This window comes from Loxodonta africana, chromosome 5 (assembly GCF_030014295.1).
Source record: "Loxodonta africana isolate mLoxAfr1 chromosome 5, mLoxAfr1.hap2, whole genome shotgun sequence".
In the NCBI taxonomy this organism is placed as follows: Eukaryota; Metazoa; Chordata; class Mammalia; order Proboscidea; family Elephantidae; genus Loxodonta; species Loxodonta africana.
Genome location: NC_087346.1, coordinates 47,457,736 through 47,746,093, shown reverse-complemented (window position 1 = coordinate 47,746,093; position 288,358 = coordinate 47,457,736). Strand labels below are relative to the sequence as shown.

Sequence of the window (288,358 nt, the reverse complement as noted above, 5' to 3'; positions counted from 1 at the left end):
AGTTGCAAAGAATTTGTGACTATTGTTTTCAGTCTACCACAATTGTAAATTCTGTGAGGATGGGCATTGCGTTACCCTTTGTGTACTTTGGTGTCTTTGGAACTGACTCATGGTAAACATAATTTTTTTTTTTTTAATGAATAAATTTTAATGAAAGGAAAGCATTCAGGTAGCATTTCGATATACTTTCGTTTTAAACATATACATACTTTTATCATCCTATTAGTGAGTGTTGTGGTGTTTTTAGAACAGTTTCAGGGAAAATCTCTTTATTCTCCTTTATCTTTCAAAATTGACCAGAGAAAATATTTTTAAAAAGCAATTACGACGTGAGTTAACATTGTTTGGTATTTTTACCTTCCCATTCATTTGCCTTGGGAAAAATTCACTTGAGTTTTTTACAAAGTCAGAGTCCTTTTCTACTTTTTAGGCTATGCTACAGGTAGACTAGCTCCAACATGAGCATTCAGGAGACCTGGAGCAAAGGTGAAATATTAAAGTAATGTTTTAAATCAAGAAGAAAATCACTTCTGCCTTTTAGACAAATGAAAGACCCATGGGCTGTGTATTCAGATTAGCCAACATTACTCTCTCAACTTGAGCAAACAGTTTACCCTCTAAACCTCAGCTTTCTCATCTGTGACAATAACACCTACTTTTCAGGTTTGTTTTGAGGATGAAGTGAAACATGTGAAGCACTGGCTATAGTTCCTGACTGGTGGGAGGTGGCCAGTAAAGTTTAGTTCCTTCTTCATATGAGCCAAGCGCTGTCATTTTATATGATAGCCTTCAGCAGGGTTTCCCAGTCTTGAACATTATTGACATTTGGGGCTGGATAATTCTTTGTTGTGAGAAACTGTCCTCTGCAGCATTGTAGGTTGTTCAGCCGTATACCTGGTCTCTACCCACTAGATGCCAGTAGGACCCCCAGTTGTGATAACTGAAAATGTCAGTAGACATTGCCAGATGTCCCCTGGGGGAGGGTGGGGGAATGCAAACATTTTATCCAGCTGGGGCACAGAGCCCCCTTAGGGAGGGAATGTGACAGTGGACCCCTAAACATAGGATGGAAAAAAAATAAAAATACTTGACTCTTCCGGAATGTCTGAAACTTTTATGGTCTATTTTACTCTCCCTGTAGATTACCATAAACATATTGTTTGATATGATAGCTTATAAAATAGCTAGCATTTGTTACGTAAAAATAGCACTCACCGTGCTAAGAAGTTTGTGTGAATTAACTAGTTAAATATTATATTTGTATCTCCTCCCTACTAGGCTGGCATTCCATTGTGAACAAGGACCTTCTCTTATACCAGGCTCTAGCACAGCTTACTTGTACTTACTAAACACCTACTCTACATGTTAATTGGGCATGTTGCACCCAAATGAAGGAATTCTTGCTAGATGCTGTTGAGCCAGTTTCAACTCATAGCGCCCCAGTGCACAACAGAATGAAACACAGTCCTGTCCTGCACCATCCTCACAACTGTTGCTGTGCTTGAGCCCATTGTTCCACCTCTGGTGTCAGTCTGTCTTGTTGAGGGCCTTCTTCCTTTTCACTGACCCTCTACCAAGCATGACATCTGTCATGAATTGAGTTGTGTCCCCAAAAAACATGTGTATCAATTTGACTAGGCCATGATTCCCAGTATTGTGTGATTGTCCACCATTTTGTCATCTGAAGCGATTTTCCTGTGTGTTGTAAATCCTACCTCTATGATGTTTATGAGATGGGATGGGTGGCAGTTAATTTTAATGGGGCAGGACTCAATCTACAAGATCAGGTTGTGTCTTAAGTCAGTCTCTTTTGAGATATAAAGGAGAGAAGCAAGCCGAAAGACAGGGGGACCTCGTACCACCAAGAAACAAGAGCTAAGAGAATGGTGGGTCTTTTAGACCCGGGGTCCCTGCCTGAGAAGTTCCTAGACCATGGGGAGATTGATGACAAGGACCTTCCTCCAGAGCCTACAGGTGTAATCCATACTGAAGGCTATAGTCATTGATCTTCATCAGATAAGTGCTTCAAGTCCTCTTAGCTTTCAGCAAGCAAGATTTTGTCACCTGCATGTCTCAGCTTGCTAATTAGTCTTCCTCCAATCCTGATGCCATATTCTTCTTCATGTAGTCCAGGTTCTGGGATTATTTGCTCAGCATATAGATTGAATAAGTATGGTGAAAGGATACCACCCTGATGCATACCTTTTCTGATTTTAAATCACGCAGTATCCCCTTTTTCTGTTGGAACGATTGCCTGTTGGTCTATGTACAGGTTCTGCGTGAGCACAATTAAGTGTTCTGGAATTCCCATTCTTCGCGATAGTATCCATAATTTGTTATGACTCACACAGTCAGATGCCTTGGAATAGTCAGTAAAACACAGGTGAATATCTTTCTGATATTCTCTACTTTTCAGCCAAGATCCATCTAACATCAGAAATGATATCCATCATTTTATATCCTCTTCCGAACCCATGAATTTTTGGCAATTCCCTGTCAATGTACTGCTGCAACCAGTTTTGAATTATCTTCAGCAAAATTTTACTTGCATGTGATATTAATGATATTGTTTGATAATTTTTTTGATAATTTCCTCATTCTGTTGGGTTACCTTTCTTGAGAATGGGCACAAATTGGATCTCTTCCAGGTAGCTGTCTTCCAAATTTCCTGGCATAGAAGAGTGAGTGCTTCCAGCATTGCACCATTTGTTGAAACATCTCAATTGGTATTCTTTCAATTCCTGGAGCTTTGCTTTTTACCAGTGCCTTTTTTTTTTTTCTCAGTGCAACTTGCACTTCTTCCTTCAGTACCATCAATTCTTGATCATATGCTTCCTCCTGAAATGGTTGAACATCGACCACTTCTTTTTGGTACAGCAATTCTTTGTATTCCTTTCATTCTTCTTTTGATGTTTTTTGGGTTGTTCAGTACTTTGCCTGTAGAATCCTTCAGTATTGCAACTCGAGGCTTGAATTTTTTCTTTAGCTCTTTCAGCTGGAGAAATATTGAGCATATTCTTCCCTTTTGGTTTTGTAACTCCAGGTCTTTGCATGTTTCATTGTAATACTTTACTTTGTCTTCATGAGCCGCCCTTTAAATCTTCTGTTCAGCTCTTTTACTCATCATTTCTTCCTTTCCCTTTAGCTACTTGACGTTCAAGAGCAAGTTTCAGAGTCTTTTCTGACATCCGTTTTGGTCTTTTCTTTCTTTTTAATGACCTTTTGCTTTCTTGGGTGATGTCCTTGATGTCATCCCACAACTTGTCCAATCTTTGGTTATTAGTGTTCAATGCATCAAATCTGTTCTTGAGATGGTTTCTAAATTCATGTGGGATATACTCAAGGTTGTACTTTGGCTCTCGTGGACTTGTTTTAATTTTCTTCAGCATCAACTTGAATATGAGCAGTTGATGGTCTGTTCTGCAGTTGGCCCCTGGCCTTCTCCTGACTGATGATAATGAGATTCTCCATCATCCCTTTCTACAGATGTTGTCGATTTGATGTCTGTGTATTCCATCTGGGGAGATCCATGTGTATAGTCACTGTTTATGTTGTTGAAAAAGGTGTTTTCAATGAATATATTGTTGATCTTGCAAAATTCTATCATGTGATATTCGGTGTCATTCCTGTCACCAAGGCCATATTTTCCATCTACTGATCCTACTTCTTTGTTTCCAAGTTTCTCATTCCAATCACCAGTAATTATCAATGCATCTTGATTGCATATTTGATCACTTTCACACTGCAGAGGTTGGTAAAATCTTCAGTTTCTTAATCTTTGGCCTTAGAGGTTGGTGTATAAATTTGAAGAATGGTCGTATTAACTGGTCTTCCTTATAAGGCACATGGATATTAGCCTATGACTGACAGTATTGTATTTCAAGATAGATTTTGAAACGTTGTTTTTGACAATGAATATGACAACCATTCCTCTTTCACTTGCCATTCCCAGCATAGCAGACCATACGACTGTCTGGTTCAAAATGGCCAATACCAGGCCATTTCAGCTCACTAATGCCTAGAATGTCTGTCTTCTTCAAGAGTTCATTTTCATTTTTGACAACTTCATTTTTCCTAGATTCATACTTTGTACATTCCGTGTTCCCACTATTAGTGGATGTCTGCAGCTGTCTTCTCATTTTGAGTCATGCCACCTCAGGAAACAAAGGTCCCGAAAGCTGGAATTCATCCACGTCATTAAGGTTGACTGTATTGCTTTGAGGAGTTAGCTCTTCCCCAGTAATATTTTGAGTGCCTTCCAACCTGAGGGGCTCATATTTTGGCACTGTGTCAGTGTTCCGCTGGTACCCCTAAGATTTTCACTGCACAGTTTTTTCAGAAGTAGATGGCCAGGTCCTTCTTCCCAGACTGCCTTCCTCTGGAAACTCCTTCCTCTGGAAACTCTGCTGAAACCTGCCCATCATGGGTGACCCTGCTGGTATTTAAAATACCAGTTTCTCAGCAACATGCAAACCCCCAGAGTATGACACACTGACAGAAGAGTGGTAAATGAAACAATAGGGAGTTGAAAATGGAAGGAGTGGAAACCCAAAGGCAATGAGTCTGTAAAAATCTAAATATGGTTGGACACAAATATTCAATTTCCAAAAGTTTCAGTAATCAACTACTCTGAGGAAAATAACTTTAAAAAAGCTACCTTTAATTCTTCTTTTACCATCACTAAGCCATTGTATTGTCAGAAAGATGTAAATAAACTCCCTTTTAAAGTAAATTACTTCTATTAATTTGTTATAAGGAAAATGCCATTAGTACTTAGGAATTTTTGGCTCACCCATACATCATATTTTTTTTCTTTTTATGTCATTCATTGTTACAGATGTTAAACTTTAAGTTCAGAAGAGGGTTTAATTTTCCACTTTTTTTCTTTAAAAATATGTATTTCCAATTATATAATTGAGTTGGAAATTTAAAACATGAAAAAGTAAGACTTAGGGAGTAAAACTTGCCTTGTTAGTATATATATCTAAATTATTGTTTTTAATAGTTCCATGATATTTAACTGTATGACCATAACATAATTATAATTAAACAATCTGCTGTCAAGGGTCATTTGGTTTGTTTCCACTGTTTTTGCCTCATTGAATATCCTTGTACTTGTTTTTTGTACACTTGCTCAAATACTTCTTCAGGGCAAATTCTTAGAAGTAAAATGGCAGAGTCAAAGGATACTCTCATTGAATGGTTCGCATTGTAGCTGCACACATGTGCATACACCTCATATCACATTTCTTCTGAAAAATTCCTCTATGGGAATTTCTCAATTTATTATCCAAAAGAGAAATGGCAAAAATTTACCCTTGTTCTCGTTGTTTCATTCTCATTGCTATCCAAGACGAGGTATTAAAATTATGCTTAAGTGCATCTGTTGTGGCTGAATATAATCTTGAAAATAGAAACGCTTTCTCTTTTTTTTTTTTTTTTCTCTCTCTGACTCCCAACTGCACCTTCTGGATGGCACCTAAAACTCTGTTTTTCAAATTGTACATTGTGACCCATTAGTAGATCATGATCATTTAAATGGGTTTTACAAGCATTTTTAAAAATGAAATGTGACAGAATAGAGAAAAATATGACTGAGTCAAGCTCATAGTTTGGTTAAATGTGTGTGCACGCAGTCATGTGTGTTCTGGGTTTGTTGTATAAAATGTGTTTCTTATAATGGGGTCATGGTTTAAAAAAAAAAAAATCTCTGATCTTAAAACATTTCCCCAGTTACAAGTAGAGGAATGCCCCAACTCCATCCTTTAATAGTCCAACCCTGTGGCCTTAAAAGTTAATTCACTCAGCCTTGCTGCCTTCTCTGAGAAGGCCCAGTGCTAGCCTACGGTGGGATTGTCACACCTGTGCAGGTAATAAACCCTTAGGCATTTCAGAAGAACCCATCGCCTGTTCCGAACTAAGGCCAGTTTTAACATTAATCTTTTCATGTGAAAAAATACAAACAGTTCACTGGGAAGGATATTCCATTCATTACTAGCTAACTATAGAGCTCCTTCGGTAGTGGAAATGGTTAAGTGCCTGACCACTAACCAAAAGTTTGACTGTTTGAACCCACCCAGAGGTGCTATGGAAGACAGGCCTGGTGATTACTTCCGCAGGACCACAGCCTTGAAAACCCTGTGGAGCACAGTTCTACTCTGCACACACGGGGGCGCCATGAGTCGGAGTCGACTCCGTGGCCGTTAACCACAATGGCTAACTACAAGCTCCCTGGATGGCACGAACTCTTCAGTGTTTGGCTCCTAACTGAAAGGTTGGCAGTTCAAACACACCCAGAGGTACCTCAGAAGAAAGGCCTGGTGATCTAGTTCTGAAAAATCAGCCATTGAAAACCTGATGGAACACAGTTCTACTCTGACACACAGAAGATGGCCATGAGTCAGAAGTGACTCGATGGCAACTGGTTTTTGTTTTGTTTTTGTTAGTTAGCTACATTTTCTGTTTCTCCTCCATGGTGTGAAAATCTTCCTGAAAACCTCACAGCTGGGGGGCAGAGAGAGAGCTTAGACTCATGTTCTCCACAGTCAACTGAGTGACTCCTTTTCTGTTTTAAGATCCTTCCTGAAAAGCACAGGACTGTGCAAAGGGAAAGGGAGGGGAAGGGCAGGGGGAGAAGGGGTGCAGAAGGGGTTTTCCCTGGTCTTTTCTAATGCTTCAGTTCCAAATGCTTAGTTGATACTTCAGATTTTTAGAAATAAAACCAGCTTTACAATTAATGCAAATATTCCTCAGTGATTCATCTTTTCCAAGGAATTCTAGGTTTATTTTGACATTTTATTTTTGAATTATAAATTAGCATTGACATCACCTTATGGTTTCTGTGACCTCAGCTCTTCACCATGGATTTAACTGGCTTCCTACAACTGTAAAGTTCAGATTTTAACTTTTACCCAGGTGCCCCTGAGGCTACTGCTGATGTTTGTTGGGCTTTTAAAACTATGATCTTCTGGCACACTTCAGCACATAAATCATGGGTGGGTGCTGGAGGGAAGGCTTTGTTTAATTTGATGCTTTGTCCAGTGCCTGCAGTTTAGCAATCTAAGGTTTTAATTACGATAGCGATCATGATAATAACTCTCTAGCAGTTGTTTTTTTTTTTTTTCTTTATTGTGCTTTAGGTGAAAGGTTACAGCTCAAGTTAATATCTCATACAAAAGTTTATACACATTGTTATGTGACACTAGTTGCAATCCCTATAATATGACAGCATACTCTCTCTGTCCACCCCAGGTTTCTTGTATCCATCCAACCAGTTCCTGTCCCTTCCTGCCTTCTCATCCTGCCTCTGGACAGGAGCCGCCCATTTGGTCTCGTGTATCTGATTGAACTAAGAAGCCCACTCTTCATGAGTATTATTTTATGTTTTATAGTCGAGTCTAATTTTTCTCTGAAGAGTGGGCTTCGGGAATGATTTTGGTTCTGGGTTCACAGAGCATCCGGGGGCCATGGTTTTGAGGGTTCCTCCAGCCTGAGTCAGACCATTAAGTCTGGCCTTTTTACGTGAATTTGAGTTCTGCTCCACACTTTTCTCCTGCTCTGACAGGGACTCTGTTGTATTCCCTGTCAGGGCGGTCATTGGTGGTAGCTGGAGCAGTTCTAATCAAGCAGATTTAGTTGAGTTTTTTAAATCAGGGTGAGGGCTGCTTTGTATTAAGTCTAAACTTTCAAAGGTTTGGGAAGCCATCCACAGGTTTAAAAATAGATCAATGTAATAGAGATACCGAACAGGTTCTGTCAGTGTACTCCTTAGCAATCTCACCTCTGCTTTTGAAGACCACAGACAGACTGTTGGAGAAGATTTAGGTGCTCAACCCAGATTAATGGAAAGCCTAAGACAAATGAGAAGATCTTAATATTTTTCTTGGAAGTTTGGGTTCCTGTGGTGTTCTCAGGATAGGGATTTTTCACATGGAATGTTATAACTGGTATTAGGACTTTTGTCAATGTAACTTTTTTTTTTTTACTAGTATTCTTCAGATAACTGAAAATTGTGCTAATGATTCTTTAATGTAGATCTACACTTAAGTATATGTAAAAATTCAGGTTTACAAAATCAGTGATAGGACTTAGGGGATTTGTTCTTTGAATAAGTGTTTATTAGCCTACTGATACATTCCAAGTGCAACAAATTTCTGCCTTTTTCAAAGGTCATCCCCATCAAAATCCCTCATTTTACAGGTGAGAAAACAGAGACCATGTGAGTGTAGTTGCATATCCAAGATCACATAGCCAGCAAGTGGCAGTACTCTTTTGAATTTTTAATGGATTGATTCCTCTTTGCTGTATCAGGTTAATTTTCACTCTTTTGACTACTTCTTTTAATTCAGATTTGTTCTAGCAGAGGAGTTCAGCATTTTATATATCTTCAATCAGCAGTTTCTTGTTTTAGACAAATCGTTGTTGTTGTTAGCTGCTGTCAAGTTGGCCCTTGACTCGTGACGACGCCATCCAGCACAGAACAAAGCGCTGCACAGTCCTGCACCATTCCCATGGACAGTTGTGGATTGGATGGTTGTGATCCATAGGGTTTTCATTGGTTGGTTTTTGGAAGTAGATCTCCAGTCCTTTTTTCCTAGTCCGTCTTAGTCTGGAAGCTTTGTTGAAAGCTGTTCAGCATCCTAATAACACACAAGCCACCACTGATAGATAGGTGCATTGGCCCTGGGAATTGAACCTGGGTCTCCCCCATGAAAGGCGAGAATTCTTCCACTGAATCACCAGTGTCCCCAAATTTTAGCAAATATTTTCCTGCAAATCGGCATGAACTTACTGTTCTATAGGAATCAGAGCTTCCCTTTTCCCTTTTGTTAAAATTGGTCACCACCCTGTGGCCTACTAGGAGTCCTCGTAGGCTTTTTCCCACTTTACAAGTCACGCAGACTCTAGCGAGAAGGGATTTCGTTGTAATCAAGTTCCTCTTTGGAGGCGTTTGTGTTGATTGGAGTGGTAGGTGATATTCTCATTAGCGTGAGGGCTAAATTGTTTTAGCAAAGAGACCTAACAATATATTGCATTAAAGAGCAAAGAAATGTATTTTCTTTCTCACCAGGCTGAGCTGTTTAGATGGTCAGGACAGCTCTGTCCCGTGGTGTCATTCAGGGATCCAGAATCCTTCCATTTATTGATCTGCCATCCCCTAGGCCATTCATCATCACCTGCGTGTAGAAGCAGGGTCTTCTCCATGTCTGAGTTTTAACCATCAACAGAGAGAAAAAACAAAAACGTGAAGGAAGCATGTCAAGGGCTTTAAGTCCAGAGATGACTGTGACACACAACAGTTCTGATGCTGCACTGTCAAGAATTTAGTTCAAATGGCCATCTGTAATTCAAGGAAGAGTGTGGAATAGCCTGGCTGAGCAGTCATGTTTCAGCTACAGCTCTATTACTACGGCAGAGAGAGAGAGCAGATTTTGGTGGACAGCCACCATTCTCATCAGCAGCCCCAAGTACCTATGGGTGATTTATAGACTTCATGGAAAGGAAAAAATTTGTCTCAGGAATTAATATTGCTTTCAGCATTTTTTAAATCTTTCAGTTTTTCATATCACATACCTAAAAATTGATGTAAATGCATTTAAAATAAACTTAACCTAGATTTAAAATAATGGTAAGGTATTTCATAAGCAATTAGATCTAAGATGATAGGTGATTAGATATTATCTTTATCTAACCTTGTGATTCTTCACTGCTGTCAGGGTCTCTGGGTCATAGAAGATTGCTACAGCCTATAATGAATAAATATATGACTGGGGTTGATTAAATCTGGGACTATACCCTTGATAATAAGGGCTCTTTTGTGTGTGTGTGTGTATGTGTGTGTGTGTGTTTAATTGCACTTGAGTATTATGGATTTTCCGTACAGCTTTGAAAGTGGCAGGAAGTGGCCTGCTTCAGTGGGATGCACTAGAAGACTGGAGCAGTCCTCCCCTTGCTGTATGAAAAGTGCTAGTCTGGCCCTTCTTACAGTGAAGTGATCCCTTCTGAGCTTCTCAACTTGAGTGGCTTGTAAAAAACTTGGAGACAGTTCTAGGGCTGTCACAAAATTTATCAGGGGCTGAAAAATTAACATGAAGAGCTTAAGATTGTATGCCCTTGAAGTCTAGAGAATGATAAAAAGAAATGGCTTCCAAAAATCCAAGTATGCATGATTTTTATCTAGAAGATGGAGACCAGTTGTACCAAACTTCAAGATACTGTTGTAAGTTTGACATGAGGGTTTTGGATTATGTGTAAGTGGTAATTTTTTGATTATGCAATCTCCCTGCTGTTAGGGCTAGATACCAAAGAGGAACTACGACATGCCCACCTCTTGAAGTCTTTAAAAAATGGTACAGTTTACTCCTGCATGAAAATGGGAATGGTGAGAGAATTTTTAAGGTTAATTCCAGTCTTACAGTTTTGTTTTGTTTTAATATGCAGCTCCAGAATGGCAGAAGACGATCCATATTTGGTAGGGCATGAACAAGTAAGTTAAATAATATAACCTCATTTATAATTTTATGTAACTATTTATATTTGAAGAGCCTTGGTGGTGCAGTGGTTAAAGCCCTTGGCTGCTAGCCAAAAAGGTTGTGGTTCAAACCCACCAGGCACTTTGTGGGGGAAAGATATGGCACTCTGCTTCCATAAAGATTTACAGCCTTGGAAACCCTATGGGGCAGTACTACTCTGTCCTGTAGTGTCACTTTGAGTCAGAATTGACTCAATAGCAGTGGGTTTGATTTTTTGGTATTCATATTTAAATATATACAGGGACAACATTAGTGATTCAGTAGCAGGAAAACTCTAAAATTAGTAAAAATTTATTTAAAATTTTGTTCAGTTCCCTGACCCTCCATGTGAGGTTAGAGAGGACATGGCATATAAAAGAAGTAACTTAAATCCTGCCATCACACAAATTGTTGCATAAACTTCATATATACTGCTGACCAAACAATAGCTCCTTGAAACATTTGCAGTTCACTTAATGGGGAGACGGACTGGTGTAGTGAGAATACCTTTGGACATAGAATCTGAAGATTTTATAAAAGCACTGACTGCTACTTACCAGCTCTTCAACCTTAAAAGAGTCACCTACCTCCCTGGCCCCATCCTCACTTTTTCTCATTTGCAGACTGGGAATGCTAATCCCCTCCCCCCGACACACAAAACCAGTTGCCATCCTGTCAGTTCCGCCTCATGACAACCTCATATGTTTCAGAGTAGAACTGCACATAGCATTTTCAATAGCCGTGACCTTTCAGGAGTAAATTGCCAGGGCTTTCTTCCAAGGCAGTGCTGAGTGGATTCAAACCTCCAATTTTGGGTTAGTAGCTGAATGCTTAACTGTTTATGTTACCCAGGGACTCCTGCTCACAGGGATGTTGAAAAGACTCAGTGGATAATGAATGTGCGTTGGGAGCATTACAAAAAAAAGTTACCATTGAGTCATTTCTGACTCATGGCGACCTCACATGTGTCAGAGTAGAACTGTGCTCCATAGGGTTTTCAATGGCTGACTTTTTGGAAGTAGATCACCTGACCTTTTTTCCAAGGTACCTCTGGGTGAACTTAAGCCTGTTCATTGTTAGGTACCAGCAGAGTAAAGGGACACTAGTGTTCTTTTTTCTTTTTTTCTCCTAGCTTTTAATTTTGAAAAATTCCAAGCCTACAGAAGTGTTGAATAGTTCAGCAAATCTTCACACATATTTCTTGGTTATTCACATTTTGCTTCTACCTCTTTCTCCAGTTGTAGATATACATATATAAATGTAAAAGGAGTCCCTGGGTGGCACAAACAGTTAAGCACTGGGCTACTAACTGGAAGGTTGGTGGTTCACACCCACCCAAAGGCACTTCAGAGGAAAGGCCTGGTGATCTGTTTCTAAAGATCATAGCCTTGAAAACCCTTTGGAGCACAGTTTTACTCTGACACACGTGGGGTTGCCATGAGTCAGAGTTGGCTAGACGGCACCTGGTTTATAAATTGAAATACAAATACACACACACACATACATACATGTGTTTGTTTATGAGCCATTTAGAAGTCATTTGCAGACTCTAGGGTAATTTTAAGAGTCCCTGGGTGGTGCAGATGGTTAAGTGCTCCATTACTAGCCAAAAGGTTTGCAGTTGGAGCTCACCCAGAGGCATCTCAGAAGACAGGCCTGGCTATCTGTTTCCAAAAGATCATACCCCTTGAAAACCCTGTGGAGCAGTTCTCTGCACACATGGCGTCACCATGAGTCGGAAGCAACTTGATGGCTGCCGACAAAACAGCGTAGTTACAATGGCAGTATTAAAATTTTTATGTAATAATTTTAAGAAGCATTTAAGACACTGAAGTTTATTCATTCACCAGCTATTTATTGAGGCATTGCTGTGCCAGCACATTGGCTAAGCAGAAGTACAAAAGTAAGTGATACATAAGTCCTGCTTTCAAGAAGCTGCCATTCTAACAGGAGAGACGGAGACATAAGTAATTTCCATATAGTGATAAATGTAGGGGTCTGCATCAAGTGGAACAGAAATGTTGAGAGGGATCATGTGGTCCTGCCGGGCGAGGAACAGGCTTGTGGAGGACTTTCCCCAGCAGGTCTGCTTAAGCTGAGTTTTGGAAGATGTAGTTTGCTAGGCTAGACAAGGACGAATGGAAGCATTCCAGGGAGAGGGAACATAGGTACCAAGATACCCAGTCTGATATTCGTAGTCATTTCACATTTAAGTTTTAGCAGCAAACCACCTGAAAAAAATGGACTTCCCAATTTTACCCATGCAAAGAATCAGTCAGAAAATAAAACCAAAAGCGAAACCCTTTCTAAGGAATCTGGTATGGCTTCTGTAAACAAAATAAACTTATGTAGCATTTATTACTCTTGGTTATATTCCAAGTGATTTAGAAAGAATCCGTATGCGTTGCCTTTGATATTCAGATGCTTCTTTCTACTTTTATTGTAAAAACGGTGACATAGGATAAATCTAGGAACATTTTCTTTGATTACAGCGTGAAAGACATTTGGCTATTCATATTATCAAAAACCTTTGTTTTACCTTTCACTTTTAATATGCTATCTCTGACAATTAAAGGCAAACTCTAACCAGCTTGAGGGTTATTTCTGCTTGGTTTTAAACCGTGCTTTCCTGTCTGTACACAGGAAATCTTATCAGCAAGAGATGGTCCTTTATGCCACACAAGAGTAAAACATGCTGAAAATACTCATTTCGAAAGTTTTTTCTTATGTAGGCATTTTTGTGATCATCAGCAACGGGGTGGGGCATGTTCTGATATTTCCATTCTTGAGAGGAGAGGCCCTTGAAAAGTTTTTTTTCCCCCTCTGCCTTGAGCTTCATGGTTTATATTTCCTAAAGTTTACATGTTCTCCTCAGTGAGATCTCCTGTTTTAGTGAATTCTGGAATTTGCTGTCCATCCCTGACAAGATAATCAATGCAAGGTGCAGCACAACACAGCCTCTCACTTCTTTGAAGCAGTGTGTATGTCTTACCGTCCTCCTAAGATAAGTGCTTTTGCCTTCTAACCAGTCATTTTAACCTCCTGCCGGACCACAGGGAAGCAGATTTTTCTGCTAGGTCATCTTTTCTGCTTCCAGACTGATGAATATTCTCTATAAGGTGGAGCCATTTTTAAAGTAACTTTTTTGTGTGTTTTTATTCCTGGTATTTTCTTTTCAGCAAACAGTGAATAGCATCAATGAGCTTTACTCTTCAGCATTGCAGTGAAGCAAACTTCCTGTTCCTTAGTTGAAAATTTATACCTCTCACAATTCTATCTGAAATATTCTTTTTTTCTTTTGAACATTTTATTGTGCTTTAGGTGAAGATTTACATAGCACTTTAGTTTTCCAATCAATGATTCTTACACCGGCTGTTCCCTGACACTGGTTGCAGTCCCTGCAACGTGTCGGCACCCTCTGCATTGCCTTCCTGAGTTCCGCTTTTATGTTAGTTCGGTTTCCCTGTCCCTCCTTGCTTTCTCATCTTTTGTTTTGGGCAGATGTTGCCCTTTTGGTCTTGTATAGTTAATTGTTCTAAGGAGCACATTCTTCATGGGTGTTACTGTTTATTTTATAGCTCTGTCTATTATTTGGCTGAAAGGTGGCCACTGTGAGTGTCTTCAGTTTCAAGTTAGAAGGTTGTCGTAGGGCAGCATTCTCGGGAGTTCAACCAGTCTCTTCCAGACCAGTAAGTCTGTTTTTTTTTTTTTGTTTTGTTTTACATTTTTTACCCATTCTAACCAGGACTTTCTATTGTGATTCTGGTCAGAGTGGTCGGTAGTGGTAGCTGGGTACCATCTAGTTCTTCTGGTCTCAGATTAGAGGAGGCTGTGGTTCCTGTGGGCCATTAGCCCTTTTTACTAATTGCTTCCTTAAGGCTTTGGTTTTCTTCGTTCTCCTTTGTTCCATGCACAGAGACCAGTAGTTGCTTCTTAGATGGCTGCTTGCAAGCTTTTAAGAGCCCAGACACTACTCACCAGCCTAGGATGTAGAACATTGTCTTTATGAATTACGTTTTGCCAGTTGACTCCTGAGACTATGGTCTTTAGCCTTCATGTCCAGTAGTTCATTTGAAGTATTCCTAATTAAACATTTTTTTTTTTACTTTTGATTTAACTATGCTCACTAGGTTCTTAGGTGCCCAAGACCACCAATAATTTATTAATAAAGACAAGGAGACAAATCGTACTACTGTTTTTTGTTTGTTTTGCTGTAATACTCATTCCAGCACACTTTATAACTAGCACATTATAAAAGAGTGATGTGTCGTTGGTGTCTGTGCTGTCCACAGACTTCAAACAGAAGACTTCTTTAGACTCAAGCAAATAGCAGCTTCAGACGTAAGAATTCAGTCTTAAACGGACCAAGTGGAAAGAAAAATTTGTTCTTGAGATTATTATTAGTAATTATCTGGCTGTTACCAAGAGAGAATTAAATTCCATCAAAATGTATGCCGTGCCCCCTGCATTAGTGAACCCTTGCTGCTGTTATAACTTACCACATCCTAAGTGGCTTAAAGCAACACAGATTTATTCTCTCACAGTCCTGGAGGTCGAAAGTCTAAATTCAAAATACTGGATGCATTCCTTCTGGAGGCTTCTGTTTCCTTGCTTCTTTCAGCTTCTAGAGACCACCTCGTTCCTTGGCTCTTGATCCCTTCCTTGCATCACTCTAACATCCTGCTTCCATTGTCACATCTCCTACTAGTCACTCATCTCCTCCTGCTTCCCTCTTAGAAGGACTCTTGGTACTTGTATCAAGCCCCACTGGATAATCCAGGATAATCTCCCCTTCCTTAACTTAATCACATCTGCAAAGCCCCTTTTGCTGTATAAGATAGTTCTGGTGATTAGTGATGGGCATCTTTGTGGGGCCATTATTCAGCCTCCCACACCTACTCAGTCTCAGGCATTTTGTGTTGTGCTAGGAAATAAAAGTGGGAAAAGTTCTTTGGACTATAAATTATATTTTCAGTTTCCTGTAAATTATTCCAGGGCTGCTGTCTTTTTATTTCAGGCCTTGAAGTTAGGTGGCTAGGGTATGGGGGTGTATTTACCGCCATGAAGGAAATATATAGACTTTTAGAATTACGTTCATACGCTTATTTTCTGGGCCTTTGAAATTGAAACAGCATTACAAATGTAAAAGAGTACAAGCTGCACATCTTTCATTCAACACGTATTAAGTATCTACTCTGTGATAGCATATACATGGCCCAGAAAATAAATTAATGAGTAAAATAAACCAGGTCCTTGCCTCTGTGGACTTTATAGCTAGGTTATTCTTCTCAAATCCCTTTGTCATATAAACATAGCCCAACTCTATATAAAGTTTAGTACACATGAGAACCAAACTAGGTCTTATGGAAGTATTTTTAAGATCTTGATTTGAAATATTTTCCCTTTTTTGGCTTTAGTTTTGAATCCTGTAATTATGTTTTAGGTGTTCCAAATTCAAATTTTTAATACACTGTTGGAAAAAATGATTGAAAGAGTTTAATTTTCTCCTTTACAGATGTTTCACTTGGAACAATTGAATCATACGATATTTAATCCAGAATTATTTCAACCAGAGGTGCCACTGCCAACAGGTAAGAAAATGCCTCATCCCTGTTGTCCTGTTTGTTTTTACTTTTTTAACTCAGAATTTACAGATATTCTCTTTTAGAAATTCAGTGATGTACTTAGAAAGGAAATGGTAATTTATGGCTTAAAAAAACAGTCTTTCAATATATTTTCTTGAAAAATATTTGCACAAAAATGTTTCTCCTCATTTACCCATCGAATGACTCATTGCTGATATCTGCCAAGGCAGTTTAGAAGGAATTTCTTACTCTGATGCTAAACTCTTGATCTTTCTTTAGCAATGAAAGGATTTACCTTTTCTCCCAATCTTACTATCTTTAGGTTCACTTTAACTCCCAGACTCACATGAGGCAGTCTTCACTCTTCACGTGTGTTCCAAGAAGGGAGTTTTGTAATCACTGAAGTGAGACATCAGCTATTTTATTTACCTTGACTTGCTTGTTCCACCTCGGGAGGCTTTATCCAGTTTGTATCATTATCATTTTCTGGAGCCCTGGTGGCATAGTGGAAACTCTGGTGGCATAGTGGTTAAGTGCTACAGCTGCGAACCAATGGGTTAGCAGTTCAAATCTGCCATGCTCTCCTTGGAAACTATCGGGCAGTTCTACTCTGTAGGGTCGCTTTGTGTCAGAATCGACTTGACGGCACTGGGTTTGGTTTTTTTTTGGTGGCATAGTGGTTAAGAACTCGGCTGCTGACCAAAAGGTTGGCAGTTTAAATCCACCAGCGCTCCTTTGAAACCCTATGGGGCAGTTCTGCTCTATCCTGTAGGGTCACTATGAGTCGGAATTGACTCAATAGAAACAGGTTTTATTATTACTCTGGCACTTACTTTTTTTTTTGTTTTGTAAGATCAGAATGCTTTTCCTTATTTTTATCTGTAGTATTTCTAGGGGTTCATGGAAGGGAAAAATATATTTGCAGTATTTTTATTTTCAGTGGCACAAGTTGTATTGCTGATGCCTGACTCTATTTACTCCACTATATTTTTTTTTATATATATACACACACATATATATATAAAATTTATTTATACATATATATTTTTTAGGTTACCATACCTGAGATCTTGTAAGGTGCTGTCCAATTTGAGCTCTAGATGTCCTTCCTGTACACAAGTAAATGTCTTAGTAATTTTTGTGTTTCCTGTGAACTTATTTTTTCTGGGGTCCAAATTATTTTTCTTAGTTTCTTATTGTAATGTCTTAGTTTTCTGGTGCTGCTATAACAGAAATACCACAAGTGGATGGCTGCTTTAGCAAAGAGAAATTTATTTTCTCACAGTCTAGTAGGTTAAAAGTCTAAATTCGGAGCGTCAGCTCCATGGGAAGGCTTTCTTTCTCTGTCGGCTCTGAAGGAATGTCCTTGTCCTCAATCTTCCCCTTGTCTAGGAACTTCTCAAGCACAGGGACCCCAGGCCCAAAGGACATGCTCTGCTCCCAGTGCTGCTTTCTTGGTGGTATGAGGTCCCCTACTCTGTGCTTGCTTCCCTTTCCTTTTATCTCTTGAGAGATAAAGGGTGGTGCAGGCCACACCCCAGGGAAACTCCCTTTACTTTGGATCAGGGAGGTGACCTGAGTTAGAGTGGTGTTACAATCCCACCCTAACCCTCTCAACATAAAATTACAATCAGAAAATGGAGGACAACCACACAATACTGGGAATCATGGCCTAACCAAGTTGATATACACATTTTGGGGGGGACATAATTCAATCCATGACATATAATTATAAGAACCAGGTTCTGCCCTAAGGAAATGTACGTATTTCCATTTAATGCCTGTGACTGCCAAGTAGGATCCTAGGTAGATGTTTCTTAATGTTTTTATTTCTTCAAGTTTATGGACATAGAAATAGATTATCAAAAGAACCATCTCAGTAAATACTCTGCTGTCAGAGCTTCACATTGTAGAAATTATTTTGCTACAATATTAGAAAAAAAAAATTTTTTTTTACCTGAGAATCTTATTTGCCAGTTGTTATTACCTGATTATTTTTATCAGTATATTTTCCCTTGTTGCCAGTTCTTTCTGTTGCAGTAGCCTAAGCTTTACTATCTAATGTGTATGAAAATATTATTCACATTTTAGAACAGTAGAGAGATAACCTAAACCAATATTAACTTGTAATGTCATATGGATTTTTTTTCTACCTTTGAAATTTCTTAGAATATAAAACCATTAGTAGTTCTACTACTTTATGAAAACTTTATGGGTTAGGACACTATTGTGTCTCTAATATTATGCTGTAATTTGAATTTTTCTGCACAGTGGGATGTTACTTTCATGGCGCAGCAAATTGGCCTTAAAACAAATATATGCACAGCAAATCTAATTTTCTGTTTGATTTTAGCTCTTAAGTGTGTTCCCTGGGAGAGAAAAATGGTCCTGTTTCACTAATAAAAGTCCCAAACTTGGAATTTCACATATTTAAAAGAAATTAAATCTTATAGCAAAAATAATAGCTAAACTGTAGATGTTTTTAGGAGAGTTAATAAGAAGTAAGGCACTTTACTGTAAACATGCTCCCACTTCTCCACATTTTCCATGACCTCTTTTCCAGACGTTGCTTTTTTAGAGGCCTATTCTCTTGATATACATTTAACATTATAGAAAGAATAGGAAACCCTGGTGGCGTAGTGGTTAAGTGGTATGGCTGCTAACCAAGAGGTCAGCAGTACAAATCCGCCAGGCGCTCCTTGGAAACTCTGTGGGAAAGTTCTACTCTGTTTTATAGGGTCACTGTGAGTCGGAATCAACTTAACGGCTGTGGAGTTTGGATGGGTTATATTGTCATATAGGCTGTATGTTGTTGTGTGTTGTTGAGTTGATTTTACTCATAGTGACCCAGTATGACAGAGTAGAACTGCCCCATAGGGTTTCCTAAGCTATTATCTTTACAGGAACGGATCACCAGGCCTTCTCTCCCTTGGAGAGGCTGGTAAGTTCAAACCGCTGACCTCCCAATTAGCAGTCTAGCACTTAACCACTGCGCCACCAGGGCTCCCTAGGTTGTATATTGTTCTTGTTAGGTGCCATTGAGTCAGTTCTGACACATAGTGACCCTTTGTGTAACAGAAGAAAATGATGCCTGGTCCTGCGCCATCCTCACAATCCTTGCTGTGTTTGAGCCCATTGTTGGAGCCACTGTGTCAATCCATCTTGTTGGGGGTCTTCCTCTTTTTCACTGACCCTCTACTTTACTGAATGAGATTGTATATTTGTGTGAGAATATTTTTATTTCTAATTTGGTTTTACTTCCGTATCAAAAATTTAATTTTAGCCATTTTTTAAATAATTTTTAAATTGCAGTTTCTTTTCTAAAAGTAGTTTGAAGTTTCCAGGAATGAATTTTGTACGGACAACAGAAGATAATCTACCTAAATTATGCTACATTGGCCAGTTACTCCCTATTTTTCAACTGACTTCCCTGTGAATTTCATGAAGAATAACAGGAAGTAATTATACATTTGTTTCCTACAGTTCTCTGGCCTTATCTTGATTCATCATAATACTGGGAAGATAAAAATAAATTCTCTTTTAAGTTATAATTTACTTTTCATTTCAACCTGTTGGCTTGTCTTTTCTTCATGAATTTACTTATTTAAATAATAGATCTTAAGCCTCCAGCTGAGAGACAGTGGAGATTAAAATGGACACAGAGGTATTCTAGAATTTTTTAGTACCAAACACCTTAATTTGCATTCAGACAAGTCAGAAACACCATACGCCTTTATATATTTCAGAACTGTGGGTTATTATACTGTTGACATAAAAACTAGCTGGGGAGTTTAGGGACTTTCTCATATTCATCAAATTTGTATTGATGCTCTCAGAGGTTCTGATTTTCTTTGAATTTTCAAAGTCAGATACAGCTGAGATACGGATTTAGCTTCTATTTTTCATTACGTTTTTACAATTAATCAGCATGTGTCTAACTTCAATTAAATTGTTATTTTCAGGATTTTATAAAAATGCTTGTGCTGTTTTAGGACAGAGCTTATATGAGAACACAGTATTTAAAAGTTTCATGTAAGTGTCTAAAGTGTGGATTAGTAAGAAGACTCTACCATGCCTGATAAACCACATTTAAGTAGGTGTCAGGGAGGGGAGAGGACAAGCTCAGCAATTAAGGAATGAAGGCAGTAGTTATGGATTCAGGTAAGTGAAAGGAACTGAAAGCTTAGTGTAAGAAAAAGCAGGTAGCCCAAGATCAGTATCTGTGTATTGCACACGTGCAGGTGTTAGTTCAGTCCCTTCTGAATTCTCGTTAATCACATTCTCTTTGAGAAGGCATTCGGGGATGGAAATCAGTGTCTAATAATGAGAAGGCAAAAGAAAATGTCATAGTGCCCAAAAGTGTTTGGTGCTTTTAATTAGTATTTGTGTCATTTAGTTAGTTAAAAAAAAAAAAAAATTAGTTAGACCATATTAATTCTTGCCTACCATCACACCTTTTGTTGGGTTGGGCAATGTGCCATCACCATTCAACAAACATTTGTACATAGTGGCTCTGTAAAGGTATAGAACTATTGTTAACATAAGGGTAAATTTAATATGCTAAAAGAGAAAGAGAAATTATGTCCTTGCGGAATTTTAGCTGGAAAGTTGAATTGAAACCTCTATTTAGAAACATAATTTCAGTTTTTTACTTGCTTTATATTTTCTACCGAATTTGAGAAGCCTCACAGTTTCTTTTTGTTTCTGTTTGTTGTTTTCGTTTTTAGCAGATGGCCCGTACCTTCAAATATTAGAGCAACCTAAACAGGTAAGAAGATTAAAGGGGTGGAACTTTTTATTTAAATGTTAGATCAGTAAGTCTAATATTAAAATCTCAAGTAAATGAATTTTTTTAAGGAAGTAGCTTATCTAGAAGCACAACAACCTGCCAAATTACGTAACAACTTTATTCCTCCTCCTTACTCTTCTGTTTGTCATTCTTCACACTGTCTCCAGTCTCAGTATATGGTTCCGTAAATCTCTGGTTACTTATAGAGCCTCGGTATCTTGCTGTCACTACCAGTTTAGCTAACCAGCCACTCCCAGGAAAGGCATAGATTATCTCCATTTATTTTCATTTGTAAGAAAATACATATACATGCAGTTCACGTATACTGAGCCACATTCATCAGTCATGTCCATGTGCCTTCTTCCTTTTAGTAGCTTTGGCCTTTCTAAAAAGCTTCTGTCTTCAGAACATGTAACCTAAAGTACTAAAAGTAGCAGTAAGAGGTAGGTCAAGTACTAGAATGACAGTTGAGTTCCGTTCTGTCTGGTCTGAGTTTTAGACTTGGCCTTTTTGAAGTCAGAAGAGGAGCTTTTTGTTTTATCAAGCTCTAACTCCTACCACTAGATTCCACAGAGGATAGCTAGGAATTGAGGTAGCCTCCTCACCATGCTCCAACTCTGTGGATAAGTATTTATTCAAAGTTGGATGGGACCAGTGCTTTGAAGGAAGAGGAAAGAGAATCTTTAATATCTGCCTAAAGGCAATTTCAGTTGTTAGAGGATGGAAGTAATGGTATTGTCCCCCACAAAATCAGGACAAAATCAGGAAATCTCTGAATAGATGTGTTTACCACACTTGTGTGAAGTTGAGGATACCTAGACCTGCCTCTTGCAGTTCCATTACTGTCTTAGTTTCCTAGTGCTGCTGTAACAGAAATGCCACAAATTGTGGCTTTAAAGAACAGACATTTATTTTCTCACAGTTCAGGAGGAGGCAAGAAGTCTGAGTTCCAGGCACCAGCTCTAGGGGAAGGCTTTTTTTTTTCTCTGTCTGCTCTGGGGAGAAATCCCTGTCTCAGCTTCTCTAGCCCCAACGTTCTTCTGTTCCTTGGCAGTTTCCATGTGGCGTCTGTCTTTTCCCCATTTGTGCTTGCTTACTGTGTCTGATCTCTTTTTATATCATAAGTGATTAGGTTTAGGACACACCTCACAACTCACCTGACCTCATTAACATAACAAAGCTACGCCTATTCCCAAATGAGATTACATCCACAGGTATGGGGGTTAGGATTTCAACACATACTTTGGGAGTACGCAGTTAAATCCATAACAATTACCTAATACCTTTCCTAAGTGTTGTTTTTGTTTTTTTATAGCTCAGGTGAGCATAAGAGTTTTGTATTGTGTGACATTTTAACAAATGCTAAATAGGTCAAGAACTGAAATGAAATCATACATTGTGGTTACTAGAATTATGGTATTATTATATATGTGTTTGGATTTGGTCAGCGTTTAAAGGATATACATAATCTTGTCTGACTAGACAGACTATCCTTATAAGGTCAAAATTATATGAAAGGAAATTAATGGGGACAGGAAAGCCACATGAAACTTTGGGGCATTGTTCTGGTTGATTTAGGGGTGGCACACCCTGACTCCACAGGCTGCCAGTATGACTTTGCTTTACTTCCATGTCCAGTTAGTTCCACAGCAGTGATTTCTCACATGAGGTCACCAGTTCTCCCAAAGACCCTCCCATTGAAAGTTTATCATCTAAAATTCCAATAGTTTGGCATCCTGGAAAATTTTCTAGCCTGTAAGATCTGGGTAATCCATGAAACTGAGAAACCAACTAAAATTTATTTGTCTGCATACCAGACTAAGTGTGTTTTCCAAATATCCATTTTCATAAGCGTAACACTGGAAATAGGGTCGCTATGAGTTGGCATCAACTTGACAGCAATGGGTTTTGGGTTATAACACTGGAAAAAGAATTTTAAAATGTATTTTCTTATCAAGGGCTCAATAGTCATAAGGAAAAAATAATATTTATGATTTACCTGAAGAATCAATATAGTTCTAAAATTCAGAATTTAATTCACTGTACTGGATGTGTAAAAGCTCATGTGAGCAAAACAATGTGTTTGTTTACCAAATTAATGTTATTTTGATGTCTGACTCCAGTGAAAGTTAAGAAGGTTGTATTTAAGTCAGACTTTCTGACCGGATGGATGTAGCCTTGCCTTTGAGGTTGATGACTCATTTTAAGCAAATGGAGTTACTGAAATGAATGGCTGCGGATTGGCATACCTTTAATCTCAGAAATCTAGAATCAGAAACACATCCAGACCAAGTATTTGAAGACATTTGATCTTCTTGAAAATAAGTTAGGAATTTTCATCTTCAGGTTAAAAATTCCTTTGCGTAGAACTTAAGATACTCATGCATCCATGAATAATATCTATTGTTTTTCAAACTGTAAGCCAACTGTTAAGGCATGCTTTTTGCTTGTAGTCTATTTGATATTGAACCAATAAGATATGCAAATATACGTGAATGTATTTTTCCAACTGCTCCAAATGAATTTTGCATTTAAAGAAAATGAATTACTTTATTAATTTATTTTTAATAAAGGTTAAAGAAATGTTCTTTTTTCTTCTGGGCCTTTACCACAGACTTTCCCCAGCTCTGACAGAGATGAGTCATAGCACAGATTACTAATCTTTAGAATCCAGTTCTGTTCCATATTATTCAGTGTTAATTATCTAATACTGTTTAAAAACTGAAGTGGTGTTCAAATTGGTTAGCAGTCAGGTAAATCTGTATCTTTATGGTTAGCCAATTCTGGAGGCTAAATGTTGTACCTGCTGTTGCTTTTCACACTTTTAGAAATGTCATTTAATTAATAAAAATCAGCTGACAGCCACTGCCTACAAAAGATGTAGAGCTGAATTTTTAGCTTATTTTTTAATTTGCATTTTGCCAAAGGCAAAGCTGAGGAGGAATTGCCCCTGAATGACTAATATCACCTCAGAAGGCTTCCCTGATAATTAGGTTTGGAGTCTTCTGAGGAACTATATGCCAGAGTTGTTTTAGGTGCCAACTTTTGAGTTGACCATACACTGCAAACTCATGTGTGACTTGAGGGAATTTTCTCAACTAGGAAATCTATTTCAGGCCTTAGTCATTCCAGAAATATGCTTTAGTGTTCATCCTCTTTGGAAATCATCAGGTCCTTGAAGAATACATGGAAGTTCTACATGCTTCCTGGAGACTTAAAATAGTTCAGGGCATCTGGACCAATCAGATACTGTTCTGTAAGACTTTATTAGCTATAATGCTAGCCAAAACCAAACTCACTGCCTTTGAGTCGATGTCGACCGATAGCGACCCTGTAAGACAGAGTTAGAACTGCCCCATAGGGTTTCGAAGGCTGTAAATCTTTACAGACACAGACTGCCACGTCTTTCTCCTGAGGAGCAGCTGTCAGGTTCGAACCACTGACCTTTTGGTTAGCAGCCAAGCACTTAAGCGCTGCACCACTAGGGCTCCCTTATGTAATGCTAAGGAGGGCAAAAATTTTACATTGGTCCATGAGATCAGAGCTGCCAACAGAATCTTCATGTCTGCTGGGGCTTCACAGCTGTATGAGTATATAAGGTAGGAAACCCCCACCAGCAAGCACTGGATGCAAGGGGGACCTGATGACCTAATGATCTAGCACTGTTCAGTTGAAGTAGTCAGTCCCACAATAAAAAAAAGTGAAGGGTGAGGCTATTCCTTTAAGTATGTTAACATATTGTTCTTTTTACCAAAGAGTGAATTTGAAAGAAAACGCTGGTTAAGTGACTGTACAATTATAAACTAATAACATTACCACAAATTGGTTGGCATCATTTTAAAGTAGTTATAGTTTGAGTCTTCAGGAAAGACAATGAAAGTTCCCTGAATATGGTGATGAGGTTCATTCAAAGAATCGTCCTTGTTCTATTCTTTGAATAAAAATCTGCGTAATTATACTTGTTTGTTTTATAAGCCATAAAATGTTAGAAGTGGAGTAGACCTTGAGGAGTCTAACCCATTGCCGTCGAGTCAATTCTGACTCATAGCAACCCTATAGGACAGAGTAGAACTGCTTCATAGGGTTTCCAGGAAGCGACTGGTAGATTCGGATGGCTGACCTTTTGCCTAGCAGCCAAGCTCTTGACCACTGCACTTCATTTGTATAGATGAAAAAACATGTCACTTAGAGATTTATCAGCCCACAGTAGTTCACATAGTAAAGACTTTCAGCTAGCCCTTCATCGATTAGCTGCATCTGTAAAATTCCTGGGTCATCATAAATAATATTTAAGGCAAATATCTGGTTTTGGATTCACTTAGATCGGTTAACATATACAGCTTGAGCTTGATTACATATAAAGTCAGGAGTCTGATTTTCTGAACTGTTCAGTAAGATTTACCATGTGCAGAGTCTAGTGTAGGGTGGGTCTGCAACACTGATGTGATATATTTAACAATACGTTTCTGTATTCCCTCCTGAGCCAACCGTAATGAGAGCTGAGGAGGATTCACTTTTAAGAGTCAAAGAAGCATAATTTTGAACAGCTTGGCAGCAGCAATTTAAGATGAGGAACCTCTGATTCAAATAAACCATAGCATGTCAAGTCCAAAGGCTTAAGCTCTTCAGCAGCCTCCTCTCCACACATGCAGAGATGCCTCTTGGTGAGGTCCCTGGCTTTTAGCCACACCTCACCACACAGGTATCAGTTGTCAATGTTCATGATAAGATTATGGAGAAAATGACTCTTATTTACAGAGGCCCCTTTCTTACTTTTCTTCTCTCATCTAATACATATAGGAATTAAAATTTTGTAATTTTGTCACTATAATTGTTAATAAGTATTTCTCTGTTGGCTCCGTGTTCACCTTTGCAGAGAGGATTCCGTTTCCGTTATGTATGTGAAGGCCCGTCCCATGGTGGACTTCCTGGTGCGTCTAGTGAAAAGAACAAGAAGTCCTACCCTCAGGTCAAAGTAAGTTAATGGCATCCTTCTATATGAACTCTGGAGGATTTGATTTCCTAGGTGTGAAAGCAAGGGACTGATTTAGTTGAATACAATTTGCCTCTGCCCCTAAACTGAAGTGTTCACATGATTGTTATAATCCTTAACAGAAATTTGTCTCTTAGTGATAGAGATGACAGGCTTTAAAACTCTGCTCATATTTCCGTTAGTAGAAATTATTTTAACATTAGCTAACTTAAACTTTTACTATTTCTCAGCCATCATATATGTTTTTTTTTTTAATTGTGTACTTCCTGAAACTTTTCTTAAATCTTTTAAAGAAATGGCTTGATTTTAGCTCCTTAGAGGTTTAAAAAGAAAAACAAATGACTGAGTGTATGGATTCTATAGTATATTTTTAAGATCGTGAATTCAGATTCAGATTCCGTTATTAGCTGTGTGGCTTTGGGTAGGTTATTAAATGCTTCTAAACCTCAGTATCCTAATGCAGAAATATTAATAGTATATACTTCGTAGGGTTTCTTAGAGATTAGATGAGAAAATGTATGTAAGTGCTTGTATCAGTCAAGGTTTCACCAGAAAAACCATACCAGTAGGATCAATAGGAGAAAGAGAGAGATAGAGATGGGGAAGGGATGGATGGACAGATGGATGGATGGATAGATAGCTATTGATAGGTGGATTGATTTATTTCATGGAGTTGCCTTACACAATTGTGATATCGGTAATCTTTACTGGAGCAGATCACCAGGTCTTTTCTCCTGCAGCTGCTGGGTAAATTCAAATCACCAGCTTTTCTTTTGGAGCCAAGTGTTTAACCATTGTGCTACCAGGGCTCTTTTGAAGTCTGGTTACCAAAAACCAAAAAGCCAAACCCGTTTCCATCGAGCTGATTCCATTTCATAGTGATTCTGTAGGACAGAGTAGAACTGCATCATAGGCTGATCTTTTCGTTGGCAGCCAAACATTTAATCACTGCACCACTAGGGCTGGTTAGGCAAGTACAAAATCTCTAGGGCAGGTCAGCAAGCTGGAAACTACAGCAGGAGCTGAGGCTGAATTCCACAGGCATTTCTTTTTCCTCAGGGAAACCTCAGTTTTGCTCTTAATGCCTTTCACCCGACTGGATGAATTCCACTCACGTTATCAACGATAATTTCCTTTACTTAAAGTCAGCCAATTGCAGATGTTAACCACATCTACAAAATATCTTCCCAGCAACACCTAGGTTAGTGTTTGATTGAATAAGTGGGTGCCATAACCTAGCCAAGCTGACATGTGAAACTAACCATCACAGTGCTCCATAGAGAGCCTGGAAGTGCCCACGACCTTCCACCCACACATGAGCAGATGTGCAGCCACATGTGTTGGTCATCGTTGGAACATGCTGCTTCCTGATGTGCTTGTGGTATGCTCAGCCATGCCTTTTACTCATCTTAAGGTTCTTTCTTTCTTTGTTGATTTAATTGAGAATATCTTTCTCTGAGTGTTTGAGTTTTTTATTTTCGTAATATGGTGTCACATTTCAGAGATGGATTGATAATAATTTTGCAGATAAACCAGTCAATAATTGCAATTGAGGCATTTATAAAAGTTTTTATTTGTTGAATAATTCAAGGCTTGAGCAAAAGGTTATCAACACACTTCCCACTAAGGGGAAGTGGGTGTTCCTCTGGACATAATACAGTTGTGTCCTCAGCCTTTCTGTTTTGTTGGTTTGTTTTTCTGATTAGGTGAAGTCCAGCAGGGTAGGCCCTCAGCAAAATTATAAGAAGGAAATTTGTCTTTGGTTTAGCCAGCCTTGGTTTTTGTTTCTCTCCTTTCCTCACACCCCTCTTCTAAGCCCAGGCTTTTCTTATTGCTTACCTCTTTTGCATAAAAAAAGACAAAATACTGTGATGTCATTCTTTACCTTTTAAGTAAAACTCACCAGTACTATATAGTATTGGGCCTCCCAGTATATTTGCATTTTAAGTCTCTCAGCGTTGATTGTAGAATGAAAGCTGTTTTTCCTATTAAAGTTCACTAGGCAGTGTAAACATGTTGTCTTTAGAGCGCAGAAGCAGACCAAAGTCTTATGACCTCAACTCCTTTCGAAACTGGAAGAGGAATAGGAGCAGCAATAAAAAAGGGAAGTAGCATTTTTTAAACACCAAAGGTGTGCCAATCTCTTCTAACCCTCATAACAACCCTGATAGGTAAAGAATGTAATACATATGAGAGAACTTAGCTTACCTTTATCATAGGACTGTTGTTGTGTGTCATCGAGTCAATTCCTACCCTGCATAGTGACCCTATATTGACAGTGTAGAACTGCCCCACAAGGTTTCCTAAGCTATAATCTTTACAGGAGCAGATTGCCAGGATTTATGACTAGTAGCTCTTTCTTCTAAAGCAGATTATTGCTCATTGAACCTCTCATATGGAATGCATTTTGGGTGCTGCGGGCAGGGAGTTAAGGGGACAGGGCATGGGTGTACAATGGTGAAATAAGGCACAGGGAATTATAACTTTGGAAAATAAGGCGGAGAGAAGCTCAGGGTCAAAGCGGACTCAGATATTGGGGAGTCAGATCCAGCACTTTGTCTTTTTAACACGTTTGTCTGTGTGTCATGTATACAAATATTATATGTATTTATGTGTTTATATTTGTGACAACAGTAATTAAAGATATATGTTTTCGGCATTAACATTGATTATAGCTACTGAAGAATTAATAATTGAGAGAAAAACTAGGATATTTTTCTGGACTGACTCTGTACAAAAAATATAAATGATAGTATTTTTATTCCTGCTATTGCCCAGGTTGGTTGTGGCTAAGTAATAATTCTTGATACTGACGAACATATGGATTAACTTTGTTGTAAATTTATTGGTTAATAACAAAAAAAACTTTATATACATGTTTATACTCAGATTTCATATATCATCATGTAGTGGTTTACCTCCTCAAACAACATATTGCTGCTCATATCCACATAATAATTTAATGAAATGAAACAACTTAATGGACATTAGATGTTCTCGCTGAATCATAGTTTCTATACAAAGGAGATTAATACTTTGTGGGAATTATAGACAAGTAAACAACTAATAATAAAACAAGTCAAGATATAAATGTGGAAGATTGGCCATTATTAAACTTTAGCTACGCATCGTTATTTCGTCCAATATTTTTATTCCCTAATTCAGCATGTATTTATTAAGTGATTAATAAAGATGAAAGAAAAGGAGGAACTTGGAGGTTAGAGAAACTATCATTATTTCCTGATAAACAGTCATTGCAGTTTAAGTGGCATAGATTTTAAACATAAACAGTTTATTTTGTTAATGTGCCATCGAGTCGGTTCCTACTCGTAGTGACCCTGTAGGACAGAGTAGAACTGCTCCACAGGGTTCCCAAGGAGTGGCTGGTGGATTCAATATTCCATATTATATGAAAACTGCATACCTAAGAGTTAATATAAGCGTTGTGTTGGCAATCTGTTATAAACTATTATAGAAGAGAAAGTGAAAGTGGAGATGGGGTTCAGTCCACACTGTGGACTGCAGAGCAGCTATCTTGTAAACAATGGAGCATCTATGGAATGGTCCCCACCCTCCCTTCGGGTGGAAGGAGATGGGTGAAGAGTTCCCCACACTCCCCCAGAATCCACCCCAGCAGGAACTTCAGAGGGAGGGCGTTTACGTTTACTGAAAAGAAATGGTGCCTCCAAGCTTTACCTCTAAACCAGTTACCACCCAGTAGATTTTGGCTTATGGAATCTACTCTTGCATGTGTGTGAAAGTAGAACTGTGCTCCGTAGGGTTTCCAAGGCTATGATCTTTCTGAAGTAGATCACCAGGCCTTTCTTTCAACATACCTCTGGATGGGTTTGAACCACCAGCCTTTCCGTTAGTAGCTAAATATTTAAACATTTGTACCACCCGGGACTCAAGCCCTGCATACACTACATAATAAGATTAAGTATGTGTGTTCAGGCTTAAAAATAAAAGGGATGGGCTTTGCCTTTTCCTCAACTACAGCCTTTTACTCCTTTCTCTCCCCCTCAACCTCTTTCCCTCTTTTCCTGCCAGGCCTCTGGGAGAGCACTTCCACTCTGCTGTCCTGAATCACCCTAATCCTGGACAAGGCTTAGGGAGAGAGGCAGGTCATTCAGTGTGCGCTCAGTCATACCGAGGGAGCAGCAAATGGTCAGGGACCAACCCGAAAGCTTTGGGGACTGGCTGTGGTTTGAGGGCTGCAGATACTAACTGCACTTTATAGAGTGTGTAAACATATAACCTACTTGTCTAAAATTTGACACCTCAAGTTAAATTACATTAAAACCAACTCCAGGAGTCTACCCAAATCCTCCATTTTCTACTGGAATTTTGTCTCATGCTTAAAACTGTTATTTCAGATAAGCGGGGTGTTACCTAGGTGTGGACACCCTTTCACTGTGTCAAGATTATTTCCCTGCACTTAGGTAGAACTAGGGCTACCACACCACCAGTGCTCTGCATGTTTCTTTCACTTACCTGCCGAGAAAGAATCCTATTTAGCTTTCCATTGTCTTTCGGTATAAGTCTTCACATTCTTTTTAAAATTTTTCTTATGTTATTAAAAATTTCAAGCATACATAAAAGTTACAAAATATGATATGACAGACACCACGTACCCACCACCTAGATGTTATAGATATCAGGCTGCTAACCGAAAGGTCGGTGGTTCGAACCCACCAGCCACTCCACAGGAGAAAGATGTGGTAGTCTGCTTCCGTAAAGATTTACAGCCTTGGAAATCCTGTGGGGCAGTTCTGCTTATCCAATAGGGTCACAATGAGTCAGAATCAACTCGACAGCAATGGGTTTTAACATTTTACCGTCGTCGCTTTAGACCTTTCTCTCTCTCTGAAATAAAACATAATTATAGCTAAAGCCCCACCCATCCATCACTTTCTCCTCCTTCCCCTGCTGTAGGTAAACCACTATTCTGACGTTTCATTTTTTGATAGATTTTTATATTTTTACCACATAAGTATGTATCCATAAATACTGATATTTTTAAGAAAATTATATTTTTCTTGGATGCAAATTTTCTGTGCTATAGAGTATCTCCCTTTTAGGGCAAATGGAGATTAAAACTGGGCCACATTGAAGATTACATGGTGTTCACTTTGATCCTGCTGATCTGTTTTTGCCATCTAGATAGAACTTAGTCATCCTGTAGGTAGAGTTCATGTTGACTCTTAACAGCAAAAATAATAACAACAATATTCAGAGAAAAATCTAGGGAATCACGCAGATGGACTCATATGCCTTGCTTTAAAAAAAAAAAAAAAAAAAGGAAAGATTTTCTTGTTCAATGTTTAATAATTTATAAGCTTTCCCTTAAAGTCTCCGAGGTCCTGCTTTCATCATGAAGCTTCTAATGGGAGAGACTGGCAGAAATGCACAAGAACCCTCTAGGCCAAGCTTGTCCCTGCCTGTTTTTGACTCAGCGAGGAGTGCCAGGGAAGGCTTGTTTCGCTCTTTTTCCCAAAAGTCATGCATGAGATTTATTTTTTAATCAAACTGCCTTTCTTTTCAGAGAGGTGGAATGGTGCCAAACGGAGCAGCCTTGTGGGGCTTCAGAATGGGGTCTCTCTGATTATCTTCTAGGGTAACAAGAAAGAACCCATATTCCAACCTCAGCTGACGTGACATCCTTCAACATGTGTCCCACTTCTGTGCAAAACAGAAATCAGTGTCAGTGACTTTGATTCTCAAATGCAAATAACCCAGTATTCTTATTTTCCCTGTAGTTATAAATATCAAATGCAATGGACTACAACTTGAACCACAGCTGATAAAAGTGTAACTATTTTTATCAAACATTTTCTGAAAGCTGGCTCTCACAAATGTTTTCTTTCCTGTTTTATGTTGCACAGAAAGCATGTGTTGAAATGTTTTGGGGAACAACAGTTTTTTGTTTTGTTTTTGTTTTTTGTCCCCCCCCTCCCCGCCGTTGATTTGGGGGAGGGGGAAGAGCCTCTGCTCTTAGTGCCTCTCACCTCAAAATCCTAGATACTAAGTTTATGCCCAGGTCAAATAAAGACTGGCTGATCTGCTGTGGTGTTTAAGGATACCACATACGCTTGCGTGACCTCCCTGTCCTCTATATAGGCTTGTCTGACTCAGGAGGTTTACCATTTTAAGGATCTAGGTGGAATACTAATTTTGAACAATTTAATCTGACTGAGTTACTGAAAATAACAGAGGAGAAGATCATCAATGATCAATCAGGCATGCGTATAGAAACCAGTTCATAGTCATTATTAAAATTTCCATTAACACCTATAAGCTCTTCACTGTTGACATATGTTAGTAAAGAAAAGCAGTCACGTCCCTTATGTACATTATGTCCTACACTCTGTAGTACAAGAAAAGCTGGAAAGAACAGCTTCCTAACCTGGGGTCCATGGATTCCTTTGGGTGGTTTCAGAGGGTTTTTGGACTTTTAAATTTATATGTATGTGCATTTCTCTGGGGAGATGAGACGTAATTTTTTTTTTTTCCATCAGATTTTCAAAGGGAAGGACTCAAACATGGTTAAGAACTAGTGTTCTAGATTACATGCCACTTCAGCTCTTTGACAGCAGCAAATTAAAAAACTGGACTCCCTGGGTGGCCCAAATGGTTAACATGCTTAGCTGCTGAGAGGTTGAAAGTTCAGTTCCACCCAGAGGCCCCTCAGAAGAAAGGCCTGGTAATCTACTTCAGAAAAATCAGTCATTGAAAACCGTATAGAGCACAGGTCTGTTCTCATGGGCATGGGGTCACCATGAGTCAGAGTTGACTCAACAGCAACTGGTTTTTTGTTTGTTTGCTTTAATTAAAATACTAGTACATATACAGTAGCCCTCCTTTCTCTGCGGTTTTGCTTTCCGTGGTTTCAGTTAGCCTTGGTCAACCTCGGTCCAAAAATGTTCAATAAGTATTGCAGTGAAATCTCACGCCATCTTGCTGTGTCCAGCCTTGGGACCACATTCACATAACTTTAGTACAGTATGTTGTTTTAATTGTTCTATTGTATTGTTAGTTATTGCTAATCTCTTACTGTACCTAATTTATAAGTTAAACTTTATCATAGATATGTATGTATGTATAGGACAGAATATAGTATATATAGGATTTGGCACTATCTGTGGTTTCAGGCATCCATGGGGGGTCTTAGAAAGTATCCCCTGCACATAAGGGTGGAGCACTGTAATGACTTTAAAATAGGGTGGAAAAGAGGTAAGACTTAGTATCAACAGCCAGACAAGGTGAATATGTTTTCACTGTTTTTTCTCTCTCTTGCTCTTCCATGCAGGTGCTAATTCAGCATGAAGTTAGCCATTAGTGAGTGAAGCCAAAAGAAGGAAAATAATTCATTGAACAAATATTCGTTGAGCACTGACTGTGTGTCCAGTACTGCTCTACACAAGCAGACAAATCTCCCTCCAGATGTGTAACCACAATCTAGACTTCTGTGTAATTGTTTTTTTAGTAGGTTCAGAAGTTGTGCATTTGGCCCCTAGAACAAAATATTACCTTGCAAAATGGTTTTTAAAATAGCCCCCTAAATTCTCTGTGTGTATTAAAAGTCACCAATATGAACTGGGAAAGCTACTTAAGTAAAGGAAACTTCTGGCCCAGAGCATAGCTGTACAATTTAACCCTTAGAAATTGTTAGGATAGCCTCAGTGGTGGTGGTGGTGGTGGTGGTGTTGGGTGCCTTTGAGTTGGTTCCAATTCTTAACAACCCTGTGAGACAGAGTAGAATTGTCCATTAGGGTTTCTTAGGCTGTAATCTTTACAGAAGCCAATCGCCAGGTTTTTTCTCCCACAAAGCTGCTGGTGGGTTTGAACCACTGACCTTTCAGTTAGCAGCTGAGCACTTAACCATTGCTTCTTTGGTTTATACATTGTGTAAATTTTCTGTTTTGTTTCTTTCGTCATGGCTTGGTGACCTTCCTCTATGGGCTTTTCCCCTTTTTCATCCCCTTTTCTCTTCCCTAAATACGTGTTTGTTCCTGGGACCAATCAGAAGCAAATCTCTGATGACTTCTAATCTCAGCCATCTCTGAAGATTACATAGTGTCTCCAACTTTCCATTCAGGAATCCTGTTCTCGTGAAGGCATATACTGCCAATTCTTGATTAGATGAAGTGAATACACAGAAGCAGTACAGTTCCCCCCCCAAGTGCGTACCACTGCCTCTTGCACAGACAAGTTGTTTTTCACCCCACCTGCAGGTCTAGAGGTGAAGCTGTTCTACCCTGGCAGTCTGAGTCTCCTCTCCTGATACCACGGCCAACCCCACCCCACTCTTCACCCACCAGTGGATTCCAGATCAGAATCCTACAGTCAGCATCTGCCTTCCATAGGTCTCCTGTGGGGACTAGAAGGTATATGCAGTGCTTTAGGCCCCCATTTGCCCAATGGCTTTTCATGCTTACTTACATCATCTCATTTTATCATCACAACCAAAAAACCAAAACCAAACTGTTGCCATTGAGTCAATTCTGATACATACCGACCCTATAGCACACAGTAGAACTACCCCATAGGGTTTCCAAGGGGCGGCTGGTGGATTTGAACTGCCAACCTTTTGGTTAGCACCCATAGCTCTTAACCACTGCATCACTAGGGCTCCAGTGATCACAGCAGATGCTATATAATCTTCAGACTGAGATGGCTGGTGTAAGAAGAAGCCATCAGAGATTTAGGCTTTAGGATCTTCATTTTATAAATGAGGAAATTGAGACCTAGAGAGGTTAGGAAGCTTACCCTGGGACTCACAGCCACTCAGGAATTGAGCTCAGAATTTCAGTTCAGGTAGTATGATTAAAGAGTCCACACTCTTATCCATCATGTGATACTATGACTATCATAATATTAAGAGCCTTTGTCTGCTCCCAGGGATCCTTTATATCTGTGGTTCTCAATCAGGAGTGTTCGTTAAAATCACCCAAAGAATCTTCTAAACGTAGAGATGCCTGGACCTACTCCACCCATTCTAAATCACAGTGCATCATTTAGCCAACCTCAGATTCTGATATGATCATTTCTATGGATTCATGCCATTATGGTAAGCCATAACAGATGATTGAATAGGTAAATTATGGTATAACCATGGAATAGAATATTATGCCGCTGTGTTTTAAAAATTGAGGACTCTGTACAACAAAGAAACTGTCTAATAGGAAAGGAAAAAGCAGGATTCCAAGTTATTCTAACCACTGATTAGAAATATCAGCCTCTTTATATAAAGCCTAGGGCGTACCATGTAGGTGAATCTTTAGTTTTTGTTTACCCATGAATTAGACTAGACTGGTCAACATATAGGGGTCTCTGGGTGGTCCAAATGGTTAAGCTCTCGACTATTAAAAGGCAGTTTAAACCCACCCAGAGGTACCTCGGAAGAAAGGCCTGGCAATCTGTTAAAGGTCACAGGCTTGAAAACCCTGTGGAGCAGTTCTACTTTGCACACATGGGGTTGCCGTAAGTTGCAATCAACTTGACAACAACTAGTTTGGTTTTTTGGTTTGGTCAACACATGACTGTACCTTGAGTAGCAGGACACTGGACTGAAAAAAATTAATGTAAAACAGAATAACTTAATAGCTACAATTTTCAACATGTCCTAGTTGAAGATGGAAATATGATAAAGTCATAAAGATAAACTGATTTCCTCAGGAGGGCTACGGGAGAGAGTGCAGTAGGGTTCTCAAAATTTTACTATGTATTAAAAAATCTCTAAAAGTTATTAAAAATGCAATTTTTTTTCCAAACCCTAGTGGAGTAGATAATCCTGCCACTACAAAATACCTAGAAGTGCTAGAATAAAAATATAACATTGTCTCTAACACATAGCTGAAATTAGGAGAAAGCATGAAAAATATTTAAGGGCCATAAAAGAGAAATCTGGAAAAGCATAATGCTTTATAGATGGACTCTGAGGCCACAGCTGCTCTGTAAATATTTGCTGACCTGGATAATCAAGAATCTTGGTTTTTAAAACCTCCTAGGAAAAAGACGTAATGCCTCGGGTCTTTCCAATCTGAGGAATTAGAACTAAGATTCTCCCCTCTAAAATCAATATTCTCTGAGGACTATAGCTTCTGTTAATGAGTGATCCTCGGGCGGAAGAGATGATGAGGAAGTCGCCTCTCTCTGCCTCGTCTCTGGGGCATGAGAGGATATAACCTCTCTCTTGAAAATCAGTAATTACAAGCCCAACTGTTACAGATGTACAGATTCAGAGTTAAAGTTTGCACTCCCGATGTCCTGTAGAAAACGTCAGGTCTGGCCACTAACATAAAGTGATTCCAGATCGGTGGTACCCTCAGAATTTAGCAGATGGAAAAAAAAAGAGGTAAAAAAAAGATCAAAGCTTATAAAGCATGTAAGCAAAGAAGCCACTAGGATGAAGAGTCAGAGGAATAATAAAAAGCAGAAGTGAACCCCCAGAATCTTCAGATTATTGAGGTATCAGTTATCATATATGTAAACAAAAATCCAAACCAAAAAACCAAACCCAGTGCCATGGAGCCGATTTCGACTCATAGCGACCCTATAGGACAGAGTAGAACTGCCGCATAGAGTTCCCAAGGAGTGCCTGGCAGAAACAAAAAATACGTTTCTTTAAATTAAATGAAATATGGAATCAAAAACAAACCAGGCAGGATTAAAAGAAAACCGAATAGAATTTCTAAAAATTAAAAATATAATCATTGCAATGACTTAACTCAGTGAATGAGTCAAAAGCAAGATTAGATACAGCTAAAGAAGAAAAGTATCAGCTAAAGAAAGAAGTATCAAACTGAAATATAGATCTGTAGAAATTTCCCAGAATCTAGCAGAGAGAGACAGACATGGAAAGTTTGAAAGAAAGGGTGAAATGGAGGCTAGAAGAGAAGGAGTAACAGGTGTCTAATTTAAGCCCTGTAAGGAGGTGTGTGCGAAGGAGGTAGTAAAGCTGCAGATTTTGGTTCTACACTTAGAGGTTCTGATTCAGGAAGTCTAGAGTAAGGTCAGATGACTTGTGTGCCACACTTCAGGAGTTTAAAGCCTAGACTCTGAGGTCTTTTGGTTCACGCTGGGCATGATTTTGATTCTTATTTTTGTCACTTATTAAGAGTGGTACTCGGCTAAGCCTCAGTTTCCTCATCTGTAAAATTGAGACCCATTTTCTCATCTGTAAAATTGAGACCCATTTTCTCATCTGTAAAATTGAAATCAGTAATACCTACTTTCACAGGATATATATGTAAATTGTGTTGCTCAGTACCGGGCACATAGCAAGCACTTAGAAAAATGATAGTTGCTTCTATTTTTTTTTTTTCCTTTTTTTGTTTTGTACTTTAGATGGTTTACAGAGCAAGCTGGTTTCTCATTAAACAATTAATACACATATTGTTTTGTGACATTGTTGGCCAACCCCATGACATGTCAACACTCTTCCCTTCTTGACCTTAGGTTCCCTGTTACCAACTTTTGTCCCCTCCTGCCTTCTCGTCTGTGCCCCTGGGCTGGTGTGTTATTTAGTCTAATTTTGTTTTATGGGCCTGTCTAATCTTGGGCTGAAGGGTGAACCTCAGGAGTGACTTCAGTACTGAGTTAAAAGGGTATTCAGGGGCCATATTCTCGGGGGTTTCTCCAGTCTCTGTCAGACCAGTAAGTCTGGTCTTTTTTTTTTTTTCTTCCTTTTTTTTGTGAGTTATAATTTTTTTCCACGTTTTCCTCCAGCTCTGTCTGGGACCTTCTTTTGTGATCCCTGTCAGAGCAGTCAGTGGTGGTAGCCAGGCACCATATAGTTGTGGTGGATTCAGTCTGGTGGAGGCTGTGGTAGTTGTGGTCCATTAATCCTTTGGACTAATCTTTCCCTTGTGTCTTTGGTTTTCTTCATTCTCCCTTGCTTCAGATGGGGTGAGACCAGTGGAGTATCTTAGATGGCCGCTCACAAGCTTTTAAGACCCCACGTGCTACTCACCAAAGTAGAATGTAGAACATTTTCTTTATAAACTATGTTATGCCAATTGAGTTGCTTCTATTTTTATATGCCCCATATTGAATGGCAGTTTTACTGATTAGTTTATGGAATCATGGAGCTACACAAAGCTTCATCCATCTACTGATTTATTCTAGCCCAAAACCAAAACCAAACCCATTGCCATCGAGTTGATTCTGACTCATACTGATTTATTCTAGCAGAACCTCATTAATCAGTATTGCTTCCTCTCTGTTTGCACCGTGTTTGCACCATACTCTTCCTTCTATCTAGGGTTATTAAGGAAGAGATTGAAACCAGATGTGATGCCAAAAAACAGACATTTTTGTACGTAACATATGTTTTCTTATGAATATGTCATCAATAGCAGGAGGCCAGGACAAAATTTATTTAATTAATGTTAGGTTCTTTAACGCATTCACTTAGGCACTGTGCTTATATTAATTTGCATGACATATTACGGTGTTAAGCTTATAAACCAGTATTCCTGAGACATAATGCTCATTTTGGGCCATGATATACTGGGAGAGAAATTTATATGGGTCCATGGTGTTCCCTTACATATATATCATTATTGTATTTTTAGGAAATGGTAGAAAATCAAATTGGAGACGTTTGCAAGTAATTTTTTATTGTGGTGCAAATATATATTACAAAGCATTTGGCATTTCAACAGTTTTTACATGTATGATTCAGTGGCATTAATTGCATTCATCATGTTTTACAAGTATCACCACTATCCCATTTCCAAATTTTTCATCACCCTTCTCCCATCCCTTCCATCCCTGGTAATCACTTATAAACATTGGTCTTTATACATTTGCCAGTTCTAGATATTTCATATAAGTGGGATCATACAATATTTGGGTTTCCGGTGACTTATTTCACTTAGCATAATGTTTTCAAGGCTTGTCCACGTTGAAGCATGTATCAGGACTTCATTTCTCTTTATGAATGAGTAATGTTTCATTGTACGTATATTCCACGTTTTTTTTATCCATTCATATGTTGATGACATTTAGGTCGTTTCCACCTTTCGGTGGTTGTGAATAGTGCTGCAGTGAACATTGGTATATAAGTGTTTGCGTTTCTGTATTTAATTCTTCTGAGCGTAGCTAGTATTTTGAATAATTTATTTAAGAAAGAAATTCCTATGATGCTATTTCCCCATTGAGTAGACAATGGTCCCTAAGACACTGGTGTACTAGTAAATGTTTAACAAATGGCTCTCCAGGGGAGAAACAAAACAACATGCTGATTTGTAGCATTTGCCAGTTTCCATGGTGTAAATATTCCCCGACTCAAGCTACCAATGTGAAGTCAACTGCCTTGCAAAATCACTGAAAATTTAACAGTCGCTCTTGTGAGCCAGTCAAGCAGACTCCAACACACTTCTGCAACATTTCATGAAGAAAACAGATATAAGATCACATCCTAGATAGTAAACCAATGAGCGATAGTTAGATCAAGAGACAATAATAGATTGCTTCTTCAGAAGGAATTGTGTAAGATTCTTTACTCATGTGTTACATAGTAGAGTTACCAGGGGTTTGCAGGATCTGAGTAAACTCATTAATTGGCTAAAGTGGAGACATCTGTTTTATAGTAGTTAAATAAAGCTGTGGCTTAGTGGGCAAAATACCATACTTGAAAGCAAAAGCTAGATCTTACTCCAGATTGTGCCATTTACATATGGTGTAATCTCCAGCAAGTTGCTTAATCATTTATAAGATGAAATAGAAATACCTGCCTTTCAGGAATAATGTAAGGAATAAATGAAGTAATTGACATAAAAACAGCGAGCATAATCACTGGCACATGGTTAGCATTAGTGTTCATTTAAGACAGTTTTATGTTGTTAGTAAAAGAAGAGTAATAATTTGATTAAAAAAATGCCTGTAATATGATTGTCAGCTCCATGAGGCTAGGTTTTTTTTTTTTTCCTTTTTCTTTTTCACTACTGTATCTCCAGCACCTGGAATAATGTATATAGTATATAGTAGGTGGTCAATAATTAGTTGTTTAATGAGTGAATGGTCAACATGCAATAAGCTGCTAGAATCATCTTCCCAAAAGAAGCACCAGTACTATCATGATGTAGCTAACGAAGAAGCATAACGTGATATAATAATAATAGGTTGTTTTTGGAAACAACAAGCACCTTCAACCAGCCTTCAAGACTCCCCTCTAACTGTGGTGCTCCATCTTGTTCTTCCTATCTCACGAGTCTTCTTTTACCTTTCCTTGCAGATCTCACCTGGCTAGGAGTCAGGAGATCTACATCCTAGTCCCAACTCTGACAGTATAATGGAACATAAGCATGCCACCTAACTTCTGGGTTGAAATGGGTTTTTCTGCTCCAGTTTCTCTATGCATTGGAATCTTTCCATTACAAGTAAGAGAAAAGCCAGCCAAAAATCTCCTAAGCAAAAATTGAAATTTATTTGTTTAGAAAACTGAAAAGTCCAAGGGAAGTTATCTAGCTTCAAACTCCACTGGATTCAGAGCTGAAATTATACCACTCGGCTTCTCTGTGTCTCAGCTCTGGCTTCTGTTGTGTCAGCTTCAATCTCTAGCTCCAGAAGGTGGCCCTGGCGGCAGCTCTAGGCTCACTCTGTCAGAGCACCTAGTCCTGCAACAGAGAGTCTGCTTTCTTGGAAGGTGAAACAAAGGTCTAAGAAGTTTCATTTAGAATAGTCTGAGTTGGTCATGGTTCAGTCCTGGAGACAGAGAATGTGGGACAGACTGATTGTTAAGAGTCATTCACGTACTCCACCCCTGGACGACCTAGTGGTGGAGTTAATGGCACCACAAATATGTGGACTAACTGGAGCAGGTTGGATCCTTGAGCAGAAATCTGAGTACTAGTAAAATTCAAAGAGGGACCAAAAATAATATCAGTTAATTTCTACCTTTCATAACCAAACTAAGACTTCTAAACTTTCTTCATTGAAATTTTGTGATTCTGTGTACTCCTAGTCTGTGTTCAATTTCTAGTGTGTAATTTTTATTTTTAAAAAAGTAAGATTAGTTTTTTATTTTAAAATATTACATGCATTTAATAAAAATTCAAGTAATACAAATACATGGTTTGTATAGAAAAGTAAGTTTGCCGTCTATTCAGGATGTCTCTCCTCCTCCCTAGAGAGAAGCACTGTAATGAATTTCTTGGGTAGGCTTCCAAAAGTGTTCCATGCTTATAGAAGCCTATGTGTGTGTCTGTGTATATCCAAATACATATGAAAACATGTTGTTCTTATGCACGCATACATGCTATTCATTTATAAAATAGCCTGCAGCTGATGCACCTTCTCATTGGTGCATGATATCTTTTCTAGCTCCTGAATCCATCTACTTTACTTTCTTCTGTCAAAGACAAGTTCAAAAAGCCTACCTTACTAATCCTGCTTGATCCTGATTGCTCCCTTGCACTGAGGTCTTTATGGTTTTAGAAAGTGTTTTGTCATTAAGTTGCCTTTTAATAGCCATACAGTTGTGTTATTGTTGTTCCTCATTCCTGAGGAATCATGGTTTTTATCATCCTGACTATATTTTCATCTCATTGAAATATTTTAACTCTTTGTCTTATCATTTATTTCATGTACTTTTCTGACATATCTTTCAGTATAATGTATAATGACTCCTTCAGGATATCTGTCCTGATTTTGCCCCCATCCCCCAACTGGGCTAGATGGCCTCTTACTGACCCCCCTTAATAAGCCCATGCTATCCTTGCATATCTCTTACTGTACCTTATACTGTTCCACAGTTTATTCACTTATATGCCTGTCTCCCCATCTATAGACTTTATTTCTTGAGGGCAAGGTCCATGTCTTATTCTTTATATCTTCTCCTGCTGGTGGAGGTACAATAAATATTTCTTAAATGAAACTGAGTTTCTTTTCATTCTTTGGGCACTTAATTATTGCTCACCAATTAGAAATATCAAGAGAAATGTTATTCCTGTTTGTCATTTGGAAACCCTGGTGGTATAGTGGTTAAGAGCTATGGGTGCTAACCAAAAGGTTGGTAGTTTGAATCCACCAGGCGCTCCTTGGAAACTCTATGGGGGCCGTTCTACTCTGTCCTATAGGGTTGCTATGAGTCAGAATTGACTCGACAGCAACAGGTTTTTTTTAATTTGTCATTTATGGAATCCTTACTATGAGCCAGGTATTGTGTAATCCATTTACAGCTCTGCAAGGTAGATGATACTATCCCAGTTTTTTAGTTTAAGAAGCTGAGGTTTGATGAAATAAAGTAACTTGACCAAGAATAGCTTCTCTCTTTTCATTCTGTCCTATAAAAAATCTGTCCTATAGTGACTTTAAATTAGCTGCAGGTGAGTCACTTCTGACTCATGGCAACTCCATGTGTGTCAGAGTAGAAATGTGCATTACAGGGCTTTTTCAATGGCTGAATTTTTGGAAGCAGATCTCCAGGTCATTCTCACAAGACACCTCTGCGTGGACTTGAACCTCCAATCTTTCATTTAGCTGCCAGGCACATGAATCGTTTGCACCACCCAGGGCTCTACCTGGATACTAGGTGTGTTCATTTCTTCTAGGCTTTTTCAGTAGACAGAGCTAGAAAACGGTTTTGTTTTTTTTTTTTAAGCTTGAATTCATACTAATTGCAATTCAACACCACAGGCTTCTTCCTTTCCTTTCCTCATTCCATATTTGTATCTCCCTTCTCCAATAATGAAGACCCTGTTTGCCAGTGATAACCAGTATATGTACTCATTTTGCTCAGCACTAAAATACACACAGAATATCTTTAGCATTGCTGTATCAACACCAGCTACAAATTTACTAAATAAAGTTCAAAATTTCTTTGCCATTCTTTTGACCTTAGAATATATTTGGCAGAAGATATTCAGTTAGAATTCTGTGTTCAGAAGTTATTATTTTCCTTTTACGTATTTATGTTACCATTGTGGTATACAGGTAGGTTGTTCATATTCAGTTTTAAAGGTGTTCCCATCCTTATTGACTTACCTTTATTTTTTTAACATGTAAGTCTATCAGTATTTTAACTCTTTTGTTTATGTAAGATTACCTACAACCTTTGGAAGTTATTGTAAAGTCAGGTTGTTTTATTAGTTTCTAAAATGGAATCTAAAAACAAAAGGGATCAGTTAGAACTTCGATTTAAAGTGTGTTCTAGATCGCCAATTCAGGAACCTGAATCCGTCCAAACCCAGAACACGCCATCTGTAGGTTTCAAAGCCTTTTTGATCTTCTTCCATTCGTCATATTTGTGTGGCTCATGTTTACCCAGTGCACACCACATGCCAGGCACCGTCTCTGTGGTCACACACTTGAAAGTGATCGTCTGCCCCCAGGATCACATGGTGCAACTAGGAAACAGAGGTATATGGAATGGTGATTAGGGTGTTACCCAGGATTTGCTGGAGGAGTGTCTCTTCCAAGGATGTACTGGAAGTGTGTCTGTGTGTGTGTGTTGTGGGGGGGCGGTGGTATATCTAATTTGAGGTTACCTCCTGGCTAGATGGTCCCTTCCTCCCTCTATTTGGTGATAGAGGGATGATAGCATTTGATAGGTGTATTTCCCCAACCAGAGATGAGAGAGCAAGTTACCCATCCCTGGCACCTTAGTAAGAATAAATTACACCAAATGTACCTCACTGACTTCTTTGACAAGGTTCCTAGAATGGTGAAATGGTGAGATGCTAGAGAGCTCTGATTTGGTACTGCAGGGGTTAACAATATATCTCTCATGTCGGTGATGTCAACCTGGAGGATATTTCCGATGATAAGCCCCAGGGATTTTGCCTCAGCCACTGCAGTGTCTTAAGTAAAGTCCTGGAAGAGGCTCTTACCAAATTTGCAGGTGCCATGAAGTGATGGATAACAAATAATTTGAGTTTAAATCAATCTTGAAAGGCTAGGGCAAAGGACCAGATTCTTAAACAATGATATTTAAAAGAGATAAATGCATCCAGAGCACGAATTACTCCAAGTACGGGGGGAAGAGAGATGATTTAGCAGCAGTACATGAAGAGATCTGAGTTTTGGTTATTAATGGACTAAATATGAGCCGACAATGCAATGTGACTGTCAAGTAATTCCACGTTAAGAAAAAAAAGCCCACTGCTGTCGAGTCGATTCCGAGTCAGTGACCCTATAGGACAGAGTAGAACTGCCCCATAGTTTCCAAGGCTGTGAATCTTTATGGAAGCAGACTGCCACATCTTTCTCCCATGGAGTGGCTGATGGGTTCGAACTGCCAACCTTTCAGTTAGCAGCCAAACACTTTAACCACTGCATCATCAATGCTCCTTAATTCCATATTAGACTACATCAATGAAAGCATGGTTTACAAGACCAAGAAGGCGGTGGTCCCACCGTGTTAACAGACCACACCAGGAATACTATGTCTATTGCTGGGCACCACGTTTGTAGAGAAATAGAAACCACCTCCTTGGAAACCCTATGGGGCAGTTCTACTCTGTCCAATAGGGTCGCTATGAGTTGGAATCGACTCGATTGCAACCATTTTTCTTTAGAGTGTTTGGTGCCCTGGTGGTGCAGTGATTAAGAGCTTGGCTGCTAACCAAAAGGCTGGCAGTTTGAATCCACCAGCTGCTCCTTGGAAACCCTATGGCGTAGCCCTACGCTGTCATGCAGGGTCGCTATGAGTCGGAATCTGCAGGACAGCAGGGTTTTTTTTTTTTTTCCCTAGAGTGTGTTCAGAGCACAGTGGTGACAAAACTCACTTTCCTTCAAGGGGGAGTAGTTACTGAACCTGAGAATATTTATAGCCTCGAGGAATTTGTTGTCTTCAGCTATTCGACTGGCTACGTGATAAAGAATAATGAGATAGGTCCTATCTGTCCCAGAAGGATGAAATAAGGAGCAATGAGTGGCAGCCCCTGGAGAGAAATGTTTTCCTTGTCGAAAGAGTAGGAGCTGCCTGAGGGTGGAATGGGTTCATTGTCACTGGACTGGTTCACAGGTAAACTGGATGACTGCAGGACAGGGACGCTAACTGGTGTGAGGAAGATCCTTTCCCATCAGTAGATTCTTTTTTTTTTTTTTTTAAGTGCCTTCAGAAAGATTTTTACTGAATATACCTTAACTTCATAGCCAGGGATAATCAAGAGTTGGTTATAAGACAATTATAATTTTCTGACAGATTTATAAAAAATAATGGAAATTAATGGCAAGCAGACCATTTCATCCAAGCATCAAAACTTATGGTTTATTTCATGTACATGTGTTTTAGTTTATTTATACAGGCTGAACAATGCAAAGTTATCACATTAAAGCACTACCGTTTTTCCAGGTCACTAGCTGATGTTATCCTAGAACTTGTTAGAAGTGTTGGTGTTTCCCCCTTCCTTTTTGTTTACATCATAGTATGTAGATGGTACAATATTTTGGTTAACCTCAGTCTGACACTTAGATTGTGTTTTCTCTTTTGCCTTATTAACGTCCTGGGGTGTAAAATAACCAATCAAGGGGCAACAAGAAATCAGACGTAGAAAATTTCCCAGATCTGCTCATTTGTAATTCTCCTAATTTAGTAGGGGTTTTCCACAGGAAATCACAGAAGAATAGCTGAAACACACTTTATCTTATGTACTTTCCTTCTGAAGAAAGAAACAGTTAATTGTCTTCTTCCCATAGTGGTCTGAATTCCTGTACAAGGTAGCTCTGTTTTCTACGGTAAATATATAGTGTATATACTGTTTACTATGGTGGTGTTGTGTTCCATCGAGTCGATTCCGACTCATAGCAACCCTGTTTACTATCGTACAAATTAAATTCTACGTAGAATGACATCTCTAAGTGTTTTCAGTCATTGAGGACAAAATATTTAATTACTTTTCTAACTAGCAGATTTCCGTGAACATGGTAGATTGGGTTTCCTAAGCAAGAAAATTATATCATGAAGATCTTTATATGCCTTTTAGAAGAAAGAAATCAGTGATATTTAATCCCAAGTAAATTTGAGTATCACAGAGTCAGGAGATATTTTTAATTATCTCAAAGTAAGTTTGGGTCAAAAACAGTATGCGAACAGACCTTAACGGTTGTTTTTTTTTTTAAATAAATTTTTTTATTGTGTTTTAAGTGAAAGTCTACAATTCAAGTCAGTTTCTCATACAAAAACTTACACACACATTGTTACGTGACTCTAGTTGCTCTCCCAATGACAGCATATTCCTCCTCTCTACCCTGTATTTCCTGTGTCCATTCACCTAGCTCCTGTCCCCCTCGGCCTTCTCATCTCGCCTCTGGACTGGAGCTGCGAGACCTTAACAGTTTGAAAAGAATGTTAAAAAAAAAAACATTTAATATTGTTTTTTAAAGAAGATATGTATCAGAAACCTAAAATATTTACTTTAGATAATATTTCAGTCATACCTTCCACATGATCTAATCTTTTTTGTTTTTTATGTAGTTTGCAAGCATTATAAAAAACCCTTTTAGATTATAATTTCTCTTTTCATTTTGCTTTTGTGTTCTTTTCTTCTTTTTTACAGTGGCCTGGTGGTTAAGAGTTGGCTGTTAGCCAAAAGGTCGACAGTTCAAATCCACCAGCTGCTCCTTGGAAACCCTGTGGGGCAGTTGTACTCTGTCCTGTAGGGTTGTTATGAGGCAGAATAGACTACTGTGACAGCTTGTTTTGTTTGTTTGTTTACATTGAAGCATTTTTGAGCTATCCCCAGAATAGACAGTTCATTACTATCAGGATTAAACTTCCCAGGGCCTGCCTTGAATTTTTCTGAAAATAAAGACTTTTGGTGCTCAGTCTCAGTTTTAATGACAAAAGTTGAAATCTTTTCCTAACATAAAGGTTTTTCTTTGTCTCCAAATTTTGATTTTCCATGCTATCAGAGGCCCCATTGCAACAGGTAATTTAAGTGTTGATTGTATGTTTTTGCGTAACTGTGAATTGTGGTGAAATGTATTTTAAATGTTCACAATTTCAAAATTAAATTTTTCTCTAAAGTCCCTTTCAACTCAGAAATTCTGTGATTTTAAACTTTTTTTTCCCTTTGAGTTTGAAAACGTGATCTTTGGGTGTTGTCCTGTGTGTCCTATGCATATGCCAAGGAATCATAGAATTTTAGAGCTGGAAGACACTGTAGACATCATGTAGACGTTCTACAAATTAAGAATTAAAAGCCCCAGAGAGATTAGGTGACTTGCAGTATCATAGCAGTAAGTAGTGACTGGAATTCTGGCCACTGAACTTCAAGTTTCTACTGCTGGACACTCAGTTCTTCTCCCATTTCTACTGGACTGGAGCACTGAAAATTGGAACTAAAAATTAACCCAGATGTTTTCATCCGACAGTTTGCAGACTTCAGGCCAGGCCTTTAAATAAACAAACAAGAAGTAAGATTATTTTTGAGAGAGGTAAGCTTAACATACCATATTAAAAAAAAAAAAAAAGACATGGGTGACACAAATGTATGTGAGTTTCCCATGGAGAATATTCTCCCCCAAAATTGGAGAATTTTGAGGCATTTCTATAATGCAGAGTTTATTCAGATTGTCTGCAAAATGTGGTTCATCTCTGTTGTTGTTTTCTCTCAACCCCTGAATCATACTTGAAAATAAATGACAACTGCATATAGGTTGAAGTTTTCTGATCTCATAGTCCCGGGACATTTTTCAGTGACTAGAAACATAACCCGACGCTGTGAAGTGAGGTCTGTTTTCAAGTGGAGGATGACAGCATGTATCTGGGCTGCTGGTGGGAAAAGCCCTCCTGGTGCAGCCGCCCTGGCAGAGTTTAACTGTTGTCCAGATTACACAGTGCGTGTGGCAAAGGCGGTGTTTCTCTTACTCCCAGTTTCACTTCCGTTTTATCTGGAACTAACCCTTGGTTGTTTTCTACCCATCCTACTGCTTTGGCTAAGCCCCAGCATGCTTTAGACACTATCTCAGGGTTGAATTTTACCTGAGAAGTGTATTTAGAGAAATTAAAGGTATTTCAGCATCCCTGCAGTCATCTGCTCTGTAAATGAAAGTTATTTTTCTAAAGGAGTACAAGTACTTCAAAAATCAATCCTCTTATCTTAGAAATAAGAACAGCACCGGATTTAGGTGTTCCTAACTATGATTTCAAGCCAAGGATGTCGTTAAATTCAGGGCCTCGATCTTGTTAAAATGTAGATTCCAATTCGGTATATCTAGGGTGGAAATGCAAGTTCTCAGCAGAGGTTCCAACCAAATGAACTGGTTAGAAGCCCTCGTTACATGGCACAAGTTACTTGGCTTCATGTGCTCATCTTTTGCTAAGATTTTTCGAAGCTCATCAGGTTAGTTCTTCATAGTTGTAGTAGTGAGCTGAATCCTGTCAAATGATCAGTAAACCAATAAACAGCAAAAGTAAAATTGCCCGGTGGGTCCTGCTGTTAGCATCATTTCCTAATGCTCCCCAGGAGCAGTTAAAACATTCTTCTGCACCCTCCTTTCTCACCATGGTGGAGCCAGTGATTTATTCATTAGGTCTTTTAGCAAATATTGATTAAATAGGTACTAGCTCTGTGCCGCGAGCCCTGGTGGTACAGTGGTTAAGAGCGCAACAGCTAACCAAAAGGTCAGCAATTCGAATCCAACAAACGCTCCTTAGAAACCCAATGGGGCAGTCCTTCTCCGTCCTGTAGGGTCCCTACGAGCTGGAATTGACTCAGGGCAACAGGTTTGGTTTAGTTCTGTGCTGGGGATTAGAGAAATAGAAAAAAAGAGTTGGAGAGGGTGTTTGTCTTCAAGAGAAATCAGTGTAATAGGGGAACTAAGATATATCATTAAATACTTGTAATATGATGAGATTGTGTTTGTTTCCTTCACTACCATATAACCAGCACCTGTGGCTGCCATATAGAAATGGCTGAATAAAGTAATTTTTGAATGAAAGGATGAATGGCCTAATGTTTCTAAGGTAAAGATAAACTTATGAATCAGCTAGCTGGGGTGATTATAGAAGGGTTCAAGGCAGAGATTTGGGTTAGATCTTGAGAGAAAGGTAGAAAATTTGAAAGCATAGATACAACTAGGAAAACAGCTCAAGCTGAAAAATCAGAAGCAAAGACTCAAAAAAATAGACCTGTCAGAGGTTAGATGGGGAAGATTGAATTATTCTGCAGAGATGAAGAGTACAGGAAAGGGAAAAGTGGGAATAACTTTGGAGAGTTATGACAGGGCCAGATCATGCAAGGCTCAAGAATTTAGACTTGGTTTTGTAGAAAATAGGTAGGTAGTGGAAGCTTTAATAGAGGAATTACATGATCAGCATTGTGGAATACACATTAAAACCCACTGCCGTCGAGCCTATTCCGACTCATAGGGACCCTATAGGACATAATAGAGCTGCCCCATAAAGCTTCCAAGGCTGTAATCTTTACGAATGCAGACGGCCACACCTTTATCCCACAGAGCTGCTGGTGGGTTTGAACAGCCAACCTTTTGGTTAGCAGCCAAGCACTTTAACCACTACACCACCAGGGCCCCGTTGCAATAAGCATTAGGAATATGAATCTGGTAGTGATCTGCTAAGGGAAGGGAAATGCCCAGGCACACCAGTTGGCAGACTTGCTGTGGTTCTTCATGAGGTATGCTAAGGGTTCAAGCTAAAATAGATAAACCAAGGCAGTGAGAACAGAGGAAAGGGGCGAATGCCAGGGATTTTGAGGGTGTCATCTGGCCCAAATTTGGCAACAGATTAAATCTAGAAGGTGAGAAACAGGGGAATCCAAGTGATAGAATTTCAGTGCAGTTGGCATATTTCAGCAAAATTGAGGTCGTAGTTTCATTTAACAAGAAGCCCTGGCGGCGCAACTGCTGAGCATTTGGCTGCTAACCCAGAGGCTGTCGGCTTGAACCTGCTCAGTCGTTCTGCAGGAGAAAGACCTGGTGATCTGCTCCGGTAAGATTACAGCCAAGAAAGCCCTATGAGGCAGTTCTACTCTGCAACACGGTGTCGCTTTGAGTCGGAATCAACTTGATGGCACCCAACAGTTGAATTTAACAAGAGGCGATAAGCCTTGTATATGTTGAGTTTTAAAGGCCTTATTGCCAGGAAGATATCCTGAAAGCAGCTGGAAATGTTACATGTGCTTGAAAGGAAGGTGAAGATGAGAGATTAAATTTAGGAGTTATCTGGATGAAGTAGAAAATTAATTCTTAGAGACTAGGTAAGAGTATTGAAGGAGTGATCATGTAAAGATTAGAAATGGCCCAAGGATCAATCTCGGTGACTGGCTGCTTCTCCTAAGGCAGTAAGGTGGGAAAGGAGAGTTTCAAGAGGCAGTGTCACATCCATGCTTCAGAAGGTTTAATGGGATGAAGAATAAGAAATGGCTAGTGGTTTGGGAACATGGAGCCAGTCCATGACCTTTAAGCCTTTCTTCATTTCAGGAATAGGGAAATTAGTTCATTTGCAAAGGGTTTGCAGACTAAGTAGGCATTTGGACATGAGTGATTAGAAATTTTTCTTTCATATTTGGTAAGGAGAAAGAGAATAGTACTTAAGCAGGTATTAGTGCCTTTTAAGAGCCTTCCCTTTTGGATCAAATGAAGAGTGTGTCTGTATTTCCTGGTATCGTGCCTGACTGGCCCATAGGTGGAGCCTTGGTGGCAGAGTGAGTTAAGCACTACGCTGCTACCCAAAAAAGATCAGCAGCTGGAATCCACCAGCTGGTCCTTGGAAATTCTGTGGGGGCAGTTCCACTCTGTCCTATAGGGTCGCTGTGAGTTGGAGTAGATGGCAACAGGTTTTTGTTTTGTTTTGTTTTGTTTTGGGCTCATAGGTGGCTTTCAATAAATGCTAACCTTTACAGTTGTCATCATCAGGAAAGGTCTTTTTTGTTTTTTTAGAATAAGGGAGACAAGTGTGAATGTTTGTGGACTAAGGAGGAGGGATCCTTTGGAGACGGAGGGAGGAATGTAATTCAAGGAGGTCTGGAAGAAGTACGGCATCAAGGGCAAAAACGGAGTGCTTAGTCCTGGAATAGGGAACAAACCTGCTTTCCCTGCAATAGGGGAGAACATGTGAAGCTACAGGGACGTTCTGAGCCTGGGTAACGGTAAGGAGAAGAGAGGTTGAAGGAACTGTCACGCAATGACTTCCACCTTCTCATTAAATGAAGAGGAAATCAGCTGCAGAGATCTGCTTAAGGCACGAAGACATGAGTCGCTGTCACTTATTTTGGCCTGCTGTGTATCATGCACTGCACTAGGCACTTTATCTCCTTGAATCTTCATGAAAAGTTAGAGATTATGTATTTGTGTTCACATTTTACAGATGAAAAAACAAGTTAAAAAGGTTAAGCAACTTGCAGAGAGGGTCACCAGCTAGTAATGGAAGGAACCAGGATTCAGAGCCAGGTCTGTCTGACTCCCAAGCCTGCGCTCTTTATTGAAAGGGAGTTGTTAGCTTGAGATCTTGAAGGTGTAGCCCTTCACTGCATGGTGATACGGTCCTGTGGGGTTCTTGTCACTGTGAGTCACCAGATGAACATCAGAGAAGGGCACTCTCATCTGAAGAGTAAGGTACCGTGACATTGAGGTGGGACCAGAAATGGGAATCCCAGTCCCTGAGGGTGATAACAAGGAAATGAGTAAAGAAAATGTTTGTCACTTGGTAAGAGTACAGGAGAGAGAGTGCCTTATGGGCAGTAGTAGTTGGGGTGAGAAGAGTGAAGTACCGTGTGACTTCAGGGGGAGAGCTGCTACCTTGGTTTTCCACCTTCCCTTCACTTTTCCACAGCGGCCAGATTGCTCCCTCTCGGTGGTTAGATTCCTCTCAGCATACTACGGAGCAGAAACCAGAGTCCCGCATCGATGTCCTTCCAGCAACCCAGGCTAATGCCATGCTCTGGCCGATAAAGTTAGTCATCACATTCTAATGTAAACAGCCAATTGAGGGGCTAAACTGGGATCTAGTCTTTTTCTTTTTAATTGAAAAGACAAAATAGCCAGAATCGACTTAATGGCAACAGGGTTTTTCTATTTTACCTAACACAACTTTAGGTAGTAAGTTATCTTCCACAGGTAACATATTTTAATCATGCATGCATTGAAGAATTAGTTATTGGATGCCTACAATATGACAAGCATTATTCCAGGTGCTGGTGATATAGCAGGGAAAATATCAACAATCTGTTCTTATACTAGCTGATAGGGTAGTGATCAAAATAAGTAAAATGTATAGTATATTAAATAGTAATTAATGAATGGGAAAAAAATAAAGCAGGGGAGAGGAACAAGGAATGCAGAGATGGGAGTGGTACAAGTTTAAATAGGGGTAAGGTAGTCAATGAAAGCCTCCCCAAGAGAATGGCATTTGTGGAAAGTCTGAAGGAAGGTAAGAGAATATGTAGATATCCAGGAAAGAGCTTTCCAGGCAGAGGAATCAGCAGCTACAGAGGCTGGGAGGTGGAGCTGAACTGGCATGTTCAAAAACAGCAAGGAGGCTTGTGTGACAGGGACCAAGTAGAGTGGGGGAGACTGGGTGAGTAGTTAGAAATAAGGTCAGAGAGGAAATGGAGGCCTATTAATGAGGGCTTTGTAATCCATTGTAAGAACTTTGGCTTTTAAAGCCTGAGTGAGATGAAAAGGCATTGCCATTGGAGGTTTGGTTTCTTTTCTAACTTTTTATGGAAATTTTTAACAATATACAGAAGTACACAGAAGACTAGAAGGAGCTCCCATGTACTTTCACTGAGCTTCAAAACTGTTGAGTTTTGGGGGGTTTGAGTAGAGAAGTAACAAGCTTGGCATGACCTGACTTGAGCAGGGTCACTCAGGATAGGCCGTGGGGAGGTGAGGCAGACCCAGGAAACTTAGGATCTAATGCAGAAAACTCCGGAGACAAGTGATGGTGTCTTGAAACCAGGAGGTAGCAGTGGAGGTGTTGGAGTGAAGGCCTGACTAGATATTACTTATTATACTTATTTATGCTTTGTTCAAAAAAAAAAGTTGAGAATGCATATAACTCAATAAGCAGGGTGAGAAATGTAGAAAAGAGATGATACTAGAGTACCAACTGCTATTTTAAACATTATTTTCTTTTTACAAATGCACCCTCTTCCCCAAAAAGTGACTTATAAATGAACTTTTGTAACACAATTCATTCATAAGTTGCAAACCATATACTCTTCTCATATTCTTTTACAATCATTTATGATTAGGCCGTCAAAGCATAGGCGTTTGTTTGGAATTTATTAACGGGATAATGCCCCTCAACAATTTGTTGAGTATTAGCCATAATGTGTTGTTACTTGATTTTCTGCAAGAAGCATGATTATTATAAGCAGCTATAGTTGATGTCATGAAACTGAAAATTAAACAAAAAAAAGGAAACCCTGGGTCAAAAAGTATGACAGAAAAACTTAAGTTTTCAGAGCAGAGTTGCACGTAGACAGTTTTTGTTTATCTTCTCTGCCTAGTTGAGAGATCCTCTTAGCCCATTTTGTTGTGTTTGATGGCACAGTTTTCTAATCCCAGCCTACATCTTGGGCCATATGTGCTGTCACACAATCAAGTAGGAGGCTAAGCCAGCTTAAAAAAAAAAAGTGCCTATCCATGAGAACTACTAGAAAAGCAACCATGTCGTCAATGGTGAGCCAGTCAGGAATGAATTTCAAGGTCCTCTGTCTTGGCTGTCTGACGTTGGGTTTTGTCACTTTTCCCTCAGTCTGTCTGAACCCATGTTTCCTTATCTAAATGGGGATAAGTACCAGCCCTGCCTACCTCTCAGGGTTGTTCTGAGACTCATAACAAATAAAAGGCAGGCAACTGGTGCTTCTGTGGTACCTACCCTACCATGTACCAGGCAGTATGCAGTCCTCACAACAGCAATCTGAGGTCACATTATTAGCGTACCTTGTAGAGCCGTAGCCTGAGGCTCAGATTATATAATTTGGTAAAGCCATAGTTTTAGTGGGATAGAGCTGGGAGGAGGAAGATCTGGGATTCAATCCCAGACTGGATAAAATTACAATCCCCTGCCTTAGAAAGAAGGAAGAAACTGATCTCCCTAGAGATCCCAGAAACTGTATTAGACATGGTTCTGTACTATCTCATTTAATAAAAGTTATTCTGTGATTCCTGGGTGCTCAACAAATAATAAAGAACAATAAAACCTGATTATTTTTCCTTACTGAGAGAAGATCTTAAAAACAATGTCCCCTTTCTTCCCTCCCTCCCTCTGTCCCTTCCTTCTTCCTTTCTTCCTTTTTTTCTTTCTGCCTTATAATCTGACTTGCAAGCCAAGAGAACAGTGAATCCATGAGTTAATGTCTGTGGCATGATCTTTTTTTTATGGAGGAACAAGGGGGTAAGTGTGCTTTTGCCACCTGTCACAACTAATTCTAAGACCGCCTTTCTTACAATAAACAACCCCCCCCCAAAAAAATCACAGTTTTCAGGAATACCTACTATGTACCAACACTGTACTAGGCAAAGTAGATTTATAAAATACTAGGAAGACTAAACTAGATATAAACCAAAAAAACAACAAAAACAAATCAGGTGGTAGCACAATGTAATAGAGCATGGGCTTTGGAGGTGGGCAGACCCAAGTTCAAAGTGCTGCCCAGTAACGAGAGTTATAGGAACTGTGGCAGTTCACTTCACCTCAATGAACCTCCATTCCCTTGGCTATAAAATGGGGTACCACTACTGGCCCCACAGGGCTGTTATGAAGATTCACTGAGTTCACATGTTCCCTTCCATAAAATACAGTAAGTTATAAAGTATAGATAGTACGTGTTCTGGGAATTTTAACAAGCAGGAGAGATAAGACAGTAACCTTTGAATTTTCAATTGCTTTTACCGTCTTCTTGCGGTAGTAAGTTGCATGTGGTTTTCCTGATCCCCCCCACCCCCGACACACACGCCTTCTAATCACATTCCCAGAAAAGGGACAGTGGTAGAGTTTTGTGGGCTGAAGTGGTAAGGAGGGTGTCATGGAAAATTTAAATTCAAGTCTTACCCTTGAAGAATGGGTGATTCTAAATAAAGGAGAGATGAAAGGGACACACCAGGTGGTAGAAATCACTGAGAAGTGGTGATGAGTAGGTAATGAGTAGGCTTCCCACCATGCTGTTCTCCATACAGGAACACCTTCTCATCCCCTATCTCTCTCCTTCCTTTGGTACATTCCACTCATCTTTCAGATCTCAGCCCTTATTGGGAAGCTTTCTTGACCTCTTGAGCAGGTCAAATCCCTGTTATGAGAGAGAGAGAGAAAGGAGAGAGGGAGGAGGGAAGGAGGGAGAAAGGAGAGAGAAAGCTATAGATTTAGCCTTTGTAGTTCTGATCACAGTCACACATTTATTTGTGAGATTATTTAATTAGTATCCATGCCACTCTTTAATACCTATAAGAACAGGAGCTGTGCCTGGTTTGTGTTCACCATGTAGCACTTGACTCCTTGACAGTGCATGAAACATACCTGTTACCAATTGCTTTCAGATCAATTCTGACTCCTGGTGACTCCATGTGTGTCAGAGTAAAATTGTGATCCATGGAGTTTTCAAGGGCCAAGTTTTCAGAAGTAGTTTGCCAGGCTTTTCTTTTGAGGCACCTCTGGGGAAATTCTAGCTGCCAACCTTTTGGTTAGCTATTTGCACCACCCAGGACCATAAAAGGGCTTAATAGGTACTCACTGAATTAATGGATAAATGTTGGCTTATCAGGGAGCCTAGACGGAAAAGAGGATTTATATTTGGGTTGCTAATCCCATTAAATCCCAAATACTGTATCAACTCATTTAATCTTTAAAACAATCTTATGAAATCAGTTTTATTGTTATTCTCGTTTTAAAGACGGAGAAGCGGAAGTCCTGAGATAGTATCCGTCTTGCCCAGTTCACACAGCTAATAAGTAGCAACAGGAATTTGAACCAGGCAGACTGGCTCTGAATCCCTTGGACTCAACCGTATTGCTCTGCTGTTTTATGCAGAGGATTAAGTACCCAAGTAAAGTTGGGGCAGATTTCTGTTTGAAAATTGTGGATTTTTTCCTCCTCCTCTTCTTCATTATTATCATCATCACTTCAGCAGAAAAACTTCTCCGAAGAAAACTGCTTCATGTGTCATGGCTTACATTTATGTTGACTCCAATCCAAACCCATTGTTGTTGGTGGCTTCCAACTCATAGTGACCCTATAGTACAGAGTATAACTGCCCCATAGGAATTTCCAAGGAGCGACTGGTGGATTCAAACTGTCGACCTTTTAATCACTCTTAATTGCTACACCACCACCAGGGCTCCGTGTTGACTCTACATTCTCCCAAAGTTATTTGGTCAATTTTACCCAGAAAGTAAACTGGACATTCAAATTCTATTTCCCAGAAAATTTGAAACCGGTCCTCTTAATCATCTTTGAAGAGCCTGTATGTACTTTGCCACAGCATGACAGAGTTGTTTCAAATAAAAGGACATAGTGATTTGACTGAGGTGTTATCTGAGACCCTTGGTTTCTATTTCTTATTCAAAAAGTAGATGTAGCCTGTAGTCATCAGTTAGGTGTTGAGTCAGAAAGCTCCTGGAGGAAAGTGTTGATTTCATCAGAGAGCCAAGATATCCTGAGCTCTCCCAGGAATGGCCGGTGTTACTATAATAACATAATTACTAATAGAAAGTTAAGCAGCCCAATAAAATATGACACTCTGGAAAAAGACTTGCCCTAGGAATAGGAGTTGTCTGAATCAGTCATTTATTCTACCCATCTGCCTTTAAACAGGAATTTTTTTTTTTTAATCGTCTCAGCACATTTGGACTAGATAGAAGAGGAAAACCCTAGTGGCATAGTGGTTAAGAGTTTGGCTGATAACCAAAATGGTCTGCAGTTCGAATCCACCAAGTGCTCCTTGGAAACCCTATGGGGCAGTTCTACCCAGTGCTATAGGGTCTCTGAGTAGGAATCAACTTGATGGCAATGGGTTTTTTGGATTAGATACAAGAGTACATTATAGTAATATATAGAATAATAGTTAACACTTGTGTATGGCTCTTATTTGCTGGGCACTGTTCTAAACACTTTATATGCACTACTTTTCTTAGTCCTCACAATAATGCTTTGAGGTATCCCCATTTTACAGATGAGGAAACTGAGCACTGCCCAAGGTCATACAAACAGTACGTGGCAAAACTGTCCTCCAACCCAGATAATCCATTCCTAAAGTCCAGTTTCCTTTGTAGCTAATTATACATTTTACCACTTAAAATTCAATATTTTAAAAATTCAGTGTTTATTTGGAGCCACTTTTGAGAGTGCAGGCTGGATTCAGCACAGATGAGTTTGTGTGTGTGCTAGTTATTTCTGTGCCAAGTGTTCATCCTGTCAAATAGCACCCGCTGGCTAGAAGCAACACTATCCGTTATAACAGAGCACATCGTGTGATGTTTTTCCTCAGTTAAAAAAAATAATCACTGAAGAAATTTTTAGAAAAAGATTTATTTGACCTTTGGGGTAAGATTTTAGTGAGAAAGTTGGAGAATTTTTTAAAGATAAGTATTATTTAAATTTTTCACATGGATATGTAATCACAAATAATCCTTGACCAAATAATTAAAATAATATAAAAATTTAACTTTTATTTTCTGAGATAATTTTTATGGATAGTGATTTCTGGGGTGGGAGGAAGAACGAAGAGAAAATTAGCTTTTTTTTTTTTTAATCAAAGGACAGAAAGATGAAAAGATTGTGGCATTTTTACTCCTCCTTTAAGAATAAACATTCCTCCTCATACCAGAAATGGTTTCTTTCAAAACTAAGAAAAGGAATCTTCCTTCTGGCATTTTATCACTTTTGCGTCCTTCAGCTAATTCAAAGCTTAACCAGTGTTTACGCCATTAATGTTTATAAAGAACCTACAATATTCAGATTCTTTCAACAATAACCTGCCCTTTCTTGCAGATATAGTTGCTCTCTAATAAACAGTTTTTCAGGGAACCACTATTCAAAGAAATTAAAGGGAGGCCAAATAAAAAGAATTAAATTTTCCATACCTGTTGCCATGGAGTCAATTCTGACTCATGACAACCCTATTGGACAGAGTAGAACTGCCCCATAAGGTTTCCAAGGAGCAGCTGGTGGATTTGAACTGTCATCTTTTTGGTTAGCAGCCGTATCACTTAACACTGCACCGCCAGGGCTCCACAGAACAAACGAATTTCTGAATCAACTGCAAATGACTCAATGATTATGGCGTTTAATAAAGTATGCTTTCCCCAAATGATAATTCCAGTGCCTTCAAGAGCCATATAACCTAAAAATAGTTGTGTTTTTTTTTTTTTTTTCCTGTCCCAATACTTGAGCCTTTTTTTTTCAGTCAGTATTTTGGAAAGTCCACAAAACCCAGGGGCCTCCCTGTCATTATCCTGTGGTCTGTGTAAAAACCAGATGGTGGCATGCTGACTTAGACTCTTTCAAATGGATCAAACACCACATTAGTCACTGGCAAATTTTCAGGTCTTTTACCTCAGAGAGCACCCAGTTCCTCATTCTTGCCAGCCTTCAATCATGAAGTAATAGTGAAAAAATTATGAGTACTTTTTGAGGACACCTCCCACCTCTTTCCTTCATGCCAGTGACTAATTCCTTCATAGTGGTAACACTGAAGGGCCTAGAAACCCAGAGTGATTGGGCTGTAATCGCTGGATCCCGTCCTGCCTCCTGCTTAAATGGGAAGTCTGCTTATTTCACCCAAGTGAAGCGTTCTCTTGTGCCTTATACTGTTGCAGTCCTGGGCTTAATGTCACTTAAAGATGAAATGGCATGGTGTATTTAGTGCTCTTTTGCTATTTATTACTGAAGAAGTCCCTGTGGCTTATATCAGTGCAACAAAGACTGACTTCAGACGTGGTCACCAAGGCAGGGAAATTGGTTTCACCAATCCAGGGAGTACGAAGGGACAACCACCAACTTTAGAGCAAATCCAGAACTTCTCATTCCCTGTCCTGCACTTAAAGGGCAAAGGCTTTCTACAGTTATAAAAGGAAAAGCACTATTTCATAATTAGCTATATGCCCAGAGGGTTTTTTTTAATCATTTTTTTTTATTGTACTTTAGATGAAGGTTTACAGAGCAAATTAGTTCTCATTAAACAGTTAATGCACATATTGTTTTGTGACGTTGGTTGCCAGCCCCGCGATATGTCAACACTCTCCCCTTCTCGACCTTGGGTTCCCTGTTACCAGCTTTCCTGTTCCCTCCTGCCTTCTTGTCCTGGCTCCTGGGCTGGTGTGCCCGTTTAGTCTTGTTTTGTTTTCTGGGCCTGTCTAGTCTTTGACTGAGGGGTGAACCTCAGGAGTGGCTTCAGTACTGAGTTAAAAGTGTCTGGGGGCCATTGTCTCGGGGTTTCTCCAGTTCTGACAGACCAGTAAGTGTGGCCCTTTTTTGTGAGTTAGAATTTTGTTCTACATTTTCTCCAGCTCTGTCCAAGACCATCTATTGTGATCCCTGTCAAAGTAGTCAGTGGTGGTACCCAGGCACCTTCTAGTTGTGCTAGACTCAGTCTGGTAGAGGCTGTGGTACTTGTGGTCTGTTAGCCCTTTTGACTAATCTTTTCCCTTGTGTCTTTGGTTTTCTTCATTCTCCCTTGCTATAGACGGGGTTCCCAGAGGGTTTTTTTTTTAAAAGTGCTATACCTGCTTAAAACCAGTTCCCATCAAGTCATTTCCTGCTCATGGGGACCCCATGTATGTCAGAGTAGAACTGTGCTCCATCAGGTTTTTAATGACTGATTTTTTGGAAGTTAAAGAGTCTCTGGGTGGTGCAAATGGCTAACATTCTTGATTGGTAACTGAAAGGTTGGAGGTTTGAGTTCACCCAGAGGCACCTCAGAAGAAAGACCTGGCTATCAGCTTCTGAAAAATCAGCCATTGAAAACCTTATGGAGCACAGTTCTATTCTGACATACATGGAGTTGCCATGGTCAGAGTCGACTAGACAGCAACTTTTTTTTTGTTTTGTTTTGGGGATTTTTTTGCGTACCTGTTTAAGAAATTATTTGTGCTTTGAAGTGGGCAAATTCAAATTTAAGCCTAAATCCTCTTTGGTATTAACCTGCTCTGCAGTGACTGAAGGCCACTCCCACTAGTGCCTCAGCTGCTTAGAAGGGGTGTTAGAGAGTTCAGAAGCAAATCTTTGCAGCTGCTCTGAACCCAGGTTCAGGCAGAGAGGCACTAAGATTCCCAGGGGAGTCACACTGTTGATTAGAGGGGGCCTATCTGTTGTTCAGGGGGGAAGTGCTTCCCCAAAACCTCTGGGGAGTAATCCTAGCTCTGGTCAGTTTCTCAAATCTTATGATAAAATATTGAATTTGTGAAAAATCCGTACTGAGAAAAACCTACCAAATCCCTGCCTCAGTGGATTATGAGTCCATTTGATGATGTTTGTATTAGGAATGGCTTTATTGAAAGGGATTCTGTTTCTTTCCAAGAAGTCTTATTGGCTGGTGTAGGTACTTCACCAAGTTAAACCAGAAGGACTTCCATCAAGGAGCCATGCTTGGGTGGGATTGCTATCTCCTTTCCCTTTTGGGTTCTGGGCTGCTTGTGCAGCTTGATTGATCTCTAATGATTGTATAGTTGGGAGATCCTGGATTTAGGTCATGTACTTCCCCAATAAGAGACCATGTGAGCTAAGGAGATAGGGTGGTCACCTCGTTTAGCACTGAAAGCCCTGCATCCTAGGAAACCCCTCAGCCAGGCAAACCCAGTTGGTTGGTCACCCTGTGAGGAGATGTAGTACACTTCTATGCACTATGTCTAAGAGTTGGACTGAATTTATCACAGGGTTCTGACTTAATAGGATTCTAGAAGGTAAATATAAGGTCATTAGATCTTATTTTTAGAGGTATGATTTTAGTGCTGGCCTTTCTGAAGGATTCTGTGGTCTTCTGTAAGGGGCTAGAAGACCAGCTGGAGGAGCAAGAACGTCCAAGTATCCTTGTTTAAAATGTCATTATCTCCATGCTGTTTCTTTTTTATTGCTGTCGTCATCATTTTTAAGGTATAACCGTAAAAAAAGATAAAATAGCTTAAAAGAAAACTGTTTTTATAAAATAAGAGCTAAACAAGTGTTACATATAAGGATTTCTACTTAACAAGTATACCATTATTGAATTGAGGAAACTTTTGTGGCCTGGACATATGTAACTCAATAATTAGAGCTCATGGCATAGAGGTCCCAAAGACCAAAGTATCCTAGCAGATACTTGACTGTGGGCCAAGTCCTTGGACTTGAGTGTCCACAGCCAACCTTCAGAACCAGGTCCCTAGGCAGTATTCTCTTTTTGCTGCCTCATCAAGGCAGGTAGGATGCTCAACTCCCTCCTTCCCTTACTTTCCGTTAGTCATAAATTCCTTTATTACCAATCATTCACCCAGCTTGTGTGACTAAAAATTGTGAGGAGGGTATAGATGAAAACATGTTCTTAGTAGGAAGGTGGTGCTTCATAGCTATACTGCATCCCCCAAAGTGCCGTCTTCCTACTTAACAACACATACTGTATTTTAAGTGGTCTGCGTTCCTGGAGTATCTCTTTCCACCTCTCCAAACAATCACTGTCAGTATTTTGATTTATTTTCATCTTGTCATTTGTTCAGTGTCTATTTTAAAACAGGGAGCTGTGGTCATCTATGTATGTGTATGCATAAGTTTGTGTCTGTATGCTTACTGACTTCTCATAAGCAGCTTTCCATGTTGCTGTATGGTCAGATGTGCTGACTTTTGAAACATATTTCTTACATAGATCTGCAACTATGTGGGACCTGCAAAGGTTATTGTTCAGCTGGTCACGAATGGAAAAAACATCCACCTGCATGCACACAGCCTGGTGGGGAAGCACTGTGAGGACGGGATCTGCACTGTGACTGCTGGACCCAAGGACATGGTGGTCGGGTAAGTATAGGAACAGGATGCTGTGGGAGGCAGGAACAGATAGAACATGGGGCGCAGGGACTTTGATTAAACAGGCCCTTTGGATTAGGGACCTCCCCGAGACCCTCAGAGGACCTCAAAAAAACATGAAAGCCTGTGCCCTCACTTGGACTCTAAGGAGCAAGGTGACTACACGTCAGTTTGCCTCAAACCACCAGTTTACACTTGTGGTCCTGGCCAAATAATTTATAACACCCCCTTTCGCTCTCCAAAGTGGCCCAATTTGGATGATAAATTAGATGGTCACCTGACCTAGGAGGCATTTGCAGCACTTTTAACAATAGTTACCTTCTCCTACAAATAAAGGTAAGGAGGAAATAGAAGTAAGAAACCTAACTATAGCAGAAATCAACATCAACTTCTTGATGATTCCTTTAATGAACTGTTGACTCTGGATTTAAACTGAACGTTTGGGGCATGAACTGGATAAAGAAATATTGTTTCAGCTCTGTGCTGCTCAGAGAGTGTCCACAGATAAAAAGCCAAGGAATGAAAATTTGTTTTGGCATTCATTAGACTTAAAATATAAATACAAAGTGACATTCATTTAAGAGCTTGCCACACAGATAAAACAAGCAGTTTTTTTTTTTTAATTTATTGTGCTTTAAGTGAAATTTTACAAATCAAGTCAGTCTCTCATACAAATACTTACACCTTGCTATCTACTCATAGCTGATGTCCCCCTAATGAGACAGCACATTCCTCCTCTCCGCCCTGTATTCCCCTTGCCCGTTCAACCAGCTCCTGTCCCTCCTCTGCCTTCTCATCTCGCTTCCAGACAGGAGCTGCGCACGTAGTCTCATGTGTCTACTTGAGCCAAGAAGCTCACTCCTCACCGGTATCATTTTCTGTCTTATACTCTAGTCCAATCCCTGTCTGAAGAGTTGGCTTCAGGAATTAGTCCAGTCTTGGGCTAACAGAGGGTCCGGGGACCATGACCTCTTGGGTCCCTCTAGTCTCAGTCAGACCATTAAGTCTGGTCTTTTTAGGAGAATTTAAGGTCTGCATCCCGTTGTTCTTGTGCTCCATCAGGGATTCTCTGTTGTGTTCCCTGTTACGGCAGTCATCAGTGGTAGCCAGGCACCATCTAGTCCTTCCAATCTCAGGCTGATATAATCTGTAGTTTATGTGGCCCTTTCTGTCTCTTGGGCTTATATGTACCTTGTGTCCTTGGTGTTCTTCATTCTCCTTTGCTGCAGGTGTGTTGAGACAATTGATGCATCTTAGATGGCCACTTGATAGCATTTAAGATCCCAAACACCACTCACCAAAGTGGGATGCAGAACGTTTTCTTAATACATTTTATTATGGCAGTTGACCTAGATGTACCCTGAAACCATGGCCCCCAGACCCCTGTCTCTGCTACTCTGGCCTTCAAAGCGTTCAGTTGTATTCGGGAAACTTCTTTGCTTTTGGTTTAGTCCAGTTGTGCTGACCTCTCCTGTATTGCGTGTTGTCTTTCCCTTCACCTAAAATAGTTCTAAACAAGCAATTTTTAAAGAATGAAGTTCCATTTATTGGATAGAATGGATAAAAATCAATTCAATCCAAAATAAGTAAGAATTTTTAAACTAATTTTGTTTAATTCCTTAAAATAACTTGCGAGATTTTCTAATCCTGGTTTAAGTAGTAAATGCTAAAATTTCAGTTAATCTGGGCTTTTCACTTAAAAGAAAGGAGTTGTTTAAATGGACTGTAATTAAGCTGATGGTAGCATTTCAGGCTTTGAATTTAGATCAAGTTTCAAGTTGGTTGTTATTGGGGAGGTTGAGCTTTCATGTTCCTAGGCATTTCTTTGTTTGACTGTGACGATATTCAAGTGTGAAAAACCTAGAGAGAGAGCTTTCAAGTCACTAAAATCTGATTCTTTTGATGTTAGGAAAAAAACCACTGTAGATTGAAGGAAGAAGCTTAAATTGATTTGAAAAAATTCAAGTGTGCTTTATATGAACTTGTTTCAACATCCTCTTGAAAGATTGGCCCGTTTCCTGTTCTATATTACAGTTGGTTCATCATCTGTTTTGGAGTACTCTTTCAGTTCCTGACTGGCCTATGAGAGCTTTGAAATGCAGGGTAATTGTCCCAGTTTGAGGCTAATTGGTCACTTGGTGTTTCTGCAGATTTACTCCTGTCAGTTTGAAGTGTTTATTCTCCTTGATCTTGTTTAATCTGTGTAATAATCATATCCTTTTTAGAAGACATTAGGGATGAAGTTCCCTACTAATCTTTGTTATTATATTTCAGTATATTGTCTGTAATTTGTTGTTTCTGTGACATGGCTTAGCACTCTTTGAGAAATTTAGAAAGGACTAATGAGTCGGAACCGACTCTACGGTAATGGGGTAATGGTTATTTAGGAGGCCCTAAGTGGCACAAAGAGTAAACACACTCAGCTGCTAACCCAAAGGTTGGTAGTTCCACTCCACCCTAAGGGGCCTCGGAAGAAAGTTCTGGCAATCTGCTTCCAAAACACATGGGGTTGCCATGAGTTGAAATTGACTCAACAGCACCTGACTATTTAGAAATTCCTGGGTGGTGCAAAGGGTTAAGTTCTTGGCTACTAACAGAAAGATTGTTGTGTGCCATAGAGTCAGTTCCAACTGGTAGCAACCCTACAAGACAGAATAGAATTGCCCCATAGGGTTTCCTAGGCTGTAATTTTTTGGGGGAGCAGATCACCAAGTCCATTCTTCCATGTAGCTGCTGGTGGGTTTGAACTGCCAATATTTCAGTTATGAGCCAGGTACTTAACCATTATGCAGCCAGAGCACCTTAACCAAAAGCCTGGTGGTTCAAATCTACCCAGAGGCACCTTGGAAGAAAGCTATGGTGATCTGCTTCTGAAAGGTCGAAGCCACTGAAAACCCTATGGAGCGTAGTTGTACCCTGAAATACATGGGGTCGCTTTGAGTTGGAGTCAAGTCAACAGCAACTTTTTTTTAAATACTGGTTAATGGCTGTTTCATTAGGGACCTGCAATAGGAATAGAAGTAATTCCCTATCTCCAAGGAAAAGTGAGGGATTCCTTTACTTTCATGTAGTGTGGAGCTTAGTAGTTGGGAGAAGCCATTTATTCATTCATTCAGCAAACATTTGCAGCATATAGACTCCTCAGTTTGCTCATCAAGATATCTGATTGTAGTGCTATGGGATTTTTTTTAACCCTGTACAATTCCACTAAGAAATTTAATCAAAAGTGTCCCACTTGAGACCTACAAAAGACTCGGTAGCCTTTCTTATTCATAGTGTTCTGCGAAGCATTGGTACTTGCTTTCTAATTTGATCTTTAGCTGAGAAACTTTTGCTTATGGTATTTTCCAGAATATACTATTTCCATCATGATTTATTTGCTTTTTTAATTTTTTTAAGCTTTCAGTGTCAGAACCAGTTGCGTTTTGGTAGAAAGATTCCAGTCTGGAAACCAAAATTCTATCTCCAGTTCTGTCATTCTCAACAGTAGAACTGGGGACAAGTTGCATGACTTCTTGGGGCCTTAATTTCTTCCCTTATAAAATGTGAGAGTTAGGCTACAGAATCTATCTCTAGCTTCTTTCTGTCTCCAAAATTCTAGACTGAGCTAATATTAGCTCATATTGTGAAATGACATAAACTTGCCACATATGTATTTATGGTATGTCATCAATTATTTTTTAGTTCTAACTTGTAGGCAAGAATATCACATAGAGAAATTTAGGAAGATAGCCAGAGTTATTCCTTACACTTGTCAATGCTAGAAATAGAACCAAGATAACTTGTTTTCAGTAATGCAACTTGGGCTAAGAGTATAGATTCACAAGCAAGGCACTGATCCAACATAGCAAAAAAGATACATAAAAAATGACACCAAGAAGATAAATAATCTTTAAATTACCAAAAGTGAATGAGTTACTTTTCTTCGGAGTGTTTCTCTTTTGCGTTTCTCTCAGCATGAATTCTCAATAAAACCTAGTTTCTATTTCCAAAGGTCTTTTCAATATATACATTAATAACATTAAAATATTTTAAAATAACTAGACCATGATCATAAAAAAATAAATAAATAGGTTTGATTATTTTAATTTCAGGGATTTGTCTTTTTTAATTTTTTTAGTTACCTTTAATTTTGTTTTTGTTTTTTTCTTATTCATTCATTTAGTGCCTATCCTTATAAAAATGGCCTTGGTTTGAGTTTTAGTTAGACCTGAATATCAACTATTTGAATCAACATTTTAGTTCTTTGAAATTTTCCTTTAATGAAAAATCAGTTCTGTTTGTTACTTGATTTTGCTTTAGGCCACCTTCCTCACCAGTAATCACCACACCCTCTGCTTCCTACCAGCCCTGACTTAGAGAGTTGTGTAGTCTTTTTTTTTTAAGCTAATGTTTACAGCACATACCAAATGGTAAGCACAGGAAGTAGGTATGTTAACTACAAAGGAGAAACAAGACCTCCCTCAGTGAGCTACTTGCAGGCCATATGAAATTGCTGTTCTTGTAGATCCAAAAATAGTTTAGCATGCATCTGAATCAGCTGCAGGATTTGTTAAATCACAGATCTCTTTCCCAGAGTTTCTGATTCTATAGGTTTGGATGGGGCCCAAGAATTTGCATTTTTAGTAAGTTTTCAGGTGATTCTGATTGTCTTAGTTATCTAGTGCTGCTATAACAGAAATCCCACAAGTGGATGGCTTTAACAAAGAGAAATTTATTCTCTCACAGTCTAGGAGGCTAGAAGTCCAAATTCAGGGTCCCAATTCTAGGGGAAGGTTTTCTTTCTCTGTCAACTCAGCGAGGTGGCAGGGAGGGGGGCTCTTGTCATCATTTTTCCTCTGGCCTGGGAGGCTTTCAGCACAGGACCTCAAGTTGAAATGGTGTGCTCCCCTCCTGGTTCTTCATTCTTGGTAGCATGAGGTCCATCATCTCTCTGTTCATTTCTCTCTTTTGTATCTCAAAGATTTACTGAAGACACAACCTAATCTTGTAGGTGGAATCCTGCCTCCTTAACATAACTGCCTCTAATCCTGCCTCATTAACATCATAGAGGTTAGGATTTACAACATACAGGAGAATCACATCAGATGACAAAATGGTGGACATCCACACAATACTGGGAATCATGGCCTAGGCATGTTGACACACGTTTTCAGCGGACGCAGTTCAATCCATGTAACACTGATGCTGCTGGTCTGAAGAGGACTATACTTCGGAAACTACTGGTGTAGAAGAGTATAACATTTTGAATAAGAAGCAAGATTATAGTCCTAGTTGTATTATTAGCTGTGATAACTTTTTTTTTGTCAGATTTACTCAGTATAATTTAAATAACTATAATATTCACCCTTTAAAATGTACAGTTCTATGACTTTGGACAAATGCATACATTTATATAATCACCGTAATCAAGATCTAGAATAGTTCCGTCATTCCCTCCCCCACAAAAATCATTTGTGACCCTTTGTAGCCAACTCCTGCCTCCACTCCAGTCCCTGGGAATCACTGGTCTGTTTTCTATCCCCGTAGCTTTGGTTTTTCAAGAATGACTTATAAATTGAATCGTACAATATGTAGCCTTTTGAGTTTGGCTCCTTTCACTTAGCACAATGCCATTTGAGATTCATCAGTGTTGTTGCATTTATCAGTAGTTTGTTCCTTTTAATTGCTAAATCATATTCCATTGAATCTGTATACCACAGTTTATCTATTCAGTAGTTGAAGGGCATTTGGTTTGTTTTCACTTTTTTGATGAGAAAGCCATCTTTTGTGTGAATATAAGTTTTCATTTCTTTTGGGTAAATATTTAGAAGTAGAATGGCAAAGGTGTAGTAAGTGGACATTTACCTTGATAAGAAAGTACCAAATTGTTTTCCACTTTTTGCATTCCAATGTACAGTCATGCACTATGCAACATCCATTCAGGCAGCATCTGACCACGTATACATCTGGGTCCCATAAGGTTTTTCTTAAAAATATGTAAACGAAGGGAAAGCAGCTCTCCTTTTGTTTATTTCCCCCTAATTAATGGTTTTAATGAGTGAATGAGCCTCACAGTGCCTCCTCTTCTTCTACTTCCTCCTTTCCCTCCTCCTGGCTTCATTGACCTGCCCAGCAGCCTTGCAGCCTTTCACTCCATGGCACTGGCAGGGAGGCTGGCCTGCACATGATCAGGAAAAGGCTGCACCAACAGGGCAGTGGCAGCCAGTGCAGGTATATGATATGGCGTTTTCACAATGTCCAGATCGCATAATGTCTTATTTCACAGAACATAATATGGCTAATTGGAGCCCTGGTAGTGCAGCGGTTAAGAGCTTGGCTGCTATCAAAAAGGTCAGCAGTTCAAATCCGCCAGCCACTCCTTGGAAATCCTACGGGGCAGTTCTACTCTATCCTGTAGGGTTGCTGTGAGTCAGAATCAACTCGATGGCAATGGGTTTGTTTTTTTTTGTTTATCATGGATGTTAAGTGACACGTACCTGTATTAACATTTATGATACTCAATTTTATCTGTTGCATGATTAATAATAATAATGTATGCTCATTTTCTTTTCCATTTTATTATAGAAATTATAAAACATATATGAAAGTAGAAAGAATTGCACAATGAATCTTCATTGTATCCATCATCTAGCTTCAACAGTTATTAAATATCCTACCTCAATTTAAACATACTCTCACATAAATAGCTGTCCGTTACTGATTTCTAATTTAATTCCAGTGTGGTAAAAGAACACTTTGTAACACTTGAGTCATTTTAAATTTATTGAGACTTGTTTTGTGGTCAGAATATGGTCTGTCTTGGTAAATGTAAATGTTCCTTGAGCTAAGAATGTTTGTCCTGCTTTTGCTGAGCAGAATGTTGGATAAATGTCAATTAAGTCAAATTGTTCTTAAGTGTTGCTCACATCTTCTGTATTCTGACCAATTTTCTGTCTACTTGTTCTATCAATTAAGAGAGGAATGTTGAAATCTCCTGTATTTGTAGATTTGTGTGTTTCTCATTTCAGTTCTGTAATATTTTGCTTCACTTATTGTGAAGTTCTTTTATTATGTGCATAAAGATTTAAGTTTTTATGTGCTCTTAAGGAATTAATCCTTTTATCATTATGAAGTGACCCTCTTTATTCCTGGTAATATTCTAACTCTGAAATTTACTTTGATACTAGTGTAGCTACTTCTTCTTTTTTGATTAGTGTTAGCATGGAATGTCTTTTTCCATCCTTTTGGTATTAACCTATCTGTGTCTTTATATAAAGTAAATACTTTATACACTGCTTAAACTGAGTATTGTTTTTTATTGAATCTGGCAGTCGGCCTTTTAATTGGGGTATTTAGACCATTTATATTTAATGTGATTATTGTTATGGCTGTGTTTAAATCCACCATTGTGCTGTATGTTTTCTATTTGTCACATCTGTTTTTTGTTCCCTTTTTCTGCCTTTTGGATTAATTATTTGTTATGTTTCCATTTTATCTTTATTGATTTATTAGCTACACCTCTTTGTATTTTTTAGGTTTTTTTTTTAGGGTTTGTACTATACATCTTTAACTTATCATTTATATCAAATAATATTATATTACCTTCAAGTAATATTATACTTCTTCATTTATAATATGTGAAATTTAGAACAGTATACTTTTATTTTCTCTCTCCTGGTCTTTGTGCTATTGTTTTCATATATTTTGTGCCTATACATATATTATAAATCCCACAATACATTGTTTTTTTAAATTTTTGCTTTAGTTATCTTTTAAATTTATTTTATTTTAGAATAGTAAAAAAAAAAAAAGTAAGTAAGAGACAGTATTTTATATTGACCTACATATTTACCATTTCCAGTGCTCTTCATTCTGTTTCATGGGTCAGGATCTCTTACCTGGCATCATTTTCTTCTGCCTAAAGCACTTCTTGAATTTTTCTTGCACTGTGGTCTGATGCAGATAGATTCTTTCAGTTGTTGTATGTTTGTAAGAGTCTTTGTTTATATTTCAAGAGTGTAGAATTCTAGGTTGACAGTGCTTTTCTTTCAGTTGCTAAAGGAGTTGCACCACTATCTTCTGGCTTGTCTTGTTTCTAACAACAGGTCTCCTGTTATTATTTTAGTTCCTGTGTACAAAATGTCCTTTTTTTCCTCTAGCATCTTTTCACATTTTCTCTTTATCACTATTTTTAAGCAATTTTATTATTACTTTAGCATAGTTTTCTTCATGTTTTTTATGCTTGGACTTCATTGGGATTCTTGAGTCTCTGGGTTTATAGTTTTTATTAAATTAGGAAACTTTGCACCATTATTTCTTTAAGTATTTTTTATATCTTCTTCTGGAACCCCAATTAAACATACATTTGGCCTTTTGAAGTTGTTCCTCAGCTCACTGCTGATCTTGTTTTTCTCACCTTTTTCTTTCTATTTCCTTTGAGATAGTTTCTATTATTATGTCTTCAAGTTCACTAATTTTTTTCTGTAGCCTCTGATATGTTCTTAATCCTATCTAGTGTATTTTTCTTCTGAGACATTGCAGTTTTCACCTTTGGAAGATTATTTGGGATCTTTTATGTGTCTTCTTTGTCTCCCCTTAACATACTAACACTTTCTACCTTCTTGAAAGTATGGAATAGATTATAATAGCTATTTTAATGTACATGCCCACAATTCTGCCTTCTGTTTCATTTCTGGATTTTTTTCTATTGATTGATTTTTATCCTCATTATGAGTTGCATTTTCTTCTTTGTATTCCTGAAAATTTTTGATTGGGTGGAAGACATTTTGGATTTCTGAATGTTGGATATTTTTATACCTTTCCATATTTTTTCAAATTGGATGTTTGATCCTTTCTAGACTTGCTTTTAAACTTTGTTAGGGAGACCAGAGCAAACTTTGGTCTAGGGCTAATTTATTAAGTTATTAAGGCAATACCTTTTTGCTTATTCAACCTGATGGTCCTTGTGTTACAGAGTTTCTCCAGTCTGGCAGTTGGGAACATGAACTATTCCAGCCCTGCGTGTGCTTCAAAAGTTGTTGTCTGCTTCTTTCTAGCGGTTCTTTTCTCAGCCTTGATTAGCTTCCTCGCACATGTGCTCTGATTAGTACTCAGATAAAGACTTGAGGTGGAGCTCCCTATAGATCTCTGAGTGCTCTCTCTGGTACAGTTCTTTTCCTCTCTGGTGCCCTTTCTGTGAATTGTAGCCTCCTTGGCCTCCTCAGATTTTTTAACTTTGTCTCAGAGATCACCAGGCTCTGTTTGGGTTTCCCCTTCCTTTACTGCAGCCTGGAAACTTTCCCCAGGTATTAAGCCAGAACAAATGTAGGACTTGCTTTATTTGTTTCCCTTTTCTTCAAGATCTCTGTCCTGTGCTTCTTGTTGTCCAGAGTCTGAAAACTGTTCTTAAATATGTTTTCTCATTTTTTTTAGTTATTTATATTGAGGGATTAAATCTGATCTATGTTACTGTATCATTATCTGAAGTACCCAGTACCTAGAGATAGAAGACTGAATTCCATATTTTTTCATTTATTACCAGAGTAAATTCTTAATTGTACTTATACAAAGATGATGCCCTTCTCACAAGGATTAAATTAGATTATATACATGAAAAGCACTTTATATATCTAAGTGTAAAGTGCTGCACAAATGTTTGTTAGTGTCATTACCTAGGAGATAACCTCATTTTTCTATAATTGTTGATGTTCTGTATAGGTTTAAAGCCTAAAAGGCCAAAAGATGGAGGTGTTACTTCTGAAAAAGCTGCCTGTTCTTAAATGAATATCAGAATGTCATGTTGCATATTTTTCTGTGCTGTTGTTGTTCATTCACTCATTCATTTATTCAGAGACATTTACTAGACATCTATATCTCAGATACATTCTAGGCAGCTGGAGATCTCTCCCCTTAAGGAGTTTATATTCTAGTGATATATTTGCCTCACTGTATATCTGCTTTTTTCTATCTCTGTCTGGATGCATATCTCGTTCTTTCCCTGGGCCTCTGTGTGAGTGCTTATCCCATTCTGCTTTCACCTCTTATATTTTCTTCCCCTAGTTTGTCTCATCTTCTCACGTTATCATATTCTTTGTTGCAGTCGGTCCAGTCCTGTCATAATATTCTTTCTTTCCTCGGTTAATCTCTTTTTGTTTTCATCCTTAGTAAAAGCCAGAGTAAAATAAACAAAGCTTTAAAAGATCTGAGCCCCCACTTACCTCTTTGAATTCCTCACTTACTACTGACCCACTTGTTCATTTCATTCCAGCTACATTGGCCTCTTTGCCATTCTTGTCTCTTGAATATAGCAGGCATGATCCTACCTTGGGATCTTTGCACTTTGCACTTGCTGTTCCTTCTGCTTTGAATGCTTTTCCTTCATAAAACCATGTCTTTCCCCTCACATCCTTCAAGTCTTTGTTGAATTGTCATCTTTCCTGTGAGGCTCTTCCTGACCACTCCCTATTGTAAAGTGTGTTCCATTTACCCAAACTGCACCTCCTGTTTCCCATCCCTACCTTCCTTTTCCTGATAACTTTTATTACCTTCTAATTTATAATTTGATGTTTTGTTTCTTCTCTGTTATTGTACTAGTATATAAAGTCTGTGAAGGTAAAGATTCTTTGACTGCTGACAAAAGCACCCAGGATACTGCCAGACATTACTAGGAGCTAAATAAATACTTTTGAATGAATGAGTCTCCTTGGTAAAGTGCTGTTTTGTTTGTTGTATTACATTTATTGAATATACTTCTTTGTTTCGTGTACCTTATTTAAAAAATGAAAGGCTGGAGCATTTTATATTTTTTCTTAAAAACCCTTTCAATGGCTTTATCTGTTCAGTTTATCTTGTTTTATGTTTTGTTCTTTGATCTGTATTGTAGCCTTCTCTAGATAAAAGGTTCTCCATCTCTGATTACATGTATGCCCTCAGGACTGAGTGCACGTTGAATTAGATGACAATTCCAATGGTAATAAATAATTTCAATCTTATAACCCAAGAGGAAATGGGATTCCAGGTAAACTTTGAAACACATCCACATACCCAAGAATGATCCAAAATGCAGAAAATTCTTCTAAATATAACATTCCTCTTACTCATATACATTTGCTAGTATTTGTTATTAAAAAGTTATTCTACACAACTCCCATAGAAATTACTTAAAAATTAGTGTAGGTGAAGCTCCTTATTAAGATATATGTACATATATGCTCACAGTCCCTTAATCACAATTTTGAAATCTGATGATCTCTGAAAACCAAACGATTTTCTAAGTTTGCCACAAACTCATTTGGTAGCAAAACCCAGTTTGACTTGATGTGATACGTTACAGTCTTCATATTTCATTTGGTGAGTTTAGTTATATGTTTCACTGCAGAAATATGAATATGTCTGATGATAGTGTGTGCCCCAGACCTGCAGAGAGTATTATGTAATATGCACTTTATGTCCTGTGTTGCCTTTGTAGTATCAAAAAAATTCTGAATTCTGAAATGCATGTATCTAGCCCTATGGGATTTGGACAAGACATTGAGGACCTGTGTATCCTTTTAAAATCCACTTTACTAAAATGAAGCCAGATTCTCTAGTCATCGACTTCCTAACTTTTGGTGGTGGTTGTTGCTGTTCTTTTTCCTCCAGCTTTGCAAACCTGGGTATACTTCATGTGACAAAGAAAAAAGTATTTGAGACACTGGAAGCACGAATGACAGAGGCGTGTATAAGAGGCTATAACCCTGGACTTTTAGTGCATCCTGATCTTGCCTATTTGCAAGCAGAAGGTGGAGGAGACAGGCAACTCACAGGTGAGCCTCATTTTCCCTGTCTTGCACCTTTGAGGAGCTTAGACTTTCATTTTCTCATGTGTGGACCAAGTTTTCTTCTCTATGCCTCTGGTTTCTCCATCTCCTTATCTGTATCTATCCTTTCCCTTCTAAGAAACCTTTGATGGTATCCTGTTACCTGTAGAATAAAGCCTGTAATCCCATAGGCTTCACAATCTGTCCCCAGGCACCTTTCCGGCCTCATCTCCAGTCCCAACCTGCAGCCAACCCTCCCCATCACTGTCTCTGAACACCTGGTGATAGCCATACCATTGCATGTGTCTTCCTCTACCTAAAATGCTCTTCCTCCCTTCCTTTTTCAATCTGTCAGAACCTGATTCATCATTCAACACTTGACTCAAAGAACACCTCCCCTGTTATGCCTTTTCCCAGTTCACCTTATTATAATGAATCTTTCTTTCTTGGGGCTCTTCAGAATATTACGAACTATTCTCTCTTATCAGAAAAAAAATACTATGATTTTCTGTTTTCTTGCTTTTGTGTAATATTTTACTTCAACCCAAATCCCTAGCCTACTACCTGTCCCATTTCTGCCTTTATATTTTGCCCTTTAGTCTGGCCATTTTGCTATCGTCTCATACTCTGATGATCTAAAACCCATCATCGTTCTTCCATGAAACATGTTCCATATTCTGATACTCAGACTCAAAGTCTTCACATGATTTTGGATTCCTACCTCTCACTTGTGCTGCATCTCCAGTCAGTGGTCCAGCTAGTCTGCACTCACTCCATTTTTCAGTGTTTCAATCACAGTAGTCTTTGCTCTTGGTCACTGTCCTTCCCCATTTCTAACTCAGCCTAAAGCCTATGGCCAGATGGATCCTATGAAAGCATGCATCTCACCACTGTTCAGTGTCTCCTAATTGCCTACAGAGTAAAGTCCATATTTTGTAAACTGACAATTCAGACTGGTAAGAACTGTCCCCAGTGTCTCCAGCTGCTTCCCGCTGTGTTGCTTCACATGGAACAGAACTACCCTATAGGAGCACAGTGATTTCTCTCTTCCCTGCTTTAAACATTCTTTCCATTCTTGCTGTTCTTTCCTCCTGGAGTGCCCTTATCCATTCTCTTCATACATTCGAAATCTACTATCCCTTCAAAATTCATAGAAAATACCTCTTCTGCCTCTGGATTCACCTCTCCTTCAGATTCCCATCTACTTCATCTGTAGCTCTCTTACAGTACTTACTTGAATTATACCTTTTATAATATCGTAAGTTAAGTATGACTGTGTCAACCAGCATGAAAGCGCCACCAGGAGGGCAGGAACCAAATGGAATTAACTCTTTCTGTTACTTCAAAAATACTTTGAGTACCTACCATGTGCCATGCACTGTACTAGGCACTGTGGAGTGAACACAGCCCTGACCAACCAACCATTGCCATCGATTCTGACTCATAGAAAGACTACAGGACATAACAGAACTGCCACATAGGGTTTCAAAGGAGTGGCTGGTGGATTTGAACTGCTGACCTTTTGGTTAACAGCCAAGCTCTTTAACTACTAGGCCACCAGGGCCCTGAACACAGCCCCTGTGCTCAATAATAGAACAATTATTTTTTACATAATTTTAGAATTAATTTGTTTTTAGAATAATTTTTACATTTCTCAGTACAACTGGTGCGCATAGTAGGCTTATTGCATTGCATTCCATCATATCCTTCAGGCCTTTAAATCTTATTATAGGGAGAGAAGGAAGAGGGTAGCGTCTCGTAAGAGATGCCTGGCCATCTACTTCCAAAAAGTCAGCCATTGAAAACCCTTTATGGAGCCCAGTTCTACTCTGACATAATACACATGGAGTCACCATGAGTCAGAATCAACTCGGGGCAGCAGCTGGTGGTGGTGGCAGTGGGGGGATAGCAGGAGAGGAAGGAAGCTGTTAGATACCAGGAGGACAGTTTTCACCCTCAGTCAGAGAGAATGCACACCTTCTTTTGATACCTTTAATTTTAGACAGCATAAATGAGTTTGTTTTTTTTTTTTAAACTAGAAAATTTCAAATGAAGGATACAGGCTTTTAAGTTTATGTTCTTTATTTGGACTTTATAAAAACATCCTGATTTAAAATGTTCACGGCTCTTTATACCTCCACTGGGCATGAATGGACTTTTGTTAGATCGGGAAAAGGAGATAATCCGCCAGGCTGCTCTTCATCAGACAAAAGAGATGGACCTCAGCGTGGTGCGGCTCATGTTTACAGCTTTTCTTCCGGACAGCACGGGCAGCTTCACCAGGCGCCTGGAGCCCGTGGTCTCAGATGCCATCTACGACAGCAGTGAGTGCTTAGCTTCTAACAGGAGGCAGATTGGTATAATGTAAATAACGCTGGCTTCCAGCCATGCCCTGCTATTTACCTACTAGCTCTGAAACCTGGGGCAACTGACTTAATCTCCTTGTGCCTCAGGTTTCTTGTTTGTAAAATGGGAATACTAAAATCTATCTTAAAAGGTTGATGTCTGGATTAAATGATATATTTTATTAGGTGCTCAATAAACATAACCCCCCTTTCTCCAATGTACATTACAGTCTGTTACACGTACTACCAGATCTCTTACTCTTGAGGAACTCGTTGCTATGGGAATATATTGTTATTGCTCTTGAAAGGAAAAAAAGTTTTAATTTCTTTTTCTTTTGAGGCTCTGAGCAGAAGTTAGAGAACTGTTATTCGTACTCATCCTCATTCCACCTACTAGTGACTTTATCAAGATAGGAACTTGAAATTAACTGAATGAGTAGCAGACATGGTATTTGGCTCCAAAATGCTATTTGTCTCTAGTTCCTGAAACCTTTTTCAAGAGTTTTGCAAGGACTTATAGCATTTGCCATGCAACTTACTTGCTTTGTATGCATGGGATTTATTGAACAGTTATTTCCAAAAAATCTACAAGTGCAGTACTTTGGTTTGTTGAAATTTTATGGAATTTAATGTAAGTAGAAAACTCCAAGTACAACAACTGATTCTCTAATTTAAACAAGTTGGAGGGGAAGTGAAAGAGTTACAAAATGATGTAGACTCACATACCAAACACTCCATCACCTTAAAGTGCAGCTGTTGGAGCAAAAAAAAAAAAAAGGAAGCTTTATATTTTACCACACTGTTACTTTTGCCCTCTAACTGCACAGAATCTGAATTTAGTTTGGGGAAAAGAAATACAACGTCTCCATTTTTTGTTTCTGTAGAATAAAATTAATAAGTAGTTTAACAAAATTGAACTTTTCCTAGATTTTTAGGACTCTTGTCAATGGTATGGCAGTATCACAGAAATAAACTTGGTTTCCTCACCTTATTGAAATTCCAGAAATCCATTGGCTTGGTTCCTCCCGAAACATCAGAAAAGCTCTTTCTCTTTCTCTGTTAATCTCTCCTGCCATGTTAGAGGGAGAAACAAATACCTGCTCCTTTTTGTCTCATCATATTTTGGTGATAATGAATGACTTCTACCCAAGAAGCACTCTGAGGTCTTTAGAAGGCAGCCCTATTTTACTAGGATCACTGTTAAAAGTGTTGGAGGAGAAGGCATCTTAATTAAACTTCCTTTTGGTAATGTGTGTTAAGGACATGGTCTCTGATAAGGGATTGGCTTGTAAAGCTAAGGATAATCCATGACGTTGTTGTTGTTCTCCTGTGACCAGAAGCCCCCAACGCGTCCAATTTGAAAATTGTAAGAATGGACAGGACAGCCGGATGTGTAACTGGAGGGGAAGAGATTTATCTTCTCTGTGACAAGGTTCAGAAAGGTAAATACATTCTCTGGTCTCAAGATGTGAAACAATTCTGGGTGTGTTTATGAGTCACTTTTTGGCAATGCCGTAGAACTGCTTTAAAACACACATACAATTCATCTCTTGTAAATTGAAATTGCCCGTGTTGTTTTTGTTAAACCCAACTAATGTATCTGAAGGTTTTCAACAAAAATAAAGAGAAATAAGAAAATAGTAATAACTGTAATTGGTGAAGTTTCATTATTTTTATATTTTAAACTTTGGTTTCTGAAGTTGGTTAAACTAAACTGAGTGGTAGCCAATACTGAGAGAGCTTCTCTAAACACTTTCTGTATGACTCGATGATATCAACTAAGAAATAGAAAGACAGTCGGAAGGAAATACACGAAGACTGATAAATTAGCAAAAGCAGGAGAGTGTATGTTATTTTCTCAGGCTTCACACATTTTTAACATAAAGTGGTAGGTGGAAAATATAGTATAATAAAGATTTATTCATTACAAGGTAAGCATTTTCAGAGTAAGCAAATGCATAATTTGAAATATAGTCCATAAATAAAAGAATAATGTCTTTAAAGAAATATATTCTCATTTAAAACTGTGTTCCAAAGTATAAGGCCAGAAAAAATGGGATCAGATTTTAAAGTATAGTCTTTATCCAAAAAACTTTACACTTTCTCTGTATAAAATGTTATAAGCCTTTTTACCTGTTCCATCCAAATAATATTTATTTCTGGCTTTGCTGGTGTACATACTATGAATAAACAATCTGAGTGCCTTTATTTGCAAACGTGATTGTTAATCATCGTCATTGCATTGATGTGGCATAGTAAGAGAAGTCTTGCACTTGGTCTAAAGAATTCTGAATAACTACGCCCAAAAAAAAATAGTCCAAAAGAATGTACATGAGATAATGGGGTGTTTAATCCAACCCTAGTGTTTTTTGGAGTATTTCTAAAATTCTATTTAAACAGAAACATGATTTTCATAAGTCCTTCTTATGAATGGAAAGTGAAGCCAGGGAGATGCTAACCTGAGTTACACTGTCATATTTCTACAGAAATATGACAAAAGAGTGAAATTTTGGTATTCTAATCTAATCTGATCATCATAATATTTTGAACAATGAATGTACACTAATAACGTATTTAGAACCTGGACCCTGGAACTATACTGTCTGGGTTCAAATCCCATCTCCTTCATTTACTAGCTGTTCAGCCATGGATAAGCTACTTAATATCTATGAATCTCAGTATCCTTTTTTGTAAAATGAAGATAATAATAGTACATTTACCTCGTAGAGTTGTTGTGAGGATTAAGTCAGTTAATATATACTTACAAAGCACTTAGAAACAGTGCCTCAGTAAACATTTTATGAGTTAACTATTACTTCATAAATCTATCTTGAGTTGAGCTACCTTTTGAAATACTAATATTCCTCACCATCCTTCATGTTTCTCAGGAGTGAATTGACTTAGGGATGGAGAAGTAAGAAGGTCAGAGACTGATTAAGAGAAAACTCAGATTGAATAGGTAAATCTAGTGTTCTGCCCTTGTAAATGAAACTTGGGGCCCATTACTGTTTTAACTAATTTTAAAGATTTGTGATTTATGGAAATTTTCAGTGATGTGAAAAACTTCTATTTTTCCTATTTTTAAAAAAGTTTAAGTAAATAGTAGGTAGAATCTTGAATCAGCTTTATTTTCAGCGTGTTTTTAAATATTATTATTATACTATTTGAAATTACATACTTGAATGTGACTCTTTGCAGATGACATACAGATTCGATTTTATGAAGAGGAGGAAAATGGTGGAGTCTGGGAAGGATTTGGAGATTTTTCCCCCACAGATGTTCATAGGCAGGTAAGTGGATGATGATGATGATTTTATATTTTCTGTCTTGTTCAAACTCATTATTAGTTTCCATATATGAAGTAAGAAAAATTAAAAATAAATTTAACTTTCAGGAATAAGTACTTTTTAAAACTATTGTAGGTCTTCCAGAAAAGCCATTACCTGTCACAGAGTTATAGGCAAGGCTCTGTCAGCATTGGTTCTGAGACTTAGGCAAGAAATTCCATTTGGGTATCTGATCCTCTAACCCATAATACAGTAGCCTTCAGGTCCTCTACTAAAATGTTTTAAGTGTTCCGCCAATGTAATTATGGTGATAGCACCTAACAACAATAGCAACCTGTTTAAAAGGGTATTCTAATGAAAAAGGTTGAGAAGTGGAATCTTCTAGTTGAGACTAATGCCATCCTGGTAAGTCAAGATTCCCCGGTCATAACTGAGCATATGAATAAGATATGAAAATGTTTCATCCCCACTTAATGATTACTGTGATTCCTTTTTAAGGGTGATTGAGGAATATTATCATCACAGAAAAAATTGAAAATTACCCAAAAAATTAAAAAATCCAAATGTCCATCAATAAGTGACCAACTAAATAAATTATGATGTATTGATGTAATGGACTTTTATACAGTTAATAAAATAATGAGTAGTCTGTGAACTAATATGGAAGTATCTTAAAAATACAGTGTTAAAATGAAAAAAAAAAAAAGCAAAGTGCATAACCAAACCCAATGCCGTTGAATTGATTCCAACTCATAGTGACCCTATGGGACACAGTAGAACTGCCCCATAGAGTTTCCAAGGCTGTAATTCTTTACGGAGGTAGACTGCCACATTTTTCTCCCATGGAGCAACTGTTGGGTTCAAACCACCGACAGTTTGGCTAGCAGCCAAGCGCTTTAACCACTGTGCCACCAGGGCTCCTTAAGTGCATAACAGTGAATGTGAAAAACGATTCTGTGTTCTCTATGTTCATATTGCATATGCTTAAAGAAACACTAAGGAGCCCTGGTGTAACAGTGGTTAAGTGCTTGGCTGCTTAACTGAAAAGTCAACGGGTCGAACCCACTAGCAGCTTCACAGAACAAAGACCTGGCAATCTGCCCCTGTAAAGATTCCAACCAAAACTCACTGCTGTCGAGTCCATTCTGACTCATAGCAACCCCATAGGACAGAGTAGAACTGCCCTATAGTGTTTCCAAGACTGTAAATCTTTACAGAAGTACGCTGCCACATCTTTCTCCTGTGAGTGGCTGGTGGGTTCAGACCACTGACCTTTTGGTTAGCAGCTGAGCGCTTTAACAGCTACACCACAAGGACTCCTTCCATGGAGATTACAGTCTAGGAAACCCTATGAAGCAGCCCTACTCTGTCATATAGGGTCACTCTGAGTCAGAATCCACTCGACAGCACCCAAAAGCAAAGAAACTCTGGAAAGATACATAACAGATTGATAGCAGTTTTTATCTATGGAGACACACAGAGGGAATTGAGTGGATGGAATCAGGGGTGGCAAGAAGAATTTTCAGTGTATACCATTGTCTATCTTTTTATATTTTACAAAGTCTCAATCCCTGTGAATATATTACATATTCCAAAAAATCAAACTAAAAATATTTAACTTTTCTGTCACTACCAAAAAATTAATGAAGAGGCCAGAGCGTGTCTTAGAAATGTGTTACAGAACCCTCTGCATATGCCTAGAGCCTTGACCATCCTCTCCTCACAGCAAAATATCCCTGACTCTGTGATGGTGCCTCCCTAATCAGGGTTTGGTTTCCTCTCCTCATTGAGTGGCCTGCCGGCTGATTGTGGTATCACTTCCCTCATCTCTGTCTCTTCCTACAATCACTCTTTCTGATGCTGCTGTAAATAGTCTTGGAGGCTTTTAAGGTTGATTTGGAAGAGGAGAAAGAAGTATATTAAGTGTATTTTATTTACATAATATTTCCAAATAGAAGACATTTGAAATATTAGACAAATGAAATAATAAAGATCTGAAGTACATTGGCATCGTCTTGTATCTCAGTTTACAGTGACAGTTTAATAAAAGCATATGGATATATAATTCTCAGTTTGGGGCTTCCTCTTGGATTTGTGTTTTAGTACACTGTGTTTAAACATTGGGCATAAAGAGAAACATAAAGTGTTTTATGAGTAGATTGCCACAATAAAATATATAATAATAATATGTAGTCCTTCACCAACCTTTGGATCTTTGCATTCTGCAGTTTGCCATCGTCTTCAAAACCCCAAAGTATAAAGATGTCAACATTACAAAACCAGCCTCTGTGTTCGTCCAACTTCGAAGGAAATCTGATTTGGAAACTAGTGAACCAAAACCTTTTCTCTACTACCCTGAAATCAAAGGTAATTCAGTTGTTTAGACTCTTGTGCTTGTTCTAATAAGAAGACAAGTTGATTAGGAAAGATCAGTTAGTCACCTCCTTTGAGTAACTCTGAGTAACTGCTCCCTGGGTCCATGGTACTTATTTTCAGAGAAAAGATAAATAATATACTATTTCTGGGTCATTGAATTAAATCCAGCCTTTTTAAATCATCTCGTTTCCATATTTCCACCAAGATTTTATGAGATTTAGAGTGTTGGCACGTATTTTAGAATTTACCATTTATTAACTCCAAATTCAGGCAGTTGAGATCAAAATATAAGTCTTGGTGTTTAGAAGAATCGGGCCACTCCATCAACCAGCCTTGGGCAGTTAAACAAAAACTCAGCCACTGCAGAACTATAAAAATGAACAAGATACTGTCTTTTCTTCATAAAGAACATGGTTATCATGCAAAATGATTTTGATAAAACCCACGTGGGGACACTGAGGAGAGAGCCACTGGCTCTATAGAAGACTCGAGGAAGAAGGCTTCTTAGAGAGAATGTCATTTGGTCCTTAAGGTTTGGAATATATTTCAGCAGTTTAGTGTTCAACAGAGAAGGAAAGAGTTTTATAGGCTTAGGAAACAGGAGGAGCTAAACAACAGAGGTAAGAACAATTAGTGTTTATTCAGAGAAAGTAAGCATTATGAACACTGAGATAGACTAGTGAAGGCTGAGGCAGGTAAGGTAGGCCAGGGCCAGGATATGGAGTGCTGTGGGTGCCAGCTAGGGAATTTGCATTGATTCTGGAGAGGAGAATGGCCAGGCCTGTGTGTGTTTGGAAACATGGTTTTGACTTCCTTACATTGGCACTGAGGAGATTATCTGGGAGACAGACAATGAGTCATAAGAACACTGCAGTAATCCCAAGTGAGAAGTGATGAGATTAGTAAAGGTATTGGTCCTAGGACTGATAGGAAGAGGTGAATTGAAGACGGAGTTCGGTGATGGCGTCAAGAGGATTTGGGTGGCATCTAGATCAATTGGCATGACATAGTTCATAAAGGAAATGTTCTGCATCCTACTTTAGTGAGTACTCTGACTAGTCTGACAGAGACTGGAGGAACCCCCAAGACTATGGCCCCCAGACACCCTGCTAACTCAGAACTGATGCCACTCCTAACGTCCACCTTTCAGCCAAAGATTAGGCAGGGCTATTAAACAAACAGTAAACATGAGGAGCATGCTTCTTAGTTCAGTCAATTACAGGAGACTTAGTGGGCAACACCTGCCCAAAAGCAAAGACAAGGAGGTAGGAAACAACAGGAAACCTGGACGAATGGACACGGGGAACCAAGGGTGTAAAGGGAAAGGGGGAAGTGCTGACACGTTGCTGGAATTGCAACCAATGTCAAAAAACACTTTGTGTATAAATTTTTGAATTAGAAACTAATTTGTGCTGCAGACTTTCACCTAAAGCACAACAAAAAAAAGAGTTAAAAAAAAAAAAAAAGAAGATGGGTGCTGGTTGAGGTAGGAGGTAAAGGAGAGATTCAGAAATCATAGATGATTCTAGTATTTCCAGCCTAGAGAGCTTGTGATGTGGTTGACTGATGAAAGGAACAAGGGAGCAAAAGAAGATTTGATTGAGAAAGGAGGCAGCTCAGTTTAAAACATGTTGCATTTTAGACACCTGTGGGAAATTTAAGTGTAACTTCCTAACAGTGGGGCACACCTTCTACTGCTCGCCTGCTCCCTGCAGTCACTATCTTATTGCCTAATTTTATATTTTTCATTGTTTTTCTCCATACATAAAAATAAGAGTTGTACATGTCTATGGTCTGTCTCCTCGTAACCCTAGTAGAAACAGTCTCCTTTAGGGCACAAACGTGGTCTTTGTTGCTCATTGCTCTGTCCCCAGCATCTAGAAGAGTATATGGCAGGCACATCAAGACGCTTGTTAAATGTTTGAGAAGTGACTTACCAATCAACCAACCAAATTGCCATCATCATCTACAAAGCTAGTAATAGGTTGGGTGCCATCAAGTAGGAAATTAGCCATAGAAATAAAACCTTCTCCTCCCATTGTACAGAATCATCCAGCCCAGGACTCTGTATCCTCTATGCTCAGTGCCATTATACTGCATAGAGACAGTTGGGAGAAGAAACAATTAAAATAATCAAGAGAAGAATGATTGGCAAGGGAAGAATATAGTTGAGGAACTGCTGTTTGAAGAGTTAGCTGTGGCAAAGAAAGACTTTTCAGTCTGAAAAGTTGGAGATGAGAAACAGGATTATAGCCTTTAAATAATGAAAGGTATGATCAAGAAAAACAGGTCTTTACTGGTAAACTAGAACCTGAAAAGTAAGAATGAGACACTTTTAAGGTACATGCACAGCAAGAGGTAGTAGAGGCTAAAAGTTTATCTATATTCATGGATTAAACCATTACCTAAAGTCACCAATTATTAAAGGAAACAAAGATATTTTGGAATGTTTCTCAAAAATGGTAACTAATGTAATAGAAATACCTCTCGACTTTGGGTCTTGTCTTCACTCTGCCGTGATCTCAGAAAAGTTACTTAACCATCCTGGCTTTAGTTTCCTCTTCTGTTAAGGGACAGCTTACAGTGATTGACCACTTAGGGCCCTTCTAGAATGGGTTGATGTTCCACAGTACCTCTGACAGTGCCACTCACTGTCAGAGGCAGACCACAAAGGTAAATGAATGTAGTGTGAAAGTCTACATGTCCAGTTCTATGGATATTCAGACTGTGGGTTCTTTTATAAAATTTGCCATGTGGAATTTTCTGTACCAGTTTCTTGTCGTTGAGATCTGACTGGCTGTAGGATAGTTAATATTTTGAAAATTGGCTCTTAAAAATTGCCATTTCACAGTAAAATGTGACCAGTGTATATCTGTGCCTTATAAAGCAAAATGGGTACATAAAACCAAAACCAAACCAAACCCAGTGCCGTCAAGTCGAGTCCGAGTCATAGCGATCCTATAGGACAGGGTAGAACTGCCACATAGAGCTTCCAAAGAGCGCCTGGCGGATTCGAACTGCCGACCCTCTGGTTAGCAGCTGTACCACTTAACCAGTACGCCACCAGGGTTTCCAAATGAGTACCTAGAAAATACCAAATGGACTCTTTGCTAGAAACCATTTATTTCTGAAGATGAATAAGTTGTCTGCTTCCCCCCTGTGTTTCATATTTCTACAATGAACTAATATTCTATGTGAGGTCAACAGTTTGTAGAACACATAAAGAGTTCAGCAATTAGCTGAACTCTTTATGTGTTCTATAAACTGTTGGGACAAGTGACGGTGAAATTGGGACAAGTGACGGTGAAATTTTGTAAATCTGTTCAGAAATCTTGGTTGACGTTTCTCCATTTCAAGGCTGCTCGTTTCTAACGGAAGCACATTTTTCTCAATGTTGACCCACTTTGGCTTTTTTCTTCCTAGCAAGCCTGGAGATGATTAGTTTTAAATAATTATTTTTCAAGCACAGTTCGTTACCCTACCTCCCCCTGTTAATCTTTTAGCTGCACTTAGATGATCATGAGATAATCAGTAAACAACAGGGTAACAACCTTCTACCTAACCCTGAGGTGACTGAAACAATCAAAGAATTAGAAATAAGGAAGATGTCTCTGAACATAAACTATGACAAAAACTGACATTGAAGAATCAGAAACAGGACAGTTGTTGAGAAGGGCAGAGTGTTGACATGTTGTGGGGTTGGCACCCAGTGTCACAAAACAATTTGTGTATTAATTGTTTAATGAGAAACTAATTTGCTCTGTAAACTTTCAACTAAAGCACAATAAAAAAGAAAGAAACAGGACAGTAGTTAAATATTGGCCTCCTGGCTGAAAAAATAACACTATATTGGTTATTTATTTAGTTTAAAACAAAGCAAAGCAAAACAAAACACTTCCACTCCTTTAGGCCAGAAGGGAGAAGGAAGAAATATGATAGGAAGGTCGGAGAAGAGAAAGAGAAGAAGAAGCAAGAACACAATAATAAAGCACAGAGGCAGCGGGAGAGCCAAGAAGGGATAATGGGGCTCAGATAGAGAGAAGTGAAGCAAAATGACAGTAATACAAAAACAGCAATCACTGGAATGAGAGAAGAATGCCTAAACAGCATCTAGACCTGCACAGTCAAAAGTCTCACACTCTATTTTACTCAAGTAGCAGTCTCAGACTTTCAGTTTCCCATATCTCATGTACAGATTCCCCTTTCATTGTATTTCTGGGATTCACTTATTATCATGGTGACTACTAAGGGATAGTCCCCATTATGTTACATCTGTACTGTCTCTGCCTGTCACTTTGACCCTTCTTTAGTATCTCCTATGCACCAGTAGAAAATCCCTGGGTGGTGCAAATGGTTTGCAATCGACTGGTAACCTAAGGGTTGGTATTTCAGACCCATCCAGTGGTACCAGGGAAGAAGGCCTGGTGATCTGCTTGCATTAAGATTATAGCCAAAAAAAAAACCTATAGAGCACAGTCCTACTGTGTAACACATGGGGTCGCCATGAGTAGGAATCGACTGGTTGGCAACTAACAAAAACAACATTCACAAGTGACAGATGAATTGTCCTAAAGCACCACTCTGTACACATGTTCCCCTGTTAGAAACATTGAGTGGCTTCCCTGCCTGTACATTAAATCCCTTTTCTTCACCTCAGATAAGTAAGGCACTACTGAAGAAGAGGAATAAAGTAGGAGGACTTGCACTACCTGACCCCAGAACCTGCGATATAGCTACGGTAGTCAAAACAGCCTGGTACTGGTACAGCAACAGATACATTGTTACCTGATCTTTGACAAGGGCCCAAAGTCCATCAAATGGGGAAAAGACAGCCTTTTTAACAAATAGTGCTGGCAAAACTGGATGTCCATCTGCAAGAAAGAGAAACAGGACCCATACCTCACACCGTAAACAAAAACTAACTCAAAATAGATCAAATACCTAAATATAAAGCCAAAAACTATAAAGTTCATAGAAGAAAAAATAGGATCAACGTTAGAGGCCCTAATACACAGCACTAACAGGATACAAACCATAACCAACAACACACAAACTCCAGAAAATTAAGCTAGATAACTGGGATTTTCTAAAAACTAAACACTTAATGCTCATCAAAAGACTTCACCAAGAGAGTAAAAAGGAACCTACAGATTGGGAAAAAAAATTTTGGCTTTTACAAATCAGACAAAGGTCTGATCTCTGAAATCTATAAGAAAATCCAACACCTCTACAACAAAAAGACAAATACTCCAGTTAAAAAATGGGCAAAGGAAATGAATAGATGCTTCACCAAGTGGTGAACAGACATGAGTGGCTAACAGCCACATTCAAGTGGCTAACAGACACATGAGGAAATGCTCCCGATCACTAGCCATTAGAGAAATGCAAATTAAAATCACAATGAGATACAATCTGACCCCAGCATTGCTAGCATGAATCAAAAAAACAGGAAATAACAGATGTTGGAGAGGCTGAGGGGAGATTGGAACTCTTATGCACTGCTGGTAGGAATGCAAAATGATACAAGCATTTTGGAAAACAATATGGTGCTTCCGTAGAAAGCTAGAACTAGAAATACCATATGATGCAGCAATCCCACTTCTAGAAATATATCCTAGAGAAATAAGAGTCGTCACAAGAATAGACATACGCACACCCATGTTCATTGGCAGCATTGTTCACAATAGCAGAAAAGATTCAAACAACCTAGATGCCCATTAGCAGATGAGTGGATAAACAAACTATGATGCATACACACAGTGGAGTATTATGCAACCATAAAGAACAGTGATGAAACTCTGAAGCATCTCATTACATGGATGAATCTGGAAAGCATTATGCTGAGTGAAATAAGTCAGCCACAAAAAGACAAATATTGTATGAGACCATTACTGTAAAAACTCATAAAAAGGTTTACACACAAAAATAACAATCTTTGATAGTTCTGAGGCAGGGAGGGGTGGGGATGGAAAAATACTAAATAGACGATAGATAAATGGTAACTTTGGCGAAGGGTAAGACAGTACAAAATACTGGGGAAGCCAGCGCAACTTGTACAAGACAAGGTTATGGAAGCTCCATATGGAAGCTCCATAGGCACATCTAAACTCCCTAAGGGACAGAATTGCTGGGCTGAGGGCTGTGGGGACCATGGTCTTGGGGAACATCTAGCTCAATTGGCACAGCACAATTTATAAAGAAAATGTTCTACATTCTACTTTGGTGTGTAGCACCTGGGGTCTCAAAAGCCTGTGAGCGGCCATCTAAGATACTCCACTGGTCTCACCCCTTTGGGAGCAAGGGAGAATGAAGAAAACTAAAGACGCAAGGGAAAGATTAGTCCAAAGGACTTATGGACCACATCTACCCTGTTCTGACAGGGATCACAATAGAGGGTCCTGGACAGAGCTGGAGAAAAATGTAGAACTAAATTCTAACTCACAAAAAAAGACCAGACTTACTGGCCTGACACAGACTGGAGAAAACCCCAAGAGTATGGCCCCCAGATACCCTTTTAGCTCAATAATGAAGTCACTCTTTAGGTTCACCCTTCATCCAAAGATTAGACAGGCCCATAAAACGAAACGAGTCTAAAGGGGCACAACAGCCCAGGGGCAAGGCCTAGGAGACAGGAACGCTACTAAAAGGGAATCCAAGGTTCGAGAGAGGGAGAGTGGTAACATGTCATGGGGTTGTTAACCAGTGTCATAAAAAAATGTGTATACTGTTTAATGAGAAACTAGTTTGTAAACCTTCATCTAAAGTACAATTTTAAAAAATTGATGAAAAGCAGTAAAATCTCTTCGCTTCATATTCCAGGCACTCCACAGTGTGACTCCAATCAGTCTATTTCACAGAAATTGCTTATAGTAAGCCTGCACTTCAGCCATACTATCTACTACTGTTCTGTTATGCACTCCGTGCACTTTCTTTCCTTCATTACTTTGTTCTTCCTGTATCCCTTTCCCAGAACATCTCCCTTTTCCCTTCCGTATATAAAGTTGATCCTGGGACTCCTCCTCTTGGAAGCCTTTCTTGAATTTCCCAGCCCACCTGGACCTCCTAAATCCTTCCCTCACCTCCTAGAACACCGATCTGCACCATGAATTTAACATATATAGCCTTATAATGCTCTGTTTCTCTCTTCCCCCACAACCTGAAAATAATATCAAGGGCCCTTGACAGCAAAAACTTTATGTCATGCTTCTCTTTATCCCCAGCACTTAGCTCACAATAAACCAGTTGCAGTCAACTCAGCTGTGACTCATGGTGACCCCATGTGTGTCTGAGTAGAACTGTGCTCTGTAGGGTTTTCAATGGCTGATTTCTAAGAAGTAGATTGCCAGGCTTTTTTTCCAAGGCACCTCTGGATGGGCTCCTACTTCCAACCTTTTAGTTAGCAGCTGAGTGTGTCAGCCATTTCACCACCCAGGGACTCCTAGCTCTTAATAGATACACAATAAATGTTAGCTGATTACTAATAGTTGATTTCTGTGACCAAGTGAAAATGCCCAGTATCCATTGCCATCGAGTCGATTCCAACTCAAAAATGCCCAGTGGTGTTTTCTTACTCAGTATCTTACTCTTTCATGGGCAGTCTAGTCTTCCACTAATTTTAGCAACACTGGGAACTTAACTGCTGTGGAGACTATTTGGGTGTGTGCTGTTCTGTGGTATCTCTGAGGTTGGTTCTCGGTCTAGTTACCCATTGGAATAAATATAAAACTTCTTGAAATTTGGCTCCTCTTCCTCCTTCAGTGTTTAAAAATACCATCAGAATCAATATACTTTCTGTGGCTAGTAGTAGAACTGAATCAATCTTTTCTCCTCTGGTTTCTCTTCCTTTTTGGCCTACGTCTCTTTAAATGCAGATAAAGAGGAAGTGCAGAGGAAACGGCAGAAGCTCATGCCCAATTTTTCGGATAGTTTCGGTGGTGGTAGTGGTGCTGGAGCTGGAGGTGGAGGCATGTTTGGTAGTGGCGGCGGAGGAGGGGGTACTGGAAGTACTGGCCCAGGTAAGAATAAAGTATACTCTTTCTAAAGCTTTTTCGTATTAGAGAGGGTAGAATTTTCTTTTTTTAAGTTTATGAGCATGTCTTTGGTTTGAGTAACTGTGGCATTATTGTCTATGATATAGTAAATTAATTAAAAGTTCCCAACAAATAAATTTTTTTTTATTTTCAAAGAAATACATGTTCATTTTATAATATATAGATAATACCAAAAACCATTAAGAAAAAAAAGAAGTCACCCAAGGCTAGCTATCTCTTTTACTTTGTTTTTGTTCTTTGGTTCTGGTGGGTTGTTTTGGTATTTCGTTTGTTTTGAGGTTTTTCTTTTTTTCTTTTGGTTTTTGCGTAGTTGTCTTGGTGTTTTTTGGAAACATTGAAAAGATCTAATTATATAGACTACATTATAGAAATTTGAAAATACATAAAATCCCGCCACCCAAGGTTAACCACTTCCTATTTTTTTTCTGTGTATAGATTATAATAATATGTACTTACTCATTTTCCCAAGTACAACTGCGATCATGGTATATAGTATTTTCATCCATTTCTTTGTATTAGCTGTTTATTACCATTGTACCATGACTATATAGAGTTCTAGATGCTGCTTTTACCTCACACATTAACAAATGCATCATGTTTAAAGACTCATCATATTTCACAAAGTAAACAAACCTTAGAATAACTTACCTGAATGTTATTTCTTGTTTTCTGTATAAAATGCTCTACTAAATTCCTCTGTCCACATAGCTTTTCTTTTATTTCAGATTTTTTTTTTAATTGGGTTTTTTGAGGTAAAATTACTCTTGTCAAAGGGTACAATATCTACTGTCAGCTGCTTCCCCAAAGAGTCTTACCAATTTATACTCCTACCAAAAATCCATGAAAATGGATACCAGTCGCCATTTTTTCATTTAGAAGATTTTCTGTCTTTTTTTGTTTTGTTGGTTTTTCTGTGTTTTGTTTGGTTTGGTTTTTTCCCCCGAAGGTCATTATAATATCTCCTGTGTAGCAAGTCTGAATTTGGGCGTGACCACTCACCATTAACCTATTATTCCCTTAGCGAAGGAGTGGGAGATTTTCTCCAGCGTGAACTGCCCCATGGTGCCCCAAGCCTAGGGCACTTCCTGGTTGCCTACATGTGAATTTTGCCAAAGGAGAATGCCAGTTGTCTCACAACCCCCATGGTGTGTTTTAGGAACTCAGCAGAAACACTGGGTACAGACAGAGTCTTCCCACACCCAAGTCCATGCTTTCATGAGGGAAGGACCAAGGTTTGCTGAGTCTTTTAGAAATCATCTTGATGTCTCATTTGCCATTTCAGGGTATGGCTTCCCACCCTATGGATTTCCTACATATGGTGGAATCACCTTCCATTCTGGAACCACTAAATCTAATGCTGGGATGAAGCACGGTAATTAATAGTTTGTTGTGTTTTTAATTCTGAAGAAGGAATAAAAAAATTAATATTAAAAAGGTTTTTTTTTTTTTAAATCAGTTGGTGCACTGCCTGCTTTACATCATGAAACTATTCTCTGGTTCACCTCACCATTCACTGAGTGGTATGAACTAGCTGCTGTGGTGTTGACTCTGACTCATGAAAACAAATTTTTTTTTTAATCATTACTCATCACAACGTTATCATTTTGAGAAAATGGAATAATATAATAGATAAACTAAGAAGATGTTTCCTAAAACATCTTTATGTCCTGTGGAGGGTATTAACTCTATTTAGATGCTTTGTTTATATTTCCTTTGTAAATGTCATGAACAGGGGGATTATATGAGCAGTAAGCTAATTAAGAATAAAAAATTACCGGATCTATTTTCTGTTTTTTTTCCTAAAATAACATGCTTTTGCAGTCATTTATAGTTTTATAGGGTTGGCCTTTTCCCCACCAAATGCATCCTTCAGTGGCAGTTGTTACACCATGTGTTCATAGTTTATATTACATGTCCATCCTAGTATATCCACTGAAGAAATAATACAATAAAATATTCCCGTTTATGGAATGCCTGTTTTATGCCAGGTACTTTTACATGTTTTAATTGTAATCTTCAAGACTGCTTTGTAAGAAGAATATTAGTATTTCCATTCTTCAGTCAGGGGATACTGAGGTTTAGAAAAAATGTTAATTTCTTGCTGAAGGCAGATAGCTGTAAGTGACAGAACCAGGATTTGAACTAGATCTGCCCATAATATCTAACTGCACTCATAATACCTGTGAGATAACCTGGTCAGACCCAGAAGATCGTGATCAGAAATGGTGCTCTGAAAGTTCCACATACTAAGGAATATGAATTGAGATCACGTCTTTTCAACTTCCTTTGTTAATTAGCAATAGGAGAAACAACAACTGCTCTAGCTTTCAACAACTTTAAATTTTTCACTTAAAAATTCCTGGAACTCACAGAAGAGCTTTATTTCCTTTTTTCTGCTTTACAGATAAACAAAATGAGATGTAAATTTTTAGAAGTGAGAGTTTAAAATAGCTCCAAAACATGTCGCTTAATGGTATGACCATTTTGGAAAGAATTTTAAATGATTTTTTTTTTCTATGCAATAAACTTGCTTCCTGCCTTTATCTGACCTTCATTAAAACCATGAATTGTAACTTAATAGACTTTGCAAGAAAAAGGCTAATGCTTTTGCATTTATCTTAGGAGCCATAGGCACCCCATCTAAAAAAGACCATGAAGGTTGTGACAAAAGTGATGACAGAGATGTTATAAATCTTTCTGGGAAAGTAACTGAAACCACAGAGCAAGATAAGAAGTCCAGCAATGGGCATGACGGGGTTACTCTGACGTATACAGTAGGAGTAAAGGAAGAGAATTGCAGGTTTCAGGGTGAGTGATCACAGGATCATTATATTGTATTGGTTGGGGGTGGGGAGGATAGTCCATTCTAGGTGTAGAAAGCTACTTCCAAAAGATAGGTTTTTTTTCTGTTAATCTAAAGATGGCATATCAATACCCAGTGCACTGTGCCCTTAAAAATCCCGAAGTTCTTTGTACGTCCTTTGAAGAGTGTATGTCAGGTCATTTTAGTCACACTGTGCTTTCTGTTTTCCCAGTATTATCTTTGAACATAAAGTACAGAAATTTACATGCTCATTCTCCAGTCATAATCACACGGTTGTTGGGTACTTTGAAAGATAATCACTTCATTTCTAGCACTGATAATATAGAACAGTTTCCATAACTTCAGTAGTTACCCTTCTCTAGAGGTTAACTTGACGGTCATATTGAATTGGAACTTTGCCAGAAAATAGAAACATTTCTTTTATCCTGTCACATGCTTTGAAGAGTTAGGATTAAGAGAGACAGTGTCATTTTGTATGTACTTTGAGCCAGTCCTATCAGAGGATGTGTCATGATTCTAGGTCATCCTGGATCGTCCTCGGAAGACTTTTTTTGTAAAGGCAAAGATATTAGATATTTAGACTCAAGGCCACTGTGATCTCTGTCACATATCCTGTATCCTTTTTTCTTTTTTTCTCCCTTTACAAATGTACAAACCTTGCCTTAGCTAGGGGGTTATATAAAAACAGGTTGCCTGCTGGATTTGGCCCCCATAAAAAACCCTTTGCTGTCAAGTCAATTTCAACTCATAGTGACCCTAGAGGACAGAATAGAACTGTCCCATAGGGTTTCTAAGGAGTGGCTGGTGGATTCATACTGCCAACCTTTTGGTTAGCAACCATAGTTCTTCACCACTATGCCACCAGGGCTCCATGGACCCATAAGCCATAATTTGCCAACTGCTGACCTCGAGGAAGTAAATTTCACAAAAACACTGTCTAGAGCTGAGACTCTGATTTTTGACACTTTAATATTTTTGACACTTTTAATGAGAAGTTACTTCAATAAAGATTTATTTCACTACCCATAACCAACCCGTTGCCATCGAGTCGATTCCAACTCATAGCGACCCTTTAGGACAGAGTAGAAATGCCCCATAGACTTTCCAGGGAGTGCCTAGTGGATTCAAACTGCCAACTTTTGGGTTAAGAACCGTAGCACTTAACCACTACACCACCAGGGTTTCCTTATTTCACTAAGAGGATAATTATCTAAAATTACAGCAAAATCCCATCAGTTATTTGGGGCTTGCTTATTTGCCCTTAAAATAACAGACATTTCTGAACTTTTTTTCCCCTAACAAGCCATGGACAGAAATTTTCAGATCAGTCTCTAACCATATTCATGAGTGAGCCAGTGTCCAGCTTTTTCTAATGGACACAATCCAGGATCACTGAAAGGAGCATTTTCAACTAAAACGATGTGTTTGAGGTGTCAGAACAGGGATACTGATGGTTTTTGCCTTGAGCATGCCGTGTCTGTAGAGCAAGTATACGAAACTCAACTCTGATCATGCTCTTTGCCTTGCAGATAACCTCTTTCTAGAGAAGGCTATGCAGCTTGCCAAGCGGCACGCCAATGCCCTTTTTGACTATGCGGTAACAGGAGACGTGAAGATGCTGCTGGCGGTCCAGCGCCATCTTACTGCAGTGCAGGATGAGAATGGGGACAGGTGAGTCAGAACTTCTGCACGACAAGGGTTGTTTTGAGTTAAGGCAGAGAGAAAAGCATTGAATACACAGCATTGCTCACAATAAAAAGAACTGTTCAAAGTTATTAGGTCTTGTAACTGGAAGATAATGTCAATAACGTTAAGTAGCATAATTTGCTTCTCTGTCGACGGCACTGGGTGGTCTGGGTTGTACTATTTCTATCACCTGTTAGATTTTAGAATGGCTGGGAGTATTCATCTGACAATACATCTCACTGGGCAAGAAAACTAAGATGTGTGTAGGGAATTGTACTTTTATGACAAGTCTTGCTTTATTTATTAGAACAATATTTGAAGAGTCCTAATCAAATTCCAGAAGGACTGTTATCTGAACTACATAATATGATGTTGTTATTGTTATTAGTTGCCATAGAGTCATCCCTGACTCATGGTGACCTTACTGCTGCCATTTTCATGATCACTGGTATGTTTGAGGCCATTGTTGCAGCAGTTAGTGTAGTGCCTTCCAACCATCTTCCAGCACTATATCAGACAATATTCTGTTGTGATTCATAAGGTTTTCATTGGTTAATTTTTGGAAGTAGATCACCAGGTCTTTCTTCCTAGTCTTTCTTAGCCTGGAAGCTCCGCTGGAACTTGTCCACCATTAATGACTCTGCTGATACTTGAAATACTGGTGCCATGGCTTCCAGCAGCAAAGCAGTACACAAGCCGCCACAGACAATACGTCAAACTGACAGACAAGTGGTGGATTTCTAATACATACAGTGTACTCAAGAAAAAAAAAAAAAGAAGTAGTAGTAATTGTCATTCTTTCCCAGCTGCTGGTTCCTCCTCTGCTTTCTCTGTTAACCGTTACTAGTCTGTGACTGGATCAGATTCTAATGACTGCTCCAACCCATGTTGTGTGGGAGTCTAAAATTCCAAACACCATGCCTTCCATTCCTTTTATGACTGAGATCATATTTGCAAAGCCACCTGACTTCTTTCTAAAATGGTTCTCTTAGTCCTTTCATTGAGACTTCTAAAATGATCTCAAACGTCTATTAAAAACAACAAGAGGCAGCAGCCTTCAGATTCAAGTCAGCTGCCTTATCTAAAACCTTCCTAAAATAGTGTCAACACTGAGAAACCCTTTTCTGTGGAAGAGCTCTTGGGTGCTATTTTTTAAATGTCAGTTTAAAACCTGTACCAAACGCTTTAGGAAAGTGCCAGCCTCAGGGTTTCAAGCAGAGACCTTTGTTCTCATTCCTTGCAGTGTAACCAAGGATGTGGTATAACCACTGGCCTTGTTATACAGTATGAGAGGAACCGGTACGGCTTTCTTCGTGTAATGAATGCCATGAACAGCAGAATGTTTTTTCCAGGGTTAAAATAACCCACTTAGCTTTCAGTAGCATATAGCCATAAGAGAACGTGGTTAACCAAGACAGGACAAGTGACATTTTCAGGAACCTGCCTAATTGATAAATCTAAGAAAGACAAGCACATACAAGTTAGAAAGTGGCTGCTGGTGTCGGAAGGGAAGATTGTAGAGAGGGAAACGAGGTACGTGCATTCAAGCGGGTACCAGAGGGGAAAGTGTACACAGGTGTAAGAACCCTGGACATAGGAGGAGAGGCCAAGGAAAGGTTTTTCCTTGTACAAGCAGAGAGTGAATCATTAGAGCCACCTCGCAGGACCCCAGACACACTCACACTGGTGGGTTCTGGGGGCTAGCCAAAGCTAGAGGCCAGAGAGGCGGGATTTGGGGAGACCAAAAGGGAGTCCACATAAAGAGTATAGACAAGGGGCAGCTTTTGACCATCACAGCTCAGAACTTTTCATCCTGTGGCCATTAGTCATCACAGAAAATACAATAAAAAAATTAAAAATAAGACTTATGTTATTGGGGAAATTCCCACAAGGGTGTGAAGATTCATGGGGGAGGGGGAATGAACTTCTGCTCTGAAATGCTGAGGTGCACATGGAAATTTTTAGGCAGTTTTTAAAGGACGACATTTTTCTTGGTATACATGCATCATGTCTGCGTCAGGCCTTAGACACATTTCAGACATCATCTTCCAGCATCACGTTTTAGGAGACAGTAGTGAAGCCCTGAAGTCATTCTGGGTAATGAATCATTCTAAAGTAATAAATTCACAGTTTCGTTTTTTTAGGCCCTCCTATTTAATGCCAGTGTTAATCCCAAATAAAATATACTCGCTATTACTAAGAAAGCCCAGACCCAGAAAAGAGACCTGAATAAAATGGCACCTTTTATCTTTAAATTAGAGAAATTCTAAGGAGTGGCTTAAATCCCGGATGTGCTGCTACTATGGGATACTTTGTGCTCACCATTTCAATCTATATTTTGGAGTAATCATTCGTTTAAATGTTCATCTGCAGCTAGGTAGAGCAGTCCACACGTTTGCCTTAAGCAGAATAGTTTAAGAGATGAAGAGATGGCTTTGGAGTGAGACATACCTGGGCTTGAATCCTAGCTTCACCATTTACTAGCTGTGTGACCTGGGCTGAGTTATGTTGCACTTAAAAGTCTCTGTTTCATCATCTGAAAAATGAGGATAATATTACCTACCTCATAGAATTCTTGCGATAAATAAGATAATGCATGTAAAGTGCTTAGCATGTTATGTTAGGTGCCATTGAGTCAGTTCTGACTCATAACAACCCTACGTACAACCGAATGAAACGCTACTCAGTTCTGCGCCATCCTCACAATCATTGCTATGTTTGAGCCCACTGTTGTAGCCAGTGTGTCAGCCCATCCCACTGAGGGTCTTCCTCTTTTTCTCTGGTCCTTTACTTTACCAAGCATGATGCCCTTCTCCAGGGACTGGTCCCTCCTGATAACATGTCTAAAATACGTGGGAGGAAGTCTTACCATCCTTGCGTTTGAGGAGCATCCTGGCTGTACTTCATCCAAGACAGATTTGTTCACTTTTCTGGCAGTCCATGGTGTATTCAGTATTCTTCACCAAAACATAATTCAAATGCAACAGTCCTTCTGTCCTCCTTATTCATTGTCCAGCTTTTGCATGCATATGAGGGGATTGAAAACACCATGGCTTGGGTCAGGCACACCTTAGTTTTCAAGGTGACATCTTTGCTTTTTAAACCTTTAAAGAGGACTTTCGCAGCAGATTTGCTCAATGCAGTGCATCTGTTTATTTCTTGACTGGTGCTTCCATGGGTGTTGATTGTGGATCCAAGTAAAATGAAATCCTTGACAACTTCAGCATTTTTTCTCTTTATCATGATGTTGCTTATTGGTCCAGTTGTGAGGATTTTTGTTTTCTTTGTGTTGAGGTGTAATCCATACTGAAGGCTTAGCACAATACTTGGTAAATAGAAGCACTTTTGTTATTGTTGGATTGTTTCTAATTAATTTTAAGATTAAATTTTTTTTAATTAAAAAAATTTTTTTAATTAAAAAATATATGTTCCTAGGAGTGATGTGTAGCACCCGCCAATATTTTTTACCTCATTAGCAAAAGCCCACTAGGTTCAGACTGTCATTCTTATTTTAGTACTTAACCTGTGTGCTAAGACTGTAAGGCTGACTCAGACCATAGAATGTGCCCCTGAGAAAATCACAGTCTAGAGAGTTAACAGAGCTCCCCAGGAGCCAAGAAAGGGGGCATTTCCCTCTGCCTAGGAAGTTTTCTCCAAGGATGCAAAATTTGAACTGGAATATGAAGGATTGAGTAGGCATATTCCAGACAGAAAAGAGGAGCAAGACAATTCCAGCCAGAGGGAATATTTGTGGGGGAGAAATACACTGAACTTCCAAACTTTGTTTCAAGAGATTTCTCTCAATAATTAAAAGGCTGACTTCATTCTTTCCTCTAGGAAGATCTTAAAAAAAAAAAAAAATTAGCACTCTTATATTTTAGAGGCAGAGTAGCAGAGCTATGTGAGGAAACTAATTTTTTCTGAACAATTTCTAGTACCAGTCCAGGGAAAGTCAGACAAAAGCAAGAGGAGAAAGCTCCCTGAAATTATAACATGAGGCTGGGATTTGAACTTGGGTCTCCCTGACCTTGAAACAGGATGCTCAAAGAGTCAAGCAGTGATTCCAAAGGCCAGGTGGACACTGTCGATAAGTGTGTAGCAACCTGTGGAGAGCACATGACCACCTCAGATTCAAAACACTATGGATTCAAATCTTTTAGAGCCAGTGTTTCCTTCTGTTATACATAAGGTTGCTATGAGTCAGCGACTCAATGGCACTTAACAAAACAACAACTAAAACCAAGTATGAGGACCAGCTTCAGTCTACAAGTCTAATCATAGGTGGGGGTCTTTTTTTTTTTTCATTAATACCTTAGTTGATTTATGCCGCTATCTTTTCATTCCAGCGTCTTGCACTTAGCAATCATCCACCTTCATGCACAGCTGGTGAGGGATCTGCTAGAAGTCACAGCGGGTTTGATTTCCAATGACATCATCAACATGAGAAATGATCTTTATCAGGTAAGCAGAAATCTCAAAGAGAACACTGAGGGAAAACCCATAGTTGTTTTTTTTGTTTTCCTCTCTGCATGTGTTATTTTTAATAATAACAGTAGCAAAAATACTTTAAACATATGAAACGTTAAACATCTTTGTAGGTAATATCCTAAAAGCCCACTAGTTGGGAATGTTATTTTACTAACTGGGGCTTCTTTTATCTGTGGATGAACAGTTATCTGATAGCAGTCACCACAATGAAATTCAGCATCCTGCTGGGAGAAGGCAAACTTTACAAATGAAACACTTGATCTATTTTAGAGATAGAAACTGGAGTGAAAATGTCACAGCTGTTAAGAAAAAATAAACTAGAAAAATTAGACTTGAAAAACCAATAATTTGCAAGAATTTTGAGGACTACTGAAGCACACTTTGAAATAGATTAAGTGTAATCAAATAAAGGGAACAGAGAAAGGTAAAAAAGTTGCTTGAGAAGGAAAGGCGTCCTTCAAAAACCAGGTGAGGAAAACAGGGAACACCAGAGCATTTTGCCAAATGGGGTATAAATAGAAATTAAGTTAAAAACAACTTGAAGAATTCCTTTAAGGAGATCTTCCAAAATTGCAAAGAGAACAGTCAGCTGGAGACTCAGGGAGGCCACCTGAATGGGTACATGTAGGTTTCAGGGGTGAGGAATGGAGGGTTGAAATCGTGGGGCCAGAAGCAAAGACCATCTGCTGGGTGTTTGAAGCTGGAGACCTTGCTCGGCCCTCTGGCTAAGGGGCTGCAGAAGCACAAGGTGGAGATGGGGTTCTGCTCCTAGGAGCCCCCCGGCAGCCCGCCCTAGTTGCTTTCCCCACCTCACTGCCTTTCCTCCAGCCTTGCAGTCTTCTCTGAGTCGTCTGCTCCTGTTCCCTTCTCAGCCTTCTGTCTTTCCCCTTCCCTTCGCTTGACCCAAAGCGTCTTCCTAGTCCTTCTTGACTGAAATGGTGTTGTTTGGATCCCTGATTCAAGCATGTCTCCCACTTGTAATCTCCAAAAATATGGCCAGCGCTCATGTGTAATTATTTACATAGTAAAGATACCTGCTGCACTTCTCCATTTTTTTTTTTAAAGCAAATGATTTGGATCTTTTTTATTTCCTCAAAGCAAAAGCAGTAAAATGTTTACATGTAGCTGTCAATAGATTTTCATTGGTGGATAGGTGTTTCCTGGTAGGGGAAAATAACAGTTTCTCATTTGATTTAATGCATTAGACCTGTCTGGCTGTTGTGTTTAATGTCAAAGGGAAAATGAAATCGGTGATTCTTTATTGACTGATAGTATACAGTAACCAGGATATGGTCTTGATTTTATCTTCAAACTTTCATACCATTTTTGGGACTTGGTATTTGGAAAGTCATTTGGCCCATAAAGCTTAATTCCCACAGACTTTTGGACTGATTTTTCTTTTTAACGATCACAAGTATACAAATGAAATTAGAAATTCACCATTCAAAGACTGCTTAACTTCATTTCCTATAGGTCAGCGCCAGGAAATTACTTGTTTTTCTGATTATAAATAGGATCTCTAAAGGACACAGCACAAGATTAGTAACTGTGATTTATTATGTGCTAAACTCCTTACTGTATCACTTGGTCACACATATTGAGACTCTCCAGTACATTAGAGACAAAAAACTTGACACTACCACCATGGACACTCTGCCGTTTCTTAGTTTGTGGCTCTCAGGAGAAAACAGGTCTGTTTTTGGTCCCACCTTATTGCCACTCTACTTAATGGGCAAGGGCTCTGGCTTCCCTTTAGGTCTCAAACACATACCCAATGGCAACTTTGACTTGAGAACTGCAGCAAGCTAAGATTTTAATTCCCGTTTATCTCTTGTAAAGGTTTTCTGCTAACGGTTCTAGCTGGGAATTTATACAGTTCTCTAAATAATGTGAGATTACTTGCAAGTTATCTTAAACACTCTCCCAAAATACCTTTCACTACTCTTATTACATTTATGTGACCACCTGTCATGGTCAGCTCAGTCCCCACCCACCAACAGCCCTCTAGACACACACACGCACACACATAAACACACACACAAATCCAAGTATACAGTTAGGATTTTTCTGAAAATATTTTCAAAATCTATTCTTTTTCACCTTCATTCTCTTCTGTTTCTCCCCACCTACCCCTCCACCCCCAATATAGACAAACCATTCCATTATGTTGGACATGTATTGTTTTATTTGCATGTATTCCTCTAAACCCTCAGTGGGTTTGTTTTTGTTTTGTTTTGGTGCATCTGTTATTTTTCATTTTTTTCTTTGTTTTTAATTTATAAATAAAATATCTACTCATAGTTTTAAGGCTGGTGCAGAAGGATATACATTGAAAAGTCAAAGTTCCAGTCCCTGACAACGTAAAAGTCCCTTGGCCACATCTCAAAATGTAACCATTGTGCTTGGGGGTATTTTTTCAAGTATTGACTATATCCGCACATTAAATACGTTAATTTAGGCACTTTAAATATATAGATATTTTAGTATACTTTCACAAACTATCAACATTATACATACTGCTCCTACTCTGAATTAACCTTTTTAATTTTTTTTATTTTAAATAATTATGGGTTCATAAAAGGTTACAAAAAAAAAAAAATACAGAAAGAGTCTATGTACCCTTCACCCAGTTTCCTCCAATGGTAAAATCTTGCATTACTATAGGACAAGAGCAAAACCAGGAAATGGACATTGGGACAATCACTACTGGTACAATATGAGATCTTATTCACATTTCACCAGTTTTATATTCACACATTTATGTGTGAGTGTCTTAGTCCATGTGGATGTATTTTTAAAATACATGAATGCCTTTGTGTTCAACATCATCGTATTTCTGCACTCACTGTCTATGGGAACTATCCATGCTGCTGGATGTACAGCTAGTTCACTGCGTGTAATGCTGAAGAGAATTCCATAGTGTATAGCTTCACATAACTTACCCATTCCACACTAGTGGATACTTAAGCTGCTTCTAGCTTCCTACCTCCAAAAACAATATTGCAGCGAATATCGTCACCATGTCTCCTTGAGAATTTGTGTCAGAATTTCACTCATGAGTTGGGTCGCTGGGGCGTTTGTGTATTTGGTATATCAGTCAGGGTTTTCCAGAGACACAGAACAAATAGCATATATTTATATTAAGAGATCTGTTTTAAGGAATTGGCTAATGTCATTATGGGGGCTGGCACATCCAGAATCTATAGGGCAGGCTCATCAATCTGTAACTGAGGCAGGAGTTGACGTTGCACTCTTGAATCTAAATCTTTAGGGCAGGCTGGCAGGCTGAAAACTCACCAGGAGTTACCCTTGCAGTTCTGAGGCAGAATTTCTCTGGGAAACTGCAGTTTTTGCCCTTAAGGTCTTAAGAGATTTTAAGGTCTTCAGCTGATTGGATGAGGCCCACTCATATTTGTAGATGCTAAACAGATTTGCGTCTACACATTTGCATAAACATAACAACACCTAGATTAGTGTTGGATTAACTAACTGGGTACCAGAGCCTTGCCATGTTGACACATAAAACTATCACACTTGGCTTTCCAGAGTGGCTGCTTAAGTCCACAGGCCAGCTGGCATAGCATGAGTCCCTGGATCCCTACATTGTGTAATGGTTTAAGATACAATCTTGAGGTTTAAAATCTAGAAACATGAAATGTAGAAAAACTTTTGTGGGATCATGAGAGAAAGACTTTAAAACTCCCTCTGTTGTCTGTGGTAGGAGAATTTGTATGATATGAAAAAATATATATATATATATATATATATAAACTATAGAAAATTCCTAATTTCTCCATTATAATATCTCAATTTCTGATCTTCTTTTTTTCTGATTTCATTCTCATTCCTTTTCCCATGTCCTCCAACAAAGGCTCCTCCGAAGGCATTTCAGAAAACCTGCATTTGTAAACACAGCCTTTGTTTATTTATTTATTCCTTTTTTTTTTTTTTTTTGAGAACAGAGATCTTAGCTACAGCACCTCAAATATTGAGGACATTGCTCCATTTCAGGCAGGGGTTATCATCCTAGGGAGCCCTGGTGGTACAGTGGTTAAGAGCTTGGCTGCTAACCAGAAGGTCACTAGTTCAAATCCACGAGCCGTTCCTTGGAAACCCTATAGGACAGTTCTTCCCTGTCCTATAGGGTTGCTGTGATCATCCTAGAAGATGAAAGAAATAAGGAGGAATGATAACCTCCCCCCCGCCAAAAAAAAAATCCTGTCTTTCGTATATTAGATAATTGCTGTGATTGAGACTTAGACAGCCCGGGCCTTTCTCATCCTGCCAGTTCACGTGTGTTGTGGTCACCTTCCACCAGTAGGCTGTTGGTGCCCACCTGCTGTTACTGCTGCAGCCAGTAACTGCTCACTGAAGGGGAGAGTTTAGGCACATGGTCAGTCACAGGCAGGCTGGATTTCACGGATTCCTGGAAAGCACATTTATTTGTCTAAAAACCTATTGCTGCTCTCAGTGACGTCATTCTTGAAAAGATAATTTCATGATTGCATTTGTCTTGCTCAGTTTTGGAAACACAATTTTCAAAACATTTTATTTGCATTCCCTGAGGTATACTGCTTTATGACATAGTCAAATGGTCTATTCAGGCACCTATTAAACATCAGCAACTCAGCTTTTCTGCTCATCTGAGCCTCTTAGTGAGGCTGTTGTGTTTTCCCAATTATGATATTTAGAACCCTCTAGCTCTTTTTACAAAATGAGGGCAGCAGAGCTATATTGATCTGTCTCATAAACCAGTCAGTGGAACAAAATTTTTTAACTCAGCGGACTTATTTTTCCATGTTGATACAGAATAACGGCATCTTTATTCATTGGTTTATACTGAGGAATTCGTTTAAACTTCTTCAGTAAAACCCATAGCCTTAATTGGCTATGTTAACATGTGGAATTATCAGTTGAAGATAGGTGTCCACTAGAAATTCAAGAAAACTAAACTTACTAATTTCAAAAAAAAACCAAACCCATTGCCGTTGAGTCAGTCATTTCCAACCCATGGCAACCTCATGTGTTACACAGTAGAACTGCTCCATAGGATTTTGTTGGCTGTAATGTTTACAGGCCTTTCTTCTACAGCGCCACCAGGTAGATTCAAACCACCAACCTTTAGGTTAGTAGATAAGCAGAAGCCATTTGGACCATCCAGGGACCTAAACTTATTAACAAATGAGTTAATAAATCAACAATGGGCTGTAATGAAAACAAGAAATCTTTAGTGTTGTGAATATAAAAACGCTTCTAATTATTGAATAACTATGTGTATGTGTGTGTATATATATGTATAACTAGTAGTAGTAGTATATGATATGAGAAAGGGAGTAACTCATTTGCAAAGGTCAGGAGTTAATCTTAGAATGGGAAATGGCCCTACAATACGACTCTACCTATTTCAGTGACAGCCACCAGGCTGGCAGGTTATAAGTGACCAATATGTATGCGTGACCAATATGTATCTACTACCCTTTCTCTACTGTTCCCAGACACCCTTGCACTTAGCAGTGATTACCAAGCAAGAAGATGTGGTGGAGGACTTGCTGAGGGCCGGGGCTGACCTGAGTCTCCTGGACCGCCTGGGTAACTCTGTTTTACACCTAGCTGCCAAAGAAGGACATGATAAAATTCTCAGTGTCTTACTCAAGCACAAACAGGCAGCACTACTTATCAACCAGCCTAACGGGGAAGGTAAGAGACATTCACGTGTAGTGGTATAACTCTGCCATCTTTCTCAATAACTGCCAGGGATCTGATAAAGGCATGTTATTTGATTTTGCACCCAAAAATGCTTACCTTAGTCACCTGGAGTCCATCATCTCTCCCGGATATTTCCGTTGCTCACGATAGCTGATTCCTTTAAAGATCATTTGGAATAGTTTGTCCATAGAAGGAGAACACAGAGGCCCCGAGGTGGTAGAAGTGAGATGATTAATTTTTCCTCCTTTTGTGTATGCTCTGTAATCATTGGGTAATCTTACGTGAACAGAAAGAAAAAGAATAGATGTTATCTTTTAAATAATGTTTATAAACCTTTAAAATAACAAAAAAGAAAAAAAAAGAAGGGGCCTGAGCACACAGTAGTCTTTAAGTATATGAAGCATCATTTATTCAGAGAACATTTATTTGCTCTCAGTGTCGCCTGAGGACATAATGGGAGACTGTGGGAGGAAACTTAAATGCAGCATGCTGATCTTATAGTGCCTGTGAAGAATACCTGCGCAGGGACTCTTTCAGCCCTAGAAGTGGGCTAACCCATTTCCTTCAGCTTTTTGCCACTTCCTTTAGCTTCACTGAGGGCCATCTTATGAGCAGCCTTCCCACCCCCATGACTGCCTCCTTGCTTGGCCCATAGGTTTGAACGCCATTCACATAGCCATGATGAGCAACAGCATGTCCTGTCTGCGGCTGCTGGTGGCCGCAGGCGCGGACGTCGATGCTCAGGAGCAGAAGTCTGGGCGCACGGCACTGCACCTGGCTGTGGAGCACGACAACATCTCCTTGGCTGGCTGCCTGCTCCTGGAGGTGGAGGACACTTATCTTTGCATTTAAATTCTCAAGGGGTATTTAGTAACGTGGGTGGTACAAACAGTTGACACTTGGCTGCTAACAGAAAGGCTGGCGGTTCAAGTCCATCCAGAGGTGCTTGGGAAGAAAGACCTGGCAAATACTTCCAAAAACTCAGCCATTGGAAACCCTATGGAGCACAGGTCTACTCTGACACTCATGGGGTCACCATGAGTCAGAGTCGCTCGACCGCTACTGGCTTGGTTTCAAAGACTGATGTCGGTAACAGTTTTTCTCCCTACACTCAGCACTATTTATTTATCATCTCTGCATGCTTCAGAGCAGCAACTTCAGGGATTGTCCCCCAAGCACCCCTAATTGGGGATATCTTCAAGGGCAGAGCCACCCCAAAACAGAAACCGTGGGCTGATAAGTGGGCCATGCAGACAGAGGGAGGTGGGGACAAAAGAGTAAAAGAACTTTCCACTAACCCTTTTCTTTGGGGGGTATTTTAGGGTGATGCCCTTGTGGACAGTACCACCTTTGATGGAACTACGCCCTTGCATATAGCAGCCGGGAGAGGGTCCACCAGGCTGGCAGCTCTTCTCAAAGCAGCAGGTAAGGCAGCCTGGCAGTCCTTCATGGAAAATATTACCAGGGATGCAGACCCCACTTAATGCCCGGAGTGGACCTGCCATGTCACCTTTAGCCACAGGCCTGCTGCTGAAAGACATGGGTAAATACAATTATATGGCAAATCACATTTTAACTGCCAAAAAGCCACTATTTAAAAGTAGGAATCATGTTCGTTTTACTCTCTAATTCATCAGTTTGTTTTGGGTTTTGGTTTAAATTGAATCCAATGACAAGGGCTCTCTTCTTGAATTTAATTCCTCATGGAGGGAATTCTGGGCAGTACCAGTCTCAGATCAAGGCAGAAGTCCCCAGAAGAAAAAGTTTATTGGTATGAGAAATAATTCAAAGACTTCCTTTTACAACAAAAGTTCTCTTGGGAGTTGAATAGGAAAAAGCAGATTTGCTGTGTACTGAGTACTGTTATAGTCAAGGCCCTAGAATAAAAATTGCTTGTACCCGTTGACCTTAGTACTCAGCTGCTTAACCAAAAAGTTCAAACCCACCAGCCACTCTGCGGGAGAAAGCTGTGGCAGTCTGCTTCCCTAAAGATCACAGCCTTGGAAACCCTATGGGGCAGTTCTACTCTGTCCTGTAGGGTCGCTATGAGTCAGAATCAACATGACGGCAATAGGTTTGTTTTTGTTTGTTTTGGGGGGGGGCGCGTATTAACCTTACTATGAACTAGGCACTGTACTTGGCAGTTTACATGCACTGTCTCATTTAATTCGCACAATGACCCTTGAAGATAAATATTCTTACTCCCATTTTATGGCCAAGGAAACAGACAAGAGAAATGGGGGTCCATTCCCAGAATCCGAGTGAGTGGCACAGCCGTGAATCAGACGCGGCCAGTCTGAACTTCCAGACTCTGTTCTCTTTACTATATTTTTCTCCCCCATCATACTCACCAGTCTGCAGACGTTATCCCACTAACCCACCCAGCCCAGTGCCATTGAGTCGTATTCCACTAAACCCTCATTAAAACCTTGTGAAGTATGTAAAAATACTACTGCCGATCCTTATATCTCCAATGCCTTGCATATTTAGAAGAACAGAAAAAAAAAAAAAAAAGTATCTCAAGCCTGCCCTGACATACTCGATTTGCTTTTAGAGGATTTTTTTAATGCTTTAGATGATAAGTGCTTCATAAATTTAAGAAAACAGTGTGTTAAAATACCATCTTAAAAAAATCAGCCCAGTAATATTACTCAGCTGTAAAGAGAAATGAAGTCCTGGTACGTGCTACAATGTGAATGAACCTTGAAAACATTATGCTGAGTAAAATAAGTCAGTCACAAAAGGACAAATATTGTATGATCTCACTTCTCTGAAATAACAGTAAGCAAATATAGAGAGACCAAAGTTTATTAGTGGCTACCAGGGCAGGGAGGGAGGTCAAAAGGGGGAATGATTGTTTAGGAAGCAGCGAGTTTCTGTTTACAGTGATGGGAAATTTGGCAACGATTATGAGTGATGGTTGCTCAACATGATTAATGGCTGCTCAACATGATTAATGGCATTGATATCCCTAAATAGTACACCTCAAAAATGTTGAATTGGCAAATGTTGTGTTATATGTTTTTTTACAGCAATTTAAAAAAGTCAGTTCAGAAAGATGTAAGAACTTTTTCTTGAGGAGCATCACATTTTTCTGACAAGTGAAATCATATCCCAACTAAGTAGCAACCTTTTCTTTTCTCCTTTGTCAAATTGAACATTTTCTTGAACCAGAGACTCTGATTGCAGTGTGTATGAATAATTTTGGAAGTCATATGTTAGAATAAAGAAATGCCTTCAGACAAGAAGCTATAAAGCTTTCAAAAATGCTTTCTCTTGAATTCTCAAGAATCCCGTGAAAGGACTAGCAAAGCACAATTTCTCCACTATATTGATGAAGAAACTCAGATGAAAAACCTAGTCCTGTGTACAGAGTCATGAAGAAGATCCCTCAAGGAACAGACGTAGCTTAGTTCCTCCAGTCTTCTGTCCTATAAATCCTTTAACTTGGTCGCTCCATTGTTTTCACAGTCAGGTTATACTTACTGCCTCATAGATCAGACCAGGACTGGGAAAGTGAAATAACAATATAGCACCAAGATCCTTCTTTGACTCTCATTAGACACTCCCATCACTGAAGTTGACACAGATAAAATGTTTTGGCAGTAATATAGAAACAAGTTTCTCATCCCAAGAGGGTGTGCTTAACTTACTGCTGTTCATTCGGTATCAAGCTAAACATTCTCTCATTAAAATTGTCTCAGCGTTTGAGAAGTGACTCTAGCTGTAATCCTGGAGGTACTTTCAGGAACAGGTTGACCGGTAAGCATGGTATGCATCACTTGCCTTGAGCACGGTATGCCGGTGCTTCATTGTATTTATTTGCTAATCTGTGGTGAGTAGGTTCACAGGGGCTGCACCACGTCTGCAGGTGAAACCGTGCACTGCAAATTGGTCGGAAGGCGCAGCTGGGCCCCTGTGTACCTTGCTTGTTGGGTAATTCGACCCTGAGTACTTCAGATGTTTTCTTGCTGGAGACAAAAACAGACTAGATTTCCCAAGAGCCAGCAGCCTCAATTTTTCAAAAACTACACATCCTAACAAAAGTTTTGTATTTTTGTTTTGCCTTTTTTTCTTTCTTTTTTCGGTGTTTTTTGTTTAAGGATCACTGTTGTACCCAGAAGTAGAACTGAACATGTTGTTTCTCGACATCAAGCATCTTTGCACTTTTGAGTGATTGAGAGAAGAGGCTGAGAAGTGTGTGTTTGCATGCGTAAATGTGAACATTTAGGTCCCTAATCCTGAGGGTGTGCCTAGTCCCTTTAAACTGCTGTCCCTTAGCCCCCAGATGAAAGATGGAAAAAATCCTAGAGAGGTAAATGTGAAATTCAAGTTATTCAGTCTTTTGGTTTTGATGGTGTCCTGGGTTATCTAGGGTATCATAAAACATCTTTAGAGTCCAAATAAATTAGAATTTAAAAGAAGCTTTCTGGATATTTCATCAGAAACATGTTTTATTTATTAAAAATGTCCAGGTGATTGCCTCTGGCTGCTATTGTGGTTTGCCTTTGGCATGCTGACCTCTGCTGGCGGTTTGAAGTTGACAGGATCTGGGTTTACCTAACACTGTATCTTGACTTCTCAGGAGCAGATCCCCTGGTGGAGAACTTTGAGCCTCTCTATGACCTGGATGACTCTTGGGAAAAGGATGGAGAGGACGAAGGGGTCGTGCCTGGAACTACACCTTTAGATATGGCTGCCAACTGGCAGGTGAGTGGTGCTTTGGTCTGGGTGATGGCTACCCCTGAGGTAGCTAGAGATTCAGGAAGGTAAGAATAGATGGTCTTTCTCGTTCTTTATTCCACAAAGGACATGACTTATTTTTAAGAAAGTCTGATTGTTAAGAGCCATATTTATCTTGAAAAACCTATCCTTGAGAGATCTAGGTCAGCTGAGTTCTGGGTTTCAAAGTGAATGCCTAATCAGATCAGAGTTAAGATTTGAGAGAGGGTTAGAAGAGAGAAAACACAAAATTCACAGAAGAGTTTTCCATCCTGAACTCACACTAGAATTGTTAGCACCTCAATTTCTGAAGCTAGAGGAAATGTGATGGTTTGCTCCGAATTTAGCTAGTTGATTTCTGAACAGAAAAAGAAACTGGGAGTTCATCTGAGTGTGTCAATAAATATAAACAGAGTAACTAGATTTAAAGCCTTTCTCAAAACTCCGCTGACTGAGATCTGAAGGTAAAAACAGTTACTAGGTCTTTCTGGCCCAGGGAAAAGGGCCAGAGGGAGGAGGTGGGTAGCATACAGGTGTCCAGCAAAACAGAACCGATTTCTGAGGGCAAGTGCTGCTCCACATCCAGTAATGGCTCCTTGCAACCCTTTGTGGTTGAGCCCAGTCACCCTGGCAGAGATACCACATGGTTCTCCCTTTTTTAGTACCTCATTTGCCCAGAAGGCCTCACCAGAGAATGTAGAACAGTAATCCACTTCAGAGACCCTGTATTGTCCATACCCAGGTTAAAAAAAAAAAAAAAAAACCAGGTTACCCAACAACAAATGAATACAGAAAATACCAGAAAGGCCACCATAGCTTTGCCTAAAATTCCTCACTTACAATTTTTTTTTAACTTAATAATGTACTGGCACCTCAGTTAAAATGAAAGTTATGCTAGATGGTTAACACCAAACCTTGTAAGCGTTTATACACCTTAGTATGAGCAAGTGTATAACATTCATTCTCATAAACCTCTTACTAGGGAAGAGGGGCCAGCAAGGGAGCAGAGTTTGAGCTTTGAGTAGCTGTAGCCCTAGCTCTCAAGGAGATGTCACTGACCAAGGACTCTCTGACCAAGAGATGGCTGACTTGGTAGCCTGGGCTGCCTTTGTACCTCAGAAGTCTTGGCTCTGACTCTCCATGAGGTTGGCAAGTCCTCTCTATGAGGTTGGCCAGTCTTCTCCATGAGGTTGGGTTTGGTACCCCTACCAACCTCAGGCAGTTACTGTAAAGCACAACCTCCCTGTCCCAGAACCCCAAGGCTCTTCTTCCCCCAAAGGGCGTGTGTATATCTGGCAATGGTATGGACTCCTCTCTTCCATTCTTCCATCTTTGAGGTACTAGGTCTCCTAAGAAGACATGCTGAGTGATTTATCACAAAGAGACAGATTACCCTAGTGGTCCCATTAATGTGTAACATTTTCCTGTATTTTTCTTCCCAACAGGTTTTTGACATACTAAATGGAAAACCATATGAGTCAGAGTTTACATCTGATGATTTACTGGCACAAGGTGGGTTGTGATAGAACTACAGTTCTTTTAACCAGTATTGTCTCCACGGTGTCGTTTAAGGAGGCGATAGGGAACCAGCAAGGAGCGTTGGTGGCACAATGGTTAAGTGCTTGACTGCTGACCAAAAGGTCAGCAGTTCAAACCCACCCAGCGGCTGCATGGGTGAAAAGACCTGGAAGTCTGCTCCCATAAAGATTACAGCCTAGAAAACCCTATGGGGCATTCTACTCCGTCCTGTGAGTTGGAATGGACTCAGTAGCACACAAGAGCAGGGAACTGGCATTATTCAGGGTTTACTGTGAAAGGCACAGACAGTGCTTATTTCATAATCAAAAGATCCTGGAGGTACTCAAAGGAGAGTATCCAGTTTTAATCTACTAAAAATATATACTGATGTTACTAAGCTGGGCTTCTGCTGGCATTCAGGCTTGATTGCATCCACTGTGAGGTGGAGAGAGAGCAATGTAGCAATGTATCAGTCCATTCACAGTGTCTCTGGTAGGTTACAACAGACGTGTTTCTTCATTTCCTTCAGGAGACATGAAACAGCTGACTGAAGATGCAAAGTTGCAGCTCTACAAGTTGCTAGAAATTCCTGATCCAGACAAAAACTGGGCCACTCTGGCACAGAAATTAGGTCTGGGGATACTTAATAATGCCTTCCGACTGAGTCCTGCTCCTTCTAAAACTCTTATGGACAACTATGAGGTAACACATTGCCTTGCATGTTTGGCTATTTTTATTTGACTTTACTCTGCTAATATCACTGGCTGGGCCGTGACCTCTTGTCTCTCCTTTAACTCTAAGTAAGAAAGTCAGTCTTTGCCTAAGGCCTGGGAGGATGACCCAGCCAGGATGGAAGCCCACCTTCCTGAAAAGGCTGTTTTTGTGTACTTTGAGATTTTCCCAGGGTCCCTGAGAAAATACTACTTAGAGGGTCAGGATTGTCACGCAACTTTGATCCCTGTGAACAAACAGAATAGACAACAACCCACATGCTTATCTCAGGGCTTCGAACCACTTCATTCCAGATCAGACCCTGCTGAGAATTCTCATTTCCGCCCCAGATCTACTGAATCTGAATCTATGTTTTAACAAGATCCCCAGGTGATTCTTATGTCCACTATGTATTAGTAAGTAAGCACAAGTAAGCATGTGCTTACGTTGCTTATTGGGTAATCTGACCCTGGTCTTGACTGTGTGTCGGGCTATGTAATCATCTTTCTGTGAAGTGGCTCCTAGCGGAGCCATTGTCTGGTGGTGATGCTTTCATTTCTAAAAATAAAAGGCAGAAAAACAGGTGAAATTATTTTCTGTTGAAAATGTCATTGTTAGCTATTGTTTCTCAGTGGTTTTCAGAGCTTCAGCTTACACAGGGATACTGCCTAGACTTAACCGTAGGTAGAGTTTCACTGCCTCAGCAATTTTTTTGTTTGTTTTTTTGTCTCTGCTCACTGTAAACCACTTCTCTGTGATTTCCTGAGTGGTCTTCGAGCAGAAATAGGAAACTTGATTTGAGGACTGTATTTTCTTTGTCATTCTTCTCTGACCTTTCCGGGACCACCTGGTTCTCTGAGTAGAGGAGACGGCATGGAAGAGGAGAAGGGATATGGTGCCTGTGTTCACTGTTCACAGTCTGCCCCTTTGTTGTTCCATACACAGGAGCTGGAGCACAGAACATACTCTTTCTTCATTTCTTTCTCACAGGTCTCTGGAGGAACAGTAAAGGAACTGGTGGAGGCCCTGAGGCAGATGGGCTACACGGAAGCAATTGAAGTCATCCAGACAGCCTTCTACAGCTCAGGGACGGCAGCCACCAGCTCAGAGAAGACACCCTCTCAGGCCCACTCGCTGCCTCTCTCACCTTCCTCTACAAGGCAGCAAATAGGTAAGGCAAAATGACAGGAAAAGCAGCTGAGCTATTTCCCTGCTCCCCCAGGCTGGTTTCTTCAGTTCTCCTGGGATGTGGCATCACAGTTTCCCCCTTGCTGTCTCCTGACTATACTTTCCTGTGCGTCTGTCTACTCCTGGGGCTCGTGAGCTCCACCTTCTGGCACTCGTGACACTGCCATTCGTGTGAACAATGACATAGACATGCGATTTCCTTAGATTCACAGTGCATAATAAAAACAAAATGATGTGGCGGTTAAGGTAAATATTCGTTCTTAAATAAAAAAAAAAAAAAAGGAGAGACAATATACTGCCCAAAGTTGTAGAACCAGGACTAGCACCCAGGACTTCAGACTGATCCGGTGATTTTTCCCACTATATTCCCCCTCAGTTCCTCGACCTGCTCACCACCAGGAATCTCCTCACTTGAGCTCCTTGCCTATGCTCCTAACACTGAGGTCCTAACCCTGACCTTGTCTTCTACCATTAACTACCTCATCTTCCATCCCACCTAAAAAACATACGCCTGTGCAATGGACTCTTAACCCAGCCCAATAATCCTGTATGTCCTTATAATTTTATTCTACCAGTCTCTAAACAACTGCTTCATGCTCTTTTCTAAACCCCCGAAACCCCTGCCCTCACTCATCCAGTGCGCTTGCCTTCACCCCACTGAAAGCACAGAAACACCTCAAACTCTCTCATCTTTGCACCATCAGAGCTACCAGCCCATCCGTGCCTGTGCCCACATTGTCTGCCCTGCCTCTGGTTTCAATGGGTTCAGTGTCTGGGCTCTGTTGAAGAGCACCCTCTCCCCCAGCCCATCCCCTCTGCCTTCTCCAGGTCCTTGCTTCTGGAATTCTTACTCCTCTGTCTCATACTAGCAGTTAGTTTTTCCCTCCCAGCAGGATCGCCTAGCCAAGCATGCTGTAATTTCCCTCATCTTTAAAAACAAAACATACAGAATAAAACACCCCCTTCACCTCACGTCTCCAGCCCAATTTCTCTGTTCTCCCACACAGCAGAACTTCTCAGAAGAGGGTTTTAGAATTGTTCTTTCCATCTCTTCACCTCTGTTCTCTGTGTGACTGCCTGCAGTCAGGGTTCCATCCCAACCAGTCCACCCACAATGTTGCTAGGTCTGGTCATCCCTTCTTCTCATCCTCTCAGTGATTCACGGTGGGGGACACAAACAACAACCACTCCCTCATACTTCAAACCGCCCCCACTCTTGGCTTTTCTACAGCACACTCACCTGCGTCTCCTCCAACCTCACAGCCCCGCCTGTGTGGTCCCCTTCACAGCCTCCTCCATACTTACTCACCCAGAATCCAGTCCTCAGCCTCCATGCTCCATACATGGAACTCTTGAAACACCTACCCAAACTCAGTATTCATCGTGACGGTCAGGCACTGCCCCCATCTGGGAGGCTAAGACAAAAGTCTAAAAATTATACATGAGTACTTACTTGCCCTAACCACCCCACATCAGATCCATCAAGGATTCCTCCCCTCTACAACATCCACTCTGGTCCACCCACCTTCATCTTCTGCCTAGATTCTTGCAGCAGCTCCTGACTGGCTTCCCTGTGTCCATTCTGTCCACCTCCTTTCAGGTCATTCTTTGCACAGCAGTGGGTGTGAGTGTTTTTTAAAAGTAATGAGATCATGTGCCACCTGTCGTGCATCTTCCTGTTAATCCATTTATGCAGCAAATCTTTACTGAGCACCTACTGTGTGCCTGGCACTGTTTGAGGCTTTGAAGATAAAGCAGTGAACAATAAAGACAATGTTCCTGCTTTACCCCATTCTCTCTGTCTCTCAAACATCACTTTAATACACTCTTCCTTCCACCCCGCTACCCTTCAGCTCTCAGGATGTTCCTTCTGTTCTCCCAGCTCACGAGCCTGATTGAGCCTTGGGGCCTTTGGCTTGTCTCTTATCCCCTGAAAAGCCCCTCACTTTGCTGTCTCCTTCTTGCCATTCAATATTGGTGCCAGTGTCACCTCCTCAGCCCAGTCTCTTGTTTCTCATGGCGTAGTGCTCCTTCCACACAATATCCAAGGAAATAAGTAAATACTTTTATCTCAGAAAGCACCAGGTCCTTAATTTATAGTTATTTTCAAAATACCTCACAGTTCCTAGCACATAATAGATACTCAGTAAAGATTGGTGGATTGAATAAATCGTTGAATAATGAGACGGTGGCCATGCTGCTGCCATTAAAGTCTTAATATTCTAATATTAAAATTTAATATATAATAAAATAGCATTCTTATTTGTGTATATTAAATTTGTTTCATTGGCTTCTCTCTCAAAGTGGGAAATCATTCATATTATTTAGAACCCTAATGATACTTCTCTCAACAAGGGGAATTTGACCTGATTTTCCAGTATAGATTCAGTTTCATCAAAATCACCTTATTCTTTGCTACCAAAGTATTTTTCAGACAGTGTATGGGGTTTAATAGCTTATGGGGCCCAGAGAGATATCTCATTTTTAGTTCGTATTTCTGTCACTGATTTATTTTGCCTAGGCTCAGCAATTTCCCAGCTATAAAGTGGGTAATACAGTGGTCGGAAAAATACACCTAATTTCTAAGGAAAAAAAAAAGGTGCCCTTTGAGTCGAGAGAATTCAGGCAGGATTCTGATAAACACACAGCGAAATCTGCATTCGTTCCCTAGGGCTGCCAAAACAGCACCACAAGCTGGGCGGATTAAAACAACAGACATTTACTCACGCGCTGAGGTCTCTCTTCTAAGTTCTGGGGGGCAGAAATCCAAAATCAGGATGTCAGCAGGGCCATGCTCCTTCGAAGGCTCCAAGGGAGGAATCCTTCCTTGCCTATTTTTAGTGTCTAGAGATTGTCAGCAATTCCTGGTGTTCCTTGACTTATAACAGCATGACTCCAGTTTCCATCTTCACATGGCCTCCTTCCCTCCGAGTGTGCTGTGTCTGTCCTGTGTCTCTATATCCAAATCTCCTCTTCTTTTAAGGACCCAGCCTCACTGGATTTAGGGCCCACTGTAATCTGGTATGCCCTCATCTTGAATAATTACATCTCAAAGACCCTATTTCCCAGTAAGGTCACATTCTGAGCTTTTGGCTGGACATGAATTCGAGGGGACACAGTGCAACCGCTACAGCTAGATTGCAAGAGAAGATGTGAAAACAGGTGGCTAATTCTGATGCTGCCACAGTTTTTATGTTAATAATATAATTTCATGTTAATATTATAAATTTATATTAATAACAATTTTACATTAATGTAATAATTACATTATATTTCTATTTCTGCCCCTCCCACCATGTGAACAGTAGGTAGTGAGCAGGGGGCTGCGTAGGTGGGATGTAGTGATTGGTGGAACGTATAAGGGGCAAGTGTAATCCGGATATGCCTTTTAGGTCCAAATCTGAGCCCAACTGGAGTGTAAAATGTGTGAGAACAATGCCTTTGCCTTGCTCCCAGCTGTGTGCCCCCAGTGAATTTGTGCTTTCTCCCCTCAGATGAGCTCCGAGACAACGAAAGCATCTGTGACAGCGGCGTGGAGACCTCTTTCCGCAAACTCAGCTTCACAGAGTCTCTGACCAGCAGCAGCTCATTGCTAACTCTGAACAAAATGCCCCACAATTATGGACAGCAGGGATCCATAGAAGGCAATGTTTAACCTGCTGGTGATTTTCAACACTGTGCAAAACCAAAGTCCTGAAGTTCCACTGCATTGTCCAAAAGAAGTAAGGTAAAGTGCATCCAGAGGTGCTCAGAGGAAAACCAGCCTGCCCGAATCACTGCGGATTTAATTCAAAGCCTTTTAAACTGGCTTCCTTTCCTGGTTCTTACATGACTTTTAATTCGGTTCACCTACAGGTAGTCTCTAGCGTTCACAGCACTCGGCTGGGCTGAAGCATCGTTGGGGGTGAGGTAGCTTTTTGAGCTTTACCAGCTGCTAATGGATTACAGTTGCTTTCTGCCGTCGTTGCTGCTGTCCCTCTGCTGTGTCCCAACTTGCATTAAAAGGTGTCAGAGTCCCCAACCGGTGTCCTTTCCAGCTGTCCACAGCACAGTCGTGCATTCAGATTAAGGATTAAGAAAAGGGATATTTTTAAATGAAAGTCATTCAGTGTACAATTTAAAAAAAAAAAAAAGGCTTATTGCTTTTTTGAATGTGGTTTTAGCTCTGTGATTTGAAAAAAAAAATGTACATGTCAATATTTAAACATGGTTACAATCAGTGCTGAAAATGGTATTTTCCCTTTTTCTGCATTTTGCTATTGTAAATATGTTTTTTAGATCAAATACTTTAAGGAAAAATGTTGGATTTATAAATGCTATTTTTTATTTTACTTTTATAATAAAAGGAAAAGCAAATTGATGACCTCACCTTGTTTGATCTCTGCCAGTACTTTTCTAAGATGATTATAATCACAGCGATCATTCCATCACCTGGTTATCAGGCACATTCACATTCTCCTTTATAGTCAAGTTTTCGACCCAGAAATGAAAAAAAGATACATCAAAAAAAAAAAAAGTATTTTAGGCTGTGATGACAGCTTTCAGTTTGTCAAATCCTTGCCCAGGTCATCTCACTGAGGCTATCTAGCCTCGCCGTCCTACATCTCTCACAAAACTTTACCTCCTCACCATCTTGTTGATGCTGCCATGATAGACGAAGAATTGAAACTTCAGCATACAGGAGGTCTTGGACAAGGAGCTTTCCAACGTGAAGCCTTGCTGAACTGCTCTTCACTCAAAGAGTTAGGAATAAGGAAGAGGAAAAAAATCAAGTGTTTGAATGAGGTGCTGTGGTGGACATGCAACGTACAACCACGATGCCTCTGTAACAAAGGACTTGTTGGCCCAGGCACTGGGAATTCACTCTGCAAACAGCCTCTGGCTATCCATTCCTTTAAAGATTGCCTCAGCTGCAGAGACCCACCTCACCGCCAGGTCATGCCCATTGCAACAGTAGCCCATCTACAATGACTGATCCATGTGGGTGTATAAAGTTGTCCAACAAGGGAAAACTCTAACAGGCTGTTTGAGATCTAGAGCTCCCCACAAGGTTGCCTGAGGCTGCTGTTTGGATCTGAGTTGCAGCATCTCCCTCTGCCCAGCCCTGCTGTCACCCCTTCCCTTCCACAGGTGTAGATCCCAAGGGCACTCCCACACAAACATTGTGCACACTAATTTCCCTCTCCAAGTCTACTTCCCAGAGAACCCAACCAGCACAAGTGCTGCCAATTATGCTGAGCAATTTTGCACAAAACATTAAGTCATTTCATCTTGAAAATAACCCAAGAAGGTATGTAGAATTACTGTCCCCAGTTGACAGAGAATGAGAAACTGAAAGAGAGTTCAAGTAGGCTAAAGTTAAGCAGTTTCTGAGGTGGTCTGTCTAGCGCCAAAGCTTATGAGTTGGGATATTATCATGGTAGGATAGGAAGGTTTATAATAAAAATTGAGTCAAGAACTAGACCCCAAGATATGTAGGAATTTAGTATTTTATGACTAAAAAAGCTGAACAAGATTTCAAAGGGTGGCTCAAAAAGACGAAAGTATTATAATGACATGTGCAAAGACATGGAGTTAGAAACCCAAAAGAAGAACACGCTCGGCATTTCTCAAGCTGAAAGAAATGAAGAAAAAGTTCAAGCCTCAAGTTGCAATATTGAAGGATTCTACAGAGAAAATATTAAACAACACAGGATGCATCAAAAGAAGATGGAAGGAACACACAGTCACGATATCAAAAAGAATTGGTCAACGTTCAACCATTTCAGGAGATAGCATATGATCGGGAAAAGGTCCAAGCTGCACTGAAGGCACTGGCAAAAAACAAGACTCCAGGAATTGATGGAATACCAATTGAGATGTTTCAACAAATGGATGCAGTGCTGGAAGTGCTCACTCATCTGTGCCAAAAAATTTGGAAAACAGCTACCTGGCCAACCAACTGGAAGAGATCCATATTTGTGTCCATTCCAAAGAAAAGTAATCCAACAGAATGTGAAAATTATCGAACAATATCACTAATATCGCACACAAGTAAAATTTTGCTGAAGATCATTCAAACGTGCCTGCAGCAGTACATTGACAGGGAACTGCCATAAATTCAAGGCCAGATTCAGGAGAGGATGTGGAATGAGGGATATCATTGCTGATGCCAAATGGATCCTGGCTGAAAGCAGAAAATACCAGAAAGATGTTCACCTCTTGTTTTATTGACTATGTAGAGGCATTCAACTGTGTGAATCAACGAATTACGGATATCATTTCAAAGAATGGGAATTCCAGAACATTGTGCTCATGAGGAACCTGAATACAGATCAAGAGGCAGTCATTCGAATAGAACAAGGAGACACTGCATGGTTTCAAGTCAGGGCTGTACCCTTTCACCACACTTATCCAGTCAGTATGCTGAGAAAATAATCCAAGAAGCTGGACTATAAGAAGAACTGGGCTTCAGGATTGGAGGAAGACTCATTAACAACCTGCAATATGCAGATGACACAGCCTTGCTTGCTGAAAGTGAAGAGGACTTAAGCACTTACTGATGAAGATAAAAGACTACAGCCTTCAATATGGATTACACCTCAACATAAAGAAAATAAAAATCTCCACAACTGGACCAATAAGAGACATCAAGATAAATGGAGAAAAGATTGAAGCTGTAAAGGATTTCATTTTACTTGGATCCACAATCAAGGCCCATGGAAGCAGCAGTCAAGAAATCAAAAGACACATTGCATTGGGCAAATATGCTGCAAAAGACCTCTGAAGTGTTCAAAATCAAAGATGTCACCTTGAAGACTAAGGTGCATCTGGCCCAAGCCATGGTCTTTTCAGTCACCTTATATGCATATGAAAGCTGGACAAATGAATAAGGAAGATAGAAGAAGAATTGATGCCTTTGAATTACTAGTGTTAGCAGAGAATATTGAATATACCATGGACAGACAAAAGAATGAACAAATCTGTCTTGGAAGGAGTACAGCCAGAATGCTCTTTAGAAGCAAAGATGGCGAGACTTCATCTCACATACTTTGGACATGTTATCAGGAGGGACCAGTCCCTGGAGAAGGACATCATGCTTGGTAGAGTAGGGGGTGAGCAAAAAAGAGGAAGCTCCTCAATGAGATGGATTGATTCAGTGGCTGTAACAGTGGGTGCACGCATAACAACCATTGTGAGGATGGTGCAGGACCAGGCAGTGTTTCGTTCTGTTGTACATAGATAGGGTTGCTATGAGTTGGAACCAACTCAACAGCACCTAACAACATCAATAGTATTTGATGATGTAGAATTTCAAATCACTGAGGAAAAGATGACTGTTCAAAAAATGGAGGTGTTCCATCTAGTTATCACTTAGAGGAAAAAATCTGAACCCCCTCCTCGGTCCTTTAATCAAAATAATTTACAGATGTATAAAAATTGAACCATAAAAATAATAGACAAGAAATCATAAATGAATAATGTTAAAGTAGGGAAAGCCTTTCTAAGCAAGACTTTATTCTCTGGTGTAGAAATAGTTTGAGTTCATTTTACAGTGTGTCCCAAATAAAGGAAATATTTTTAAAAGAAAATACTTTTTCTGTTTTCTGTTACACTGCTATTTCTTCACTTCCCCACTCCCATTATTCCAGCTTTTGAAAGTTGTATCTGTGAAATAAATATAGCTCTTTCTTCTTCCTTAATTCTCAGACAACAAGCCCATTCCTCTATTCCTCTGCCAGTTCCTCTCTGTAGCAAATAGTTATTTTCAGACTGGCCGCAGCAAGGTCTCCCATCCCAATTACTCTTCTTCGAACACTCCTGTCGCTGAGGGGAGGGGTCTGTGTTCCTTCGCTGTGAATCCAGGTGGTCCTGGGACAAGTTGTTAAAGTGATGCTAAGTGACTTCCAAGGTAAGATCATAAAGTATGGCACAACTTCTGCCCAGTCCTCCTGGATCATTCCTTTTGGAACGCAGTTACCATGCGTGGAAGCCAAGCAGCCACATGGAGAGGCTATGTATGGGTGTTTGGCGAACAGCCTTAACAGAGATCCCAGACATTGCCAGCATCAGCCACTGGATGTATGAGCAAGCCTTCCAATAATTCCAGCCCCAGCCATTGAGTGGCTCCCTCTAGACTTCGAACTGCCTCAGCTGATGCTGTGTGCAGCAGAGACAAGCTGCCCTGCTGAAAATTGCTGATTCCTGAGCAAATTAAAAAATGATGTTTTAAGCCCTAGGTGCAGGGTGAATTGTTGCCATTCTCCGGGTCTCGACCATTCTCATACCAAAAAGTCACTTTAAAAGAGAAGCTGACCTGAGGAGGAGGAACAACCAAACAACTCATGCTGAGACTAAAAATAACATTCCCCTTCTTTAATAAGAAGCCCCATTTCTCTTCGGTTCCAGAAACAACTTCTTCCTCCTCCCAGGTCTCAGTTTCGGCCTGAGCCTCTGCATGGTGCTCGAACACAAAGGTTACTAACACTGTGTGGAAGGAGTCTCTTTCACATTTTACCAGCAGATGGGAATAAATACCAAAACGAATGCAGGAGGGCAGGTGGAAAGCTACAATGGGCCTGAAATAAACCTTCCCATAAAGCTTGTCTCACAGCAGGAAGCCATTTAAAAATAGCTTCCTCAGGACTTCAGTCATCTTTTGAGGTTTCTGTACTCTGCAGGCACAGCCCAGACTTTTTCAGGATCAGCAGTCTTTCTTTTTCAGCCAAAGGAAGCCCTGCTGCTGCTGCTATCGCTGCTGCTGCCACCACCACTGTGACCACCTAAGCCCCCTGCCATAGTTGTATGTGGCACAGACATTCCTGGTCACCACCATTGAGGGCAGCCCCGCAAACCTGGCCTTCTATAAGAGGAAGAGGGGGAGGATGGCGCCAACCAGATTTGAGCATTCATTACATGCCTGCCCCTTTAGATTAATGATTTCTAATATAATTCTCAGGACATCCCTATGACGTGTATGTTTAGCTTTAATTTACAATAAGAAAACAAAGGATCTGAAGATTAGGTAACTCACCCAAGAGTCAAACCCAAGTCTGATTCCAAAGCCAATTCTTTGATGATGTCTGTACTCCTTTGAAGAAAAGAGGCTGCATTTGAGAGGAGAAAAAAAAATCCATACAAAGATGATGGAGTCATAATGTACCCTGCCAAAATGCAAAATAACCCAGGATACCGCTAAAAGGACATGTTGTGTGTTTAAAATGAACTTTATTTCCCCTGAGAGGCTTAGACATTTAAATATGAATTATTCCTGGACTGGAGGCCACTTGTTGCATATCCTTCTCCTTATTTTGGGGGAATTTTCTTGGTAATTTGTACTTTTGTAGGTAATGGGTTGGAGAAGCAGAGGAGGGAAGAGAGGGAGAAACTAAAATTCCATTAATATTCTAAAGGATCACAGAACTTAGGGTTGGATAACATCTTAAAGATGACTTAGGCAGATCATCCAAGTTTCTGTTTTTAAACACTTAACAAATGGAGAGGGTCTCCCCATAATCCTTCTGACTGCTTCGTTTAAAACATACTGACACCAATCCTGGAAACTACAGTTTCTTGTCCATTGGTTTCCTGTGTTCATAGTTTGATTTTGGAGTTGGTGGGCACACTGAGGAAGGGCTTGAAATTTAATGGATTTCATTCTGTTACAAAGGATTCCATTATATATGTGACACCTTCTCCCATTATCCTGTTGTTGTTATTGCCATCGAGTTGCTTCTGACTCAAAGCAACCCCACCTGTGCAGAGTAGAACTGCTCCATAGGGTTTTTAAGGCTGTGACCTTTCAGAAGTAGATCACTAGGTCTTTCTTCCGAGGCACCTCTGAGTGGGTTTGAACTACCAACCTTTCAGTTTGTAGTCCAGCACTTAACCATTTGCATCACCCAGGCATCCATTACCCTAGACAAGTGAATAGCTCCACAAATTGTTCAAGCTTCTTAGAAGGCAATGGAGGAAGGAGCTGAGATGCCATCTTCTCAGTCCATCAGCTAGCTTTTCCATGTTTATGTCTCTTTCCAAAATGCTTTTTTCGTGGAAACAACACAACAACCTTCAAGGAATGAAAGATTTATGGTTATATGCCAGGCAGTACAGTAGGTGGTCATCATTCATTATCTCATATTACTTGCTCAAAAACACTGTGAGGAGGCACAACCAAGGAGGCAGAAGAGACAGACACTTCCAGCAAGCCCTCTTTACAACAAAGACCCAAAAAAATGAGTGAAACGAGTATATTTGTGACAAGCTGGGAGCCCTGTGCATCAAAGGTAAGCTTAGACAATGATCAGAGGGGCAGGGGTAGGAAGAGACCATTCAGAAGTGGAGAGGAGTTGCCGGGCCTGAATCATGGGGAGCCCTCAGGCACCATTCCTGGAACGGCAGTGGCGGCGGCAGCAACAAGCTGGTACTAGCGTTCGGCTGCAGTTTCCTCAGGGAAAAGCAGCCAGCTACACAGCCTACTCACACCTCCGGAACTTGAGGAGAACGGTGCTCCTGGCAAAAGCTAAGTACTTGTGTATACATTACCATGCCCCTCCCCCCGCCCCCAAGCCGGCTTCAGTGGCTGAATCCCTGGGCCTGAGATAGACCCTGGTGAGCACCTAGAGCCATCCTCCCAGCCGTGGGGAAGTAAAAAATTTGCAACTGGGGAGAAAAGATAATTTGCTAGCTCCATTAACTGGGGGAGCTCAGGACAGAAGTGGCTCCTGTCCAGGCATAAACTGTCCATGGACCTTGAGCACCTTCCCTTCTGCATGGACCTGTGTGGGCCTATTTCAGAAGAATAGGCCCTAGTTGGCAAACTCCAACCATTTCAGCTGTGCGGTGGAGAGGTGGGTGTTTGACGTTTGACATTGCCTATTAAACAAGGTCCTCACCTACGCACATCAGGGACCTAAGGATTGGTAGTTCTGCTCAGGTCACCCAGCCACCCACGACTGGGGTCCAGAGATAACTGGTACCTCCCAGTCCTTACAATGAAAAACTTTGGGTGCCGATGGTCCCTCTGCAGAACCCACCGTCCAGCACGCTCTAGGGAACAGAGATGCATTTTACTCAGAGACACTTGGGGGTCGGTTCTCAGCCCTCTGCCTTGTTCAGAGCATTACCACCTGCTGCAATCAAATACTGGTATATATGCCAATTGCCCCTCCCCCTCTAAGACTGTAGGACAGAGCCTGTACCACACATTTGATATCACCTACCTGGAAACCTGAGCTGAATTCGTATAAGAAAACTGAATGGACTCCTAGACTGATATACCTGATAACAGCTCTAGCCAGCTGGGGACAGGACACCAGAGCTCAAAAGGAAAATATAATCAAGCTATCTCACTCAAGCAACCCATAGGGGTATACCAAAACAAAACAAAGCAAGCAGCTAAGACAACAGTAAGCAAGCATAAACTAATACAATAACTTATAGATGGCTCAGAGACAACAGTTGATATCAAGTCACATAAAGAAACAGACCATGATCACCTCAACAGGCTCTCAAAACAAAGAATCCAGGGATCTTCGAGATGAAGGTGCATTCCTGGAATTACCAGATGCAGAATACAAAAGTTTAATATACAGAACCCTTCAAGACATCAGGAAGGAAATGAAGCAATACACAGAACAAGCCAAGGAACACACAGATAAAAGCAACTGAAGAAATTAGATTATTCAGGAACATAATGAAAAGTTTAATAAGCTAGAAAAATCCGTAGACAGACAGCAATCAGAAATTCAGAAGATTAACAATAAAACTACAGAAGTAGGCAACTCAATAGAAAGTCAGAGGAGCAGAATTGAACAAGAAGAAGCTAGAATTCCTGAACTTGAAGCCAAATCACTTGGCACTAATATATTTGAAGAAAAATCAGATAAAAGAATTTTAAAAAGTGAAGAAACCTTAAGATTCCTGTGGGACTCTATCAAGAGAAATAACCTACAAGTGATTGGAGTACCAGAACAGGGAGGGATAACAGGAAATATAGAGAATATTGTTGAAGATTTGTTGGCAGAAAACTTCCCTGATATTGTGAAAGATGAGAAGATATCTATCTAAGATGCTCATCAAACTCCACATAAGGTAGATGTTAAAAGAAAGACACCAAGACATATTCTAATCAAACTTAAACCAAAACCAAAGATAAAGAGACAATTATGAGAGCAGTGAGAGATAAACGAAAAGTCACCTACAAAGGAGAGCCAATACGAATAAGTTTGGACTACGCGGCAGAAACCATGCAGACAAGAAGGCAATGGGATGACATATTTAAATTATTGAAGGAAAAAAATTGCCAGATAAGAATCATATATCCAGCAAAACTGTCTCTTAAATATGAAGGTGAAATTAAGAGATTTCCAGATAAACACAAGTTTAAGGAATTTGTAAAAATCAAACCAAAAGCTACAAGAAATACTAAAGGGAGTTCTTTGGTTAGAAAATCAATAATATCAGGTACCAACCCAAGACTAGAACACTGGGCAGAGCAACCAGAAGTCAACCAGACAGGGAAATCCAAAAAAACAAAGCAAGATTAAAAAAAAAAAAAAAGCCCAAAGCAGGGTAACAGCGATCTTATATAAAAGAAAACAACATTAAAATAATAAAGAGGGACTAAGAAATGTAATCATACACCTTCCATATGGAGAGGAAGATACGGCGATACAAAGAAATAAAAGTTAGTTTTAAATTTAGAGAAATAAGGGTAAATAATAAGGTAACCACAAAGGAAACAAACTATCCTACTCATCAAAATAAAATACAAGGGAAAAATACAGGCTCAGCAGAAACAAAATCAACAATAAATATAAGGAAGGGACAATATATAAAGAAAATCTACTCAGCATATAAAATCAAGTGGGAAAAAGATACTGTCAGTAACACACAGAAAAAAACATCAAAATGATATCACTAAATTCATACCTACCCATAATTACCCTGAATGTAAATGGAATAAATGCACCAATAAAGAGACAGAGAGTGGCAGAATGGGTTAAAAAACAAGATCCATCTATATGCTGCCTACAAGAGACACACCTTAGACTTAGAGACACAAACAAACTAAAACTCAAAGGATGGAAAAAAATATATCAAGCAAACAACGATCAAAAAAGTGCAAGAGTAGCAATATTAATGTCTGACAAAATAGACTTTAAAGTTAAATCCATCAGAAAGGATAAGGAAGGACACCATATCATGATTAAAGGGACAATACCAAGAAGATATAACCATACTAAATATTTATGCACCCAATGACAAGGACGCAAGACACATAAAACAAACTCTATCAGCATTGAAAAGTGAGATAGACAGCTCCACCATAATAGTAGGAGACTTCAACACACCACTTTCGGTGAAGGACAGGACATCCAGAAAGAAGCTCAATAAAGACGTGGGAGATCTAAATGCCACAATCAACCAACTTGACCTCGTAGACATATACAGAACACTCTACCCAACAGCAACCAAGTATACTTTCTTTTCTAGTGCACATGGAACATTCTCTAGAATAGACCACATATTAGGTCATAACATAAGCCTTAGCAAAATCCAAAACACTGAAATATTACAAAGCATCTTCTCTGGCCATAAGGCCATAAAAGTCGAAATCAATAACAGAAAAAGCAGGGAAAAGAAACCAAACATTTGGAAACTGAACAATACCCTGCTCAAAAAAGACTGGATTATAGAAGACATTAAGGATGGAATAAAGAAATTCATAGAATCCAATGAGAATGAAAACACTTCCTATCAAAACCTTTGGGACACAGCAAAAGTGGTGCTCAGAGGCCAATTTATATCAATAAATGCACACATTCAAAAAGAAGAAAGGGCCAAAATCAAGTAATTATCCCTACAACTTGAACAAGTAGAAAGAGAGCAACAAAAGAAAAGCACAGGCACCAGAACAAAACAAATAATAAAAATTAGAGCTGAACTAAATGAAATAGAAAACAGAAAAACAATTGAAAGAACTAACAAGACCAAAAGCTGGTTTTTTGAAAAAACCAACAAAATTGATAAACCACTGCCAAACTGACAAAAGAAAAACAGGAGAGGAAGCAAATAACCAGAATAAGAAATGAGAGGGGCGATATTACAACAGACACAACTGAAATTAAAAGAATCATATCAGATTACTATGAAAAACTATACTCAAACAAATTTGAAAACCTAGAAGAAATGGATGAATTCCTAGAAACACACTACCTACCTAAACTAACACTAACAGAGGTAGAACAACTAAATAGACCCATAACGAAAGAAGAGATTGAAAAGGTAATCAAAAAAATCCCAACAAAAAAAAAGCCCTGGTCCGGACAGCTTCACTGCAGAGTTCTACCAAGCGTTCAGAGAAGAGTTAACACCACTACTACTAAAGGTATTTCAGAGCATAGAAAAAGACGGAATACTACCAAACTCATTCTATGAAGCCACCATATCCCTGATACCAAAACCAGGTAAAGACACAAGAAAAGAAAATTATAGACTTATATCCCTCATGAATGTAGATGCAAAAATCCTCAACAAAATTCTAGCCAATAGAATTCAACAACATATCAAAAAAATAATTCACCATAACCAAGTGGGATTCATACTAGGTATGCAGGGATGGTTCAACATTAGAAAAACAATCAATGTAATCCACCACGTAAATAAAACAAAAGACAAGAATCACATGATTTTATCAATTGATGCAGAAAAGGCATTTGACAAAGTTCAACACCCATTCATGATAAAAGCTCTCAGCAAAATAGGAATAGAAGGAAAATTGTTCAACATAATAAGGGTCACTTATACAAAGCCAACAGCCAACATCACCCTAAATGGAGAGAGCCTGAAAACATTCCCATTGAGATCGGGAACCAGACAAGGATGCCCTTTATCACCACTCTTATTCAACATTGCGCTGGAAGTCCCAGCCACAGCAGTTAGGCTAGATAAAGAAATAAAGGGCATCCAGATTGGCAAGGAAGAAGTAAAAGTATCTCTATTTGCAGATGACATGATCTTATACACAGAAAACCCTAAGGAATCCTCCAGAAAACTACTGAAACTAATAGAAGAGTTCAGCAGAGTATCGGGATACAAGATAAACATACAAAAATCAGTTGGATTCCTCTACACCAACAAAAAGAATATCGAAGAGGAAATCACCAAATCAATGCCATTTACGGTAGACCCCAAGAAGATAAAATACTTAGGAATAAATCTTACCAGAGATGTAAACACAAAAACCCAGTGCCGTCGAGATGTAAAAGACTTATAGAAAGAAAGCTACACTACACTTCTGCAAGAAACCGAAAGAGACTTACATAAGTGGAAGAACATACCTTGCTCGTGGATAGGAAGACTTAACATTATAAAAATGTCCATTCTACCAAAAGCGATCTATACATTTAATGCAATTCCGATCCAAATCCCAAGGACATTCTTTAATGAGATGGAGAAACAAATCACCAACTTCATATGGAAGGGAAAGAGGCCCCAGATAAATAAGGCCTTACTGAAAAAGAAGAACAAAGTACGAGGCCTTACATTACCTGATTTTAGAACCTATTATACTGCCACAGTAGTCAAAACAGCCTGGTACTGGTACAACAACAGATACATGGACCAATGGAACAGAATTGAGAATCCAGACATCAATCCATCCACATATGAGTAGTTGATATTTGACAAAGGCCCCAAAACAGTTAAATGGGGAAAAGACAGTCCTTTTAACAAATGATGCTGGCATAACTGGATATCCATCTGTAAAAAAATGAAACAAGACCCATACCTCACTCCATGCACAAAAACTAACTCAAAATGGATCAAAGACCTAAATATAAAATCTAAAACAATAAAGATCATGGAAGAAAAAATAGGGACAACTTTAGGAGCCCTAATACATGGCATAAACAGTATACAAAACATTACTAACAATGTAGAAGAAAAACTAGATAACTGGGAGCTCCTAAAAATCAAACACCTATGCTCATCCAAAGACTCCACCAAAAGAATAAAAAGACTACCTACAGACTGGGAAAAAGTTTTTAGCTATGACATTTCTGATCAGCGCCTGATCTCTAAAATCTACATGACACTGCAAAAACTCAACTGCAAAAAGACAAATAACCCAATTAAAAAATGGGCAAAAGATATGAATAGATACTTCACTAAAGAAGACATTCAGGTAGCTAACAGATGTATGAGGAAATGTTCATGATCATTAGCCATTAGAGAAATGCAGATCAAAACTACATTGAGATTTCATCTCACTCCAACAAGGCTGGCATTAATCCAAAAAATACAAAATAGTAAGTGTTGGAGAGGCTGTGGAGAGATTGGAACACTTATACACTGCTGGTGGGAATGTCAAATGGTACAACCACTTTGGAATTCGATTTGGTGCTTCCTCAAAAAGCTAGAAATAGAACTACCGTACAATCCAGTAATCCCACTCCTTGGAATATATCCTAGAGAAATAGGAGCCTTTACACAGATATATGTACACCCATGTTTATTGCTGCACTGTTTACAATATCAAAAAGATGGAAGCAACCAAGGTGCCCATCGATGGATGAATGGATAAATATATTATGGTATATTCACACAATGGAATACTATGCATCGATAAAGAACAATGAGGAATCTGTGAAACATTTCATAACATGGAGGAACCTGGAAGGCATTACGCTGAGTGAAATTAGTCAGTTGCAAAAGGACAAATATTGTATAAGACCACTATTAAAAGAATTTGAGAAATAGTTTAAACTGAGAAGAAAACATTCTTTTATGGTTACTAGGGGGGAGGGAGGGTGGGAGAGGGGCAGTCACTAATTAGATAGTAGATAAGAACTACTTTAGGTGAAGGGAAAGACAGCACACAATACAGGGGAGCTCAGCACAATTGGACGAAACCAAAAGCAAAGAAGTTTCCTGAATAAACTGAATGCATCAAAGGCCCCAGGAGTCTGGGGACCATGGTTTCAGGAGACATCTAAGTTAATTGGCATAATAAAATCTATTAAGAAAACATTCTGCATCCCACTTTGAAGAGTGGCGTCTGGGGTCTTAAACGCTAGCAAGCAGCCGTCTAAGATGCATCAATTGGTCTCAACACACCTGGAGCAAAGGAGAATGAACAACACCAAGGACGCAAGGTGATTACGAGCCCAAGAGACAAAAAGGGCCACATGAACCAGAGACTACATCATCCTGAGACGAAAAGAACTAGATGGTACCCGGCTACAACCGATGACTGCCCTGACAGGGAACACAAAACGAGAACCCCTGAGGGAGCAGGAGAGCAGTGGGATGCAGACCCCAAATTCTCATAAGACCAGACTTAATGGTCTGACTGAGACTAGAAGGACCCCGGTGGTCACCGCCCCCAGACCTTCTGTTGGCCCAGGACAGGAACCATTCCCGAAGCCAACTCCTCAGACATGGATTGGACTGGACAATGGGTTGGAGAAGGATGCTGGTGAGGAGTGAGCTTCTTGGATCAGGAGGTCACTTGAGACTATGTTGGCATCTCCTGCCTGGAGGGGAGATGAGAGGGTGGAGGGGGTTAGAAGCTGACGAAATGGACACGAAAAGGGAGAGTGGAGGGAGAGAGCGGGCTGTCTCATTGGAGGAGAGAAATTGGGAGTGTGTAGCAAGATGTATATGGGTTTTTGTGTGAGAGACTGACTTGATTTGTAAACTTTCACTTAAAGTGCAATAAAAATTATTAAAAAAAAAAATGCTGTGAGACAAGTATTTTTTGCCCCCATTTTACAGTTAAGGAAACTTAGGCATACATAGAGCATTAACAGCAGGATCTCCTGACTCCTATAAAGCGTTTTAAAAAAGACGGAGGAGGAGAGTAGGTAAGATGTCTCTCTTCCACTCCATCAAATTCTTGCTGAGGTGATGGTCTCGCAGCTGGAAGGGGGAAAGCACGTCGAAGAGTACATGTGGGAGTTTTGAATGGGCCCAGCCTGAAAGTGCCGCGTGTCACTTCCTCTCACATTGCATTGGAGAAAACCTTCAGTTTTTTCTAACAGGAATGCTAGAGGGATGGTCTATACTTGTTCCCAGTATTAGGAGGAGTGAACAGTTGCAGCCTCTGGAACAGACCATAATTCCACTGAGGGAGACAACTTTAAGTTCCTTTCTAGTCCTAAGAACTCTGTGCAAACTTCTATTTAAGCATTGACTCTGAAAGTCACATACAATCATGGTCTGGCCATTGCCAAAGGCAGTATCATTTTCCAAGATTAAGAATTGGAGGTGGATGCATTGTAAAGTCATTGTTTCTCTTAAAGATGATCAGAGATGATCAGGTATTTAGTAAGTTAGGATATAGGGATAGTTACAGCAGCAAAGTCTTGTTGCCCTTGGTACTGACTGATGGAATATTCCTGCTCTCCAACATCCTTGCTCTATAGTTCCCTCATTCTTAAACCTTGCACAAAAGGGCTTGGACTTGTTGATGCCAAGGGTAATTGTCTTCAAGAGGCTCCTGCCATTGGAATCCCACCCAAAGGAGAGGGGCAAGCGGGTTCATCTTTCTTGTGATTTGCAAAGAGCTGGCAGGACCTTGATTCCCACTTTCTCAGATGAATGGGAAAGGGGCGGAAGTTGGGTCCAGTGGAAATAATATTGTTTTCAGGCCATAAGAATAGCTGATGAAACAGAATTCCAGAAGCACCTTCTCCCTTCTTGGCAGGGGGTGGATTCTCCAATAAGCAAGGTAAGCATGGTGCTTACCTTGCTTACCAGACCATGTGTAGTGAACAATTTCACATTTTTTCTGAGGGGCCCCTTCTGTCTCTACATTCTACCCAGTTCTGCCTTTGTGCTCATCTCCTTCCCCAGCAATTCAAGCCAGGGCCTCCTAGATGCTAGACAAGCACCTTGTTAATTAACCCATGTTAATTTAAAATCTTGCTCATAGCTGAAGCCTAATCCAGTCCAGAGAGAACATAGGACCATGTGCAGAAATCACATCCCCAAGAAGACCCTCTGCAGCTCCACGTAGGTCCCACCACCCAAGTGGAGCTTTAAAAAAGAAACATTCCTGTCTCCTTCCTTAAGGACCCACAGACCCCAGAACTTCCATAACTGCCTAGGACCACAGTGCCAGGGATAACTTTGCCTCCCCCAAGAGATGGGGAACTGGAAGACAGGAACCTGGTCATAGTACAGGCTCAGAAAATATTTACATGTTCAGTGAATGAATAAATCAGCCTGACAGGGAGGCAGTCCTTGGCCATCTTCACAGTTTCGATCTGGGAAGGTCAAAGCTACCATTTGGCCCTGCTTTCCTTACCACTTAGCCAAATGCACATCTTGAATGATGAATAGCATGTGTACACAGCATGTGGGCCAGGGACCTTTTGTTCTGAAAGGCAAAGGGACTCTACGTTTAAAGCTCCACAGAAGAGAGTTTGTGGGCAGTGATTCACTGGGCACCAACCCCTTCAGACAGTCACTCCCATGCTTGGCTAGGGGAGAATCTTCCGTCTCTCCCTCTTCATCAGCAGAATGCTATTCCTTCCCTTAAATCATTACGTAACCCACAGTTTCAGGCCTTTACATAGTGCTTACTCTTACTATTCCTTTTAATCGCTCATCTGACTTTTCCCCGATCTATCACCTTTTTTCTGGAGGCTTCGTGCCAAGTTTTCATAGATCCACCGTAAGTAAATTCTAAGTAAAAATCATTTAGATGCCACCCTTTGTCCAAGGTAGCAACGATGGACGAAAATGAAGTAAACGGAAGGGCAGAGAGCAAAAAAAGTTGCTCTCCAGGTCTGAAACTTGTAATCCAGCTGAGCTGATGCCAAGCCTTTGGGAGCCCTGGAACCTGAGAAAAAATCAGGTCAGCAAACAGAGCTGCTCTTTTTCCTTTCCTTCCTTCTTTCCCCTCTCCATCCCTCTCTCTTTCTTCCATTCTTTTTTTCCTTCTTTGTTTCTTCCTTTTTTTTCTTTCTTTTCCTTCCTTTCATTTCTGCCTCTCTCCTCACTTTTTGAAAGTTGCTCTAAATGCATGCATTCTAGGGTACTGGAGTCCAGCTCCCAAGCTCTTCCTTCAGCTCCTCTTCCTTCCTGGAAGCAGCGGTGGAACAGGACTCTGGGGAATTCTCCAGGAAACCAGGGCCCTGGCCCAGTCGGTCCCCTCCGCTCATCACCTGCCTCATTTCCTGTGCACAGGAGGCCTCTGCTGGAAGAAGCAGAACTTTGCACAATCAGCATACGTCTTGCTAATGAACTTTTTTTGCTTCAATAAAATTCAAAACAGTCTTATGAAATCAGGGAATTAGAAACTTCCTTGATTTTCTGCCTGAAACTATGCTACCATCCCTCTGTCAGTGGCAGCCTGTGTGTTGTTATGATGCTAACAGATTTTAACAGAACTTCCAGACTAAGATGTACTAACAAGGCACGAAAGGCCTGACGATCTGCTTCCAAATATCAACCAACGGACATATTCTAATCACGTCTAATCATGACAGTCCAATCCCCAATCCATCATGGGAATGGTGCAGGACCAGGCAGCATCTGGTTTCACTGTGCATAGGGTCCCCATGATTCAGGGGCTGACTCAGCGGCAGCTAACAACAAGGCATTGTACATCCTTTATTTTTTTTAATGCTCACAGTAACTTTATGAGATTGTTACTACTAACCCCATCTTAAAAATAAGGAAAATGAGGCTTAGAGGTTAAGTGATTGGCCCAAGGTCAGTACATGATGGAGCCAAACTTGAATATCTAATTTCAGAGCATAAGCCTGTGTCCACCGCACCAAACTGGGTAAGGAAGTACGCAAAACTCTCTAATTTTGCATTGAGTTACCATTATAAAACAGCAGAGCTCCTGCTTGCACCCATTTTGCCAAGTCAGTTTTCCAACAGCCTTCCTCACTCTAGACACCACTGTGGCATCTCAGTGCCAGGGAGGCAAATGATCAGGAATCACTCAACTGAGAGAAAATCCAGGAGCTCAAACTGCCTTCTCCAAGGCCCAGGTGCACCTGATGCAGTCCTTTATTGGGTAGGCTGCTTTTGATTGTAAAATCAAATTCCGACTCATGGCAACCCTATAGGACAGAGCAGAACTGCCCCCTAGGATTTCCAAGACTGTAATCTTTGTGGAAGCAGACTGCCACATCTTTCTCCTGCAGAGTGGCTGGTGGGTTTGAACCACCAGCCTTTCAGTTACCAGCCAAGTGCTTACCCACTGCATCACCAGGGCTTCTCCAAAAATGAGAATATGTGACAGCAAATTGATTAAACAAACAGGATTTTTTTTTTTAGTTTTTATTGTGCTTTAAGTGAAAGTTTACAAATTAAGTCAATCTCTCACACAAAAATTTATATACACCTTGCTACATACTCCCAATTGCTGTCCCCCTAATGAGACAGCCCGCTCTCTCCCTCCACTCTCTCTTTTCACGTCCATTTCGCCAGCTTCTAACCCCTCTACTCTCTCATCTCCCCTCCCAGCAGGAGATGCCAACATAGTCTCAAGTGTCCATCTAATCCAAGAAGCTCACTCCTTACCAGCATTCCTCTCCAACACATTGTCCAGTCCAATCCCTATCTGAGGAGTTGGCTTTGGGAATGTTTCCTGTCCTGGGCCAACAAAAGGTCTGGGGGCCATGACCACCAGGGTCCTTCTAGTCTCAGTCAGACAGGATTTATTTTTTAATACCATTTTAAGAAGATTAGACTATTTATATGAAGATCTAGATTTTTATATGAAACCAGACCCTTTTTAAACTTTAGCAGATAATTCAACTTTTTAAAACAGTCGTAAAACTCCTGCCCAAATATGACTTGTGTGTGACCTCTGACTCATACTCTCTGCGACTGCATCTTCAAAATGACTATGCAGAACTTGCAGCTCTCAGAAGGGATCTAGGCCCTCACCCTCCCTTCCTGGTGCCCCCTGCTGTCCACTCACATCCACCAGCTCCCCTGGCCTGTGCCGTTCACAACCACCACCCAAGGCCTGTGTAGATTCCACTTCTGCCTACCTACCTAAACTTTCTTTGATGACTTAACACTGAGGCAATGATAATGGTTGTTGGATGTTATTTTGTGCCAGGCACTGTGTTATCATTATCTACCTATTATCTCGTTAAGTCCCCTCAAAAAACCTATGAGGTTACCACCATGTTTAAAGATCAAGAAACTGAGGCATAGAAAAATTAAGTAACTTATCCAATGTCAAATAGCCTACTAGTGGTAGAGCTATGACTCAAACCCAAATGTGATTGTCTTCAAAGCCCATACTTTGTTTTGACTGCTGTATCGATTAGGATTTTCTGGTTGTAAATTCAGAATACCTGACTACAAGTGGATTAAATAAATAGAGGCCTTTTTTTTTTTTTTTTTTTTTGGTGAAAATATAAATAGCAAAACCCACTTCCCATTCCATAGTTTCTAGACATAATGCTCCACTAATTATGACATTGGTTACATTCTTCACATTTTGTCAGTATTCTCATTTCTGTTCTAGTTGTTTTACTTCCATCTACAGTGAAAACTGTGACAGCCAGAACACAATGGGACTGCCTGGTTTTTCCAGGCCTTTCAAGTTTTCTGCCTTTGACAGGGTACAGTCTTAACACTTTTCTAGATTTTTGACATGTCTCTCCCTTACACGGTTTCCAGCTTTTGCAGGTTTTAATATACTTAATCTCCCTGCCTCCCAACCTTCTCCTCTATGCTTTAAAATAGCTATTGATCCTTTCGTCTTATGTAGACTGTTTAAAAAAAAAAAAAAAAAACATAATTCTCCAAGGGTGACAATCTTTACTCTTTGGGCTAAACTGTTGCTTAGTTAAGGTGACTTCAGGGGATAGTTTCAAGATTTGAAGAGCAACTCAGGGCATAGCTTCAGGGACTACTCCAGCCTCAGTAGGTACAGTAAGTCCGGATTCTTTAAGAATTTGAAGTTCTGTGTCACGTTTTTCTCCCTTTTTATTAGGATTCATCTACTGTATTCCTGATCAGAATGTTCAGTAATGGTAGCCAGGCACCATCTAGTTCTTCTGGTCTCAATGTGGAGGAGGCAGTGGTTCATGTAGACCATTAGTTCTGTAGCCCAGTTCCTTCTCTGATTCTTGGGCTTCCTTCTTTCTCTTTTGTTCCAAACAAATAAAGACCAATAGTTGTATCTTAGATGGCTGCTCATAAGCTTTTAAGCCATCAGACACTACCATCATCAGACATACCATATTAGGAGGTAGAACACAGACTTTAAGAACTATATTATGCCAACTAACTGGATTGTCCCATGAGACCAAGCCCTAAGCCCCCAGACCAAGAGGACTAATCCCATGAGGTGACTGATTATGTCTAATTAGTATAAGCATCTGTAGCCCCCTCCCTTTTTTATTTGCCATTGTTATTGTTGCAGAATCATACAGAACCTAGCATTTGCCCACTCATTCGTTTTCCCCATGTACAGCTTATTGACATCAGTTATATCAGTCACGCTGTGCAAACTTCAGCCATATTTGGTGCCACCTTTCCCATTTCTATAAACAAAAAGTGACTACAACCTAGGGAGTACTTTTTCCTCTTCTCCCCACCTGCACCCCTGGTAACCACTAATGAACATTAGTTTCAACATATTTACCTATTCATGTCATTTCATAAAAGTGAGAACATATAATGTTTATTTTTGTGACTGAGTTATCTCACACAACATAAAGTCCTCCAGGTTCATCTGCATTGTAAGATGTTTCAGGAGCACATTTTTCTGTATTGCTGAGTAGTATTCCATTGCATTTATGCACCATATTTAACTTATCCGTTCATCCATTGATGGGCAATTAGGTTGTTTCCATCTTTTTGCTATTGTGAATAGTGCTGCAATGACCATAGCTGTGCATATGTCTGTTCATGTCACTTCTATTAGATCCCTAGGGTATACATCCAGGAGTGGAATTACTGGATCATAGGGCAGCTCTACCTTTAGTTTTTTGAGGCAACTCCAGATTATTTTCCATAATGGCTGTATTACTTTGCATTCCTACCAGCAATGGATGAGGGTTTCCAATTTCTCCACATCTCCTCCAATACTTGTTATTGCCGCCCCCCTTCTGTTTTAATCTTAGCCATCCTAGTGGGAGTGAAATGATATCACATTGTGGTTTTGATTTGCATTTCTCTGATTGCTAATCGCAATGAGCATCTTTTCATGGGTCTGTTGGCCATCTGAATACCCTCTTTGGTAAAGAGTTTATGCATGTCCTTTGCCTAGTTTTGGATTGGGTTATCTGTCTTTTTATTGTTAAGTTGTACAATTTTTCAGTATATTTTAGATATTAGACCCTTATCAGTTATACCATTCCTGAAGACTTTTTCCTAGTCTGTAGGTTGTCTCTTTACTCTCTGATAAAGTCTTTTGATGAACATAAGTATTTAACTTTAACAAGGTTCAAATTATCTATTTTGTTTTCTGTTGCTCGTTGTGTTTATTATTGAAAAAAATTAGGTTCCAAAGCTTTGCTTCTATATTTTCTCCCAAGAACTTTATGGTTTTAGATTTAACATTTAGGCCCTTGATCCATTTTGAATTAGTTTTTGTGTATGGCATGAGGTATGGATTTTGTTTAATTTTTCTGCATGTGGAAATCCAGTTTTGCCAGCACCATTTGTTGAAGAGACGAGCTTTTTTTTTTAATCACGTTATAAGAAGACCATGGATAGATGGGTGCCGGGTTAGTTTACCAGCACAACATCTCTGACACCCCCATGTGTTTCTTTAGTTCACACGAAGGCTGCAGCAGCTGTAAGCATCAGTCCTCACCCAGCAGCTTAATTTCACCCAATAGCAGAGGGTTTCTCCTCAGCTCTCTCTCTTACTAGGCAGGAAAACTTTCCCTAGAAACTCCACATTAGACACCAACTTATGTTTCATTTACCAGAATTGGGCCACATACATGTCAAATCTTAGACAAATCACTAGCAAAAAGTATGGATTAGTGTAACCAACCATGATTCGGTCTTTGGGGCTAGACACACAGCCATCCCTCTTAGCAGGGAAGGAGGGGATATGCCTGTTGGTTGACTAGCCAATAGTGTCTGCTCTAACTACTGGGATCTTCTGTGTAAATTATCTCCCAGGATCCAGTAAATTTTACAAGAGGTTTAATAAGTAACAATAGAAGAACGGGAAAAAGAGGGCTGCTCTCACATGTATTAGGAGCCAGGAATGAGTATTAATTCTCGTCTAGAAATTTCCATGAGTCAGAACGTTCCATTCCTAGGAATTCTAGGTACTTGGGCTATAGTTGTAATCTTTTGCACTCGCTTGTGTTTTATGTTGTGGCACAAGGGGGTGTTCGATCAATCCCATTCAAAAGCTAAAACCTGACCTAAGGAGTTGCTAAGCTGGCTATAAAAACCTGTTGCCCCACCTAGAACAAGGAAGAGTGAAGAACACCAAAGACACAAAGTAATTATGAGCCTAAGAGACAGAAAGGACCACATAAACCAGAGACTACATCAGCCTGAGACCAGAAGAGCTAGTTGGTGCCCAGCCACAACCAATGACTGCCCTGACAGGGAACTCAACAGAGAAACCCTGAGGTACAGGATAGCAGTGGGATGCAGACCCCAAATTCTCATGTAAAGACCAGACTTAATGGTCAGACAGGGACTGGAGGGACAGACCCTGGAGGTCATGGACCCCAGACCTTCTGTTAACCTAGGGCAGGAACCATTCCCAAAGCCAACTCTTCAGACAGGGATTGGACTGAAATAGGGGATGGAAAATGATACTGGTGAAGAACGAGCTTCTTGGATCAAGTGGACACATGAGACTATGTTGGCATCTCCTGTCTGGAGTAGAAATGAGAGGGCAGAGGGGGCCAGAAGCTACCCGAATGGACATGAGGAGAGAGAGTGGAGGGAAGTACTCTGCTATCTCACTAGAGGGAGAGCAATTAGGAGTGTATAGCAACCCCAAAACCCCACTGCCATCGAGTCGATTCCGACTCATAGCGACCCTATAGGACAGAGTAGAACTGCTCCATACGGTTTCCAAGGAGCGCCTGGTGGATTCGAACTGCTGACCTTTTGGTTAGCAGCTGTAGCTCTTAACCACTATGCTACCAGGGTTTCCAGTGTATAGCATATCTCCGGGATGAGGAGAGAGATTTATAAAACATGAAACAGCTATGCAATGCCTTTATCTTTCCAAAGCCCATTCACTATTTAGTCCCTAATCAAGGTTTCAAAATGTCTTGGCAGGTTAGCTTTCCCTCAGTGTTTCCACTACAAGCTCAGAGCCCAGCTGACCAGCTGATCTTCCTTATTATGAGGAAGGTCCTTAAAGATCCATTTCTCAATTAAAAAAACAAAAATGAAGAATGATTTTTTAATCATAAACTTCAAGGAAATTTCCTAAAATGTTAAAGTAACATGTCCTTGAGTCATAACTGACTCAATGGCAACGGGTGTATATAAAGTTGCTCCCCCATCATTATCACATGAACCTTACAGGACTTGTCACCAGTCGAAATTTGTTTACCTCCTTATTTTCTGCCTCCCCTACAGTGTACAGTTCATGACAGCAGGGATTTTTCTGTCTTTTTCACTACGATACCCCCAGCAACAAGGACAGTAAAAACCTCAATAAATACTTGGTAAACAATTGAATGAATGAATCTTTAAGTTATATGGTCTTTGGGGTCAGAATATAAATGCTTCTTAACACTGGTTTCACCTTTGACTTTTAGGGTTTTGTACATCACTGTCTCATTCCTCTGATTTTTCAATTAAAAAACAAGAATTTCTCCATTTGCTTGGAAATATTACTAAATGTTTTTTCTGCCTAACCCTTCTAATTTACTGACTTGATAAAACTGCACTCACAGTCAAGGCAGATGCTGGGAATATTTTCAAATGTTTTGAATTTCACACACAAACAATATCTACTTGTTTTTCTCCACAGCTCTTAGCAAGTTGAGGACTAAGTTCCATATCTGAGAGCCAGAGGCAGCCTAAGAGGATATTCTGCCTTGGATCCTTGTCATTTCAGAAGTGTTTGGGAAACATGTTTTTTTTTTTTTTTTTTTCGGGTACTCCAGTTCACCCTCATTCCAGTGGAGAACAAAATCTTCCTCCTTATTTTCCATGTGACTTCCTAGCATTTGAAAATGTCTCACAACAAAAAATCAAAAAAGAGGGGAGAAGAAAAGAGAAAGGATAAAAAGAGTTATAGTGAATGTGAATGAGAAAATTACTGTTTTTACTGTCCTGTCTGGTCGGAATGGGAAGATATAATCCTGTGAACTGATCTCTTGTCATCCCACTATCTCTAAAATGTACTCTGCAACCAGCATGGCAGAAGGACCTGTTTCTGATATTTTTATCCTATCTATTAATGTTTGCATAATTTATAACAGAAAGCCTTCTCTCAAATCCAAAGCCAGGAGTAAGTACATCAGACTGTATTCCAGCAAATGTGGAAAAATAAGTCTACTAAAATGTTAGAATTGACTAACCACAGTGCCACACATGAAGAATTAACTTTGGAAGAAAGTTTTAGTGATCACTATTCTCTTACAGAAATAACATGCGTACAGCACGTTTCTTTTATAAATTGATGTCAGCATATATTTATATCTATTCATTTTGTTCTTCCTTTACAAATTCATTCTTTTCTGATATCATTGCTTCCTCTTTAAAAAGATTTTTAAAAGCCATGTGCTTTGATTTGCTTCATTTTTACTACTGCTTCGTGTGCTAATTGGGTGATAATTATTATGATGTTAGAAAAGTACAAACACTATTTATTTAGCATTTGTTTTATTCATCCAGACACTATTTGTTTAGTCCTCACAACTACCTTTGAAGTTGAGGGATCGTTATCTCCATTTTCAGGTAAGGAAATGGAAGTTGAGAAAGGGCAAGTTGTTACCCAAGATCACACAGCTAATAAGCCTCAAAACCTGGACTTGAACCCAGGTAAGTGTGGCTCAAAGCCTTGTCCTCTCCAGGCTTCCAGGCTCAGGCCGAGATGGAGCTTCCATTTACAGAGCACTTAACAAGTGCTAGAAACCCTGGTGGTGTGGTGGTTAAGAGGTACAGCTGCTAACCAAAGAGGTCAGCAGTTCAAATCTACCGTGTGCTCTCCCTGGAAACCCTATTAGCAGTTCTACTCTGTCCTCTAGGGTCACTATGAGTTTGAATCAACACCACAGCTGCAGGTTTGTTTTTCGGGGGACAGTAACAAGTACCAGCACTGGGCCAAACCCATTTATGTAAATTATTCCATTTAACCCTCAAAACAAGCCTTCGAGGTGGGTGTTATCTCCACTTTAACACAAAAAAATTGAGCATAGAAGTTAAATAAAATGATTAAGTTTACAAAGCTAGTAAGGGCAGAATTAGAGACCGTGGGTGGTGCAGTTAATGCACTCAGCTACTAACAGAAAAGTTGGAGGTTCAAGCCCACCCAGAGGCACCTCAGAAGACAGGCCTGGTGATCTATTTCCGAAAAACCAGTCACTGAAAACCATAGGGAGCACAGTTCTACTCTGACATACATGGAATTACCATGAATTGAAGTACTCTGTGACAATGGGTTTAAGGACACAGTTAATTTACCTTCTGGCCCATCAACTTCAAAGCACACCTCACAGAGGGTCCTCTGCTAGAACAGATTATGAATGCTTTTAAAGAAGAGGAGTCTCCTCCCCGCCCCCAATAACATAAACAGGATTTTCAACAGTTACAATGAAATGATATAGTATTTATCCAGTAAGAATCTTCTGAGTGCCAGCCCTATGATAAGGCTTTTTAGAAAATTTTTTTTTTTTTAAATAACAAACAGGAAACTTCGATATTGATAAAGAGGGCAGTTTTGTCTGTATTTATGTTCTTATAGTCACTGAAACATTACCTAATGCTTCTCAGTTTTAAAACTAGAACTGTTATCTAATAAGTCTCAATTTTAAAACCAAAAACTCATTGCTGGTTTCTACAACCAATTACATGCTATTCTTTCCAGAGGAAACTCCTCAATCTCTTAGATTCTTAAAACTCTCCCAGTTTAACAAGCAGATAACGACTTAGCCAGAGCTTAACGGAAACAAATGCCCAGCACAGCATGGATGCAATAAATGTTTATAGTATGACTGAACAAGCCGCAGATGAAATGTGAAGTTGTCAATGCAATTTGAGTAACTTCTTAATTTTGATAGAACTTCAAACTCATAAAAAATTTGCAAGAGCAATACAAAAATATTCCTATAAAAATTTCTATATACCTTTAGCCAAATTGGCTATTTATTAACACTTTGCCCATTTGCTTTATTATCAGTATAATTTTATAAATGTTATAATGTGAAACGAAAGAACTTTTCATAGCAACTTGCAATTAATCAATATAAATAAAATGATTTAAACTCAAGATAAAGGGAACACCACTTTGCTGCCAGGGTCAATAAGTGTAAAACCAACTCACACCCTTCGAACAAGAAAGCTCATTGGATTTAGCCAACCCTGAAGCCCACACACAATCCTGGGTGAAGACCAATGGCAGGGCACCCACAAAATTCCAAAGTGACCATTGTTGTTGTCTGTTGTCATGATGACCTTATAGGACAGAGTCGAACTGCCCCACAGGGTTTTCAAGGAGCGGCTGGTGGATTCGAACTGTCGACCTTTTGGTCAGCAGTTATAGCTCTTAACCGCTGCGCCATCAGGGCTCCAAAGTGATCACAGTGACGTCTGTTTCAATGCAAGCACATTTTTCAAAGTAGGATCACTCAATCAGCCTTTAAAAAAAAAGTTATAATTTTTCAAAAATGTTTTATAACAAAACTCACAAATGAAAAAAGAATCCTTCTACCCAAAAAGTAATCAAATAGCAACAATCAACCTCTGAAACTGTCCAGCAATGACAACCACCAAGAAATTTTTCTCTATGGTAACATTTAGATCTCTATTTCCTCTGGAAATAATAACAAAGCAGCTTCATTTGCATTATTCTTTATTTCTCAAAACTAACAAGGGGAAACCTACAGAATGTCAAAACCTTCTACATTTGGACCCACAGATATTGCAATGGTAACATTCTTGTGACTCCCTGAGAGGGTGATGAGTGTGGACTTCCTTTTCTGGGTAGGAAGAGGCCGTCTCGTAATTGGTTCATGTGGTACTATAGCTGTGAAGTAAAGGGCTAAAAATGGAATCCTGGCTCAGGTTCAAGAATACCTAGGCACAGCCTCGTCTGAAGACATCACCTAAGTAAACAGTCTTCCCTGAAAGTATTCATTGTACAAACTCGTCACAGGGTGATTAATTAATCGGACACATCTCTGGGCTTCTTCAAGTTCTCTCTGGTTGCCTTCATCTCCGGCCAGTGCTTTAGAAATGCTTTATTTCTAGTGTCTACTGAAAATACAACCGGGATTCCCTCAGTAAATATCAGTCAGGGAAGTCACATGAAAAGATTGTTCCAATTCACTCTTGCTGGTGGCTTTCCAAGGGTAAAATAATATAGTTCGTGTCTTCTCAGCCATAAGGAAACCATTGTCACTAAATCTCCCTGGGATGCTCCCCACATCCAACCAGACAAAGGGAGCAACAGCTGAGGTTTCCAGATCAAAAACAAAGGTGTCACCTTGCTGAGAGATGAGGGCCTGAAAGAAAAGAAAAATGAAAAGAAGGATGAAGGAAGAGCTATTCCTTTTTAGAATGTCAGAACATTTAGGAGTCCTTGGGTGCCACAAATGATTAAGTGTTCCAACTACTAACCGAAAGGTTGGTGGCTCAAACCCATCCAGAGTTGCCTCAAAAGACAGGTTAATAAGATTATCTGTTTCCTACTAGACTGCAGTGGCATCTTGGTTCTAAGTCAGGTGACCACATCATCATGAGTCTGTTCCTAGAGTCTATTCTGTTCCATTGGGGAAAACGACACCATCTTAATTACTGAACCTTTATAGCAATTTTGAAATCCCTGATTGGTATAAATTGTTAGGTGCTCGGCTATTATCCAAAAGGTTGAAGGTTCAAGCCCACCCAGATGCACCTCAGAAGAAAACCCTAGCAATCTGCATACAAGAGGTCATAGCCTTGGAAACCCTAAAGAGCAGCTCTAACCCAACCCAACCCAGTGCCATCGAGTCGATTCCAACTCATAGCGACCCTATAGGACTGAGTAGAACTGCCCCATACAGTTTCCAAGGAGCAGCTCTACTCTGCAAAAATGGGATTGCCATGAGTTGGAACGGACTCGATGGCAACAGGTTTGGTATTTGGTTCTTAGCAGGACATTTATGTAGGCCTAATAAGGAGTTTTTTTTTTTTTTTTAAATAAAGAGTACAGTTTGTATAACGTTGGTTCTGCAACTGCTAAAGTCATATATTCCATGTACTCTGTGCACATTCTGTGTGCTGTTTCAGACATTTAAAAATACATGGAAAATTATTTAAGGCTGTGGAAAATTGCCAGATTGCAATCCAAACCAAGGAAATACGTAGTCTCCAATTATTAAAAACCCGTTGCTGTCAAACTGATTCCGCCTCATACTGACCCTATAGGTCAGAATAGAACTACCCCCATACGGTTTCCAAGGAGTGGCTAGTGGATTCAAACTGCTGACCTTTAGTTAGCAGCCGAGCTTTTAACCACTGCACTAACAGGGCTCCAACTCTCCAATTATTAAAGGGAATATTTCACGAGAAGCTAAAAGCTTTGCATTTTTTACAATTTTTCTCACAGTATCATCAAGAGAGGAACACTTTTGCATCAAGTTTGGGTCGTCTAACTGATTTTCTAAGGACATATCTGGACCTAGCTGCAGAATCATGGAGCTTATGTTCTAGTCTTCCGGAATGATCTAGCAATCTAGAAAGCTACCTACCAGACATTTATACAAGCTCTATGGTTATAGCTTTCTCTTTTTATTTCATAACACAGTAAAGTCACATTATTAGCACTTTCAACTTGTGCAAATTTGATACAATCTCAACAAAAACAGAAAGGCAGTTTAAATTGTGCAGGCTCCATTCTACTCAATTAACAAATGAGCATGCGCCCAGAGCGAGAAAGCGCTACACCACAGAGGGTGGCGGTTCGGGGACCTCTCTAATGTGGGCATCGAGTTGAGTGTGATCTAGTGTTTAAAGCTACGCATTTGTTCTGCAACATGGGTCTTCAACATACAGACCCGCTACTCTCTGTAGGGTCTTACGTTATGTGTGACGTAACAAATTTTGAAGGGCAATTTTTACTATGCATAACTCTAGCCTTCCACACTTTTATGACCATCAGTCAGAGTTCTGAGTTACAACAATAAAAGCTACTTTGGATAAAGCAAAAAGAGGCTTAATAAAGTATATTAAGTAGCTCTGGGAGGGTCTGATTTGAAGCTAGATGTCAGAAACAACACCCAAATTCCCAAACCACATGCCAAGCTGTTCATGTGAAGGCCTTAAGGCAGCCATAGGCACGAAGTTCATAAGACTGGGAAGCTGCCAGCATATCCTCAGCCACTACTTCTCCAAGGCCAAGACCAGAAAGGACACTGGCACCTTGCTTACTCTTGCTATGTTCTTCAGACTGGAAATGTCATCTCTGCCTCACCCTGGCTTCAGGGAGGCAAGGCAAGCACGGTTCTGGCATCTCTCTTGAGATAGTTCACTCAAGTACCTGGCCTGTATTAAGCCCACATTAAATACTTACTGAAACTGATCAAACATGCAATCAGGATGCATTGATAATTACTGGTGATTGGAATGTGAAAATTGGAAACAAAGAAGGACAAGTAGTTGGAAAATACGACCTTGGTGACAGAAATGATGTGGGACATCTCAGGGTAGAATTTTGTAAAACCAAAGATTTATTCACTGAAAATGCCTTTCTTAACAACATAAACAGTGACTATACACGTGGATCTTGCCAGAAGGAATATATAGGAATCAAATCGACTACTTCTGTGGAAAGAGACGATGGAGAAGGTCAATATCATCTGTCAGAACAAGGCCAGGGACCAACTGTGGAAGAGACCATCAAATGCTCATATTCAAGTTCAAGTTGAAGCTGAGGAAAATTAAAACAAGTCCACAACAGCCAAAGTATGACCTTGAGTATATAGACCACCTCGAGAATAGATTTGATGCATTGAACAGTAATGATCAAAGACTGACAAGTTGTGGGATGACATCAAGAACATCATACGTGCTGGAAGTTCACCCTTCAGCCAAAGATTAGACATTTATACAAGCTCTATGGTTATAGCTTTCTCTTTTTATTTCATAACACAGTAAAGTCTAGAGACTAAGGGGCACATCAGCCCAGTAGCAAGGACTAGAAGGAAGAAGGGGAAAGGAAAGCTGGTGTTTGGGGCCCAAGTTCAAGAAGGGAGAGTGTCAACAAGTCACAAGGTTGGTAACCAATGTCATAAAACAATATGTGTACTAATTGTTTAATAAGAAGATAGTTTGTTCTGTAAACCTTCATCTAAAGTAAAATTAAAAAAATATATATATCATACATGAGGAAAGCAAAAGGGCATTAAAAAGAAAGAAAAGACCAAAATGGATGTCAGAAGAGACTCTGAAACTTGGTCTTGAACATCAAGTAGCTAAAGCAAAAGGAAGAAATGATGAAGTAAAAGAGCTAAACAGAAGATTTCAAAGGGTAGCTAGAGGAGACAAAGTAAAGTACTATAATGACATGTGCAAAGACCTGGAGTTAGAAAACCGAAAGGAATGAATGTGCTCGACACTTCTCAAGCTGAAAGAACTGAAAAAAAAATTCAAGCCTCAAGTTGCAACACTGAAGGATTCTATGGGCAAAATATTGAACAATGCAGGAAGCATCAAAAGAAGATGGAAGGAATACACAGAGTCATTGTACCAAAAAGAATTGGTCAAAATTCAACTATTTCAGGAGGTAGCATATGATCAAGAACCAATGGTACCGAAAGAAGAAATTCAAGCTGCACAGAAGGCACTGGTGAAAAACAAGGGTCCAGGAACCGACAGAATACCAGTTGAGATGTTTCAACAAAAGGACAGTGCTGGAAGCGCTCACTTGTCTGAGTCAAGAAATTTGGAAGACACCTACCTGGCCAACCAACAGCAAGAGATCCACATACCTGCCTATTCCAAAAAAAGGTGACCTAACTGAATGCAGAAATTATCGAACAATATCACTAATATCACACACCAGTAAAATTATACTTAAGATAATTCAAAAATGATTGCAGCAGTACATCAACAGGAAACTGCCAGAAATTTGAGCCAGATTCCGAAGAGGATGTGGAACAAGGGATATCTTTGCTGATGTCAAATGCATCTTGGCTGAAAGCTGAGAATACCAGACGGATGTTTACTTGTGTTTTACTGACATTTGTTCATGTGGATCGTAATAAATTATGGATAACAGTGCAAAGAATGGGAATTATAAAACACTTAATTGTGCTCACAAGGAACCTGTACATAGACCAAGAGGCAGTCATTTGAACAAAACAAGGGGATACTATATGGTTTAAAATCAGGAAAGGTGTTTGTCAGGGTTGTATCCTTTCACCATGCTTATTCAATCTGTATGCTGAGCAAATAATCTGAGAAGCTGGACTATAGGAAGAAGAATGTGGCATCAGATTTAGAGGAAGACTTATTAACAACCTGTGATATTCAGATGACACAACCTTGCTTGTTGAAAGTGAAGAGGACTTGAAGCACTTACTGATGAAGGTCAAAGACTATAGCCTTCAGTATGGATGACACCTCAACCTAAAGAAAATAAAAATCTTCACAACTGGATTAATAAGTAACATCATGATAAATGGAAAAAACATTGAAGTTTGTCAAGGATTTCATTTTACTTGGATCCACGATCAATGCCCTTGGAAGCAGCAGTCAAGAAATCAAACAACATATTGTATTGGGCAAATCTGGTGCAAAAGACCTCGTTAAAGTGTTAAAAAGCAAAGATGTCACTTTGAGGACTAAGGTGTGCCTTACCCAAGTCATAGCATTTTCAATAACCTCATATATATGCAAAAGCTGGACAATGAATAAAGAAGACCAAAGAATTGATGCATCTGAATTATGGTGCTGGCAAAGAATACTGAATATACCATGGACTGCCAAAAGAACGAACAAACCTGCCTTGGAAGAAGTACAGCCAGAATGCTCCTTAGAGGCAAGGATGGCGAGACTTATCTCATGTACTCTGGACATGTTATCAGGAGGAACCAGTCACTGGAGAAGGACATCATGCTTGGTAGAGGGTCAGTGAAAAAGAGGAAGACCCTCAACAAGGTAGGCTGACACGGTGGCTGCAGCAATGGGCTGAAACATAGCAACGATTGTGAGGATGGCGAAGGACTGGGCAGTGTTTCCTTCTGTTGTACACTGGGTTGCTGGGAGTCAGAACTGACTCAACAGCACTTAACAACAACATTATTATTACTCTTACTATCCCCTTTTAGGAAGGATAAGTCTCACTGAAATTCAAATGAGATAGGACAACAAAAAAGGCCCTACTTCTCTCTCATCCCCAATTATTTCAAGGTAATGAAGACCCAGCTAACAAAAGAGAACAAATTTGTTTTCAAAATCGTAAGGCTAGAGACTGCAAATTTGTCCTATATATATATGTATATATTTTTTATGTTATTGTTGTGCCATGACTTTTTACATGTGTATATACGTACATAGGTCCCTGGTTGCCGCAGTTTGTGCTTTACTACTAACAAAAAGGTTTGCAGTTTATACCCACCTAGTGGAACAGCGGAAGAAAGCCTGGCAATTTATTTCTGTAAAGATCACAGCCAAGAAAACCATACAGAGCTCTAGCTATTCTGTAACACACAGGATCACCATGAGCCAGGATCGGCTCAACTGCAATAGTTTTTTTTTCCGGCACATATATTTGCTTTTCTGGAAAGAAGCTAAGTAAGTATATGTCATTTCCTTCATACCTGTTCGTCATCTATTGTTATAGATAACGTAGAAGCTATGTGAATATTTTGTTATTAATTTGCAAAGAAGATAGGTTTTCAAGTCTTAGGCCTCTTTTAAATAAAATGCAAGGATGAAGCATTTTTACATGACTTTTTAAAGTAAATGTTAAAAAACCCTTTGCCTTAAGCCTTCTCGATGAAGTAAAAATGTAAAACAAATTAAAAAATTCATTGAAAATAGAGAATGACACCTTCTAGAAAAATATTTTCAATTACTACATGTAGGGAGGAAAGAAGGGAAAGGCTTTCAATGAGCTAGACAGATTTCAAATCCTCCACCTACACAATGTTTACAACAACACGTCCTGATGATCCCATTTTCTTCTTGGCAATTATAAAGAGATCTGGTGATTAAACTCTTTGAAGCAATAAATGGAAGAGAGTACAGTGAAAATTAATAGACCCTACTTGAAAACTCAAAATCAGACTGCTTTGACTGGGCTTCAACACTTCCTGACTACAGGACCTTGAGTGCATTCCTTAACCTCTCTATACTGGTTTTCTTACTTATAAAACAGAGACTATAAAACTTCAGGGTTGTGAAAATCAGAAATGAGGCAGTAAAGCACCTAGAGCAGTGCCTGGAACCTACTGGACGGGCAACCAGACAGTGATGGTTAGTGCAATCACTCCGCCACTGCACCATCCCTCTCTGGAAAGGTGAAGGGACAGCAGGAATGGTAGTAACTGAACACTTTGACAAATGCTGAATGAGAAATAAAAATCACGTGGTCTTAGCTTCCAGTGGCAAGGGGTCAGTCTTCTCCATGTCTCAGATAAGCTTAGTACCAATGGGCAATTTACAAGAAGCAACATACAACGTGCTTGCCCTGCGACTCTAGACAACTGATACTTACTGTGATATGTGCCTTTTGGAGCCCCACAGCCTCCCTCAGTGAGGATAGGAAGTGATAGTTGGTTGGGCCCAAGGGTTTGCTATCAGTTGAAAGGTAAAAGGAAACCACACAGCTTTGCCGAGTACAATTTGAACACCTCCTCAGCAACGAAGGCACCGGTTTTTTATAGATGAGAATGGCCTCCCCAGGTTTAATCACAAAATGTTTAGTCACGCGAGAACATACAGGCTTCAAGGAACTCCACATGTGGACTCTAACCTGGGGAGAAGTAAAACAGAATAAAAACAAACATTTGTGGTTGCTCTTTAATAACAGTAGGAATAATAGACGGAAATTGGGATAGTAGAACTGGCTAAGAGACTATGAAGCCTGCTAGGTAGGTAACTTTGACCAAGTAACTAAACTTCCCCAAACCTCCATTTCTTCGTATGTAAAATGAGAATACTAACAGCATTTACTTCACAGGTTGTTGTGAGAATTAAACGAAAAAAAAAAAAAATCCATGAGAGGCACGGTGGCCTGCCACATCATAATTATTCCATATACATTATCTATCGTCATTATTGTTAGTGTTCCCCAAACTGTAGCCACCCAAGACTTCTTCAAGTTTCCAGCCTCTCTTTTTACTTTTTACTTAGCATGGTTTAAATATAAGCTTATTTTTCCACATACCCATTCTGGATAGTTATACTAATTTGCACTTTAATATACCATATTTTAACCATTTCTTTTATACACTTTGGGCTATTTCCAGTTCCTCATGATTACAAGTAGCCATACATTTAAATGGCACTTTACAGTTTTTAATTTGCTTTCTTCTACTTCTTTTATTCACTACCCACAGCAACCCTTTAAAAAGAAAGAATGGTTTCATTTTTAGGACGAATCACCAAAACATTATGGGCTCTGCTTAGGGTCACATAATAAACAGCAGAGCCTTAATCTGAATATAGGTATTCTGACTCTAAGTTAAACAGCCCATTGTTCACCGTGGGCCCTACAAGCATTTTGGTACAAACTAACTTCTCTTTTCTTTTTTCTGAAACAACCAACCAAGGAATCAAGGACAGAATCTAAGAGTCTATTTTAGAGGAAAAAAATCCAAGCGACTTACCGTAAGCGTCAACCTGCAGTCTGAGTGAAGATCTGACACACCATAGACATAAAACACATTGTTATCTTCAAAGCCCACTGGCAACAGTGCAGCAAAGAAATGCTGAGCAAAGTAATGAAGCATTTTCCACTTTCCTCCATATTCTGAAAATAATTAAGAAAGGTAAGAGATGTGGAGGCTCACTCAGTCAGAGATTCATGTCCTCATGGCCCAGCTGGGTGTGGTTTATAATGATTCTAGGGACTAAGCATATAAGGGAGACTGAACAGAGGAGGGAACCCCCATTAGTGGGGGTGGGGGGCTATGTTAACACACTTGGCTGTTAACCAAAAGGTCGGAGGTTCAAGTCCACCCAGAGGTGCCTTAGAAAAAAGGCCAGGTGATCTACTTCCAAAATATCAGTCATTGAAAACCCTATGGAGCACAGCTCTACTTTGACACACGTGGGGTCACCATGAATTGTAGTCGACTCCATGGCAATTGGTTTTACTGAATGAGCCAGGCATGATTCCAGGAGCATTTTGCACACTCTCTCACGTCACCCTCACAACGTCTGGTGAGGGAGGCATCAGCATTCCACTTCACAAATGAGGAAACAGAGGCTGAAATGTTTAAGTCACGCATGTAGGAGGCAGTATTTTGAGCCCTAGTTAGCACTGTCTCCTATGCAATTCTGTTTTCAGGATCTCAATGCACTAATGTTCCTTCTTACTGTGAACACATGAGGAAAGAAGTAAGTAGCATTGGCAATGAACTGGTTACAAATGTTTGTTTAGAAGAGTTACTTAGAACTCAAAGTCTCCTTTTTCCATAGGCACAAAACCTTCCTAGTAAACCAAAACAATTGCTATAAATATATATATATATATATATATATATATATATACACATATATATATATATATGCCTGGCAAGTTCAGACTGGAAGAAAACTTCCAAACTGATGACGTTAATGACAGCGCCTCAAATACGATTAGAAGTTGTGAAGAACCTCCATTCTGTGTCTTGTTGGCATGTCTAGTATGCTAAACCCACAAACTTAAAAAGCTTTTAACATCTTCCTTTCTCAGGATCCTTCTGTTTCAGAAGGAAGATCTTTCCCTACAAAGCCCTGCCTCACTAAACAACTTCCTCGAAAGAGAGAAAGAACATTGCCAAAGTGCAGAGTGCAAGCTGCTGAGATGGAAGAATGTGGTTTAGAAGTTTAGAGAAAAAAAAATTTCTTTAGGGTTTTGCAAAATTTCAACTCTCAGCATTTCAATCCCAACTCTTAGTTAAAAAAAAAAAAAAGTTGTTGTGGAGTCGATTCTGACTCATGGCAACCCCATGACTATCAGAGTAGAACTGTGCTCCACAGGGTTTTCAATGGCTGATTTTTTGGAAGTAGATTGCCAAGCCTTTCTTCTGAGGCATCTCCAGGTGGACTCGAACCACTAACCCTTTGGTTAATAGCCAATGCGTTAACTGTTTGCATCATCTGTGGACTCCACAACTCTTACTAATTCCTCTTAAAAACAACAATGACAAAGGGAGGTATGGAAGAGGCCATTCCTATTGAATATATAAGGTGAACTAGAACTTACTATTTGGAAAGTTTTTTCATAAACAGCAGATGGCTCAGACTCTAGGAAACTTACACAGTATTGTGTGTGATATCCATTACAGGGTAAAGACTTTAGATGTGTGGTTCCAGAGATCAAGGCAACAAACCACTACCCTCAGGAGAACCACAGTCTCACTGACACACACCTTCCATTTCTAATCAGTGACATACTTTGGGTACCAACATAACACTACATCATCTACTAAATTACAGGCTAAACATGGTGTGATTACTGGCTTTGTCATTAGCTCTGTGACTTTGGGCAAGGCCCTAAACCTACCTATCTGTAAGAGATAAGATATTTTTCAAACGTTCACTCCTGTCCCCTACTCACCCTCACTCCTTTCTTGATTTAGGCTACGTCACGCGACTTGCTTCGGTCAATGGGATGTTAGCAGATCATACAAGTAGGGGCCTGAAATGTGTTTGTATGATTGGGCATACCCTCTTAGGCCTGTGCTGCTAAGAGGAGAATTTCCTCTGGGGTTGTTGCTGTTCCAGAATGAATACACATGAGCTCAAATGGCAGTGAGGAGCCAAACCCATCCAGGCCACAATCTGAAGCACGGTCTCCTGCCAAGCCCAGCCTAGATCAGCTAACCCACAGCCACAGGAGCAAGCTCAGCTGCGATCAACAGAGATGTCCCAGCCACTCTGCAAATGCATGAGAAATAAATTGTTGTAAATCACTGAGAATTTGTGGTTGTTTTCTATGAGGCACTATTGAAGCGCTAGCCAACTGATATGGCATTCCTTCTTTACTTATTTCTCCTTCTACTAAGAATCTAGTTACCTGCAGTATTAATTATCAATTCAAGTATTCAGTAAAGAAAAACACACACACATACAAACTAGGCAAGTTTTAAGAAAGAAATTACTTCCAAACTCTAAATCCACTCTGCCTTGATGCTTCCTTAAGGTCCTTTAAAGACTTGAATACTAACTCCTTAGCCAGCATTTCATTAGTTACCTTTCCAAACAACCAAATCTGTTGTCATGGAGTCGATTTTGACTCATACAGACCCTATAGGACAGATGAGAACTGCCCCATAGAGCTTCCAAGGAGTGGCTGGTGGATTCCAACTGCCGACCTTTTGGTTAGCCTTTCCAAAAGTTACTCATAAATAAGAAATAAAACCTCACTGACACAAATACTGTAAGTATTGTTGTTAGTTGCCATTGAATTGGCCCCTGACTCATGATGACACCATGCACAACAGAACACAAAACTGCGGATCAGACTATTGTGATCCAGAGGGCTTTCGCTGGCTAATTTTCAGAAGTAGACCACTGGGTATTTCTTCCTAGTCTGTCTTAGTCTGGAAGTTTCACTGAAATCTGTTCAGCATCATGGCAACATGCAAGCCTCCACTGACAGAGAGGTAGTGCCTCCACATAAGATGGACTGGCATAGAACCAAACTCGTCTCCTGCACAGAAGGTGAGAATTCTACCATTGAACCACCATTGTCTTCAAGGTAACTATACAGGCAATTAACTTGTATAATAATGACTGGTGCAATGAGAACATGTTCGATATCCTAGTTTGGTGAGTAGCATCTGGGGTCTTAAAAGCTTTCAAGTAGCCATCTAAGAGACAACTATTGGTCTCCTACCATTTGGAGCAAAAGAGAGTGAATGAAACCAAAAGCTCAAAGAAGAAACTAGTCCACAGGACTAACAGCCACATGAACCAAGGCCTCTTCTAGCCTGACACCAGAAGAACTAGATGATGCCTGGCTACCATTACCAACCGTTCTGACCAGGGACACGACAGAAGGTCCTGGATAGGATGGGAGAAAAAATGTAGAACAAAGCTCATATTCCCAAAAAAGACCAGACTTACTGGACTGAGAGAGACAAAACAAACCACAGAGACAATCACCCTAAGATAGATAGCCTTTTAACTTGGAGCTGAAGTGACTTCTAGAGGTCTCCTTTCAGCCAAATAACAGGTTGGCTTATAAAAATAAACGTATCACCTGTGAGGAATGTTCTCCCTTAAAGAATCAACTGTCTAAGACCGAACGGTCAACATTTACCCAAAAGCAAAGATGAGAAGCCAAGGAGTGGCAGAGAAGCTAGACAAATGGAAACAGTACAAACAGAAGGGAAATAATGAGAGTGCTGACACATTGTGAAAACTGTAATCAATGTTACAGAACAATCTATACAAAAACTGTTAAATGGGAACCAAATTTGCTGTGCAAATTTTCACCTAAAGCACAGTAAAATAGTTTTTAAAATGTTTATTATAAAGTAAATTTGGACTAGTTGTCAGATCTGAAAGTTACAACTAAAATAAAAAATACCATAGATCTATAAAAATACAGTGGCACAAATGGATAAGCACTCAACTGCTAACCGAAAGGTTGGTGGTTTGAATACGCCCAGCAGCTTCATGGGAAAAACACCTGGCGATCTGCTCCCATAAAGATTACAGACAAGAAAACCCTATGGGGCAGTTCTACTCTGTCACATGGGGTCGCTGAGTCAGAATCAACTTGATGGCACCCAACAACAACATAACATACAATGTGCTTTCCTAAAATTATTTTTATTAGCATTGAGGTAGAGCGACTTGGAAGGCACTTAAATTTAGAATTGTTATATACCTGGTAAGACATCTGTCCGAGTTTAAGAATTGAGCAAAATACCCAAATGGATCTTTATATTTATGAAACAACTACAAACAAGACTAATATTAATGAAAGAAATATATGAGAACCTACAGATTCCAAGGAGATAGATCCCTTTAACGTATACCCCAAGATCCCATTTCAGGTGATAAGAGAAGACACATACTCCTTCTTTGCCCCACTCCTCAAAATAAAACCAAACCAGTTGTTGTCGAGTTGATTCCAACTCATGGCAACCCCATGTGCTGCAGAGTAGAATTGCTCCATAAGGTCTTCATGGCTGTGACCTTTCAAAAGCAGACTTCCAGGCCTTTCTTCCAAGGCATCTCTGGGTGAGTTGGAACTGCTAATCTTTCAGTTAGTAGTCAAGCACTTAACTGCTTATGCAACCAAGTGCTGGATTTATTGAGCCAAGGGCACACAATTAAAAAAAAAAAAATTTTTTTTTTTTTGAGGCTACCCAGAATAGGACCAGATACAGCATAACTTGTCACAGCTTCTCCCTGATGCCTGGATTCACTAACAGGTACAGAGGAGCGGGCGATCCTCTCTATGCAGGCAGAATCCCTTCAGTGTGTATTAAACAGCCACATTCTTGCTCTGCCATCATATTCTGGTACTTGAACTTACTATCTCTGAAAAACTCATACTAATAATCTACATGCAGTCATTTCTAAAATATTTACAAAAATTGAGTGCTCCTGTTTCTTGAATCAATCTCAGCTTCAGCGAGTCCCAAAGTTCATCCACAGACAGAAAGCAGAGTTAGTGTCCAAGTGTCTCTGAACAATCTCTCTTTGTCCAGGTTTCCAGTGTCCCAGAAGGCTATTCCCCCACAATCCGCCCCCTGGTTCTCATTTAATACCCTTTTATCTGATTGGTGCTGATAAAGAATTTGGTCTGAGAAACTTGATCAAAAAATCCAATTCCCCTAATCCAAATTCCAACAACGTTCTTTAACAAAATGGAAAAATTAATCTCCAACTTTATATGGAAAGAGGCCCCAGAGAGCATTATTGAAGAAGAAGAACAAAGCAGGAGGTCTCACACTTCCCAATCTCAGAACCTACTATACAGCCACAGTAGCCAAAACAGCCTGGTACTGGTACAATGACAGACACATAGACCAATGAAACAGAATTAAGAATCCAGAAATAACTCCGTCTAGCTATGGATAGCTGATGTTCGACAAAGGGTTGAAGTCAATTAAATGGGGAAGAGAGAGTCTCTTTAACAATTGGTGCTGGCAAAACTGGACATCCATTTGCAGAGAAATGAAGCACAATCCATAGCTCACACCACACACAAAAACAAACTCAAAATGGATCAAAGACCTAAATGTTAAGCCTAAAACTATAAAGTTCATGGAAGAAAACAAGAACAAAGCTAGGGTCCCTAATTTATGGCATAAATAGACTATCAAACATAAATAAAAATATGCAGACAGCAGAAGAAAAACTAGATAACTGGGACCTCCTAAAAATTAAATACTTATGTTCATTAAAAGACTTCACCAAAAGAGTAAAAAGAGAATCTACAGACTCTCTCTTCCTGTTCCCCATCATGGCGCAGGATCAAGGTAAAAAACAATACCCCATGCGGGAACTTGGCATCTGTGAGCTCTGCCTCAACATCTTTATGGGGGAGAGTGGAGACAGACTGTCCTGGGCAGCCAAGGTGTTGGAGCAGCTCATAGGCCAGGCCCCTGTGTTCCGCAAAGCTAGATACACCGTCAGATTCCTTGGCATTAGGAGAAACGAAAAAATTGCCGTCTACTAGACGGTCCATGGGGCCAAGGTAGTAAAAATCTTGGAGAAAGGTCTAAAGGTGTGGGAGCATGAATTAAGAAAAAATAATTTCTCAGACACTGGAAATTTTGGTTTTGGGGTCCAGGAACACATCAATCTGGGGATCAAATATGACCCTACCATTGTTATCTATGGCCTGGCCTTCTATGTGGTGCTGGGCAGGTCAGATTTCAGCAGGGCAGACAAAAAGTGCAGGACAGGGAGCATTGGGGCCAAACACAGAATCAGCAAAGAGAAGGCCATGTGCTGATTCCAGCAGAAGTATGATGGGATCATCCTTGCCAGAAAATAAATTCCTGTTTCTATTCAAAAGGCTAAATAAAAGGTTTTCAGTGAAATGTAAAAAAAGAGAGAGAGAGAGAGAAAATGTACAGACTAGAAAAAAAAAATTGGCAATGACATTCCTGACAAGGGTCTAATTTCTAAAATGTATAGAAAACTTCAATACCTCGACAACAAAAAGACAAACAATCCAAACAAAAAGTGGACAGGACATGAACAGACTCTTCACCAAAAAGGATATTCAGGCGGCCTACAAATACATGAAAAGATCCTCATGAACATTAGCCATTAGAGAGATGCAAATCAAAACTACAGTGAGATACCATCTCAGCCCGTCAAATAATGGCACTGAGCAAAAAAAAAAAAAAAACAGAAGACAACAAATTCTGGTGAGATTATGGGGAGACTGGAACTCTTATACACTGCTGGCGGGAGTATAAAACCATACAGTTACTATGGAAGATAGCATGGCGTCTCCCTAAAAAGCTAGAAATAGAAATACCATATGATCCAGCAATCCCACTCCTAGAAATACATCCTAGGGAAATAAGAGCTGTGACACAAATAGACATATGCACACCCATGTTCACTGTAGCATTATTCACAATAGCAAAAAGATGAAAACAACCTAAATGCCCATCGACAGATGAATAGATAAATTGTGGTACATACATACAATGGAACACTACATAATGATAAAAAATAATGATGAATCCATAAAATATCTCACAACATGGATGAATCTGGAGGACTTTATGCTGAGTGAAATAAGTCAATCACAAAAGGACAAATGTTGTATGAGACCACTGTTATAAAAAGTCAAGAACAGATTTACATACAGAAAGAAGCATTCTTTGATGGTTACCAGGGACGGGAGGGAGAAGGAGGGAGAATCACTAAATAGATAGTAGTTCTAGTGAAGGAAAAGGCAATAGATAATACAGGTGAAGTCAGCAAAACATGACCAAGGCAAAGGAAGACACAGAGAGGTATGTAAGAATAAAAGGCAACTACAGTCAATACTATAACATATACAATCCCACAGAAACACTAACAACTATTTATGAGTGGATCCTGTTGTCGTCGAGTCGATTCCGACTCATACTGACCCTATAGGACAGAATAGAACCGCCCCATAGGGTTTCCAAGAAGCAGCTGGTGGATTCGAACTGCTGACCTTTTAGTTAGCAGCCGAACTCTTAACCACCGTACCACCAGGGCTCCTATGAGTGGACACATAGGTAGATATGTACGCTACAAAGATGAGAAGGCAAGGAGGGGCAGGGAAATCTGACGAATGGAAATGGGCAACCCAGGATGGAAATGTGGAGAGCACTGACACATTGTGGGGATTGCAACCAATGTCCCGGAACAATTTGGGTACGAATTATTGAATGAAAAACCAGTTGGCTGTGACAGCTTTCACCTAAACAACAATCAAATGTTTTTTAAAAAATCCAATTCCCTACAAGAAGCATCCATTTGGCAATAACCAAAGCATGTTTGGCACAGACTCCTTTGAATTTCCATTCTGGGCTGGTTTAAGGCCAACACCCACAAAAATGGGCTTTTTACTTTATGGCCTTGCCTCATATTTGTCCCAAAACTATCATTTATATTTTGACCTGAACTTTGCTCTAGTGTTAGCCGGATGCAACATTACTCTTTAAATATTTTTTTAAATGTGCCAAAACAGATGGGACGATTCAAATTGCAAGTACCATGTTTGTCACCTCACCTGCTGCCAGTTAAGCTGGTTCAAGGTAACCTTTCCTGTATAGATCTCTGAGTTTACTACCTTCCCCTGCAAGAGAGAAACCAGTTGCCATCGAGTGGTCTCTGACTCACGGCAACCCCGTGTGTGTCAGAGGAGAAGAGCAGAACTGTGGTTCATAGGGTTTTCAAGGACTGATTTTTCCTAAGTAGATACCAGGCCTTTCTTCCAAGGTGCCTCAGGATGGACTCAAAACTCCAGCCTTTCAATTAGCGGCCAAGCAAGTCAACCATTTGCGCCACCCAGGTCCTCCAAACAGAAGAAGGGCTGCTTAAGTTCATGCTCTTTTTGCCCCGGAAAGTCCTCTTAAATAAATTCAAAATTGTAACCAATAATCATAAGACATGTGGTTAAGACCTTTATACATAAATCAAGTCCTTTGTCAGCCTGCTATTGTGACTCTGCACAGCACAGAACTCATAATTAAGCTCTCTCCAAGGCCTCATGGAAAGACTCCTAAAGTGGGTGGGGTGGCTGCAGTTCCCAGACCTGCTACAGGAGAACGGCCCCTTTTGGCTATAGTTGTGCTTGGGTTGATCTCCCCCCTCAGGCACTGTGCTTCTCAGTCCCTCTCCCCACAAGTATTGCTTCTCTCACTCACACAGAGGACGCTGGAACACTTACCTAGAGAAGCCCAGGATGGTGCCTGCCAGATGTCATTCAACTGCCAATAAAGTGCTCCCATGGTGTGTCCTTCTCCATTCACTATCTCGCTTCGACTGCGCCGGTAGAATTCAGTTTCTATTTTGACACATTGGGCCTGCACCACCTGATTCAGGGGAAAACAAAACACAAGTAGTATTGTTTAAGCTAGGCTGTCTAGATATGAAGAAATTACAGACTTGAGTTCTTTAAATACTGAATGAGGATAAATAAAAATTGGATAAATTAGGAAATCTGATGAGCATTATTATGCTAGATCTGAAACTAACACCTAAGCATGAGAGAAGCTGTTGCCTGTAACAGGTGGTTTGTAGAGAGAGGACGGTTATTTATTATCGCAACGAGTGAAAAGGGAATGCTGTTGTTAGTTGATGTCGAGGTGATTGCAAGTCATCGTGGCCTCAAGTGTGCAGAGTTGAACTGCTCCACAGAGGTTCGAGGTCGTGAGACTTTCTGAAGCAGATCGTCAGCCCTGTCTTCCCAGGTGCCTCTGAGAGGGTTCAAACCGCCAACCTTTTTGCTAGTAATTAAGTGCTCAACCACTTGTGCCACCCAGGGACTCTGATGAAAGACAATAAATCTACTGCAGTCCAGTCGAATTCTGACTCACAGCCACCCTGTGGAACAGAGTAGAACTGCCCCCATAGGGTTTCCAAGGCTGTAAATCATTATGGAAGCAAACTGCCACATCTTTCTCCTACGGAGCAGTTGGTGGGTTCAAACCACTGAGTTTTCAGTTCACAGCTGAGTGCTTAATCACTGCACCACCAGCACTCCCCTGATGAAAGGGAATAAAAACCCCTTGCCATCAAGTCGATTCCAACTCATAGCAACACTATAGGACAGAGCAGAACTGCCCATAGAGTTTCCAAGTAGCGCCTGATGGATTCAAACTGCCAACCTTTTGGTTAGCCTTAGCTCTTAACCACTACACCACCAGGGTTTCCAATGAAAGGGAATAGGAAGATGTAAAGGAGTCTTTGCTAATGATAATGTTGGTAATGAAAGAAAACAAGAGCTATTATTCCAAAGCAAATCCTACATGTAGTGAAACACTAGTTTTTTTTTTCAATGATGTGTATTGGTAATACATTCATAGGTTAAAAAAAAAAAATTTTTTTAGTAGAGAAAAAAATTGTTATTGAGTCTGGTATTGTCCAGCCCCTAACTTCTCAAGTCAATTGTTTTCATATCATGATTTTTGATAATGGAATGTAAGATTTCTTATGAATGCAACTCCTTCATTACAGCAAAACAAGATAAATTGCAGCAATGTGACAAGTGAACTCAGTTCTTGTTTAAGAGGCTGTTATGGACTGAACTGTGTCCCCCAAAAATATGTGTTGTAAATCCTAAGCACTATGTCTGTGGTTATAATCCCATTTGGGAAAGGGTCGTCTTTGTTATGTTAATGAGACAGAATTAGTGTAGGGTGTGCCTTGAGTCAATCTCTTTTGAGATATAAAAGATTAAACAAGCAAGCAAGAAGCAGAGATGGGGTAAGATAGATGCCAAGACACATGGAGATCTTCAAGGAACCAGGAAGCAGAAGCTGAAGAGACAAGGACTTTCCTCCAAAGCTGATGGAGAGAGAAAGCCTTCCCCTAGAGCCGGTGTTCTGAATCCAAACTTCTAACCTCCTAAACTGTGAGAAGATAAATACCCGGTTGTTTAAGCCATTCACTTGTATTTCTGTTATAGCAGCACTAGATAACTGAGACAGAGATACTAAAGAATTTCATATAGGGCCCTTATTTACTGTCATCATCACTAAAAAACCAGTCTCTTTTATTGCTATTATTTAAAGCAATTATAATACTCCAGGACCCTGGATGATGCACGAAATTTGCGATTGGCTGCTAACCTAAAGGTTGGCGGTTCAAATCTACCCAGTAGCTCCGTGGAAGAAAAGCCCGGTGGACTGCTTCCATCAAGATTACAGCCAAGAAAACCCTATGGAGCAATTTTGCTCTGTAACACAAGCGACTGCCATGAGTCAAGGACTGACTCGACAGCAGCTAATCATAACAATTAATATTCTAGGCAAGAGGTGATGTCAGCTGTGAACAGATAAAGAGGTACCCTTCTCATCCAGGAACTAAACCACTGGGATCACAGCAACTGGAAAGTTTGCTCAAAAGAAAGCAAGAATCTCATAAACAAAGTAGCATTGGTAGCAAGCGAAAATGACCGTAGGATACAACCTGAATATACTGGTCTTAAAACCCAAGCCAAAGGGAATAAAATAGAAACTACGGATTTTTAGCTATGTTGGTCAAGCTGTAATTATTCTTAGGATCCCTAGCCAGTTTCCTTGTAAAAACGTCAACTTTGTCTGAACAAAACTAAAGAAGAAAGCATTTACTTCTAGGCACAGAGAAATTAAACTCCCTGAGTAAGTATTCACATATTTGTCGAGTCATTGTGTAAGATCGATGTTGTGGCAGCAAATTCTAAAAGGTTAAGTGAAGAAGAGGCAGTTAAGTGAAACCTCAGTAGAGATAGATCTGAGGAGCAATGCTGATTATCGGTCCATGCCCATTAGAGATGCTACCCCACAAATTTCCACAAGTGTGGAAAGTAATGTATACATTTGTTTTAGAGATTTGATAATCTCCAAGCCCACTTAAATGGAGTTAAACCCTGAGCCCCCAAATAATGCCCCCTATCAGCATAGCCGCCAAGCTTTTATCGGTGGAGATTGGCCTGTTGCTATGATGCTGAACAGGTTTCAGAGGAGCTTCTAAACTAAGACTAGGAAGAAAGGCCTGCCAACATACTTCTGAAAATCAGCCAGTGAAAACCTTATGGATCACAGCAGTCTGATCCATAATTGATCACTGGGGTCTTATAGGACTGGACAGTGTTTCACTCCATTGTGTACAAGGTCACCACGAGTTGGGACCAACTTGATGGCAGCTAACAATAACAACCAACCAAGCTGAAGTTGGTCTATGGGGACAAAATCGAACCTGTCCCAAACCCTGTCACTGCAGCACACACAACCAAGGCCCTTGGGTGACAAGAAATCTCTGCTCTCAGCCCACGATCCCTGAGAAGTCAGCCACCGCTCTATGGACTGTGTGTGTGGGATCTCTGAAGAAGCTGAGGAAGCCTGCATCTGCTGATGAGTAACAACAGGTGGGAGCAGGGAGTCCAGTCACCAGACATTTCCGAAGCTGATGGCCCAGCCCTGACAGACCCGGCACAGAGAATGAATGGTGATCACCACCAAACCCCACATTTTAGTTGCTGACCCAGAATTATACAACTCCCAGACCTGAGGTAGCCCCAAAGTCTGAGTCAGTCCTGATAAGCCAAAAAGGACAAGGGGACCTGCAACATTTTGACAGAGCCTCCCACCCGTTCCGGACCAGGTTCAGTCTTCAACTCATCAGCGGGATGGAAAAAGAGTCATCTAAGGAATCTGGAGTCACTTTCCTTGGGTCCAGATTTATAAAGAAGGGTAAATAGAAGAAAAGTTTAAAAAAAAAAAAGAATTCTGAGGTAGGAACAAAATATCAGTGTATACCAGAATAAATCATTAAGTCTTCTCAGGCAGAAATGAAAACTTCCAGGACAAAGCCAGAATTTACTAAAAAAGGCCTCCTCATGCTCAATTGGAGCTAATCCAAAGGACAACTAGATATTTTACTACGGCTTTGATAGAGGTGACCTACATTTTCTTTTTCTTCGTGGTGAATTTAAGCTACTTTTCAGGGTAAGGGGAATCTGGGAGCCAAATTATTCACACCATTCTAAATTCCTTTCCGAACTTTGTTAATATATATTGCAATTCATATACATTCATTAGTTTGTACTCTGCTCTCATTTAATTTTCACATACGTACATTTCCATGCTCTGGCCCTTTCTATATATACCTTTGTGCTTTAAATTGTTATATAGTTATATCACAGTTTGATTAATCATTTTCCAATTATTAGGTATTAGAATGCTTTCCAGTTTTTTTTTCTTTTCTCAAAATACAAGAGGTAAAAACATCCTTCTGTTCAAATAAATTTCTTCTCTTCTTGAGTTGTTTCTTTTGGTAATAATATACAGGCATGCCTCATTTTATTGTACTTCACTTTATTGAGCTTCTCCGATATTGCACTTTTTACAGATTGAAGGTTTGTGGCAACCCTGTGTTGAGCAAGTCTGTCAGCACCATTTTTCCAACAGCATGTGCTCGCTTCATGTCTGTTTGTCTCATTTTGGTAATTCTCGCAATACTCCAAACTTTTTCATTATTATTATATCTGTTATGGTGATCTGTGATCAGTGATTGCTGATGTTACTACTGCAATTGTTTTGGGTTGCCACGAACCGCGCCCATGTATGACGGCAAACGTAACCAATGTGTGTGTTCTGACTGCTCCACTGACAGGTCATTCCCCCATCTCTCTTCTTCTCATCAGGCCCCCCTCTTCCCTGAGATACTACAATATTGAAATCAGGCCAATTAATAACCCTACAATGGCCTCTAAGTGGAAATAATAGTTGCACATCTCTCACTTTAAATCAAAAGCTAGAAATGGTGAAGCTTAGCGAGGAAGGCATGTCAAAAGCTGAGACAGGTCGAAGGCTAGGCCCCTTGCGCCCGTTAGCCCAGTTGTGAATGCAAAGGAAAAGTTCTTGAAGGAAATTAAAAATGGTACTCCAGTGGACACATGAATGATAAGAAAGCAAAACAGCCTTATCGCTGATATGGAGAAAGTTTTTACTGGTCTGGATAAAAGATCAAACGAGCCACAACATTCTCTTAAACCAAAGCCTAACCCAGAGCAAGGCCATAATCTCTTCAATTCTATGAAGGCTGAGAGAGGTGAGGAAGCTGCAGAAGAAAAGTCTGAAGTTAGCCCAGGTCGGTTCATGGAAAGTAGCTGTCTTCATAACATAAAAGTGCAAATTGGAGCAGCGAGTACTGATGTAGAAGCTGCGGCAAGCTAAACCCAGAAGATCTATCTGAGACAACTGATGAAGGCGGCTGCACTAAAGAACAGATTTTCAATGTAGACCAAACCGCCTTGTATTGGAAGAAGATGCCATCTGGGACTTCCACAGCTAGAGAGGAGAAATCAACGCCTGGCTTCAAAACTTCAAAGGACAGGCTGACTCTTGTTAGGGACTAACGCAGCTGGTGACTTTAAGTTGAAGCCAATGCTCATTTACCATTCTGAAAATCCTAGGGCCCTAAAGAATTAGGCAAAATCTACTCTGCCTGTGCTCTATAAACAGAACAACAAAGCCTGGATGATAGCACATCTGTTTACCACATGGCTTACTGAATATTTTAAGTCCGCTGTTGAGACCTACTGCTCAGAAAAAAAGATTCAAAATATTACTGCTCATTGACAATGCACCTGGTCAACCAAGAGCTCTGATGGAGATGCTCAAGGAGATTAATGTTGCTTTCATGCCTGCTAATACAACATCCATTCTGCAGCCCGTGGATCAAGGAGTAATTTTGACTTCCAAGTCTTATTACTTAAGGAATGCATTTTGTAAGGCTATAGCTGCCATAGGGTTGCTGTGAGTCAGAACTGACTCGACAGCAACAGGTTTTGGGTTTATAGCTGCCATGGATAGTGAGTCTTCTGATGGATCTAGGCAAAGTAAATTGAAAACCTTCTGGAAAGGATTCACCATTCTAGATGTCATTAAGAACATTTATGATTCATGGGAGGAGGTCAAAATATCTTTAACAGCAGTTTGGAAGAATTCGATTCCAGCCCTCATGGATGACTTTGAGGACTTCAAGACTTCAGTGAAGGAAGTAACTGCAGAAGTCAAAATAGCAAGAGAACTAAAATTAGAAGTTAAGCCTGAAGATGCGACTGAATTGTTGCTATCTTATGAGAAAACTTTAATGCATGAGGAGTTACTTCTTACGGATGAGCAAAGAAAGTAGTTTCTTGAGATGAAATCTACTCCTGGTAAAGATGCCGTGAACATTGTTTAAATGACAACAGAGGATTTAGAATATTACATAAACTTAGTTGGCAGCACAGCACAGAGTTTGAGAGGATTGACTCCAATTTTGGAAGACGTTCTACTGTGGGTAAAATGCTATCGAATAGCATCGCATGCTACAGAGAAATCTTCATGAAAGAAGACTCAATCAATGCAGCAAAACTCATTGTAGTCTTATTTTAAAAAATTGCCACTGCCACCCCAAACTTCAGCAACCATAACTGCAGTCAGCAGCCATCAATGTCGAGGCAAGACCCTCCACCAGCAAACAGATTATGACTCACTGAAGGCTCCAATGATGGTTAGCATTTTTTAGTAGGCTATCATACTTTTTTTTTTTTTTATCATACTTCATATTAACAAGAGGGAAGACAGCCAAGATTCCTTTGAATACTCAGGGTTTTAGAACAGTGTGGTACACTCCATATACAGATGGTGCCATAACAGTAATATAGATCTAGGTTTACCCAAACCTGTGGGTGCCAGTCAGGGCCAATGAATGATGCCTTTGTTCATAAAAATGCAGAAGGACATTGCCCACTACACTTCTTCGAAGGATATTATACAATTCTAAATCCCTGGAGAATTTCTGAAACTGCCTCTTTCCCTTTAAAAATTATATCTATATTTACACATCCAGGCATTCTTTCCCAAAGAGGGCAATCTTTACAAATAAGAAGGGATAAATGCTTAGTCATTTCCTAGGTTACATAGCCCCACTGTTAGCAGGCAAACCTTATTTTAGCTTTAGAAATAGGCCTATTTTCAGCAGATTGCTTGATTACACTTACAAAATGAGTCTCCTTAGAGAGACAGATGGTATGGTGAAAAGAAATTCGACCAGGAATCAAAGGCCTAAGTTCTAATTCCAGCTTTGCTGCTGTGATGGAGGCTGCTAGCTGTCCAAACCCATTCTTTGCTTCCTCCAGTGACAGAGCTGTAGCTGGGCTACATTTCCCCCATGCTTGGAACTAGGGGTAGTCATGTGACTAAGTTCTCCCCACAGGATGTGATTTATATATTTTATTTATTTAAATTATCCTGACAATAAGAAACAAGAATCTTCCAATAAAGCTGCATTTGTAATTGAGCTTTGTAACTCACCTATGATATAATTCACCCTTTTACAGTATATGGTTCAGTGATTTTTAGTAAATTCAAAAGGTTAACCAACCATCACCACAATCTAATTCTAGGATATTTTCATCATTTCCAAAAGAAACCCCATACTCCTTAACAGTCACTCTCCATTCTTCCTTTCTCCCAGTCTCTACAAATCACTAATCTATTTTCTATCCCTATGGATTTGCCTATTCAGGACATTTCATATAAATGGAACCATACAATATGTGGCCTTTTGTGACTGGCTTCTTTCACTTAACATGTTCTCAAGGTTCATCTATGTTGTAGCATGCATCAAATAATCATTCCTGTTGACTGCCAAATAATATTCCACTGCATGGATATACTACATTTTGTTTATCTACTCATCAGTTGATAGACATTCAGGTTGTTCCACTTTTTGACTATTATGAAAAATGCTACTATGAACATTCATGTACAAGTTTTTGATTGAACATATGTTTTCAATTTTCTTGGGCATATACCTAAGAATAGAATTTCTGGGTCAGATGACAACTCTATGTTGAACTTTTTGAGGAACTGCCAAACTGTTTTCCACAGTGGCTGCACCATTTCTATCAGTAATGTATGAGGGTTCCAATTTCCCCAAGTTCTTGCCAATATCCGTGATTTTCCTTTTTTTGAAAAAATTATAGCCATCCTAGTGGGTGTGAAGTGGTATCTTACTGTAGTTTCAATTTGCATTTCCCTAAAAATTAACGATGTTGAGACTCTTTTCTTGGCCATTTGTATAACTTCTTTGGAGAAACGTCTATTTGAATTCTTTGCCCAACTTTGAGTTGTTTTTTATTGGCGAGTTGTAAGAGTCCTTTATATATTCTGGATACAAGACTCACATCAGTTATACAATTGCAAAATTTTTCTTTCATTCTATTGATTATCTTCTCCCATCTTTGAAAGGGTCTTTTGATACACAAAAGTTCCTAATTTTGATGAAGTCCTATTTATCTATGTCTATATAGATATTTTTTGGTTGCACATGCTTTAGTTGTCATATCTAAGAAACCACTGTCTAATCTAATGTCACAAAGATTAAATTTATGTTTTCCTTTAAGGGTTTTATAGTTTTAGCCCCTATATTTAGGTCTTTGATCCATTTTGAGTTCATAATGGTATGAAGTAGGGCTCAAATTCATTCTACTGTATGTGGATATTCAGTTGTCCTGGTGCCATTCGTTGACAAGACTATTCTATTAATTTTATTGTTTTGGCACTCTTGTCAAAAATCAGTTGACTGCTTATTTCTGGACTCTCAATTTTATTAATATAGTGTATTCCATTGATCTATATATCTGGCCTTATGCCAGTACCACATTGCCTTGATTACTGTAGCTTTGTAACAAGTTTTGAAATCGGAAGTGTGAATCCTCCAACTTTGTCCTTTTTAAAGATTATTTTGGCTATTCTGGGTCCCTTGTATTTCCATATGAACTTTAGGATGAGTTTATCCATTTCTCAAAAAAAGGCAGTTGGAATTTTGACAAGGACTGCATTGATTCTGTAGGTCAGATTGGGGAGTATCGCCATTTTAACACTATTAAGTCTTCTAGTCCATGAAGATGTCTTCTTGTTTCTTTAATTTCCTTCAACAGCATTCTGTGGTTTTCAGTGTACAAGTCTTGCTCTTCTTGGATTAAATTTATTCCTAAGTATTTTTGATGCTGTTATAAATGGTCATTGTTTCATTTGTGGATTGTACATTGCTTGTTGTTGTTGTTAGGTGCTATCGAGTCAGTTCTGACTCATAGAGACGGTATGTACTACAGAACAAACCCCCCATGTGTCTGTCAGTTTGTCGTACTGTGAGGGCTTACATGTTGCTGTGATGTTGGAAGCTATGCCCCCAGTATTCAGATACCAGCAGGGTTACCCATGAAGGACAGGATTCAGCTGAGCTTCCAGACTAAAACAGACTAGGAAGAAGGGACCGGCAGTCTACTTCTGAGAAGAATTAGCCAGTGAAAACTTTATGAATAGCAGTAGAACACTGTCTGATATAGTGCCGGAAGATGAGCCCCGCAGGTTGGAAGGCACTCAAAAGACAACTGGGGAAGAGCTGCCTCCTCAAAGTAGAGTTGACCTTAATGATATAGATGGAGTCAAGCTTTTGGGACTTCATTTGCTAATGTAGCACGACTCAAAATGAGAAGAAACAGCTGCAAACATACAAACATGTTCATTGCTAGTGCACAGAAATACAACCAATATTCGTATATTGATCTTCTATCTTGCAACCTTCCTGAATTCATGTATTACCTCTTATCATTTTTGTTGTTGTTGTTTGTGTGGAAATTTTTTAGGGTTTTCTACATTTAAGATCATATCATCTGCAGAAAGAGATAGTTTTACTTCTTTCCATTCCAATCTGAACACTTCTTATTTTATTTTCTTGCCTAATTGCTCTGAACTCATTTATTAGCTTGATTCATTTTTTTATGGATTCTGAAGGATTTTCTATATACAGAATCATGTCATCTGTGAATAGACATAGCTCTATTTTTTCTTCTCTGATTTGGATGCCTTTATTCCATTTTCTTACCTAATTTCCCTGGCTAGAATCTCCAATACAAGGTTGAATACAAGTGGCCAAAGTGGAATTCTTGTTTTGTTACTGAGCTTAGTGGGAAAGCTCTCTGTCTTTCACTATTAAATGTGATATTGGCTGTGGGTTTTTCATAGATGTCCTTTAATAGGTTGAGGAAGTCCTCTTGTAATCTCAGTTTGTTGAGTGTTTTTATCACAAAAGATATTGGATTTTGTCTTTTTTTTTTTTTTGCTGTGTATATTGAGATGATCATGTGGTTATTTTTCTTGTATTCTATAAATATGTTGTATTACATCAACTCATTTTCATATGTTGAATCAACCTTGCATTGCTGAGATAAACACCATTTGGTCTTAGTGTTTGACCCTTTTTATATGCTACTGGATTCAGGCTGCTAGTATTTGTTGAATGTTTATTCATGAATATTCATAAGGGATATATGGTTATAGCTTGCTTTTCCTAAAATATCTTTTGTTTTGTTTTGTTTTGTCATCAGGGTGATACTGGCCACACAGAATGACGTAGGAAGTGTTTCTCCCTCTTCTATTTTTTTTTTTTTTTTTTGAATAATCTGTAAAGGATTGGTGTTAATTCTTTAATTTGTTAATTTGTTAGAATTCACCAGTGAAGTCATCTGATCTTGGGCTTTTCTTTGTGAGAATTTTTTTATTACTAACTCAATCTCTTTACTTGTAATAGATCTATTCAGGTTTTCTATTTCTTCTTCAGTCAGTTTTGGTACTTTTGTCTTTCTAAGAAATTGTCCATTTCATTCAGGTTATCTGATTTGCTGCCATACAATTGTTCATAGTATTCCCTTATCATCCTTTTTATTTCTGTAAGGTCTGTAGTAATGTCCCCTCTTTCATTCTTGATTTTAGTAATTTGAGTCTTCTCTCTTTTTCACCTGGCCAGTCTAGCCAAATGTTTGTCAATTTTTTGACCTTTTCAAAGAACTAACTTTGGTTTCATTGATTTTTTCTATTTTTCCAACAAAGGATTTTAATATACCAAATTTCTGATATTTGTTTCACTTACCTGCTGAAACTTATGTTATAATTCAAACACCTCAGTAGTTATAAAAACCAAAACCAAACCTGATGCTGTCGAGTTAATTCTGACTCATAGCAATTCTATAGGACAAAGTAGAACTACTCCATAGGGTTTCCAAGGTGGCACTCTTTCTGGAAACAGACTGCCACATCTTTCTTTCTCCCATGGAACAGCTAGTGGGTTCAAACCACTAGCCTTTCGGTCAGCAGCCAGGTGCTTAAGCGCTGCACCACCAGGACTCCTTCAACAGTTATAAGGTTTCCCTTATCTCAACTGTGAAGAGATAGAATATTACAGTTTAAAACACAGAAACCCAGCTTCACTCACCACCCTGGCACCTTTGGTATAATACTTAACTTTTTTGAGCCTTTGTTTCCTCTTGTATAAAATATATATAGCAACACGGATGCTTGGAGGCGTCGCTAGAATTACAGAAGAATGTATACAAAGCACTTTGTGGCCCAGGGCCAGACATCTAGTAGACACCCAAAGAATGCTAATTGTCTGCTTGAGTGTTAAATTACATAATCCATATAAGGTTTCTAGCATATAACAGACCATTTTAATAATCTTCCTTTCATCTTCCTCCTTTACCCACTCCACCCCCATCTTAAAAGCCCATTATGGCCTGGATCTTCAATTGATGTCTCAGTGCTGCTTACCAAACAGGGCAGCAGGTATCAGCAACACCTGGACCTGAAGCACAGCCTGCCTTTTTCTCTGAGTTATTGTGATCAAGTTACTCACAGCATGGGGACATAAAGTGGACACATAAAGAATATGGGTCTCTCAAGGACATCCCCAAGCACCTCGCACTCAGTAGATGCTCAATAAATAGCTGAAGAATAAATGAAACCACTAGAGGGGGTTGTAAGCTAAAATGTTGATTAAAAACTGTCAATAACGCTGCTTCCTCTCCATGTGACTAATAAGAAGCCATGCTTACAGAGTAAGTCACTTTTATAAATTAGCTGAGGTGTGTTAGTTTAGATAATCAGTCCTCAAACTAGGGAGTGAGATCTGCATGACTCAGCTTAAGAGGGCGTGTGTGCCCACGTGTGTGGGCTATGTGGAGTACAATATAACAGGATAAGGTAGGAGAATGAGACGTCAAGCAAGATTAGCTTGGAGATTTAGAAGAAGAATTAAAGAGGGAAGCATCTAGAGAGAAGCCTTTGTAGTTATAAAATAAAGAGAAGCTATGAAACAATCTGAATGTTCAGAAATTTATCGCATAGCATTCCCAGCCAAGAATTTTCTGAGAGTTGCTAAAACTTGCTCAGTAAATATAATGGCTGAAAAAATGGCACACAGATAAACATCCTATTCTTCAGAACATTATGAGCAACTATGAGAAAAAGAACAGGGAGTAGAAGCGGTAAGAGAGAAAATGGATCACAGAAGTGTTTTATTTCTAATACAGAGGTTAAAAATAATTGTTCTAAAATCAAAGTAACAAGGGAATTTTTTTTTACACTAACATCTCTTGTATGCATTTTAGTCAAGAAAATCCAACACTAAAAATGAAACGAAACCAAAAAATCATCGTTCTAACAAGATGCATAAAGACAAGTCCAACCACCGCCAAAAAAAACCAGCAACAAATAATTCCATTTGTAACCTCAGTTTCTTAGCATGTATTTTTAATGATAATGAATTCAGAAAAGAACGTTACTTCTGCCAGTTTTTTGAATGTGATGTTTGAGGAAACAGAATATAGTAACAGTAATAAAATGAACAGCTGGAAGGAGGAAAGCCAGCATGAAAACAACAGCTGAGAAAGTTCACACACATACACACACACAAGAAAAAAGATCATCCTGCTTCATATATCAGAACTAAGACCCTTCAACAGAATAATGGCTATGTAAATCTAATAAGAATGAATGTAACACTTTTAAAGAAATGTGAACATTGCCTTTAATTTGTGTTCTGTGAGGTAAGTTTATAAATTATATATTACAGTGGCAAAACTTCCCTAAATGATAAGATTACGGTTGAAAAGTTAAAATTCTCTTACCCATCGCATCACCTTCTAAAAAAGAAGAACATTTTGGCTTAATAGTTTTCTGTTTGAGCTTCTGCCCAGGGGTTAGTGTTTTCATACAGAGAAAACCGAATCTGAATAAAAATTGTATATTTTAGAGGATAAAATTTAAAAAATTAAAACGTGATCATGTTTAACAAAAACTTCTGATCTACTTCTGAACAAGTAATTCATATGATTGGGATTAGGTTTTTACCTTCTCTAACAGAACCTGAAACAAGTATGACAAAAACATCAAGTAAATAAAGAGTGGCTTCAACACAGCCTTACCTGTACATGTAGGTCATAAAACCTAAAGCCAAACCCATTGCAATTGAGTCGATTCCGACTCACAGCGACCCTATAGGACAGAGTAGAACTGCCCCATAGGGTTTCCAAGGAGCGGCTGGTGGATTCGAGCTGCCAACCTTTTAGTTAGCAGCCAAGCTCTTAACCATTGTGCAGCCAGGGCTCATGTAGGTCATAGGCTCATGAAATAAAATAGGGAAAATAAATAAATGAATAAAATTTGTAAAATAAAAACATTAAAATGAAAGTGTTATCCAAAATTCAGTTTGGCAAATGCTTAAAAAGTTAAACATAAATTTACCATAACCCACTGCCGTCGAGTCGATTCCGACTCATAGCGACCCTATAGGACAGCGTAGAGCTGCCCCACAGTTTCCAAGGAGCACCTGGCATAAGCGAACTGCCAACCTTTTGGTTAGCAGCTGTAGCACTTAACCACTATGCCACCAGGGTTTCCGAGAAACAGATAAGCAAGCTCTAAATCGTTTATCATCTTAATAGTGGTATTTTACTCATGATAAAGAATTGTGGCAATTTTAACAGAACACTGACTCCAGTTCACTATTAAGTTTTGATAATTTACTTACCTAAATAGATAAAATAGCATTTAAAAAATACATATAAATGGATATTTCAAGACCCAGGTATACATTCTCATAAGACCAGGCTTTTGAGAGAGAAATATCAAAAAAAAAAAAAAGTACCCTTCTGGTTAGCAGCCATAGCATTTAACCACTACACCACCAGCGTTTCTGAATTTACCATATAACCTATTAATTCCACTTGTAGACCCAAAAGGAATGAAAATATATGTCCACACAAAGACTTGTATGCAAATATTCTAGGAGTTTTATTCATAATAGTCAAAAAATGGAAATAATTCAAATGTTCAGCAACTGATGAATGGATAAACAAGACCTGGTATAGCCATATAATGGAATATCGGTTGGCAATAAAAAAGCATGAAGCACTGATACATGCTACAACATGGATGAATCTCAAAAACATTATGTTATGGTGAAAGAAGCCAGATGAAGATCACACATTATATAATTCCATTTATATGAAATGTCCAGAAAAGCAAAACCTTTAGAGACAGAAAACAGATTAATGGTTGCTTGGGGATGGAGGTGGGAGAGGGGAGTGACAGTAAATGGGCACAAGAGGTCTTTTGAGGGTGACAGAGATGTTCTAATATTGGATTTTGTCTGTAAAATTCATCCAAGCTGATCCTGGTATCAAGAGTTCATTCTTTTTATTGATGTCAAGTTTTCCATTGTATGAATGTACCACAACTTATTTATCAATTCTCCTGTCAAAGGACATCTAGCTGTTTCTAGTTTGGGGCTATCATGAATATAATTGCTATGAACATCCTTAGAGATATCTGTCAGTGAATATATGCACTCACTTATCTTAGGACATAGCTAGAGTGGAAGTGCTGGTTCAAAGGGAGTGCAAATGTTTAGCTTTGGTAGAAACTGCCATAGCTTCCAAAGTCGTTTTACAAATTTACACTCCTGTGAGCAATATCTAAAAGTTCCAGCTGTTCCCCTCCTCACCAACAGTTGATATTGTCAATCTTTTAAATTTAGTCATTCCCCTGGGTGTTAGTTAGAGGTAGCCTGGTATGGCTCTCATTTCCTTCTCCTGATTAGTAATGAGATTGATCACATTTTCACACAGGTACTTCAAGATTTGTGTCGTATTCCTTCACAGAAGTTCTTTATTCTGGATACAAATTTTTTTTTTATCAAATATATGTATGGCAAATATTTTCACCCAGTCTGTGGCTTACCTTTTTGTCTCTCTCAATAGTTTCTTAGATATACACAATTCCACAATTTTAATGAAGTCCAACTAATCAATATTTTCTTTTACAGTTAGTATTTATATCCTGTTTAAGAAATCTTTGCTGATCCCAAGGTCATGAAGATATTCTCCTATGTTTCCTTCTAGAAGTTTTATTGTTTTACCTTTCCCATTTGACTCTTTGGTCCATACTCAAATTAAATTTTATATATGAAGTCAAGGTTCATTTGTTTTCCCATAAAGATATTCAATTGATAAACCAAAACCAGTTGTCGTCAAGTCAGTTCCAACTCACGGCAACCCTATGTGCGTCAGAGTGGAACTGTGCTCCACAGGGTTTTCAACTGCTGATTTCTTTGAAGTACATAGATCGCCAGGCCTTTCTTCCAAAGTACCTCTGGGTGGACTCAAACTGTCAACCTTTCAGTTAGAAGCTAAGAGCGTTAACTCTTTGTACCACCCAGGGACTCAGCTCTGTTTATGAATAAGACTATCTTTTTCCCAATGGATTGCAGTAGCATGTTAGTTCCAAGTCAAGGGACCACATCAGTATGAGTCTGTTTCTTGAGTCTATTCTGTTCCATTGATCTATATTATCCTTGGGGAAAACGTTTATAATAATTTTGGAAGGAGTGCTGGTGTCACAAATAGTTAAGCCCTGGACTGCTGCTAAAGGCTGGTAGTTCGAACTCACCCAGTCACACCTTCTGCAGGAGAAAGACCTCAAGATCTGCTCTCATAAAGATTACAGCCTAAAAAACCGTATGCAGCAGTTCTACTCTGTCACGTGGGGATGCCATGAGTTTGAATCTGCTCAATGGCATCCAACCAAAACAACAACATAGTAACTTTAGAGTCTCTGGGTGGTGCAGTTAAGTATTCAACTACCAACCAAAAGACTGGCAGTTTGAACACACCCAAAGGCACCTCGGAAGACAGCTCTGGCAACCTGCTTCTAAAAGGTTATAGCCTTAAAAACCCTTTGGAGTGCCGTTCTACTTTGCAACACATGGGGTCACCATGAGTTGGAATCTACCCAACAGCGACGGGCTTGATTTTTTTACAGTAATTTTGAGCTAAAGAACATTTTAATGCATAATTTACTTCAGAATTTCATGACTTGTTCCTGTAAAGGAGATAAATGCCGAAATTTAACTATTTCAAGTCTTACATGTCATCAAACATATTTTGAAGGAAAAAAGAAAACACCTTTATCAGTAGAATGGAAAAGTGAATATTTTTCACCACACAAAACGGGCAAAATCTACATGATCTCTTATATTAACTGCAGAAACATGTTCAATTCCAGAATGAAAACCCCTTACCTGAGTAAGGTAGATAGTATCTCTGAACGTACGTAATGGATCTGTGCTTTGGGGGAGTCTGAAATGAAGACCAGCCTGATAAAGCATTTCAGTGTTACCATGTTCATGGTGTTGTCGATGAAGTGAAAATTTGCTCCTGAAAGACCAGTCCTCTTTAGATGAGACCTTTTGGATAAACAATAAGAGTTACAGATCAGAACGTTTGCAGCAAAATCACTTGTCTCTATGTTTCTGTCAAACTTGGAAAGTACTCCACACCCTGTAAAAGATGCCAAGGTTTGTTCTGCAACTCTAATTTCATAAATGGTTTTGCCATCATATCTGTTATTGGTGAAAGACTAGCCTTGTGCAAAGCTGACTTGGCACCTACACTGTCCCTTCTTCAAAACTTGTTGCTAAGTGTGGTCGAGTCAGTTCCAACTCATAGCGACCCTATAGGACAGAGTAGAACTGCCTCATAGGGTTTCCAAGGAGCGGATGGTGAATTTGAACTGTCAACCTTTTGGTCAGCATCTGAGCCCTTAACCACTATGCCACAGCTCCTCCTCAAATCTAAACAGTCACTTTTTTTTTTTTTTTTCAGTATTTCTCTCTCAAAAGCCTGGTCTTATGAGAATGTATACCTGGGTTTTTAAATATCCATTTATATGTATTTTTTAAATGCTATTTTATCTATTTAGGTAAGTAAATTATCAAAACTTAATAATGAACTGGAGTCCATATTCTGTTAAAATTGCCACAATTCTTTATCATGAGTAAAATACCACTATTAAGATGATAAACGATTTAGAGCTTGCTTATCTGTCTTTTTTTTTTATCTGTCTCTCGGAAACCCTTGGGGCGTAGTGGTTAAGTGCTACAGCTGCTAACCAAAGGGTCGGCAGTTCAAATCCACCAGGTGCTCCTTGGAACTATGTGGGGCAGTTCTACTCTGTCCTGTAGGGTCGCTATGTGTTGGAATCGACTCAACGGCACCGGGTTTGGTTGAGTTTATCTGTTTTTCAGAGATTACTAAACTTAATTGACATGCACATGCTTAGTTTTGACACAGCTGAAGACACAAACCAAACAATAATAGATACTCCTCTCCTTTATTAACTCTCTTTTTTAATCCAGGCAAAATGTAAAGAGTCTCTCTTTTATCCCTTTGAGAATCTATCATCAGCTCAAGGCAAAAAAAAGAAACAAAAAATACCATACACATGTTAAGATTGTACCTTTACAGGAAAAAAAAAACAATAATTCTGGCTTCTAGGCCCGTGATTTAATACACAGCACTTGAGAAAGACAATCACCGGTTACATCTGAAAATATCCAGAGTTTCAATCCAAGTTACACAAAGACTTTGAAAAAACATCTCCCTGCCCCACCCCCAAAAAAGAACATGAAAAAGCTAAAAACCTGTTCATGGAAGTATGACTTATAATTTCCAGTAATCATGCAATGCACGGACCAATCACCTTAAGAAAAACGTTACTTGTTAGGAATTTATACCAAAATGTAAGAAACTGTATATTGGCCAGGTTTAATCGGGAATTTCTTCAAAATTATATCTATTTTCCAAACTGTCACCACCGAAATAATTTAGAGAACAATAACTACTTCTGGAGCCCTGGTGGCACTGTGGTTAAGAGCTCAGCTGCTAACCAAAAGGTTGGCAGTTTGAATCCACTAGCCATCCCTTGGAAACCCTGTGGGGCAGTTCTACTCTATCCTCTAGGGTTGCTATAAGTCAGAATTGACTCGATGGCAACAGGTTTGGTTGTGTGTGGTTTTTTTTTTTTGCTACTTCTAGTATTTATTTAAAACAGAGGTATTAATATATATAATCATATTTCAGATTCATATACCTTTACTATCTTCCCTTCTTTCTATGCTCCCTCCTTTTAAAAAGTCTCTCAGCCCTCTGGTTGGTAGTGATTTGAATCTATCCCATAATCAGTGAACCTGATATTCAGGTATGTGAGAAGTTTTCTACCTTCCTGTAACTACAGTGGAAATCTTGCAGATTTCAACTGTAACAACATTAGCAGAAGGAATTGGAGAGGCCAGGTGCTGTTTTAAGTGATTTAAAAATACTAACTCATTTAATTCTCATAATAACCCTATGAGTAAGTACTACTATCACCTTCATTTTGCAGATGAGGATGCCAGACAAAGAAAGGTTTTGTAACTTGCCCGAGGTCAAGTTTAGTAAAGCCCCTAGCTTCAGACTCCAGTTCTTTAAACCAGATGCTAATGAAGAAAACAAAACTTTCATAAATCAAATGGCTAGAATGGACTATATTAATAGTAATGATAACTTACATTTTATGAGCTCTCACGGTGTATCAGAATCCGTACCAAGCGTTTAATGTATTAACTTAATCTTTACACACAAACACATGCACACTTGAACAAATGCTCTATTTCTCTCTCTCTCTCACACACACACACAAAGACACATTTCTATGAGGTATTTACTACTATTAACCCCATTTTACAGATGAGGAAACTGAAATTCAAAAAATGAAATAATTTCCCCAAAGTGATACAGATCGTGAGTTACAGTTCTAGTATTCAAATCCAGGTCTGTTAGATTCCAAAGTTCAAGTTTTTAATCTCTATGAAATATCGAAAGAGCTTCCTGGGTGGCGCAGATGGTTAAGCGCTTGCTGTGGTTCGGTGCTGCTGAGTCGGTTCCGACTCACAGTGATCCTATGTACAACAGAACAAGCACTGCCCCAGCCTGAGCCATCTTCACAATCGTTGCTATACCTAAGCCCTCTGTTGCAGCCCCTGTGTCGATTCCTCTTGTTGAGGGTCTTCCTCTTTCTCGCTGACCCTCTACTTTACCAAGCATGATGTCCTTCTCCAGGGACTGATTCCTCCTGATAACATGTCCAAAGTTTGTAAGATGAAGTCTCACCATCCTTGCATCCTTAAGGAGCTTTCTGGCTGTACTTCTTCCAAAACAGATTTGTTCATTCTTTTGGCAGTCCATGGTATATTCAATATCCTTTGCCAATACTATAATTCAAAGGCGTCAATTCTTCTTCAGTCTTCCTTATTCAATGTTCATCTTTCACAAGTATGTGAGGTGACTGAAAACAGCATGGCTTGGGTCAGGCGCACCTTAGTCTTCAAGGTAACATCTTTGCTTTTTAACACCTTAAAGAGGTCTTTTGCAGCAGATATGCCCAATGCGATATGTTGTTTGATTTCTTGACTGCTGCTTCCATGAGTGTTGATTGTGGATCCAAGTTAAAACAAAATCCTTAACAACTACAATCTTTTTTCCGTTTATCATGATGCCACTTATTGGCCCAGTTGTGAGGATTTTTATTTTCTTTAGGTTGAGGTATAATCCATACTGAAGGCTGTAGTCCTTGATCTTCATCAGTAAGTGCTTCAAGTCCTCTTCATTTTCAGCAAGCAAGGTTGTTGCATAAAGCAGGTTGTTAATGAGTCTTCCTCCAATCTTGATGTCCCATTCTTCCTCATATAGTCCAGTTTCTCGGATTCTTTGCTCATCTTACAGATTGAATAAGTCTGGTGAAAGGATACAACCCTGACCCAACTTTTCCTGACTTGAAAGGGTACAGTATCCCCCTTTTTCAGTTCGAACGACCACCTGATGACCTATGTACATTCCTCATGAGCACAATTAAGTGTTCTGTAATTCCCATTCTTTTAGTGTTACCCATAATTTGTTATAATCCACATGGTCAAATGTCTTTGCATACTCCATAAACCACAGGTAAACAGTTGGTGGTTCAAACCCACCCAGATGTGCTTCAGATGACAGGTCTAGCAACCTGCTTCCCAAAGGTCACAGCTTCAAAAACCCTATGGAGCAGTTCTACTCTGCACACATGGGGTTGTCAACAATTGGAATTGACTCAATGGCAACTAATAACAGCAACATGCAACATTAAAAATATTATTATATTTTCCAATATAATAATGTGAAACTAATGTGGATTTATATGTCCTAGAGGCATTTAAACACATTTGTGGAATTCATGGAAAAAGCCCTAAATAAAAGATCCAAAGTTCTATGTTAAGTTATTCTTTTAGTTTCTTTCATATTCGTAATTACTTATTCAAATCCTTAACTCAGCAATGTATCTTGAAAGGAGGCAATGAATAAAGAAATAACAAATAGGTTCATAATGAGCAGAACTTTTCTTTACCTTTCCCTATTTTAAAATACAGTTTTTGGTATTTTTGAACATCATCAGGTGATTCAAAAATATATAAAAGTTTCATTATTTTCAGGAGATGAATAGAAATGCTTATAGAGTTAAGAAAAAAGTTTACCAATTTCTAACACTCCACTTTCTGGTGTGTAGTGAAAGTTAAATGTATCAGCTCTGGAGTCATGCAATAAGTCTGAATCCAGATATGCTACCTACTGGTGGCACAATGGTTAAGTGCTACGGCTGCTAACCTAAAGGTCAGCAGTTCGAATCCACCAGGCACTCCTTGGAAACCTTATGAGGTAGTTCTACTCTTCCCTATAGGGTCGTTATGAGTTGGAATCAACTCGATAGCAACAGGTTTGGTTTCGGTTTACCTAAGGGGCACTGATAAATCTCCCACACTCCAGAGGCTCAGTTTCCTCCTAAGCCTCAGTCAGAGTAGAGGGAGGCGGATTATTGTTGAATACAGCCAGCAATAGGTACCTGGTACAGAGCACCTACTCAGTAAATATTTTTACTTCTATCATTCCTTTCTTCCCATTCTCAGCACTTCTTCCTACATAAGCCAAAATGCTGAACTCCAGCCTCCTTCATTTCAAAACAAAAGTATTCCCAACGAAATCAGTTCTACAATTTTAACATAATAATTTTTTAAAGGTGGTAGAATTAAGGTTATGACTTTATTTATTAAAGTTAGAAATACAAAATAACCTCAACATGTAGAAATAAAAATTATTGCATTCAGTTGGTGAGACAGGAAGATTTTGAACATGTCTTAAAAAAGTTTTTTTGTTACTTTAAACAAGTGATGGGTTGGACAAAAACCACATGACCATTTATTTCAACACAGAAAATGCAACTGACAAAATACAACATACTTCATGATAACAAACATCCAACAAACCAGGAATAGAAGGGAACATATCAACCTGACAAAAGGTATCTACAAAAACCTACAGCTAAAACATTAAATGGTAAAAGAGTAAGTGGTTTCCTCCTGAGATCAAGAACAAGACACGGATATCCACTTTGGCCACTTCTTTTCAACAATACTGGAGGTTCTAGCCAGGGCAATTAAGCAAGCAAACAAAATAAAAGGCATTCTGGCTGGAATGGAAGAAGTAAAACTAACTGTATTTCCAGATGACATGACCTTATATATAGAAAATCCTAAGGACTCTCTACTAAAACACTATTAAAAACATATAAAACACTATTAGAACTAATAAATGAATTCTGCAAGTTTGCAGGACACAGATCAATATGGAAAACTGAACTATATTTCTACACAACAGCAATGAATAATCTGGAAATGAAAGTAAGACAATTCTATCTTAAAAGCATCAAAAAATACTTAAAATAAATTTAACAAAAGAAGTGCAAGATTTGTACAGTGGACACTACAGAACATTGATGAAAGAAATAAAAGAAAACATCCTGTGTTCATGAATTGGTAACTTAACATTGTTAAGACAGTAATATTTCCCAAATTGATCTATAGTTTCAATACAATTTCTATCAATATTTCAACTGCCTTTTTTGCAGAATTGGGCATACTGATCCCAAGGAAATGCAAGGGATCCAGAATAGTCAAATGAACCTTCAAATAAACAAAGTTGGTAGACTCACACTTCCTGATTCTAAAGCTTATTGCAAGCTATAGCAATCAAACAGTGTGTACGGGCGTAAGGGTAGACATACAGGTCAATGGAATAGAACTGAGAGTCTAGAAATAAACTCTGACATTTAAAGTCAATTGCTAATTCAACAAAGGGGCCAAGAGAATTCAATAAAGAATGAATATTCTTTACAACAAATTGTGCTGGGACAAATGGATATCTACACACAGAAGAATGAGTGTGGACGCTGTAAAATTGGCATGTACAGTGGGAGGAGAGAGAATCACAATCAGCATCAGCCCAAGGCTGATTCCTATGTGGTGGAGGTCAGACACCTCCACTCTCCAAACTTTTTACCAATTCTTACACCAACTATACCTCTCACGGCACTCTCTACTTCTCCACTGGGTTCGATAATACACTGCAGTGGTCACACAGAACTCACAGACATACTCACAGTTATGGGTTTTGTTACAAAAGTAACAGGTTACAATTCAGGATCAGAATCAACTTAGAAGTAACAGTAACAACTCCGGGTATAGTTCTTCAATCAGGACAGTTTCTTTTTGGCTGTACTCGCAGGCAGGCCTGCCCCTTGCCCCTCGGCCTGGTCTCCGCTCTGCTCTGTCAATAACTACCTAAAGGCATCCCGTTCTGTCAGCAAACTTGCTGCCCAAAGGTGCTCAGCCCAGCTCTCTTGCCATGGGTCAGCGTGCCCGTTGCAGAGGTCCACCACACTGTCTCATATCAGTCTCCTGGTTCTGCTGCCACAGTTTTTCTGCCACCACTTCTCACCATCTTGTCTGTCTCCTGGGCCTAGGAAATTCTCAGCACAGGAACCCCAGGTCCAAAAGACACGCTCCACTCCTGGCTCTTCTTGATGGGTTTCTTGATCCCTTTCCACTTCTAGGAATGGCTCCCTTTAAGAGATGAGGTATGGCAAAACTGTCCTATCCCTTTGTCAAGGTTCCATACACCTTATTTGCATGGTCCCACCCCACAAGAATTCCATACACCTTATTTGCATTATTCACAAGCTGTCCAATCCTGTTGGTGGACCGCAAGCACCTTAGTTACATAGTCCCACCCAATCATTTTGTGGGAGTCACAAGACCATGGCTAGAAGAGCCATATTAAGTATTTCACTGCAACACAGACCACTACTTCACATCATACACAAAAATTAACACAAACTAGATTACAGGTCTAAATTTAAGAGTCAAAACTATCACTTAAAGAAAACATAGGAGTAAATCTTTGTAATACTGGGTTAGGCATGGTTTCTTAGATGTGACACTAAATGCACAAGAGAAAAAAGAGAAGATTGATAAGCTGGACTAAATCAAAATTTAAAACTTTGTGCTATAACTGACACAATCCAGGAAGTACAAAGACAATCCACAGAATGGGAGAAAAAATTGCAAATCATATATCTGATAAAGAACTTGTATCCAGAATATATTTTTAAAAATTCTTACAACTCAATAATAAAAATACATATAACCCAATTTTAAAACAGGCAAGGGATCTGAACAGACTTTTCCAAAGACGATATACAAATGGCCTAGAAGCACATGAAAATATACTCAAATCTTTATATTAGGGATACGCAAATCAAAACTACATGATATACCACTTCACATCCACTAAACCAAAAAAAACCAAACCCAGTGCCATTGAGTCAATTCTGACTCACATCCACTAGGATGGTTATAATCTAAAAGATAGAAAATAATAAGTGTTGGAAAGAATGTGGAGGAACCGTAGCTCTCATATGTTGCTGGTGGGAATGTAAAATGGTACAGCCACTGTGGAAAACAGTTTGGCAGTTCTTCAAAAAGTTAAACATAGAGTTACCATACAATCCAGCAATTCTACTCCTAGGTATATATACCCATAAGTAATGAAAACATATGTTCAATAAAAACTTGTACATGAATGTTCATGGCAGCATTATCCAGAAAAGCCAAAAAAGCTGAAATAACCCAAACATCCACTAAATAATAAATAAACAAAATGGAGGAAATCCATACAATGTAATATTATTTGGCAATAAAAAGAATGAAGTATTGCTACGTACTACAACATGGATGAACCTTGAAAACATGCCAAGTGAACGAAGCCAGTCACAAAGGACCACATGCTGTATGATTTCCGTTATATGAAATGTCCATAATAAGCAAATCCATAGAGACAGAAAGGGGACTAGTGGTTGCCTAGGGCTGGATTAGTGGGTAGGAAAGAATGGGGAAAACTGCTAAAGGGTACAGGGTTTCTTTTGAGGGTGATAAAAATGTTATAAAATTGGACTGTAGTGACAGTTGCAGAACTCTGTGAATATATAAAAACCACTGAATTGTACACTTTAATGGGCAAATCAAATGGTATGTGAATTATATGTCAATAAACCTATTTTTAAAAAGAACATATACATAACTCTGAAGCTGAATCCAACTACGAAACAAATATTTAGGAACAGAGAGAGTGAAAAGTCATGTAGAAAAACAGATGCACTAGAAGAAGACAAAGACACAAAGACAGAAAAAGAAGAGGAGGAAGAGGAAGAGTAGTTGGACAATCAAGATGGCTTACCTTTTCTAGTGTACTGAAGGAAGGCCAGGACTGATATCCATATTCAGATACAAATCGAGCTTTAGGGAAAAGTTCCCAATTCCAGCAATCACTGCTATAGCTGTAATAATGTACATCACCAAAATGCGTGTCATGAGGGTAGTGAGAGACCCAGCCTTCTGCAACAGATTCAGCCCCATTTGTAGGACTGGATGCGATAAAGGGACGAGTACTGTCTTCCTAAGGACAGAAATAAATGATTTAAAGGATAATATTTTCACCTAGAAAAGTACAGATCGTTTACTTCTTTAAAAATACAATTCTCCTCCCACTCAAAAAAAAAAAAGTACTATCAAGTACCAGAAATGTCAGGTAGCTGAAAGAAAACAGTAGGACCATTAACCTCTTCTCCTGTTCAAGAACAACCTGCACATCTCTGCTCTTTACTAATCATTTATATCTGTCTTAGGCTGGGTTCTCTAGAGAAGCAAAACCAGTGAGGCATACAAATATACATAGAGAGAGAGATTTATATGAAGAAAACAGCTCACGTAGCTGCTGCAGCTGGTGAACCCAAGTTCAGCAGGTCGGAGAGCAGGGCTCTTACTCACAGGCTGTGAAGATCAAAGAATCCCAAGCTCAAATCCCAAGAACCAGAAGTTAGACAAACAGGAGCCAGCTGCAGGATCTAGAGCCAGCAAAACCCAGAATGTCTGCTTACATTCGGGTGCAGACCACACTCCCAATTACTCCCTTTCAACTGACTGGCTACTCACAGCAGATCCCATCACATATAAACACTGAGAATCACAGCCCAACCAACTTGACACACAATCTTAACCATCACGACATCCTTTCATAATTAACATTTACCTCCTCATAGTAGCTGTTCCTAATCTTTTCCAATCACTTCGTCCCTCCACCCTCATCCATCACATGTAACAGCAGAGTCTAGTGCAGGGTTTCTCAACCTTGGCACTGCTGACATGTGGGACTGGACATTTTTTAATGTGTGTATTGCGGGGGAGGGGCAGGAGGGTGGTGCGGAATCTCCTGGACACTGTAGGATGTTTAGCAGAATCCCTGACCTTTATCCACTACATGCCAGCAGCACCTCCACCATCACCAATAAAAAGAGTCTCCAGACACTGCCAAATATCCCCAGAGGGCAAAACCTCCTCTTCTTGAGAACCTCTGGTCTAGGGTTAAGAACCAAAACAAACCTGTTGCGGTTGAGCTGATTCTAACTCATAGGGACCCTATAGGACAGAGGTGAACTACCCCACAGGGCTTCCAAGGAGTGGCTGGTGGATTTGAACTGCCGACTTCTTGGTTAGCACCTGAGGTCTTAACCACTGCGCCACCAGGGCTCTGAGAGACTATTAATTCAGGTGGACTTGAGTTTAAATCCCAAATCAGAACCTTATTGTCTTTGGACAAGCCTAAGCCTCAATTTTCTCATCTGTAAAATGAAGATAGTAACAGTACCTCCTTCATAGGGTTACTGTGAATATTCAATGAGCTAGCTCACATATGAATGAGATAGCTCAGTTACCAACAAAATTCACGTTCCCTTTTCCATAAGATAGAGCCGTCTCTAAGAAGTGGCTGCCTAGCCAGAGTCTACACTTCCTAGCTCTCATTGCAACTGTGTGGGGCCCTGTGCCTAGTTTTCATCATCTTCCAGCTAGGAGATGGAAGAAGCCTGGGTATCCAAATGGAGGGGAGCTGCCCATCAATCAGAGGCAACCATTTTGTAGTATTAGTGAATAAGAAATAAACTTTTATTGTGCTGTTGTTGCTGTTAGCTATCATTGAGTCAGCCCTCAACTCATGGAGACCCCATGTCACAACAGGATCAGGCCATTGTAATGTATAGGCTTTCAGTGGATGACTATCAGAAGTAGATTGCCAGGCCTTTCTTCCTAGTCTGTCTTAGTCTGGAAGCTCCACTAAAACCTATTCAGCATCATAGCCACCACAGGTGATAGCTGCACATGAGGTACACTGGCAGGGAATCGAACCCAGGTCTCCCACATAAAAAAATAATTCTATCACTGAACCACAACTGCCCCCTTGAAATTCTGTGGTTTATTTAGTGGCACAGTGGTTAAAGCACTTGGCTGCTAACCAAAAGGTGCAGAAGTTCAAACCCATCAGCCACTCCCCAGGAGAAAGACATGGCAGCCTGCTTCAATAAAGATTTCAGCCTCAGAATCCCTAAGGGGCAGTTCTACTCTGTCCTAAAGCATCGCTATGAGGCAGAATCGACTGGACGGAAATGGGTTTGGTTTTTACTCAATGTACTGCCTCGCACATAAGTGGAACTCAAAACTATTTCATTATTATCACATCAACAGATGAGCTTACTTCCTATTGCAATGAAGAGATTTGTTCATTTACAAATATTTGTCAAGTGTTTATTGCGTGTCGGACGTTGTTCAGCACATCAAAGAAAAAGATGAGCAAAACAGCCATGGTCTGTGATGTCACTGAATACTTAACATGAAATCTTTTTTGAGGCTTTACTATGTGCCAAGCATGCAATTCTTTCTATGTGCTGGGGTTTTCCCAGGGAACAAGACAGACATGGTGACTGGCCTTTCCAAAGAGCAGATTGCAATCTAGTGGCGAAACCAGGCACTGAACAAGTAATTATAAGCATGATGAATGTTTTGAAGGAAAAGTATAGGGTTCTTTGGGAAATGTAAAACATATTGTAGAAGGCCAGTAAAAGGCTTCCCGGAAAACAGACTTTCAGAAAATACCACTAGGTCTTATTTTTTCTTGGTATATTCACCCCTTTTTTTCCTCCCTTTGTTTCTCTCCTGTCATACATAAAGAATTCTTTCTCCTTTCCTTTGCCAAATTCTCTTTCTATCCTCTGGGTCACCTTTCTATTTTGCTTTGAGACTATAGCCTATAAATTATACACCATTTTTTTTCTTCTAATTTTACTTGACTGCTGTTTCCCTTTAGCCTCCTTAGGAACCCCCTCACCCTAATAAAAATTTCCCTGATCTCCCTTGCAGTCCATCAGACTTCTTTACCACCCACTCATCCACTCATTCCTCAACCCCTGCCATTTGGCACCTGATCATTCCACTGACATTGTTTTTTTTTTTTTCTTTTCTTTTCAAAAACTCCCCACAGGCTTCTACTTAGCAAACAAAGCAATTGTTTCAGTCCGCGATACTACTCCCGCTCTCTATGGATTAAACGCCCTATTTACCAAGCATGATTTCTGAACCCCTCCCACCCCTGGTTGCTCAACACTACACTTTCATGTTCTGGCTTCTCCCAACCTTTCTTATTCTTCCTTCTCTACCTCCCCTCTTCATTCTCAGACGGACACTGCACGGTCTTCAGCCTCTCCTTGTTCTATACCCTTTCCCAACACTTCCCCTCCCTTTCTGATTACTCCCTGCCCACATCTGCATACTTGACCTCTGTCCTCACCTCCAAACTTACATTCCCAATAGACAGTCTGACATTTCTACTTGGATTGTCCTGCCAACATCTCAAATCCAACTTTCCAAAACAAAACTCCTTATTTACTGTCCCAAACTTATTCAAAGATGCTTCCTATCTTAACTAATTGTATCCAAGTAGGAGCCATCTTTAATTTCTCCTTTTCTCTCATCTCCCACATTGAGTCACTCTTTAAGTGCTGTCAACTCTACATTCAAATATGATTTTTCATCACGTCACTTCTGGTCCCTCTCCATTGGACTCTACTACCTATGACCTATATGACATTGAGCACTTAATCTCTCTAACTCCCCTATGTCTTCTTCTCTAAAATAAAGATAAGTATATTCCAGGGTAGTTATAAAAATGTAGTACTCCTACATAACCAATAAATTAATATAATAATCACATTGACACAGCGGCTGCAATAATGGGCTCAAACATACCAATGACTGTGAGGATGGTACAGGACCAGGCAATGCTTCATTTTATTATACATAAGGTCACGATGAGTTGGAATCGACTCAACAGCACCCAATAACCAAAACAATAATCACATTAACTAATATGATAATTAAAATATAATTAACGTATCAATGCATGGCATATAATAGATTCTCCATAACTTGGGAATTCCCAGTCATTATTACTGGTCTCCTTGTCTATAATCTCTCACCACCCTAATCTCTTCCCAGTAAGGTACCTTCCAGAAACATGATCAGGTAAAGTTTTTCCCCTCCCCCAAAGGTCCACTAGCTTCCCACTGTCTACTGAGCAAAGCCCAACTCCATGACATGATTCAAAGTAGTAAGATCTGGTTCCAGCTGCCTTTCCTATCTTTGACTCATCCATACCAATCCAGAAGTCCTCTCTTCAGGCCCTAGGCACTATTTGCTACACTCTGTGTTGTTGTTGTTGTTGTTGTTAGGTGTCAACAAGTTGATTCCGACTCATAGCGTCCCTACTTACAACAGAATGAAACACTGCCTGATCCTGCATCATCCTCACAATCATCACAATTTTTAAGCCCATTGTAGTCACTGTGTCAATCCACCTTGTTGAGGGTCTTCATCTTTTTCACTGACCCTTGCGATGGTTAACATTTTGTGTCAACTCGGCTGGGCCATGATTCTCAACGTTTATACGTGATCACTCCCACGATTGAACCTTCTGTGAGTAGCCAATCAGTTGAAAGGGAGTTTCCTTGGGGGCGGGGTGGTGCCCTGCATCCAAATATAAGCAGACATTCTGGCTCTTTTACTCACTCTGGATACTGCGGCTGCCTCCTGTTCATCTGACCTTCGGCTCTTGGGACTTGAGCTGTCAGCTCATCTGCAGATCTTAGAATTCGTAGATATTCACAGACTGAGAGTGGGAGCGCCACTCTCCAACCTACTGATCTTGGGTTCACTAGCCCCTGTGGCTATGGGGATTGAGAGAAGCCTCTATCCTGATACACAGACTTGGGACGTTTCTGCCTCTACAACTGCATGAGCTGTTTCCTTGATATAAATCTCTCTCTATGTGTATTTATATACTTTACTTGTTTTGCTTCTCTAGAGAATCCAGCCTAAGACATTTGGTACCAAGAGTGGTTCTACAGAAGCAAAATTGTAAGGATGAGTTTTGTAAATTGGTTCTCAGGTCTGTTTAGTCTTAAAGATGTTGACGACTCTGCTTCCAGCAGTAAAGAGGGCACTGCTAATCTAGGGCGTGAGGTGGCAATTCAATTATGCAAAATATCACCACCAGCAGATCACGTATTGGCGAAAGGCAGGGCTCCAGGTGGACACATGTATGATACCCTTCTATAGTTTTGTCAGAATGAGAAGTATAAGGAAGCTGGTTGGTTGGTCCTACTCTCGCTAGACAAACTGGTGTAAGAAAGAGATGTGCTCAGGGCTTCAGAGTCAAAGCTCAAGTGCCGCATAAATGACCTAAAAGTTCCCACTTGTGCCTTGAGAGAAAGACTTGTTTCTTGTAGTAACAGAGCTGAGACCGTAGAAAACCAAACCCTGAGTCTTATCATAAAAGTGGCTGAATTATAACATCAATGCAATTGCCAACCCCGAGAGGTGTCTGAAATTAAAGTGAGGACGTATTTAAACTGATCCATTTTAAAAACACGTTCAGTACATTCTGCTGCATAGAAATCATTACTTACTGCCAGGACGACCTCTCTGATGTTTTTCACATACAACATCACATAATCTTTGATGTACGTTGGGTAGTCGCTGGGAGGTATACCATACCAATTCATCATCAGTGCTGCTTCATTTTCATTATTGCCGCTCCATATGATGATAGAGGGATGAGATTTTAGTCTCCTGATCTGAAATTTAAGAAAACATAAAATGATTCTCAAATACTCAGCATAAAAAAAAAAATTCAGATCTATAGTTATCCATAAAATCATAGCCATTAGCATGTGTGCACATAAATTCTATGTAACAAAGAAACTCATTAGTTAGAAAATGGCTAGTAATGTTAGCTGTGGGAATACATTTAACATTTTGAAATCTCTGAGATTATTTTTATCTAGATTGTTTAACACCAATTAGACAGGGTTCCTCTTCTCTGCTATGAATAAACTGAAGAAAACACAATCCCTTTGTAAAAAGAAAAATAAATCAACCTCATCGTTATCTGAATTGCCACAAGAAGTTTCTAAGAAATACAAAATGCAGGATTCTGTGAGTCCCAAAGAGTAAGAGCCCATGATATTACAGGGTTTAGTTTTCAAGAGCAAGCTGGAGTTTTGTGTGAAAAAAACAAGAGAGGAATTAAAGTTTCCATGAAGTCTCCACTAGAAACGAACAAATCAAAAGACCAACTAGAGAGAGTTTCACAATACAAGTGAAAACCAGAGGTAAAGCTGGAGAAGTTGGAGGCAAAGAAACAGAAGTTTCCAACGGAGGTAAAAGACAAATATAGCAGAATACTCTAAAGGAAAAACGCTTAGGGCAATCAAGAGGGTGCCTCCTGAAATAACTATCAATGTCATGTCCTGAGAAATCAACTAAGTGTAAGTAAGTTACTGAATATATCTAAATATAGAAGAGGACATTAGAGATTCCCTAATCCCTGCCAGCTACAAGACACAAGGCCTGCGAGAGCTTAGCTCACTCTGGGCTCTGCATACAGGTAAAATGATCCAGTTCCATTATGCACGGGACAGGCTCAAACATGTCCCTTTCTTCTGACACACTGGGAAATCTGCCCCAGCAGAAGAGTGCAACTACATTTCTTTGAGAACTACAGGGAGAGTCAATGGTCAAGAGAAATCCTTTTGGAACATGTTGTGGCAATATTACTTTGTTGGTAATTATAACTTCTCTTCCACTGTAATTATTTAAGATACTGGATCTCCACCCATGTTCTCACCGTGGCTAAGTAACTCAGATATATGAAACGGAGATGTGTTCAGATTAAAGAGATACATCTTGTTAAAAAATTAAAATCTTGTGTTTTTCTAAACCAGGCTTGCAAACAGTATTCCTTTTATTTGCCTGTGTATATGCCCAAGCAAGTGAGGGCTGCTATCACAATGTTACAATGTTTATTGTGCTGATTCCTTGAAAATGGAAATACAAATAAGGAAGAGGCAAAGAGCTTCAGTCACTCTGTGTTGCACATACCCTTCAAACTGGCTTAAAATTTTAAGGCAACCCTTTACTTTAAATTTTTAACAAACTCTACATAAAATGGTTCTATATTTCTTTTGTAATACCTAAAAGAATACATATGGAAACCCTGGTGGTGTAGTGGTTAAAAGCCACGGCTGCTAACCAAAAGGTTGGTAGTTTAAATCCACCAGGTGCTCCCTGGAAACTCTATGGGGCAGTTTGATTCTGTCCTATAGGGTCACTATGAGTTGGAATCGATTTGATGGCAGTGGGTTTTGGAAAAGAATACATAAAAGAGTAATACATACAGCACGTTATATTTTAATTATCTGTATGAAAGAAAATTAAAAATAAGAGTGAAATGCTTATAAGCTGTACAACTATAGCGTATTTTAGAAGTTACTCACCCACCCATCCACCCACTCAATGAATAATCCGGCCAGGTACTAGGGGTATAAAGGGAACAAACACTCCCTCTCAGGGAAATTATAATCTTGCAGGGATGACAAATCGTTGAACAACTAATTCAAAATGTGATGTGTATCACAAAGGGTAAATGAAGGCTGCCCTAATCTAGACTGGTGGACAATGGAAAGGCTTCTCCCAGAGAAAGTTACAAACAAGGTAAGTGGGGCCAGAGGGGAAGGAGTGCAGTGATCCATAGAGGAGGGTGATGGGGAAGCTGTTCCAGGAACAGAGAGCAAGGGGGAGACAGGTGCTTGATGAGTACGGAGAGCTGGGCTGGGACAGGATCGAGAATGGTGAGGATCTTTAACTTTATCCTGAGGGCAACAGGAAGTCCCTGGAGAGTTTTTAGCAAGAGAATGATTATATTTGCACTTTTTCAACCTTTTATTGTAAAATGAAACAGAGATACAGAAAACAAATGTATGACATAATGAATGTCATAGTGGGTCATAATGACTCAGATCAAGGAAGAGAACATAGCCATGCCAGAAGCCCTCCGTGTGCCCCTTCCTAATCACAGCCCCTCTCTCCTTCAAAAAGTAACCATACCTTGAGTTTTACCGTACTTTCTTCATGGCTTTTCACCTAAATATACATCTACAGACACTATAATTATGAACTCATGGATTTAAACATACTTGATGGACTTCAACCCATTGAAATTCTTATCCTCATTAAAGCTCAGATTGAGCCACTTTTGGCTGGTCAGTCTCTTCAAGTCCTTTTGTCATGTCTTTGATAGCTTCCTTGTTATATGTATGCCAAGGTGTTCCAGTGTCATCTTGTATATTTCCTGTCCCAGGTCTGGAATCAGACATGTCTCTAAGAATCCCTTCTCTTAATGGGAAAGATTATTTCAGTATCACTATCTTGACACCAAGGATGCTCAATACTACTAAGTTGATGATTGTTTCTAGGCCTTTTCAGTAGACAGAACTAGGATATAACCACTTCCTTGCATTCAAATGTCTATAAATATAAGCATAAATGTGTGTATGTGGAATGCAAAAGAAATCAAGGAGTCAAGAATGACTTCAAATTTTTGGCCTGAGCAATTCAGACTGGAGTTGTCTTTTGCTGAGGCAGGGGAGACTATAGTAGAAGCAAGTTTTGGGAAGGTAATATAAGTTTGGTATGAACTTATTAAGTCTGAGATACTTATTAAATCTCCAAGCAGAGGCATCCAGTAGGCAGTTGGATATAAGCACCAGGAATTTACCAGAGAAGTCAGGACTGGGGATAAATGTGGGAGCCATCAGCATACAGGTGATGGTAGAGTCATGAGACCGGGCAGATTCACCTAACGAGTCAGGTACCTAACTTTGTGATTTTTTTCACAGGATTTAGTATAAAGAACAACAGACAAAAAATGAGAGATATAGCAAAAGGCAAAGTTAAAACATCAGTGTTCTTTCTTCTTGGAAAAACCTACCTGGTAAGCAACTTCTGCGCTCACTGAATCCATGAAGCTCTGATCAGTTGGATAAAGGGCACAAGCAAACATGAAATCCTGCCATATCTATCAGATAAAATGAAAGGCAGTAAAGCATTTCCATACATTTTATCACACAGAAAGAGATTTCTTCATTTGGAAATTTGGGGATTATCTTTCTTTTCACACAAATAAAAAATCAAGTTCGCCTGATGAGTGTGATTCTTTCAGCACTACTATGCAGGGAGGCACTGAGGGAAGGCCCTCACAGATCTCATGACTGAGGAGACACTCAGCTTTCCAGAACCGCACAAACTGTAGGGAAACCTGAGAAGAGAAAATGTGAGGCAAGCTGAAAAGAAAGGGAAGAAAGAAGAATTCAAATAAGGAAATAATGAGTGTGTCAAGAAGCTTCCCCAAGCCCCTAGAATATAAACTCATTCCCATGGAGTTAATTCTGTCTCATGGTGACCCCATGTGTGTCAGAGTAAAACTGTGCTCCACAGGGGTTTCAATGGCTGATTTGCAGAGGAACATCTGGATGGACTCGACCTGTCAACCTTTTGGTTGGCACCTCAGTGCCTTAACCATTTGCACCCCCCAGGGACTTCTCCTCACTCCTACTTCGCTCTAATTTTTCACCAGGAATTTGGTACTGAGAGATGTACCGGACTGCTCAGGAGCATAGCTTAGCTACAGAGTTTATTTTCTTTGTTTATAAAAGAGTTAACTTTCCATGGCAGAAAGGATAGGGAAGCCGTATGCAGTGGTTAAGAGATGCGACTCAGAATCAGGCTGCCTGAGTCGGAATCTTGATTCCACCATATACGTGCTGTGTGATTTGGGGCAAGTTATATTATCTCCTCATGTGTCAGTTTCCCTCTCTGTAAAATGGGAATAGAGACTGATAGTAACTACCTCATAGGATAGGCATGAGGATAAAATGAAACACTACACGCACTTAGAGCAATGCCTGGCACCCAATAAATATTATATTACACTGTCATTATCATTATCACAACCATCAGCATTGTCATGATAAATGCCACTCTTTCTATGACGCTCTTTAGATTTTCAAACTGTAAGACTAGAACTAAAAGAATATATCTCCTTTGCTTAATCCTCACCAGTGAAAATATGTTCAGAGTACTTATTTAACAATATTAAGCACACATTTTCTTGTCTTCATTTTATTATTTTTCTTCTCTCTAGGTTTTGTTAGATCTCCTTAAAGCTAAACTTTTAAAATATTGAATTTGCTTTTTTATTCTACCTACATATCACAAAGACAAATGTAGGTGACATATGCTTAGATATAACCAGTACATAGAATGTGTATCATTTAAAACTAACTGCTTATGCTATTTGCTACCAACTATGGCTCTGGGTTTGTGAAATGCCATTTATTCCTTTGGCAGTGAAAAGGAACATCATTCCTGGCTCTGAGAAAAGAAGCGATGAATAATATCACTCACTCAGAACGTTGGACGTCAAACTGAGGACACAGTAACCTATCAATAGATAAAACACTGTCATATACTCACCATTATTCCTAGCTGATCACAGAGTTCATAGAATTCATCCTGCTCATAAATCCCTCCTCCCCAAACCCGGAGAGTATTCATGTTAGCATCCACGGCAGATTGCAAAAGGAGTCGTAACCTATAGAAGAAAAGACAACTTAAACTATCTGATCCGAAATTTTAAAAACAAATCCTAATTTTAAAAATTTGGGATATTAAAGAAGAGATTTAAAAACACATTGCAGTACATAAACACATTTTAAATCTCTGGTACATATTTTAAATTAATGATAGTTTGGGTACAATGTTAAGTGAAGAAAATGAGGCAAAATTACCTACACGTTAACTGTAACCAAGTAAAACACACAAACTTAGAAAAATTATGAGTGGTATCTTTTCTCTGCTTTCTAAATCTTTAGTAATGTTATACATTATTTTTAAAACCAAATTTTTGTTTTAAAGTTATTCCTGTGGAAAAATATAGCTGGAGACCTAGGAAAGCATGCGATGAGTTTATATAACCATTTCAAACTATAAGACCAAAAAAAAAAAGAAGCTTGAATATTCGAACCTAGCTCATCCTTATCTCCTTTTTCACAATTCTAACAGCCCAGCACTCCTTCCTCTAGTACATTTCCTTTCTACGTTTTCCAATTCCTATTCACATTTCCCTCAGAAAAATCTGGAAACTTACAGCCACTTTGAGCATATGTACCCTCCATTCCTAGAACACTATCCAGGAATGAACAAGGAGCCAAATAAAAGGCTGGTCAGAGACCCAGAGCATTGTGCTCTCAGCAAAGGTACCCGTGGGCAGCTTTACTAATAGGCCCAGCAGTGCTGAATAGCCCTTCTCCCAAAACAGATAGGAGGGGAGCAGATCTTTTGAAAAAAGAAAAAAAAAACACTAGTTGCCATAGAGTCAGTTCCGACTCATGGTGGCCCCATGTGCATCAGAGTAGAACTGTGCTCCATGGGGTTTTCAGTGGCTGATTTTTAGGAAGTAGCTCGCCAGGCCTTTCTTCTGAAGTGCCTCTGGGTGGACTCAAACCATCAACCTGTAGGACAGCAGCCCAGCACGTTAACCATTTGCACTACCCAGCAACTCCGTGAAAAGGAAAAAATGGGGCAAATTATCCCGTGTCTGTGCCCGGAAAAGAATTTTATTTTCTTAAGGAATTCAACACAATATTCACATTTTGAAGTAAAAGATAATTACTACAACTTTTGATAAAGTGAGGTTTTAATTACTAGTCACATACACATTCTAATGTTAAGTAATACATTGTAATGCATTGCTACAGCTACTAACCAAAAGGTCAGCAGTTGGAATTCACCAGGCTCTCCCTGGAAACTCTGTGGGGCAGTTCTACTCTTATTCTATAGGATCGCTATGAGTCGGAATTGACTCGATGGCAATGGGTTTGGTTTTTTGGGTTTTTTAATGCATATTTATACATTTTTAAATAAATGTATTTTCACTTAAAAGACAAACCCAAATTATAAACCCAATTAGGAAACATTATTTTCTTAGCTTCAGAAAAACACAATTTTTTTTCTACATCTACAATAGGCAAATACCTCAGCATGAAGAGGTAAATATAAATTCTCTTCTTTAAAACATACTGAAAAATACTTAAGATATTCTTCAAAAAATTGAAAAGAAGTTGAATATAAGCCTCTCCGACTTCCCCCAGAGACAATCTAAAATGTGCATTAGTCATTTTCTTTTTTCTCCAGAGTAAATGTTTAACAGTTTTCTAAAGATTGGATGGCGTCAGTAGTCTGAAATAGGTTAGGTATAAGACTATATATAGATTAGGAAAACGGAATATATCATTTAAAGATTCTTTCCAGTCTAAAGTTTCCATCATCCTAGAATTCTATATTGCCCCTCAGTTCTGTCCACTGGGATTAAAGAAACTCAAAATGAGCAACTCTTAAGCTTTGTGGGACATTTGAAAAAGGAACAAGACAAGAAAGATGATAACTTACAAGTCAGAGGTTACTCGATCCTGGAATGAATCTGCTGGGATCCAATTTGAGCCTTTCAGAAATATGGGAAACCCATTAATTTTGAAGTAGAAGCTCAGACCAGAAGACCCTTCTATAGGTTCCTCTATAAGTTCCACTGTCCTAAAATAAACCTGTCATGAACAGAAATAAATACTGAATATCAAATAAAAACATAAGCAAAGAGGTAGAAAAAGAAGAGCTACCTTCTTGAACAACTTACAAGAGCATAGTTCAATATTAATTTTCCTATTTGCTATGAAACACTTAACATGGAAGTGCACACTTCAGGACAATATATATATATATATATACACACACACATATATATACACACAAATTATTGCTGGAATCTGTTATTTCTTTGTTTAAGAGGAAAATAATGGAAACCATCAAAGAGTGAAATATGTTGTAATCTTCCTCAGGAAATAGACATGTGTACTTATATCAAAACAAACATATTTGAAGATAACATTTCAAAATGAAAACAAAAATTGTTATTTCACAAAAAATAAGAGAAAAATGCCACCGGTTAAACGGATACACCTTTGATTCTCATTTCAGAGATATTAAGATGTGCATCTTAAGGTTGGAGAAATAGAGCACAAGGCAATTCATAATTAAACAACTCTCCAATCTTACTAACGCATTACTGTAAAAACATTTGGTTTAATGGCTAATTTAATTCTTGGATAGCATCGTTAATGTACGGGGTGTCCTAATTGAAAGAAGGTTGGATGGGAACACACACTCCTATGCTATTATTGCTACAAGGGAGGAGGCTGAGACCTTTGTGCCTGTGACATTGTAGTCAAGTTCTCCCACAGTTAGGCATAGTCAGCAAGACCCTGAATAGAGATGCTCTGACCCTCTTATCAAAACCTGTATTCTTTCCAGCCATAAAGTGAATCAAGGAATGAGGGACATGGTCCTACACCCATAAACCCCAACCTTGAACCAAGATTTCATACTTCTCTAATTAAAAATAAATGAATTAATCTACTTACATTCATGACATAAAAGTACCCACTCATTCTTCCACTTTCTTACACTTGCCCTTATTTATATGACAAGATATCAGAGTTAGTTTTATGAGAAGTCACAGAATAAGGCCTGGATGAGGAAGATCTTGACAAGGAATTGCCACATGTTCTTCAGGGTTGCAAAACATAAAGAATGCACAGTGATTTTCAGAAGTGAATTTTAAAACACTGACAATCAATTCAAACATCTGGAACAGCAGTTCCCTAAGTGTGGTCTGGGGACTGCAGGGAATCACTAAGCCTTTTTCAGGGGGTCCTTGAGTTCAAAACTATTTTTCCTACCTTCTCTTCAGTGGATGGCAGAATATTCCAGAAGCTACAGGATGTGTGATGACAGCATCACTCTGGTAGCTAATGGCATGTGTATTTGTATATGCTGCTGTGTTCTAGTTTTAAGGGAGAAGTTTAGGGCATGAAGAGGTGAGTTTTCAGAGACTAACTCAATCTCTTCTCAGTACTTCTAATGTGCTCTTACATATGTCTTTGGTTGTTCCTGCTATAATCATTGTAACCTCATTACTGCTCTGGTAAATCTTTACTTTGAATACCAAAGTTTCCCCTGCAATCTAAACAAGAAACACAGAAGGACTAAGTACCTTTTGTTAACTTGTTCTGCAAGAACATTTTTAAATTTTCAAACTAAAAACAAATTTTATTATTTTATTTTTTTGTTGAGAATATCCACAGCAGAATACACACCCATTCAACAATTTGCACACGTACAGTTCACTGACATTGATAACATTCTTCAGGTCGCGTAACCATTTGCACCCCCCTTTTCTGAACTGTTCCCCTACCATTAACATAAGCTCACTGCTTCCTAAATTTTCTATCTAATCTCTGAGTTGCTTTTGTCAATTTGATCCCACATAGATAGTTCTTAAAAAAGCACAGTGTTCAAGGCTGACACTAAATTTTAATTTTAATTGAAACATTTTGGATTTAATTTTTTTTTCATTCTAAAAGGAAGATAATTTACACAATACTTTTTCTTAACTTCAGGATGAATCACTGGTTTACAAAGGAGAGATGAGAAGCTTTGCATTCTCAACCTCCAGTTGCACTGTTTACACCTAAAAATGCTGGGAAACACAAGACAGAAAGGGCCACATGAACCAGCGACTACATCATCCTGAGACGAGAAGAACTAGATGGTGCCCGGCTACAACCAATGACTGCCCTGATAGGGAACACAACAGAGCACCCCTGAGGGAGCAGGAGAGCAGTGGGATGCAGACCCCAAATTCTCATAAGACCAGACTTAATGGTCTGACTGAGACTGGAAGGACCCTGGTGGTCACAGCCCTCAGACCTTCTGTTGGCCCAGGACAGGAACCATTCCCGAAGCCAACTCTTCAGACATGGATTGGACTGGACAATGGGTTGGAGAGGGATGCTGGTGAGGAGTGAGCTTCTTGGATGAGGTGGACACTTGAGACTATGTTGGCATCTCCTGCCTGAAGGGGAGATGAGAGGGCGGAGGGGGTTAGAAGCTGGCAAAAAGGACACAAAAAGAGAGAGTGGAGGGAGAGAGCAGGCTGTCTCATTAGGGGGAGGGTAATTGGGAGTGTGTAGCAGGGTGTATATGGGTTTTTGTGTAAGAAACTGACTTGATTTGTAAACTTTCACTTAAAGCACAATAAAAGTTATTTAAAAAAAACTGCTGGGAAAAAAATGGAACTGACATACCATGGAAGGAAAGAATGTACTCCAAAGAAAGTGGATGAAATGATAATAAGAAATGAAAATATGATGAAAGCTGTCTTTCCCTCAGCTTTATAGGTATTAATAATTTACTTTATTCACTCTTATGCAATAGAACAATTTTGAATAATATTTATGGTGTAAGTTAATCTGTGGTGTCATTCTGAAACCAATCACTGGGAATATAAAGAAAAAGGAATTGAATATTTGAAGCATAGACATGATGAGCTCTTCGAAAGTCAGACATTATTTATTACATCGTTTCAAACTAGAAATGAAAAAGCCACTGATGCATCTTACAGGGTTAGTTATTACACTGCCTTGGTTGGAGAAATGTCATGTTAGCTGAGCGGCAGTTACACAGCTGACGTTGCTGAATGCCTACTGGACAGAAAGTCAGCAAAAGAAATCACAGCACTGCCTTTTTTCTGTTAAAGACCTAACTGCAACATGAAGGTTGTGTTGATATCTGAAGAATCATACTTGTTTGTGCCTTATAAATGGATGAATCTGCAGAAATTGATGGACTTGCTGTTTTGCTTGCGTTCTCCACTCTCAGCATGACAAATCGTCAAAGAAGAGCTTCTCTTATGTGAATGCTTGGCAGCAAATTAAAGGACTGCTGAAATACTCCAAGTATTAAATAACTTTTTTGAATCTCAAGGTTATGCTGCAACAACTGTGTTAGCATCTGCACTAATGTGGTGGATAATAATGCCCGTGCCTTAGCAGGGATCAAGGCAGTGACTCCAAACCGTGCTACTAGTCATTGTATCCTTCACCTTCATCCAGTGGCAAGCAATTTCACTTAAGGATGTTCACAATCTCAAAAAAAGTTTAATCACAGAATAAAACATCCTTTGGTGGTTACAAGGACAGGGAGGGAGGGAGAGGGGTATTCACTAATTAGAAAGTAGACAAGAATTATCTTAGGTGACGGGAAGGACAACACACAATACAGGGGAAGTCAGCACAACTGGACTAAACCAAAAGCTAAGAAGTTTCCTGAATACAACCAAACATTTCGAGGGAAAGAGTAGCAGGGGTGGGGGTCTAGGGACCATGGTTTCAGGGGACATCTAGGTCAACTGGTATAACGAAGTTTATTAAGAAAATGTTCCTCATCCCACTTTGGTGAGTGGCATCTGGGGTCTTAAAAACTAGCCAGTGGCCATCTAAGATGCATCAATTGGTCCCAACCCACCTGGAGCAAAGGAGCATGAAGGACACCAAAGATGCAAGGTAAATATGAGCCCAAGGGACAGAAGGGCCATATAAATCAGAGACTCCATCAGCCTGAGACCAGAAGAACTAGACGGTACCCAGCTACCACTAATGACTGCCCTGACAGGGAACACAAAAGAGAGAGTCCCTGATGGAGGAGGAGAAAAGTGGGGCGCAGAACTCAAGTTCTAGTAAAAAGACCAGACTTGAGGGTCTGACTGAGACTGGACAGACCCTGGAAGACATACATGGCCCAAAACTAAAACCATTCCTGAAGTCAACTCTTCAGACAAACATTAGACTAGACTATAAGACATAAAATGATACTCATGAGGAGTGTGCTTCTTAGTTTGAGCACATACATGAGACTAAACGGGCAGTTCCTGTCCAGAGAGGAGATGAGAAGGCGGAAAGGGACAGGAGCTAGTTAAATGGACACGGGACATCTGGGGTGGAAAGGAGGAATGTGCTCTCACATTATAGGGAGAGCAACTAGGGTCACATAACAATGTGTGTACAAATTTTTGTATGAGAAACTAACTTGAACTGTAAGCTTTCACGTAAAGCACAATAAAAAAAGAAAAAAGAATGCTCTTGATAAAGCAGTAAAAGTTATTAATTTTATTAAATCCCAACCCTCGAGCACACATCACTTTAATAGTCTGTGTGATGAAATGGGAAATACACATAAAGCACCATGAACACTGGCTGTCTTGAGGAAAAGCACCTGTGCCACCGTTGAGCTGTACGCTGAATTAGCTATCTTTTTCATGAAAGTCCACTTTTATTTGAAAGAAGGACTGACAGACAAACTATGGTTATTCAGACTTGGGCATCTGGCAGATATTTTTTAGAAGATGAATGAAATAAGCTTGTCACTTTGAGGAAAACAACTGACAGTATTTGTAGCCAATGATAATATTCAAGCTTTCAAGCAAAAATTAGGCGTTAGAAAAACATATGAGTCACTATTATGAGCTCAAAGGCTTCCCAATACTTAAAAATTTTTCAAATGTGAACAGTTGTAATGTTATCAAATGTAAGTTTGACCTTGTATAATGACGTGTTTCAATATGTGACAGATCTGTAAATCTCAGAAACCACATTTTGCAAAATATCGATGCATCATATTACAATATCAGACATGGGGAGAAAGATTCATTAAGGGAGACCAATGGATTTTAATATATAGAATATGAAAAGTTCATCTACAGGGTTTCAGATTCCATACTGCAACTGACCTCTAAGAAACTACCACTTGTTAAGCTTTAGTGTAGTATCAAAGAACATCCACAATTATCTGAAAGGATATTAAAGTACTCTTCCCTTTTCCAACTACATATCTATGTGACAGCAGATTTCCTTCATGTATTTCAACCAAAACGATAAACTGCAAATTGAACACAGAAGCAGATGAGAATCTAGTTGTTTTCTATTAAAGAAGACATTAAAGAGATTTGCAGACAAGTGAGACTATGTCATTATTCTCACCAACTTTTTTCTAGTTCCAGAAAATACATTCATTTTTCATAAAAATAAGACATTTCTATTAACATGTCATATGTTTATTATTGTTATTTGAAACAAGTAATTTTTTTAATTCTCAGTTTCCATTTTTAATATAGTAAATACCAATACACATAACCCACATAAACAAAAGCACTTTGGGCTCCTCATAATTTTTCAGTGTGCAAAACAGTCCTGAGTCTAAAGAATTTGAGAAGTACTAATCTGGGAAATAAAACTCACATCTATTTCTTTCATCTACAAATGCTACATATAGGATTAACTATAAAACACAACACCTTCTTCTTTTCTGTACAAATTTTCTAGTGAAAAAGCATCCATCCCTGCCTCCCAATAATCCTACAATAACGATTTTCTGATGTAGGTCAAGTAAATTCTAAGCCACCTGACAGCACCTCAGAGATGAAGTAGTCACTACTAGCCACTTTCTTTGACAGGTTAAAGGCTGACACTATCATTAGTGTCAGTAATTCCCCATCTCCTCTGGTAGTCCTGATACGTAACACAAAAGCCTCCTTCTATAACAGGTAGTTTACATCAGAGAAAATAATGGGCTCTGAAAGAGGGTTTTTTGGAAAAAAAAACCCTACAGAACACAAATTTACATCCAGAGTGAATATATTACTTGCCCATGAGACCGAAAAAGCAAATTACTATCTAAAAGTAGCAAAAAGGTGTAAACAGCTAAGAATCTAATTGCGTAAGTCAAGCAATTTGAATTTAAATTTTTTTAATTTCCAAATTTTCCTATCTATTGTTGAAGGTTTTTTAGCTTCTTACTAGATACTTTTTTTCATACACTTCATAAGGACCACCTTTTTTAAAATAGAAAGATTAACTCAAAAAGTGCAGGATTCAACTTGTACAAGGCAAGATCATGAAAGTTCCATAGACACTTCCAAACTCCCTGAGGGACCAAATTGCTGGGCTAAGGGATATGGGGACCATGGTCTCAGGGAACATCTAGCTCAACTGGCATAACATAGTTTATAAAGAAAATGTTCTACATTCTACTGTGTTGAGTAGCCTCTGGGGTCTTAAAAGCCTATGAGTGGCCATCTAGGATACTCCACTGGTCTTACTGCTTTGGGAGCAAGGAATAATGAAGAAAACTAAAGGTACAAGGAAAAGATTAGTCCAAAGGACTAACGGACCACATCTACCATGGCCCCTACCAGACTGAGTCCAGTACAACTAGATGGTACCTGGCCACCACCACTCACTGCTGTGACAGGGATCACAATAGAGGGTCCAGGACAGAGCTGGAGAAAAATGTAGAACAAAATTCTAACTCACAAAAAAAGACCAGACTTGCTGGCCTGACAGAGACTGAAGAAACCTTGAAGAGTATGGCCCCCAGGCACCCTATCAGCTCAGTAATGAAGTCATTCCTGAGGTTCACCCTTCAGCCAAAGACTGGACCAGCCCATAAATCAAAGCAAGACTAAAGGGGCACACCAGCCCTGGGGCAAGGACTAGAAGGTAGGAGGGGACAGGAAAACTGGTAATAGGGAATCTAAGGTTGAGAAGTGAGAGTGTTGACATGTTGTGGGATTGTTAACCAATGTCATAAAACAATACGTATACTAGCTGTTTGATGAGAAACTAATTTGTTCTGTAAACCTTCATCTAAAGTACAATAAAATAAATAAATTTTTTAAAAAGTGCAGGATTGCTGAACTCATTCTTTCAAACAGGAGTTAGGAATATCTTAACTAAAAGGCTTCAGAGTTGCATGACTGATAAGTAAATACTGTACTTCTCAAATATCTTTCCTTGGCAGACGAAACAGATGATGACGTAATGAATCACTGATTCATAAACCGAGGGCTACATCTCAGCTGTCTGTAATCAGATACTTAAAAAGTTGTCATGCAATCACTGGATTTTCAAAAGGGTAATTTTCTATTTAAAAAAAAAAAAAAACTGAATGTTGGGTAATTTTATCTGAAAGATTTTTCAAATAATTTTCATGGATTTCCAAAATACACCTTCTAAATAATTTCAAATGTACTACCAAGCATTTTCAGAGACAAGCCCAAACCACATTTTTGTCCTTGCTCTGAAGGTTCACTATCCACTGCTCTGACCTGCAGAGTGCCGAGAAATAAACTCTGGGTCTCCACAAATAGCTTGCCTCAAGCAGGCCTGCGCAGGATGATGCAAGAAAGGTTCTCTTTGTTTTGCCCTTGGCAGTTGCAGCTGGAATAGCCAGAAGCTAACAGATTAAAGTTTACATCAGCATAGCTACCTGATATCCTTGTAACAAGTGGTATAGCTAGTATATCTGACACCAAATGGGATCACTTTTTAACCTCTCTCTCGTATGACAAAATTATTTTCAGTAATAAAAAAATGAAATGAAGAATGATAATACCCAGAAAATACAGACAGCGAAACTTTTCTTCTCTTAAATTTTGTACGTAATCATACATAAAGCTAAAAAAACTAAAATAAGTATTATAGTAAAAAAAGGGGGAAAGTAATAGATTCATGTGTTTATTACATTGATATGTTTTTGAAAAAAATCTACATATTGGTTTGTTGTACTAATGAATAATATTTGCTTCTTTTGAGCCTTAACTTCTAAAAATCTGTCAATAACTTCATCAAAATTGTTCTTTTTGCATAGATATGCTCAATAAAGAGTACAGCCAGATTCCTCAACGGATCTTCACACAGTTGATCAAAAAACATTTTTTTATTAATTTTGATTTGAAAATGTTCTTTCAAATGAAAGTATTAACATAAAGATGAATTTGACAGGTATTCATAAAAGTCCCAATTCACATTAAATTCTGGCAAATACTATAGTATCTACATCTGTTTCTTGGAGAACCATTTGAGCTTCTCACAAATAATTCTGAGTTGAAAAATTCCCACTTTCCAACTTTTCTTCTGCAAAAATCAGAGAAAAGGGCTGAATGATATTGAACGTGGATATTATTTGATCCATTGCTTTAGAACAAATAATCCAGTTCTTGATGAACACGATTGGAGTGTCCAAAGATTGCTATCTTGATGTCTTCAGGCAATATAAGACCAACACCTTTTCTGCTTCTCCTGGCATTCTTCCCCAAAATATCCACCTTCTCACATTTTGTTGTTGGATGGTTAATGCCTTCACTACAATTTCTGTGCACTGATCTTCAAAGAGGAGTTTTAAAACCTGGCATATCACTGCATGTCATTCAAGGATTTCAGCCATTTGTAAACACATTTGTGTCTGATTAACCACATCTAAACCTCTATGCCAAGAAACAAGATAACTCAGAGAAGAAAAATTGCATCAAGCAGAGAGTGACCTCTTAGCGGATGCAATGTGGCCACATTTCCTTCGAATCACGCGCTACCAAAGTTGAGATTAACTTTTCAAAATCTGTCTTTACCGTGCCACAGTTTTATAATGAGTATTCCACCTTGTCTTGGAAAGTCTTTCTGCAGTTTTTCCATCAATGAGGTGAGATTTAAAAGAATGAATAAATTTTTCTGAAGTTCCAAAACTCATCACACATAAAGAAATACTTCCAAAAGAGCGAATTCTGCTTGGTTCGGAAAATGATTTCCAGAAAGCAGAAATAAAATTTGGGATTAATTACTTTGATTTTTACATGAACTCCACTGTGAATACGGGCCACATATGCATCACTATTATATCCTTGACAATGGCAGAGGTTTAAGGAACAATGGTCCCAAATAAAAAAAAAAAAAGAAAAGAAACGACGGTCCAGTTTTTTCAAGAATCCTTTGTGAGTTAAGCAGTACTCTTTCCAGAAATACAGAATGGTTCTCTACTTCAGCCCTACCGTCTTTCATATGGACACACTCGATCAATTCACACATTTGGTCTTTGTATGAAGCATCTAAAATACTATCAAAAACGATTCTAAGGCACTGTCTTTTTAACATCTGCCATCACTAATGTCATATTTTTACTTTCTTGATTTTTTTCTTTAGTTTTAAAATAAACAACTAGCAATGCAAAGAGAAAAAAATTCAATTCTAACACTATAATTAGTAAACTATTTCATATTTTGAACACGTGGGGTCTCCATGAGTTGGAATCCACTTGACAGCAACCAACAGCAACAAATTTTAAACACAAAAATAACTCCAAGAAGACACATAGAAGGACAGAATTGAAGTAATTCATGTTCAATTTTCTTTATAATCATTATGCTATCACTATCTATTTTGAATTTACTTTTAAATACAAGAATATGTAGTAAGGCAAGGACTGGAGACATGGACTGTGCCCAAAGCAAGCTCGAAAAATTCCAAACTATTACAGATGAACTTATTTTCAAAATGACTGGGTGAAGCTGAGTTTGCATGTGCCTAGGGACAACTATACAACTAAGAGGCCAAATTAACTTCCATGTAAAATGCAATGTTTATTAAAGGATAAATAACAACGCTATGCTAAACCTAAGTCTATAGATATATTATTAAAAACATAAAAGTAACAGCAGGAATTGTTTAGAACTTAGACCAACAAAAGATTTTTCAGGGAGAAGAATGTGATCACTAACCTTGCTTAAATTGCCAGTGCATGGTAATAATAAAAACAGGCCAGCTCTGTACACCAATGTTCATTGCAGTGCTTTTCACAACAGCCAAAATGTAGAAATAACCGAAATGAATGAAGTTTTTGCTTGGGAGGCATTGAGTTTATGTTAATGGTAGTGGTATAATTAGGAAAAAGGTAGTGATATGGGTTGCACAATATGAAGAGTGTAATCAATGTCATTCAATGGTACGTGTAAGAACTGTTGAATTGGCAAATGTTTCATTGTATATATTTTCACCACACACACAAAAAAGGCCAACATCTAGGATACTCCACTGGTGTCACCCCTTCAGGAGCAAGGAAGAATGAAGAAAACTAAAGATACAAGGGAAAGATTGGTCTGAAGGACTAATGGACCACATCTTCCACAGCCTCCACCAGACTGAGTCCAGAACCCAGACACCCTTTCAGCTCAGTAATGAGGTCACTCCTGAGGCTCACCCTTCAGCCAAAGGTTGAACAGGCCCATAAAACAAAACAAGACTAACGGGGCACACCAGCCCTGGGGCAGTGACTGGAAAGGAAGACGGAACAGGAAAGCCAATATGTCGTGGGGTTGTTAACAATGTCACAGAACAATGTGTGCTTGATGAGAAACTAGTTTGTTCTGTAAACCTTCATCTAAAGTACAATTTAAAAAAATTAAAAAAAAAAAAAAAGCCAACTTGTAGTCTACATACAATGCACTCACTCCTTACAGCCCACACGCACCCAGTACAAACGGCTCCCAAGGCCACCCTGGGTAAGCCACTTATGGCCTGTAGCCATTTTGGAAATGCTTAACTGAACTTCTGACAGGGAAGAGGACAAAATAAAGAAGACAAACTTCATAATTGCTGTAAACTCTCAGTATTGATCAAAAGTGCAGAAGTGTCAAAGATACATTTTAATTATTCTGAATTCCATATTCTGCAGCTCTGCACTTGTAAGCTCTACATTAATTTATCTATTAATAGTTTACATCTGATTGTTACATACAATAACGTAATTGGAGAATCTTGATGCCAGGTCAAATATAAAGAGCAGTTACCTTCTGCTGGATTTAGCAAGATTTACCTCATATAGCAAATACTTGCACAACTTTTACAGAATAAGTTATGCTGAAGAGAATTATCAACTAACTGATTTGCAATTTTTCCAGAAAGGCAAACTATAGCAGTCACTCAAAATATTTATTATGGCTTTAACACACATTACCTAGCCAATTCAATTTAATCAACTAACGATTCTGACTCATAGCGACCCAACAGGACACAGTAGAGCTGCCCCACAGGGTTTTCAAGGCTGTGACTTTTTGGAAGGAGGTCTCCAGGCCTTTCTTCTGAGGGGGTGCCTCTGGGTGGACTCTAACCTCAAGTCTTTCAGTTAGTAATCAAGCACTTAACCGTTTGTGCTTCCCAGAGATAATGCCTGCATTCTTTTTATGAACCAGTACATTTCTTAATCACCACCCATCTGTCAGTTTGTCATACTATTGTGATTTGTGTGTTGCTATGATATTGGGAGATATGCCACCAATATTGCAAATACCAGCAGGGTCATCCATGGTGGACGGGTTTCAGGAGAGCTTCCAGGCTAAGTCAGACTAGGAACAAAGGCTTGGCAATCTATTTCCAAAAATTAGCCAATGAAAACCTTATGGATCTATTATGCAGCTATAAAGAATAATGAAGAGTTCTCAAAACATAACATGGATGAATCTGGAGGACACTAAGCTGAGTGAAATAAGTCAATCACAAGAGGATAAATACTGTATGATCTCACTTTTATAAAAAGACAAGAATAGGTATACATTCAGGAAGCAACATTGTTCGATGGTTACTAGGAACAGGAAAGGAGGGGGGATCACTTTCTAAACAGTAGACATTTGTCATTTTTGATGACGGGAAAAGCAATACCAAATGCAGGTGAAGTTTGTACAACTTGACCAAGGTAAATGGTGATACTAAGAATTACATAAGAATAAGGGACATTTTTGGTAAATGCTGTAACACATATAATTTTGCAACAACCCAAACCCAAACCCACTGCCATTGAGTTGATTCCAACCCATAGAGACCCTATAGGACAGAGTAGAACTGCAGCATAGAGTTTCCAAGGAGCACCTGGCGGATTTGAACTGCCAGCCTCTTGGTTAGCAGCCGTAGCACTTAACCACTATCCCACCAGGGTTTCCAACAACAGCAATAGCAACCAAAAAAAAATGTGTGCAGTTACAGAGGTAGATATGTATGCATATATGTGTATAGGAAGGCATATGTGATTATATCCATGCACATGAATAAGTGTACCTGTAGGCATACGTGTATACATGTTTGTGTGCGCTGCATATAAATTCATATATATAATAAGGCACATAGGGAGCACAGTTACGAATACTTCCTAGACATAACCAAACACCTAGCAGGGCTGGTTTACTGGGGTTTGAAGGCTTAAGACCATAATCTCATGAGACAGTTTGGTCAGTTGGCATAACCTAGTTTATAAAGTTTAGGTTCTACATCCTAGTTTGGTGAGTAGCACCTGGGGTCTTAAAAGCAGCCATCTAACATAAAACTATTGGTCTCTACTTGTCTGAAGCAAAAGGGAAAAGAGGAAACCAAAGACTCAAAGAAGTTACTACAGGACTAAGAGCCCAACAAACCACATCCTCAAATACCTTAAGACCAGAAGAACTAGATGGTACCCGGATACAACGACTGACCATTCTGACCAGGGACACAACAGATGGACCCAGATAGGATGGTAGAAAAATATAGAACAAAATTCAAATTAAAAAAAAAAAAAAGCCAGACTTACTGGACCAGTAGAAACTAGAGGATCCCCAAGACTGTCATCCTGAGAGACCCTTAAAACTTGGAACTGAAACCACTCCCGGAGGTCACCTTTCAGCTAAATAACAGATTGGCTCACAAAATAAACAATATCACCAGTGAGTACTGAGCTTTTAAAAAAAAATTATCTATATGAGACCGAACGGTCAACATTTATCCTAAAGCTAAGATGAGAAGGTAAAGAGTGGGGAGGGGGGTGGAAGGGAAGCTAGATTAATGGAAATGGAACAACCGGAGTGGAAACAACAAGAATGCTGACACATTGTGAAAAATGTAACCAATGTCACTGAACAATATGCATAGAAATTGTTAAATGGGAACCTAGTTTGCTGTGTAAGCTTTCACCAAAAACAAAGAAGAACATTATTTAAAAAAAAAAAAAAAACCTTATGACAGGAAAAGAGAGAGTGGAGGGAGAGAGCAGGCTGTCTCATTAGGGGGAGAGTAATTGGGAGTGTGTAGCAAGGTGTATATAAATTTTTGTGTGAGACACTGACTTGATTTGTAAACTTTCACTTAAGGCACAATAAAAATTGTTTTAAAGAAAAACCTTATGGATCACAACAGAACATTCTCTGATTCTATTGCTTTGGACATGTCATCAGGAGGGAGCAGTTACTAAAGGATGCCACCATGTTTGGTGAAGCAGAGGGCCATCAAGGGCATGGAAGACCCTCAATGAGATGAACTGGCACAATAACCAGAACAATGGACTCGAACATGCCGACAATTCTGAGGATGACGCAGGGCCAGGCAGGCAATGTTTCATTCTGTTGTACACAAGGTCAGAGTCAACCTGATGACAGCTAACAACAACAACATTTCTGCTGAGCTGCATCTAAAATTTGTAACTTCATCAAGGCCTTTTGTCTGAGTCAAATGTGCTGCGGTCATGTGACAAAGTCAGTAAACAAGAAATTAAAACACATTTATCTAATTTCAATGAAGAGAGGCAAGAAAGAACAGTATAATACTGAAGCAAGATGGTTTTCAAGGAAATGTTTAAAAAATAGGAATGTTTTTGCATAAAGCAGGCCTGAGGTAACAATAAAATGAGACCAAACCATCAGGTGAGAGAAACTGAGGGGAGACAAGAAGGGGGTGGTGTTGAGAAGTCGGTGTTTAAAGTCCAGTCTGACACAATACCAAGCACTGGGGAGCATGTGAGCGTGTGGAGCAAAGGTGAATCTCATACAACCACTTTGGAAAACAGCTTAGCCTTATCTATGAAAGCTGAATCTATGACCCAGCAATTCTACTTCCAGCAGACATGTGTGCTCCGAATGTCCCATTAAGAATGGTCATAACAGCATTACTTGGAATAGCCGTAACTGGAAACTACCTAAATTTCAACAGCAGAATGTGTAATACAATGAAATATTATACAACAATGTAAATTGTCAAGGACTGAACTATGTCCCCCCAAAAATGTGTGTATCAACTTGGTTAGGCCATGATTCCCAGTATTATGTGGTTGTCCTCCATTCTGTGATTGTAATTTTATCTTGACGGGATTAGGGTGGGATTGTAACACCACTCTTACGCAGGTCACCTCCCTGATCCAAGGTAAAGAGAGTTTCCCAGGGGTGTGGCCTGCACCACCTTTTATCTCTCGAGAGATAAAAGGAAAAGGAAGCAAGCAGAGAGTTGGGGACCTCACACCACCAAGAAAGCAGCACCACGAGCAGAGCACGTCCTTTGGACCTGGAGTCCCTGCGCCTGAGAAGCTCTTCAACCAGGGGAAGATTGAGGACAAAGACCTTCCTCCAGAGCTGACAGAGAGATAAAGCCTTCCCCTGGAACCAATGCCCTGAATTTAGACTTGTAACCTACTAGACTGTGAGAAAATAAATTTCTCTTTGTTAAAGCCATCCACTTGTGGTATTTCTGTTATAGCAGTACTAGATAACTAAGACATAAATAACAAGCTACAGCTATATACAACATATCTAAATGTCACAAACATAATATTGAGTAAAATTAGCCAGACACAAAAGAATACATATTGTATGACTCCATGAATATAAAGTTCAAAACCAGGCAAAAATAAACTATAGTGTTAAAAGTCAGGATAGCGGATCTTTGGGAAGGAGGGAGGGGTAGTGATTGGGAAGGCATACAAAGGCAGACAGTGTGGTATTCTGAGGTTCTAACAATGACCTAGGTCCCTAGGTGGAGGAAGCCTTTTGCCATCGGCCGCTAACCTAAAGGCTTACAGTTCCATCACACCCTGTTGCTCTGTCGAAGAAAGGCTTGGCAATCTGCTTCTGTAATGATTACGGCCAAGAAAACCCTATGGAGCAGTTCTATAACAGGTGGGGTTACCATGAGTCAGAACTGACCTGACGGCAACAGGTTTAGTTTTTTGGTTAGCAATGTCTATTTCTGAATCAGAATGATGGCTCCCTGAGTGTCTGCTTTCTCATAATTTATTAAACGTTTGACTCACATTTGGTGTACTTTTCTGTATATGTGTTCTATTTCACAACAACAAAATAACAAAGAAATCCTATTCTGCCACATTTCCATCAAAGAATGTCTAGAAAGAAATAAGACTAAGAGATTCCTGTCAGGGTGCAGATAATAATGGCAAGAAGCAGTCAAATTTTCCAGCTGGCAGAAACAGTGGTAATCGCCTGAAAAAGTTAGAAATTCAGTATTGGGAAGAAATTGAATTCCCTGGAAGAACCTCCCTGGATGAAAACAAAGGGGAACTAACTAGGTATCTTCTCTCACTCCCCTCGAATTCAGGTTTTAGCCTATCCTTTTTATTAAATTTCAGAAGCAAACATTGATTAACCCCCAACATGCAAAGGGCTCAAATTTTTATATTGTTCTGGTTTCCATTACCACAGAGTTGTTGGAAGGTACAAGAGATCATTCTATCCAACCTGTATCATACCAGTCAAAGGGACATAAATACTGCTGCAAAGTTCCCACTGCAAATGGATTCTGACAGGTTCCTCAGTTACCCATTCTTGTAAAAACGACTTTGACTATCACAAAGCCTCTCCTAAAAGTAACCTCAATCTCATATGTTCCACTTTAAGCTCACACCCTCACCCACTTTTATCCCAACGTAGATGAATGAAAAAACAACATGAACAACCAGTTAAAGAATTAAGTAATCAATTCTTTGTCCTTGCTGCCTTAATTCCGCCCCCCTCCCCGACTCTCTTCTAAACCTTCTAAGGACCAATATACAAAACTGATTAAAATGTTATTGTAAGATTTTAAAGGCCAAATAAAATAGTATCTTAAGACTTTTGCATAATATAGAATTAATGTTCTTATCTCATTTTAGAGATAAGAAAAGAATTTCAAGAACTGTAGCATTAAACACACAAATCCAGAAGCAAATTAGAAAGAAACTGGGTAGCCCTAGCTTCAAACCTAAGCCTCGTTTTAGAGTATTGCTCAAATACAAGGGATTTAATTAGCATGTGTACAATAGGGTAGGCAGAAGTCCCAGAAAACAATTTCAAATCATACCACAAAACTAATGCCTTGCGAAATACCACTTACCAGACTAATTTAACATGCCATAATCAGCAGTCTACTTCTGAAAAGCATTAGCCAGTGAAAACCTTACAAACAGCAGCGGAACGTTGTCTGATACAGTGCTGGAAGATAAGCCCCCCACGTTAGAAGGCACTCAGAAGGTGACTGGGGAAGAGCTGCCTCCTCAAAGTATAGTCAACCATAATGACATGGATGGAGTAAAGCTTTCGGGACTTTCATTTGCTAATGTGGCACGACTCAAAATGAGTAGAAACAGCTGCAAACATCCATTAATAATGGGAACCTGGAATGTACGAAGTATGAATCTAGGAAAATTGGAAATTGTCAAAAATGAAATGGAACGCATAAACATTGATATCCTAGGCGTTAGTGAGCTGAAATGGACTGGTATTGGCCATTTTGAATCGGACACTCACATAGTCTACTATGCTGGGAATGACAAATTGAAGAGGAATGGTGTTAAATTCATCGTCAAAAAGAACATTTCAAGATCTATCCTGAAGTGCAACGCTGTCAGTGATAGGATAATATCCATATGGCTACAAGGAAGACCAGTTAATATGACTATTATTCAAATTTATGCACCAACCACTAGGGCCAAAGATGAAGAAATAGAAGATTTTTATCACCTGCTGCAATCTGAAATGGATCGAAAATGCAATCAAGACGCATTGACAATAACTGGCGATTGAAATGCAAAAGTTGGAAACAAAGAAGAAGGATCAGTAGTTGGAAAATATGGCCTTGATGATAGAAACAACGCCGGAGATCAAATGATAGAATTTTGGAAGACCAACGACTTCGTCATTGCAAATACCTTCTTTCACCAACATAAATGGCAACTATACACATGGACCTTGCCAGATGGAACACACAGAAGTCAAATTGACTACATCTGTGGAAAGAGATGATGGAAAAGCTCAATATTATCAGTCAGAACAAGGCCAGGGGCCAACTATGGAACAGACCGTCAATTGCTCATTTGCAAGTTCAAGCTGAAACTGAAGAAAATCAGAACAAGTCCACGAAAGCCAAAATATGACCTTGAGTATATCTCACCTGAATTTAGAGACCAACTCAAGAACAGATTTGACACATTGAACACTAGTGACCAAAGACCAGACGAGTTGTGGAATGACATCAAGGACATCATACATGAAGAAAGCAAGAGGTCCATGAAAAGACAGGAAAGAAAGAAAAGACCAAGTTGGATGTCAGAGAAAACTCTGAAACTTGCTCTCAAACGTCAAGCAGCTAAAGCAAAAGGAAGAATTGATGAAGTAAAAGAACTGAACAGAAGATTTCAAAGTGTGGCTCGAGAAGACAAAGTAAAGTATTATAATGACATGTACAAAGAGCTGGAGATGGAAAACCAAAAGGGAAGAACACGCTCGGCGTTTCTCAAGCTGAAAGAACTGAGAAAAAAATTCAAGCCTCGAGTTGCAATAGTGAAGGATTCTATAGGGAAAATATTAAAAAATGCAAGAAGCATCAAAAGAAGATGGAAGGAATACACAGAGTCATTATACCAAAAAGAATTAGTCGATGTTCAACCATTTCAAGAGGTGGCATATAATCAGGAACCGATTGCACTGAAGGAAGAAGTCCAAGCTGCTCTGAAGGCACTGGCGAAAAACAAGGCTCCAGGAACGGATGGAATATCAATTGAGATGTTTCAACAAACAGATGCAGTGCTAGAGGTGCTCACTCGTCCAAGCCAAGAAATATGGAAGACAGCTTCCTGGCCAACTGACTGGAAGAGATCCATATTTATGCCTATTCCCAAGAAAGGTGATCCAACAGAATGTTGGAATTACAGAACGATATCATTAACACCACATGCAAGCAAAATTTTGCTGAAGATCATTCAAAAACGGCTGCAGCAGTATATCAAAACTGGGAACTGCCAGAAATTCAGGCTGGTTTCAAGAAGAGAACGTGTAACCAGGGATATCATTGCTGATGTCAGATGAATCCTGGCTGAAAGCAGAGAATACCAGAAGGATGTTTACCTGTGTTTTATTGACTATGCAAAGGCATTCGACTGTGTGGATCATAACAAATTATGGATAACATTGCGAAGAATGGGAATTCCAGAACACTTAATTGTGCTCGTGAGGAACCTTTACATAGATCAAGAGGCAGTTGTTCGCACAGAACAAGGGGATACTGATTGGTTTAAAGTCAGGAAAGGTGTATGCCAGGGTTGTATTCTTTCACCATACCTATTCAATCTGTATGCTGAGCAAATAATATGAGAGGCTGGACTGTATGAAGAAGGGGGCATCAGGATTGGAGGAAGACTCGTTAAACTGCGTTATGCAAATGACACAACCTTGCTTGCTGAAAGCGAAGAGGACTTGAAGCACTTACTAATGAAGATCAAAGACCACAGCCTTCAGGATGGATTGCACCTCAACATAAAGAAAACAAAAATCCTCACAACTGGACCAACGAGCAACATCATGATAAATGGAGAAAAGATTGAAGTTGTCAAGGATTTCATTTTACTTGGATCCACAATCAACAGCCATGGAAGGAAGCAGCAGTCGAGAAATCAAAAGACGCATTGCATTGGGTAAATTTGCTGCAAAGAACCTCTTTGAAGTGTTGAAAAGCAAAGATGTCACCTTGAAGACTAAGGTGCACCTGACTCAAGCCATGGTATTTTCAATCGCATCATATGCATGTGAAAGCTGGACAATGAGTAAGGAAGACCAAAGAAGAACTGATGCCTTTGAATTGTGGTGTTGGCGAAGAATACTGAATATACCATGGACTGCCAAAAGAACGAACAAATGTGTCTTAGAAGAAGTATAACCAGAATGGTCCTTAGAAGCAAGGATGGCGAGACTGCGTCTTACATACTTTGGATGTGTTGTCAGGAGGGATCGGTCCCTGGAGAAGGACATCATGCTTGGTGGAGTACAGGGTCAGCGGAAAAGAGGAAGACCCTTGGCGACGGGGATTGACACACTGGCTGCAACAATGAGCTCAAGCATGACAATGATTGTAAGGATGGCTCAGGACAGCGCAGTGTTTTGTTCTGTTGTGCACAGGGTCGCTATGAGTTGGAACCGACTCGATGGCACCTGACAATCAGAAATCCATAATTCATTCAGAGTAAAGGTTCATGGTCTTCAGTCTCAACTGGGCCTTCACTGCAGCCTAGCAATCTTATTATCTTGTTTTAGCCCTTTCTCTAGAGTGGGTACCTTCACTTTCTGCAAATTTCTAACTTGACCCCCCCATTTCTCTCAGCAGACAGCACTGCATCTTAGTTCCCAGGAGAGAAAAAAGTTATCTGACCAGAATTCCCTAAACTTTCTTGGATTTGTTTTCATCTCTTTCAACCCCACTGAAAGAAGACTTTGCAATTTCCACAGAAAGAAAATACACCTTGAGTGCTCATGTTGCTGCTGCTGTTTTTAGGTGCTGTCAAGTCGGTTCCGACTCATAGCAACCCTATGTACAATAGAACGAAACACTGCCCAGTCCCGTGCCATCCTCACAATTGTTGCCCTTTGTAGTTGTCACTGTGTCAATTCATCTCGTTGAGGGTGTTCCTCTTTTTCATGACCCTCTACTTTATCAAGCATGATGTCCTCCTGATAACATGTCCAAAGTACGTGAGACATAGACTCATCATTTTTGTTTCTAAGGAACATCTTGGCTGTACTTCCTCCAAGACAGATTTTTTCATTTTTCTGACAGTCCATGGTATATTCAATATTCTTCACCAACACCACAATTCAAAGACATCAGTTCTTCTTTCATCTTCCTTATTCATTGTCCAGCTTTCACATGCATATTAGGCAACTGACAGCACCATGGTTGGGACAGGTGTACCTTAGTCTTCAAGGTGACATCTTAGAGACTTTTAAAATAACCTCTATCCTTGCCTTCACATGTGTGCTTCACTCTTTTACCGTTAGTTATATCGACAAACACAGAGTTTCTCATTCCAAAGTGAATGTCATCCTCTCCTACCTCCTCAGAGATCGTCCTACTTAACAACTCTCTCCTTCTATACACATTCCAATCTTTCCCTTACTACTCATTCCTTCCCATCAGAATTTTGTTATTGTTTTTCATTCTCTTCATGATATCCTTTTTTATTTCAAAACAATTATAAACGTACAGAGAATTTACAAGAATAGTACAAAGAACTACATACCCTTCACCCAGAGACCCAATTCAACTTTAGTTGGTTGCCTCCAATGACATTGTTTCGAGTAAAGAAGATCCATTCAGCGTCACACTTTGCAACCAGTTGTCACCTAGCTGTGTCTCTGAATGCCAAACAGTTCCACAGTCTTTACTTGATATTTTTTAAGATTATAGTAGATTGAAGTAGACTTGAAGATTTTAGCTAATGTGCCACAATTTAGGCTTGTCCAACGTTTCCTCAAGATTAAATACAGGTTATGAGCTTTGGGCAGGATTATCACAGAAGTGGGAGTCTCTGGGTGGTGCAAACAGTTAACACGCTTGACTGTTAGTCAAAAGGCTGGAGGTTCAAGTCCACCCAGCAGTTCCCTGGAAGAAAGGCGTGGAGATCTACTTCTGAAAAATCAGCCATTGGAAATCCTATAGAGCACAGCTCTACTCTGACACACATGGTGTCACCGTAAGTCAGAATCAACTCAATGGTAACTGGCCTGCATCGCAGAAATGGTGCTGTGTTCTTGTTGCTGCTTATCAGGTGGACATACCTTGTCTCATATTGGTTGTGGTAATCTTGATCATTTAATCAAGATAGTATCTGCTACGTTTCTCCACTGTATTTTTTTTTTCCTCCTTTAGAATTAATGCTCTGAGAGATGCTTTGAGGTTATATAAATATCCTACACTTCATGCTGCTTTTATCCTTTAGTTTTAGCATCTATTCATATTTCTTGCCTGAATTACTTATTGTTATGACAATGGTAAATTGATGACTTTTCTAGATTCGTCATTCCTTCTATATTTATTAGTTGAGTTCCTACTTTAAGGAATAGCTTTTCCTTCTTCCCCACTTACTTTTGCATTTATTTATTTACATTAGTGTGGACTTAAGGATTTCTATCATGTCCTACCCACAACATATCTGTCAGTTTGTCATACCGTGGTGGCTTGTCTGCTGCTGGAATACTGAAAGCTTTGCCACCGGTATTTCAAATATTAACAGGGTCATTCTTGGTGGGCTTCCAGACTCAAGACAGACTAGGAAGAAGGACCTGACAGTCTCATTCTGAAAAAATAGGCTAGTGAAAACCTTACAAACAGCAGCTGAACATTGTCTGATATAGTGCCAGAAGATGAGCCCCTCAGGTTGGAAGGAACTCAAAATACGACTGGGGAAGAGCTGTCTTCTCAAAGTAGAGTTAACCTTAATGATGTGGTTGAAGTCAAGCTTTCAGGACCTTCATCTGTTGGTGTGGCATGACTCAAAATGAGAAGAAACAGCTGCAAATATTCATTAATAATCAGAATGTGGAATATATGCAGTATAAATCTAGGAAAATTGGAAGTCCTCAAAAATGAAATCCTAGGCATTAGTGAGCTGAAATAAACTGGTATTATGGACTGGTATTGTCATTTTGAATCACACAATCATATGGTCTACCATGCCGGGAATGACAACTTGAAGGGGAATGGCATTGCATTCATCGTCAAAAAGAACATTTCAAGATCTATCCTGAAGTACATAGCTGTCAGTGATAGGACAATATCCATATGCCTACAAGGAAGACCAGTTAATATGACTACTAATCAAATTTACACACCAACTACTAAGGCCAAAGATGAAGAAACTAAAGATTTTTACCAGCTTCTGCAGTCTAAAATTGATCAAACACACAATCAAGATGATTACTGATGACTGGAATGTGAAAGTTAGAAACAAAGAAGAAGGACTGGTAGTTGGAAAATATGGCCTTGGTGATAGAAAAGATGCCAGAGATCACATGATAGGATTTTGCAAGACCAACGACTTCTTCATTGCAAATACCTTTTTTTGACAATATAAATGGTGACTATACATGTGGATCTCACTAGATGGAATACACAGGAATCAAATTGACTACATCTGTGGAAAGAGATGATGGAAAGCTCAGTATCATCAATCAGGACAAGGCCAGGGGCCAATTGTGGAACAGACCATCAATTGTTCACACGCAAGTTCAAGTGGAAGTTAAAGAAAATTAGAACAAGTCCACTAGACCCAAAATACAACCTTCAGTATATCCCACCTGAATTTAGAGACCATCTCAAAAATCGATTTCACACACTGAACATTAATGACCAGAGATCAGACGAGTTGTGGAATGTCATCCTGGATATCATACACGAAGAGAGCAAGCGGTCATTAAAGAGACAGGAAAGAAAGAAAAGACCAAAATGGATGTCGGAAGAGACTCTCAAAGTTGCTCTTCAATGTAGGGTAGCTAAAGCAAAAGGAAGAAATGATGAAGTAAAAGAGCTGAAGAGAAGATTTGAAAGGGCAGCTCGAGAAAATAAAGTAAAATATTATAATGAAATGTGAAAGACCTGGAGATAGAAAACCAAAAGGGAAGAACACGCTCAGCATTTCTCAAGCTGAAAGAACGGAAGAAAAATTTCAAGCCTCAAGTTGTAATACTGAAGGATTCTATAGGGAATACATTAAATGACGCAGGAAGTAACAAGAGAAGATGGAGGGAATAAACAGAGTCACTATACCAAAGAGAACTGGTTGACATTCAATGACTTCAGAAGGTAGCATATGATCAAAAACCAACGGTATTAAAGAAAGAGGTCCAAACTGCACTGAAGGCTCCGGGAATTGCCCAAATATCAACTGAAATGTTTCAACAAATGGATGCAGCACTGGAAGCGCCCACTTGTCTATGCCAAGAAATTTGGAAGACAGCTACCTGGCCAACCAACTGGAAGAGATTCATATTTGTGCCCATTCCAAAGAAAGGTGATCCAACAGATTGTGGAAATTATCGAACAATATCATTAATATCACACACACAGGTAAAATTTTGCTGAAGATCATTCAAAAGCAGTTGCAGCAACACATCAACAGGCAACTGCCAGAAATTCAATCCAGATTCAGAAGAGGACATGGAACAACGGCTGTAACTGCTAATGTCACATGGCTCTTAGCTAAAAGTAGAGAATACCACAAAGACGTTTACCTGTGTTTTACTGACCATGCAAAGGCATTCGACTGTGCAGATCATAACAAATTTTGGACAACGTTGCCAAGAATAGAAATTTCAGAACACTTAGTTGTGCTCATAAGGAACCTGTACTTAGACCAAGAGGCAGTTGTTCCAACAGAACAAGGGGATACTGCATGGTTTAAAGTTAAAAAAAGTGTGCATCAGGTTGTATCCTTTCACCATACTTATTCAATCTGTATGCTCAGCAAATAATGCCAGCAGTTGGACTATATGAAAAAGAATGGGGTATCAGGATTGGAACAACCTGTGTTGTGCAGATAACATGACCTTGCTTCCTGAAAATTAAGAGGACTTGAAACACCGATGAAAATCAAAGACCACAGCCTTTTGTATAGATTACACCTCAACATAAAGAAAACAAAAATCCTTGAAGTAGAGAAAATACATTTTCTTTAGTGTTTTAATATTAAAGTAGGGGAAATATATTTTCTAGTTTGTTTTAGTATAGCTGTATAAGCTGTGATTAATCTCTGATTAATCTCTGGTCTTTGAAAAATGGCACACGTTCTGTTCAAGATATGGCTGAGCAGTCTGTTCCACTCTTAACATAACAAGCATGACTGAGCTTTGTTTTGCAAATGGTAAACTTAAACAGAAGTCAAATGTTACCACGAGAGTAGAAGTAATTTCAGTAAGTTTTTAAACAAAAAAAAAAAAATTTGATTATAGAGCACTTAATTTTAGTCCTGAAATTCCCCTCAATTAGACCTACTGGCATCTCAAAATTGAAAATGTCCTGTGACCCTAATAACTTACAACATGTTTGCTCCTATTCAAAATGGGTGATTGAGAGCTTGACATAACTAATGCCATAACGATGTTCTAGGTAATCCCTAAGCATTTTTTAGTGCACCAGCTACACTGGTCTCTTCCAAAGGGGTGCAGAGCTTTCTCAGCTCCTGTGGCCTTGGTCTTGCTTCTCTTCTTTGTTCTCTTGAGAAGTGGCCTTCAGCCTGCAAGACGGCAGCTAGAAAGGCTGCCTGGTGCTTTTGATCTGCAAATTTCTTTCTTGCTCCTTATCTCAGTTAGAGTGGACTTGGCAAAGCAGTTCTACTTACTAGCCAAGAGATTCTTACGTAAGTTTTTTCAGCCTGTTACAAACATACAGATTAGAGACCAGATGTCTGACATACATATCGTTAGTTTAATAAAGAGTTTCTTATAGTTGTTTTGTGATGTATAAGACCATCTGTGGGCTACATGCTTAAAAACATTGGGTAACCCTGACCTTTCCCCTATAAAACCCTCCCATTAGCCCTTTAGAATTAGACAGAATTTGGGAGAAATTCAACCCCCTCTGTCTCTTGGACACTGGTATTCAATAAAGCCCTCTTGCTGCTTACCTCCTCCTGTCTCAGTATTGGCTTTGCAGCAGTTGGCTCAAATCCGCGATTTGCGGTAACATCCTCACAACTGGAACCAAGAAGCAACATCATGATAAACAGAGAAAATATTGAAGTTGTAAAGGATTTCATTTTACTTGGACTTACAGTCAACACCCATGGAAGCAGCAGTCATGAAATCAAACAACATACTGCATTGGGCAAATCTGCTGCAAAAGATCTCCTTAAAGTGTTGAAAAGCAAAGATATCACTTTAAGGACTAAGGTGTGCCTGACCCAAGCCGTGATGTTTTCAATCACCTCATATGCATGTGAAGGCTGGATAATGAATAAGGAAGACCAAAGAAAAATTGATGCCTTTGAATTACGGTGTTGGTGAATACCATGGATTGCCAGAAGAATGAACAAATCTGTCCTGGAAGAAGTAGAGCCAGAGTGCTCGTTAGAAGCAAGGATGGAAAAACTTCGTCTCACATACTTTGGACATGTTATCAAGAGGACTAGTGCCTGGAGAAGGACATCAAGCATGGTAGAGGGTCATGAAAAAGAGGAAGATCCTCAAGGAGATGGATTGACACAGTGGCTGCAACAATGGGCTCAAGCATAACAATGATTGTGAGGATGGTGCAGGACTGGGCAGTATTTCGTTCTGTTGTACGTAGGGTCGCTATGTACCAACTCAAAGGCACTTAACAACAACAATAACCTTATGTTCAACAGGTTATAAACCTTTTACTGCTATGATTTATTTTGATGTTCAGATTCTTCCAGATTTGGCCAGCAGGAGTTCCTTAAACTAGCTCCTGTGTCCTTCTGATGTGTCCCATCATTCTCAAGACCCCCCTTACTTTTCGGCGCAGCAAAATTGTAGGCTCCAGCCCTGGAGGCAGTCATTTCTCCAAAGAGCCTTGATTCCTTTTAAGAGAGAGTGGTTTTTAAAACCAAGATCTGGGCACTAGCTGTGTTTACTGCTACCAGAGAGTCAATGTTCCCAAGCCCTTTCAGTGAACAGAGCTAGGAAATGTGTGTGTGTGTGTGTGTGTGTGTGTGTGTGTGTGTACACGTGCCCATGTGCATGCATGCATGTGTGCACAGGCACACACATAAACATGTATGGTACCCATGTTTATTTTTATATCTGTCTACATAGCCTGAAAATCATGAGTTTGCACTATTTGATTCCAATCTATTTTAGCTTTACCCCTTTCTATATATATGCCATCTTTCTCCATCAGTGTAAAAGTTGGGTTGGCTTCAATTACTTCAATATATTGACTTATTTGCTGAGTTCCCTGTATGTAGCCAGTCTCCTGACTCTGACTGACATCTATTACCACCTGGCATTGGTGTGTTTCTCATTTAAACATTTTTGAAGTGTTGCCTACCCTCACTGTTTCTACTCCTTCACCTTTCAGTCATTCTTTGACCCACTACAATCTCATTTCTATTTGAGTCAAGGTCACCAGTGATCTTCTTGCCATATATGAGAGATCTTTTTCAATCCTTTTCTAACTTGAGCTCTCTGCATCATTTAACACTCTTTGTACACTTCCTCCTTCTTAAAATACTCTCCCCCTCTAGCTTCTGTGATTCCATACTCAAACTGGCTTATCCCCACCTCTTTCACCATTCCTTCTCAGATGTCTCTACGGGATGTTTTCTCCTCCCATCCTTACTTATTATGATTCTCTGTGGTTCTGTCCTACCCCTCCTCTTTGTAGAGGTGGCTCCTCCCCTACCATGGTTACAATTATCATCTATATTCTGCTGATTTACACATCTAATCTTTAACCCAGGTCTAATTCCTAAGCTCCAGGCTTACACAATGAAATGTCTATCCAATATTATTCCTTGGATATCTTTCAATCACTCCACATAAAATACATCTAACACTGAAATAATTTCCACCCTTCCCCATCCTCAAAACCTGCTCTTCTTTTCTGAATATTTTAACTCAAAGAACAGAACTCTCATCTGTTCAGTGGCCCAAACCACCAACTTAGGAACCATTCTTGGCTCATTGTTCTTTTCTATCTATACATCATCAATCCTGACGCTGTTACCTCCCAAATCACTTTGAAATCTATTTCCTCAGAAATGCTGTAAGCTAAGCAATCATAATCTTGTGCCTGAATTATTGCTAGTCTTCTAATTGGCCTCCACTCTTGTCATTCTTTCAATGTGATCCACACAATCTTTGTAAAACACAAATATGATCATTGCTCTCTCCTTAAAGAATTCCCACTACCCTCGGGACAGCTCTAGTTCCTTCATATGGTTTACAAGCCCCTGCATGATCTTGCCCTAACCTACCTTTACAATATCATCTCTTGTTCTTCTACTTCAAACTCGAATGTAGCCACACTGAAATGTCTTTCCTTACCATAAACACACCATATTCCCTCACATCCCTGGGTCTTCCCATGTTCTTTTCTCTCTGCATCTTTGCTATGTTGCCTAAAAATATTCTACTTATGCCAGGGCACAGGCATCACCTTCTCTAAGAATCTTCCCAGATTGCCCCTCTCTGTGCTCCCATGGCACGGTATTTTCCCCTGAGGGCTTATCACATTTTATTGCAATCACTTGTTTAATTATTTCACTTCCCAGTCAGCTTTTTAGCTCTATTAAGGTCACAGAGGGAGATGGAAACAGGGTCTTTTTCACTGTTTTATCACCAAGTCCTAGCAAAGTGGCTTAAACACAGGAGGTATTCTCTAAGCACTTACTGAGTGAAATCAACCTCAAAAATAACACTCTATTGCAGCCACAGCCATTTCACACACATGTATTAACACACAGAGTGTGGCAATACATTTCCTGTTGTTGGTCAATTCAAAGGATGGTTGCTTTATGTGTAAAGAACAATAATGTAACCCTGTTAGCCTGCATGAAGAAGAATTCTTTCCCACAAATAGAAAAACACAGAAATCCCTCTTCTTTCTCTGTGGTAAGTTGGAATGACTCATTATTTTTTAGACTTTCTTAAAGGCAACATACAACAATTTCAACATATATTAGAGTACACGTCCCCTGGGTTAAAGTCAGAGCAAATGCTTTGGCCCTTTAGAGAGCTTCAGGATGTTCTCCCTGTGTATACTGCGGCAACACACACACAATCACACACACATTCACTCACAATCTCTCAGAAAATATTCTGCATGATTGAACAAGTTAAAAAAAAGAATGAGCACCTGAAGGGCATGGACTGGGTCTTACTTATCTTTATATGCCTAAACTTAGCAATGGTGGCCAGCCCACAGAAGAGTGAATGCCAAAAGTGAGAGTTGACACCAAAGTGCAACCCCAGCCACTTATAAACACCAAAGGTTGATGCTGGGAGAAGGAAGAAATTTATGAAAGGGATTAACATCATTACTACATGCCATACACTGTTACTATTATAAGCCAGCCCCATGTTACATCATTTTCACTGTCCCCATTTTACATACGAGGAAATGGCATTCGAAGGATTAAGAAATACCCTATAGCTAATAAATATCAAAGGGCATCTCTTTCTGATTCATAGTGCTATATCCCAAACTGGGCAGGACCTACTCATTTCTTTACACTAGAGTCAATCTTTGTTTTCAATATCTTCTAGCTGAGGTTACTGTAGATTATAATAGATTTAGAATAGATGGTTAGGCCATTAGGAAAAAAAAAACTTATTTTTATCTATTTTATAAAAATATCTGGCTTTGATGAATGGGGATGAGGCATGGGGGGACTGGTTCTTTACAAGAGGAACTTTGAGACTATTGCTTAGAGAACAGGGGCTAGTTTTCCCTAATGTCCTCTCCAGATAGCCCCAATGCCAGTCCTGATTTGACTACAGAATTTTTAAAGTATCTTTAACATGACAGTTTGACATACAAATGACCTATCAGATGTTTTAATTCTAAAAGCAGAACTCAAGTACATTATCAAGCACAATAGGAGGTCTTGGAGTTAACCTATCATTTGCCTTGCTTTTCAGACTCTCATCCATTACATATGCACCCAATCTCAGTGAGGAGGAACAAGTTTTGTACTCATGTTATTAGAAATAGCACATAATTTCCTTGAAGGATTCTGATTATCCTGCTGCTTTATATGTCATTTAAGGAGCCCTCGTGGTGCAATGGTTAAGCATTCAGCTGCTAACTAAAAGGCTGGGGTTCGAACCCACCCAGTAGCTCCACCTGGGAAAGACCTGGTGATCTGCTTCCATAAAAATTACAGCGTAGGAAGCCCAACAGGGCAGTTCTACTGTGTCACATGGGGTTGTGACAAGTTGAAAATAGACTTGACGGTACCTAACAACAACAACAACGTATGTCATTTGCTAAATTCAAGACAATGTTGTAGCAGGACAATGTGAAACTTGCCAGAAAGTTGCCCCATCCACTGCTTTTCACTTACTTTGAATACTAATAAGAAGGAAAACCATGCACCCACTTTGCCCACTTATGGACTTACTGTGCTCAAACAAAATACACTCTTAAAGCCTTTTGGATGATGGTAAACTGTGCAGCTTAGACTCTTTTCTCACATCATCACATGGAAAAATTCTTGATCATCTGTGGGCAAATTATCCACACTGTGGATTAAGATGAGCCTTTTTTTAATTTTTTTTTTTTAATGAGGTCCAGCCTTCTCCACTACTCAGTATGTTTGCCCAAGCTATAAAATAAAAACGAAATTTAAATTTTGCCTAAGAAAATCATAATTAACATAGGCAAGTTAGCCAACTAACAATTTTTAATTTCAAAAGTAAGGATTTAGTAGTTTGGGAAACTGGAAAACTAAAACACCACATATTCACTCTAACGTTTCACTTATACACCAACTCATGTTTCAGTCATTGGCAGTACCATATGCAGCCATACTCATTTTATTGTTGCTTTGTCACTGTCTATCTGGCAGTTCTTAGGACACCTTGGTTTTCCTCCTTGATATTCTTCTCTCAATATATAATTAATTTCAGAACTAAATATAGTTTCCTATTTTATAAACCCCAGTGAACTCTTAGTTTATTTATGTGTTAATTCTATTTGCTACCTGTTAATAAATAAAGCCTATCTTGTTTTGAAAAAAATTTACTCTAATATTTAGCTCTGATCTTTCTGTCAAGAAAGACAAGAAAGGGAAACAGAATGAGTGATATCTCTCTCACAGTCACCTGAAGTCCCTTCTGGAAGAAGAAGGGACATGGATATACAAATTAATTCACAGATGAATCTCAATTCTCAGCACTTAATTATGAACAAATTTGCTTAAATGGATATTTGGGGCCCATCAAATGACAGCCACAAATGAACTTACTTCTATTGCATGTATATAATTAATGCGGTATGCTTAATCTCTCTATTCACCTAACATTTATTACATGCCTACTAACATCATTGTATTCTCTCATTATAATTAGTACTTCCTTTGTGGCAATAATGGCAATTGTAATTAAGTCCTTGCTTTGCACAGTACTAACTGAAAGGAGCCCTAGTGACACAGTGCTTAAGCATTTGGCTGCTAACTGAAAGGTCAATGGTTCAAACTCACCAGCCACTCCACAAGAGAAAGATATAGCTGTCTGCTTCTGTAAAGATCACAGTCTTGGAAACCCTATGGGTAGTTCTACTCTGTCCTATAAGGTCACTATGAGTGGAAATTAATGCTACAGCAATAGGCTTGGGTGTTTGTTTGTTGGTATTAACTGAAACTCACGCATATTGAAACCACGTAAAGCAAGGGCACAGTTCCAACGTGCACACGTTCCAGTTAACACGGTACCCTGCAAAGTAAAGACTGCCTGTCATTTTGGTACAATTACTTGTTTGCTGTCTGTCTCACCTAGTAGGCTGTAAATTCCATGTGGACAAAGATAGTGTCTCTTTTGTTTATAACTAAATCCTTAGCACACCATCTTGCCTTGCACATACTAGATGCTCAATAAATATCTGCTAAAGGAGCAAAGGTAATCTAAGACCTATCACAGCCTTTGTTTGCCATGAAATTCACATATCCTATACATCCTCCAGGAACCCTGGTGGCACAGTGGTTAAGTGCTCGGCTGCTACTGAAAGGTCAGTGGTTCGAACCTACCAGCTGCTTTGTGCGAGAAAAATGTGGCAGTCTGCTTCCATAAAGATTACAGCCTTGGAAACCCTATGAGGCCATTCTACTCTGACCTATAGGGCTGCTATGAATCGGAATCGACTCTACAGCAACATAGTTTATAGTCCTCCCATCTCTGTTCCCAGGCTCAGCCACTTCCTGGGAGGCAGGGCTCTCCCCAGTTCCCGGAATCCCAAGCTCTTTTGCCTGAGCAGCTCCTGGAGTCACTTGTGATAAATGGTGGGCCCCAACAGGCCTTCACTGGTGGGTCTTTGTGGCGTCTCACAACCCCAGGAGAATGTGTGTGGTAGAGGGGACCAAACCAAGCAACAGGCAGTCAGGATTAGTGCTGAGGGTAAAAAAATACGTTATTATTATTGTCGTATTACTGTAAAAGGAAAACATCTCACTTTTCAGCCACAGCTTTTGTTTAAAGAGTGGATAGGAGTCACTTGTTATTCACACAGTAATGGTTTGAATGCAAATTAGGCTTATTAAAGGAGCCAGGACAACATTTCAGTAGAAAACAGTTTCCTCGACAGAGAGAAAGGAACAAGTGAAAGGACACCACTAGGAAATAATCAAACATGTCCAGAATGTGGGACAGTCTACAAAAATTGGCCTAGACTCTACAAAGTCAATGTTGTAAAAACAAAATCAAAGAACAAAAATGATGGGGGAGTTGCAGGTTAAAAAACCCTAAAGAGAAAAAAAAAAAACAGAGGTAAGGACCAAATACAATGTGTCAATCCTTGATGGGATCCTGACCCCTTCAGATTAGTGAGCAAATCTCAGAGAGATGTGAGTAATGACTGTAATACAAGTAAAAAGAAGCAAAGTAAGAATTAAGTAATTTGGCTTCCATTTGATGGCAGGTAAGATTACATTTTAAAATATAAATACACACAACACAAATACATAAGATTTTGAATACATATAACTGTTAATAGCAGTTATCTCTGAATAATGGAGTTATGAGTTTTGTTGTTTTTTCCATTATCTACAAAAATCTGTACTGCTATTGTAACAACAAACTCAATTTTTTAACAAAATATTTTAAAATATTCACTTACTTTAGCTGATTTTTCAATATTCAGGTCTCCGTCCAGTTTAAAAAGAATTGTCATGTTGTACCCCATCTGATTTCCATGTCCGTGAGGCCACCAGTTTTCCACAGAAATATTCTGTTAATAAACATAAGTCATTCTAAGTAATCTGTGGTGTATTTTCAGCAAAACAATACAATGATTCAGACACTTATGTCAATTTCTCATGTAGACAAGCCCAGAAATTCTGAGTTTTAAAACAGTATCAATCGCCTTACCCATAATATGCCTCATCATACCAATCTATAGATAATATTTAAAAATCAACATGCTATGAGTTTAGTATGGATTAATATACCAAAGAGAGAAGGGAAGGAATAACATGAGTGTTCAGAAAAATAACTGTTCCTATGTCCAACACTCTGAGCTTAGTTTTATTCTACATTCTTAATGACTTCGAGGCTGACTCTTCTTTCAAGCCAAGATCAGAAGTTGTTTTAAGTTCTGAACAGTTACTGAATGTTGATATGCTCCATTCTTTTCAGTTCACAGCAATGATTAATCAAAAGGGAAAGGTAAAATCTATCCCACCCCTATCCATGAAAGATCATGAGTTTAGAATTCGAATTCTGCATGTAGAAAAAGCACCAAATAATTAATATTAAAAATAGTTAACAAGCACCAAAAATAATCACTGTTATTTAAAAATATTGCTTAGAGTATATTTTGGATTTTAGACACTGTAGGTGATAAGATACTATAAATACTATAGAAAAAATAAAATATAACACACTTGACTTCTTAAGGGAAAAGAATACCAAATTAATCACATATTCTTCATTTTCCTACTCTTAAAATTTGGGAAAATCATTTCTTTGCTCTTATATACATGAAATATGTGAGAGGTTAAAAATACGGAAGAAAATGAAAAAATAAATGGAGAAAGATTTTTCTTTCCTACCCAGTCGCCACTTTCTAAGCATTCCTTTTGAGCAGGTATTGCTTTCCATCTAGTGCTCCTCAGGAAGTACCATCATTTACCTTGTCAATTTTCACAAGTAGCTCAACAATCCTTTCCCCAGGTTGAAGTTCAATGCTGTATGTCCGCTGTGTTTGCAATTTAGGAATGGCTACAACCACTTGACCACCAACTGGCTTTGAGCTGACAACATCAAAAGAAGATTGTATTTCAAGGTTCCACTCGTGGGAAGTGCTATCTAAGGCAAAAAGAGAAAAAGAAATATATATAGCAAATAAAATATGCTAAGCATTATCCTTGCACACCTCAGGATTCACTGAGGATAAGACCAAATTGACTTCTAAACCAGTGAGTTCTCCACAAATGGGGTCATGATAAAAAGTTCACTGGAGATTCTCTTTCATCTTAAGAGTTGAATCCTTCATTCTAAAGAATAACCAAATTCATATATTTTATGTTTACTTTCACTATAAAAATGTGAGAATTATGTCATAAAAACCTATAAGTAGATCACAAATGGAAAATGCCAAATGAAAAAATAATATAAATCTTCCAAGAATGATACACACTTACTCCATTTTATAAAGTAAAAACAATGAGGGTTTCGAAGCCAAGTAATTTGATATAAATTTATATGCATTAGGATTAGTCAAAATGTAAAAAAAAAAAAAACTATATTTACCAAGAAGCCTCTATGTGCCACGTACTTTGCTAAGTGATAAGAATTAAATGGTACCAGGATAAGCATGGCCCCTGTCCTCATGAACTAGGAGTCTAATGAAATATAGACAAGTACAACAGTGTGGTAATTACCAGATGGGAGAAATAAAAGGTTGTTCTATGAAAATATACACAGGGAAGAGAGACAGGTAATTCAGTGTCTAAGGGAAGGCCTCCATGAGAAAGCAGCATCTAGCTGAGACCAGGAGGAGGCATTAGCTAAGTGCAGAGGAAGACAGTGCCTGGGCAGGAGAGAGAGAGTGAGTGCCTTAGTCATCTAGTGCTGCTGTAACAGAAATACCACAAGTGGATGGCTTTAACAAAGGGAAATTTATTCTCTCACAGTCTAATAGGCTACAAGTCCAAATTCAGGGCATCAGCTCCAGGGGAAGGCTTTCTCTCTCCGTCAGCTCTGGAGGAAGGTTCTCATCATCAGTCTTCCGTTGGCCTAGGAGCATCTCAGTGCAGGAACCTCAGGTCCAAAGGACGTGCTCTGCTCCTAGCACTGCTTTCTTGGTGGTATAAGGTCCCCGTTTCTCTCTGCTCTCTTCTCTCTTTTATATCTCAAAAGAGATTGGTTTAAGACCTTATCTAATCTTACAAATCTCATCAATATAACTGCCACTAATCCATCTCATCTCACCATATTGATAGAATTTACAACACATAGGGAAATCACATCAGATGACAAAATGGTAGACAATCATACATACAGGGAATCATGACCTAGCCATGGGGGGACACAATTCAAGCCATGACAGTGAGACACCCATGAATGAGAAAGAGCCTAGACGCAACAAGGAACTTGAGCAGTGATGGAACTGGTAAGAGAGAGCAGCATGACTGACAATCTTGCTGGGCGTTTTAGGCCATGTGTGGAGTTTGATAACTTCAAATCAATGGGGAGTCATTAAGGATTTTTTAGCAAAGAGGATAACATGATCAGATCTGCATTTTATAAAAATCACTAGGAGCCTCACCATGGAGACATACCAGGACGTAAATAAAAGAAGCAGAGAGACTTCAAATTTCTATTTATGTACACAGGAATGGAAAGTGTCACATGGAAAATCTGGGAATGGAGAGGAGGGTACGAAAAGTAGGGAGAGCAAGGCTGAGGGGAGGGTTTTGGAAAAAAAGAGGAGCAGCTGCCATGAGGGATGGAACTTTGGGTGTAAAGTCAGGGGGTGGCGAGAAATGGTTTCAAGAGGGTTTGAAGCTGTGTTTTATATCATGTGCATCATAATCTCCTTCCGCCATCTTGCCTTAGACTCATACTTTTTAATATCTCCAGAACTGGAATTTGTATTTTGGGTTTTTTTTTTTTTTTTTCAAATAAGACAAAGTACTGAGGCAGACCTTGGGCAAGAGCAGGTAGAAAAGTAGACCCACTGTACGAGAAATTGAAGATGTGTTCCCCAAAAAGGCTAGAGGGGAAGGGGGTCAGAGCCATCCAAGAAGGTTCATTCTTTTATACATATATATGTATATTTTTTTAATTGTGTTTTTGTTGAAAGTTTACACAGGAAATTAGGTTCTCATGTCCACAGTGGTTAAGAGCTTGGCTGCTAACCAAAAAAGCGGCAGTTGAACTCACCAGCCGCTCCTTGGAAACCCTATGAGGCAGTCCTCTGTCCTACAGGGTCACTATGAGTAGGATTCAGCTGGACAGCGGCGGGTTTGGTTTACATATATTGTTCGGTGACACTGGTTACATTGGAAGGCTCCTTCTTGACTGCTATGGAAAGGAAGGAGAAAGCAGTCACTGCTGCGGATGCGCTTACGTTTGTATGACTGTGGCTAGAAATTGAAGCAGCTCTTCAATTTCTCTCTCTCTCTATGGAGAAGAGATGGGAGAAGGTTATTAGTTGAGAAGTATCTTAGGGATCCTTCTCCTATAAATAGGGAAGGCATTGATAATTCGTGGCACTGATGCAAAAGATAGAAAAGATGGGTTGTATGTTGTATAAAAGCCTTCATAAACAACATTTCTAATGCAGAACCACGCCAGGCCAGTTAGAGAGATGATCACACATCTCATCATTTGCACCATTTAATAAAAAGAAGAGAACTGCTGCATTTTATTAAATGAGTTATTCTGAAGAACACTAGTCAGTGAGCCCTGAATTAGGTTTTCTCTGATCCGGCCAATTTTGCAATTTCCCCAGCCATAGCCTCCAGGTTTTTATAAGAGATAGTAAAATACATTAACAGAACCACACTTTTTTTTTTTTTTTTACATTACCGAGTATTTTTTAGTTACCAATTTTTTTGTTCTTAAACAGAAGCACACATTCCAATGTGATCCAAAGCTGGCTAGTTTCTAAAATATCCCTAAATCTTTGATAGCTACGTGACGTCTAGCTCCTTACCATATTCCCCCTGCTGCCCTTCCTTACTGTCTTATTTAGAAAAAAATAATAACTGACATTTACTGAGAACTTACTATGAGACAGGCATTGTTTTACACTATTAACATGTATTAAGTTATTTAAGCCTTACAACAATCCTATAAGGTAAATTCTATTATTATCTTCATTTTATAGATGAGAAAACTGAGGCACAGAGAAGTTAAGTAACTCACCCAGGTTCACACAGCTAGTAAGTAGCAGATCTGGGATTCAGACAGAGACTGTACTACACTTAGCCTCTCACCCAAAAAATATCCCTAAAACCATGTTTTAGTGATACTCAGTATTTTTAAAGCGGGACAAAGCACTGGGGTTGGGTAGGCAAGGGTATCATTATGTGGGGGAGCACTTGTTTTAATGATCAAGCTAGGAACAGTACCAAATACATCTTTGGCTGAGTCTTTAACCACAAAAGCACAGATTTATAAAACTTCTGAATTAGAAGTAAGCTGATCAATCACCTAGTCCACCTCTGACCACAGATTGGCAAACTATGGTCTTAGACCAAATCTGCTCACCTCCTGTTTTTATAAATAAGGTTTTACTGGAACAAAGCCACACTGGCTCATTTACATATTGTCTTTGGTTGTACCTGCACTGCAATAGCACAGCTGAGTAGTTCCAACAGAAGCCATATGGTCCAAAAAACCTAAAATATTGACTATCTGACCTTCAATAGAAAAAGTTGGCTTATCTCTACTCTAGAAAATTCCCAACAGAAGGCCACTGTAGCCTTTCTTTAAATACCTTTAATGACAAAAAAATATCTCTACCTCACAAAATAGCCTTTCCATTTTCTGCCAACTCTATCCCTTTCATGACCCACAGGACACTTAGCATCCACATACATTTTCCGCCTCTCAGGTTTATTGGGAAGCTACTTTCCCACTGACAGTACATGCTGCAGCAGATAACTGTTTGAAACCGAAGAAATAGGCATGTGCTGCAAACTACTGTTTTTACAGGGTACTGTATGAGATGTTGCATCCTGGAGGTGGTAACTGTGCAAGACTTTTGTCGCTTTTGGAGTGCTGGTGGCACAGTGATTAAGAGCTATGGCTGCCAACCAAAAGGTCAGCAGCTCGAATCCACCAGCTGCTCCTTGGAAACCCTATGGAGCAGTTCTATTCTGTCCTGTAGGGTCACTATGAGTCAGAATCGACTCAACACCAAAGGGTTTTTTGTTTTTATCCCTTTTGGCTTCTGTACAGCAAAATAAGCCTTGTAAGTACATTTCCAGGTTCTTGTGGTTATTTGTAAGTTGCGTTCCTTGCAATGATTCCATCTTCACGTGAATATTTCATTTTCAGGTGCCGTATGTTGTACACACCTGTCAAGGGATCTAGAAGGTGATGCAGAGCCAGAAGGACATATGTGTCCCACATAATACGTATCAAAATCCATATGACCCACCAAAAATTCAGACACACTCAATGATTCAGCATGCATTCCATCAATGAGAAAAAAAAATCAACAGAAAATTAAAAGTAAAAAATAATTCAGTCTTGAACTATTATAAATAGTTATAAATAGTTCAATATAAAATTCTTCTTTACCCTGAATTGAAATCTGCTTTCCATTAATTTCCACCCAAAGATATTAGTTCTGCCCTCTGGGCACCTCCTACCAACCCATAAGCACCAAGGCCAGGCAGGCTTCTCTGCTGTTCCTGTCACTTCCTCTTTGGTAGGAGAATCAGCTGTCTGTAATTGTCTCTGGCAGGAAGACAAATAGCACAATCCCCAAAGATCACTGCAAAATTCCCCAGTTTCTCTTGTTTCTAACATGGAAGGTTCTCAAGCACACCAGCACTCCTCTGAAGCTCACACAGTTTAACACCCTTGGTTACCACTAAGGGAAAAAATTAAGGCTGCAGAGTTAAAAGCCCAATATGAAGATTTACACACCCATGGTGTTGGCACCAGATACACTACACCCACATATTTTTGCCCTCTCCTCTTCTTCCAAAGGGAGTAAAGCCCTTTCTAGGTATCTTCCTTCCAGGAGTCCATTGAGGATTATGCAGTTTAGGTTCATACAGTAAATAATCAGTAGTTTTTTAAATAAATTAGTCTTAAATAATCAGTAATTTTTCGATATTACTTGGCTATTTCTTTTCATTTGCTAATTAAAAAATTCAGAACCCTATTTCTAATTAAGGAGAACTCAATCTTGTAAATGAAGACCATTTTTAGAATCCAGCTTGCTATCATATCTCTCCTAGCATTAACAAATAATCTTTTCCTAAACAATACCTGTCATCCCCAGCTCTCCTGAAGCTGAATATAAAATAATTTAAAAAATGGACAAAGTTCTGGGGTAGGCAAGATGGGGTAGAATCACCCCTCCCAATTATACCATGCTTCTTATCTTCTCCTCCTGACTAAACAACTCGTGGTACAAACAGGACAGGAACTCTTTATCAAAACGGTGGACAGGTAAAATCGACCTGCCCTTTCTACAACTTGAGGCCTTCCCTCACCTGAAGGCTCAGTGACATCCTAGCTAATGTCTTGTCTCCATACAGGAGAGACTGTGGGTCTATAATTTATTCCATATAAACTTAACCAGACAGGCAACCCAGCGGATGGCAGAGCTTAAAATGTGGCTCTGGTCACTGACTCATTCTCGGGCTTTTCCAGAGCTGATTTGGTAAGGTTTCTTTAAAAAAAAAAAAAACAGGTAAGCAGCCACATAGTCTGGATTAGCGTACCCATCTCCTTCATTCAAAGGATTTTCAAGAGAACTCCAGTCCCTATTAAAAAAAAAAAAACCCACTGCCATCAAGCCTATCCCAACTCACAGCGACCCTATAAGACAGAGTAGAACTGCCTCAAAGGGTTTCCAAAGCTGTAGATCTTTATGGAAGCCGGCTGCCACATCTTTGTCCCACAGAGTGGCTGGTGGGTCAAACCACCGACTTTCAGTTAGTAGCCAAGCACTTTAACCACTTGCCGCCAAAGCTCCTCCAGTCCCGGATATGGCCAACACATTCACCTTTAAAATTTGGACCCACGGCAACCTTGTGTGTGTCAGAGCAGAACCGTTCTTCATAGGGTTTTCAATGGCTGATTTTTCAGAATTAGATAGCCAGGCCTTTGTTCTGAGGCACTTCTGAGTAGACTTGAATCATCAACCTTTTGGTTAGCAGCTGAGCACTTAACCATGTGTGACCCCCAAGGACACCATTAGCCTTAAAAACTGTTTATAAAAACTCCAGCCTTCTTTTATAATTGTATATTTTTTGTCAATGTGTGGTTAGCAAGAAAAAAGAAAACATCTTTTTTCAATTTAGTCTTGAGGAAAAAAGCATGAGAAGATGTGGAAAGTGGAAAACTAAAAAGATAGCTGAGTCATATTAATTAATTCAAGTTTGTCAACAGGCACCAGGAAGACACTCTCAAACTCCACTTTAAGCCTCGCTTTAATTGATTGTAATAAAGGCTCAAGTGTCAATGTCTTCATTTATAACCGTGTTTTTTCATACCTATACCCTAAGCTGTAATGATTGTCCTAATTGACAAAACAAAGAGAAAGAACCAGGGAAAGTCACAGGAAAAGAAACTTGGTGATCTCCCAGTCACTTTGTAAATGAGGCTTCTGAGTCCCTAATTGCAGGGCTTCCCTCAAAAGCCCTTGAGTGGTTGGGCACACACAAGGGCCAGGTCTCCTGAATGATGCTCTCCACCTCCCATGTGCCTCTCAAGGTGGCACCAGCCAAAAAGAGTGACACCAGCAAGCACGCCTTAATTGAAATTTGTGTAAGGAAAGCTAAAAGCACAGGTCGCTTTCAGAGTCCTAAGTCCAAACACCAAATATATTTATTATGAAACAAAGTATTTTTAGGGGGTTATAACAATGAAATAGGAGCCCTGGTGGCTCAGTGGCTAACAGCTCAGCTGCTAACCAAAATGTCGGCAGTTTGAATCCACCAGCTGCTCCTAGGAAACCCCACGGGACAGTTCTACTCCGTCCTACAGGGTTGCTGTGAGTCGGAATCAACTTGACGGCAACAGGTTTGGTTTTTTGGTTTAATGATGAAATGCTAGCTTCTTAATAAGACAATTTTGCAAAAGGGAAGGAGTCCCTGGGTGGTGTAAATGGTTAATGTGCTCGGCTACTAACCAAAACGTTGGAGGTTCGAGTCCACCCAGAGGTACCTCAGAAGAAAGGGCTGGTGATCTAACTTCCAAAAAATCACCCACTGAAAACCATATGGAATGCAGTTTTACTCTGACACACATGGAGTCACCATGAATCAGAATCAACTTGGTAACAACTGGTTTGGTAAAAAAGAAAGAACACTGAAATCTACAAATAGAGTACCATGTCTGACCCGCCACTAAATGTCTAATTATATGGTGCCACAGTTCCTCCACTTGCTGAAATACCATTTTTGTAGCCTAAACTGTCGTGATCCACATCACGTTTGGAAAAGTAGAGGGCCAACAAAGCCGTCAATGAGATGGATTGACACAATAGTTACAACAACAGGTTCAAACACATCAAAGATGATGAAAATGGCACAGGACTGGGCCACATTTCATTCTGACGTACACGAGGTCATCATGAGAAGCTGACTCGACAGCAACTAACAACAACCATCTAAACTATGTGATGAGGACATGAAAACAGTTATGCAAGCATTTCTGTCAAACAAGTGAAATATATTTCTTGTTTGTAAACCCTGACAAGCACTATAAATTATAACCCAATCCAAAAAAAAGACAAAGATGTTGCCCCTAACACTGAGAGTCTACTTAGAGAAACAAAATATCCCCAAAGGTTAGGAATACAGGATGGCATCTGGAGCATTCAGGATCTGCAGGGAAATGGAAGAATGGAAGTTCAGAGACGGGCACATTCAGGTCAGCGTGGGATGGATCTGCAAACATTGGAAGACTGCTTATATAAGATGAAAAAGACACTTCATTTCATTGAGGGAAAAAGCTATTCAAATCTAGCTGCCTTGTTAGCTCCGTCCTGCCGAGCTTCTCACAGCTCCCCCTTTCATCTGCTCCCTTGGTCCTGTCCTGCGTGTTGAGTAAGTGATGAAAAGCTGCAGTGGAAAGGTAGCCTGTACACTGGCAGAAACGGCAAAGACATGGAGCTGAAATGGTCAAGGCACGGAATGGGTACATTTAAACGCAAGATATTTTCCTGAATTTCTGTTAGAATTATAGGACAGATTCCAGCAGCTGATTTTCCAAGAGCTAACAGCTTGCATTCACCAGGAAGACAGGGTCACAGTAACAACAGCTGCTTTTTCTCTTTCTTCACTGAGCATTGAGATCTCCTTGTCTCCTCAGCACGAGAAAATTCTCAAAGATGAAAGCAAAGCTAACAGACCTCAAGAAAATCCCTGTTCCTCTCCCCACGACCCCTTGCACGAAAACAAGGATAAGTTAGTAAGTTCTGGAGAAGAAAATTTACTTCAACAGTAAGGCAGCTAATCAGGGGAAAGAGTATTCATGCAATCTAACTACCCATAAGATATTTTCACATGTGAACAGGATTATTTTATGGGTAAAGTAGCTCAAACATCAATGAAAAAATGACTCAAAACAAACGCATGAAAAAAAAAGAATGCCTAAATTTATCAAATGAGGCACTAAGCAAGACTGACAAACCTCTGCTATATTTTAATATTATATCCTGTGTATTAAACTGCAAGAAAAGGGTAGCAATGACATTCAATACAGGCCTCCATTGGCACGCCAGAGTCTAGCTAGGAGTTACACTGCACTCCTCCAAGTCAAGGCTAGGTCATCTAGAATGAAGAGAGGGTGTTTTATGAGGTAACAAGTAAATCTGGAAAGGATGGAAGAGGGGAGCATCTTTGAGGAGGTAGACGCGTCCCAGGCATAAGTCAAAGATCCACAGCTCACCTCAGCTACAGAAGGTATGAAAGCAAGAAGATTCACGTGTTAAAAAAAAAAACACTAATTTTCTCCTAAGTGTGGTAACGAAAGATTGAACAATAGAGTGTTGAATTAGGACATACTAATTAACGTATTGACTATGTATTTTGAAAAGGAGCCCTGGTGGTACAGTGGCTAAATGCTTAGCTGTTAATTGAAAGGTCGGCGGTTCGAACCCACCTGCCACTCCATGGGAGAAAAATGTGGCAGTCACCTCCAGTAAAGATTACCAAAAAACCAAACCCGTTGCTGTCAAGTCAATTCCAACTCCTAGCAGCCCAACAGGGCAGAGTAGAACTGCCCCACAGAGTTTCCAAGGAGTGCTTGGTAGATTTGAGCTGCAGACCTTTTTGGTTAGCAGCCGTAGCTCTTAACCACTGCGCCACCAGGGTTTCTCTGTAAAGGATTACAGCCTTAGAACCCCTATACAATAAATGAACATAAGTCTCTGTATCTCAGTTTATCTGTCTCTCTCTTAGACACACACACATGCATTTTTGGACATATTGTTTGCTTATAAATGTTCTGATCTTTGGAATTGGAGTATCCATCCCCATCAGCTGTCTTCTTCCCATCTTTCTTCCCCCCATACCCTGGAAACCCAAATCCAGCCCAGACTTTCTCTTCCACTCCCCCAGCAGATGGAGTCAGTCCCAACTCCTGGCTGGGGGTGAGAACAGCAGAGCCTGCTGGGTTTCCACATCAGGTAAAAAGCATCTGAATTTCCCTTTTCAATACCAGGGTCAATCTTCCACTGCTTAAAGAGTTACTTAAAATATGGGTGTCCTACAACAGCGACTGCTATTTAAAAACCTGAGTAGAATGTTTCAGGGCCAAGGATGAATCATTCAAATAGATAGTTTCTAATGAGGATTTAAAGGAAATAACACCAATGAAATGTGATCTCTTAGTATCTAGGTAATCATAGGAGCCTAAGAGATAAAGAGCAGCAGCTCCCGTTTTCTTCTGACTTTGGGACTTTTTTCAAATATCTTTTTTTTGTCCTCAAACACTAAGCATATGTAAAAATCATTTAGATTAGGGCAAAATTTAACAAATGGCAACAGGATATTAAAAATTGCAAAGGTTTAACAACAAAAGAAACCATTGCCCTCAAGTCAATTCCAACTCATAGTGACCCTATAGGACAGAGTAGAACTGCCCCATAGGGTTTCCAAGGAGCAGCTGGTGGATTTGAACTGCCGACCTTTTGGCTAGCAGCCATAGCTCTTAACCACTACCACACCAGGGTTTCCTGCAAAGGTTTAGGAACCACTATTATAAGGACTAACAATACAGGGAAATGTACATCTAAATTAATTCACAGGAATTTCAAGTTAATTTTTAAAAGGTTAATATCCTGTTTTCTATCATACGCCGAACAATTAATTTGGGAAGTAGAGTTGGTAATTTGATCTTCAGGGGTAAGCTCACCAATTTTAACATTAAGAAATAAATTGAACATTTGAAAAAGCAAAAAGATTATCTTTTTCTAGTCTCAACAGGGAGAAAGCAAAGAGTGCCGCATAGCCAAATTAGGTTAGCCTTTCATATGGAGTTGGCTGAAATCACGGATAGATTAGTTGGTTTTAATGATTACTTTCTTCCTTACTATATAAATAATATAAACTCAATACAGAAATTTAGAAAAGACAGTTAAGCAAAAGATTTAAAATACAAACCATCTGTAACGGTACTACCCAGAGACAGACACTGTTTGCATTGGTCTTGACCAATAATATTTCACACTTAAATGTTTTTAATGAATATATTTAGTTTTTAATAAAATTAATATTTATCTGCTTTGTATAATGAACTCATGCTTTTATTTTTAGTAACCCTCATCGTATGTATCAAATAAATGCATGAAAGCATCCAGAATACATATCCAGAATGGCAATAATTAAAAAACAGAAAACAACAGGTGTTGGCAAGGTTGTGTAGAAACTGGAACCCTCATCCATTGATGGTGGAAATGTAAACTGGTACAAAAGCTATGGGAAACAGTCTGGCAGTTCCTCAAGAAGTTGAACATAGAACTCCCATACGACCCAGCCATCCCAACCCTAGGTATAAAACCCAAAGTAAATGTAGAAACACAAACAGAAACCTGCACATTAGTGTTCACTGCAGCACTTCTCTCAATAACCAAGAGGTGGAAATAACCAATGTCCACCAACAGATGAATGGATAAACAAAATGTGTACATACACACAATGAAAAGTTCTGATGCGTGCCACAACATGGATGAACCTTGAAAATGTTCTGAGTGAAATAAGTCCCAAAAGGACAAGTACCATATGATCTCACTTACGTGAAATAATATATACAAACAAAAGATTAGTAGTGGTTCCCAAAGGTTGGAGAGAGAGGGAGAGGGGAGTTTACACTTAGGGAGCACTGAGTTTTTGTTAATGGTGGTAGAATCGTTTGGAAAACGACGGCAATAAACGGCAATAATGGTTGCACAACACAAAGAATGTAATCCATGTTACTGAATTGTCTATGTAGAAACTGTTGAACTGGAGAATATTTTATTGTGAATATTTTCACCACAAAAAAAAAGTATCCAGAATACATAAAGTTATTATCTTGGCTATTACCTTTCAACTTTTAACTGTCTTTTGATTTCAGTGATACATGTTATCTTTCAAATACAAACTGAATTTTTTTTCCTGAAAAACTTAAAGGCAGTTCCTCTGCTAATGCTTTGATAAGTTTATTCTTCAATTTTCTTTATGACATCAACTAATCAAATCAGTATTTGTAAAATTAATCAGAAATATAAGAATTACTGCTTAATATACACAGGAGACGTCTTCTGAACAGGAAACTTACCTATTTCTCTATATTGAGTACAAAATGCTCTGCAGTCATAAAACATCAAAAATGTAGTTGAGGATGAATGGATAAATAAATTATGGTATATTCACACAATGGAATACTACACATCGATAAAGAACAATGATGAATCCATGAAACATTTCATAACATGTAGAAATCTGGAAGACATTACGCTGAGTGAAATTAGTTGCAAAAGGACAAATATTGTATAAGACCACTATTATAAGAACTGGAGAAATAGTTTAAACAGAGAAGAAAATATCCTTTGATGGTTATGAGAGGGGGGAGGGAGGGAAGAAGGAAGAGGGTTTTTCACCAATTACGTAGTAGGTAAGTTTTATTTTAGGTGAAGTGAAAGACAACACACAATACAGGAGAGGTCAACACAACTGGACTAAACCAAAAGCAAAGAAGTTTCCGGAATAAACTAAATGCTTCAAAGGCCAGCGTACAAGGGGCAGGGGTTTGGGGACCATGGTTTCAGGGGACACCTAAGTCAATTTGCATAATAAAATCTATTAAGAAAACAGTCTGCATCCCACTTTGGTGAGTGGCGTTTGGGTCTTAAACACTAGCAAGCGGCCACCTAAGATGCATCAATTTGTCTCAACCCACCTCGAGCAAAGGAGAATGAAGAACACCAAGGACACAAGATAATTATGAGCCCAAGAGACAGAAATGGCCACATAAACCAGAATCTACATCAGCCTGAGACCAGAAGAACTAGACCGTGCCTAGCCACAACCAATGACTGCCCTGACAAGGAACACAACTGAGAATCCCTGAGGGAGCAGGAGAGCAGTGGGATGCAGACCCCAAGTTCTCATAAAAAAAACAGACTTAATGGTCAGACTGGGACTAGAAGGACCCTGGAGGCCATCGTCCCCAGACCTCCTGTTAGCCCAAGACAGGAACCATTCCCAAAGCCAACTCTTCAGAGATGGATTGAACTGGGATATAGGATGGAAAATGATACTGGTAAAGAAAGAGCTTCTTGGATCAAGTAGACACATGAGCCTATACTGGCATCTCCTGTCTGGAGGGGAGATGAGAGGGCAGAGGGGGTCAGAAGCTGCCCAGATGGACACCAGGAGAGAGAGTGGAGGGAAGGACTGTGCTATCTCACTGGGGGAGAGCAATTAAGAGTGTACAGCAAGAAGTATCTAAATTTTTGTATGACAGACTGACCTGATTTGTAAACTTTCACTTAAAGCACAATAAAAATTAACTTTAAAAAATGTGGTTGATATGGGGAATTGATTATGCTGCATTTAAATCAAATTTGGTAGGGTTTACTATTAACTTTACCAAAAAAATTTGGTCTTTGTTCTTGGTTCCTGAGAGATAACCTCTAAAACCTTGGAATCAGCGGCATCACTGGGAGCGGGGGGGTGTGCCGGCGAGGTGCAGGCTGTACCCCCTGACACTGTCAGAGGAGGTGACACCAAAGTAACCACAGGGTTCACACCGGCAGCAGCAGTGGGTGAGCCGGCGGCATCAGGGGAGGGGCTGCCAAGGCAGTGGTGTCATTAGAATTGATATCACTCATCACCCATGCAGAAACTCATCACACCAGCTCCCTGTCACCCACCAGTCACTACGGTTGGTGTTACCAAGTGCAGTAACTCCACCCCCCCGGCCCCGTGGCCCACCAATCAGGGTGTGGGTGGCTGGGCAGTGGCACCCATCATCGGGCAGAGAGGAGGGTCTTCACCTTGGTCAATGGGAGAGCGGAGGGGCTGCAGGGAGCCATGGGGCTGGGGCCGAGAAGGGCAGGGTCACGTGGCATGTCACTCAGCCCTGCATGGAGGCTGAGCAGGGCTGGGCCGCTCCACCCACCTTGGGAGAGGGATGATACCATGAGTTATCACACTGGGTGACACTGACTCTAGTGACTTCACTGCTTGGAGTGTTCTGGTTGAAGGCTCCAGACCACACCTAAACTAACAGGTTATGCTAATAAGGTGATTCCTGTGGGAGCTGCCAAACCAGAAAAGACCCACCCTGTGATATCAGCCCGACCTCAGGGGTGGGGAGGGCATGACTTAATCATTCATGCTTATGTAATGAGGCCCCAGTAAGGGCTCTGGACATGGAAGCTCCATGGGTTTCCTGGTTGGTGAAAGACATGGATGCACGATGTACGTGGGAGAGTAGAGTCCCTTTTCTGGACATGGAAACTCCACATTGGGAAGCCCCTCAGCCCTCACCCTACACATCTCTTCATTTGTATTCTTTTTGCTATAATAAAACCTTATAGTTAATCATAAGTATAGAGCTTTTTCTGAGTTCTGTGAGTCGTTCTAGAAAGTCATCCAACCCAAGGAAATAGTGGGAGCCAGCAGGTCAGAACTAAAGGGGGCTGGGGACATCTGTGCTTATGCTGGTATCCTGACCATGTAGAGAGAACTCCAAAATTGCAGCCCGCAGGTCAGAAATGAGGGGTGTCCTCGTGACTTTCAAGCTTACAGCTGGCACCCTGAAGAAGTAGTGGGAAAATCCCCAATTTGCAGCCTACAGGTCAGAAGTGAGGGTGTTGTGGAGACTCCCAAGCTTGTGGCTGGCCATTTGAGGTCTTGGGGCAGATTTGGCAGTCTGGACCAATGTGCTCTTTAACTTGTAAGTTCTGACCTAGCTTTGGGTGGGGAAGCTCAGAGAAAGAAATGCTGCGTGGTGGAGCTGGTGTCAGAACAGAAGTGGAACAGAGGGGAGTAGGTTGTATAAATTGCATTGACTTGAGAAGTGGAATTCTGACTTTTTCGGCAAATTTTTAACATCATTTAAATTTATTTAATTCAAATGAAATTCACCTGTCACTAGTGACTAATAAACTGAACTTTAATAACTCATATTCAGAAAGAAAGGTTTAGCTTCGCACTAAATTTTCAGTTAAACTGCAGCAATGTTAATCAAATTCCAGATACCCGGAACTCAGGGTCACCTTTGCAAATGACCTAAAACAATGATTAAGCTCCCAAACTATTAAATAAATAACATTTTGCTAAATCAGACCCCTTCGTACACTAGATTCTAGTATATATACCTGAGAAAACTTCTGGGTGTAGGTGGGAGGATGGGGAGAATAAACCATTATATGATTTTAGCAGCAAAACTCCTCAGTTCAGGTTACATCTTTTCAGAATATTTTTTGAAAAGCACTAAATTAGAGAACTATAAATTCAGTCACGTTTAGATGAGCAATTGAGATCGAATCGCTTAATGTCTTTTTAACAATATTTAAAAACACTAGCAGCACCAAATAACCTCCTCAGTTACTAACCACCTGTGGTTTTCTTTTGTCATCGGGCTTTAGCATATACAGATTTGGCTCCATTGAAGAGCAATCTAGGATGAGCAGGCCCTAAAGATAACAGAAGTCTTGTACTGACACGCTGCATTCTTTCTTCCTGATTTCATCTCCTTAGTCCTGCACGTAATTGGACTGAGCACTGTGTGTTATCCATTAAGGCCCCGCTTGCCTGCACTTTCACCCTTGATTCCCCTAACTTCTCCAGTCCTCACTGATCTTGATTTTCTGAACAACTGTGGCTCTCATCCTGGAAGACGATTACTCAGTCTGTATTGCTTGGTGATTGTCTATATCCCCTCCCCTCACACCAACCGATGAGTGGCTCATGAAGGCACAAGCATACATTTGATATTTCTTTTCTATGCCAAACAAACACAGAGCCAAGCAAAGGACTCAACGTGTACTTGACTAGCTTTTAACACATTCATTGACATTTGTAAGAGTTCTGAGGTTTTTATTCAATGCACCTTTACAGTGAATAATTCCCTTCAAGTGAAAAAGCAGTATTCTCCACCTTACAAAACGTTCTTTATGCCTTGTTTGCCTTCCAGTTTATTTTCAACTCTTAACAAGGCCTGCGTGCCAGGGCCTTCGCAGGAGTTCTCTTAGCTATGGAGAAAGTGCACAGTGACAGCCAGCCTGGCAAGTTCAGCACACCCAGAACTCGTCACAATGGAGTTCCAAAAGTGACTTTAACCAGGTAACCCACTGCTGTCAAGTTGATAGGCACCCTATAGAACAGAGTAGAACTACCCCAGAGGGTTTCCAAGGAGCACCTGGTGGATTCAAACTGACGACATTTTGGTTAGCAGCTGTAGTTCTTAATCACTGCACCACCAGGGTTTCCTAGGTGGCAAGAAGGAGGGCAAGCCAGTAGACACAATGCATTCCAGAATACTTAGCTTGGGAAAGTTTGGAACATCTTCTTTCTTTCTTTCTTTGGTCTTCTTTTTTTATTTCTTGCAAAATACGCTAAAAGATACCTACTTACCTGTTTTATACTGTAAATTTTCATTAAAATAAGTTTGTATATATTTTTTTACTTTTATAAATTGAATGTGTCACAAAGTTCCCAAAAAAACTCAGTCTTTCAAAAATATATCTATATATCCAAATTATAAACTCAATTTTTATAACGAGGAGTCTCAAAAAGAAAAAAGAAACCACATCTCTTAGCTTACCATATGTAGGGGAAAATGTGAAGTAGTTCAGATGACAAATATTATAGGCTTCAATTCTAACATCTTTCCAGATTCCCTGGGTAGGAAACGAAGGTCCCCAGTCCCAACTAAAGGAACATTGCTCCTACAATATTCAGTAGAAAAAAAAAAAAAAGATACATTCTGAGTATCGCGAAATTTAAACATGAAAAGTCTTTTCTTTTAAAACATCGTATGATTTTTTTCTTCAAATACAGCCTCTAAGATGGCCCCCAATGAATAATCCCCTCTTAGTATTCATGCCTTTGTGTAATCCCTTTTCCTTGAGTATTGGTTAGACCCACTGAATCACTTCTAACCAACAGAATACAGCAAAAGTGATAGGTGGGAGTCACTTTCAAAATTAGGTCATAAGAGACCGTGTCTTCTGTTTTGGACTCTATCTCGCTTTCTTTTCGCCAAAGAGGAGGCCAGCGGCTGTGTTGTAAGGCAGACCTGTGGAGAAGCCCACATGAGTGAACTTGGAAGCCAGTCTTCTGAGGCCTGCCAATGACTAAGCTTGGAAGCAGATTTTTCAACCCTAGTCGAGCCTTGAGACGAATGCAGCCTAGCCCTAGGGAACTGTAGTCTCATGAGAGACCTGGAGCCACAGGCATCCAGTTAGGCTGAGCTCAGATTCCTGACAGAAACTGTGATAATAAATGTTGTTTTAAGCTAAGTTTTGAGGCAATTTGTTACACATCAAGAGATGGCTAAAACAATACCCAGTATCTCGATCTATGCAACATAAAGTGGCAGAAATGTTCTAAGAACATAAAATCTAAGAAGAGTTGCACATTTATTTTTCAAAAGCATATTACAGTGAACAACACAATAATTACTTTCTAAACTTCTCCGAGGAAACCCTGGTGGCACAGTGGTTAAGTGCTACAACTGCTAACCAAAAGGTTCAAATCTACCAGGTGCTCCTTGGAAACTCTATGGGGCAGTTCTACTCTGTCTTATAGGGTCGCTATGAGTCGGAATTGAATCAACGGCAATGGGTTTGGTTTTGGTTTTTTGTTTTAAACTTCTCCAAAATATCTCTGGACCTAACCTTTGTATTTGTGTTAGGAAGGAAGTGCAGATGTTAGCTCCCAAATACAAATGATGGATTTGAGACTGCTGACTTGGTCTCTGATCCAGGTTCCTTCCCACTGGACCATGTCAATCTAGGCAGAAAGCCAGGCTGCAGTTCATTGTACTGCGAAATCTGCCCCAGGGTTACTGTCCCTCACACTGTGACAGAAGAAATCTGGGTCTGATTCCTGACTTCAGTGACGAAAAGCTTTGATCTTCTATCTAGATAACCTGAGAGTCTGTTTTAAATTAAATAACAGTACAGGAAAATATTACATGGATATATGTATAACATATACCCTACTTTTATTGACAATGTGAAAAGAGAACTTTATCTATTCTTTTCACTTTAGGATTTGGTTAGTCCTGGTTTTAACAGAAGGCTAAAGACAGAAGGGAGTCCCTGGGTGGTACAGTTAACACACTGAGCTATTAACTGAAAGGTTGGGAATTCAAGTCCACTCAAAGGCGTCTCAGAAGAAACACCTGGTGATATACTTCCAGAAAACAGCCACTGAAAACTCTGTGGAGCACAATTCTAATCTGACACATACGCGGTCAACTCGATGGCAACTGGTTTTTAAAGATGGAAGGCGAGAAGGAAATAGTACAACCTCTAGGATTCAAATCATTGTGGCCTTTGAATCCAAAGGCAAAAAAAATCAAAAGATGAATCTTATACAGAATATATGTGGTCCAAGAGTCATTAACACAACTTTATGTGGGTTGCAAAACAGAGGAAGTATAATTTTGACCTTTTTTTACCTATGTAGGTGTTGTTGTTGTTGTTGTTGTTGTTGTTGTTGTTGTTGTGTGCCGCTAAGTCAATTCTGACTCATGGCAACTTAACATGACAGAGTAGAACTGCTTCATAGGGTTTTCTAGGCTGTAATCTTATAGGAGCAGATCTCTAGGTCTTTTCTCTTGAGAAGCCACAGGAGGGTGGATTCAAACCGCCAACCTCTTGATTAGTAGCCGTAGCTCTTAACCACTGCGCCACCAGGGTTCCTTATACAGGTACTAGGAAATATAATTTAACAGTAAGACCATCCAGCCAAAAGAGAGCCACTTAACTAGTCACAAATAATCAGAAATTATCAGCTGACATCTAAAGAGTGCTGGCAAAAAACTTTGGTATCTTCACAATTAACCCAAAGATTCCATTCGTTGGTAAAATTAAATATCATGATAGAGTACAATTTCAACAACATATTAGAATAAATCCAAGTCACCTAGACCTAAGAGAAACAATAATTCCCTTTGCGAGTTTTGTTATCATTATCTTAGATATTATGAGAACCTAACAGTAAATAGAAGCCCTGGTGGCATAACAGTTCTGAGCTCGGCTGCTAACCAAAAGGTCGGCAGTTCAAATCTACCAGCTGCTCCTTGGAAACCCTATCTGGCAGTTCTACTCTGTCCTACAGGGTCACTGTGAGTCAGAACCAACTCAACGGCACCTAACAATAACAAGCAGTAAATATGAGAACATGTCAGCAAATATATTAATATTTGCAGAAGGCTTCCTAGTAACAAGAATAATAATAAATGTGAGCCTCACAGTGTGGTGCAAAGTTGGATAAACCTACACATTAACAAATAATTTGTAAAGTTACACCATCAGTCACATATTTTTATTTTTCTTATGCTACTTAAGTTCTGTAACATGCCTCAGGAAAAAAAAAAAACCTAGAAAGTTGAAGATTCTCCACAAAAATTCAGATAATCTTTGGATTCTTGTTGCCGATTTTCAAATCCCACGGAGGGGGGCAAGAGAGAGAGAACCAACTTCTGAAATGCCATTGGAGTATGCCATATGCTGCCACAGCCAAGCCTCAAGGCTAAGGCTCCACCCATTTGAGAGACCCTTACCTTTCGAATAAAGTTGACGTGGCATTCGCCCTTCTGCACGAGTGGAGGGCAGTTTGGGGGCACCTGGTAGCCAGTGTGAGCTTTGCTCTGCTCTGCTGCATACAACACTGCTGACTGGAAACGCAGCTCAATGGAGTTCACGTCTCTGACCACGCCAGTGATATCAAAGCTCTAAATTAAGAGGAAACAATACAGAGAAACCCAGGATGTGCAAGGACCTTCATGGGTAAAAATTTAGATATAAGCAGAATATATGATAGAATTATGAAAGATACATCAGATAATTCAAATATTTAGGTTTAACTTCCATACAGTAGGAATCATCTCTCCAAAACATAACTTAGTTATCCACTTTTATTTACAACCTGCACAAACACATATCTCCAGGTTTCTCCTATTTTTACTGCCACAATCATGGTCCTAGGGAAACAGAGTGAACAGAAAATCTCTCTACCCTGCAATGTCTGCTCTGGCTATTTACACATAGCATTGAACTGCCAAGGATTTCCTAGACGCTCATGACAACCTGACTCCGTGGTATGAAGAACATGTATTTCTAAATCATAAGTTATTTTTGTTTTGAAAAGTCTACCCTTGAAAGGCAAGGGAAATCAGGAAACAATCTCTTTGTGTAATTATTCCAGAAAGAAAGGGGCATTTTCTTTTCTTCTTTTTCTGTATTTTTTATTGTGGTAAAAATATATATAACAAAACATTTGCCATTTCAACATTTTTACATGTACAATTCGGTGACATTAATTACATTCATCATGTTGCACAACCATCACGACTATCTGCTTCCAAATTTTTCCATCACCCTTAGCAGAAACTAAGTGCCCACTAATCAATCAGGAATGTTTTCTTTAAAATGGTTTGTCAATTCTGTGATTCCCATGAAACTGTGATTCTTACTCTAATGCTAACAGTGAATCCTCCTCACTGTGCATTCACTGGTATAATATTTGCACAGCAGGGAAACACATCGTGCAAAGGGGGAGATCAAAGCCTTTGGACAATACCAGTTGCTACTGAGTTGATTCTGACTCACAGTACCCCATGTGTGTCAAAGTAGAACTGGGCTCCACAGGGTACCCAATGACTGATTTTTCCAAAGTAGGTCACCAGGCCTTTCTTCCGAGGGGCAAACTATAGATCTGGTTTAAAACACAGTGGTTAAGCATTCAGCTGTTAACCAAAGGTGAGCAGTTCAAATCTACCAGCCGCTCCTTGGAAACCCTACAGGGTAGTTCTATTCCATCCTATAGGGTCGCTATCAGTCAAAATCAACTCAGTGGCAATGGGTTCGGGCTTTTGTTTTTATGCACAAAATTTGGAGTCCCTGGTGGTACAAACAGTTAACACAATCAGCTGCTAACCAAAAGGTTGAAGGTTTGAGTCCACCCAGAGGCACCTCGGAACCAAGGCCTGGCACCGTACTTCCAAAAAATCAGCCATTAAAAACCCTCTGGAGACTAGAAGGACCCCAAAGGCCATGGTTCCCAGACCTTCTGTTAGCCCAAGACAGGAACCAAGACTGGAAAATGGGATGGAAAATGATACTGGTGAAGAACGAGCTTCCTGGATCAAGTAGTCACATGAGACTATGTTGGCATCTCCTTTCTGGAGGGTAGATGAGAGGGCAGAAGGGGCCAGAACCTGCCCGAATGGACACGAGGAAAGAGAGAGGAGGGAAGGACTGTGCTGTCTTATTAGGGCGAGAGCAATTAGGAGTGTATAGCAAGGTGTATGTAAATTTTTATATGAGATGCTGACCTGATTTGTAAACTTTCACTTAAAGCACAATAAAAACTAATTTAAAAAAACTCGGTGGAGCACAGTTCTACTCTGGCACACCTGGAGCTAACGTAAGTCTGAATGAACTCAACAGCAAAAATTATCTTTCGAATTATCTAACTTCAGTTTCTTCCTCTCCAAAATGCCACCTACATCATAAGGGTGTTTTGAAGTTAAATGAGATTATGTATGTACAGCATTTCATACATACCACGCACTTGCAGACAAAACACCTGTTTTCTCCCTTCACTCCCTCCCCCGCTCTACCCCCTGCTGCGCTATGTTGTCCCAAAGTACCTTACACAGGGACCTACTGTACAGCATGACCCCACTAAGGTCCGATTACCAGAGGCACTCCTGGTAAGCAATATTTCAATGAACTAATTAAACAAAAGATGAACAAATGAAAAATCCCACATCTGGGAATCAACAACAGAAACAAACTCATCTCAGCATTGTAATGTCCACTATATTAATGTTAACTCCCTGATCCTCTTCATGTTTTCAAATTATCAAGTTGGAGAGCAGGTAGATATTACAGGTATAGTAGCCTATTGCACTAAATAAAGCACTCATTAAACCAAACAGTTTATAAAATTTTCCTACATGGCGTCTCACGCACAGTAGGCACTTGACATACATTATTTCCTCATTTCCCACTCCTAGAATATACCTATTGGTGTCTAGTAAGCACATACCAACTAGAGCTTGAACTTGCCTGGTAACTAGACACCAATGGTGAAACTGATATTAGAAATAATCCTGATTAAATTTCAAATTTTCTTGGGTTATTAGCATTTTCAGCACATTTATTCTTCTCTACATTTCAGAACAAGATTTCTTTGAAATACTATTTTCTTACATATAATAACAATGCCATTCATTTTACCCTGTAGAGCTAGAAAATGTAAAAAGACTGGATCAAAGCAGTTGTAGGCAAGAATCTATTTGCAGAATTGTTCACCAAATATTCTGTCATTATGATATTAACCACAAAACCAAACCCAATGCCACTGAGTTGATCACAACTCATAGCGACCCTACAGGAAAGAGTAGAACTCTTCCACAGGGTTTCCAAGGAGCAGCTGGTGGATTCAAACTGCAAACCTCTTGGTTAGCAGCTGGGCTCTTAACCACTGTGCCACCACAGCAACTGTTAAACAAATTAATCAAATTTATAAATTTAAAAAAATGCTTTTTCTAAACATTTTCTTGGTGCTTTTGAAAATATTATAAACTATGAAATACCATAAAACGCTGAATAAATTTTAATATTCAGTAACAACATTTCAACTGAAACTTTTTAAACGTTCTAGGGATTCAAAGCACATTCTGGATATCCCAAACAGCAGAGAAGGGAACAGCATTTGCTGAACACATTCTGTGTGCTAAGCACTGTGCCAACCATTTTATATGATTAGTTTATTAAATCTTCACAATAACCCCATGGAATATGCAGTGTTTTCATCATTTTGACAAATGTGGCAACTGAGGCTCAGAGAAATAAAGCAGGGCTCCAAGAGCTTGAATTTGTCTGCACAGCCAAATAAGCATTTACTTTTCTCTACTCACAATAACAATTAACACAAACACATATAAGTGAGTTTTTTTTAACTGGATGTCATTACATACTTACATATCTATTGAACATGTTGTCTGTTTTCCCAAGAGTGACATTATTGAGCAAGATTTTTGTAACCGTATCAATCCCCTCAAAAATCAGAATTACTTTTTGCCATTTGCTAAAAAAGGAAAAGATCTTTTTAAAGCAAGATGTATATAACATTTACTTAGATAAGTCTTAGCTTATAAGTTAAAAACTAAGGGAATAAATATTTCCCAGAAAATACACATTTTTAAAAAGCAGTTCTCAATAAAATTTTCAGAAGTATTGGCTAATAAGTCAGTTTCCATAAAACTGGGACCACAACCTAAAATTCCCAAATGCACTGATTTATTTCTAGTTATTTCACCAAGTTTTTATGAGACTCAAATTAAAGAACAAATACAAAATCACCTTCATAAAATATTACATTTACTAATATGAGAGAACACATTAACCAGATAACAAGTATTTATGAGTGAATATTATGTGCCCGGCACTCCACCAAGCCTTACAAAGAGCTAAAATAATCTCTACTTAAGGAGTCTGCAATTTGCTTAGCATTCAAGCCTAAAACACGGGGGGGGGGGGGGGGGGACCCAAACTCGTTGCCATCAAGTCAATTCCAACTCATAGAGACCCTACAAAACAGAGCAGAACTGTCCCATAGTGTTTCCGAGGCTATAAATCTTTATGCAAACAGACTGCCACAACTTTATCCCATGGAGCAGCTGGTGGGTTCAAACAGCCAACCTTTCAGTTAGCAGGTTTTAGCCACTGTACCACTAGGGCTCAAAACACAGGAAACAAACAGAAAACTATCTGTTCTATTATGTACTATGATCTTGTTGGACAGAGTTTAAGTGCTATCAGAGTTTATGTCATAAGGAAAGACTTCAAGAATGAAACAGGAACTTAAAGATGGGTAAAATAAATAAAATGTGGTGTACCTATATAATTGGGTATTACTCAGCAATAAAAAGGAATGAAGTACTGATACATGCTACAACATGGATGAACTTTGAAAACATCACTATGCTTAATGAAAGAAGCCAGTCAGAATCACACACTGTATGATTTCATTTATAAGGAAGGTCCAGTATAAGCAAAACCATAAAGATGGAATGTAGATTAGTGGTTGTCTAGGGCTGCGGTGGGTGTAGGAGGATGAGGTGAATGGGAAATGACTACTAATGAATATAGCTTTCTTTTTGAAATGACGAAAATGTCCTAAAATTGTGGGATGGTTGTGCAACTCTGTGAATATACGAAAAACCACTGAAATGTACACTTGAAATGAGTAAATTGTATGGTATGTGCTTACATCTCAAAGTAAGTGCTATTTAAAAAAAAAAAAAAAGATGGGTATAAATGTGTAGGTAGAGGGTAGACACCAGGGAAAAAGCAAACCAAAGCAAAGAAGTGCTAACAGCATCAATAACATTAAGGCAATAGACATGATTCAGGTGCAGAATTTGTGCTGGGGAGTTAAGGAGAGAAAGCTGGACAGCTGCGGGGAGGGAGGGCAGAGTGGTACTAGGACAGGCAAGGTTAAACAGTATTTTCACAGACAAGCAGAGAAGTTTGAACTAGACTTGCCAAGCAAAAGGAATACATTTGCCATTCTTGAGCAAGCACATATCATGACAAAAGAAATATTTTGGAAAGATGAGTCTAAAGTTTCTACCCACAAAAGACTGGAGAATAAAAAGACAACACAAGAAATTTAGTTAGGCAGCTTTGGCCTTATTCCAGGCACTCATTAATAAAAGTCTAGGCAAAGGTGGAAACTTCGGAAATAACGGGGAGAGGTAACCCAAGAGAAAAGCTAGGCAAAAATTAACATGACTGAGAAACAGACTGAATTCAGGGAGATGAATGAAAGCTGTAAGATCTAAAAACACCTTAGGCATCAAAGACTGGAAAAATGGTGTTACGAGAAATAATGAGGATGCTAGAAAATGAAGTTAGTTTTAAAAGAGACAGTCAGTTGGTTAAATGTTGGTTATGGTGAGTTCCAGGTGAGATAGGACCACTAATAGAGATATTTAAAATATTTAGAAATAAGAGCCTGGAACACAGTAACCAATGATATAGAGCCCAATATTCTGCCTTCATTTTTCTTTTAAGAGATTAGTAAATAATTATCAAAAGTGGTCATATAAAGGGACAAAACTTTTTTTTTTTTAATTTAGCAATACTTTGGTTGGGTGGTATATAGGAGCCCTGGTGGTGCAGTGGTTAAGAGATTGGCTGCTAACTAAAAGGTCTGCAGTTTGAATCCACCAGCCACTCCTTGGAAACCCCATGGAACAGTTCTACTCTGTTCTATAGGGTCACTGTGAGTCAGAATCAACTCGATGGCAACAGGTCTGGTTTGATTTTGGTTGTGGTGATGTATATAATTGGGTTGCATTCTGCGTCAAATGGAAATCACTTGCTTGTAATAACACAGAACATGACTGAAAATAATATCCATGCTTTTCCTCATAGTCTCACAATATAAGGCCAAAGACATAGCCTCAACCACTGGTTAGCACCACACAGAACAAATGATGTATATCTGATCCTACTTAACAGTGTTATAAATGTATACACTATTGATTACTGGCAGGCGGAGAGGAGGAAATACAGATTAAAGAATGTGACTGGGGCTAGATGACTCCACTAACACCACTAGAAAAATAACTTATAAGAAACAACTGCATGACTGGGGATCAGTAGCACCATCCTCATACACAAAACAAAACATAAATCTATATTAACTTTTGTAGTACAAGGCTTTAATCTGACTTGATTCTCTAACATGTGACCTAAACAAAGCAAAACAAAAGATTATTGCTTAGACAGAAAAAGAAGAAAAGTTCCTTAAATAAAACAAAATAAATACACACACACATACCTATGGTCAAAGGGGATTTTAAATTCCTTGCTATAGGTCCAGTTATCCAAAGAGATCCATCTGTAGTTAAGGTCATTAAATCTGTAGTAAGGATCCTGTTGATACAAGGTAAAAATTATGGTAGAAGGTTATATATGTAAATATAAATAAGTAAAAATAAACATGAAATAAATTATTAATAACTGCTACTTAGCACATAAAATCTAATGAACTCTTGGCTTAAGAATACAACGGGTCAGATCAATAAGCACAAAAAATGTAAGAAAAAATTCCAACTAAATATCTGAAATGAAAGAGTTCTGATATGTACATAATATACTTTCATTATCAAAGAACATGCGTGGAGATGAAGATTGGCTTCCCTTGTTAAAACCAAACACAGACCCTCTAAAGTATTAGCAGAGATTGAAAGAATTTCTGATGTGTAGCTATCAAGTCTCCTGTTGCCCTGAGATTCTCACTTTGCTTAAAGCTGCCACTACCCTAGCAGGCCTCCAGGAGGAATATTCTCCTCTACTCCTCAGAGGTCAAAAACGTCCATTCCGGAAGGAATTCTGTTAAGATGGTAGCATAAATAAATCATTATTCCAACCCTCCCCCACAAATACAACAGGAAAAAAAAAATTACAAGGAAATAGATAAGTGGTAACTTTGGTGAACAATAAGACAGTACACAATATTGGGGAAACCAGCCCAACTTGTACAAGGCAAGGTCATGGAAGCTCCACAGCCACATCAAAACTCCTTGAGGGACCAAATTACTGAGCTGAGGGCTGTGGGAACCCTGGTCTCAGGGAACATCTAGCTCAATTGGTATAGCATAGTTTATAAAGAAAATGTTCTACATTCTACTTTGGTGAGTAGCGTCTGGGGTCTTAAAAGCATGTGAGTGGCCATCTAAGATACTCCACTGTTCTCACCTCATCTGGAACACGGGAGAATGAAGAAAACTAAAGACACAAGGGAAAGATTAGTCCAAAGGACTAATGGACCACAGCTACCATAGCCTCTACCAGACTGAGTTCAGCACAACTAGATGGTGTCTAGCTACCATCACTGACTGCTCTGATAGGGATCACAATAGAGGGTCCCAGATAGAGCTGGAGAACAATATAGAACAAAATTCTAACTCACAAAAAAAGACGAGACTTACTGGCCTGATAGAGACTAGAGAAACCCCCAGAGTATGGCCCCCAGACATCCTTTGGCTCAGTAATGAAGTCACTCCTGAGGTTCACCCTTCAGGCAAAGATTAGACAGGCCAGTAAAACAAAATGAGACGAAAGGGGTACACCAGTCCAGAAACAAGGACTAGAAGGCAGGAGGAGACAGGAAAGCTGGTAATAGGGAACCCAAGGTCGAGAAGGGAGAGTGTTGACATGTCATGGGGTTGGTAATCGATGTCACAAAACAATATGTGTACTAATTGTTTAATGAGAAGCTAGTTTGTTCTGTAAAACTTCATCTAAAGTACAATAATTTAAAAAATTAAAATAAATAAATAGAAAAAAGAACCACAACAAGGAAACAGTGCTCAGCTTTGAGGAACTCTGAATCGGGGAGCAGAGGAAAGCAGTGGGCAACTGCAGACAGGCAAGAATCAACAAATCAATGAAGAGTTGCATTTGGAAGGAAAGTTGTTTCTCTCACCATCCCTGTCCTTCCTCCAGCCACACAGGCTTCTGGCTGCTGTGAACTGAGGTGAGAAAACAAACAAACAAAAAAACCAAACCTGTTGCCGTTGAATCAATTCCAACTCATAGTAACCCTACAGGGCAGAGTAGAACTGTCTCCATAGGTTTTCCAAAGAATGCCTGGTGGATTAGAACTGCCAACCTTTTGTTAGCAGCCGTAGCTCTTAACCACTACTCCACCAGGGTTTCCAAAAAAGAGCCTGCTTACCTAACCACTGCAGTCTCTGCCTGTACTAGCTTCTGCCCTAAAATCAACGAGGCAGGGGTCCGTTCGGAGTGTGTCAGCACCTCCCCCAACCCAGACACAGGTGACTGCAAGCCCACTGAGTATTGCTACAGAAGGGCTGTGCAGTGAAGTCGGCTCCTATAGTAAACACTCTTCTGGTCTCTATGTGCACCCCATAGCTCGGGCCTCTGACACCAACAGGACAGACCTCCCAGGTAGTCAGTTCAAGTCTGTCTGCTCCCTCTTTCGGTCGGTACTGAGCAGGGAAAGATTATCCAGTTAGCAAGGTAAGCACAGACTTACTTGTGCTTACTAATCTGTAGTGAATAATTTCACATTTTTTTCACCACATCTAAGATTTTACTTCTAGGTATATCTCTCTCCCAACCTCACAGCACCTTCCTACAGAATCAAAGCCTCTTTTCAAATTTACAATCCCTGACTGGAGCCAATGGCTCAGTAAACAAGGTAAGCACAGACCTACTTGTGCTTGCTTACTAATCTGTAGTGAATGATTTCATATGGGCTTCATTTTGATGTGATGTGATGTGGTGAAATTCATGTGAAATTGTTCACTACAGATTAGTAAGTAAGCACAAGTAAGCCTGTGCTTACCTTACTTATTAGATAATCTGCTCCTGGTGCTGAGGACTGCAGACTAAGGCTGCTTTGTGCTAAGAAGCAGGCATGTTTAGTGAAGTCTAGACCCACAGCCAACATGCTACAGGGAGGGCTCCGATAGCAACAAGGCAGACCTCCCTAGTGATCCATTTGGACTATGACAGTCCCTCCCCCACCCAGACACTGTCACCTGCAAGCCTGCTGTGAATTGCTACAGAATGGCCCTAAAGTGGTGACTGCTCCCATAGTCAGCACTCTGTGCACTCCATAGCTCTGGCCTCTGAAACCCACAGGACAGACTTCCCTGGGGTCAGTTAGGGTTAGTCTGCTCCTACTTCCAGTCAGTGCTGAGGACTGCTGACTAAGGCTGCTATGTGTTAGGAAGCCGAAATCTTGGGTGGAGGCTGTACTCACAGCCAACAATCTTCCAGGGTGACTCTGATACCAATAAGACATACCTCCCTGGGGGTTTGTTTGGAGTGTGATAACCCCTCCCCCAACTGGTAACTGTTGGCTGCTGGACTGATATAAACTTCTACAGAAGGTAGAGTCAGGAGGTGGGGCACCTAAGTGGAGACTGCTCCCCAACAACCACAGGGTCACTGAGGCTCTGAAACCAACAAGACAGATCTCTCAGAGGTCCTTCTGAGAAGTGCTAGACCCTTCTCCTCCTGAAACAGGAAAGTCTGCCTGTTCCTCCCCTGAAAGCCAGATCAGGTATAAGCAGCCCCCACAGGACAGGGAAGGAAACTGAGGCAAAACCTGAGGGCAAAATCCAGCCCCAAAGGGGGTTCTCTGGGTGTGGATTTTCCAACTAAAAGCATGATTGCAGGAACAGACAAAGGAAGGGAGTAATAACCAGAAAGAGGACACTGTGCCCCTTGGTGGACAGGTTGATTAGCACATGATATCTTTCCTGAGTGGGGGTGCCCACCAGTGGAAAGACTGATCACAGGGTTTTCTGTGGTGTGTTTGGGAGAGATGGAAATTTGAAAAACTAGATCTGGAACTTTTGAATCCTAATTAAACCAGAGAGGGAGAAGGAGCTACCTGAGAGAGGCAGAGGAAATAGTAAGCAAAGGCCAAAGGCTCTGCCCAGCTAAGAGTTTCTTGCAGCAAGTAGTGCAGACAAAAAAACCAAATACTGGGAAAAACTGGACAAGTTAACACCGTAAAAAATTCTAATGCCCCAACAAAAAATCACAAGACACACAAAGAAGAGAGAAACAATGGCCCATCGAAACAAACATGACAAAGGAAATGAAAGTGCCTCTAGGAATGACCAAATAAGGAAAAAAAAAGGAAGAATATAATATAGCAACATTAAACATAATTAAAGAACTAAGGGAAAACACAAAGAGCTAAAAGAAATAAAGAAAATAATGCAAGAACAAAATTGGGTCTACAAAAAGAGATACTGCAACTGAAAGGGACAAAAACTGAAAGGAGAAACACAACAGAAGGACTTACCAACAGATTTAATCAGGCAGAAGAAAGAATCAGCAAATTAGAGGATAAGACAGTTAAAATTACAGATGCTGAAGAGCAACAAGAATGGAGGCTTAAGAAGGCTGAGCACAGTTTAATGAAATTATGGGACAACAACAAGAGATCTAATATATACATTACGGAAATTCTAGAAGGAGATGAGAGAGAGAAAGGGACAGAAAGAATATGTGAAGAAATAATGACAGAAAATTTCCCCATTCTAACAAAGGACATTAATCTACAAATTCAAGAAGCTCAAAGAACACCAAGCAGGATAAACCAAAGAGACCTGGAAGATCAAGGCACATCATAGTTAGGCTCTGAAAAATTAAAGATCAAGAGAGAATCCTGAAAGAAGTGAGAAAGAAGCAAACAGTCACATACAAAGGATCCCCATTAAGGTTAAGGGCTGATTTTTCCTCAGAAACACTGGAGATCAGAAAGCAATGGAAGGATAGAAAAAAAAACTGTCAGCCAAGAATAGTATACCCAGCAAAACTATCCTTCAAGAATGAGGATGAAATTAAAATATTCCCAGACAAACAGAAGCTAATAGAGTTCTTATCCACCAGACTGGTCCTAAAAAAATTACTAATGGGAGTTCTCTGAATGGAAGGGAAAAGACGCTAGACAATAATTCAAAGTTATACATAAAAAAAAAGATCCTTAATGAAGGGAACTGCATAGACAAGAACAAAGGCTAGTGATAAGATATTCATGCTTGATAATTCCAAATGTTATGCCCTTCATGTTTTTTAATAACAAATATATAAAAGGCAAAGATAAAATTATGTTACAGGGCACATGAAATACAAAGACATAATTAGTGATAACAACAAAAAGTGGGGAGAGGAATGGTATAGATACATAATTTCTTGTACGTTACTAAAGTTAAGTTGGTACCTTACCCTAGAATGTTATAAAAATAAGTTCTTAAATGTAATATTCATAGTAACCCCTAAGAAAATATATTAGAAAACAAACACAAAAGGAAAGAAGGCAACCAAAAAGTCTCACTACAATAAACCAACAAAACACAAAAGCAAGCAGTACTAAAGCACAGAGATAAAGAAGGCTTAAGAAACACACAAAAACAAATAACAAAATGGCAGAAGTAAGGCACTTCTTATTGGTAATTACAGTGAATGTAAATGGACTAAATGCTCCAATCAAAAGGCAGAATGGATAAAAAAAACATGGCCCAGCTAAATGCTGTTTACAGGAGAAACACCTTAAACCCAATGACACAAATTAGTTGAAAGTGAAACAACAGGAAACAAATATTCTATGCAAATAATAACCAAAAGACAGCTGGAGTGGCAATATTAATATCAAACAAAGTAGGCTTTAAGACAAAATGTGTCAGAAGCAATAAAGATGGATATTATATAGTGATAAAAGGGTCAATAAATCACGAAGATTTAACAATCATAAATATGTATACATACAACATCAGAAGGCCTAAGCTTATAAACACTGATAGAAATGAAGGGAGAAATAGATAGAACTACAATAATAATTGGGGACTTCAATATGCCACTTTCAATATTGGACAGGACATCAAAAAGAAGATAACAAGGAAACAGAGGACCTGAATGACACTATAAACCAACTAGACTTAACAGACATATACAGAACGTTCCACCCAAAAACAAAACAATAAACATTCTACTCCAGTGCACATGGATCACTCTCCAGGATAGACTACATTTTAGGTCACAAAGCAAGTCTTGATAAATTTAAAAAGACTAAAATTATACATTTTCTCTGACCACAATGGATGGAAGTTAGAAATCAATAACAGAAAAAAACCTGGAAAATACACAAACATATGGAAATTAAACATAACACTATTAAACTGCCAATAGATCAAGGAAAAAATTAAAAAATTAGAAATCACAATTTTCTTAGTGTCAAATGAAAATGAAAGCACAACATACCAAAACATATGGGATGCAGCAAAGGCAATACTCAGAAGGAAACTTATAGCAATAAATTTCAACATGAAAAAAGAAGAAAGATCTCAAATTAACAACCTAGTTCAGCAACTCCAGGAACTAGAAAAAGAAGACAAGACAAAGCCTAAACCTACCAAAAAAGGAAATAACAAAGATCAGAGCAGAAATAAATAAAATCGGAAACAGAAAAACAATAGAGACAATCAGTAAAACCAGAAGTTGGCTCTTTAAAAAGATAAATAAAATTGACAAAACTTTAGCTAAACTGACAAAGAAAATAAGAGGAAAGATGCAAATAATCAAAATAAAAAATGAAAGAGGGGACATTACAACTGAGCCAGTAGAAATAAAAAAGAATTATGACAGAATATTATGAACAACTATACGGCAACAAACTGGATAACTTAGATGAAATGGACAAATTCTTAGAAACATACAATCTACTCAAGCTGACTCAAGAGGAAATAGAAAGTCTCAACAGACCCATAACAAGTGAAGAGATCAAATTGGTGATCAAAAACCTCCCAACGAAAAAAATGCTGGACCAGATGGCTTCACTGCAGAATTCTACCAAACAGTTAGAGAAGAACTGACATCAATACTGTTTAAACTCTTCCAGAAGATAGAGAAGGAAGGAATACTCCCTAATTCACTCTATGAAGCAAACATAGCCCTGATACCAAACCAGACAAAGACACCACAAGAAAGGAAAATTACAGGCCAATATCTCTTATGAATATAGATAAAAATCATCAACAAAACACTGGCAAACAGAATCCAACAGCATATTAATAGTCATACACCAAGACCAAATGGGATTTATTCTAGGAATGCAAGGATGGTTCAACTTTAGAAAATTTATCAATGTAATACACCACACCAACAGGACAAAGGAAAAGAGCTACGTGATCACCTCTATGAACACAGAAAAAGCATTTGATAAAATCGAACATCCTTTCTGGATGAAAACCCTAAAGAAGGATGGAATAAACGGGAAATTCCTCAGTATAATTCAGGGCATATATGAAAAGCCAACAGCCAACATTATATTTAATGGAGAAGACTGAGAGTTTTCCCTTTGAAATTGGGAACAAGAAAAGAGTGCTCACTCTCACCACTTCTATTCAATTACTGTATTAGAAGTCCTAGCCAGAGCAACAAGACAAGAAATAAATGGTATCCAGATTGGAAAAGAAGTAAAATTATCTCTATTCATTGATATGACCCTAAATAGAGAAAAACCCAAAGAGTCCACAAGAAAACTCCTAGAGCTAATAGAGGAATTTAGCAAAGTTGCAGGGCACAAGGTCAACAAACAAAAACCAGATGGCTTCCCATACACCAGCAATGAGAAATCTGAAAGAAAATTAGTGAAACAATTCCATCTACAATAGCATCTAAGAGAATAAAATACCTAGGAATAGATTTAACCAGGGACATGGAGGAATTAAACAATGAAAACTGTGAAACACTGCTGAAAGAGATTAAAGACGACTGAAATAAATGGAAAGATGCCCCATGTTCATGCATCAGAAGACTTAGTATTGTTAAGATGTCAATATTACCCAAAGTGATCTATAGATTGAACACAATCCCAATAAAAATTCCACTAGCTTTCTTTTTAGAAATAGAAAAGCCAATCCTTAACATTATATGGAATGCCAAGAGGCCCTGAATAACTAAAACAATGTTGAAAGAGAACAAAGTAGGAAGACTCACATTCCCTGATTTTAAAACATAATATACAGAGACAGGAATCAAAACAGCCTGGTACTGGTATAACAACAGACACATAGACCAATGGAATAGAATTCAGAGTCCAGAAATAAACCCACACATCTATGGTCAACTGATTTTTGACAAGGATGTTAAGTCCATTTGATAGGGAAAGAAGAGTCTCTTCAATAAACGATGCCAGGAAAATTGGATTTCCACATGCAGAAAATGAAACAGGATCCTTGCCTCACACCATACACAAAAACAAAATCAAAACAGATTAAGGATCTAAATGTGCAAATTAAAGCCACACAATTCTTAAAAGAACAAATAGGGGCAATGCTGTCAGCCTGGCTTTCAACAACAGGTTATTTAATATAATAACAAAAGCACAAATGGCAAAATACAAAATAAATAAATGGGGCCTCGTAAAAATTAAAAACTTTTGTTCATCAAATGACTTTACCAAAAAAGTGAAAAGACAAGCTACTGACTTGAAGAATATCTTCAGAAACCATATACCTGACAATAATCTAATAACCAAAATACATATAAAACTTCACTAACTTAACAAAAAGCAAATAACCCAATCATAAAATAGGCAAAGGACTTAAACAGGCATTTCACCAAAGAGGACATTCAAACGGCCACCAAACACATCAGAGACGTGCAAATCAAAAGCACAATGAGATACCGTTTCACTCCCATTAGGATGGCTAAGGTATAAATAAATAACAAACGTAGGCAAGGCTATGGGAAACTGGAACCCTTATCCATTGCTGGTGCAAATGCAAAATGGTACAACCTTTGTGTAAAACAGTGTGGTGGTTCCTCAAAAAACTACAAACAGAACTACCATATGGCCCAGCAATTTGACTCCTAGTTACATACCCAAAGACTTGAAAGCAGAGAACGAAAAAGAGACTTGTACACCAATGTTCACTGCAGCACTATTCACAATAGCCAAAAGCTGGAAACAACTTAAGTCCCCAACAATAGATGAATGAATAAACAAAATGTGGTATATACACACAATGCAATACTACTCAGCCAGTAGGAGAAGTGAAGTCTTGATACATGCTACAGTACGGATGGAGTTTGAAGGCATTATGCTGAGCGAAATAAGCATGTCACAAAAAGAGAAATATTGTACGACCTCACTTACATAAAATGACAAGAAAGACCAAAGTTTATTGGTGGTTACCAGGAATGGGAGGGAGGGGAAAAAAGGAGGTTTACAGTCACAGAAAAATCCCGTTGATTAAGGGTAGGATTCTACCACCTTTTTTTTCTACCACCAATTATTACTGCAATTGCTGTCAGTAAGTTCTACACCCGTAAAAAGTTGAATTGGCAGAAGTTGCGTGATAAATACATTTACAACAATGACCAAAAAAAGAGTGCTGTATTTATACAAATAATGTGCACCTTCTACGTTTATTTGCCAGCCACAGCCTCCCCCCATGAGGTACTTTCCTAAGCACCACTATGCCAATTTTTTTTTACATGTTGCTGTAAAAAAATTAGCATAGCACACTTACAAAAATACTCCACGGGGGTAAGGAGCAGCTGGCAAACAAACATAGAAAGTGTGTGTTATCTGCATAAAAATACAGTAGCTGTTGAGGCTGTTTATGCACAGCCAAACACCTCATAGGATTTGGTTCCTTGGCTTGGAGGTTTAGGGTCATGTTTCATGGGGCATCCCAGTTAACTGGCCTAATGATGTGTTTAGTGCTTCTGTTCTACCTCCTAGGTCAGCGTGTAGTGCCTGGGCTCCTAGAAGCTTGCAAGCAGCCATCCAAGGTCTCTATTCACCTAGAGCAACAGAGGAAGGAGAGTCAGGAATAGAAGGAGGATATGGAATGTGTGGCTAATTGCCTCCATGAACAACTGTCTCCTTTGCCATGACACCAGATGACCTGGACAGGGTCTAGCTACCATTACTGAATATTTTGATCAAAGATTCCATAGAAGAATCCTGACTAAAAGGGAGGAAATGTAGAACAGAATTTCAAATTCTCTTGGGCTCTAGACTTTTTATGACCATGGTATTGATAAACCCTGAAACTACTGCCCTGTGATAACCTTTAAACCTTAAACCAAAAACATTCCCTGAAGTCATCCCAAAACTGAACAATAGTTTAGCTTAACTAGTAAAAAAAGGTCTGCCTTGAGCATTACGCTCTTTTAAGAACTATCTATATGGGATCAAATTGACAAGAACAACTCAAAAAATTACTTGGGAACCTTAGGGGCCAGTGAGTTTACGTTAATGAGTGAGAAACAACTCAGAAAAGGAGGGTGAGAATGGTTGCACAACTCAAAGAATATAATAAATGTCACTAAACTGTAGATGTAGAAACTGTCGAACTGGTGTATGTTTTGCTGTGTATATTCTCAACAACAACAACAAAATAAGTAAAACTTAGGGAAAAAAATGGACAGAGAAAAAAAAAAGAGTCCCTATCTTGGATTCACTTAACATTTCTAAAGTTATTTTTCATCCGGCTTTACTAAGCTAGCACAAAGAGATCTCTAGAGAGAATACACACGTAGCATAGATACCGTCAAACTTACAAACTTCAGGTTTCCCATCTGACCCTAGATCAGGGGTCAGCAAAGTACGGCGTGCAGGCCAAATGCTGCTCACTGCTTATATTTGTATGTCCAGTGAGCTAAGAATGGACATGTGCTCATATGTAAACTTTTTTTTGAACACATCCATGCCCATATATTTATATATTGTCTTTGGCTGCTTTCAAACCACAATGGTAGAGTTAAGCAGGTGCAAAAGACACCCCGTGGTCAACAAATCCTAAAATATTTAGTATCTGGTCTTTACAGAAAACATTTACAGACCCCTGCCCTTGACAGCTGGCCTACTGGGTAGTCATAGATGTGAGTCCATCAGAATGTCCAGCCCTGAGACCTTCCCTTCCTAATACGTAGGTCTTTCCTCTCCTACCCATTTTCCACCTTTCCCTTCCAGGAGAAGGCTCCCAGATAAGCCAGTTACCGTCAAGTTGATTCCAAGTCCTGGGGACACCATGTATTTCAGAGTAGAACTGCACTCCATTGGATTTTCATGGCTGTGACCTTTCAGAGTGATTGCTAGGTCTTTCTTCCAAGGCATCTCTGGGTAGGCTCTAACTGCCAACCTTTCAGTTAGTAGCCCAGTGTTTGACTGTTTGCAGCACCCAGGGAGGCCATTACCAGACAAGAGGCAGAACAAAACATGATAAGCCAAGCTTTTCGGTTCATTCCTCTCCGTGGACAACACAAATTAGAGGGAAACAGTACAGGCAAAAAAGGGGCCAAGGGCCTTTTCCTCATGTACCACAGGCAGGGACTGCAACTCCAGGCGGAGAAAGAAAAGCCAACTTTGTCTAGGTTCCACAGAGGTATAAGCTGGATGACCACGGTAGATTGTCATGGCCATCTGGACGGTTGCCCAGGGCACAAACCTGTGGGAAGCACTAAAACGTCACTGGGTACATATCAAGATGGAAAGGTACCTGCCAGAAACTGCTCTTGATTAGAAGAGAGATTTTGTGGGTGAGAGGAGTTGTGAGATTTAATAACAACAGACAAGCACAACACTGACTTTTAAGATCTAGTTAATAGGTTTTGTTCCACTAAACGGGATGCGTCAGGCCCCCCCAACTTGCTTCCTTTTCTGATCTTCCCTCATGCGGAACTCGGACTCTCCAATGAATTAACATGGGACATATATTTAAGGACACAGGTTTGAAGGGGTACCTAATTTAGTTGCCTGCACACATGTCTCCACCTAGCCTTATTTGTAATTCTACACTATGGACTTAGTCCAATACAGTTAAAAATATCATGAGAGGGAAGAGGAAGACATGCTACAGCCGAATACGGCCATCTGCTAAATCACCGGGCTGGATTAGGATCTGACTTGCTGAGCAAGAGTCCTCTTCCCATTTCCTAGCTCCACGAAGGAAGCTGCATGTTGAGTTAGAGAGGGCAATCTTCCCAAATATACTTTTTCTAGAGAAATAAAAGTGAAAGGTTTAAAATGTTCTCTCGCTAAGGGAAAATACCCTAACCAGAAAGGAAAAAAAGAATTGCAGGGCCTTATAATAACTATTTCAAATGCTAATTAACCAACTTAATTTAGTCCCAGGTTAGTCAGACCGTCTTTACTCATATTAAAACTCAGAGTTCTATTTAAAGCAAACAGCTGCTCAGCAATACCTCTCATAATGACTAAAACCAGTAAACTATTTGCTGTTGAGTCGACTCTGACTCGTGGTGACTCCACGGATGTCAGAGTAGAACTGCGCTCCATAGGGATTTCAATGACTGATTTTTCAGAAGCAGATCGCCAGGTCTTTCTTCCAAGGTGCCTTTGGATGAATTCAAACCTCCATCTTTTCAGTTATCTGACAAGCGCGTTAACCACTCGTCCCACCCAGGGGCTGTTACAATGTCCGTATGAGTCACTGGAGTTGTAAAGCAAACCCATATATTCTAAAAATATTAATAGACCATTTGTTGACCCTTTAAATGTATACCACCCTCTGAGATAGGCACTCGCATACTCACACGTACAGTAAATTCCATTTTACAGAGGAGGAAACTAAGGTTCCAAAAAGTGAAGTGACTTGTCTATGACCTACAACTAAGCCGAAGTGTGTCCAGAAATGAAACCGGCTCAGTCTTCAAGGTCTTCATTCTTTCAACTGTGCTACAAGAGTCACATCTACTTGCATTTTTATTCCAGAGGATCACTGTAACTAACAATAGCTAATAGTTACAGTCTGAAACCCTATTAAAACCAAAAAAACCAAACCCATTGCCATCAAGTCAATATTCCAACTTATAGTGACCCTATTTTTTTTTTTTTTATAGGACAGAGTAGAACTGCCCCATAGAGTTTCCAAGGAGCACGTGGTGGATTTGAACTGCCAGCCTCTTGGTTAGCAGCCGTAGCACTTAACCACTATGCCACCAGGGTTTCTGAGACCCTGTTAGGGTAGGTAATATTAACATTCCCATTTACTAACAAAGAGTTGGAGGCTCAGAGTCCACAGAGAAAACACAGGTGCTTTTATAAGAAATGGGTAAAATAAGAGAAGCTAAGCTCCAGGGGGAATTGAGAGAAGAAATACTTGGACATACTGAGTTTCATATGCCATGAGGACACTCACATAGACAGTCAAGCAGAATTTCCAGCTGGAAATCAGGACAGAGGTGGGAGTTAGAGATAAGCATTTGAGCAATTCTGGCATTGAGGTGATGGTCGAAACTATGGGACCACAACAGACTTCCGAGAGACACAGAACAGAAAAAAAAAATTGGTGAGTGGACTGACCCTCAAGGAATGCTTGCATTCATGGAGAACTTTAACAAATTGGAGGTGTCGCTTTGAGTTGGAATCGACTAGACAGCAACAAGTTTGGAACAGTATATCAGAGCCCTGGTGATGCAGTGGTGAAAGCTTGGCTGCTAACCAAAGATCAGCAGTTCAAATCCACCAGCTTCTCCTTAGAAATGGGGCAGTTCTAGTCTGTTCCATAGGGTCGCTATGAGTCAGAACCGACTCAACAGCACATAATAACAACAACAATGGTATATTATGAACAATAGCATATTGTCCTCAACAAATGATACTATTATTATTTTTAGGATACGTGGGTTTGCTTAACAACTCCAGTGACTTATTTGGGTTCTTAGTCATTATAAGAGTCCCTGGGTGGTGCAAATGGTTACCACACTCGGCTGCTAACCGAAAGGATGGAGGTTTGAGTATACCCAGAGGCACCTTGGAAGAAAGGCCTAGTAGCCTACTTCCAAAAAACCAATCATTGAAAACCTGTTACTGTTTTCACTGGACATGTTAAAATTAGAATTGTTCCCTTTGCTGACTGCTTATTCTTCCTGTTATTAGGAAGCATGAGATGGTGCAAAGAAGGTCTAGGTTTTAATCAATGCTCCACCTTTTAGCGGATGCATGATCTTGGGCAAGTTACATAACTTCTCTGAGCCTCTGTCACTGTGAATAATTACACCTACATCCCAGTGTTACTGTGGGAATTATATGAAAGAGTGTATAAGAAAGGGCCAAGAATACTACCTTAGAAATGGAAGACACCAAACAGCTATTACATGAAGATAAATTTTATAGTCTAGGTTGAAGATACACACTGACATAGGATAAGGACTGGCCAGTACTCAACAAAAGATTCAACCCTCAGACTATCCTTTGGTTCCCAGTGGTGGACCACATGAAGCAAATCCTCCCATACTCTAAATACATCTTATGTGGTATCAAATGCGGAAGCACATACCTGGGTTGAAGAATCAGGATTTTTATTTATTTATTTTATGAGGGTTATAAACCTCAAGGCTCCTTCACCAAAGAGGACATTAAGGCAGCTAACAAACACATGAAGAGATGTTCACAATCATTAACCATTAAAAAAAAAAAACTAAACCCAGTGCTGTCGAGTCAATTCTGACTCATAGCGACCCTAACCATTAGAGTGACACAAATCAAAACTACAATGAGATACCATCTCACTCCTGCAAAAACAGCACTGATTAGAAAAACAGAAAACGACAAGTGCTGGTGAGGTTGAGGGGAGATTGGAACTCTTATCCACTGCTGGTAGGATTATAAAATGGTACAACTACTACAGAAAATGGTATGGTGCTTCCTCAAAAAGTTAGAAATAGAAATACCATACAATCCAGCAAACCCACATCCTAGGTAAATATTCTAGAGAAATAAGAGTAGTGACACGAATAGTCTTATGAACACCCATGTTCACTGCAGCATTATTCACAATAGCAAAAAGATGTAAAAAACCAAAGTGTCCATCAACAGATGAATAGATAAACAAATTGTGGTATACACATACAGTGGAATACTACAAAACGATAAAGAACGATGATGTGTCCGTGAAACAGCGTATAACATAGATGAATCTGGAGGACATTATACTGAGTGAAATAAGTCAATCACAAAAGGACAAATACCATATGATACCACTTTCATAAAAAGTTAAGAACTGGTTTACATACAGAGAGCAACATTCTTTGATGGTTACCTGGGATAGGAAGGGGAGGGAGGGAGAATCCTTTACTAGATAGTAGACACATAGTAATTCTGGTGAAGGGAAAGGCAATACACAGTATGGGGGAAGTCAACACAACATGACCAAGGCAAATGGAGACACTAACAGGTATGCAAAAATAAAGGACAGGATGCGGAGGCGGGGCCAAGACGGCGGACTAGGTAGACGCTACCTCGGATCCCTCTTGCAACAAAGACTCGGAAAAACAAGTGAATCGATCACATACATAACAATCTACGAACCCTGAACAACAAACACAGATTTAGAGACGGAGAACGAACAAACACGGGGAAGCAGCGATTGTTTTCAGAGCCTGGAGCCAGCGTACCAGTCAGGTAACCTTCGGCACCCGATTTGGGGCAGAGCCCAGGGGAGCAGACGGCACAAACAAGGGGCCCAGCCCTAGCCCCCGAACTCACTCCGGGAGGGGGCCCAGCCAGTTCGCACAGGCGGCGTGGCGACGCAGCGGTTGGGAAAAGTCCCCGGGAGGCAGTGACTGATCTTGGAGCAGGGAGAGCAGCGTCCCAGCCGGGAAACCATCCCGTCGGGATTTTGGCTGGGCGCAGGCACGGCATAACCATGGAGAGCTACTCCACCCCCCTGAACTAAGCCCAGGAGGGGGCCCTGCCGGTTCGCGCGGGCGGCGTGGCGACGCAGCCGGTGGGAGAAGTCCCCGGGAGGCAGTGACTGGTCTTGGAGCGGGGAGAGCAGCGTCCCAGCCGGTACACGCGATCACAGCACAAGCACGGGGAGCTGCTCCACTCACCTGAACTAACCCCGGGAGGGAGCCCAGCCAGTTCGCGGGGCCGGCACAGCGACGCGGCTGGCGGGCCGAGAAGTCCCCGGGAGGCAGCGACTGATTTTGAAGTCGAGAGTGCACCGTCCCAGCAGGGGAACCTTAACGTTGGGCGTGGGGCTGGCAGCGGAGGATCTGACCGTGACTCCAGTGGGCCAGACCCCCCGCGGGCAATCTCCACACAGCCAGCACACATAGGTGACGCACCCCGCGGGAATCTCAGATATAATAGTCATTCCAAGCAAGATAAGCAACTCTGGCTATATTCTGAGGTGCTACTCTCCTAGATCTCTGATCCCTCCCCCACCCTCCCCAGGCGGCTTCATTAACATCCAAATAGCCTGAGCCAGAGGGAGAACTCTGAGAGGGATCTGACTGCATTTTTTTTTTAGCGGATTTTCTGGAAAAACTAGTTTCCCAGTGATGGCTCGGAGACAGCAGTCCATATCAAACCACATAAGGAAGCAGACCATGACAGCTTCTACAACCCCCGAAACAAAAGAATCAAAATCTTTCCCAAATGAAGATACAATCCTGGAATTATCAGATACAGAATATAAAAAACTAATTTACAGAATGCTTCAAGACATCACAAACGAAATAAGGCAAACTGCAGAAAAAGCCAAGGAACACACTGATAAAACTGTTGAAGAACTCAAAAAGAATATTCAGGAACATAGTGGAAAAATTAATAAGTTGCAAGAATCCATAGAGAGACAGCATGTAGAAATCCAAAACATTAACAATAAAATTACACAATTAGACAACACAATAGGAAGTCAGAGGAGCAGACTCGAGCAATTAGAATGCAGACTGGGACATCTGGAGGACCAGGGAATAAACACCAACATAGCTGAAAAAAAAATCAGATAAAAGAATTGAAAAAAAAATCAGATAAAATAATTAAAAAAATGAAGAAACCCTAAGAATCATGTGGGACTCTATCAAGAAGAATAATTTGCGGTTGATTGGAGTCCCAGAACAGGGAGGGGGGACAGAAAACACAGAGAAAATAGTTGAAGAACTCCTGACACAAAACTTCCCTGATATCATGAAAGACGAAAGGATATCTATCCAAGATGCTCATCGAACCCCATTTAAGATTGACCCAAAAAGAAAAACACCAAGACATATTATCATCAAACTCACCAAAACCAAAGATAAAGAGAAAAATTTAAAAGCAGCCAGGGAGAAAAGAAAGGTTTCCTTCAAGGGAGAATCAATAAGAATAAGTTCAGATTACTCAGCAGAAACCATGCAGGCAAGAAGGGAATGGGACGACATATACAGAGCACTGAAGGAGAAAAACTGCCAGCCAAGGATCATATATCCAGCAAAACTCTCTCTGAAATATGAAGGCGAAATTAAGATATTTACAGATAAACACAAGTTTAGAGAATTTGCAAAAACCAAACCAAAGCTACAAGAAATACTAAAGGATATTGTTTGGTCAGAAAACCAATAATATCAGATACCAGCACAACACAAGGTCACAAAACAGAACATCCTGATATCAACTCAAATAGGGAAATCACGAAAACAAACAAATTAAGATTAATTAAAAAAAAATAAATAATACACATAACAGGGAATCATGGAAGTCAATAGGTAAAAGATCACAATAATCAAAAAGAGGGACTAAATACAGGAGGCACTGAACTGCCATATGGAGAGTGATACAAGGAGATATAGAACAATACAAGTTAGGTTTTTACTTAGAAAAATAGGGGTAAATAATAAGGTAACCACAAAGAGGTATAACAACTCCATAACTCAAGATAAAAGCCAAGAAAAACCTAACGACTCAACTAACATAAAGTCAAACACTATGAAAATGAGGATCTCACAATTTACTAAGAAAAACGTCTCAGCACAAAAAAGTATGTGGAAAAATGAAATTGCCAACAACACACATGAAAAGGCATCAAAATGACAGCACTAAAAACTTATTTATCTATAATTACGCTGAATGTAAATGGACTAAATGCACCAATAAAGAGACAGAGAGTCATGGACTGGATAAAGAAACACGATCCATCTATATGCTGCCTACAAGAGACACACCTTAGACTTAGAGACACAAACAAACTAAAACTCAAAGGATGGAAAAAAATATATCAAGCAAACAATAAGCAAAAAAGAAGAGGAGTAACAATATTAATTTCTGACAAAATAGACTTTAGACTTAAATTCACCACAAACGATAAAGAAGGACACTATATAATGATAAAAGGGACAATTGATCAGGAAGACATAACCATATTAAATATTTATGCACCCAATGATAGGGCTGCAAGATACATAAATAAAATTTTAACAGAATTGAAAAGTGAGATAGACACCTCCACAATTATAGTAGGAGACTTCAACACACCACTTTCGGAGAAGGACAGGATATCCAGTAAGAAGCTCAATAGAGGCACGGAAGGCCTACTTACAACAATCAACCAACTTGACCTCATTGACTTATACAGAACTCTCCACCCAACTGCTGCAAAGTATACTTTTTTTCTAGCACACATGGAACATTCTCTAGAATAGACCACATATTAGGGCATAAAACAAACCTTTGCAGAGTCCAAAACATCAAAATATTACAAAGCATCTTCTCATACCACAAGGCAATAAAAGTAGAAATCAATAACAGAAAAACCAGGGAAAAGAAATCAAATACTTGGAAAATGAACAAAACCCTCCTGAAAAAAGACTGGGTTATAGAAGACATCAAGGAGGGAATAAGGAAGTTCATAGAATGCAATGAGAATGAAAATACTTCCTATCAAAACCTCTGGGACACAGCAAAAGCAGTGCTCAGAGGCCAATTTAGATCGATAAATGCACACATACAAAAAGAAGAGCCAAAATCAGAGAACTGTCCCTACAACTTCAACAAATAGAAAGTGAGCAACAAAAGAATCCATCAGGCACCAGAAGAAAACAAATAATAAAAATTAGAGCTGAACTAAATGAATTAGAGAACAGAAAAACAATTGAAAGAATTAACAAAGCCAAAAGCTGGTTCTTTGAAAAAATTAACAAAATTGATAAACCATTGGCTAGACTGACTAAAGAAATACAGGAAAGGAAACAAATAACCCAAATAAGAAACGAGAAGGACCACATCACAACAGAACCAAATGAAATTAAAAGAATCATTTCAGATTACTACGAAAAATTGTACTCTAACAAATTTGAAAACCTAGAAGAAATGGATGAATTCCTGGAAAAACACTACTTACCTAAACTAACACATTCAGAAGTAGAACAACTAAATAGATTCATAACAAAAAAAGAGATTGAAACGGTAATCAAAAAACTTCCAACAAAAAAAAGCGCTGGTCCGGACGGCTTCACTGCAGAGTTCTACCAAACTTTTAGAGAAGAGTTAACACCACTACTACTGAAGGTATTTCAAAGCATAGAAAAGGGCAGAATACTACCCAATTCATTCTATGAAGCCACCATCTCCCTGATACCAAAACCAGGTAAAGACATTACAAAAAAAGAAAATTATAGACCTATATCCCTCATGAACATAGATGCAAAAATCCTCAACAAAATTCTAGCCAATAGAATCCAACAACACATCAAAAAAATAATTCACCATGATCAAGTGGGATTTATACCAGGTATGCAAGGCTGGTTTAATATCAGAAAAACCATTAATGTAATCCATCACATAAATAAAACAAAAGACAAAAACCATATGATCTTATCAATTGATGCAGAAAAGGCATTTGACAAAGTCCAACACCCATTTATGATAAAAACTCTCACCAAAATAGGAATTGAAGGAAAATTCCTCAACATAATAAAGGGCATCTATGCAAAGCCAACAGCCAATATCACTCTAAATGGAGAGAACCTGAAAGCATTTCCCTTGAGAACGGGAACCAGACAAGGATGCCCTTTATCACCGCTCTCATTCAACATCGTGCTTGAAGTCCTAGCCAGGGCAATTAGGCTAGACAAAGAAATAAAGAGTATCCGGATTGGCAAGGAGGAAGTAAAGTTATCACTATTTGCAGATGACATGATCTTATACACAGAAAACCCTAAGGAATCCTCCAGAAAACTACTGAAACTAATAGAAGAGTTTGGCAGAGTCTCAGGTTATAAAATAAACATACAAAAATCACTTGGATTCCTCTACATCAACAAAAAGAACATTGAAGAGGAAATAACCAAATCAATACCATTCACAGTAGCCCCCAAGAAGATAAAATACTTAGGAATAAATCTTACTAATGATGTAAAAGACCTATACAAAGAAAACTACAAAGCTGTACTACAAGAAATTCAAAAGGACATACTTAAGTGGAAAAACATACCTTGCTCGTGGATAGGAAGACTTAACATAGTAAAAATGTCTATTCTACCAAAAGCCATCTATACATATAACACACTTCCGATCCAAATTCCAATGTCATATTTTAAGGGGATTGAGAAACAAATCACCAATTTCATATGGAAGGGAAAGAAGCCCCGGATAAGCAAAGCATTACTGAAAAAGAAGAAGAAAGTGGGAGGCCTCACTCTACCTGATTTTAGAACCTATTATACAGCCACAGTAGTCAAACAGCCTGGTACTGGTACAACAACAGGCACATAGACCAGTGGAACAGAATTGAGAACCCAGATAAAAATTCATCCACGTATGAGCAGCTGATATTTGACAAAGGACCAGTGTCAGTTAATTGGGGAAAAGACAGTCTTTTTAACAAATGGTGCTGGCATAACTGGATATCCATTTGCAAAAGAATGAAGCAGGACCCATACCTCACACCATGCACAAAAACTAACTCCAGGTGGATCAAAGACCTAAACATAAAGACTAAAACGATAAAGATCATGGAAGAAAAAATAGGGACAACCCTAGGAGCCCTAATACAAGGCATAAACAGAATACAAAACATTACCAAAAATGATGAAGAGAAACCCGATAACTGGGAGCTCCTAAAAATCAAACACCTATGCTCATCTAAAGACTTCACCAAAAGAGTAAAAAGACCACCTACAGACTGGGAAAGAATTTTCAGCTATGACATCTCAGACCAGCACCTGATCTCTAACATCTACATGATTCTGTCAAAACTCAACCACAAAAATACAAATAACCCAATCAAGAAGTGGGCAAAGGATATGAACACACATTTCACTAAAGAAGATATTCAGGCAGCCAACAGATACATGAGAAAATGCTCTCAATCATTAGCCATTAGAGAAATGCAAATCAAAACTACGATGAGATTCCATCTCACACCAACAAGGCTGGCATTAATCCAAAAAACACAAAATAATAAATGTTGGAGAGGCTGCGGAGAGATTGGAACTCTTATACACTGCTGGTGGGAATGTCAAATGGTACAACCACTTTGGAAATCTATCTGACATTTTCTTAAACAGAAATACAACTACCATACAACCCAGAAATCCCACTCCTCAGAATATACCCTAGAGATACAAAAGCCTTCACACAAACTGATATATGCACACCTATGTTTATTGCAGCTCTGTTTACAATAGCAAAAAGCTGGAAGCAACCAAGGTGTCCATCAACGGATGAATGGGTAAATAAATTGTGGTATATTCACACAATGGAATACTACGCATCGATAAAGAACAGTGACGAATCTGTGAAACATTTTATAACATGGAGGAACCCGGAAGGCATTATGCTGAGCTTAATTAGTCAGAGGCAAAAGGACAAATATTGTATAAGACCACTATTGTAAGATCTTGAGAAATAGTAAAAACTGAGAAGAACACATACTTTTGTGGTTACGAAGGGGGGAGGGAGGGAGGGAGAGGGTTTTTTATTGATTAATCAGTAGATAAGAACTGCTTTAGGTGAAGGGAAAGACAACACTCAATACATGGAAGGTCAGCTCAATTGGACTGGACCAAAAGCAAAGAAGTTTCCGGGATAAAATGAATGCTTCAAAGGTCAGCGGAGCAAGCGCGGGGGTCTGGGGAACATGGTTTGCAGGGACTTCTAAGTCAATTGGCAAAATAATTCTATTATGAAAACATTCTGCACCCCACTTTGAAATGTGGTGTCTGGGGTCTTAAATGCTAACAAGCGGCCATCTAAAATGCATCAATTGGTCTCAACCCACCTGGAGCAAAGGAAAATGAAGAACACCAAGGTCACACGACAACTAACAGCCCAAGAGACAGAAAGGGCCACATGAACCAGAGACCTACATCATCCTGAGACCAGAAGACCTATTTGGTGCCCGGCCACAATCGATGACTGCCCTGACAGGGAGCACAACAGAGAACTCCTGAGGGAACAGGAGATCAGTGGGATGCAGACCCCAAATTCTCATAAAAAGACCATACTTAATGGTCTGACTGAGACTAGAGGAATCCCGGCGGCCATGGTCCCCACACCTTCTGTTGGCACAGGACACGAACCATCCCCGAAGACAACTCATCAGACATGAAAGGGACTGGTCAGCGGGTGGGAGAGAGATGCTGATGAAGAGTGAGCTAATTATATCAGGTGGACACTTGAGATTGTGTTGGCAACTCTTGTCTGGAGGGGGGATGGGAGGATAGAGAGAGAGGGAAGCTGGCAAAATTGTCACGAAAGGAGAGACTGAAAGGGCTGACTCAATAGGGGGAGAGCAAGTGGGAGTACGGAGTAAGATGTATGTAAACTTATATGTGACAGACTGATTGGATTTGTAAACGTTCACTTGAAGCTTAATAAAAGTTAATAAAAAAAAAAAGAATAAAGGACAAATACAGTAACTACTATACCATACACAATTCTGCAATAACAGTAATAACAACCAAAAATTTGTGGGTAGTTACATAGGTACATACGTATGCTATACAGATGGGCGAGGGCATATGGGAGGGCACGCCAGTGCATATATGGGTATAGCTGTGGGGTACCTGAATACATATATTTGTATGTGCTGTATGTACATTCATACATATAATAGAGCACATGGGGGCACAGTTATGGAAACTTCTTAGACATATCCAAACACCTCTTGGGACTGAGTTACTGAGATTGAAGGCTAAGGACCATAGTCTTGGGGGACATCTAGGTCAATTGCCATAATGTAGTTCATAAAGATAATGTTCTATACCCTAATGTGGTGAGTAGTGTCTGAAGTCTTAAAAGCTTGCAAGCGGCCATCTAAGACACAGCTATTGGGTTCTTCCTGTCTGGAGCAAAGGAGAGTGAAGGAAACCAAAGACTCAAGGAAACAATTAGTCCAAAATACTAATGGCTCACACACACCCCTGTATCCTCTAGCCTGAGACCAGAAGAACTAGATGGTGCCCAGCTACCAGGACAGAATAGAAGGACCAGTTAGAATGGGAGAAAAATGTAGAACAAAACTCAAATTCATAAAAAAGACCAGACTTACTGGAACGACAGTGACTGGAGGAACCCCTGAGACTATCGCCCTAAGACACCCTTTTAACCTGGAACTGATGCCATTCTCAGAGGTCACCTTTCAGCCAAATAATAGCCTACAAAATAAACAACACCCATGAGAAATGTGCTCCTTAGAACAATCAACTATATGAGCCTAAATAGGCAACATTTGCTTAAAAGCTAAGAAGAGATGGCAAAGAGTGGCAGGGAAACTGGAGAGATAGAAACTGGGAAACCAGGGTGAAAATGGGGAGAGTGCTGACACATCGCAGGGATAGTAACCAATGCCATGGAACAATTTGTATATGAATTGCTGAATGGGAAATTAATTTGCTGTGTAAACTTTCACCTAAAGCATAATAAATTTTTTTTTAAATCACCTGTATAAGGCAAAACAGTCAACAATTACTTTAAAACAAAAATGAGAATTGCAGTGCAGTGAATTATTTAATATGGCCTTTCTAGCCATAGTCTTTGTGACTTCTACACAATGATTAGGTGGGGCTATACAAATAAGGTGTATGGAACCTGTGATGGTTAAGGTTATAAATCCACTTGACTGGGTCATGATTTTCAGTGGTATGGCAATTATGTGATGCTGTGATTTGGCAGTTATGTAATGATGTAGTCATTTCCATTTTTGTGGTCTGATGTAACTGCCCTCCATTTTCTGCTCTGATGTAATTACCCTCCATTCTGTGATATATTAATAAATCCTAGCCTCTATGCCTGTGGTTATGGCTCCATTTGGGAGTGAGTTGTCTGTTATGTAAATGAGGCAGGATTAGGGTGGGATGTATCTTGAGTCACCATCTTACTACAAGATGTGACTCAAGTCATCACTCTTAGCCCAGTCACCACCCTTACGACTCTTATTCAAGTCATACCCTTGCAGTGCCTTGCTCAAGTAAGGGGAATTTCCTTGCAGGTATGATCTGTTCTCAAAACATATACAAATGCTCTGGCAAAGGTCTCTCTATTGTTCTGGATCCTGCACCTGATCCATCATCATCTGACCTCCAGTTCTTGGAACTTAAGGCAGCAACCTGTCATCTGATCTCCCGATTTCAGTTCATCAGCCCTTGCAAACACACAAGTCAGGAGAAGCCTCCAGCCTGATGCCTGACACATGGGTTTGGGACTTGCCAGCTTCCACAACTGCGTGGCCATTTCCTTGACGGTTTGTGAGTTCTGTGAGACGTTGTGGTGAATACAAAATCAAAAGATGGGAGGGAGAGTACTGAGGGGAGGAGGAGGAGTTCATATTTGAGATAATGGAGTGGTACAACAGTTTGAAAAAGCTGGACATTTGGGACATCTTTAACCTCCACTTCATAGCAATCAGCTTTGTGCTCATCCTTCTAAAGGAAATTATTCACTAGAGAATGTAAGGGGACAGGGAAACTAGATTAAGTGAAACAGAACAGAAATAATGAGAGGCTTCACGCATTGTGAAGAATGTACCCAATGTCACTGGACTGCTTGTGTAGAAATGGTTGAATGGGAAACTGGACTACTGTGTTAATCTTCACCAAAAACACAATAAAATATTATTTAAAAAAAAAACCTCATGGTTCTCTCTTCCCAAAAACTAAGCAACATTATTACTGGTGACTATTTCTGTTCAAATCTAAATTTCAAATGCACAGTAATTAGCTAATTTATCTCCTTCATGTCACACATGGTTTAAGCAGTCAAACTTTCAGAAGAAGAAATATGAACCTTTCAATGGATCCTTTCTTAACAGCTTTGGCAGCCATCTCACATCATAAAATGATCAAATAAAACCATACATTCCGTTCTTAAGTATTTTAAAACCTCTTCAGAAGGTTTGTACAGCAACCAGAAAAAGTACCTTCTGTTTTAAGAACAAATTTATGTTTAGGCATTTTGGACCATAATCATGGGACTTCCTTCTCCAAAACATATCAAACATAGTCACATGGAAACTAACTCTTTGCTACAGAAAGAGAACAAAAACATAAAACATACACTTACCCACACATATTCTATTAGAATTTATTTATGGGTGGTAGCTTGCATGTTAGGGCCTCCATGGACAGAATCATGGCTCCTTGGACAGAATGATTAAAATCAATTTGTTAGGAATTTAAAAAAAAAAAATTTAAAAAGGAGCATTTTGTGGGAAGTCACATTCTCACTCCTATGATATAATCTTATAGTTTATATGCATTTTATAAATTTACACATGTAAAAAATGTCCTTCTCTGACCATCTGTCCCAAATACACGTGAAGAATATAAGAAAATTTAGAGAAAGAAACATTAAGCATTTGGTGCCTATCATTTTTTAATATCATATGTATTTATAATATGTTTTCTTATATTTTAAAGTATAGATTTTTGGTAAGAACCTATCTTTATAATGGCATCTACACAGTTATTAAAATTAAGCTGCATCTATATTTATAGGCACAGAAAGATATTCACCACTTACTTTAAATGAAAAGGTAGCTTACAAACCATCTAAGGGAATTATTTCATTTTTATATTACTGTATTTCTTTGTGTATACTAGGAAAAATCTGAAAAGTTATAAAGTTTTTACTGTAGCTCTCTCTGCTGCCTAGGATTATGTGTGTAGTTTTTTCTTTTTTTATATTTTTCTGCATCTATTTTTGTACCATAAGCAATAAACTTTTATAACTCTTTTTTTAAAAGATTAAAAGAAAAGGAATAAGAAAAGTATATCAATATATGAGAATTCAGTGCATGATCTAACAATAAGGGACTGATTATAAATGATGGTAAGTGTATACAATGGAATAAAAAAGAGCCAGTAAACATGGAAAATAGCCACTAATATTACTTTGCTAAGTTTTAAAAAGTTGTTAACCCATATATTTTAAGATTTATTATAAATGTGTATGCATAAAAAAATTCCAAATGAATATCCTGTATTTTGAAATTTTAATAGTGGCTATCTCTGGAAGCCAGATTTCCAATGTTTCTTGTTTCTCATCTACTGTATATTTTCTAATTTTGGCACACTAAGAATATCTTTAAAAAAAATAATAAAGCTTTCAGAACTTACACAAGTGAGGACTTGCACAGAAAGCTCTAAGAACATTCCCAAAAAGAGTTTCCTTATCTAAGCACTTCTATCACATGGTAATTAGGTTTTCTGTCTCACTAGAACGTGGTATCCTATGAAATACTCATTTCTTCTTTATTCCTAAGGCTGGGAGTCTCAGGATGGCACAAATGGTTAACCACTCGACTTTTAGACAAAAGATTTGAACATACCCAAAGGTGCCTCAGAAGACAGGCTTGGCAATCTGCTTCTGAAAGGTCACTACCTTGAAAACCCTATGGAACAGTTTTACTCTGCACACATGGGGTCGCAATATCGATCTCCACGAGTCAGAATGAACTCGGAGAGCAACTAACAACAGCATCTTCCTAACAGTAAAGCAGAATGAATGATAACCATTAGCAGGAAGCTCAAAAGTCTTTCCAAGACACCTAAGGTTTTGATCCTGTGTAGAAAACCTGAACAGTCACCTATGAAACATAGCCTTTCAGGAAATACAAAGTCTATTTAGTCAACTGAAAACCCTGAAGCGTTACTTGACTCCTCTTTCTCCACACTTCACACCCAATCCATCAACAAATCCAACTCAAAAATCCTGTTGATTCTATGCTCTCACAACCGTGTCTCACCACTTCACTGCTAATACCTTGAAGTTCCTGGATAGTGCAAAAGGTTACTGTGCTCGGCTGCTAACCGAAAAGTTGGAGGTCTGAGTCCACCCAGAGGTGTTTCAGAAGAAAGGCCTGGCTAACTAAATTTCTGAGAAATCAGCCATTGAAAACCCTGTGGAGCACAGCTGTACTCTGACACACATGGGGTCGCCATGAAACCGAATCCACGTGATGGCATCTGGTATTGGCATCCTGGTCCAAGCCAGAAATCATCTCTTGCCTGCACAAGTCCAATAGTGCCCTAGCTGGTCTCAAGCTTCTATTCTTGTGCCATGGTAATCTTCACCCAACAGCCAGAATAACCTCTTTAAAAGGCAAACCTAATCATACCACTCTAAGCTCAAAACCCCCAACAGCATCCCATCACATGTGGAATAAAATCCAAAGTGTTGTCTCCAGCTCACAAGCCCTGCATGATCTGCCCTAGTCTCCTACTTTGACCTCATCTACCTCCTGACTGGCTCACAGGGCTCCAGCAGGACTGGCCTTCTTACAATTCCTGGAACTTGTTAACCATGTTCCTACCTCAGGGCCTGTCCTCACCCTGCACCCTTCTTTGTTTCCTCTCTGCAGGGAATGCTCGTTTGCTTAAAAGTCACTTTACCAAAAGGCCGGCAGTTCAAATCTACCAGGCGTTCCTTGGAAACCCTATGGGGCAATTCTGCTCTGTCCTGTAGGGTCGCTATGAGTCGGAATCGACTCGACGGCACTGGGTTTTTTTGGAGGGGGCTTTATCAAAAAGATCTCTGTTTAAAAGCCACCTTATCTAAAAGGCTGTCTTTAGCCACTCTTCTTTAACTACAGCCCTTCCCAAGCAGCCTTCGCTCTCTTCCTTTACCCTCCTTTATTTTTCTTCAATGCATCACCAATCATTACATTACCTGTTAATTTGTTTATTGTCTGTCTCCTCCACTAGAATGTACATTGGGGCAAAGACTGTTTTTGTCACCACTCCATTTCAAGCACTTAAAATAGTGCCTGCCACATTGTGTTACTGTGGGCCGGACTCATAGCAGCCCTATAGGACAGAGTAGAACTGCCCCCCTAGGGTTTCCAAGGAGTGGCTGGTGGATTCAAACTGCTGACCTTTTGGTTAGCAGCCGAGCTCTTAACCACTGCGCCACGAAGGCTCCTGCTACATTGTAGGTATTTATTCCATAATACATTCCATAAATACTTATGGGATAATTCATTAGGTAAATGAATGAATAAAGGAATGACTTTAGCAAAATTTATTCCAAGATCTCATGTAAACACAGTATTTTGCCCAATATCAGGTCTAAACTGTCAAATAATTCCTGAGAGCAGCACCCAAAAGGAATGTTGTAATAAAGCAGCTAGAATAATAACAACATCATATTACTCTATAATAATACTGATGTTAATGACTACTATCAATAGGCCTGGTATTCCCTAATCTGCAAAAGCAACCCTATAGGACAGAGTAGAACTGCCCAATGGAGTTTCCAAGGAGCACCTGGTGGATTCAAACTACCGACCTTTTGGTTAGCAGCTGTAGCTCTTAACTACACCACCAGGGTTTCCTTTAGGTTAATAATAGTCAAGTACAAACCATTTGCGCCACTCAAGGACCTAGAGGCAAGGAGAGACCCTGCAAAATAAACACAGGCACTCTCAAAGCCTCAGAGTGCCAAGGTCAGTGTGGTCTATGTCACAAGTAGTTTGTTAACTAAAAATAGTTAAAATACTTAAGTTTGAGAACTATTTACTTAAAAAAATAAACAGTGATCAATGTCACTTCCAGCAGTCACTTCCTTTCTGACATGCATTCTTGGGGGTAAAAAAGTAAAGAGCATCAATTCAGAAATTTTGCAGTCATTCAACCAGGGTGCTTCAAAAATGCATGAGCTTTCAAAAAATCAGCAAAAATGTAGCATTGTAGTTAAGAATGCAGGCTATGGAGCCAGGCAGATCTGTGTTAGAATTCCATTTCTGCCACTTAGTTGCTGTGTGATCTTAGACAAATTTTGTATCTCCTTTGGCTCCATAACTACATGTTATGTTGTTGTCAGGTGCGGTCCAGTCCGTTTTCCACACACAGTGACCCCATGTAACAGAGTAGAACTACTCCATAAGGTTTTCTAGGCGGTAATCTTTAGGGTGCGGTGCCCTGGTAGCACAGTGTTTAACCAAATGGTCAGTGGTTCCAACCTACCAACTGCTGAGTGGGAGAAAGATGTGGAAGTCTGCTTACATAATGACTTCTCTGGACAGCAGTGGGTTTTCTGATTCTTTTTTAGGGAGCAGATCACCAGGTTTTTCTCTCGCGGAGCTGCGAAAGTTTGGGTTCCAAGTGCCAGCTGAGTGCTTTACCATTGCATCACCACGTCTCCTTCCGTAACTCTATCATCCGTAAAATCCAGACAGAACACCCACTCCATAGAGCTGTTATGAGGGTTGGGTTAATGCGTGCAAACATTTATCATGTGCATCTTGTCCCAAGCAAAAACCGATAATGAGAAAACGACGTGCAGCAGGTGGAACCACAGCCGCGGTGGAGACGGAAGTCTGCAAACCTACGCGCACAGGCTGCCAAACAGGAAAGTGTCCCCCACAAGCGTCTGCTCACCATGCCCCTGCTCACCGTGCCCCAGATCTCTAGAAATTAGAGCATCTATTGAGAAACACACACATCCTGAAAGGAAAGAGCACCTTTCTTCACATCCCAATCAGCTTTAAAAATTATTCAGCCTTTACCTAGCACTGCCAATCCCAACTTTACTTTTGCCGTTCTCATTCTCCTCAACCTATGTGCAATATCAATCCAAAACCTTGCTTCCTGTGGCTTAAAAGCGAAAATGAAACCCTGAGGAGTTACTGGATACAGTTAACCCTTGCTTAGCAACAGTCGAGACAATAATTCCCTACCTGTGACTTTCAGTGACTGCATGTCCTTTGCATATGCGCCTCAGTCGAGAACTAGAGCAATAAAGAAACTGCTGGTAGAAATGTTTTTTTCTATCTAAACTTCCGCCTTCCAGAATTACTGATGCTCCAGCGTGGGCTGGTTAGACTCGATCGAGCCCCGCACCCCAGCGGTGCTCTTCGCCAACAGGAGATAAACTGGCCTGGCATTTCTCACCACAAACCAGAATATTCAAAGGGCAAGTTAGTGCAAAAGCAACGAGAACAGCCCAGGGCTCGGGGGCTGCCAAGCCGTTCCCGGGCCCCTCTCACCACCAGAGGAACGCAGACCGTGGGCTCGCGGCCGGTCGGTCGGTCGGTCGCACACAGTACCTGGATCAGGCCCTGCTGGAACAAGGCGCTGTGCACGCAGCCGGGGACGGTCCCGGGCAGCTCTAGCGAGCCGTTCGCGTTGCGGATCCGCCAGCTTCCCCGCAAGCTGTAGCTGCACGCCCAGGCAATGTGGCCCGCCTGGCACAGCACGAGCAGCAGGAGCAAGTGAGGGCGCATCTCGGGAGCTGGCGCTGCGGCGAGTCAGACGGGTGGGATCCCCGCGCTGCAGGGTGCAGCCGGGGACGCTTTCTCGCCCGCTGGGAAGAAGGCGGGGAGTAAGCTCTCCCCGCCCCAGGGCCCCGGCCCGCCCCCAGGTCAGCTGAGCCGCCGGGATAAGCCGCTGCTCTGGCTGGGTTGAGATCGCGGAGGCCGCGACCGGACCCGGTAGTAGCTTGGCCATGGCTGATGCCCGTGCTGCCGGCTCGGTGGGCGCCTTCAGCCTCTGCCCCTGCGGTCTGCGCCCTCCTTCAGCCCTTCTGCCCACCACTCCGGTGTGTGAGCGCTGTAATTGGGCACATACATCCCAGGGCGCAAAGTGGCGCACAGCCTCGGGGAGATCCGGCACAGCATGTGGAGACAACCGAGGAGGAGGCTCCTCACGCCTTCAGAAAACCAAAAGACCGAGACAATCCTCCACTTCCGTCCCCCAAAATTTAGAGACCCTCATTCACGCTTCAGAGGGTTGGCCTGGCGGCGGTAACGCCCACCTGCCGCCCCACCAACTGTTCTTTAAGCGTGAACCAAAAAACCAAACCTATTGCTGTGAAGTCAATTCTGACTAATAGGGACCCTATAGGACAGAGTAGAACTGCCCCACAGGGTTTCCAAGGCTGTAAATCTCCGCGGAAGCAGACTGCCAGACAATCCTAAGGCAAAACAAAATTCAGATTTGATGTGAGGAGAGAGCTCCTCTCTAAGCACGTCTTTCTAAATATTGAAATAAGCCAGAGAACATCAACACAAGAGGGTCAGTCTATTTTGGGTAATGTGAAACCCCAGATTTGTGGAGCAACTGGTGGATTCCAACCGACCTTTCAGTTAGCAGCAGAGGGCTAAACCACTGCACCACCAGGGCGCCTACTCTGGTAGCAAAACTCTCTCTTTAAAGAGTAAACAATTGCTAGTAATAATACCTAGCTCATAGGGTTGTTTTGAGGGCTAACTGAAAAATGAGTGTACAGCGTGTAGCATAGGGCCTGGCCCAGAGACAACACAGCATGCAGCTATTGTTGTTGGCGGACTATGTCCCGGTTTTACGGAAACCTTGGTGGTGTAGTGGTTAAGAACCATGGCTGCTAACAAAAGGTCGGCAGTTCGAATCCATCCAGTGGTCCTTGGTAACCCTGTGGGGGAGTTCTACTCTGTCATTTAGGGTGACTATGAGTCAGAATCGACTTCACAGCAACAGATTTGGGGTTTTTTTGGTCCCTGTTTTATAGACCTCCACAAAGGAGGTTCCTGAAGTTTCCGGAACTGGATCCGAGCAGGTGAGTTTAAAATTCTCTGCTGCTCACTAGCTGTGAGACTTGGCCACAAAAATCTCCAATACCTGCTTCCTGCCCTCCAAAATGTGGACAATTCCAACTTTCTCTGGTTGTTATAAGCATAAAATGAGTTAATATATGTGACTGTCCCTAATAAGTCCAGGGGCCCCAAGAAATAGCGCAAATTTATTACAGTTCTTTGGTAGTCACATAATCTACTTGAGTCATGTGTTGGCATTAGGATGTAACAGAAAGTTGTTGTGAAAGGCATAATGTTACTCACAAATCAGTTCCTGGGTTTGGTTTTTGTGTAATGTTCTTGTCAGTGAAGAATCTTTTGGAAAGTGATCAGTCATTCCTAGTTTATTGTTTTCTGAATTTGGGATTTCACATTACATAAAATAGACTGGTGGCTAGCGATTAAGGGCTCAGCTGCTAACTAAAAAGTCAACAGTTCAAATCCACCAGCCACTTCTTGGAAACCCTCCGGGCCAGATCTACTCTGTCCTGTAGGGTTGCTGGGAGTTGGAACCAACTCGATGGCACCTAACAGCAATAACAAAATAGACTAACATCCCTACGTTGACGTTACCTGCCTTATTTCAATGTTTAGGAAGAAGTGGTTAAAGAAATGCTCTCTCTCCTCGCGTCAAATCTGAATTTTGTTTTGCCTTATGATGGTTCTGGAATTGCCTAAATCTGTAGGCTCCAGACAGTATTTTATTTTGCACAGTTGGCACTTTTCTCTAGCTGGGCACCTTGGCTTTAGGGATATTATAGGTCATCCAGCCCAAAAACCTGAGTTTAAAGCTGAGAAAACCAAAGGCAGAGAGATCAGGTGACATTGAACCAGGGCCCTCCTCTGGTCTCCTTGCAACGCAGTCCAGTGATATGACTTCGGGAAAGGCTATGGCTGGTGCCAAAGCCTTCCTCACTCCAGGAGCTTTCTTACGTTTGATAGGAACAAGACTCTTAGTCAAATAATATGGCATAAATCACGGCATTAAATAACCAACCAGGGTCTCTTCAACACTGATAACAAGGCTTATAGCAACAAGAGTGGCAATGGAATTTTTTCATAGAATCCAGAGACTCCATTAAGCCAAAGCAAAAGAAAACTCATCCTTCCCAATATGATTGAATATATTCAGTTGTTCTATTAAGAAATACTTGAGGGAAATCCTTTTTTTTTTTAAATAAAAATAAAGACATCATTCATCCTTTCATTTCAGGGTGTATGGATGGCATCATTTTTGGTTACTTCACTTTGAGGACAGAGAGCATCCAAGAAAAAACAGAGCCCTCATAAGTTCTCTGCCTAAAAGTGGACAGGCACAAATGATATGATGAAGTTTTCATTTTGTTGTAGGATAATTTTTATTCATGATTTCCAGGAAGAATAAGCCTTATTTTAAATATTCGTAAAACTACTCAATTCATATAATTTAAAGTCACAATGCCAAACATAATTTTAAAAATAATCTCATGATATCTGTAACTTTACACTGTGTAAACGAATTTGATTTTGACTATCTCTTTTGATACTTCCCAAAATTCAAATTATTTGGGACAAGTGATAGTCCCCTGTTTTAAAGAGGAGACAAATATAGGCTACAGAGGTTAAATGACGTGTGAGGTTATATTCTGTCACAGCAGGCCAAATGGGACTTTTTGGCCTTTCACCATGTAACAATGTTCCCTTCATCTCTAAATATGTGAAGCTGCTAAGCTCATTAGAAGGCCATGGTATACCAAGGCCAAGAATGTCTGAATCCTATGAGATAATTACGTAAGTTATAACAAGAGGAAGAAAATGAAAGTATAATGAAATGTCTGTAGATTCACAGTGTCTGC

General features: G+C 39.6%; 2 protein-coding genes, 1 long non-coding RNA gene and 1 pseudogene across 8 annotated transcripts in view; 2 read left to right on the top strand and 2 right to left on the bottom strand.

Annotated features, from left to right (window-relative positions):
• Positions 1-116,194, top strand: part of NFKB1 (nuclear factor kappa B subunit 1) — a 133,819-nt gene extending 17,625 nt beyond the window's left edge. The window contains exons 2-24 of one of the 5 annotated variants that reach the window (XM_023548532.2): positions 10,441-10,486; positions 16,027-16,102; positions 20,827-20,864; positions 25,762-25,860; positions 61,623-61,771; positions 73,403-73,566; positions 75,726-75,884; positions 77,243-77,347; positions 79,104-79,195; positions 81,421-81,559; positions 89,440-89,583; positions 90,902-90,991; positions 92,242-92,427; positions 93,973-94,114; positions 98,476-98,590; positions 104,113-104,314; positions 104,979-105,148; positions 105,646-105,748; positions 108,909-109,033; positions 110,491-110,557; positions 111,093-111,265; positions 112,265-112,445; positions 115,957-116,194. In XM_023548532.2, the coding sequence (XP_023404300.1) occupies positions 10,448-10,486; positions 16,027-16,102; positions 20,827-20,864; positions 25,762-25,860; positions 61,623-61,771; positions 73,403-73,566; positions 75,726-75,884; positions 77,243-77,347; positions 79,104-79,195; positions 81,421-81,559; positions 89,440-89,583; positions 90,902-90,991; positions 92,242-92,427; positions 93,973-94,114; positions 98,476-98,590; positions 104,113-104,314; positions 104,979-105,148; positions 105,646-105,748; positions 108,909-109,033; positions 110,491-110,557; positions 111,093-111,265; positions 112,265-112,445; positions 115,957-116,117 (2,919 nt within the window). In that variant the 5' untranslated portion in view covers positions 10,441-10,447 and the 3' untranslated portion in view covers positions 116,118-116,194. Of the gene's footprint in view, positions 1-10,440; positions 10,487-16,026; positions 16,103-20,823; positions 20,865-25,761; positions 25,861-61,622; positions 61,772-73,402; positions 73,567-75,725; positions 75,885-77,242; positions 77,348-79,103; positions 79,196-81,420; positions 81,560-89,439; positions 89,584-90,901; positions 90,992-92,241; positions 92,428-93,972; positions 94,115-98,475; positions 98,591-104,112; positions 104,315-104,978; positions 105,149-105,645; positions 105,749-108,908; positions 109,034-110,490; positions 110,558-111,092; positions 111,266-112,264; positions 112,446-115,956 lie in introns of all 5 variants that reach the window. The other 4 variants (XM_003410465.4, XM_023548533.2, XM_010590475.3 and 1 more) reach the window with 4 other exon arrangements.
• Positions 104,110-123,047, bottom strand: LOC135231428 (uncharacterized). Its single transcript, XR_010322043.1, has 3 exons — positions 122,305-123,047; positions 115,190-121,548; positions 104,110-104,599 (listed from the first exon to the last, which is right to left on the bottom strand). It is a non-coding gene; the product is annotated as an uncharacterized LOC135231428 (long non-coding RNA).
• Positions 123,048-142,428: 19,381 nt separating this feature from the next.
• Positions 142,429-285,277, bottom strand: MANBA (mannosidase beta). Of its 2 annotated transcripts, none has more exons than XM_003410496.4 (17): positions 285,021-285,277; positions 255,029-255,123; positions 252,160-252,265; positions 248,730-248,900; positions 245,760-245,883; positions 229,435-229,610; positions 228,421-228,531; positions 196,253-196,404; positions 194,279-194,396; positions 192,735-192,821; positions 189,373-189,540; positions 183,759-183,977; positions 175,364-175,528; positions 159,138-159,282; positions 150,409-150,551; positions 149,295-149,552; positions 142,429-143,097 (listed from the first exon to the last, which is right to left on the bottom strand). In XM_003410496.4, the coding sequence occupies exons 1-17, from the start codon at positions 285,195-285,197 to the stop codon at positions 142,873-142,875; spliced, it is 2,640 nt and encodes an 879-aa protein (XP_003410544.2). In that variant the 5' UTR covers positions 285,198-285,277; the 3' UTR covers positions 142,429-142,872. The 2 variants fall into 2 exon arrangements, with proteins under 2 accessions (XP_003410544.2, XP_023404303.2); XM_023548535.2 differs by lacking the exon at positions 285,021-285,277 and adding an exon at positions 280,037-280,112.
• On the top strand, positions 155,851-157,065 carry LOC104845937 (large ribosomal subunit protein uL5-like; annotated as a pseudogene).
• Positions 285,278-288,358: the final 3,081 nt, after the last annotated feature.

What these genes read in the sequence shown, in the direction of transcription:
- MANBA (XM_003410496.4), bottom strand. Translation starts at nt 285,197, where the DNA reads ATGCGCCCTCACTTGCTCCTGCTGCTCGTGCTGTGCCAGGCGGGCCAC. An exon ending in ACAACATGTTCAATAGATAT is followed by an intron (nt 248,901 to 252,159) that starts GTAAGTATGTAA and finishes CTCTTAATTTAG; the next exon opens with AGCTTTGATATCACTGGCGT. An exon ending in TCCAAAAGGCACATATCACA is followed by an intron (nt 143,098 to 149,294) that starts GTAAGTATCAGT and finishes CTTTTCTTTCAG; the next exon opens with GCCCTCATCTCTCAGCAAGG.